The 288,358-nt window shown below is 40.4% G+C and overlaps 4 protein-coding genes, 1 long non-coding RNA gene and 1 pseudogene across 12 annotated transcripts; 4 read left to right on the forward strand and 2 right to left on the reverse strand.

The window, feature by feature from the left end:
* The first annotated feature begins 3,491 nt into the window (after window positions 1–3,491).
* Window positions 3,492–47,770, forward strand: Ero1a (endoplasmic reticulum oxidoreductase 1 alpha). Of its 2 annotated transcripts, XM_085698464.2 has the most exons (16): window positions 3,492–3,651; window positions 16,035–16,154; window positions 17,685–17,768; window positions 19,682–19,720; window positions 22,495–22,568; window positions 22,650–22,723; window positions 24,691–24,811; window positions 25,611–25,657; window positions 29,020–29,031; window positions 33,714–33,740; window positions 33,862–33,954; window positions 37,486–37,732; window positions 38,381–38,450; window positions 42,545–42,631; window positions 42,706–42,839; window positions 44,815–47,770. In XM_085698464.2, the coding sequence occupies exons 1-16, from the start codon at window positions 3,538–3,540 to the stop codon at window positions 44,873–44,875; spliced, it is 1,404 nt and encodes a 467-aa protein (XP_085554590.1). In that variant the 5' UTR covers window positions 3,492–3,537; the 3' UTR covers window positions 44,876–47,770. The 2 variants fall into 2 exon arrangements, with proteins under 2 accessions (XP_085554590.1, XP_085554591.1); XM_085698465.2 differs by lacking the exon at window positions 29,020–29,031.
* Window positions 47,771–48,126: 356 nt separating this feature from the next.
* Window positions 48,127–111,139, reverse strand: Gpr137c (G protein-coupled receptor 137C). The gene is made up of 7 exons (XM_085698466.2): window positions 110,714–111,139; window positions 88,592–88,635; window positions 86,138–86,366; window positions 53,554–53,703; window positions 52,081–52,206; window positions 51,813–51,931; window positions 48,127–51,030 (listed from the first exon to the last, which is right to left on the reverse strand). The coding sequence occupies exons 1-7, from the start codon at window positions 111,137–111,139 to the stop codon at window positions 50,853–50,855; spliced, it is 1,272 nt and encodes a 423-aa protein (XP_085554592.2). The 3' UTR covers window positions 48,127–50,852.
* On the reverse strand, window positions 82,136–82,709 carry LOC148120126 (profilin-1). The gene has a single exon (XM_087911995.1). It carries the CDS (start codon window positions 82,619–82,621, stop codon window positions 82,199–82,201), a length of 423 nt encoding a protein of 140 aa, XP_087768121.1. The 5' UTR covers window positions 82,622–82,709; the 3' UTR covers window positions 82,136–82,198.
* Window positions 111,140–111,672: 533 nt separating the features above from the next.
* Txndc16 (thioredoxin domain containing 16) lies at window positions 111,673–199,165 on the forward strand. 7 transcript variants are annotated; one of them, XM_048430002.3, is made up of 23 exons: window positions 111,673–111,819; window positions 112,137–112,187; window positions 113,940–114,039; window positions 115,860–115,961; window positions 117,087–117,324; window positions 118,294–118,376; window positions 124,360–124,433; window positions 125,151–125,225; window positions 147,050–147,171; window positions 159,800–159,890; window positions 163,085–163,235; window positions 166,968–167,134; window positions 167,840–167,900; window positions 169,764–169,887; window positions 172,569–172,712; window positions 173,249–173,308; window positions 181,757–181,925; window positions 182,228–182,364; window positions 183,032–183,116; window positions 184,877–185,015; window positions 188,321–188,481; window positions 189,681–189,871; window positions 196,958–199,165. In XM_048430002.3, the coding sequence occupies exons 5-23, from the start codon at window positions 117,165–117,167 to the stop codon at window positions 197,221–197,223; spliced, it is 2,460 nt and encodes an 819-aa protein (XP_048285959.3). In that variant the 5' UTR covers window positions 111,673–111,819; window positions 112,137–112,187; window positions 113,940–114,039; window positions 115,860–115,961; window positions 117,087–117,164; the 3' UTR covers window positions 197,224–199,165. The 7 variants fall into 7 exon arrangements, with proteins under 7 accessions (XP_048285959.3, XP_048285961.3, XP_087768123.1 ...); XM_087911997.1 differs by lacking the exons at window positions 111,673–111,819; window positions 117,087–117,324 and adding exons at window positions 111,827–111,963; window positions 117,043–117,086; XM_048430000.3 differs by lacking the exon at window positions 111,673–111,819 and adding an exon at window positions 111,827–111,963.
* Window positions 199,166–240,844: 41,679 nt separating this feature from the next.
* Window positions 240,845–242,555, forward strand: LOC125397563 (NAD kinase pseudogene; annotated as a pseudogene).
* Window positions 242,556–247,638: 5,083 nt separating this feature from the next.
* LOC148120127 (uncharacterized) lies at window positions 247,639–261,820 on the forward strand. Its single transcript, XR_015734620.1, has 3 exons — window positions 247,639–247,719; window positions 248,865–248,951; window positions 259,606–261,820. It is a non-coding gene; the product is annotated as an uncharacterized LOC148120127 (long non-coding RNA).
* The last annotated feature ends 26,538 nt before the right edge of the window (window positions 261,821–288,358 follow it).

A 288,358-nucleotide genomic window follows, 5' to 3' on the forward strand; every position in this document is an offset into this window, starting at 1 on the left:
TCCATCAAGAAATGCTATGTGCACTAAAAAAACAAAACAAGAAATGCTGTGTGCATAAGTCTGTCCTGATGTTGTTCTAGTGGTAGAATAACAAAGTTGTGATCTTGTTTCCCCTCCCCAAAATGTAATGTTGTTGAACAAAGTTGTAACAGATGGGGGGAGCTGGGGTTCCAGAATCAAAGACTGAACTTTGTATTTTGTGGCACTTGGGAAATTTTACTGAATGACTAGCTAGTTATTTCATGGGCCCTCACACACTTGACATGATTGTCCAGGAAGGCACTGAAGAAGCAAACACTCTCAAAAGACGAATTGAAAGGTTTCTCGGGTAGCTTCAGCGATATTCAATGGCACACAGGAGAAAGCTGACACAGTTAACTCACACCCGGCTCACAGGCTCTTGCATCAGTGTAAGATCTTAAGCTGTTTCATGCTTGCTTCCAAAACCTTGCACTGTCCTTACTCAGTACTCCTCCTTTCTTACCTTGTCTCTCATTTTTGATGGCTGAGTACTTGGTCATTCAAAACAGAAAAGACTTGGAGTCTCTGGTATGTTTGAGACAGAGGCCGTGCTTAAGGGGTTCAAGTGTCTGCAATTCCGTGGTAGAAATATGAAGAAGGAAATGTTATCCAAGATGTCACACAAATGTTGACCATGAAGAGTGCAGGTATCTCTTCAGTATATAACTTTCAACGCTCAGATATATACACAGAAGTAGGATATTTATGGAAATGATCATATTCGTAATTCTATGTTTAGTCTTACATAGCCCAACTGGATCCAAACTCACGCTGATCCTCCTGCTTCGGTCTTTCTTCTTTTTCCTCCTTTCTTCTTTCCTTTCCTTTTTCTTTTCTTTTCTTTTCTTTTTTTAGACAGGGCTCTCACTGTGTAGCTCTGGCTATTCTGGAACTATGTAGCTCGGGCTGGTCCTGAACTCAAAGAGGACCTACCTCTACTGGAACTAAAGGAATTGAATACCAGTATGGCCGACTTTATTAGTCATTTTTTGTTGTTTGCTTGGGACTTTTTAAAATTGTGTGGTGTTGGTGGGGTGGGCTGGATTGGGGGGGTGGGAGTGGGGTGGTTCTGGTCAGGGTTTCTCTGTGTAACAGAGCCCCAACTGTTCTGGAATTCACTCTGTAGACCAGGCTGGCCTCAAACTCAGAGATCTGTCTGACTCTGCTTCCCAAGTGCTTGGATTAAAGGTATGGCTGAGCCTGGAATTCTAAACGTAGATTAGGCTGACCCTAAACTTGTGTTGGGACTCTATTTTGGGCCACTCAACTTTTTGATAATATTCCAAGAGGTATGAGTAGGCACCTCATTGTGGCTCTAATTTATGCTTTCCTGATGGTTAGTGGTGCTGAGGACCTCCACATGAACTTCTTTTCCACAGTAACCAGCCTTTGGGAGAAGGACTGCTCAGCTCCTTTTCCCATATTATTATACTTGTTATGGAGCTGAGTCCTTTATATTCCCATATTTATTGAAGCATTACACACAGTAGCTAGGAGTAGTATAGTGTCCATCAGTGGATGAACACACATGTAGTTCACATGTGTGTACGACCCCACAGAGCGCTGTGCAGGCTTATAAGGAAGGGGATGCTGGGACACAGCTGCAACATAGCTGTAGCCGGAGATCACCATGCTAAGTGGAATGAGGCAAGTGCAGATGGAGAACTGTGTGATCTCACTGTGTGAAATTTTAAAATCTAATCTCATGGTATTTGTAGGAAAGTGGTACCCAGAGGCTGGTGGGGGCAGAGGAAGGCTGGGGAAAGGAGAGTTGGTCTAAAGGTACAAAGTTACAGCTAGAATTCGGAAGCTTTACTAACTATAGCATTATGTGGCGACTACAGTTTATATACCATGTATTTTGAGGGTACAAACTGATTTTTTTCAAACGTTCTCATAAGAAAAAGCTAATCTGTCGAGGTGATGGATATATCCATCTGACTGATTCTTCCGACAAGGCGCATATAGGTCAAAAACATCATATTGTACCCCACTAATACACATGCTTATTAATGAATTAAAAATAAAATTGAAAAGTTGTAATGACACTACTAGCTTTTAATCTCAGCACTAGGGAGGCAGAGATAGGTTGATCTCTGTGTGATTGAGGCCAGACTGGTCTACACAGCAAGTTCCAGATCAGTCAGGAATACACAGTGAGACTCTTTATCAAAATAACCCCCCCCAAGCAAAACAAAGTAACAAAGAATGAAAATATGATATTGTCATTTCCATGGGTGTCCTCCATACACAGGGGCTGGGCCTTATGCATCTTTGTACCTCCAATGTCAAGCTCAGCTTTGCAAATTATATTGAATTGAAACTCACTTGGAATCTGAAACTGTGTGAAAAGGACACCAGGTAAACCACTTTAAAAACAGAGACCGCGTCCCGCGGTGGTGGTGCTCTGGGAGCTGGTGGTGAGGCACTAGGATTGCAGAGCACGAGTTCAAGGTCAGCCTGGGGTTTAGAGTGAATTGCAGGACAGACTTCAAAGCTCCACCGAGAAACCAACGTCAGGAAAGACAACAAAACAAACAAAAACAAACAAACAAACAAACAAAAATAGGGTGGGGGGAGAATGTGCTCTGACTCTAGAAAAGGTAAGTATGAATTGCATTATAGATAAAATTCCAGATAAGCAAGGAGGCCATACTATCTTAGTATGTGTGCTAGGCATGCTATAGTTAGCCGGCTCAGCAGTGTTTCCACTGCCTGGCTCCTGTCCTTGTTAACACTGGTTGTTCCCATTTCCACTTAGGAAACGAAAGGGTGGTCTGTACCTTACTGTGCCGTGAAATGTGCAGAGTTCACAGAAAACACACTATTTTATGAATAAATCTGAAGTTGAGTCCACGTTGGGCTAACATCTTCCCTCTACTGGCTTAATAAAAATATTTATCATCTATTTATAATAAGGTCTAACTCTATAGCCCAGGCAGTTCCCTTAGTACGTAGCTCAGGTTGTCTTAGAAATTGAGCAATCCTCCTGCTGCAGCCTCTGGAGTGCTGGGATTATAGGTGTAAACCACGACGCTCATTCTGAAACCAATTTCACCTGTTCCCTACTTGGCACAGCCACTAGAAAATTCTAAATCTTTTGTGCAGCTGGGCCCTCCAAGCTGAACTCCAACATCCTTTTGGCTTTAGGCAGCCGGAGCACGACGGACACGTAAACTCAGGCTCGATTTCCTCGTAGTGACAAGGGGCTGGGTGGGGCAGGGCAGCGATGACCGGGAGCAGTGGCTCCGGGGAGGCCCCGACCCCGGAAGGACAGCGTCTCCGCGCGGGTGGAGCTTGCAGGCCAGGTGTCCCGTAGGCGGGTGCGTGAGCGGAGCGAGCTGAAAGGCAGGCGCCCGAGGTTCGCGCCGCCGCACGTCCGCAGGGGAGGCGGGAGCGCGGAGGGCGGAGCGAGGGGCGGGACGGGGCGGGGCCGCGCGCGGGCTTCTTCTGCGGGCGCGCGACCTGCGCCCCGGAGCCGGGGACGTAGGCGCGGGCTGAGGGCGGAGGGCGGCGATGGGCCGCGGCTGGGGCTTACTCGTCGGCCTCTTGGGTGCTTTGTGGTTGCTGCGCTCGGGCCACGGCGAGGAGCGGGGACCGGAGACGGCGGCGCAGCGCTGCTTCTGCCAGGTGAGGCGCGCGCGGCCGGCCCACGGGTTGCGCATCCCCGGGCGCGGGCGATCCCGGTGCGCGGCCCGGACTGCGTTCCCGGTCGTCCGACGGGCCGCGGGACCCTGAGATGGGCGTGGGTTCTTGGCCAGCTTGTCACGCAGCGTCCCGGTGTCCTGCTGTGGCCACTCCGCGGCCCGGAGTCGAGTTCACAAGATCTGGGGTTCTGAGTGCACCGGGTACCTGGACACCTCGTGCTTGCTGTGTCCCGGGCATCCCCAGCCTTCCAGCTCGGAACCGACTCGGGGGTGGGAGACCAGCTGTTCTCCAAGTCTTGCTGTCGTTGTCAAGAGGTTGAATGACCTTGCGTGGCCCTTTAGGTGCCCTGGTTCAACTGCCTGGTGTCTTTGCGGCCGTTGTTGTTCTTTGACTCGTCGGCCTGTGTTTGGTGCACTTTCTTCTTCCTGAAGCTTGTTCTAGCATCCTGACACTCCCTTAGCGGTTTGAATCCTAGGCAGGCCCCATCTTCAGTTTGATTATGAGCTGTGATTATTTATTTCTATGGGAGATGTGAGCAAAACATTAAAAGAATTTTTTCTTTTTTGTAGTGTAGCCTGTTAATTTTGTATGAGTCCATTTAGGTTAGACGTATTGGACTGACTCTGAATGTCGTTTTGCTGTCTTCAGAAAATGCCAGCAGGTAGCTTGGAAACATCCAGAAGAACCTGGAATCTGTCGGTGTGTTAGTTTTTAAGTGCGTTCTTGTAAAGTCTGGAAGAACTCTTGAGTATTAGTGGTCCCCCGCCTTTCTTCTATTTAAAACTGTAGCAGATCATTCTATTATTGAGTTTCTTAATAGGTAAATTGTATTGCTATACAGGTGTTCACAACCAAATCTCGTGCTGGCCTGCTCGCTTTCTTACTCCTCTTGTTCGTTACTGGTCTTTACAATGTTTAAAATATTGGCTTGCTTATTTTGAGTGTATTGTACGTGTGGGTGTTTGCATAGCAAGGGATACTTGTAGTCAGTGGGAGGACAGCTTGCAGGGATCTTTCTCACCATCCACCACGTGAGATCTCCCTCAGTCCTCAGGATTGGCAACAAATGACTTTAACCCGTTGATCCATTACTCTTTAAAGCCACCTTTTGGTGGACTTCGAAATTACATTTGTAAAACATGGAGGGATAAACAACCAAAGCATTCGTGGATCTTACTATTTATGACCAGAAATAACGTGCATGCTGAGTGTGATACTATAATGTTGGAATCACAGTTGATGTTCAGAGGGAGAGGGCGGGGTCATCTCTTTTCCCACTTTAAGTTTTTGATTTTGTTGTTTTGAGTAATTTGGGAGCAGAGGTGAGTTGTCGGGGAAGTTCCTTTGATCACAAATTTCGGGTATACAAAGTTACAAGCAGCTTGTGACTATCAGTGCTGAGAAAAGATACTCATGTTCTCTTCATGAGAAAAGTATGTTCTCGATGTTTGGATAATGGTATAAAAATACTATTTGGCTCTTTAACTTTTGTTCCACACTCAACCTTTTTAGAGATCTCCTTAAAATTTAGGAATTTTTAATTATTTTTGCATTTTTCTTGAATAGTAATTAATTTTTTTTGGTTGTTGTTTCATTATCTTCAGGTTTATTTTTTATTTATTCATTTGTTTATTTTGAGCCAGGGTCTCTTGACATAGCCCTGGCTGTTCTGGAAATCAATATGCAGACCAGGCTGACCTCGAACTCCTAGAGATCTGACTGCCTCTGCCTCCCAAGTGCTGGGATTAAAAGTGAGGGTCACAGTGCCTGGCTCTTATTTATTTTTAGGATTTATTTATTTTTATTTACCATATTTGTGTGTTTGCCTGTCTGTGCCCCACGCACATGTTGTGCCTGAGTAGACTGGAGGAGGCTGTAGGATCCCATGGTGGTGTGGGAGAATTGTATTCTGTCAATCATATTTTAATAAAACGCTGATTGGCCAGGCAGGCAGTATAGGCGGGAAAGCCAGACAGGAAGTAGGGGTGGAGCAAAGAGACTGGGAGTATTCTGGGATGCAGGAAGCTCCCTCCGCCAGTTCTGCCCAGACCACCGGAGGGGAAAGATGTAAGCTTCCCCGCTGGAAAAGGTACTGAGCCATGTGCTAACGTAGATAAGGATAATGAGGTAACATAAGTTATAAGAGCTAATAAGTAGCCTGACCTATTGGGCCAATCAGCTTTATAACTTATAGAGATCGCTGTGTGATTGATTTTCTCTGGGACTTGCCTGCTGTGGGGTACTGAGCGGGAACAGATACCCCAACAAGCAGGCCCCCTCATGTTACACCATGGAACTAGACTGTGGACCACCATGTAGGTTCTGGGACCTGCTCAGATCCTATGGAAAAGCAGTCCTTGCTCTAATCACTGAGCTATCTCTTCAGCCCCCGATAATTTCAGATTTAAACACTCACTAATACTTAAAAAAAACAAAACAAAACTGTTAAGTCACTTTCTTTAAAGGAAGAGTTTCTGGTTTTCCTCTTCAGAGTTAGCTGAATAATAGCAAACTAGCCTGGTTCCTTGGGGCTTACGTGTGATATCTGTCCTCAGCCTGGGGCAGGCTGAGCTACCTCCAAAATATGGCCTAGCTAATGGCAGAAATAGTCAGAATGGTCTTAGGTGCTTTTTTTTCCCTTCCAGCTGTCAGTCTCTCTTACCACTTCTGCCTTGGGTTACAACATCACTACCCTTCTTTGCATGAGTATCTGGTTTGTAGTTGGGGTTCCGCTCACAGGCTCTCTCTGATGAGTCAGCAGTATGTAGCTGTTTGACCTCAGATAATCTGGTGTGGGAGAATTGTCTGTATTCTGTCAATCATATTTTAATAAAACACTGATTGGCCAGGCAGGCAGTATAGGCGGAAAAGCCAGACAGGAAGTAGGGGTGGAGCAAAGAGACTGGGAGTTTTCTGGGACACAGGAAGCTCTCTTGCCACTCCTGCGCAGACCACTGAAGAGGCAACATGTAACTTGCTCAGCTGAGAAAGGTACGGAGCCATGTGCTAACATAGATAATGATAATGGATTAAGTTACAAGGACTAATAAGGAGCCTGATCTGATGGGCCAATCAGTTTATAACCTTATGGAGTCCTGTGTGTAATTTCTCTTTGGGATTTGCCGGCTGTTGGGGTACAGGGTGGGACGGAAACCCCAACAAGCCGGCCCTCATGCTACAATAATCATTGCGGGAGGGGGGGGAAATGAATGGAGGTTTGCAAGCAATAAGATTAACTTTAAGCATTCAACAGGATACTCCTTAGGAAGTGCTGAGAGATCAAAACTGAGTTAAAAATGGTTTTCAAACCTGGTATTTGATTGGTGCTTCAGCAAATGTTAGGGAGATTTCAGTATGTCTTAGGGTTTGTATTGCAGTGAAGAGACACCATGACCACAGTAACTCTTATGAAGGAGAACATTTAACTGAGTGCCTTACAGTTTCAGAGGTTCAGTCCATTATCATCACGGTGGGATATGGTAGCCTGTGGGCAGACATGGTGCTAGAGAGGGAGCACATTTTACATCTTGATCCACAGGCAACAGGAAGTGAACTTGGACACTGAGCATGACTTGATCATATGTGGGACCTCAAAGCCCACCTCCACACTTTCTTCAACAAGGCCAGCAAAGCCACACCTGCTAGTATGAGCTTATGGGGGCCACTCTTTATGAGTTTATAGGGGCCAATTCATTCAAACTACCACAGCATAAGATGTAAAAGTGCTGGAATTAAAGGCCACCACCTTCCAGCATTTTGTAAATTCTTTAAAATTTTAGCTTTATTTTATTTTATCTATTTGAGTGTTTTGCTTGCGTGTATGTATGTGTATCATGTGAGTGCCAGGAGCCACTGGCGGTCAGAAGAGGGTGTTGGATGCCCTGGAACTGGAGTTAGATGACCCATGTGGTTGCTGGGAACAGAACACAGGTCCTCTGCAAGAGCAGCTACTGAGGCATTTCCCCAACCCTTGTAAACTCTTTTAGTTTACATTTAGTTTAGTGTTTCATTGCTTACTGTTCATTATTCAAAATGATTATTTGAGACTTGTAAATCTTTCTTATATACAACCACTTGCTTTTTCATTATCCCATTAAAACAGTAATTAGTAATATCAATTTATATAGTAAGTTTGCTCTCATCACCAGTTGAGTAAATAGTCCTGGAAGCACCCTTCTTTGAACCAAATAGTATTTGTTATCCTAGACACAGACTTAGATGAAAGGAAGCCCTTCCAGTTTGTTATTTTTATTTTTTGACAGTTATGTTGAATAAGTGAATGTAGCAAAACTTTAGGCACAATGTGTGGAGTCTATCTTAAAGATATAACCTCAGAAGAAATACTAAAGGCAGTTATGGAGAAAGTATGACCTTATTTTGTTGCACTTAGTTAAAAATTAGTGTGCATTCCTTTCCACTGAAACTGTTTTACTGTTCTTGAATCCGGTAAGCAGTAGTGAGGCTCAGTGGCCTGAGTGTGCTTGGCCTGTCTTGGGCTCCCTCAAGAGGGACACTCAGCCCCCTGAGCGAGGTAGCTCTGCCTTGGGCTGCTGCAGGAGGGGCACTCGGACACAAATGCCAGCTCCACAAACATTTTTTTTTTCATTTGAAGTGCATTGTAGATATACGCTCCAAACACGTGCATCTGTAGATTTGATCTGTCAAGTGTTCTGTATATCGGTTTAAAAAATAGCTTTAAAAGCCAAGTAGTGGTGGTGCACGCCTTTAAGTCCAGCATTTGGGAGGCAGAGGCAGGCGGGTCTCTGTGAATTCAAGGCCAGCTTGGTCTACAGAGCGAGTTTCAGGACAGGCCCTAAAGCTGCAAAAAAAATTCCTGTCTTGAAAAACCAATAAAACCAAACAAAAAAGCTTCGTTCATTAGGCCCAGTTGCTGCCCCATGGAGAGGTGACTTGATGGGAGTACAGAAACCCAGTATTAAATACTCGTCAGATGGTCTTGTAGGTTATACTAAAGAGGTGGCCGTTACCTCTGAGTGCCTGCTGCACCCGTGGCTTCTCTGAATAAAGTATATGGGAGAAATATTTGTAGGATGATTGCTATCCTTTGAGTCACTACCTAATGTGATGTCCTTTTTCTTTTTTAATTAAGAAATAAAGATGTGCCTGCAGCATGTCTGTGAACCATATACATGCCTGTGGAGGTCAGACACGGGCATTGGATCCCCTGGAATTGGAGTTGTGGCCACCTTGTGGGCTCTGGGAATTGAACCCTGGAACTCTACAAGAACAACAAGAGCTCTTAGCTGCTGAGTCATTTCCCCAGCCCCACACTGTGAACTTTAATGCGACTGAGACGTAGGCAGAGATGCTCTCGATACGCTGTGCCTTGCTGTCTGGCGGCAGTTTTCTAGTATGTCCTATTCTTTGACTTCCACCACCCCAGTTCTTCACCTCCTGTCACAGTCTTTCTATTTCTAGCCGAGCCCCTTTCTCTCTCCTTTCGTATAGTGCACATGCGAGACTGTGCAAGCCTGTCCTTGAGTTCCCTTCACATATCTCCCAGGGCTGCCCAGGTTAAACGGCAGGCAGGATTTCCTTTTAAAGCGGAGTGCATATGTGGCCTTTTCTGCTATCTCTTTGTGTGTATGTGGCATATTTTGCTGTTTATCTTGGTTGGGAATTGAGAGATATAACATACAACACAAGACGTGTGTTGAGTAGTGTATTCAGGAGTTTTGTTACAAGTCTACCTGTCTTGGGGAAGGTGAGTAATTACATGAAAAGATGGATATGTTAATTCGCCCTGTTATAGCAACCATTTTACTATATATAACATCATGCTGTATATTTTAAAATATGCAATAAGATTTATTTTAAAAGTTTATACCCTTTTAAAAATCTCTTCTCTCTCTCTCTCTCTCTCTTTCTCTCTCTCTCTCTCTTTCTCTCTCTCTCTCTCTCTCTCTCTCTCTCTCTCTCTCTCTCTGTGTGTGTGTTTGTGTATGAGTGTATGCTGTGCAAGTGCCCTTGAACACCAGAGGAGGGCATTGGATTCCTTGGAGCTGGAGGTGCAGGTGTTTGTGAGCTGCCTCACAAACCAGTAGGTACTAGGATCTGAGCTCTGGTTCTCATGATAGAGCAGCAATGCTCTTAATGGTTGAGCCATCTTTTCAGTCCTTCCTCTTCCTCTTTCTTCTCCTCCTTCTCTTCTTCCTCCTCCTCTTCCTCTTCTTCTGTCACAAAACACAATAAAATTAAGTATCCCTAGTTCTTTGACAAATAAAGTATATTTTGAATGCACACATTTATTTATTGAGAGACAATGGGGCATATTCCAGAAGCTGTCTTGTTACACCTATGCACTGGGTAGTGTCATCAGGCTGATTATCATGTCTGTCCTCACACAGTTAGCTGCATGTATGGTGAGAATACTGAAGATCTATTCTCTTAGCAAATATGCACTCTTATTAGCTCGGGTCACTGTGGTGTTCATTCAGACCCCAGAATTTACTTATATTGTCTTTTCTCATATCTTCCACTTCTACCCTTTGTACCCTTGGCTATTGTAAGAGGCCACTTGTTTTTCCTGGCTGCCCAGACCTGAAATAATCACACAGAAACTGTATTAATTAAATTACTGCTTGGCCCATTAGCTCTAACTTCTTATTGGATAACTCTTACATCTTAATTTAACCCATTTCTAGTAATCTGTGTATTTCCATGTTGTTGTGGCTTGCCGGCAAGATTCCCACCAGCTTAGATCTCACAAGTGAGGGAGGTCATGAAGTATTTTTTTATATCTAGTTTATTTTGCTTAGTACAGTATCTTCAAGATTCATCCAGGTTGCCACAAAGAACAGAGTAGTAGTCATTGCATTGTGTATGTGTCATGTTATCTACTCTGTGTGGCCCTGGCTGTCCTGGAACTCACTCTGTAGACCACCTCAAACTCATGGAAATTTGCCTGCCTCTGCCTCCCAAGTGCTGGGATTAAAGACATGAGCCACCACCATCTGGCTAAATTATCTACTTTTACCTTGTCAGACACTTAGATGCTTTTGTCTTGAATACTGTGTGATGCAAAGAGCACGGGTGTGGCGATGTCTCTTTGAGCCAGTGGTTTTGTTTCTTTTGGATGTGTATCCAGAAATCAGATTGCTAGATCAGTGATAGCTGTTTTTGGTTTCTTGGGGAGCATCCACACTGCTTTCCATCATGTCTGGAGATTTACATGCCCAGCAATGATGTGTAAACAGCCTTCCTGTTTCAGTACATGCTCACCAGGAGGCATGTCTTCGTAAGTATTTTATTTGTTGATGCTATTGTAAATGGAATTGTTTTCTTGATTTAACTTTTTTAACTATTTTATTTATTATGTATACAGTGTTCTGTCTGCATGTACACCTGCAGGCCAGAAGAGGGCGCCAGATCTCATTACAGATGGTTGTGAGCCACCATGTGGTTGCTGGAATTTGAACTCAGGACCTCTGGAAGAGCAGTCAGTGCTCTTAACCTCTGAGCCATCTTTCCAGTCCCTTGATTTAATTTTTGTATCCTGGACTTTATTTAATAATTTGAACTTTTTTGGTGTGTGGTATATACTGCATATCTGTATATGTTACATACTTATACATGTATGTATACACATACATACACTGCATGAGATCTGAAAATGCTGATAATTTTAGTTTTTCCTTTTTAATTTGAATTCCTTTCTTTCTTTCTTTTCCTTAATTGACATACTTGGGAAAAACTTTTCATAAAAATCAGGTACAAGAAATATAGTCTTAGCCTGGTGGCGGTGGTGCACGCCGTTAATCCCAGCACTTGGGAGGTAGAGGCAGGCAGATATCTGTGAGTTTGAGGCAAGCCTGGTCTACAAGAGCTAGTTCCAGGACAGACTCCAAATCTACAGAGAAACCCTGTCTTGAAAAACTAAAGAAAAACAAACAAGGGGACTGGGGAGATGTCTCAGTGGTTAAGAGCACTGACTGCTCTTCCAGAGGACCGGAGTTCAATTCCCAGCAACCACATGGCAGTTCACACTTGTCTGTAACTCCAAGATCTGACACATTCACACAGACATGTATGTTGGTAAAACACAATGCACATAAAATAAAAATAAATAAATTAAAAACAAACAAACAAAAAACACTAAATGAAAATAAAATACAGTCTTACAGTATTTTGAATCAGAACAAAATGACTGATTGGGCTAGACTTTCTTAGTATTGTGCACAAGACAACTAGGAAGTTCTTTTTTGTTTTGTTTGTTTTGTTTTGTCTTTCATTATGAATTAAAAAATACCTCTCCCTGTAAGAATAAGCCCCTTACTGTTGCCCAACACAGAGTGGTCAGCCTTGAAACTATTTACATACCACTCACAAGGGTGAGCTCACAGGTTATATTTATATGTATTTGTGATTGCGCAAAATATATTTCCTTGGCTAGTGCATTTGACTAAATCAACTGTAGTCAATGGAGAAAGTAACTGAGTGCTCCACCCTGTACCCCATGCTAGTTTTCCATGATCTGGTCCCTTATTCCAGTGGGATAATTGGAATAGTCCAGTATTAGAAACTGTGAATTAGGCCTATATTTTCTTCCTCATTAAAGAAATGTGGGCTGCTTTGGAGAGGGATAGAACATTTAAGTAGAGTTGGGTTAATAGCGTATTCAACATTTTTCAAGCATTTATTTTCTGTTTGCTTATTTATTTATTTGCTTATTTATTTATTTAATGTGTATGAGTGCTCTGTCTGCATGTACACCTTTTTATGCCAGAAGAGGGCATCAGATCCCACTATAAATGGTTGTGAGCCACCACCTGGTTGCTGGTGATTGAACTCAAAACTTCGAGAAGAGCAGCCAGTGCTCTTAACCTCTGAGCCATCTCTCCAACCCTGTGTTTCTTTTCTTTATACCAGTTCTGTGATATTTAACATTTCCAAGCATTTATTTTATTATTCTGATACCAAATCGGTGAGATGAAAATTATTGTGGGAAACACAGTGACAGGAATGAGCTTACACCTATGTAGGTTTCACTGCAGAGCTTGGAGGCTATGGAGGGGCTGCTCTTTGGGAGCTTGCCACAGGCTTTGCGAGAGGCTTTGCAGCGCTCACAGTCTAGACCTTTAAACTGGGTGTGACTATGTGCTAGGCTGCATAGATCCTTCTGTCTACCTACTTGGAGCAAGTCTTTCTCCGTCCCTCCAGCCAGCTCCTAAATCATGACAAGGAGACTTATTATTAATTATGAAAGCTTGGCTGATAGCTTAGGCTTGTTTTTCGTTAGCTCTTATAACATAAATTAACCCATTTCTGTCTGTCTACATGCTGCCCCGAGGCTTGTTTACCTTTTCTACCTACTGTCCATACTTCTTCCTGTCTTCCCAGCATCCTCTTTGTGCCCAGTAATCCTGCCTAGCTGTTGGTCATTCAGCTTTTTATTTACTACTTATTAAATCAGAGTGGCATATTTTTACACAGTGAAATCAAACATCTTGCAACACCCACTGTACCTCCGTGCGGAGCTTTTTACCTTCAGTTATTAGTTTGGCTCCTACCCAAAGCTGGTCATCACTTTAGTCTAGAACAATGCACTTCAAGTTTTGATAGATGTTAACCTCTTAGGGAGGGGAGAAGGGTGCATTTTTATTTTCAAGTTTAGATTCCCGTGACACGTGGAGTTGTGTTTTGCAGTGGGGAATAGTGTCATCGTTACCCTGAACAGCAGATGTTCCGAGGCATAGCATCAGGCCGAGCTTGTTGCATCTAGCTCCTGTCTCTTGTTCTAGGATTTTCATTTGTTTCTAAGAATCTGTGGGTTCTATTGGTGGCATTTCTGCCATAACCTTTTCTTGTGACTGATTTTGGCAACATGCCTATTGTTGTCTAGTTTCTAGAACTAGGCTGGCGTCACACTTGTGAGACTTCTTCCCAGAATGGCGTCCTCCCCCGGACAGCACAGCGCCGCTCTGCTGGCTGTCCCTTGGCTGGCACCTCGGTATTCGCTGAGCTCTTGAATCTGTTGAAACCCGTTCATTTTTATTTTGCATCCTTAGTCACCCTGATCCCCGTGGTTGTGTGGAGAACACGGCCAATTTCACATGAAGGGTAAAAGGCAGAAGTCTCCCATGTGTGCACCCCCTGTCCCTCTGTAGTCTCCTGGGTGGGCACCACCTCAGTTCTGGGGATCTTGCGTTCTTTCCTGGCTTGGCGCTTCCTCTGGTGCACTTTAGAATGCCATGTGAGTAGACAGAAGGTGGGGCACAGAACGTTGTCCTCATTGCCTGTATTCCTTGGTTGTAAGTGTGCTACTGCCAGATGTGCGCTTGGACACCAAACACGTGTGTAGACAGTGAGGCGTGACTCAGGAGAAACAATGGGCAGCTGTCAGTCATTCACTCCCCACTCCGTGAGTGGTCATTGAGGTCTGCATAGCGCTGCAGGCTGGGGTCACAGGTGAAGAAACACCTTTTTACCTCAAGGATTTTATACTCTAGTTGATGAGATAGAGACAGACAGGAAAGTGAGGGATTCTCATACTGTGTTACCATGTGGAATGTTCCGGAAGCAGCCGGGAGAGACGTAGAAGACGAAGTGAGACCATCCCCAAAGCAACAGTGCTTAACCGCAGCCTGCAGGTTTCTTTTCACCTTGGCACTGAGCTCCTGGGGTGTTTGGCTTCAAGCTCAGGTTTTTTTGTTTTTCCGTTTGTGACTTGCTCTGTCTGGTCTGCTGGTCTCCTTTTCATCTTTGTGTTGTTTCTGTGTCATAGAAATAGTAGGTGGTTTCTATCCTTACACATTCAAAAGGAGTTAAAATAGGTATGCTAGAATATGTGGATCAGACTTCTAGAAAATAAGTAAGACCAGAAAAATCAGTAAAAAGTGTTAGTTTGGGGCACTGCTGTTACAATATTCTTGTTTTTAGGTGAAAAGTTTCTGTACTGAGTTTCAGTGTTCTTAAGATAGTACAAGATTTCACATAGCACAAGGTAAACATATTCAGTATTTTAATAAGATAGTATAGGATTTCACATAGTACAGGGAAACATGCATGGAGTGTTTTAATAAGGTTTTATAACTTGCTTTCTTATTTTTAATATAGATGTATATTATATGTATATGAAAAATGAAATATTTGTATTTGGTTACACAGAGACAGGGTTTCTCTCTGTAATGGTCCTGGCTGTCCTAGAACTCACTTTGGAGGTCAGGCTGACCCTGAACTCACAGAGATTCTTCTGCCTCTGCATAAGCCACCATGCCTGGCTCTTAGAAGTTTTTTATTTCTAATTATGTGTATGTATGTATGTCTGTGTGGGGTATGTCACGTGAGCGCCATGCATAGGGAGGTCAGAGAAGGCACTGGATGCACTGGAGCTGAAGTTCCAGGCGGTGTCAGCCACTTGATAGACGTTGGGAGCCAAACACGTCCTCTGGAAAAGAAGCACACTTTCTTTTTGTTGGCTTTTTTGTTTGTTTGTTTGTTTTTGTTTTGTTTTTTGAGACAGGGTTTCTCTGTGTAAGCGTCATCCTGAAACTCACCCTGTAGACTAGGCTGGTCTCATCCACTTCCTAAGTGCTAGGATTAAAGGCATGTGCTGCCACCACCCGGACGTGGCACTGCTTTTTAAAAAACTACTCACTGAGATCAGTTTGTGCTGCTGTATGGGTGTGGGGCTGCCCACCAAGTGTGGTCAGCCTACTAGGGACCACATCCCTAAAGCAGACTCTCCTATAGCAGCTGTCCATAGCTCTTCAGTGAGGGGCCAGTGCACTTTGTCATCTTCAGTGTACAGCCCAAACATACCACACCAGAGTTCTGCAGGGTCTCTTTTCTATAGTGTGTGCATTTTCTTTTTTCTATTTTTAATCATTATGTACTTATTACTTAATGTTACATTACTTTTAATAGGTGTTTGCCTGTGTGCGTGTGCTCCTTAGTTCACATGATGAAATATGAAATATGACTGGCGTTTCCTTGTTTGTTAATCTAGCACAGGGAGACACACCCTTCCCTCTTAATCTTAGTGCCAACCTTTGGCCAGGTAAGCTGGATGCGGAGGGTAGAGCCATTGGCTGCTAGGGGTCCAGTTCTGTGTACTGAGCTGAACTGACCCTATAGAAGTGCCACTGTGTTGCTCTAGAGGTACAACAACAGCCTTGCTGTATTATTGTTATTCCCAATTTAGGAATCAAGAAAGGGTGGCAAGATAAGGTTGCTAAATAGCAGGTCTTTTTTTCCTTCCTTCCTTTCTTCCTTCCTTCCTTCCTTCCTCTCTTTCTTTCTTTCTTTCTTTCTTTCTCTCTTCCTTTCTTCTAGTAACTATATGAGGAAAAGACCATGTGGTATCTGGGACATTTAAATCTAATATTTCATTTTCTTTGTAACAGGTTAGTGGTTACCTGGATGATTGTACCTGTGATGTTGAGACCATCGATAAATTTAATAACTACAGACTTTTCCCAAGACTACAGAAACTTCTCGAAAGTGACTACTTTAGATATTACAAGGTATTTTCAATTTTTTTCTTTAAGATTTATTTATTTATTATTTATACAGTGTTCTGCCTACATGCCAGAAGAGGCACCGGATTTCATTTTAGATGGCTGTGAGCCACCAAGTGGTTGCTGGAATTTGAACTCAGGACCTCTAGAAGAGCCTTAACCTCTGAGCCATCTCTTCAGCTCCAGTATTTTCAGTTTTTTTTTTTTAATGTTAGTGTGCTGTAATGGATGATAACATTTTCTTAGATGACTAAACTTTGGTACTGCCATTGAAATTGGTAATTATTAAATGTGTACAAAGTTTAAAAAATTTAAAGAAAACTTAGTGAGCCAGGCGTAGTGGTGATACATACCTTTTACTTTCAGCACTTGGGAGGCAGAGGCAGACGGATCTCTGTGAGTTTGAGATCAGCTTGGTTTACAGAGCGAGTTCCAGGACAGTTAAGGGCAACATTGTGAGCCATCTCAAAGAACCACAACCCCCCCCCCCCGCCCCCCCAAAAAACCAAAGTAGTATGTGTGTGTGCACGCATGCAGGCGTTCATGCCATGGCATGTCTGTGGAGGTACGATGACAACTTAGTGAATTGCTTCTCACCTTCCCACCTTTATGTGAGTCCTGGGCTCCAGCCCAGGCTGTCAGGTATTTCGCGGCATCTTTACCCCCTGGACGCCTCTGACTCTTAAATGTATACAAAGTTTAGTAGGAAAACTTGGTTCACAAGTGAACATTGGACTTGGTGTGCGTTTTTGCAAGCACCTGTGCTTGAGAGACCTGAGGACAGCACTGGTGTCGTTCCTCAGGCACAGTCTCTTGTTGTTTACAGACCTCTCTCGCTGGCCTGAGTTGTGGCAGGCTGTACTGGTTGCCTGTGTAATCCTGTCTCTTGAGTCCCCAGCTCTGGGATTGCAAGCATGGGCCACCTTGAATGCTTTCTTTCCATGGGGCTTCCCAGAAGTAAACTCTTGCCCTCGTGCAGTTTACCAGCTGAACTCACCATGGCCCTGATACTTTTAACTTCAATAATTTGTGGAGTTAGAAACGAACGGGTTAAATTGAAATTAAAATAGAAATTTGTGTGTTATTCTCAAAATATTCTGTTTTGTCAGTCATCAGATGATCAGATGGGTTCCAATTAAGATAAGCTTTTTTTTTTTTTTTTTGAGAGGAGGCAGTTTTGAACTTACTAAACAGTTACAGTATCTGACCATGAGAACACTACTGAAAAAGTTTGGAAAACCTGGTCCATAGTTCATCCCTGTTCTCTGCCGATTGTCACTAGCTTAAATGGGAGCTTATGGGGGTGAGGGTGGAGGTGGGGGTAAGGGGGGCAGGCTGTTGAGCCTTGACTCCCAGCTGTCATCCGCAGAGGGTCTGTGTCTCTCAAACCAGCTTACCAGCTCACACTAGCTACTTGCCTAGTAATGGGAGAGACGGTGTAATCTCAGATAAGCCCTTGCCACAGCCTGGGATTGGGATTCCAGCAGTCGATTATACTCTCAGGGCTTTATAGTTTTATAACTTCCTATTTTGCAGGTAAACTTGAAGAAGCCGTGTCCTTTCTGGAATGACATCAGCCAGTGTGGAAGGAGAGACTGTGCTGTCAGACCCTGCCATTCTGTAAGAACTGTCCCGGTTGTTCCTGCCGTTCGGCCACTAGCGGTCAGACTATAGTTTGATCCTGTTTAAATATAGCATTCAATATCTGCATATCATAAACCTAACTTACAGATGTTCGTTATTTGTGTGTGTGCAGCACTGTGTCATGGAGGCTAGAGGCTGACATCAAGTGCTTTCTGTCCCTTTCCACTGTAGTTCTGAGATGGAGCCTCTTACTGAATCTTGCAGTTCACTGATGAGACAGGGCGACCACTGCCTCTTCAGCTCTGGGTTTGCAGGGGCTGCCTCTAGCCTGGCTTCTTTCTCTGATCCTGAGGATTTAAACTTAGGTTCTCATTTTGTGTGGGAGGCGTTACTGACTGAGCCATCTGCCTCCCAGCTGCATAAAATCTATTCTGAATTACAATATCTTTATGGTAATATAATAACAATAATGATGATGATGATAATTATTATATATAATAAAATAATAATTATATGTTATTATTATTATTATACTTGTAAAAACCTGCAGCATTTCAAAGTGTAAAAAAAGCAAATCTCTGCTCTCACAGTAGAATACTTCAAACTTCAAGAGGAAAACAGCTGTCAAGCCAGGAGAGCAATCTCTCTAATAAAAGATTGAACTAGGGGCTGGAGAGATAGCTCAGCGGTTAAGAGCACTGACTGCTCTTCCAGAGGACCTGGGTTCAATTCCCAGCACCCACATGGCAGCTCACAACTGTCTGAAGATCCAGTTCCAGGGGATCTGACACCTTCACACCAGTGCACATAAAATAAAGTTAAATAAAATGTAAGAAGTATTTAAAAAAAAACAAAAAGATTGAACTAGTTAGTGGCTGCTGGGTTCTCCAGGAGGGACTACCATTGCCTTCACTTTTACCCACTGAAGAGCCCATTAGGCCCCAGCTCAGAGTCCTGACGCACGGTCTCCAGATGACCTGGCTAAACTCAGTGTGTCTAAAAAAAAAAACAACAAAATCATGAATGTGGGAAGAGGCTTTTCAGGAGGAGGGGAAGAAGACACAGACGTGATATTAGAATGCACGTTATATGTGTATGAAATTTTCATAAATAAATTAATAATGAAAGCTAAAAAAGAAAAGCCTAATATCCGTCTCAAAATATACTTGTTATATATATATATATATATATATATATATATGAATATGATTTTCAGAGAAGTACCGTGATTCAGAAAGATAATATAGTTTCGTGAGGCATGAGAGAGAAAAATGAGATAATGAAAGGACTGTAAAGATACCAATTAGCATGTGATTTGAATAATGAATATTCTTTGTGGGTGAGCAGGGTGCCAGGTCTTGCCCTTAAGTTTGTGCTTTAGTAGAGAGGAGAAACACTAATCGACCCTTTGAGCACACATTCCACAGCCCGATTGCAAAGTCTCTGAACTATACACGCTAAGAGCAGAGCAGCTGGGCCCAGAGCACTCAGGAGACAGGGAGGGACTGGAATACTTGCACTCCCCACAGACAAGGCCTGTGCTTCATCCTCATACTTCCTCACAGGGCGAACTGTTGGGACTGAGGAGTGACTAAGGAGCACGCACAGATTTGGGGTGTTCGCCACAACTTACTCAGCCCATGTACCTGCATTTGTCCTGTGCACCACAATAGTGACAGAATGTGACCATTTTCATATTCCATGACAGCACATGGTCATTTTTGAGAGAAGATTTTGTTTCATCGCTCTTGCTACATAGAACAGGCTGGTAGGATTAAAGCTGTGTGCTACTACACCTGCTAATTTTTATTTACTTTAAAGAAATTATTTAAAATTTTCTAACTCTTTTCACTTAAAAATAACCTCCAGTAATTTGTGAGTTTTTCTCGTAAGTTTTAAGAACTTAAAATATTTTTCCAGAAGGCAGAATAAGCGTGTTTCTTTTTCAGGATGAAGTTCCTGATGGGATTAAGTCTGCGAGCTACAAGGTATGCACATACACTTACTGATGCGACTGTTGTCTATTGCGGTCTCGAAATCCATCCACCCACCTTCCCCCCCCCCCCTCTCTGCAGTGAGACCTTGAGCAGTCATTGGTGACGGCCAGTTTCGCTTCATGTATATTTCTTACTCCATTCTTCCAATCATTTTAAAGCCAAACTCAGATAAATCATTTTTAAGAGTGATGCAAAATTAGAGCATTTCAGAATTAAATTAAATGCCATTCAGAATTTTCTCAAAGACTAGAACTTAACGAAACATTTGGGTTAAGACATCACACATATTTATATATAATGGGTATTTTCAGAGTTAGAAAATGTCTACAGAGTAGTCAGCTGAGGTTATTGGTAATTTCAAATAGATTAATCATAAAGTGTAGTTTTGAAGACAATTGTGATTAGTTTTATAGAAAATTTAAAATAGTAAACTATTGGAAAAAATGTTCTTTAGACCTAGTAAAGTGATAAATGTAATTAAGAAGCTGATTCAATTTCTAAATGGTACTAAGAAGTTACTTTAACTAAAAAAATTCAGATAAGGGTTTAGGTTTTTGTTTTAGTATATATACATAGACATATGATACATTTTTTTGAGTAAATTTAAAAGCATATTGTTTCACGTGTGTTTGTATGTGTGTAGATAGGGCCTTTTATTTCTGCAAACTGAGCACTGTCTTCCAGGCTAGCTGGTTCTTGAGTTTCTAGTCATGTCTGTCTCTGCCTTAAATCGCTGTAGGGTGCTGTGATTACAGATGCCCTTGCATCTGGCTTCTTAAATGGGCTCTGCGGAGCAAGCCCCAGTCATCAGGCTTGCGTGACAAGTGTGTCTACTTGTTGGACTCCCAGGGTCTTTGATGTTCATTTGAAATTATATTTGATATAATTTTCAGTCTATGGCCATACCCTTGACCATGCCAAATCTCATCTGAAATAATTTCCAACATACAGCAAAATTGTAAGAATAACATAAATGTTGGAACCTGCTCTGGCAGGAATCAGCTGGGATTACCTGGGAGGGAGGCACGAGGTTGAGGAAATGGCAGATTGAGAGAAACAGAGACAGAAACACAGGATAGATCAGGGGACTGAAGGTGAATATCAACCAGCCCTAAGTTTATTTCAGAACTTGCTTTTATACAGAGTAGAGGCTGAAGGCAGAACAAAGAGCAGCACTGTCAGCTAACAGCCTGTGCACTGTCCTGAGCTGGACGTGCTGGCCTACACCAGCCCAAGGCCTTTCTCTGTAGCTTTGAAGTCTGTCCTGGAACTAGCTCTTGTAGACCAGGCTGACTTCAAACTCACAGAGATCCACCTGTCTCTGTCTCCTGAGTGCTGGGATTAAAGGCGTGCGCCACCACCTTTTATACCTTTTTTGTTTGTTTTTGTTTTTTGTTTTTCCAGCCCAAGTCTTAATAAATAATGCATTCTTTCCCATGGACTAAAATGCTCTTTCCCTTGAGCTTACTCAGGAGTCTCTCACAGCCCTCAAGGTTACTGGAAAAAGCAGAGCAGGCAAACTTGAACTCAAATGATTTATAAGTCAGAATTGACTCCCTATGTACACGTACACTGAGCCACATGTGGGCACCCATACATAAAAAAAAAATTGTATACTGTAGTCTTTGATTTTTTTTTTTTACATATTTTAGCACATTTGTTTTTTCATGCTTTTTCTGTATAGATATTCTGAGCCATTTGGTTGCAGATCAAGTAGGTTGTATCTCTTTACTCTTTCTTATATTTAACTGTGTATAAAAGAACTTGAGTTTCAAGAAGTTTTTTTTTAAGTTGAACTGTCTGATATATTAACTAATAAAATAAAGCACCTGTTGTCAGTCAATAAATATTTCAAAAACTCTGAGCACTTCAGTTATTTAATGTTCCCTAAAAGTTTAGTCATTTCAGTTCTTTCAGTACCCTAGCGTGGACAGAAATTCTTACGATCATCCTAACAAGACTATTGTAGGTGTAGCAAATATTTGTGGCCTCCTGATTCCAGTCTTACCGGCTAGTGGTGATGTTTTCAAGACTCAAGCTTGGTCTGTGCTACGCACAGGATCTACTAGAAAAAAATGTATGTGTGCATGTGTAGACATCAAGAAGAAACAGAGTAGGTAAAGCGTGTGTTTGAAGTACCTAAAGCTATAGCATACTTTCTGTAAGGTGCTCTTCCAATTATGGTGTAGGAAGGAGCTGAGACCCACGATCTAGGATGGCCACCGCTGTCAGGTGGCCGGTGCTTATAGTCAGGGCACTGGGACTGATGTACCATGCCTTCCATGTACCTCAGAAACTTTTCCTTGTGCACATCTTAGTCACTGTTTGTTACTGCCATATTCTTTATTTTTTGAACATAATAGTAAATTGTGCTTCCGACAAAAAACTAAAGGCAAGAAACCTTTCACCCACTTTTTGGATCTAACAGCTCATTTTATGCCAGGTTGAGGCAGAGGCAGGTGGGTCTCTGAGTTTGAAGGCAACCTGATCTACAGAGCGAGTTTCAGGACAGCCAGGCTACACAGACAGAGCTCATTTTACAAGCTTTGAAGCTGGGTTGATAGTGGTATGTAACATGAGTCTTGACTGACTTTAATGCCTGAAAAATATTTAAGGTCGTGTGGCTCATGTCTGTAGTCCAGCATTCGAGAGGTTAAAGAAAGCAGGGAAATGACGTGTTTAAAGGTATGTGACCCTGTCTCAAAAACAAAAGCAAAGCAGCAGTTTTAAAATGTGGTAAATCTGTTTGTTTTTGCCCTGTTCAGTACTCTGAAGAAGCTAACCTCATTGAAGAATGTGAACAAGCTGAGCGGCTTGGCGCAGTGGACGAATCTCTGAGGTGATTTGATCTTCAGGTATTTTGTTTTTCTTCATCACAGCTGACTGGAAAAAGGAATAATGCAATTTTCCTTATTTGAAGTGAGGAAACCCAGAAGGCTGTTCTTCAGTGGACCAAGCATGATGATTCTTCAGACAGCTTCTGTGAAGTTGATGGTATGTTTGTTCCCAGTGATGCCTTAAGAGAAAACCAGCCTGCCCCCTCTTTCCTCTCACCTTCCTTTCCCTCCCCCTCCTTTCCCCTCCCCTCCCCTCCTCTCTCTTCCCCTGTCCTTCCCTTTCTTTAGTTGTATTAAGCATTGAACTCAGGCTTTGGATGTGCTAGGTAAGTCTTTCACCAGAGCCGCTCCATCCAGATGCCGCCCCTCAGTTCTTTTCAGTTAATTTTAAAATCTCAGTCCTAACAGTGTGAAGGGCCCTCAGAAAGCTTAACATCGACTCATACGACTTAGCAGTGGCATTCCTGGTGTGTAACTCAGAAGAACTGAGAAAGACTCAGGCAAAGGTAGACCAGTGTTCATTCAGAAGAGGCACAAGGTAAAATAGTCTATGTGTCTATCACTAGATGCAAACATAATTGAAATGTGTTATGTGTATGTCATACAAATACACATAAATGCCATTGAGCCATAAGAAGGAGTGAGTTTTCAGCAAATGCTACAGTGTGGCAGAACCCTTGAAAATAGTGGGTGAAAGAAGCCAGACACAAAGACAAATGTGGTGTGGCTCACCTGTGAACTGTCTGGAAAAGGCAGAGTCATAGCAACAGAAAATGGATTAGTGGTTAGTAGACGGTCTGGGATAGTATATGGAGAGTTAATTGTTAAATGGTCACAGTTTCTGTTTAGGGCTGTGAAAAGTTTTGGAAACAAAGTGGCAATGATTATACAGCAGTGTGAATGTACTCACGGTTCACTGAATATGGGGAAATGGCTAATTTCATAATAGGTATTTTTACCACAGTAAAAAGAAAATTGAAATTTTCTGTAAAAAATTTACCTCTTAATGTTTTGCAGTTTTATGCATCAAATAATTTATAGTTCTCTCTCTTTTGCATTTTGCAAAAGTAGCTAAAGTATAGGAATGAGGAGAATATCTTCTGTAAATGCTGCTGGATCATTAGCCTTTTCTGTGGCGATGGTCTTTGTGGCTTTTGGTGCAGAGAATTGAACCATGACATCACGTCTGAAGCTGGTGCTGAAACTGGCAACCTTAGAACACATTAGGAGTTTGATCAAGATATCTTGATCTTCTTTTTCTAGTATCTTTTTCTATTTGAATTATTGACCTCTGAATTGGCTAAGCAAAATTAAATCTGAATTTTGAAAGTTTTCTGACTCTTAAGTAGTGAACTAATGAACTTTTAAAAAGTTAGTGAAAAGAGCTGGGCATTGGGCTGGAGAGATGGCTCAGTGGTTAAAAGCACTGCTTGCTCTTCCAAAGGTCCTGAGTTCAATTCCCAGCAACCACATGGTGGCTCACAACCATCTGTAATGAGATCTGGTGCCCTCTTCTGGACTGCAGGAACACATGCAGGCAGAACACCGTATACATAATAAATAAACATAAAAAAAAAAGAGCTGGGCATTGATGGTGGATGCCTTTAATTTCAGCATGGCAGGGGCAGAGGCAAAGTAGAAGCAGGAGAATCTCTTGAGTCACAGGACCACTAGGGCTTTGTAGTGAGACCTTGTCTCGAAACTTATCCCCCACACACAAAAAAGGAAAAGGACTTTAAATTTTTTCAAAAAAAATTTTTGAAGTTTGCACCACCACCGCCCAGCTCTTTTTTCTTTTTTTCCTGCTAGGGATTGAACCCAGGGTTTTGCCTGTGCTAGGCAGTTGCTCTCCTGCTAAACAAACTCTCCTCATTCCCACTAGTCAGTGATGAGCTGCCGTGCTAACGTGGATAGAAACAGACTCATTGTGTAGTTTGTGAGCATTGACTCACATGTTTTCTTAAACTCTAAAACTCATGTATTCCTGTTCTTACCACTTATAAGATCAGGATTTTTTGCAACCAGGTGAACAGTGAATGTGGCTGTTTTCTTCTTCCTATTTTCCTTTATCCTAAAATGTTGTTCTGAAATAGGTGAGATTTAGTGATACATTTTATTTTGCAGACATACAGTCCCCTGATGCTGAGTATGTGGATTTACTCCTTAATCCTGAGCGCTACACAGGCTACAAAGGGCCAGATGCTTGGAGGATATGGAGTGTCATCTATGAAGAAAACTGTTTTAAGTATGTACTATTATCCTAGACTTGTGCAGATCAGGTTCATGTCCTTAGAAGATTGATTTGGACATAGAAATTTAAATGTCATTAACCCAGTTCCCGCTGGGGCACTGACTGCAACAAATACTTATTTCAAGACTTACATAATAGTAGACCTATTTAGTATTGGAACCACTGAGCAAACATTCCTGAGTGAATTAGAGTGGATTATAGGGTCTCCTTATGTAGATGAAGTAATTCGGAACCAGGGCTTTGCTTCATTCACCAAGATCACTATAGTCAGTGGTGGGGTGTAGATTAGAATCGCAGTTTAAGAGGTTTTCATTACTCTCCTCTTGCCTTTCTGTGGCCACAGTTATTTTCTCCTGTTCAAGTTAAACTGAGTTCAGAGAATAGCTCTGAGGTGATATTTTGTAATCACTGTGCACTGTGTTAAACATACCATGGACATTGCTTCTCTAGTTCTTATGGTAACAATTTATTATAGTCATAACTGCTTACGGATGGAGAATCAGACTTAAGCTAGGTGTGTGTTCAGTGCTTAGGGGAAGCATTCCGTTTGTTCTCTTAACCAGTGCAATGGACATTGATTGCTGGGTGACCGAGAAATGCTTAAGGTTCTTCACTTGGAAACTTGAAGGCTCTAAAGAATGTGCTAGCTAACTTTGGGGAAAAACCTGTGTGTGCATTTGAGTGTTTAAGTGCGTGCATTTCTATGTGCATGCGCATGTGTGATTCTCTCAGGGATAAAACCTTTGCATGATAAAATGCTGGTGTTCATACAGTACAATTCTTTTGTTTGTAGACCGCAAACAATTCAAAGGCCTTTAAATCCTTTGGCTTCTGGTCAAGGTGAGTTACTTGCGTTGCTATTGTTAATAAACCAAGCTAGTGAGCCTGGGTTAGAGTAGAGGAAGCAGGGTTGAGTGGCAAGGGTGGCTGAAGTCATGTAGTCCACTGGTCCTGTTTCTAGAGAAGTTATATCTCACGCTTGTGAAGGCACAGCTGGTTTTCTTAAGGATAGTCATGGTTTTAGACCATTGTAATATGAAGATTAGGTTATGTATTTATTGTCTGATTTTGCAACACACTGTGTAGTTGTTTGATTACTTCAGATTTGTTTAGCCTCCAAATAAATGAATATCCAAATCATTTACCTAATTTTTCAAAAATCTTGAACTGGGACGTTTAATGGTACGGTGCTTGGTCAGTATGTCTCAGGTCCTGGGCTTGACTCCCAGCCAAACAAGAAACAAAACAAAACAAAAAACCCTCAAGTAAAAGGCTTTAAATTCTATTCATATTCCATGTATGGTCTGATTGTAAATCTACATGGTTTTATATCTCACTGACAGTTTTCACTGTCTATATACACTCAATATCTGGTCTACATGCTACCTTTCCCAACACATCTTCCTTCCCAAGTGGAAGTCATCTTTGGCTCTTTCTGAAACAGTCTATGCTGTGTTTCCCTCCTTCAGATAACCTGCTTACTGGGAGCATCATTATGCTATGTGTGTGTGTTTGTATGTATATACACATATGTATACATATATGTGTGTATGTATGTATCCATAATCCCTTAGTACTTTGGGATATGGGCAGCAATTATTTCAGTATAGAACCTGGTAATTATGGAGTAAGTTGCTAGATAAATGATTATGGGAATTGTTTTCTCCAATGAATAATTTGAATAATTCTTTACAAGAATTAGGGAAATTGAAACATTTTATAATTATAACGTCAATAAAACAGTTTGACTTTGGATATTGTTGAGAGCTGTGAAAAGAATCAGTTATTCTTGCTGCAAATGATTCTTTACCATGTGCAAGGCATTACGTAGATGCCAAGGGTACTTACTGCCTTCTCAGGTAGTAAGCATTCATGTCCTTATTGCCTTAGTTACTTCTCTTCTGTTGTGGAGAGTCACCATGACCAAGGCAAAGCATTTAGTTGAGGGCTTACGTTTTCAGAGGGTCGTAAAGTCCATGACCATCATGGTAGGCAGCATGCAACAGGCAGAGGTTGCGGCTGGAGAGAAGCTGAGAGCTCACACTTGACCCACAAATACAAGGCAGAGGGAGAACTAAGCTGAATGGCCTGGGCTTTTCAAACCCTAAAACCCAAACCCAGTGACAAACTCCCTTGAACAAAGCCATATCTCCTACTCTTTCCCAAACAGTTTGGAGACCAAACTTTGAAACACAAGAGCATGTAGGGACCATTCTTATTCAGACCATCAGTTACTTTCTTCCAGTATGAATTTACTGATACAGTCCTTGAGCCGAGTGTTGGTAGTGAAATCCCAGCATTCGAAGGACAGAGGCAGGAGGATCTCTGTGAGTTCTAGGCCAGCCTGGTCTACAGAGTGAGCTCCAGGATACCCAAGCTGCAAAGAAATCCTGTCTCGAAAAACAACAAAACAAGCAAAAATTCTTTGGTGCACTTTCACCAAATATGTAAGGTTTCACTTTCTTAGTTTGTTTGAGAAGATGCTGTCAGTTCGCACACACTGACTGCTGTCAGGCAGTTAGGAAGAAAGAACATTTTAGGTTGTATAGAGTTGTATGTGGTGACTCAGTGGAAGCTTCGTAGATAAATGTTTATTATGAACGCACATTGTGACTTAGTCATCATCACCCATTTTAGTCAGAATGGGAGCAACTTCAATATTTACCAAAAACTGGCCACATGATGTATGTGTAGGGACACAATATTATACAGCTATAACAGACATTGTTATGAATTTGTGTTTATTTAGATAAAGGATGATCTTTAACATCTTTAACAGCACAGTGAAGGAAAAAAGTATATATGAAAGCAGGTCTCTAGTTTATAGAACATTATCTCTAAATACTTACACACACACACACATAAAAATCACAGTTTTAAAAATAAAAATTGTATTTGTCATGCATATAAAACACTGATACCTATGAAACCTTTAATCCCAGCACTTGGGAGGCAGAGGGAGGCGGATCTCTGTGAGTCTGAGACTAGCCTGGTCTACAGAGTAAGTTCAAGGACTAGCTCTGTAGCTACTGAGAAACCCTGTCTTGAAAAACCAAAAAAAAAAAAAAAAAGACATCCATGATGTTTTATGTTTTACAAACAACAGTGATGCTCAAGAAAAACACAAGGTGAACTTGTGAACTTGATGCTATCAGTGGAGGTTTTAATGTCTCAATGATGCTTTGTCTGGAATTTTTTTTTAAACTCTAACAGACTTTTGCCTATATATTACGGCTTCTGATTTTGTTTCTTTATGGGAATCCTTTTTGCAGGCTTTTTTTTTTTTTTTTTTTTTGGTGGGGGCGAGCTTTGAGGCAGGGTTTCTCTGCGTCGGTCTGGTTGTCCTGGAACTCTGTACACCTGGCTGGCCTCAAACTCACAAATATCTGCCTGCTTCTGTGTCTTGAATGCTGGGGTCATAGGTGTATGCCACCACCGCCTGGCTCTTTCTGAGAATTCTGTGTGTGTGAATGAATGTTTGAGTCTCTGTCTATACGGTTTCTTGTTTTCTTTTTTTAGGGGTCGACTCTTTTTCCCCCCGCTTGTTTTGTCCTATCCAGGTTTATTTCTTTTTATTTTATCCTTTTTTTAAATGTGCCTTTTGTTTTCTAATGTGAAAGAACAAGAAAGGGTGTGGATTTGGATAAGTGAGGAGGTGGGGAGGTTCTGGGAGGAGCTGGGGAGGGGAAAATGTGATCAGAAAATACTGCATGAAAAATTTTTTCAATAAGAAAATATAACTTAAAAAAGAAAAATAGGGAAAAATGAAGATATTTCAGTAGTAAGCAGCTCCATACAATCTGCTGCACTGTGAAGCATTTGGATTTTATAGTCTTTGAAGACATTCCTAAGGTTAAATCTTCTGTCCCTCTTGGGGTTCAAAGCAGCAGTAGTGCAGGTCTTTAGCTAGAACTGTGTTGTAGGTTAGGGTAATAAGTGTAGAACACTGCTGGCTGAGTGGACACGGGAGCTGCAGCTGCTCCCGGTGCTGTGCGTCCCCTCCTGTGAGGGCGCGTGAGTTCCATGAGCCTAGCTATGGCTCGACAGAGTGCTGGCTCTGGCACTCCTTCTGTTGATTGCCCTTGTGTGGATGCACTGACCGACTACAACGGATCGTTGTTATATTATTTTCGTGTAAGTGTAGCATTTCATAATCGTTTAGAAGTGGTTTATAATAATTCATGTTTTGTTTTGTTTTTCAGGAAAAAGTAAAGGTATGTACCTGATCTTGTATTTTATACACCAGGTCTGCTTGGGTGTCGAGATGTGTGTTCCGGTGTTGTGGCTATGCTGCATTTCTTTCCACTTCCTCTGACACTCAGAATATCTCCTCCTCCCACTGCTCTAGAGATAGCCATAACCCAGGCTGGCCTGGAGCTCCTTCCTTATACAGCTCAGCATATTGAATTCTGATAGCCCTCTTGTGTGTCTTAAGAACATGAGCTCTTAATTTTTACTTTTTTTTTTTCTAAAGTGCTGGAGGTGAAAGAAGAGATGAGAGAGAAAGGCCTGTGTTTAGAGTCCCACAGGCAGTTCAGGTGTGTGCTTTACCACAAGCTGTGGAAGCCGTAGAAAGCATCTTCTTAACTAGCTGAGGCATGGGCTGTGCTGGGACTTACCAGGGAGGGTCTGAACATTTTTTCAAGTATTCATTCCAGAGCTGGTTTTTAAGGTACATGCTGAATCTTGGGTTTAGTTATCATTGCCAAGTTTACATTAATAGGAATGTTAAGCTTTCAAATATATTTCAGAGTTGCTTTGCCTTTCAAAGAATTTTTTTTTGCTTTAGTGGTGAGATTGAAATAGTTTTTGCTATCTAAACACTATGTATGTTGTTAACTGAGCCTTAAGGTACAGGTTAATAATTCCAGCTTCTTGGGAGGCTGAGGCAGGAGGATTGCAAGTTCCAGGCAGTCTGGATGAATTAATTAGTGAGGCCCTGTGAGAAAAACGAGGGAAAGATTGAAAAGTCCTTGTTTAAGTTCTCTGCATCAACACACAGATAGACAAACAGACGGACCCACTGTACTGAGTCTGTGCTTGCTTGGCCTTAGTCCATTTAGATGAAAATGTTGAACATGAAGTATCTTCTCTCTTCCTCAAAATCTCTTGTTTTTGAGACATTATTCTTATGTTTAATTTTATATGTATTTATTTACTTAGTGTATGTATGTGGGTGCATGTTGCCATATGCCTTTACCTCCTGAGCCACCTGGAAGCCCATACTTTTATGAACTATTTGTGCATTATGTTCAAAAGACAGTATGATATTCTGATAGCATTACTGTTTTATTATCATTTTAATAATGGATAATTTTGTCTTATGTAGCTGCTTCAGTTACTCTAATGAAAAGTGCAGTTGTGCTGTGGCAGCCCAGTGAACTGCTGAGGCATATGTGAACAGCTGAAGGGAGATGCTGGAAAGTGACAGAGTTTCTCAGGCACCTGCCTCTGTTTGCACTGCAGAAGTGACCCCGCAGCTTTGGTCTGAATTACTGTACTCTCCTTGGGCAGTAGCCTAGTTCTGTGCTACATTCTAGACATGCTAGAGGGGTCTTTTTATGAGCGAAAGGACCATTTATCCATAGAGATCTTGATCCTTAGAGAACTGATCCATTCATAAGTATTGCATTGATTTTGTTCACAGGGTAAATGGCTACTCCTACGCATTAAGTGATTATTTAACTGCATTATGGTCAGGTCAAGTTGAGGGGCTTTCAAAACTTTTTTTATTTAAGATGTATTCTTTTGGACCTGAGCACAAATGCTTGCTTCCCACCCCAAATGCTTGAGACACACGCACAATAATAATTATTCTTAACCAGGCATGGTTATGCACACCTTTAATCCCAGCACTCAGGAAGTAGAGGCAGGTGGATCTCTGAGTTTGAGGCCAGCCTGGTCTACAGAGCAAGTTCCAGGACAGCTCGGGAAACACAGAAAAACCGTGTCTTGAAAAAAATAAAACCAACACAAACAAACAAACAAACAAACAGAATAAAAGAATAGAATTTATTCTTTGTGAGTGAATGCACACCACACTAGTTCTTAGAAGTTACAGATTGTGTTAGTCACCATGTGGTTGGTGGAAATCAAACCCAGGTTCTCTAGAAGGACAACAGGTACTCTTAACCCTGGAACTATCTTTCTCTCCACCCCCCTATTGTAAAAGGAATTCTGATTAGAGCTCAGACTTCGCAATTGCTAGATTAGTGCTCTGTCCTGGCTGCCTGCTCCGTCCTCATGTCAAGTTGAGAACAACCATTCCAGGGGAAACTTAACTGAGAATGCCATCGGAGGGTTAGGTCCCAAGCAATATGACCTCATAGTTCCCTAATTCTGGTCCGACAACTGGAGTGGAGGGGGCTTTTCATGAAGAAACAAACTACTTGTAGTATCACAATCCCTAAATAACGGTGTGTATGGGATTATTGTAAACAATTTTAAAATACAATTTTTTTCTAAATCCTCCTAAATATCTTGGGAAGAATAATTTTTGTCTTCGTTTTATAATTGAGGAAAACAAGTTCCAGAGAGGGTTAGGAGCAGCGTGACTGAAATCTGTGAGTTATAAGACCTAGATGCCACACTCCTGGTTATGATTTCATACTGCTGCACTGTGGGGCATTGTGACACTTCTGATAAATTCATAATCATTGTGAACTTATGTATATATATTATATACATAATATATTATACATAATATATATGTATATACATAATATATACATAATAATATATATTATGCATAATATATATGTATATACATAATATATACATGATAATACATATTATGCATAAGAACATATGTTTGTATATATAATTATTAGAATATATTACATAAATATATTTTGTAGATAATTATGTAGTAATATATATAATATGTATTATGCACACAAACATATGTCTTTATATAAACAAGCATATGTTCTTATCTGGTCCTTGTGATTATTAGCTAGATTCTAGTTTGCTTTTTTGTTACTGTTAAACATCATGAGCCGAAAACAAATGAGATAGGAAAGAGTTTTTAGTTTACAAGTTACAGTCCATCCTTGAGGGAAGTCAAGGCAGGGGCGTGAAGCAGAAATGTATGGAGGAATGTACCTGCTGGCTGCTTCCTCTGTTTGCTCAGCTCCCTTCCTCATAGTCTCAGGCCCAGCTGCCTAGGGATTTAACTGCCCTCAGGGGACTGGGCCGGCTACACCTGCTAGTAACCGGGCCCCACAGACACGCCCCAGGACAGACTGCTGGAGGGAATCCCTCAGCTGAAGTGCCTTCTTCCCAAGTGTGTGGACACCTGAAACTGTGACAGTATTATTGCATTTTTAAAGATTTGTTTCATTTTTAATTATATTTATATGTGTGTCTCTGTGTGCTATGTGCACATGAATGCGGTGATTCTGGAGGCCAGAAGAGGGTGCCAGACTGTCTGGACCTGGAGTTCCGTGCCCCCATGATCTGCCTGACATGGGTGCTGGGAAATGAGCTCAGGTCCTCTGCAGAGCAGCACGTGCTCTTAGCCACTGACCTTCTCTCCAACCCATACTTTTCTTTTTCCGTTTTGATTGTTAAAAATATTCTTTTAATTTTTATCTTTTAGTTACTGGCATGACTGAACAGTTTATTATCAACTATTCTATTTGTAATTTTCCTTTCCCCATTTATCCTTTAATGGGTATTTTAACATTTTATTGTTTATGAACTTTTATATATTTATATTTGGGATATTAGCCCTTTGTCATGCTTGCAACATATATTTTATCCAGGTTGCTTGCATTTCGGTTGCTTTTGTTTATATAGTCTTCTGACTAACAAATGGAAGTTTTTATATAGTTGAGTTTATCATTCTTATTTCTTTTATAGATTTATGCTTGGTTTATTATCATTTTAAACAACATTAGTAAGATAAAAGGGTCCCGGCATAATAGTTTTATCATTGCAACAGCAAATATCGAATGAGCGATGTAATTTCTTACATACTTTATGAAACGTTTAACATATTTTCATGTTATTGCTCTATTTCTTTGTCAATTTCGATAGTTTGTGTTCATTTTACCATATCATCTAGTTGAATATCCTGTTAACTCAGGCATTACTGACAGATTTTATGACTTAAGACCTTAAAATTAAAATAGTAACCTTTCTGCAAATTCCTCGTCTTCTTCCCATCTTATTTCTTTAGAGCATAATTCTGAAACCAGAATTAGTAAGCTTTACTGTGTTGGCAGTGTTGCCGTTAGGCCCAGACAGGAGCTGTTTCAGCCCTGCCCGCTGCGCTGTGGACGTGGTGAACTGCATGAGGCTCTGTTACAGCTGCAGTCATCTACAGGGTTGGCTTCTTCTTAGCTTAACGTATGTGAAAGTACTTACTTCTTAAAGCATAGATTGCTATGAAAATTTATCTAGCTAAGCAGTCTTGCTAGATTTAGTGTGTGTGTTAAAGTGGGAGAGAGGTCTTAGGGGTTGAGCCCAGGGGTCATAAACATGTAATCAAGTGATATACCAGAATGACATTTCTCAGACCTGTAATTCTACAGTTTGATATCACATAAAATGTTAGCGACAAGGGTCTGAGGGCAGAGCAGCGCTTCCTGGATCCACGTCCAACCTTCTTTTCCTTTGAAGAAATTGTAAGATTCAGACCTTTAGCTGGAACAATTTTTTTCCCCACCCCGAGACAGGGTTTCTCTGTAGCTTTGGAGCCTGTCCTGGAACTATCTCTTGTAGACCAGGCTAGTCTGGAACTCACAGAGGTCCACCTGCCTGGGCCTCTTGAGTGCTGGGATTAAAGGCGTGCGCCACCACTGCTTGACTAGCTGGAACAATCTTTAAAACACTTGAAAATTTATATCTTGGTGTTATGAAAAAGCTATGACAATTTTTCTTTTCATTTCAGAGAACACTTTTTACAGCTGGCTAGAAGGTAAATCAGAAACTTTTAAACAAATTTAAATGGTAAAGTTTTTCATTTTTAAAGTCGTGAAATCTTAAATTACCAAGATTCACATACAAAATTTTATTTTTGACCCATTGGTTTCTTTTAGGCCTCTGTGTAGAAAAGAGAGCATTCTACAGGCTTATATCTGGTCTCCATGCAAGCATTAATGTACATTTGAGTGCAAGGTATCTTTTACAAGGTATGTACTTTTAAAATCTTAAATGCACTTATTTTTAGGTATTTTTTTAATTGATATTTATTGAGCCCTACATTTTTCTCTGCTCCCCTTCCTGTCTCTCCCCTCCCTCCTTCAGCCCTTTCCCCTCAAGGTACTCAGGAGATCTTGTCTTTTTCTACTTTCTACTTCCCATGTAGATTAGATCTATGTAAGTCTCTCTCAGTGTCCTCATTGTTGTCTGAGTTCTCTGGGATTGTGATTTGTAGGCTGGCTTTCTTTGCTTTATGTTTAAAAACCACCTATAAGTGAGTACATGTAATGATTGTCTTTCTGTGTCTGGGTTACCTCACTCAAAATAATGTTTTCTAGATCCAACCATTTGCCTGCAAAAGTCAAGATGTCATTATTTTTTCCTGCTGTATAGTACTCCACTGTGTAAATGTACCACATTTTCCTTATCCATTCTTCGGGTCAGGGGATATTTAGGCTGTTTCCAGGTTCTGGCTATGACAAACAAAGCTGCTGTGAACATAGTTGAGCACATGTCCTTGTGGCACAATTGAGCATCCTTTGGATATATACTCAAAAGTGGTATTACTAGGTCTTGAAGAAGGTTGTTTCCTAATTTTCTGAAAAATCGCCACACTTGACATCCAAAGGGAATCCAGCTTGCATTCCCACCAACAATGCAGAAGTGTTCCCTTTTCCCCACAACCTCTCCAGCATAAGTTGTCATCAGTGTTTTTGATCTTGGCCATTCTTACAGGTGTAAGATGGAATCTCAGAGTTGTTTTGATTTGCATTTTTCTGATGACTAAGGATATTGAACATTTCCTTAAGTGTCTTTCAGCCATTTTAGATTCCTCTGTTGAGAGTTCTCTGTTTAGGTCTGTACTCCATTTTTTTAAATTGGATTATGTGTTCTTTTGGTGTCCAGTTTCTTGAGTTCTTTGTATAATTTGGAGATCAGACCTCTGTCTGATGTGGGGTTAGTGAAGATCTTTTCCCATTCTGTAGACTGTCGTTTTGTCTTGTTGACTGTGCCCTTTGCTTTACAGAAGCTTTTCAGTTTCAGGAGGTCCCATTTATTAATTGTTTCTCTCAGTGTCTGTGCTGCTGGGGTTCTATTTAGGAAGTGGTTCTCTGTGCCAGTGCGTTCAAGTGTACTTACCACTTTCTCTTCTATAAGGTTCAGTGTGGCTGGCTTTATGTTGAGGTCTTTGATCCATTTGGACTTGAGTTTGTGCATGGTGATAGATATGGGTGTATTTTCATTCTAACATGTTGATATCCAGTTCTGCCAGCACCACTTGTTAAATATACTTTCTTTTTTCATTTTATATATATATATATTTTTAATATTTATTTATTTATTTAGTATATAATATCTGTCTGCATGTATGCCTGAAGGCCAGAAGAGGGCACCAGACCTCATTACAGATGGTTGTGAGCCACCATGTGGTTGCTGGGAATTGAAATCAGGACCTTTGGAAGAGCAGGCAATGCTCTTAACTGCTGAGCCATCTCTCCAGCCCCCATTTTATATTTTTTGCTTCTTTGTCAAAAATCAGGTGTTCCAATGGAGTGTGGATTGATGTCCGGGTCTTCCATTTGATTCCATTTGTCCTCCTTTCTGTTCTTATGCCAATGCCAGGCTATCTTCAGTACTATAGCTCTGTAGTAGAGTTTGATGTCAGGGATTGTGATGCCTCCAGAAGTTCTTTTATTGCATAGGATTGTTTTGGCTATCCTGGGTTTTTTGCTTTTCCATATGAATGAAGTTGAGTACCGTTCTTTCGAGGTCTTTGAAGAATTTTGTTGGGATTTTGATGGGCATTGTGTTGAATCTGTGTTTTTAGGTATTAACATTTTCTTGGTGTTTACGTGGATGTAAAACAGACCTGTTTGACTATCGGGCAGTAAGAATCCACTTGTAAATGGCTGTGATCAGGAAGGTAGAGCTGTGTGCAGTTGAATGGCTCCATATATTACTAACTCTCTCAAAATACACCCAAGAGCACTGTTTGTTACCACAGGAGAGCCTTTATTTATGTGCAGACTTTAATGGCTACAGCATTATCTGCTGTTCTTCATGGTTCAGGATGCTTGTAGAAAGTTGAACCATGGTTGATTTTCCCAGTAACTTACTTCTTCTGGACTTGGGAAATATTTTACCTTTTAGAAACAAAATGGAAACTGATTTGAAATAGTGCTTTAAATTTGTTAGTAATTTCAGATAGTCACTCCAAACAATCTCCTTTTATTTCTAATTATATGTACCTATGTGAGTTATGTGCATGTGAATACGGATGCCTTAAGAGCCAGAGGTGTCAGGTCCTCATGGAGCAGGAGTTACAGGCAATTGTGAGCTGCCATGGATTCTGGGACCAAGTTATGGTGCTCTTAACTGCTCAGCTACCTCTCCAGCTTAGCAACTCATTTTTAATTAGATATTTTGATTTTATGATTGTTGATATTCAGAAATTTGATTTTTATCAAAACCCATTTTCTCTGTAAATATTTGATTTATTTTGCCTTTAAGAATGGGTTCTCTGGGGCTGGAGAGATGGCTCAGTAGTCGGGAGGACTGACTGCTTTTCCAGAGGACTCGGGTTCGATTCCCAGTACACACATGGCAGCTCACAACAGTCTGTCATTCCAGGTCCAGAGGACCCAACGCCCAGGGTAAAACACCAATGTGCATAAAATAAAAATAAATAAATTAAAAATAAGAATGGGTTCCAGAAGACAAAATTCTTTCTACAGAATTTCTAAATTATTTATCTATCTATCTATTCATTCATTCATTCATTCATTCATCTACCTACCTATCTATCTATCTCATCCATCCCTCTCTATCTATCTCTCTATCTCTATGTATCTATGTATCTATCTATGTATCTATCTATGTATCTATCTATCTATCTATCTATCTATCTATCTATCTATCTATCCATCCATCCATCCATCCATCCATCCATCCATCCATCCATCCATCCATCCATCCATCCATCACTTTGTAGTTTTTCAAGCAGAGTTTCTCTGTGTCCTGGAATTCACTCCGTAGACCAGGTTGGCCTCGAAGTCACTGAGATATATGAGATATCTCAGCACTCTTGAGTGCTGAGATTAAAGGTATGCGCCACCACTGCCCAGCCATTTTTTTTTTCATTTTTCTTATTTTTCCCTTCCTTCCTTCCTTCCTTCCTTCCTTCCTTCCTTCCTTCCTTCCTTCCTTCCTTTCTTTCTTTCTTTCTTTCTTTTTCAAGGTCTTGTAGCTTTGTCTGTCCTGGCACTGTATCTAGAACAAGCTGGCCTTGAACTCACAAACTCACAAAGAGTCACCTGCTTCTGCCTGGAATTAAAGGTGTATACTACCATGTTTGGTTTATGACAGAATTTTTAAAGACTAAACTTAAAAAAAAATTCTTGGTTGAATTAATGTATTTTAAATTACAAAATGAAATTAACTTTTATAAATATGAATAGCCCCTTATAATTAAAAGGAAAATTACTCATCTGTACACTTGAATCACTTAACGTTCTTCTTAGATACTTGGCTGGAGAAGAAGTGGGGCCACAACGTGACGGAGTTCCAGCAGCGCTTCGATGGGGTTTTGACTGAAGGCGAAGGCCCTCGGCGGCTGAAGAATTTGTACTTCCTGTACTTGATAGAGTTAAGGGCTCTTTCGAAAGTGCTCCCGTTTTTTGAGCGCCCAGATTTTCAGCTCTTCACGGGAGATAAAGTTCAGGATGCAGAAAACAAAGCGTTACTTTTGGAGATTCTTCATGAAATCAAGTAGGTTCTATATTCTACAATGTATACATTAGCATAGAGGCGAGGGGTGGTGTCCAAAGTAACTGCATTGTTTAGAGTAGGAAACATCTTTAAAATAATATAACTATAGTTCTGTTCATTGGACTTTAGAACTTTTTGGTTTTTTTGAGATGGTTAGATTCTTCTGCTCAGCCTCCTAGGAGCTGGGAAATAGGTGTTTATTGCCATACTTGGCCTTCCCAGATCTTTTCTTGGTTTTACTTTGACCTGTGTATTACAACTTTTTTTTTTTTTTTTTTTTTTTTTTTTTTTGACACAGTTTGTAATTCTGGCAGTCCTGGAACTTGCTTTGTAGACCAGACTGGCCTTGAACTCAACTGCTCCACCTGCCTCTGCCTCGCAAGGGCTGGGATTAAAGGCACTACCACCTGGGGCTTTGTTTTGTTTAAGTTCTTAATATCAGCATTATTTTTATTTGCACAGTCTAAGTTTGGTGTTAGACTTCTAATACACTTAGCATTTAGATTTGAGGATAAGTATTTGTTTGCATTTTTGGTGTTACTGATTTTTATTCTATTTTAATTATTTATCACTGACCAGTAAAATAGATTAGCATGACTTTCGAGAATTATAATACATGAACATGACCCTTCTCTGTTTAAAACACAGGTCATTTCCTTTGCATTTTGATGAGAACTCATTTTTTGCTGGGGATAAGAATGAAGCACATAAACTAAAGGTAATTGTACTTCAGCTTTATGGCTAGATACAGCCTGCTGAGTATGTGGGTGTGAGTGTAAAATCATGTGTTGGGGGAGGCAAATATAGAGGCATTGTGAGAGGCCTCTCACAATGAGAGAGATGCATTGGGACGGGAGCTTGGTCAGAGCACTGGCTTTCCATTGGGGGAAGCTTTAGTGGCCTTTTGCTCACGAGGACGCCTAATAAATAGGCGTGCATTATGTGTTCAGAACTGTGAAGAGTAGAGCTAAAGTTTCACCACAGAAGGGTAAGTCAGGGCATGAACTTGTCACTTCGGTGTTTTTATTGTTCCTTATGAAATAATAAATATCAAGGTATCACAGCACTCCACAAACAACCTGAATATCAATTAAAAAATAAATTTAAAATATAAATAGGTATTTATACTTAATAACAAATCTTTACTTCTAGCTCAGCGGGTTTGGTATATCTGTAGCACTCTTCTCTGTTTCTCATCTCGATGAAAGAAGCTAATTTAATTACCTTGCAAAGAAAGTTCTTTTTGTACATACTGTTGAGATGAGCTGTTCCTGATTGCCACCTCTTTTCTCTTCAGCTTATACCTCAGTGGTTAGTCACACACACACACACACACACACACACACACACACACACATCGCCCCAGCTTCCAGGGACTGCAGAGTGAGGGGGAAGATACCACAGTAATTCAGCCTGGTCTACAGGGCGAGTTCCAGGACAGCCAGGACTGTTACACAGAGAAACCCTGTTTTGAGAAACAACAACAACAACAACAACAACAAACCCAAACCAAACCAAAACACAGAGTTTGCTGCTGTTTTCAATATGCTACTTATTTCTATTTCGCTTGCTAGTTCCTTGGAGAGTATTTTGACATCAGCTTTTTTTTAGACTGTACAAATTAGACATATTTCTCACAGTGTTTCAGTTTGATCCAAATTCCAAAACATTTGGTTTTTATGTGCTTTGAAGTTTAGGTATAGTTCCTATAGGAAAAAAACTTATAGAAAAATTAAAAACAATTATTGCTGATTTACTTTTAAAAGCTTTCTGTTAAACACAGATGTGAAAATTCTTCATAAATTCATTTTTCTGGGTAGTGGTGCTGCACACCTTTAATCCCAGCACTTGGGAGGAAGAGGCAGGTGGATCTCTGTGAGTTTGAGAGCAGCCTAGTTTACAGGGTGAGTTCCAGGACAGCCAGAGTTATACAGAGAAGCCCTCTCTCGGAAAAACAAATTAAGGTTGTATTATATTAATTACAGAATGCTCGGCCTATAGCTCAGGCTTATTACTAACTAGCTCTTACATTTAAATTAACCCATTTCTATTAGTCTACATTTTGCCCTGTCGTTTTGTGGCTTTACCTGTTCCCTAGCACATATTGCTTCCCTGGTGGCTGGCTCGTGTCTCTCCTGCCCTTCTTTCTCCCCGTATCTCCATTTTGTTTTCCCACCTGTCTTTATTCTGCCTTGCTGTAGGCCAAAACAACTTCCTTACTAACCAACGACACATATGCATACATACAGAAGGATTATTTCACAGCAATAATTTAATAATTATAGTGTTTGGAGCAGAATAGGGTCTGAAGGTTTATAAATCACTTGAGAATTTTGGCAAGAACCGGTCAGTTGACTTTGATCATTCTGCCAAATGACCATAATACATAATGAGAAACTGGGTGTGCCAGTGTTCATCTGTAGTCCTGACTGGCTGGAAGGTGAGCAAGGAGACAGTTGGAGTTCAGATATCCAATGCCTGATTCTCGTCTTAATAATTTAATTTCTGATTATTTTAAGGATTGCATATTTTTCTGATTAGAGATAATTTTTATAATGCATACAGTGTTCTGTCTGCATGTATGCCTACATGCCAGAAGAAGGCACCAGACCTCATTACAGATGGTTGTGAGCCACCATGTGGTTGCTGGGAATTGAACTCAGGACCTCTGGAAGAACAGTCAGTGCTCTTAACCACTGAGCCATCTCTCCAGTCCTGATCTGAGATAATTTTGGGATATATCCCAATTATTAGACATTGTGTTGTTTCTGGAAATTACAAGGATTTTCTCCTAATCTAGTTAATCTCTAGCATCTTGAGTTTACCTAGGTAGGAGATACACTATTTTATATGGTTGACTTTAATTTTACTATGTTACCTAGGTATGCTAAGCAACCATACATACTCTCTGTACCTATCATGCAAAGATTCACTCAAGAAACGCTGTGTTCAGATACTTGAATTACATTGACTCCAACAATGAACTTAGAGAAAGCAAGCATAATCTTTTACAATAGAGGCTGTGGCTTTGCAAGTCAAAAACTTTCAAGCCATTTTTACACAAGTCTGTTTTTCATTTCTTTTGGTTGTGAAAATGTAATTGATAAAAAACCCACTTTGCATTTAGTAACATTCTTTAAGTAAATTGTGTGATTCTGGCCCATCACACTTACATCCGTTTGGATGTTTAGGAGCATCTCTGTGACTACTCATTTTCTCTCTAGATTAACTTGTCTGCAGCTGTATTCTGTAGACCTTTGGAACAGATACTAATTGTCAGTAGTACCTCAGGGAGGAGTTGGGCGTTAGAAGCTAGTAGTTCTGGGCTGGTGAGAATGCTCAGTGGTGAAAGGCAGTTGCAGCCAAGCCTGGTGACCTGAGTTCAATCCCCAACTTCCTGCAAGCTGTCATCTGACTTACACATGTATATACATAAACACATGCACATACACACAGAGTGGGTGGAGGGAGTGAATAAAAATTAGTTTTGGAAAAAAATTTAAAACTACTGATAGCTTGGGATTCCACTCCTGTTTGTTTTTTGTTTTTGTTTTTGTTTTTGTTTTTGTTTTTGTTTTTGTTTTTGAAGACAGTGTTTCTCTGTGTAACAGCCCTGACTGTCCTGGAACTAGCTCTTGTAGACCAGTTTGGCCTTAGACACAGAGATCTTGCTGTTTCTGCCTCCCGAGTGCTGGGATTAAAGGCGTGCGCCACCACTGCCCAGCGGAATTTCACTCTTAAAATCAGGACAAAGTCACTTGGAGGATCTGTTATTAATTTTGACTCAAGTAAAAGAAGATGCCCTTGGTTCCCTTTTCGCCATACCTTAAGGACATAAACTGTGTTTAGATGATTGGATGCTTGATGCTTTATTACAAACAGTGTAACACCCTGATGTTAAAAACAGAAATGGAACAACATCCCAAAATCCAGCATAGTAGTAGAGGATAGGTACAGAAATGTGGGATGATATGTTTGGAGTTTCAATTATATTAGTAATGATTTCTTTTAAAATTTGGTGGTGCAGGGGCTGGAGAGGTGGCTCAGTGGTTAAGAGCATTGCCTGCTCTTCCAAAGGTCCTGAGTTCAATTCCCGGCAACCATATGGTGGCTCACATATAATGAGTTTTGGTGCCCTCTTCTGGCCTGCAGACATACATACAGACAGAATATTGTATACACAATAAATAAACAAATAAATAAATAAATAAATAAATTTTTTAGAAAAGAATTTGGTGGTGCATACATGGCTATTAATTACATTTTGTTTATCAGTACTATCAGTAGTAAAAAAAGAAAAAAGATCTGAGTGTTTCCCCTAATTCCAGGAAAGGAGAACTATAATTTAACATTATCAGAGGTCACCATCCTCCTTCCTCTCTTCCTTTCTTTTGTTAGATAACTGTCTAATCCCACAATTTCCAATATTGACATATAAACTAAATACTTAAGTGATTGTTTTTTTGTTTTTGTTTTTTGTTTGTTTTTTTTGAGGGGGGTAACATGGATTTGGAGTGAGATAGGGCTGCTTTCAAAATATACAGGTTGCTAGGGGAGTGAATTTAAGCCTGCTAACAGTCTGAGTCTTTTAAAGAAATTCATGAAGGGTAGATCAGAGTAGTTTTGGATTTGTGGGAAGATTCAATACTAAGAAGGACTCTGGTGTGTAGTAGAGGCTCCGTGTGCGCTGCTCTGTTTGGTGCTCTTTAGTTCACTGTCCATGGTTAGACACATGGAAAGCACACAGAAAACAATTCTTAGTTGATTACATAAGTATACAACTTACATAGAATTATGTTAAATTGTTTTCAGGAGGACTTCCGACAACATTTTAGAAATATTTCGAGAATCATGGATTGTGTTGGTTGTTTCAAGTGTCGACTGTGGGGAAAGCTCCAGGTGAGTCTTGCTTAGTCGTCTTCTTCACTCTTTGTTGAAATGTTTTCTTATTTGTTTTCTTCTTTCTGTTTTAGACTCAGGGTTTGGGCACTGCTCTGAAGATCTTGTTTTCCGAGAAACTGATAGCAAATATGCCAGAAAGTGGACCAAGTTATGAATTCCAGCTGACCCGACAGGAAATAGTCTCATTGTTTAATGCATTTGGAAGGTTAGTTTTAATGTACTGAAATTGTTTCTGCTAGCCATCTAAGTCTGATGTTAATAGGTACATTTTCAGATAAAACTAGGGATGTTCTTTTCAGTAAAATTATCTTGTTATACAATCATATGATCTGGGGCTGGAGAGATGGCTCAGTGGTTAAGAGCATTGCCTGCTCTTCCAAAAGGTCCTGAGTTCAATTCCCGGCAACCACATGGTGGCTCACAACCATATGTAATGAGGTCTGGTGCCCTCTTCTGGCCTGCAGACATACACACAGACAGAATATTGTACACATATTAAATAAATAAATAAATATTAAAAAAAACAGTCATATGATCTGATAAAATACCTTAAGAATATACACACATACGATTACTACTTCATTATTTCCATCTATTGTTTATATTCCTATTTATTGACATTTGGGTACTGTTAAATTTGTACATTTTATTGTAATTATTTTGTATGTTTGTACATACGTACATGGTATTTTGTTTTGTTCTGTTTTGAGGTGTGATCTCACTATGTAGACCAGGTTGGGCTTGAACACAGAGATCTGCCAGCCTCTATCTTCCTCCTGGGATTACAGACATGTGTCATCAGATGTAGCTTATTGTAATTATTTAAAAGCATTTTATTGGTATTATTTTTGAAGGGTATGAAAAGTTACAAATATTTCTATGAACTCAGCATCATACAGAAAGATTAGTAATTCTTCAGAAATAATTATTTTCTGTCAGATGTTTTGAGAAACAGCATGAGAAATGGAAGATACATCAACCGTTTGAAATGTGGGTGGCATTTCCTGCTGGTTCCTGTTGATTCTCGGATTGACAAACCTCTCTTCTTTCTTCAGTGCTGGGGATATAGCCCTAGCATGCTAGGCAGCATTCTCTCATCCCCTCAATTAATGTTTTTTTTTTCTTTTGTTTGTTTGTTTTTTTGAAACAGGGTTTTTCTGTAGTTTTGTAGCCTGTCCTGGGACTAGCTCTTATAGACCAAGCTGGCCTTGAACTCACAGAGATCTGCCTGCCTCTGCCTCCTGAGTGCTGGGTTTAAATGTGTGAGCCACCACTGCCCAGCTTCAATTAACATTTTTAAGGGCTGCATTTTTTTCACTTAAAAATAATATCAGCCAGGCGGGAGGCAGAGGCAGGTGGATCTCTGTGAGTTCAAGGCCAGCCTGGTCTACAAGAGCTAATTCCAGGACAGGATCCAAAGCTACAGAGAAACCCTGTCTTGAAAAACCACAAATTAAATAAAATAAAATAAATCAAATGTTTTAGGATTGAAATAATTGGTTTTAAATTATTAGGAGCTCGAGTGTACAATTTAATTGTGTGTTCTACTTTATCACAGTGGAGAGCAGAGCTGAAGTGCGTGTCAGAGGGAACATGCACAAACATAATACAGAACAGATTTTACTAAATATGAACATTGGTGAAAACATTTGGGTCAAAATTGACTTTTCTCAGTCTTTATTATAAAGATCAATAGCTTTGATTTTTGTACATTTAGTAGTAAATAAAGGTATATTATTTATTGTATTCTTATGCTTATGGATATTTAAATACTTATTTTAATGTTTCTACATTTCCATATTTATATTATGCCTGTGATACAAATAACATTATAATGTATACAAATACATTAATGAATATCTAAAATATCTAAGTATTTTGTATTTATATACTTAAGTATTACATACTAAATACTGATGTGCTTCAAATACTTTAATGTAGCTCTGGATATTTAAAATATACATCTATGTAATTTTATATGTATATATTTTAATACTTCAGTATTAAAAGTTAGCTTGTATTTTGATAATATTATCTTAGGTTTGCTTAGGATTTAAGTAGATTTATATACCTTTCAAATGATTGAAATAAACTATTTTAAACTTTTTATATGCTCTAAAAATGAAAAATCACAGAAAATTTTTGAAAGTGTTCTTAAGTGAAGTGTTTCTTGGTTGCAGGATTTCTACAAGCGTGAGAGAATTAGAGAACTTCAGGCACTTGTTGCAGAATGTTCACTGAGGAGGACAGGTTGGAACGCGCCTGTTTCTGGACATGGGAGGCCAAAGAGCTGAATCTCTCCGAGCAGCATGACTGCAGTGGCCTCTCAAGCCAAATGTTTCTATAAAGCTGCCTTTGTAAAAGGAGAAATACATTGTTTTAAGTAAATGACATTTTTAAAAATTGTGTTCATGTTTAATATTATTGTGAATAAAAGTATTTTGATAATGTACAAATTTTAGTACTAGATAAAGGTAAGATCACCAAATTCCCGTAAAATAAAAATAGGTGAATGATGTCTTTAGCCTCTCGAACTAGAGTTATATTTAAGAAGATGTGATAAAAATAAAGCTAAGGTAGCTGTGACAAGTGTTTGTAAAATTCTAAGAGGCTCACCAATAACCCATGGTCATCAGCCTAAAAACACGATGAATTTTCATTTGCCTCATTTGCAAAGAAAATACTGAATTCCCAGTTAGATTTGAATTTTAGACAAGCAACTAGTTTTCTCTTAAGTGTAAGTATGTTGTATGCAGTATTAGGGCCGTATTTATACTAAAGGTAATTAATTTGTTTTAAGTTCGGGTTTAACTGGGAGGCCTGTGTTTTCCTGGCAACCCTAAAATACACTGGTATGAAACATTCCTTTTAGAGTTATATAGCTATTTTGATTGTCCATAGGGAAGTAGAACAACTCAAAGGCACAGGAGATTTCTAAACGTTATAGAAAGATGAATAGATTATATATTTATTCTCATAATACTTCCCCTAATAGTAAATTTTGGGGAAAACTTTATTTTTATATAATTTCAGATTTACAGAAAAGTTTCAAAAACAGTACAAAAAAAATGTTTTACTCAAATTGATAGTTCACATATGTTGTGACTGCTCATCCCGTCTCACACTGGGGACTGAGTCCAGGACCTCAGGCGTGCTAGGCTAGCCCTCCACACCCCCCTCCCCTCAGCTGTGTCCTCAGGCCATGCTTTATCTTCTGTGTAGACATAGATATCCTGTTTTTTATTTATTGTTTGAGAACTAGTCATGGACATCATGTGTTAATCCAAAATACTTCCATGTGATGTGCAGTTATTTCCTAAAAATGATATTTTTTTGTTTTTATAGGGAAATACCAAACCTTACAAATCTTCGCTAAACTAGTAGAAGCCTTAAAATAAATATATCATGTCCTAATCACCTAAAGTTTGAGTGTTGTTGCCTTTTTTGACCCATGTAATCAAAAGATATATAATTCATGCTTTTAATACATGAAACTGATTTCTTTTGCCTCCATAAAATGGAACTATAATTTTGATAGGTTTTCATTAGTGGAAGCTTTTCATTGAGAACAATATTTGAAGTGGCTTAAGAATTTACATCACATAGCAATTATAAATACTGTATACCTCAAAATTATGCCCCTTTTATATCATATATAATGTCTGACCAGTTAGGATAGGTTGAGATGTCTCTTAAGAGAAGCAAGATTTATATATGTATGGTTAGAATGTCACTTTACACTGCTTGTATCTTCTCTGTCTCTGAGACTTGGTTCAGTGCCAGGCATATAGTTGGTGTCTAGTATTCGTTGATTGAATGTGTAGGTATGTATTTAGTACACTTTAAATGAATGATCATATAACTATGTTTAGCAATGTGTCCTATTTCCTTTCTCATTTTTTCCCCTTTCTTTTGAATAGGGAAGCAAATGAAAGTCTATTTTCTTGGGGACTTGTAGTGCTAAGTGATCACCATATACAAGGGTATTTCATCGCCCATTCTTGTCCTTAGTGCTTCCACTTACTGCCTCCCACTTGATTTGCCCTGTGAACTCTGTCCTTCCAAATGATGTCTAACAACTTACTTCTAAGTCTACAATTAACAAGCCATTTCTTAATTTGAACTTCCTGCACTTGACCCTCTTGACAATCCCTTCCTTGAAGTCCCAGTAACTATGTATCCTTGTATAGGGTTTGTTCCTGGATGTCTTTCCTCTGGTCCCCTCATTTAACCTAAATGTCACACCTCAGACTTCTTTTTCTCAGTCACTGTGCTTCACTCTTGGGTGCTTTCCATCCAGTGATGCCCAACAGATTTTAGCTCAGACTTCTCAGTCCCTTTTCCTACTGGACTCACTTGTTATCCCATCCTCTCTTCTGAAACACACAAACCTACTGTGTGTCTGTTACTTATTTGGTTAACTTCAGAACCATTGTTCCATACAAAGCTTCCAGCTCATTCCTCTTCCTCCTGTTGTTGTCTTGAGTTCTGCTGATTTTTTTTCCCACCTTTCATTCTCTTTCATTTTTGTTACTGTTATCCAGTGAACTAACAAAGTCTGTTTCCTCATCTCTGTTGGTCCATATTACCAGATTCCGCTTTCTAGAAGCATTCACTTCTGGGCAATTTTCTGAGCTTTGTGGTGAGAGCCTTTCCTTGGTGTTCAAGCGCATCTTCTTGTCTTTGCCACTCTGTTTTGATAAAAGTGTTAAAGGTTTTCAAAAGTCCAGAGTTGGATCTTGCTCCAAACCTTGGTAGACACCATATTTGCATTGAGAAACCCAGGCTTCTTTCAAACCTGGGAAATTTCATGCATTCTTGAAATTCTCTTTGAAACTACACCTGTCCCCTCCCTGTGGTCACCACTGTAATTGCAACCTACCTCTACTGAATCACTTAATGTACTGTGTGTTTTATTTTTTTTTTTTAAGTGTCCTTTACTAGAATGTGAGCTCCTTAGGGGCAGGAAAATAAACTATTAATTTTGGCATCTCTATAGCATAGTGTTTGGCATATGAGCATTTAGTAAATGTTTGTTGAGTTAACTGCTTCACAGTGACAGCTGTACCTCACTGTCTTTGCTTACAGCAAGGATCAGTAGACTTCAGGGTGGCAATAAAGATGAAGATAATTTAACCTCCGGTGTGTCTTTGGTCGTTCATGAATGGTGTCTACTTTGGAACAAGTTTGAGGGAGGAGGCGACATCATAGGAGCTTCTTGATGAAAGGATAGCTGGGATTGTAGACTAGACGAACGAACTGTAAGATTCGCAGGAGGGAGATGTGACTATTTCGTGAGGATTTTTCTTAGCATTTGAATAAATGTCTACCTAATAACACTATCATTTAAGAACATGGTACTTTATTTCAAACAGTCAGAAATATGTGCTGTGATCCAGATGTATTCATCATTCACTAAAAGCAAATTCCATTTGTAGTGAGATTTTTGAAAGAAGGGATATTAAGAAAACACGCCTCCAAATAAAAGCACATTCATTAACAGTAGTGTTTTATTATACTTTAGTGAAACAACAAATACATTCATTGGCCACAGCTATACCTTTGCAGCCAGTTTGAAACTGACTGTATAGCTGAGAAACACCATTAAACAATAAAAAGGCTATTACGCATAAAAAAGCCACTTCAGCTATAAATTACATTGTCCATAAAACTACAGTCAGCTACAATAGGTGGTTAAGAGTTTCAAAATTAATAGCAACCTAAATGAAATAAACAATAAGGACAAATATTTTTAAGCACTGTAGAATTATACACTTAAGCAATGAATTTCGACTTTCTAATCAATGATTGTGAGGAAGGGCTGGGGTTGTCATGTGCTTCAGGGCAGGTGGACAGGAACTGTAGCCCTTTAACCTTATGAACAGCTCCCTCTGAGAACAGACTTAAAGTGCTGCTAGTGCTTTTGAATTTTTAAGCAAACGGGTAGATTTCTTCTTTGGTGATATACTGTGAGATGTATAGGAGACAAATGTTAAGAATTTAGGTGCTTTATAGGCCAGGTGTGGTGGCGCAAACCTTTAATCCCAGCACTTAGAAGGTTGAGGCGGATGATCTCTGAGTTCAAGGCCAGCTTGGTCTACACAGTGAGTTCCAGGACAGCCAGGACTACGCAGAGAGACTCTGGGGGAAAAAAAAAAAGCCTGGTCTACAAGAGCTAGTTCTAGGACAGGCTCCAAAGCTACAGAGAAACCCTGTCTCAAAAAAAAAAAAAAGAATAAAAAAAAATAAAAAATAGAATTTAGGTACTTGAATCAGTGATAAATACAACTAATATAACTAATAAATCTCAAATTCAGCATAATCAACCAGTGCAGCAAAAAGAATTGAGATTCTTTATCTGAAGAGTTTATGTAATCTTTGTTTACTTTGTCAACCAGGATGTTTGTGTAGAGAAGCTTAACTAGAAAAAATTATCAAACAAAAACAATAGAGTTAGATACCTAACATCACCAAAATAAACAACTGGTATTCTGAAAAATCGAAAAACTGAAAAGAAATCCACAGTTGTAGACTATGGTTAGGTTGTTGTCATCATAGTACCAAGGCTAACTTCTGTACTATAAAAGTTGAAATCATTTGTTACAGTAAGAACTTACAAACAAATGCTGTGTATAAGTATGCTTCTGATTGAATTTAAAATCGGTTGTTCATAAAAAGAAGAAAAGTATTTGGCTTTGTACCATCCTCTCAAAAGATAGAAAGGATTAACAATGTTTTTAAAGATTCATATATATTTTTGTGAAGTTGCTGCATTAGTTGTTAAAAAGCTGAAGGATTTTAGGTATGAGTACAAATAAGACAGTTTCTAGTCAGTAGACAGAAGAGGGCAGCTGTGTTTGCCCAGTTCCAAAGCAGCTGGTAGATCCTGTGTGGGGTCATCTTTACCTGCGTGAAACCTATGCTGCCTGTCCCCTTGGAATCTGAGGTATTCAGCATCTGCTTTCCATAGAAACACAGGTAGAAAGTGCATTTTAAAATTGTGTTGTCTTTGCCTACTGTTGTGTGTGTGTGTGGGCTTGAGTGCACTCAAGCATACTGCTTACAGTAGCATATTTAAAACAGTTTTAATGAAGTCCTACACTATCCCAGTGTTAACCTCTACACTTCCCTTGTTTGCTTATTAATCCAGTACTGGAATTGATTGGAATTAATTTAACTTGGCTTAGCCCATATACAAGGTATAAAATGTGAAAAATAAAGGCGGGATTACACATTTTATAAAGTATTGCACTTTAGCTCACTGCAAAATGTCTCATGATTTAATTTACCTGAGGACAATCATGACTCAGTAGGTGGGATTTGCTGCATCTCCTTTCAGATAAATTGAATACTTTTTGAAAACATACTGTTTTAACTGAGCACTTTTTAAAATGAACAATCCCTAAATACATCTGTAAACTTTTGTTTGTTAGTCCCAAGAAGTTCTACTGAAACCCCCTATGCAAAAGTCACTATTGCTTCTGGAAGAATCATGCTTAAACTGCTACTTACCTTAGTCATACAGAATAGCCACTTGACCAGTCCTACTCAAAGCCACAGTCTCCACTGGCTCACTGTTAAGAACACTACCAGCCAGCAGCACCATGAAGGGTTTCTACTATCACTTGTTTAAAAATAATGGAGTAATTTTCAATCAAAACTGTTTTCAAAACATGCTTTAAAAAACTGTCTTCAATGTTACATGTTTTTAAAAAGAATGATACATTTTTAAGCCTTAACTCTGTGCACTGATCACACTCTAGAGCTGCAGTTGGGTAGGATTCCATGGAGAGTACACCTCTGAATTTCTAGGTTTTGATTTTTTGTGGAAAAACTGCCTTCTGAACTGGTGTACAATAATATTCTGGTGTGAATACTCAATACTCGAGCGTGGCTTTGGGGACTGCAAAGTATCCTTTCTGAACACAGGTAAAAGTGCAAATATGCAAATGTGCGTTGTACACTCAAAAGTTAGGAGGTTCTGAGGTCATCAAGTACCTTAGCATCTAATCTCTCTTTCTCCTCCGAACTTCGAATTTCACTATGCAGAGGTCAAAACAAACAGCTGTGTTTTGAGGTTCTCCACGAAACACAGCTGGATTTCCAGATTTTGCTAGTTGCAATAGATGATGCAATGTTGATGTAGATGCTTTTAAAGATGTCGAGTACACATACACATTCATGAAAACAGTTCAAGATGCCTGCTGCGGAAAAGCCCTCAGTTCTGTGGAGTCACATAGAATCGATGATGACTCCTCATATCCAGGTTACTGCATGTGAAGAGCAAGGGAGCAGTGTCTGTCACAGGGCCATTCAGCGGCGGGGTGACTGTGTACGTGCCGCTGCCACACCCAGTCATGGTGCCATACCAGCCCAAACTTTGCGAGTTTGATAAGCTGCAAAGAAGCCAGAGAGCTGTGATTAGAAGAAGTCACACTGGCATTTTTAACATTTCCAAAGAATATATATTTAAATATGCAAAACACAGGCTTTCTACACAATTTAATGACTTCTATCGGATATCTCTGACACATATCACGGAAGAGAGAGAATGCACCTGACAGTAATAATATGCTCTATGTGCTATGCTTTGCTCCAACACATCTGTATGTATGTATGTATGTATGTACGTATGTATCCTTTTAATTCTCATCTCAAGACCACGAAACAGGTTGTGTTACCATCCTACTTCACAGATGACATACAGGACTTGTCCAGGTGAAGTTAGAGTTACTGAGAAGGGATCAAGCTGGAAGAGTCCTGTTGGTGTATGATAAGGCTTTCTTTTTGATGGTTTTGAACTATGAGGGCGCAGGAAGCCTTTTCTTTTCTGACCTGGAACCGCACCAGGAACAAGGAAGCAAATATACAGTGTGCAGCAACCCTTCCCTGCCCAATACTACATGCTTTCACTTTGACCAAGGACGGTGAGATGATATGATCCCACTTTACTCCAACACTTTTTAAGAAAGGGTGATATACTGGCTTCAGATCAGCTGACAGTTGTTTACAGAGCATGTTGTACCATATGGTTAAGCCCCAATAGGTTAAGCAGTTCATGATCATATTTATTGACATGTTCTGCCAAATCACCTGTTTAATGGGTGGTTTAAAGCGCGGAGTTGTTTTTGCAAACTATTTCAATACTAATCCAGCCTAAGGGACTAGTTACATCTACCTTCCTTCTCGTGAGCTCCCCAGTCTTGGCAAGTCGTCATCACTGTCATACCGTCTTGGATTGTCGAAAAAGAAAGCTCTGGAGCTGTAGCTGCGGCTGCTCACCATGCCAGCCGGTGCCTGTGGACACAGCGTTAGAGACCGGGTGAAGGCCGGAGACGAGAGTCTGTGAGTTTTAGTCTCAGACTTACTAAAAGCAGAAACTCAGGATAAATATTCAATGCTTTAAAAAAATGAGATTGAGCATGGGGGATATTATGATATCTTACCAGATTCTGGTTCAATCTCTGTGCCCGGAAAAACAGTACTACTGACCATGCTGGTACGTGTTCCCACAGAAAGAGGACCATTCCAAAGACGATGTAGTCACCTCCATTTCCATCTTCTCCATGAGCCTGTCCACAGAGCATGGCAGAGCAATTTTCACACTGGTTTTATATTTAAGCAATCACCTGCCACAAGTGCTTCAGGCTGGGTGAGTTAACATATATTAAGTATAATCACGAAAGTCCTGAACTTCCCTGTATTTTGTTATTTTGTGACTTCTCATGTAATGATATTTTTCCTTCAAGGAACATAACAGTACTTTTTTTTAAAAAAAATTACAACAAGACAATTAAATTTTTTTTCAATGCATTAGCTTAGAAAAATAATTTTAGTCCTTGGATAATGCAGAATGATGTCATTTGAGGCACCATAGTCTGAAGAGGGTTAGTTATAAAGGTTCACTGTTCCAGCTGCCCCACTGGCACAATAGCACCGTGAGTTAGGCCTGCAGAAAAACGAGACGTGCTAAGTAAATCAGCAAGACTGATTTTTTAAATACACTTTGGGGCTACTCTACATATTGAATTTGTTTCTCTTCCACTAGATGCCGGTAGAGGGGAAGCAGGAAAAGAAGTGAAGAGAATCTGCCACATAGAATCAAATGCGAGAAGTCCATCTCCTTAGTTAGCAAGTGACATAGTCTTCTAGAAGGCCCTGGATTCAGGGCAAAGTGAAATTGAGATATACATCTAACTGTCCAACTGCACTTTTAGAAAGGAGATGACCATGCTGAGAAGTTAAAGATGTATAGCTACAATGCTGAAAATTACAGTAAATATCCGGACACACAAAGATCTACTAATGTTCTCCACTTTGCAAGGCTGATAAAAACTGATTTAAAGAAAGTAATTCTTGTTGGGCAGTGGTGACACACGCCTTTAATCCCAGCACTTGGAAGGCAGAGGCAGGCAAATCTTTATGAGTTTGAGGCCAGCTTGGTCTACAAGAGCTAGTTCCAGGAAAGGCTCCAAAGCTACATAGAAACCCTGTCTCAAAAAAACCAAAAAAAGTAATTATTTATATATATAAATCTGAACCAAGTATTAAGAGTTATGCAGTTCTTTCATCCATATAGGACATTAGCTGTATTCACTGGCTAATGACAGACAATTACTTAGAGATATTAAAAATATCATCCTTTAAAAAGCTAAATAGTTATATAATACTTAATAAGTAAATAGGCATATGACTAACAGGTTTCTAGCACTACTATTATTTACAAAAGAAATTATTATCTTAGACTTTTTGAAGAACGATTCCAAGGTTCACATGCAAATGGGAAAATTTAAACAGTTTTACAGAGAGTGAAGACTGCATAAAACCATGACTGAGTCAAACACCAAATGTTCTTGCTAAGACTAACTTAATTATCAGGTGTATCAGCTGGAGACTGGTAATATGTGACAGATACTTACCTTATCTGAAAGATTATCCCAGCCATAATTAAATGGACTCTCTAAGGTATCCTGTGATATGGCGATCACTACCAGGTTGTAACACGCTCTGGAGGAGTAGAGAAGAACGACTACAGAGCTGACGACGACCGTCTGGCACAGAGACATGCCCTGTGGAATGAGAAGCACAGGCAAGGTGTCAGCACGTTTCTCCAGTGAGCGAGCCCTTCATCTGCATACAGCAGTCACCTCTTGCAGAGTACCTCCTAGAAAGCTGAGTGGACATCTGCTCAACTCAACTCTTGATTATTCTGCCTATAATTCCTGTTCCTGAGTTGTTTTATGTTTAATTTATGTGAGTGCTTCGGCCACTTGCCAAATGGCAGCTGAAGGAAGATTTTGTTTTGCCAGAGTTGCCTTATTCCTGCAGTAATACATGAATAGACGTAAACTGGCCAAAGATCTGAGCCATAATTGATTCTAATCAATGTAGTCTAATCAAAGTGGGATGGGGGAAATGGAAGCACTAGTCCATTTGATACACTTTTTTTTTCTGATACAAAGCAAGAATAGAAATTCAGCTCCTTGCATATTTGCTCCATTTATTAGGAACTGGATGATAGTCCTTTGAGTGACAATATACTGCTAACAATAATCCAGGTCCTCAACTATGCTTTCAAATGTGTAACAGTCTATACTATGGCTTTAACCATTTCCCCAAAGATAGAAATTCTTGTTACTTTGTGGTTTTCAACTGTATTGAGGACAAGGAAGAGGATTGTGATGGTATTGTTTGCAGGGACTCTCAACCTGGGGTCTTTGTTTTAATACAGTTGGTTTCCTTTGTAATCCTCCATATTTTACCTACGAGTTAAAAACATTATTCTAAGAGGTAAGAGCATTGCCAAAGAGATGGATGCATTTCAAGTAAACACTCAACATGGTAATTTGGAAGTTTGTGTTCAATTGTCACAAGGTTAAGGGACGATTACAAGACTTAGCACTCAAGGTTCAGGGTTGCTAAATGACCTGTAAGTCACAGAGGAGTACTCCTATAGGAGAACTCTCCTCTGATCTTTATGATATCCAAGAAGAAAAACCAGTTTAATATTATCTGGCCAGAACTTAATTCCATTTTATACGTTAATATGTTTGGTAGTCTGTTTCCCGTTTTCATTGTGATCTGAAGCTATGAAGCTCCCTGCTGGGAGGGCTCCTTGTGCGTTTCTGCTGGTTCATGATCATAAGTATTGATGAACATCTTCCTAGAATAAGGACATATAGCTAAGCAGGGCCCCTATTCAATGTTTAAACAAAGTCATATGGCCCTAGTAATATGGTACTGTTTTGCAGAGTGGGACAAAAATTAACCTGGTATAGGATTGTTTGTGGACTGTTCTGAATTCTGACTCCACGTCAGAACTGAAAGAGTAGCTCACACAGAGAAGCTGCAAGTGCAGCTCTTTGGAGTCTCTCTCTCTGAGCAGAATCCCAAGTTGAGTTCACCTGACTTCCTTCCTAAATCTCACGGCACAAGACACACTTTCTTAGGTGGGCACTTTTCATTAAATGTTCATCCCGTATGAGCCAGCGATTTTAAATACTAGAGCTTATGTCTTTAGTGAACATTTAAATTCATGTTTTCAAAGAAAGCAGAGAAGATGACTTCAGTTCATGTGGGAAACCACCCAGTGGTCACTGGGAATAAAATCTCCACTGTAGCTCAAGTGCAGAATTTAGGGACCCAACTGGAATGTCAGAAGCTAATATTTGTTTGTTTGTTGAATTAGCTAAAATTTCTTTATTAGACCTTAGTGAAGGAATGAAGCTCCACATCTGGATTATTAAGACAGCCTTCATGACCCTGATACCAATGACCAGAGGGTACACTGCTTTAAAGTTGGATGAAGGCCTATGAAGGTTATCTGTTACTTTTCTATGTTGTTGTTGTTGTTGTTTGTTTCTATATAACCTTGGCTGTCCTGGAACTCACTCTGTAGACCAGGCTGGCCTGAAACTTAGAGATTCACCTGCCTCTGCCTCCAAGTGCTGGGATTAAAGGTGTGCTCCACCATGCTCAGCCCTTTTTATGTTCTTAAAATGAGTTACTCTTTATACATGTTTATTAACTCATTGAGTATGCTTAAAAAAGGAGGGTTCTCAAACTTTTAAAATTATAATGAAAACTATTTTTAAAAATAAAGAGTTATAGTAACTAAAAATAGTTTGTATAATTTAAATACATGCCAAATTTTCCAGAAGCACATATAATGTGTGAAATTCCTATTATAATTATGGAAATTACATCAAACTTGCATTTGGGTTTTTTTCAAAATTTTATCAAGAGTTCGATTATTTCATAAAACTATAGCACTATCAATATTGTTTGATGTATGTGATAATGGAAAACACCCAACTATGCCTCTGCCAACACCCCATTCATGATTTTTTTTTTGATTTTTTGAGACAGGGTTTCTCCATATCTTTGGAACCTGTCCTGGAACTAGCTCTGTAGACCAGGCTGGCCTTGAACTCACAGAGATCCCCCTGCCTCTGCCCCCGGAGTGCTGGGATTAAAATCATGCGCCACAACCGCCTGGCCCCATTCATGATTCTTATGTCTTGAGACACATTTCTGATTATATCATGATCCCAAATTTACATATTGATATTTGTTAACTTCTTTTACTTGTTCTTTATACTTTAATTATGTGTTTGCTACATTAAATTTTTTTGTTTGTTTTTTTGTTTTTCAAGACAGGGTTTCTCTGTAGCTTTGGGAACCTGCCCTGGAACTCGCTCTTGTAGACCAGGCTGGCCTTGAACTCACAGAGATCTACCTGCCTCTGCCTCCCCAAGTGCTGGGATTAAAGGTATGCACCACCACCACCCAACCTTATAATACATTTTATTTGTATAGTAGTTAAAATATATTGATTTCAGGACAGAAGATAGTTATTAAAATATTTATTACTAGGGCCAGTGAGATGGCTCACCAGACAAATGTGCCTGTTACCAATTCTGAAGTCCTGAGTTTGATCCCCAGAACCCACATGATGGAAGGAAAGAACAGACTCTCACACCTGTCCTCTGACCTCCACATACGTGTGTACACATGCACACACACACAAAATAAGTAAATACAAGAAATTTAACAGTTTGTTCATAAAACGGTAATTGGTCCTGGCAAGCTGAGAATCATTATCATAACCGACTTCCTCCTAAGAACAGCACATATGAGAGGCAGCTGAAAAGAACTAAAAAGCAAAAAAAGATACTTGGAAAGATCTTGACAGTAGAGTTTATTTCTTGATTTAATTCAGTACATTATATCAAACCTTTGTTTGATAATGCATGAAAAGATTAAGTTTAAAAATGTAAAGATAAAAATCTACAGTAAATTTACATTTGAATTTTCTGCCTCCCCTTCAAGTTAATAAAACATCAAACTAGAATCAATCCAGAGTTTAAAAATTTATGAAAAATATAACACTATGCTCCCTGGATATTCTTAAACTCTTTGAGCTCTAGTAAAATTCCATCTTAAGCCTCCTGAATATCTGGAATTACTATATACCATGGCACCCTGCTTGGGTTAGATTATAAAGGTACATATTATTGAAGAAAAGTGTGTTAAGAAGAACAAAATAGAATGTTGTAAAAATTACCTAAGTTAGCCACCAAAGTGCAAGGTCACATATACACACACACACACACCAGAGAGACAGAGAGAAGGAGAGAGAGAGAGAGAGCCAGAAAGAGAGAGAGAGAGAGAGAGAGAGAGAGAGAGAGAGAAAGAGAGAGCCAGAAAGAGTGAAAATTGGCACTTTGTGAAATAAAATAACTGCTTGAATAAAATAGATTAACTGCTTAAACCTATAAACAGTGGAGGGCATTTTCAGTGGGGAAAGAGCAAAGAATCAATAACAATGACACAATTCATAAAACAACTTATAGACTACATATAAACTTATATATATATATGTGTGTGTTATAATCTGTATTATAAGTTTATATATATAAACTTATATAAAGCAATGAAAGAAAACCAGGGCTTCAGAAAATAAGTGAGAGTTACCCCGCAAAGCTCAGGATTGAAAAATAAAAAAGGGTGCAACCACTGGTAGGTTAAAGTTCTACCAAGATATAGACCACCACCATCAGTCCACAGGGCTCCCACAGCCGCTCATCAACAGCCAATCCTTAGACAAAAACACTTGCATTTCTGTTTTTCAACCTAGTTCTTCTTTTAAAGCTTCATATAAGTGAATCAAAAACTATGGACTTGTTTTCAGATTTCATTCAATTTACGTGTCTCAGTGTTACCAGAGGTTACCTCTTGTCATTGCTGAGGGTGACCAAGTTCTCATGTTTTGCCATGGCTTTTCCTGGTTTACCAACTTGAAAGATCCACTTTCTAGAGAACTCCAGGAAAACTGGGGCAGTTAATTATATTAATTCCACTGTATAATTGCATCAATTTGTTCACACAACATCTTGGTCACATGTATTTCTGTTAGTGGGTAGCTTCTAGGTACATCCCTAGTCTTTTTTGTGTATATATGCTTTCATTTATTTTGGACAGATAGCCAAGAGCAGAATTTCTGACTTATACATCAGGTTGAGGTTTACTGCTTCTTCCAAGAATCACATCTTCCAACATGAATGTGTAGCTTTATACTTTCAACAGGTCTGAGTTCCAGCAGCTTCATGCAGTTGTCCCGTCCTAGACCCTGTTGGGGTCGGCCAGCTTTTCATTGTAGATTTGCTGCTGGATGTGTAATGATGTCTTGGTTGTCTCTGCCTCTTCGTGATTAGAAATGATGGTATATTTTTGGCCTTTTGTACATTTGTGAACAATCTATTCAAATCTTTTAACATCTTCTAACTTAGCATGTCTTTAAAAAAATCTGATTGTAGAAGATTTTTATAAATGCTGGGCAGTAAATCCTCATTAGACATGTTCATTGTAAACATTTTTGAAGGCTGTGGTTTGCCTTTGCATTTTCTTACTCCTGCCTTTTGATGATATTTTTAAATTCAACTAAGTCTAATTTATTAACTTTGTTTTCCTTGATTATTATGCATGCTTTCTGATCTAAGTAATCTTTGCCTGTACCCAACTTGTACAGGTCTTGTTTTTTTGTTTTTTGTTTTTTTTTTTTAGATTTTTTGGCTTTTTTTCCACTTTGAATTTTGTGTATGTGTATGTGCATATATATGAATACACAGACATATAGATATATGAATAATGGATCTAGGAGATTCTACTGTATAAATTATCTAATTGCTCTGTCTCTATTAGTTTAAAATAATTCCTTTTCACCAGGTGGTGGTGGCGCATGCCTTTAATCCCAGCACTCGGGAGGCAGAGGCAGGCAGATCTCTGTGAGTTCGAGGACAGCTAGTTTCAGGACAGTCAGGGCTGTGATACAGAGAAACACTGTCTCAAAGCAACAACAACAACAACAACAACAACAACAACATTCCTTTTCCATTTGGATTGCTTTTAACATCTTTATCAAATATGAGAACACAACATACGTGTGAATTGACATAAAGGTCTTATTCTGTTGTGCTGATCTGTTTACCTATTGTCATTCTTAAAATCACTTTATTATAATGAACTCACCGATAAAAGCATCACACACATTTGATTAAGTAGCTGCTCAAATGAGCACTTCCCTGTCCTAAGTGCCATGCATCTCAGTGAACTTCTATACCGCTAGAACTGCTGGTCTAATTAATTTTAATTAATTTAATTAATTAATTTTCACTGCCTTGCATACCGACAGACCTGAAGTAGGAAAAATTCTCTTTTATTCACATCTTACGTGTGTGTCATCCTCATGCTGCCCTTCTTCCTTGCCTACGCTTACCCTTTCTTGGTCTCTTTTCTAAATGTCATACTATACCCACACTTAGAGCTATTTGCATATAAACACACACACATTTTAGGTTGGATCTGCACATGAGGGAGAACATGCATTTATTTTTGAGTCTGAGTGACCTTACTTATTTATCAATATTATACAGTCTAAGTCCATCCATTTTCCTTTAAATTTCATTTTCTTTACAACACAACAATGTTCCATTTTGTGTGTGAACCACATTTCTGATCACATTTCATCTGTGATGGACATCTAGATTGGCTTCATTTCCTCTCTAAAATAGGTTTATTCCAGTAGCAATAACATGTGTGGAAATATCTCTATATAGGAAAGGGAGCTCTCTGGGTATATGCCCAGGAGTGGAATAAGTTGGGTCATATGGTAGTTCTATCTTAATATTTTAATTAATCCATAATCGCTGTATTAATTTGCACCTCTATCAGCAGTGAATAAGGTTCTTCTTTCCCCACATTCTCTCCAACATTTGTTGGCAGATTTCTGATGAGCCATTCTGACTGTGGTGAGGTGTTATATCAAAGTGGGGTTATTTTGCATTTTCCTGATGTCTAGGGATGTTGTGTATTTAAAAATAGCTTGGGGCTTTTTTTTTCTTTTTAAAAAAACTATCTGTTTCATTAGCCCATTTATTAATTGACAGTTTTATTTGCTGGGTATTTGACTTTTGCATTTTTGTTATAAATTCTGTATATTAGCTCCCTATTTGAAATACAGAAACTTCTTAGTTTCATCTGTTGAGACTGGGGATACTTCCAGTGCTCCTGAAGTTCTGTTTAGAAAGTCCTTCCCTGCCCCAGTGTCTTCTGAACACTGAACACTGTTCTCTTCTAACAGTTAAATTATGTTCTTTGACCCACTTTGAAGTGACAAGATAGTATCTATTTTCACTCTTCTGCAGGTAGACATCCAACTTTTCCAGCACCGTTTATTGAATGGGTTATCTCTTTTTCCATGGCATGTTATTGCTTCTTTTGTCAAAAATTAGAAGGCCATAGCTCTGTTGTTCTTTTTCCAGGTCCTAAACTATGCTCCGTTGGTCTACTTGTCTGTCTTAAGCCAGTAGCACAGTCTAAATTACTATAGCTCTGTGACTAAGTTTCACAGTGATAAATCCTAAATTTCTTTCTTTTCACTGTTTTCATCCACACCATTCAACATATCCATTAGCTCCATATGAGTATTTATATTTAAATGAATGGTCCTGTCACCACCATTGAGTGCCCAGCAATCATCTATGGTCATGAACCAGAATGAACATTACAGCTATAGAAAACTTTCATTGCCACAGAAAAATTATAGAAAAAATTCCACCGTTTTAAGTATTTTACATTTGCTTTTTCACACAAATTTTGAGAACAACAATAAAAAAATTACAAGATATGACATACAAATCTGTGCACATTAAGGAATACAACTTAATAAGCTGGCCAGCTTGTTCAATTTTAGTTTTTAAGGGAATTTATGACTAGATGGTTCAGTTGGTTAATTGCTTGCTGTGTAAGCATGAGAACATGAATGAATCCAATCCCCAGCACCCACATGAGAAGGTGGGCATGGCTGCACTATGCCTGTAATCCTGGGGCTGCAAAGGTGGAGGCAGAATGCCTGGGACCTGTTGGCCAGTTAGTCTTCCCAGATGGGTGAGTTCCAGGATCAGCAAAGACCCTCTCTCAAAAATTAAGGTAGAGAAGAACTAAAATCTGAGCATGCTCTATATTTTCCTTAGTTGTTCATCCTCCAACAGTTACGAAAGTCAAAGTAGGCATTGCCATTAACTGGCTATTATAACAATGCCTAGTGGTGCTATCAAAAGGCTGTGGTCACTCTCTCAGTTCATAACCTACTAAAGAAGCAATGTAGAGGACACACCAGGTACCTGAACCTGGTCTGAGGAGTTACTTAGTGAGCTACACATTCAACACCACGACAATGAAGTCTCACTGAACACTGCAAATAGTTCAAGTCAAAGAATATAGCTCATAAAAATAAAACAAGCAAAGAAAGAAACACAGAAGCATAAATCCCAATGCAAGTAACACAAAAAATCAAGACAACATAACTCTCCCAAAGATCCCTATAACCATGACATCTAGTTAGAATTAGGTGAAATCCGAAAGGACTTAAGGTAATGATCATAATAAGCATGTTCAAAGATACAGGCAGCTTGCTTAACAAGGAAAGCTACGGATGGAATGAAAGAGCAATTCGGCAAAATGGATGAAGAAAATACTGGAGAAAAACCAGTCTTAAGTCTGAAAATAAAAAAAATATAGTCGAATAAAAAAGTCTGCAGAAAGACTCAGCAGTAGATGGAGCACAGAGAGGGCAGAATCTGAGCTTGCAGATGCTTGGAAGTACTGAGACAGTCCAGCAAGGACACAGATAACAAGGTACTAGTGGAAATTCTAAGCTAGAGGACCTGGAAAAGACCAAATTTATGGGTTATAGAATCTCCTTCTAAAGTCATAGAAAACATCTTCAAAAGAGTCAGAACAGAAGATTTCCCATAGTCAGGAAAACAGATGCCAACCCACACTGAAGAGGTGTTAAGGATAACAAGCAGACAAGAAGAGAAAAAGACCCCCCACATTATAATTAAAACACTAAATACACACAGGAAAACAGAAAAGGTATACTGAATATGGCCTGGGAGAAACAGCAAGTCACATGTAAAGGCAGACCCATTGGAATAACATTAGATTATCCAATGGTGTAACCAGAAGGGCTTGCTATGATGTATTTCAAGCTCTGAAAGATAATTGCCAACTCAGAATACCATAATCCAGCTGAACTATCTGTCATAATGGAAGGAAAAGTACTTCCATGATAAAAACGGACTAAGGAATTTATGACTACTAAATCTCCCCGCCCTCCCTTAGTTTTTAAGCAGAGTCTCATTATTTAGCCCAAGCTGGTCTAAATATTCCTACCTCAGTCATTCAAATATTGGGATTACAAGTTTGTACCATCACACCTGGATACTTCTACTTAATTTCCAATTTTGTATTTTTTCTTGGTATACTGTACAGAATTATATTCTCAAAATCTACCAATATATTCCTTTATTCCTGGTCTTATATACAGAGAAATTTAATATTTAAGTTGACTATATATAATATTTAAGAATGATATTGTGTGTTTTAAGAACAGACATCTCTTTAACCAAATAGAAGCAATTTCCTATATTCCCTATTACCTGAATGTTGTTATATCTTCATTTTATTATTTTATTCTTCTCTCATACAATATATGCCTTCCTCCTAGTGTCCCCCATTCCATGTTAAATGTTTTTTAATCATGAAGGGGGCTGAATTTTGTCAAATAACTCCTTTTCTGTGTCTACTGAAATTACGTGGTCTTTCTCCATTGCTCTCCGGTGTGTGTATGATGCATACATATGTGTACGATGTTTGTGATAATGAGTGTGGGTATGTGAGCATCATGGTGCAGACTGTACGGAGGTTGGAGAAAGTCTTAGGTGTCAGTTCTTGCCTTCCTTCTACCTTGTCTGAGAAGATATCTCTCTTTTGTTGTTTTGCCACTGCTTTCCCAGGCTAGTCTGTCTAGTTTCTACAGACTGTCCTGCCTCTGCCTCCCATCTTGCCAGTAAGATGGGACTACAGAGTACCCATCACACCCATTTTTAGAAGGGTTCTGGGAATTTGAACTCAAGATCTCCCCTTCCTTGTATGCAACTGCTTTGACCTGTGGATCTGTCTCCCTTGCCCTTCTGATATCTTAATGTAGTGAGCTGCACTGGCTGATATTCAAATATTACAATAATGTTCCATTCCTAGTTAAATCCCCCTTTGATTATCCTTTTTTTAATGTTGATTAGAGTTTGTTCCTGAGTTAAAGGGTTACCAAAACTGTAATTTTTATCTATTCAAAGACTCAGTGTTTGGCTTCTATTTATTGTACTTCTGTTTTATAGATTTCTATCCTTATCTTTATTGTCTTAGTCCTCCTATATACTTTGCACTTATTTCTGTTACTATTTTCCTTTCTCCCCTCTACATTGATAGAGACAACATATCAATGATTCCAGTCTTTTTTAAACATAGTATGTAAGTATATTAGCATTTAAAGGCATATTTACCCTTAAGCGTTTAAAACATTTATCTGTATCCTACAATCTGTGATACAATATTTCATTAACTTTTTGTCTGACATAATTTTAAATATCTGATAATTCCTTTATCCATGGGTTATTTAGGATTGTATTATCTATCTAGTTATTAATATTGAATCACAGTATATCCAGAGAATATTCTAATTCCAATCCTTCTGGATATGTTGTGACTTGTTTAATGAGTGTATTGGTTATTTTTCATGTCAGCTTGGCATAGTCTAGAATCACTTGAGAGGAGAGAACATCAATTGAGAAAATGCTACCACCAGGTCAATCTGTGGTACATTTTCCTGACTAGTGACTGATGTGGGAAGGAGCAGCCCATCGTGGATGATGACATATCAGGGTAGGTGGTCCTAGGAGTATATATAAGAACAAGCCATGAAGAGTAAGGCAGTAATCCGCACTCCTCAATGGCCTCTGCACCAGTTCCTTTCTTCCTTCAGTAATGGAGTGCAACCCAAGATCTATAAACTGATCTAAACCCTCTCACCCCCAGGTTGGTTTTGGTTGTGGTGTTTTAGAACAGCAACAGAAACCTTAACAAAGACAGCAGCTAGTCATGTGATTTACTTTCATGACAATTTCATATTTAATCGAAGAAATTCCCATTCCAGTTATTTGGCATCAACTAGCTTAAGGACACAGACAATTGTCACAGTTTATGTTTAGTGATCTTCAAGCATCACTGGTGATTATTTGGTAACTTCAACTATGACTGCTTGTTTGCCTGCCTTCCCTACTATTTCTGACTATTTTAGCCTCATACCCACATTTATGATTGCATCTTCTTGATGAAATGTACCCCTTGTATTTTCTAATATTCTTTACTTCCTGATAAAATGTGTAGTTTTATTTATGGTAGTATTCTTTGTCTTTAAGTCTGTTTTATCTGATAGTAACATAGACTTCTATGCTTACTGAATGCAGAACATATTAGTTTTTACTGTCATCGATCTTTACACTTAAAGTACATTCTAGAAGCCAGTGCATAAATGACTTTAAAAATTTTATTCTGGTGCTCCACTTTCTTTTTTATTTATTTATTTATTTATTTATTTATTATGTATACAATATTCTGTCTGTGTGTATGCCTGCAGGCCAGAAGAGGGCGCCAGACCTTATTACAGATGGTTGTGAGCCACCATGTGGTTGCTGGGAATTGAACTCAGGACCTTTGGAAGAGCAGGCAGTGCTCTTAATCACTGAGCCATCTCTCCAGCCCCTCCACTTTCTTTTTTTTTAATAATTTATTTTTATTTTATGTTCATTGGTGTTTTTTCCTGTACATATGTCTGTATGAGGGTCTTGGATCCTAGAGTTACAGATGTTTGTGAGCTGCCATGTGAGTGCTGGGAATTAAACCTGAGTCTTCTGGAAGAGCAGTCAGGGCTCTTGACTGCTGAGCCATCTCTCCAGCCCTGTGGTGCTCTAATTTCCAAGTATTAACATGTAAGTATTGATATGTTGGGTATAGAGCTTCTGTTTGGCTTCTGTGGTCTCTCTGTGTTTGTTGGTGTTGCTAGGAGGGAACACTTCTGAAAGTATTTAGGGCCCAAGGTCCTGAAAGATCCAAATCAAAGCTATTCTTTTTTTTTTCAAAGTTTATTAAATTATGAAAGTTTCCATTTCAGCCCCTCCTCCCAACACCCTCCCACTCCCCTCTTCCCCCTCCTCCTCCCTCTCCATCCCTAAGAGCAGTCAGGGCTTCCAGCCCTGTGGGAAGTTCTTAAAACAATAGAATTCTCTTTGCTCATTTTTGGGAGGTGGCTGTTGCTTTCAGTCTATTGAGCATACTGCCAATGTTAGCTGCAAGCAGGTGAGGATGTCATGGCCATTTCACAGCTGGGTGCTGTGTTTTCTAAAAGGTATGATGCAGCACAGGTAGGTTATAAGTATGTGCATTTTTAGCACAAGAGTTCATTTTGTTCTCTGTGTTTTTATGGTTAGTAGGTTCCTCAGTTGTATCTGCCACACCTGCTAAACTCCTTTATCAGGCAATTTAAACATTTTTATTTTGACATGGTGTAATTGTTTTGCACCTACACGGGCAGCCAATAATATGCATACCACATGGTTTTGCCTTACAAAATTTATAATTTTCCTCAAAGTTAAAAAATTAAATCGATATTAAAACTCATGCTTGGATTTAGGATTTTGTCAGGTGTGATGGCACACACCATTAATCACAGCATTTGGGAAACAGATGCAGGTGGATCTTTGTCAGTTTCAGGCCAGCTCAATCTATACATTGAGTTCTAGGATAGCCAGGACTATATAGAAAGACCTTGTCCTAAAACAAACAGTATTTTTACTCTAAAACAAAATGCTCATTTCAGACTTAAGAAGGTATCATTGGCTTAGGAATGGGGATTTATTGGTACAGAGTTTTGGTATGAGGTGAGATAAATGTTCTGAGAATGGACAGCAGGGATAACTGTGTGACACTGTGACTACACTTAGCGACAATGACTATGTATTGAGAATGGTTAAGACAAGATGATTTGGCTTGAGTAGTACTTGCTGCATAAGCCTGCCAATCTAAGTTCAAATCCCCAGAGCTCATATAAAGTTGGGCATGGTATTGTGCATGTGAATTCCAGTGGTCGTACACTGAGATGGCAGGTAGAGGATGGACGATTCTAGGATGCATGTGGCTAGCTAGCTTGGTGTATGCAGAGGTATATTATTGGTATTTTAATAAATAAAATTTTCCTGAAGATCAGAGAGCAAAGCAGCTACATTAGCTAGCCAGGTCAGGGAGTAGAGGCACACACCTTTAACACCAAGACTCAGGAGACAGAGGCAGACAGACCTCCGTTAGTTCAAGGCCACCCTGGGCTACACAAGACTGAATCTGTCTAAAAGAGAGAGCTCACACAAAGGTGATCCCCACATTTAGGATCACAAACCTTTAATCCCAGCACTAGGGAGGTGGAAACAGGAATGCTATGGCTGGGTGGAGAGAGGAATATTATGGGTAAGAGACAGTGGAGTGTTGGGTGTGGAGTCTTCAGGATTTGTGGAGACAAAATCTTGCCCATTTTTTGGTCTAAGGTAAAGATAAGAGCCAGTAGCTGGCTGCTTTGCTATTCTGATCTTCAGGCTTGACTCCAATATCTGTTTCTGGGTTTTTATTATTTGTGCTACACAGAAGTAGACACTGAAGAGTCTGTCTGAGCCAGAGGATGTCAAGGGCTGACACAAAAAACAGTTCTTCTGTTTCTATATGTATGTCATGGCTCATACGTGCCTGCACTCACACAGGAATCCACACACACATACATTATATATATTAGCATAAATAAAATATCTTCTTTAAAATGCTAAGAAAGAAAAGTGTCAGAGAGTTGTCTGACTCAATGAGATTCCTTCAATCTACCTAAAGGGACTACATGAAACCATTAGTAAGAAACAAAAGTAGAATGATAACTATCTTTCAATAGGTTTTTATAAAATTTAAGAGTTTACCTTTTATGTCTTCTGCAACAGAACATTTTTTGAATAGTACTATGGTCCAAGTTAAGCTGCAGCATCTTTTTGAGACCAATCATTCAGAGCTTAAAGCAAAAGGAATTGAAAATTTAAATGCAGATGTGATGAATGCTTTAAACAGTAAATATTGTTTTCATTAACTTTTCACATTATAAATGAAGATCCAATGAATGATTTTTAGGGTACAAATATAAATTGTTTTATGGTGATTATACTCTTCACTATCATGCACTCCTGGTTAAAAACGAAAGTTTAAAAATTCTTTATTTATTTGTGGTTTTTTTTTTTTTTGTGACAGTGTCTTGCATAGCCTAGGTTGGCCTCAGAGGTTCTCTGAAGCTGACTCTTGCCTCAGATTCCCAAGTGCCAGGATTTCAGGTATGTACCCTCCTAATAATAACCTTTAGGAAACAGTTAAAAATTTATTAAACTGATTCTAGAGTACTTGTCTATTTATTACTCCATGTATGGGATGATCTGTGTACCATATGAAACACTGTGGCTGTTGGGGAGAAAACCACTTACATGATTAATTGGTTTGGAAGTAGAAACAGTCACTTCAATTTTTTTTCATAGAACACCATGTTTTACTTGATAGACAACTATAGAAGACAAGCAATGGTTATTTAGACTTGGTATACAGGTACATTTTTATGTATACAAAATACACCTATGAATTTAAAGAAACAGTTGGCAATTACTAAACTTTCAAGTGAAAATTAGATTCTGGAAAATTATACACACTTGCATCCATGATTAACGTTTCCTACAACTAGAATTTCCCGATGAGATGGTGTGATACTAACACATGCAATTTGGGACACAACTTACTGAAAATAAAGCATACTGAAGATCTATGACCACTCTTTTCTAAACAATCAAAGCATGATCTTACAAAATTCTTCAAGTCTAATACAGACTAATAGAATGTCACTCACTGCTTTAGGTTCTTCAAGGTAACTAATCTTTAAGAAGGTTTCTCTTCTGTGTTTTTGTGTTAGCATTATAGAAGATATCCCCTATTATCTGGAAAATTTATTAAAGTTCTCCATTTCCCAGCTGCATGCAAGTGTGAAGACAAACTTCCTAAATATATTTCAACCTGAACAACATACCCTAACACAGGAATGCAAATGTGGACATGGAAACCCAGATGTCTGCTACCAAGTCAGACGTTAAAGACACTTGAATAATGTAGTATGACAATCTAATTTTTTCAAGAAAAAACTCATGGAAGTTATTTATTTTACATGTAGTGGGTTTGTTTTTAAATGAATTAACAGATTAATATTTTAACTCTTAACATGCTATTTAGTAATAGGTACACATTACAAAGCTCCTTGAAATCTCCATTAATATTTAGAACTCTAACAGTCTCAAGATTGAAATTTGAAAACCCTGCTCTAAATATTACAATGTACACCCTTAACTTTTTATATTCTTCTCCTATCCTTCACTATATAGTTGTTAGATACAACATATGGAGAATTACCTATTACATCCATATATGTAAACATCACATTATGTATTTTTAAAAATGCAGAAATTATGTTTATCCACCTATTACCTATGGTGTTCTTCATTCATTTCTGAAGAACTGAATTCAAGCCAGTTTGTTTTCCTACACTGTAAAATGTTCTCAGGATTTCATGTAATCTAGGTATGCTTACTGGTTTTCTTTTATCCAGAAAAATTTATTCCTTTGCTGCTCTTCAAGAATATTTCAAGATAGGTGGTAGTGGCATACCTTTAATCCCAGCTCTTGGGAGGCAAAGCCAGTGGGGGGGGGGAATCTCTGAGTTCAAGGCCAGTGTGATCTACTAAGCAAGTTCTAGGACTATACAGAGAGACCCTGTCTCAAAGAAAACAACACCAACAATGAAAAAGTATTTACAGTAGCTGCAGACCTCAGAGCTGACAAGTTTTCCTTCTAGCATTTGAAGATGTTTCTGTGCTGCTGGCCTCTATTATTTGTAATGAGAAGTGAGTACCACTTGAATACCTGTTCCTGACATGTGTTGATTAATTTTTCTCTGCTTTTTTTCCTGAGGCAGAGTCTCTTTAAATTAATTTTTAAAATTTTAGATTTATTTATTTATTTATTTTGTATTTTTGAGACAGGGTTTCTCTGTAGTTTTTGGTGCCTGTCCTGGAACTAGGTCTTGTAGACCAGGCTGGCCTCGAACTCACAGAGATTCACCTGCCTCTGCCTACCGAGTGCTGGGATTAAAGGCGACTGCTGGGATTAAAGGCAAGTGCTGGGATTAAAGGCGTGTGCCACCACCACCCGGCTATTTATTTATTATGTATACAGTTCTGCCTGCATGTACATCTGCAGGCCAGAAGAGGGCACCAGATCTCATTACAGATGGTTGTGAGCCACCATGTGGTTGCTGGAAATCGAATTTAGGACTTTGAGAAAAGCAGCCAGTGCTCTTATCTGCTGAACCATCTCTCCAGCCCTAATTTATTTTTTTTAACTTCTGAAAAATACAATCTTTTTTCATTTCACATAGCTTTTCTAACTGCTTTTAAACAACATGACCCATTGTGCTTAGCCATTTTCTTAGATATGTCCTGATTAAATCAAAGGTGATGTGGACTTTATTGAAATTATAAATTGTTTTAGAAAAGAATTGGAAAATTTATTTATCCAAACACTGTAGACAGATGCTTCTATCCCACCTAGTACTGCAGCCATTCAGCCTCAAAGAAACACACAGAGGCTTATATTAATTATAAACTGTCTGGCCTATTAGCTCAGGCTTATTATTAACTCATAAAACTGGTTCTTAAAACTTAAATTTTAACCCATAATTCTTATCTATGTCTAGCCACATGGCTTATTACTTTTTCTTAGAAAGGCATTCTTAACTTGCTTCCTCTGCATCTGTCAGGTGACTGTGTATCTGCCTTTCTTCTACCCAGAGTTCTGCAGTTCTGGTCCCCACACCTATACTTCCTGTCTGGCTACTGGCCAACCAGCATTTTTATTAAACAAATATGAGTGAGGAATATACAGTGGGGAAGTAGAAAAAGACAAGATCTCCTGAGTAAATTGGGAACATGGGGACCATGGGAGAGGGCTGAAGGGGAAGGAAGAGGAAGGAGAGCAGAGAAAAATGCATAGCTCAATAAAATTATTAAAAAAGGAAAAAGAACTTTACAATGTACAAAAGTATTATCCTACAACAAAACACTTTTTCCAACTTTATTTTTTTTCTTTTCCTTTGGTTACTCTACATATTCAAAAGTAGATCTGAAGGTTTTGTTCATTATATTCTTATCTTCCCCCACCATTCTTTGTTCTTCAGGTTGGGTAATTTCTATTAATTTAATCTTTAAATTCACTGGTTCTTTGTCTCTATTCTGGTGTTAAGTTCAATTGACTTGTTTAAGTTTTCGAATTTCTATTTGTTTTTACAGTTTATATTTCTCTTAAGAACTCCTATTTAATCTAAATGTGTTCCTTTATATACAATCCTTGAATATACAATAAAATCTTGGATATATCCAAGATCTAGATCATTTTGTAGGGAGATGTCTTAACTCTTTCTATTGCTTTCTGAGTTTTGCTTTTTGAGTAAGAGTTGCATCTTCCATTTCTTTATTTTAACTAGTAAATTTAGATTTTGAGCATTGTGAAACACATATTTTAAAGAGTTTGAATTCTGTAAAATTCCTCTAAAAACGATTAATTGTTGTAGTGAACCTCAAAATGTTTGCTAGACTTGATCCCAAGCTAAAATCTCAGTCTAATTCCTTCATCATTACTGTGCTGTTTAGAGCCTATCTTGCTTATATCAGATGTTAGGCAAACATTTGACATGGATTATAATCAGATGTGTTTCTTCCACATGGCTGTCTTCACCCCCAGGTGAAGGTGTTTTCATCCCCAGTTGGCTTCCACCTGTAATCGCATGAGAACTACATTTTCTGATTTTTCAAGTGCTTCAGGGGTGAGACTGGAACCAGCAGCAGTATAAAGCAGGAAGCCGGTTCAGTGTCCTTCCCTTCTAAGTGTTACTCTCCAGTTTCTTCAGTGCTTTTATGTTTTGCCCAAAGCTCATCATTCTACCCAGTAGGAATAAGTTAGGCCATTGTCAGAAGCAGAAAGCTACATATATTTTTAAAAAACAATCTCACAAGTTTTATTTTCCTTTTGAAATTAAAATGCCAAGCATTAAAATGCATTAAAATGAGGGAAAATTTTTTAAATAAAATTTTTAAATAATTCTAAAACTAAAACCTGAGTAGCTTCAGAAACAATTTTATGATGTTACAACACAAGGAAATTAAGTCTTTGACCCCTCCGATACTGGCGGTGCAGCATGCACAGCTTTCATTGGGTAGACCTCCTTCTGATCACAGAAGGCGTCAGTTCCGATAATGGCGGCCAGGAGAGTATGAAAGTATAAGGGAAAAATTCCTTGAGTGTTGAGATTGCACCATGCCTTTACCTAAGTGACTCCACATTGTATAAACCAGCATCTTTTCCAGTCCGTGCCTTGCTCTGTAAAGTTCCATCTTGCAAACAGCACCTGACTACATTTTTTCTTTTCTTTTCTTTTCTTTTCTTTTCTTTTCTTTTCTTTTCTTTTCTTTTCTTTTCTTTTCATTCCTTTCCTTTCCTTTCCTTTCCTTTCCTTTCCTTTCCTTTCCTTTCCTTTCCTTTCCTTTCCTTCTTTCTTTCTTTTTTTTTTTTTGAGATAGGGTTTTTCTGTGTAGCTCTGGAGCCTGTCCTGGAACTCACTCTGTAGACCAGACCTCAAACTCACCGGGATCCGCCTGCCTCTGCCTCCCGAGTGCTGGGATTAAAGGTGTGCACCACCATCGCCTGGCCTGACTACATTTTGAAGAGTTACTGAATGAAGCAAGTCACCTTTTCACTTTGTTGTGCAATAACACCACCTGATATAAGTCACTCAAGAGGCACAGACAGAAAAATAACGTCGTTAAAAGTAAAAAGAGCACCACCCTATAAGTTTACCAATGTAAACTGCACCCACAAGAGCTCACAGACATATTTAAGTCATATGAAGAAAACAAGGCCTGGAAACTTACAAATACACTAGATCAAGGAAGGGTGCAACACACTTACCTGGATCCCATAAAGAAGAGGACAGCTAACATTACAAAGATGATAGCTCCTATCGACCTGTCATCTGATTATCCAGTGTGTGGCCAAGGGACCAACGGGCAAATGCTAGACCATCCCCTGGGCTTTAGCCTGACTCATTCCTCTACTGAAATGGCCTACTCCAGCTGCAGACTGCTGATATCAGTTTGTCTGTCTATAGAAATCACAGAAATCATCAGTTATACTTTATGTGTGTGAAGCTAGGGTTGACAAATCTGTAAGGCGGTCTGAACTTTCAGATCTTAGAGCAAAATTTGCTCCCTACTCTCCTGGGCTCTCTATTTTGGAGAGGGTTAGAGCACAAGGTCTAAAAAAAGAAGGGGGAATTTATGAATGTCAGCAAGAAGTACAAAGGAAACTAAATATTAGACACATGTAATCTTTCTTACACATTAATTCATAAAAATCAGAGGAACAGTACATAAGAGTAAAATGGCACATATTGTAAAACTAAGCTAGTCAAAAGAGAATTCCAGTTCTGCAGAGATTTTTATTCCCTTTTATGAGTAGTTCTTCCTTTTGAGTTTGATCCTTTATATAGGATCCTTTCCCAGATAAATTTTGCCATCATTTTCAGACATTTAAAACCCCCTTCAGAGGCTGGAGAGATGACTTCACAGGTAAGAGCACTGACTGCTCTTCCAGAAGACACACATTTGAAGACACACATTTGATTCCCAAAACCCACAAGACAGCAAACTTGTAAGGTAGTTACTACTCTTTTATTTTTTATTTTATGAGCATGTATGTCTGTGTGAAGGTACCAGATCACCTGGAATGGGAGTTACAGACAGCTGTGAGCTGCCATGTGGGAGCTGGGAATTGAACCCAGGTCCTCTGGAAAAGCAGCCAGTTCTAGGAACCACTAAGCCATCTCCCCAGCCTGGTAGTTACTACTCTTAACTTCACAGGAATCCAGGAGATCAGCAGTATCTTATTTCCACCTCATAGATCAGACTTTTAAAAAATTAACTTGTAAGTAACAGTTATTTCTGTATGGGATTTTCACATACATCCCCTTTTGGTTGGTCCCTCCTCCCCTGCTTCTCCCATCTTCCTGTCATCATTTCTGTTGGACCCTTTGTCCCTTTATTTTCCCACTTCCATTTTTCCTCTTTTGTATCCTTTCATCCCTCTCTCACAACCCTTTTCTAGTCTCACAGACCTCTTTCTAGCTTCTAGGCCTTTATCCACACTTTTTACCATCTGGATTTGCATATTTAACAGTTAAAGGCTAGGATGCCCATATGAAAGAGAACATACTGTATTTTTCTTTTTTAGATTTGGTTACCAGACTTAAAATGTTTTCCAAATTCCATCCATCTTATTGCAAACTTTATTTTTCTTAACAACTTAATAAAATCACATTTGTATATATGTATTTTTCATTATTTATTTACCTGTTGATGGATATCTAGGTTAATTGTATTTCCTTGCTGTTGTTAAAAAAAAAAAAGCAGCATGAATGGGCAAGTGTCTCTGCAGTAGGATGCGGCATCTTTTGTGTGTAAGTCAAGAAGTGATGTTGCTGGGTCATATGGTAGATGTATTCTTCTGAGAGGACTCTACACTGATTAGCATATGGCTAACTGTCAGTGTATAAGTGTTTCTCTTTCCCTACATCCTCTTCAGGATTTACTTGCCATTTGTTTTCTTGATGTTTACCATTCTTCCTGAGGTGAGATGAAATCTCAAGTAGTTTTAGTTTACATTTCTCCAATGGTTAGACATGTTAAACACTCAAAAAAATACCATTTTTATTTTTTCTTTTGCAAAATATCTGATCAGGTCATTGGCCTACTTATCACACATCAGTTTTCTTTCTCTGGTATTTAATTCTTGCATTTTTTTATATATTTTTGATATTAAATACATGTCTCAGGTATAACTGGCAAAGATTTTCTCCTGTCCTATAGGCTGCTTGTTTTTTCTGCTGAGTTTCTTTTTCTGTGTAGAAGCTTTTTAATTTCACATGGTCCCATTTGTCAATTCTTGGTGCTACTTCCTGTGTAAGTGGGGCTCTACTCGGAATTCTTTTGCCTGTACCCTATATCCTGAAGTGTTCCACTTATGTTGTCCTATAGCAATTTCCACGTTTTTAGTTTTAAATTAAGGTTTTTGATCCAATTTGAACTGATTTTTTTCCAGGGTAAAAAAAAGAATGGGTATAACTTCATTGTTCCATATGTGGATATACAGTTTTGTCCAGGGTAGAAAAGATGGGTATAACTTCCTTGTTCTTTTTTTTTTTTTAAGATTTATTTATTTATTTTGTTTATAGTGTTCTGTCTGTATGTGTGCCTGCAGGCCTGAAGAGGGCACCAGATCTCATTACAGATGGTTGTGAGCCACCATGTGGTTGCTGGGAATTGAACTCAGGGCCTCTGGAAGAACAATCAGTGCTCTTAATCTCTGAGCCATCTCTTCAGCCCCTAACTTCATTGTTCTATATGTGGATATACAGTTTTGTTCAGGTTAAAAAGATGGGTATAACTTCATTATTCTATATGTGGATATACAGTTTTGTTCAGGTTAAAAAGATGGGTATAACTTCATTGTTCTATATGTGGATATACAGTTTTGCCAGATGTCTCTTTTAGTGCATTGAAAAAATAACTATCAAAAATTAGATATCCACAGCTATGTTGGTTTATCTTTGGGTCTTTCATTATATTCAACTGGTCTATGTGTTTATTTTTATTTGAGAAGCAGAATGTCTTTATCACTATGGCTCTGTAATATAATTGGAGACAAGGAAATGTGATGCCTCTGGCTGTGTTCTTTCTGCTTAGTTTTGTCTACTTGATTTTTGTGTTTATATATGAATTTTAGGATTGTTTTCTGTTTCTGTGAAGAATGTCACTGAAATTGTGATGATGATTCCACTGAATCAGTAGATTGTTTTTGGTAGTGTAGTTATTTTTTATACTATAACTTCTGCTAATCCAGAAGCATAACGCACCCCTCCCATATTTTGCCAGGTATTGCCTTTACTTTCTTTTGTTAGTGTCTTAAAGTTTTACAGTAGAGATCTTTCACTTCTTTCATTAGGTTTATTTTTAGATATTTTTTCCTTGAGGCTATTGTAAAGGCATGTTTTTGCTGATTCATCAAGTCTATTGTTGATGAACATAGGTGCTACTGATTCTTGTATGCTGTGAAGGGATTTACAGGTAAGATGAAGACATTTGAGCTCAGAGATGCTATTAACTGCCTAAAGTCACACTTAGGCAAAAACAGCTGTGTGGGTTTTCCTTACCTCTCTCTCAAATTCATTTCCACTTTCTAGTTCCTTTTAAAACACAATGTCTCTAAGGTCATTCTGTGGTAATTAAAAAAAACTCATCCAAAGAAGAAATATAAACATATCCAAAGGTATAACTAATCTTATTATTAATTTACAAATTTAAATAATTTGTTGCAAATAATCAGATGCTACAGAGGTGTACACAGGTTATAAAAACACATACAAATAAGTTGTGGGTAGGGGATAATGAGATGAAAAATGAAAGGCAGAACCAGAGCAAAAATCGATACAGTAAGTTCTTTAACAATTGAGCAAGGCTAGCTACTTACTTGCTTCCGAACCTGAGACATACTAGCTTAAGAAAAGAATGCTAATCAGGGACATTTTTTTGGTGCTGAAATGAAAAAAAAAAACTCTTCTTGGGAACTCTATGTAGCTAATACTGTCAACAACAATATACAATATCTACTGATGATTTTCGTGTAAAGATTTCAATATTTCAGTGCAATGCCCATCAGAATCACAGCAAAATTCTTCAAAGACTCAACTTCATATGGAAAAGCAAAAACCCCCAGGATAGCCAAAACAATCCTGTACAATAAAAGAACTTCTGAAGGCATCACAATCCCCGACTTCAAACTCTACTATAGAGCTACAGTACTGAAAACAGTCTGGTACTGGTATAAGAATAGACAGGAGGACTAATGGACCCGAATAGAAGACCCGGATATCAATCCACACATCTTCGAACACCTCATCTTTGATAAAGAAGCAAAAAATATCAAATGGAAAAAAGAAAACATATTTAACAAGTGGTGCTGGCATAACTGGATATCATCAACATGTAGAAAAATGAAAATATGCCCATATCTATCACCATGCACAAAACTCAAGTCCAAATGGAGCAAAGCCCTCAACATAAAGCCAGCCACACTGAACCTTATAGAAGAAAAAGTGGGAAGTACACTTGAACGCACTGGCACAGGGAATCACTTACTAAACAGAACACCAGCAGCACAGACACTGAGAGAAACAATTAATAAATTGGAACTTCTGAAACTGAAAAGCTTCTGGAAAGCAAAGGACACGGTCAACAAGACAAACGACAGTCTACAGAATGGGAAAAGATCTTCACTAACCCCACATCAGACAGAGGTCTGATCTCCAATCCAATTGAGAACTCCAATTGAGTTCTTTATACTCAAGAAATTGGACACAAAAAGATCACCTAATCCAATAAAAAAAAATGGAGTACAGACCTAAACAGAGAACTCTCAACAGAGGAATCTAAAATGGCTGAAAGACACTTAAGGAAACGTTCAATATTCTTAGTCATCAGAGAAATGCAAATCAAAACAACTCTGAGATTCCATCTTACACCTGTAAGAAAAGCCAAAATCAAAAACACTGATGACAACTTATGTTGGAGAGGTTGTGGGGAAAAGGGAACACTTCTGCACTGCTGGTGGGAATGCAAGCTGGTACAACCCCTTTGGATGTCAGTGTGGCTATTTCTCAGAAAATTAGGAAACAACCTTCCTCAAGACCCAATAATACCACTTTTGGCTATAAATCCAAAGGATGCTCAATCGTACCACAAGGACATGTGCTCAACTATGTTCATAGTAGCTTTGTTTGTCATAGCCAGAACCTGGAAACAACCTAAATGTCCCTTGATCGAAAAATGGATAGGAAAAATGTGGTGCATTTACACAATGGAGTACTACACAGCAGAAAAAAATAACGACATCTTAAGTTTTGCAGGAAAATGGATGGAGCTGAAAACATTATTTTGAGTGAGGTAACCCAGACACAGAAAAACAATTATCACATGTACTCACTCATAGGTGGTTTTTAAACATAAAGCAAAGAAAGCCAGCCCACAAACCACAATCCCAGAGAACTTAGACAACAATGAGGACACTAAGAGAGACTTACATAGATCTAATCTACATGGTAAGTAGAAAGTAGGAAAAGACAAGATCTCCTGAGTAAATCTGGAGCATGGTGGCCTTGGTGGAGAATTGTAGGGGGAGGGGAGAGGTAGGGAGGGGAACAGAGAAAAATGTAGAGCTCAATAAATATCAATAAAAAATGTATAAAAAAATAAAAAAATAAATAAAAATGAAACTAGAGAAAAGTTTTCAAATATTTATTTACTTATTAATGTATGTGTGCTCAAGCACAAACACCAAGGCACATGTATGAAAGTAAGAGGACAAATTGTGGAAGTTAATTCTCTCTTCCCACCATGGGGATATGAGGATCAAATTCAGGTTGTCAGGCTTGGCACCAAGCACCTTTACCAGCTGAGCCATCTAGCACTTTTAGGACAAGTCTTCTTTATTTTATTTACATGTCAGTAGTTGTGTGAGAATGTATGCCACTTATGCACAGCTACAAGCAGTGGACAGAAAAGGGCATCAGTCTCCTGGAGCTGGTTCTGAGCAGTGACGTGGAACTGAGAGCAACACTCAGGTTCTCAGGAAGAGCAAGTGTTCTTTACCGCTAAGATATCTCTCCAGCCCACAGAACCAACTTTTCTTATAAGAAAATTCTTTTAAATCTCTCGATGTAGGCCAAAGCATGATGTTTGTCACAGTTTAGGATAGAAAAGACAACTAATCCAGTGCAAAGCTACAGTGATCTGGATCGAGTTAAGCATAAATACATATTAGAAGGTGAAACAGATTATATAACTTTTAGGTCGTATTTCTGACCTTGGTAGAATAAAACAGGTTTTATTGTGAATAAAACAGGTGAGATTTATTCTGACAGGTACCTAGAATACAGGAACTTCAAGTGAGAGTCACCTTGGTGGAAAAGCACAGAGGGAAAAATTGGTAACTTCTTATGGAAGTTAGGGGAACTAAAAATGACAGACATCTGATTTTCAGATTTCTTCTGAGTTAAGCTGACAGTGATAATATGTAATTAACACTGATGTGTAAGTATACCATACATAAGACATGGCTGTAATCTAAATCTAAATTTTCCTTTTCTAAAAAATATTTACTTTTTAAGTTACATGTATGTGTGTTTTGTGTGTGTGCTCCTGTGTGCAGGTATCTGTTGAGAACAGAGGCACTGGATCCTCCTGGGGCTTTAGTTGTGAGCTGCCTGACAAGCACGTTGGGAATTGAACTCTGGTCCTCTGCAGAAACAGCATGTATTCTGAACCACTGTGCCATCTCTTCAGCCTCTCCCTGTTTTTGTTAAATAAGGAGTGTTGCTACAATATTATAAGATTATGGAAACTGCCAAAATAGGTCTTGGAAGCATATTGTTCTACCTGTATTAGTTTATAAAAGAATGACATGTTTACAGTTTATATACGCATATAGTTAAAGAACAAGGTGGCAGTCTTAAATGTGTAAGGAAATGAAAAAAACAATGAAGGCACAGAAATAAATGATCGAACTATAGGTAACTATTTTTTTTTTTTTTTAAAACTAGCAGAACATAGCTCAGGCTGGCCTCAAACTAACAGACCCACCTAAACCTGTCTCCCAAATGCTGGGATTAAAGACGTGTGCTACCATCCCTGGCTCCCAGTAACTACTGTTTTAAAAGCAAGTAAGTTCTCTTTGCAAAAGAGAATCAAACAACAGCACTCGTGTAGCTGCTCAACATACAAATTAAGTAACAAAAAAAGAGAACATAAAAGACTTTTATATGCTCTGTAAATGGAGTTGTAGATGCAATTACAATCCTGCTCCAATGCTGTGATAAAAAGTAACAATTTAGAGGTTGATATTTTAAAAATGACTTCAAGGGCTATCCAACAAGAGTTAAAGTTGATCTCCTTTTGTTGTCTTATTGCTCTAACTAGAACATCAAGCACTATCTTCAATAGATAATGAAGAGAGTGAACAGCCTTGTCTTGTTCCTGATTTCAGTGGGAATACTTTGAGTTTCTCTCAATCTAGTTTGATGTTGGCTGTTGGCTTGCTGTATATTGCCTTTATTATGTTTAGGTATGTTCCTTGTATCCCTGCTTTCTTCGAGACCTTTATCATGAAGAGATGTTGTATTTTGTTAAAGTTTTTTTTCAGTATTTAATGAGATGATCATGTGGGTTTTTCTTTCAGTTTGTTTATTTGGTGGATTACACAGATAGATTATCATATGTTGAACCATTCCTGCATCTCTGGGATGAAGCCTTCTTGGTCATGGTGGATGATTTTTCTGATATGTTCTTGAATTTGGTTTGCCAGTATTTTACTGAGTATTCTTGAATCAATGTTCATGAGTGAGATTGATCTGTAATTCTCTATCTTAATTGTGTCTTTGTGTGATTTGGGTATCAAAGTAACTATCACCTCAGAAAAAGAGTTTGACAATGTTTTTTTTTTTTGTTTCTATTGTGTGGAATAATTTGAGGAGTATTGGTATTAGCTCTTCTTTGATGTTCTGGTAGAATTCTGCACTGAAACAATTCAGTGGGCTTTTTTTGGTTGGGAGACTTTTGATGACTTTATTTCCATGGGGGTATGGACAATCTAATTTGTTTACTTGGTCTTGATTTAATTTTGGTATGTGGTACTTATCCAGAAAATTGTTCATTTTCTTTAAAATTTCCAATTTTGTGGAGTACAGGTTTTTGAAGTATGACCTGATAGTTTTCTGTATTTCCTCAGTGTATGTTGTTATATCCCCTTTCATTTCTTATTTTGTTAACTTGGATATTCTCTGCCTTTTGGTTAGTTTGGATAAAGGTTTTGTTCATTTTCTTGAAGAACCAACTCTTTGTCTCATTGATTCTTTGCATTGTTTTGTTTCTATTTTACTGATTTAAACCCTCAATTTGATTATTTCTAGCCATCTACTCCTCCTGGGTGAGTTTGCTTCTTTTTGTTCTAGAGCTTTCAGTTGTTCTGTTAATTCACTAGTGTGGGATTTCTCTAGTTTTTTCATGTAGGCATTTAGTGCTATGAACTTCCCTCTTATCACTGCTTTCCTTGAGTCCCATATGTTTGGGTATGTTGTGCATCATTTTAATTGAATTCTAGGAAGTCATTCATTTCTTTATTTCTTCCTTGACTCAGTGATGATTCAGTTGAGCATTGTTGAATTTCCCTCAGTTTATGGGCTTTCTGCAATTAGGGTTGTTGTTGAATTCTAACTTTAAATCATGGTGACCTGATAAGATACAGGGGGTTATTTCAATTTTTTGTATTTGTTGGGGTTTGCTTTGTTAACAAGTATGTGGTTGATTTTAGAGAAGGTTCCATGGGGTGCTGAGAAGAAGATATATTCTTCTATGTCCTATAGATGTCTTTTAGGCCTATTTGAGTTAGAACATCTGTTAGTTCTTTTAGTTGAGTTTCTGTCTGGCAGACCTGTCCATTGGTGAGAGTGGGGTATTGAAGTCTCCCATTATTAGTGTATGGGGCTTGATATGTGATTTAAGCTTTAGTAATGTTTCACTTACAAGTGAGGGTGCCTTTGTATTTGGAGGCAGAGATGTTCAGAGTTGAGACTTCATATTGATGAATTTTTCCTGTGATGAATATGAAATGTCCTTATTTCTTTTTGCTAATTTTAGTTTAAAGTCTATTTTGTTAGCTATTAGGATAGCTATACCAGCTTGTTTCTTAGATAATTTGATTGGAAAATCTTTTCCCAACCCTTTACTCTGAGGTAATGTCTGTCTTTGTAGTTGAGGTGCGTTTCTTGTATGTAGCAGAAGGATGGATTCTGTTTTCGTATCCATTCTGTTAGCCTGTGTCTTTTTTCAGGCGAATTAAATCCATTGATACTAAGGGATAATAATGGCTAGTGATTACTAGTTCTTGTTATTTTTATTTTTGTTGTTGTTGTTGGTACTGTGTGTGTTTTGCTTCTTAGGAATTTGCAGGTGTGGTATTACCTATTGTCTGTGTTTTTGTGGGTGCAGCTAATTTCCTTGGGTTGGAATTTTACTTATAGTACTCTCTGTAGAGCTGGACTTGTGGGTAGGTATTGTTTTAATATGGTTTTTGTCACGGAATATCTTTTTTTATCCATCTATGGAGACTGAAAACTTTGCTGGATGTAGTAGTCTGGGCTGGCATCTGTGGTCTCTCAGTGTCTACATAATGCTTTATTAGGACCTTCTGACTTTCATTGTTTCCATTGAGAAGTTTGGTGTAATTTCTGATAAGTCTGTCTTTATATGTTATTTGATCTTTTTCCTTTGCAGCTCTTTATATTCTTTCTTTATTCTGTATGTTTAGTATTTTGATTATTATGTAGTGAGGGGACTTTTTTTTTGTCCAGACTATTTGATGTTCTGTAAACTTCTTGTATTTTTATAGGTATGTCCCTTTTTAGATTGGGAAAGTTTTCTTCTGTGATTTTGTTGAATATATTTCCTGTGCTTTTGAGCTAGACTTCTATTCCTCTTAATTCTCAGGATTGGTCTTTTTATGGTGTCCCAGATTGCCTGGATATTTTGTGTTAAAAATTTGTTGGAATTAACATTTTTTTTGACCGATGAATCAATTTCTTTTTTTTTTTTTGTTAGTAGAATCTTTTTTATTCAGAAAAAAAAAAAACCAAAACAAATTTTTTCCAAACACACACAGGAGGGGGTATGGGTAAGGGGAGGTATCTGTCTGTCCAGCCCCAGCCCCCGGCCCATGTGGTTTTGGCAGCAATAAGGGAAATGGGGTAATGGCCCAAAAAATAATGGTATGTGTGTGTATGGAAAGAAAGGGTGCAAAAGCTGAAGGGAGCGGTGGGGGAGGGGACAGATGAGGTCAGTACTGGGAACGCCGCAGGTGGGAGGCCATTTCATAACATTTCTTGTTGATCAAACCACCGTGGACACCTTCTTTGCCCATCAGCAGGACTAGCGTCTTGGCAGTCATGGTGACAGTGACATTGAAGGTGGGGGCTCCTCCGGTGCTCTTGGTACGAAGATCCATTGTAAATTCCCCATCCTGCAGCAGTGAGTCCCGGATCACAGAACATTTCTGGCCCCCAAGTGTCAACCCATTCACGAAAAAACTTGACCGGTCTTTGCCTACCAGGACACCAACCTCAGCTGGCGTAATGCTAACGAAGGTCTTCCCGGGGACGGCGGCCCAGACGGAGGGCGAGTCCTTGTAGCCTACGATGGCCGCGTCCTGACAGGTCCCGTCCGCCATGAGGCTGTCGATGTAGGCGTTCCACCCGGCCATGGCGCTGCTGCTGGGGCTGCTCTGCGGGCTGCTGCTGGGGCCGCGGGCTGGGCTCGGGCTGGCGGGCGGGGGGGAGGCAGAGAGCTCGGGGCCGAATCAATTTCTTTTATCATATCTTCAAAGCCTAAGAGTCTCTCTTCCACCTCTTGTATTCTTTTGTTTATGCTTGCATCTGTAGTTCCTGACTGTTTACCCAGCTTTTCTATTTGCAGAGTTCCCTTGGTTTGTGTTTTCTTTATTGCCTCTATTTCAGTTTTTAAGTCTTGAACTGTTTCCTTCACCTGTTTGATTGCTTTTTCTTGGTTTTCTTTAAGGAATTTGTTGATCTCTTCCAATTTTTTGTCTGTCTTTTCTCCCATTTCTTTAAGGGAATTTCATTTCTTCCTAAAGGGCCTCAATTATCTTCATAAAGTCATTCTGAGTGTTGTTTTCTTCTGCTTCATCTGTGTTGGGACATTTGTGTCTTCTTGCTGTAGAACCACTAGTTTCTGGTGTTGCTGTATTGCTCTTTGTGTTGTTTGGTGTGATCTTACCTTGTTGTCTAACCACTTCTTCCTCCAATAGGTATGGGTGAAGCCTGTGCTTCAGGGGGTCCTTCTTCCTTCAATTGGTGTGGCTCAGGACTGTGACTCGGTTGAATGCTCCTTCAGGTTCAGACAGGGCTGAAACTCCAGCTTTCTCTCCTCCAGGTATAGATGGGCCCAAGGCTCAGATGGTTGCTCCTCTGATGCAGGCAGGGCCAGGGTTCCAGTGGTCACTCCTCCAGATGCCAGGGGTGCTGAGGCTGAGGTTCTGGTGGTTGAATTGTTTCTGGAGGCTCCTGTTTTCACCATGGCTACACTGTGTCCCAGTGCAACCTGGTCCCATGGCAGGGTGGAGCATAAATTTTTAATAATGTGAGAAAATTCTTTGCTACTGTATGGTGGAGGAAGGAAGGCATAAAGTTATATTTACTCTGAGTTCTAAATATAAGTATCATGGTAACATTATTGCTGCATGTTTCACTGCTGGGAATGGAACCAAGGTCATGTACACTGAGCCACTGAGCTACATGCAGTCTACTGCTACTTCCTTTAAAGTTGTAAAATTATACACTTTCATATTGGCAAGTTTTAACACTCAGGGTGGGGAGAGGACTGCTAGTCTGGTGGAAATAAAACCAGCTAATGAACAATATTAGAGGAAGCTAAAATAAAACAAACAAAAAACCAAAAAACAATTTTAACCAAAGTGCTATTTGAAAAATTTCTTCCAATCCTCTAATAAGTCATCTATAGACTGTGTTAAACATGATGATAAATATAATGACAGCTGCTGGGCAGTGGTGGCACACTCAGGAGGCAGAGGCAGAGGCAGGAGGATCTCTGTGAGTTCAAAGCCAGCCTGGTCTACAGAGTGAGTTCCAGGACAGTTAGGACCACACAGAGAAACCCTGTCTCAAAAATAAAAATAGATAATAATAGCTAATAGTGCCGGTTCAGATACTGTGATTTCCTATATTACTGTCTTATCATGATAGCACTGCTATGGAAGAGAGTTACAGGGAATTAACAATTCTGAGTTAGTAAAACCCAGGTAGCATGATCCTAGAGCTTCAATTATTCCTGCTCTTATTGTCTTACCCATGTTATTTAGTTCATGAGACAGATGTGTTTACATTCTAAAACATGACAAAGATACAAAAGGGGAAGTGGCTTTGTTTTACTGAAGACCTACACACACACACACACACACACACACACACACACACACAAATGCTAGCTCATAGAAAACGAGAATTCCTAGGGAACCCAGAACTTCAATCAGATAGTCTTTTTAGACTTGATTCTGGAGACTGAGAGAAATGGCTGAATTCAATTAGGTCTTTGAGGCTGGGTAAGAGAGGGATACAGAGAGCACTAGAAAATGGAAAGGGTTCTGGGTCAGGCAAGTGGCACACCATGTGCCGTTTGAAAACAAAGCACTTAAGATCTGTCTGAGGGATCATTATCACAAATTGTGCAAAGGAAGAAGAATAGAAAGAAGAAAGCAAAAGACCAAGTCTGAATCTTTAGAAAACATTATTAGGGAGAGCAAAACAGCTGATGTGAAGCTGGAGAGGTAGTGGCTTGATAAACATTGATTGTCTGAAAAGACCATTGCTGAATTTTGCTACAGGAGAATTAAAACCCATACAAATGAGCCTAGTGATTTTACAAAGAGCAAGTAAAAGCAAGATGATGTGTTGCCTGAATGCAGAAGAGATTCTTCTGGGACTGTGATTCTAAAGTCTGTCTGGACACGGACACACACACACACACACACACACACACACACACACACATTTCTTTAGGTAACTAGCAGTTTTAGTTTGGTTTTACATAATGTTCTGAATGAAGTTGTTCATCTGAGAAGACAAAATTGTCTAAGTTCCTTAGAATATATACATCCCACACCCCAATATCCATACATCTACAAACCCACACTCAATGTCACACACATATTGTGGTAAACACTCAATATCCAATGACACTGTCAGTTATCTTCAATAGTAGAAACTTCCATGACTCTTTACTAGCGAATTAACATTTATGTATTTTCCAAAACAAGAAAAAGAAGAAGCAAGGCATAACTGTTTCAAGCATCACATGGACTTAGTATAGAGTGAAGTAGCACTTCCAAACCCTCACACAAATAAGTGGTATTTTATCTCCATGGCAGATCTACACTGCTAATTCAAGTGTATGTCCACATTATCTGCTAAGTTTGTTTAATGGCAAACTACTGCTTTTACTAGACAAAGTCTTAAGTTCTCTCTAAAGCTTTATAAGATGCTTTATATTTTTTAGAACATGCCTTGATTTTTATTACTTAAAAAAGCTTCATATTTATTTATTTTCTGATTCTGTGTTTGTGCCTTCAACACGTTCATGGTTTTCTGTTCCTTAATACAGAGGCATGCTTGAACCTTTCTCAGACACACTTGGTCTATGTGGAGCCAGCAGAAGCCCTGGTGAGGTGTTTCTGTGTTTTATACAAGTTCATGAGGACTTTAGGTCTCACCAGCACCAAACCCTTGAGGGCACACATCACGTGTGGATTTTGGTGTTTTCTCAACCTTGTTATAAAGGTAAACATCCTCTAGTTTTGCTGGAGGCTACATTGTAGGAAAGCCTATGACGCACGTCAAATGCTGGACCATCCTGAGTATTTCTGAGAATTGACCCCAAAGAGTATAAGATGCTTTTTGATTCATTCATTCATATTTATTTTAGTTTAGTTCCTCTGATCAATCTCTAATGCAGGGTCACAAAAAATACTTAAATTATTGTTTGGTAAGAGCCTAAGTTTGGTCTGGAGAGATGGCTTACCTGTTGAGGGCTAAAGATCACAACCAAAACTTGAATACCTTTTAATTTTTACAACTATTTTTTCATGCTAAAAATGTGACTGCCCTCAGAGTACTTTTTCAAAGAAACAGCACAAATTTCTCATTCAAATATGATGTATAGGATTAGAATTTGAAATTAGACTTACCTTTGATTCGAGGTAGACATTTGCTGATGACATTTTTGTAATTTTGCATATGTAACTAACTAAAGAGATGGCACAAAGAATAAACAAGCTATCATTAATTAATGCTCGAACAAACACAGTCCATTTCAACTGATTTTCTGGGACATCTCCATGGACTAGCATTGCACAGGTCAAGTTCACTGCTAAGAAGAGGAAGCTTGCCAGTATAAAGCCCAAGTGCAGTAGAATTCTGAAAGAAAACAAAGTGTGGTGTTTATAAAACCATTGAGAATTTAGTGTTTTTCTCAGGTACAAGAATTCTTTCAGCTAAATTAGTTATAATTTCATTAAATACAAATTTAATAACCTCTCAGAGTTCCTTTATGTCTACCATTATGAACTTCATATATGAACTATTTCAAAATGGCACAGATTCTAAAGCATTACTTTAGAAATAATCTCATGTGTTAAAATAAAGACTGACCCATGGAACTGAAGAAAATATTGAACCATTTTAACACCATTTCAGGCAGTCATGAAGTTTTCATTTTATAACTACTGAGTGCATTTGCATTGACTTTAGCATTATAATAATTATCAGTTTTTAAAACTCTGTCTAGCAAATTAAAATGCTGTGTCTAGTTAATATCACCACAGTATTAATTTTTTTTGTTTTGTTATTTCAGGATAAGGTTTCTCTGTGTGACTCTGGCTGTCCTGGAACTCACTCTGTAGATAAGGCTGGCCTTGAACTCAGAGATCTGCCTGCCTCTGCCTCTGGAGTGCTAGGATTAAAGGCCAGCCACAGTATTTTAAGAGCTATAGGAAATGTGTTTTGAACAGTGTTTGAACCTATGACCTGATTATCTGTAGTAAACGTATTTTTCAAACTTAATCAAAAAAGAAGATAGTAACAACACGTAGTTCCCAAGCATTTATCACAAAACTCTTGTATGGTGTGACCATCTGTACCAATTAACAGTTGCCTGCTCTCTTGTGGAAATAATCCCAGATCAAAGACATTTGTACCCCCAAACTAAGTATGTATGGTCTAGCAATTCACTTTGCATTCTAGCATCTTCTATTTTGGATTGCTTTCAACAACGGACATCATAAACTGTCTGCCCTTGGAGATAATTTAAAGAATTTAATTAAATTAATCTGTAATTGGTAATAAGAAAACTGTTGAATATACAAGCAAAAAAATTTAGTTTAAAAAATTTTAGTTACATTAAAAAACATCTTTTGAGAGGGTTTTGCTATGCAGCCCAAATTGTCTTCCTCTTTCAGTCTCCCCAGTGTTAGGATTATAGTGTGTGCTACCACACTTAGTGAAGTGTTAAACCAAATAATAGAAAGAAGTTATACAGTTTCAAATCCAAAAGTGACCTTAAAATGTGCTGTGTAGTGAATTAGAATAATTTAGGAAGCCAAAGCATAGAAGAATTAAGTGAGTTAGTAGAACTGGGTCTGAAAGTCATGTCTCTTGACTCATTTACTGTTTGTTCTGTTGAGACTAATCAGTACAGAAACTGCTGAGCTCAGGACACTCTGTATACACTAGCTTTTTCTTATGTAGAGTCAGAAAGGGGGAGAAAGAAGAGAGGATAGTAAATGGGGAGGGGATTAAGGAGAGAAAGAGGGAAGGAGGGAATAAGTATGGGTATCATGGCTCTCACAGCAGAAGGGAGAAAATGAGCTGCTGGACTTACTTCCTTTGAACCAATCTAATGACTTAATTTCCTATAAGACTGCATAGGCACCCTCAGCAATTCATTCCTTTTACCTTTATCAACCACTTGTCAAAAATATTAACTTAGGGGGCCTGGAGAGACGGTTTAGCAGCTAAGAGCACTAGCTGCTCTTCCAAAGGATCTGGTTATTTTATCTTTTAAAAAGAAAACAAACTATCTTTCGTTTTACATACCAATTCCTGTTCCAACTCCCCCCTCCCATTCCCTCTACCTTTCCTCCATCACACAACCCATCCACTCCTCAGAGAGGGTAAGGCACATTGCTTTGGGGAAGGTCCAAGACCCTCCCTACTATAATCTAGGCTGAGCAAGGTATCCATTCAAAGAGAATGGGTTCCAAAAAAGCCAGTACATGCAATATGGATAAATCCTGGTGCCACTGTCAGTGGTGCCACAGTCTGCCCCAGCCATACAACTGTCACCCACATTGAGAGGGTCTAGTTTGGTCCTATGCTTATTCCTTCCCTGTCCAGCTATAGTTGGTGAGCGAGGATCTGCACTTGATTCCCAGCACCCACTTGACAGCTCACAGCTGTAACTTATACATGCGATGCACAGCTATACAAACAGACAAAACACCATATATATATTTACTTTATATATATAAAGTAAATAAGTACATTAGAATAACTTCTTACATCTTTTAGGTACTAAGCATTAATATTAATGAATTAATCCTTTAGATCTTTTAGGCAGTAAACTTGATACTCATGAAACTTACTTGTGCTTGTCAAGTTCAGTGGCACATCTGACTTTACATATAACCTATAAAGAGAGTATAAAAAGAGTTTTGAGAACATATGTAACACAGAATTATTTCAAAGGCAATCTATAAATTCAACGCAATCCCCATTAAAATCCCAACAAAATTCTTCACAGACCTTGAGAGAACAATAATCAACTTTATATGGAAAAACAAGAAACCCAGGATAGTCAAAACAATCTTATACAATAAAGGAACTTCTGGAGGCATTAACATCCCTGACTTCAAACTCTGTTACAGAGCTACAGTAATGAAAACAGCTTGGTACTGGCATAAAAACAGAGAAGTCGACCAATGGAATCAAATAGAAGACCCGGATATTAACCCACAAACCTATGAACACTTGATTTTCGACAAAGGAGCTAAAAGTATACAATGGAAGAAGGAAAGCATCTTTAACAAATGGTGCTGGCATAACTGGATGTCAACCTGTAGAAGAATGAAAATAGATCCATATCTATCACCATGCACAAAACTCAAGTCCAAGTGGATTAAAGACCTTAATATCAGTCTGAACACACTGAACCTGATAGAAGAGAAAGTGGGAAGTAGTCTACAACATATGGGCACAGGAGACCACTTCCTACATATAACCCCAGTAGCACAGGCAATAAGGGCAATATTTATTTTGACTTTGTGCTTTGAGTTAATGCAGCTATAAAGTTCAATGCATTCAGTTGTGTTATTGTGAAACAAAACCAGACAACTAAATACTTCAGTTTCTACCCTAAATATCCAACAAAATTATTTTAGTTTAAATATGTATTAAACTTTTGTTATGAAGCAAATTATATGCTATATTTTGCCATGTATTCTAAACTCTTTTTTAAAAAGTGTAGTTTAATTTTTAATTTTATGTGCATGGGTGCTTTGCCTGCATGTGTGTCTGTGTACCATGTGTACCATGGCAACTTTAAAGACCGAGGACATTAGAGTCATGAACTGGAGTTACAGAGTTTTGTGAGTCAATGGGAGTCATTTGTGCTGGGAACTGAACCCAGGACCTCTGGAAGAACAGGTATTGCTCTTAACTGAGCCATCTCTTTAGCCCCTACTTTAAACTTTTTTAGTCATGTTTTGTTCTAAAATAGAGTTTGTTACTTAATATCAATATGGTTATGGTCATTTCTTCTCCAAAGATCATTTCCTTACCAGTGAATTTAAACCTTATTTTTTAGATAATGAGAAGGAATTGAATGTTTTGTTTTATTTGTTTTTGTTTTTTTTTTTGGGGGGGGGGACAGGGTCTCACTATGTAGCTTTGGCTGTTCTGGAATGCTATGTAGACAAAGCTGGCCTTGAACTCATGGAGATCTACCTACCTCTGCTTCCTGAGTGTTGGGATTAATCCCAGCCACTAAACCTGGTTAGGATTGAAGGTTTTTTTTTATCAAGATATTCCAAAGCATGGGATTTCACTAATCCGGTATTAACATATAGGTCTGAACAGAGAGAACACAAAACAGAAATGGGAAGACCAGTTACAAGATCACTGAAATATGGTACGAATTTTGGTGGTTTGGAAAGAAAAACAAAATACAAATGTTATAGCCAAAAACATTCGAAATACTCAGGAAGTTACTGATTTCATTCAAATATTTCTTGGGCACTTATTACTACTCCATTTTCTTTGCTATGGTGGCATGTCCCTGTAACCGCAGCACTTAGGAGGCAGAGGCAAAGGCAGGATGATGCAGGATTTTAGGTTAGCCTGGGCTACATGGATAGACTGTCTCAAAACAAAGACAAAGAAAAACAAAACAATGGGGGAAAACTCAGATATCTATGTTAGGTGTCATAGATTCATAAACATAATTACTACTTGTATTTCGAAGAACCTCACTGCATGGGAGATCTATATCTACTTTGACATATTATGTTACAAAGGCAATGGTGCTGTTATAAAACTTAGAGAGAGTAATGATCCAGGACAGAGAAAGAGATGAGGAGAAACTGGAGAGTGAAGCAGGGCTTCTCAAAGGAACCACGCTATGAAAGGTAAATAAATGGGCACTAAGCAGATGAATGTTAAGGTCTAGCCATAGCTACTGCATTGGCCTAACATGCCACTATGTACCAAATGCTCAGTGTATGGCATATCTGAAATACTAACCCATTAGTCACCAGATTGTACAACTTCCATCCTGGTGTAGGAGAATTGTCTGTATTCTGTCAATCATGTTTTAAATAAGTGCTGATTGGGTCGACCAGACAGGAAGTAGGGGGGCAGTGAGAACAGGAGTATTCTGGAAAGAAGGAAGCTCCCTCCTCAGTCCTGCCCAGATTATGGAAGAAGCAAGATGTGACCTGCCCCACTGAGGAAGGTATTGAGCCATGTGGCTAACATAAATAAGAATAATGGGTTGATATAAGTTATAAGAATTAGCAAGAAGCCTGAGAAAATGGGCCAATCAGTTTATAATTAATGCAGACTCTCTGTGTGATTTTCTTTGGGGCTTACCAGCTGTGGGAACTGGGCAGGGCAGAAACCTCAACAAGTAGCTCTTCACGTTATACCATCCTTCTCAGATTGTCCATTTTCTGTCCTCATTACCACAGTGGGCTATTTCACGAGCCTTTGAATTGATTTCTCTAAGTCCACCGCTAACTCCATCCACTTCTTTAGGAGACAACCCCTCCCTTTTGTCAACTTTCCTGTTCTGGGTCCAAGTAATTTAATTTTGAAATTGTGGTTAAAATATATAGAAAATAAAATTACAATGTCACCATTAAAAATATCTACTCCAGTGACATTAAGTAAACTCACACAGCTATGCAACCATCACCATCAGCCTCCACAACTTTTCCATTCTTCCTCTTTCAGATTCTCACAACTATAAATGTAGCTTTATTTATATAACTAGACTTATCCAATATTAATCCTCTGTACCTGACTTATTTCACTTAGCACAAATGCTTTTAAGATTCATGTGTCAATTTCCTTCTTAAGATTATGTAGATGTGTACACACACACACACACACACACACGTGGGCATGTGGGTTCTATGGTACACATATGATCAAAGGATAGCTTACTGGAGTCTGTTTTCGCCTTCCATGTGGGTTCTGGGGACTCAATTCACGTTATTTGGTTTGGTGGCATACATCTTTACCTCCTAGCCATCTGGCTTTGTTTAATCTCTTTTAATCTATTATACCTTTGTCTTTTATAATTTTACTTAGAATTTCAGTGGTTCTTCTGTCTACCTTGTTAGCATATCCACTTGTTGAATGCTTCTCCACTTTGGATTTATCTGCTGTTTATTTACAACTTGACTTATGCTTTTCTGCTGGAATGCCACAGAAGTGATAATTAAGTACCCTTTTCTTCAGTGACTCCTGATGGTGTTTTGCTCAGTTCCTATGTCGCTAATTCTGATTAACTAGCTGAGGTAGTATCTGTATGGTTTTTCTACTGTTGTTAACTACTTTCTACATTGTAACTATTAAGTATTATATGAAGATGTACTGAAAAACTATGCAATTATCTTATTCTTCAAAGTTTATTCATTAGCTTTAGTAGTTACAAATGATTCTTGTCTGAGAGAATTAAAGTAGAGCACTCTCTTTGTAAATCTCATTCCAGGAAAAACTGCACACACTTTAATACATGAAAGGTCTTTTACATTGAATATGTGAAATTGTGTCCCATATAATATTCTTTTAGCTTCCTGCCTTCAATCTTTTGATCCATCATTCTGAAAAGTTTACAATTTCTGAATAAAAGCATCAATTTTATATGTCTTCATGCCTTTGTATGTATTTTTTACCTTATCTGGAACGTGCTTTCATGATGATGTAACAAATATCACCTCATTCTCCGGACTATCAACATGTCACGCTCTAAAATGTCTGATTAAGTGCCTCAGGGAAAGAGAATTTGCTTTATGTCATTGCATTACTAACCAAAATCCATGGAATTTTTCATATTTACATGCTTGAGAAAAACCACAATTTACTTACACTTGTAGCCTCACTTTCTAGCAAAAAGTTCAGAGTAGATTTTCAAAAACTATGTTTTAAAATGATCAATGAATTCAGGTCAAAGCTTGTACTTTGCTATTATGGTGAGTATGGAAGAGCGTGCAATGATTGAAGAAACTGAAGCTGGATGATAGCTGTCATCTAATCAGAGACCTTATATAAAATGCTAGGGGAGTAGGTTTTAACCAATTACAAATTGTAATATGATTTTGTTTGGGTGATTGATTTTTCCATGACCACAGAAAATGGAGTGAAATGAGCTATATTTTTTTCATTAAAAACCATTGATAAGACTGAATCTACTAAACGATATTCCCAGGTTAAAAAGGTTTAATTTTATTTTGAGACAGGATTTCTCTGGGTAACAGTTTTGGCTTCCCTGGAACTGACGCTGTAGACCAGGCTGACTTCAGACTCATAGAGATCAGCCTGCCTCTGCCTTTTGAGTGCTGGGATTTAAGATGTGCACCATCACTGCCTGACAAAAATTCAACTTTTAAAATCGAATTCATTTATTTGTGTATATGAATGTATGGGCATGCATGTGTCATGACATGTGTGTGGAGGTCGGCGGAGTGTTTCCTTCCACCAAGTAGGTTCTGGAAATTGAACTCAGGTGGTCAGACTTGGTACCTTTACCCACTGAGCCATTTTGCCATTGCTGTTACCAGGAAAAGAAATATTAGAATGAGAAACTGACTAATAAAAGAAATTAATTAGATTATGGGCTTCATTTTTTATTTTTAAAGTTTATTACATTTAGACAGACACAAAGTCAGTGAGTTCTGGAATATATGATGTAAAGTACAGACACCTGCAGAAGTGACAACTGAAACTCTAGCAATAGATATTAGAAGAACAAAGATGAGAAGTAAACCTGTGGAATCTTGTGTTTAACAGTCAGGATTTAAAAAGCACAATGGAGAACCAGAGAACTCGGCCAAGAAGAGAAACAAAGCAGTTATGGAAAACAGTAGGATAGTTTAGAGTTAAAGGGAAGTATAGCCCTTGTAATTCCATGAAAAGTGAAAAAATGATTAAGAAAATAGCATTTGCTTGAATGACTTGTATGTCACGAATATCTTCCAAAGAAGAGTTTTCAGTGTAATGACAGAGCAGTTCAATAAGTTTACAAAATACAACCACTGAGGTAGTGAGCATAGATAGATAACTGAAGTTAATACAAATTAGATAATGTGTTGGGAGACAATTTTCTATGAATATCTATTTGTTCATGTTTTAGACCTTCTGAGCAGTAAGTAATATGTATAGTAAACATCTTTGAAAGGTAGAGATAGTTTAAAACTTAAAGATACATTTCTTTACTAGTAGGATAAGGGAGGATGTTTCCTTGACTGAGGACATTTCTGGAGAGTAAAGCCTTTTTTTTGGTGACAGTTTGCTTATATTCATTTTCTCCTGTTGCTTTATCTTTCTTCCCTTCAAGTTCCACTGTAGCACATCTTGCTGCATGTGCAGATAATTTTGGCTCCTCACAGCGTAGCCCTATAAACTAGAGCCTAGAAATCTGATATAAAGTCCTGCTTGGGTAGCTGTTTTTTAAAAGCCTGGAGTAATAAATGGCCCTTTTCTCTAACCCATGAGTCTAATGTTTCTTTTGGCATAGTATACAAACAGTGACAGGTACTCTTATATTTTAAGCAGGGTAAAAAGAGCCTTCATGTTTCTGATCTAAAATCCTTTTGTAGAAATGAACTGAATAGAAAGGGTGAGGCAGAAGGTGGATGAGGAAGAGGAAAGCAAGCTTGAGCTTGCTCAAGAAGACTGTAGTAGAGCAATTCAGCTGAAGAAAGACAAACAATTCTGATTCAAGAAGGAAGAAAAACTTAGAAGTCTACGTAACACTGAAATAATTTATAAACCATCTCTTTATTAAAAACATTTCGGGGCTGGAGAGGTGGTGCAGTGGTTAAAGTTACTTGTCATGGGACCTGCATAGTTAAAGGAGAGAACAGGTTCCTGAAGATTGTCCTCTGACCTCCATGTATGTGTTGTGACATGCTTACCCATACATAGATATATGTCCACATACAAATAAGTAAATGTAATAAAAATTGATACTACAGATTGAGACATTTTGATACAAAACAGGATGAGAAAAATGGCAAATGGATTCTATTTTATTTTTCTATAAAAACATATATATTTTCAACATAAAAGTATATTCTGGGGAAAATGTTAGATTTAAGTACTTGGAACACAGAAGACATCAATAGAAATGTTTAAAAAATATTAACATGCAGAAATTCACTTGACAGCAGATAGTCAGCATGATTTGTTGATTCTGAAATTGAAATTGTCTGGTAGGAAAAAAAAGAATGTTATTATAGAATGTTCAAGTTTAACTAGACTGCATTCTCAGGTATTGATTTAGAATTGTAATCTGTGGAAACTGTTCTAGAGTAAGAGCTCCTTCAGATGTCTGCACTAGTCTGGCAGATCAAAATATCAAGAGACGAAGAATAAAATGGAATGAAGAAAGAAGGTATAAAATGATCAAAGGGGTGAGGGTGGAAAACAGATAAATGAATTGAAAAGGTCTTGGGGAAAAAAAAACACTAGTCAGAAAGAATAGCTCTGTTGTAAAGAACTGTCTCATGGTGCGGTTATGTTAATGCATAGCTTAAACAATAAGAGAAAAATTCTGGGATTAAAGCTTTTGGTGGGCTAACAACACGGGCTTTGAAAATGGTCTTCTAGCAAAGGGGACAAGGCAAGACAAAAGCGCTGATTCACCCAAGGAGGTACAGGCTATCATTATACCCAATGATGATCTAATCAGATGGCATAGATTTCAGACAGGAGATGATGGCATAACTGCAGAAAAGAGTATTGGGAGACTTCTGCCTTCCTTCTACAAAAGCCATGCCATAAAGTACCATCTGGGAATAGTCACATTTCAGAACAGGCTATTAAAAAGATCTTATCAAGAGGAAAATGGGAACTAGTTTAGAAGGGTGATTCATATTACAGGTCATGGAATAATGGTAAGATGGATCTGAGCTAGATAAAAACAGAATTAAAGGGTTAGTTACAACCTGAACTTTCAGAATGTATTTCAATGTATTATTTAATTAGGCATTTTAACCATACCTTTACTGTAGGAATATTAAAAACAACAATATGGTATTAATATCAATAGACTCCAAGTACTTTATAACTACATGTAACAGGATATAATCCTGAGTCACAATAAAGTTAGTTATTATCAAAAAACAAGCTTACCAATTATATACAATTTGTTAAGATAGTTAACTCATAAAACATAATAAACACATTTTTGCAGATTATTTGATGATTAGAATAGTAAATAATGCTAGTTTAGTTCATGTCAGATGAACCATTTCTTGCCAAATATTAGAAAAATAAAATAGGCCATTTATATAAGGGTTTATTTATGAAGGCTGATGAACATTAAGTGTTTTTCATCATATAACCCAGTTTTATGACATATACACTACTATCTCTAATTGAGAAAGTATTATTTAGCGTGTGTGTGCGTGTGTGTATGACATGAAAGTAGAAGAGAACTACTGGTGAAGAGAGACCCACAAAAGGAATGGGGAGAAAGTGAAAGGTAAGCAGGTATAAGGGGTATGCCCAAAGCACATCGTATGCATCTGTGAAATCCTTATGTACTCAGCAGCAATGAGAGAAAGTGCTGATGTAGGACATGGATTAATGAAGATTTAAAATAATGTCACAAAGTACTTAATTTTAACCTTATAAAAATCATAAATAAGCAATTTGAAGTATTTTTCTATCTTAAAATGTAGATTATGAATTCTAATTTTGTTTCTCAAAGGGGAGGTGAGTGTGGAAATATATTTTACATGTGAATTTTATCCTATGTAAGTCTACTAATGTTACTACCCCAAATTTGAAGATGGTGCTATGATCTTCCCATGTTTATGTTAGAATACTAATCATCAATGTGAAGATATTAGGAGGCCATTTAGGGTATATTTAGTTCAGGGAACGAATGGAGTCCAAATTGAGGGCTTAGTATTTGCCTTAGGGTTTCTATTGCTGTGAAGAGACATCACAACTGTAGAAACTTATAAAGGAAAACATTTAATTGAGGTGGCTAACATTTTCAGAGGTTTAGTCCATTATCATCATGGTATGACATGGTGTGCAGGCAGACATCATGCTGGAGTAGGAGCTTGGAGTTCTACATGTTGACTTGCAGGAAAAAGGAAGTGGTCTGAGAAATTTGGTGTGGCTTGAGTATATATAAGACCTCAAAACCAGTCTCCATAGGCCACTTTTCCTCCAACAAGGCCAAGCCTACTCCAACACTTCCCAATAGTGCCATTCCCTATGTGCTTATAGGGGACAATTACATTCAAATTGCCACAGTATTCTTTAGAATACTAAAAGAAACTTCAGAGAGAGTGAAGAGACTCCTATAGTGTTTTATCACAAGAGGTTTTTGTGGGAAGCCACTATGCTACAAAGTGGGCCCTCACTAGACAGTGAATCTGCCAGAACCATGGACCTTTCAGTCTGTAGAATGGTGGGGTAATTTTTTGTTATTCATAAACTTGTTTAAACTAGTTCATGGTAGTCTGTCTCCTCATACTGAAGAGCCTAAGGTTTACCTTAGAGGTATTTATTTTGTTATTTATTTGCTTGGCATGTAGGACTTGTTGCTTTGAAGTGGGTAAGTGATGAAATAAATACTTACAGAACAAGCACTTTTCTGTATAATTTTCTTTTTTGAACTGAAATAAAAACTTTACCACAGAACATAACTGTATAAAATTTAGAATTCATGCTGAAATGAATCAAGATAAATATAATCTCTTCTCCATGGTGACTAGCTAGGCATACATATCTATGCAGATTACTCTCACAGATGCAGTTATCTACAGTTTCCATCTCAGCTGCTCATGCTTCTGTGCAGAATGGTACATTATTCCCAAACTTACCAATGCTGTTGACCACATAGGGATTATGAGGTTTCAGCTACTTCAGCTGCAAACTGAACACTTCCTCCCTTTCAATGTCAATCATAGACTTAATTTTTAAAGAACTTCTGTCTTCTAAGTATTTTTCTTTGTAGCTTATGTTCTTGATTTTAGGATATAATATCTTCATGCATCTCTCTTAGGAATCTAGTATCCTAATAACTGTGTTCTTAAGTTTCTTTTCTCTACTTTGGTTTACTTTAAAGAGGTTTAAAATGATTTTATATAATCAAACTAAAGTGTTACAATAAAAATAATAAATAATACTAAATAGTAAATAATACTGGTTTGAGAGTTGAATTAATAAATCTCTCACCTCTAGTTCCTTGGGGAAACACCCCGTCTTTACTCTGGAAGATTCCTGCACATCTGTTCTATAAAGAAGTTGGCAAAGGTATTAAAACCAGGGAGAGTGAGGGTGTACACCAGACTTAAGTATTCTCCCCTACTCTATATTTCTTGCCTTAGTCTGTTCTCAAAATTCTGGAGTGATACTCTGAATTATTACAACATATCTCCCATGAGGAATCTGATCAATACAAGAGGAAAGGTTCTATGCCTCTATATCAGAGACCCCTAAGAAGTGGCTCACCCAGCTCTCCCTTAAACATAGCTCAAAGTATACATGCCTCACCTGCATGCTCAGTTATTTCTTATGAAAAGTAAGCCAAATGTAACAAGAGCCTCAGAGTCTCTAATAAAAGAGTGAGATCAAAACAGAGAGAAAAAGAAGGTGAAGTACAAATCAAGTAAACAAAAATGATCATTATATTCAGACAGATTAGAATGCATTTATGGGGCTGGAGAGAAGGATCAGTGGTTGGGAGAAGTGACTTGCTCTTATAGAGGATCAGGGTTCAATTCCCAGCACTCACATCTGCAATTCCAACATCCGGCACTCTCACACAGACATACCTGCAGGCAAAATATTCGTGCATATAAACATAAAAGTAAATTAAAAAAGAATGCATTTACAAAACACAAAATGCTATTAATAAAGAACTTTAAAAAATGAACTCATGGAAATTAAGTTACCCTGGAAGAATGAAAAAGTCAAGGGAAAGGCTGGAAGTGGAGAAAATCTTTCCCCAAAAGTGTGTGTGTGAGAGGCATTTGGAAAAATAGATAAGGAGATATAAGAAATAGCTCAATATAGGCTGTAAAATATTTGTTTATTTGTTTGTTCATTTATTTATGCTCAGTTTTTTGAGACAGGGTTTCTCTGTAGCTTTGGAACCTGTCCTGGAACTCACTCTGTAGACCAGCTGGCCTTGAATTCACAGAGATTCACCTGCCTCTGCCTCCCAAGTGCTGGGATTAAAGGCGTGTGCCACCACTGATCAGTGGATGTAAAATATTTAAATCCAAGATTCCAGAAAAACAGAACAGAGAGAAAAAAGAGGAGAAAAAAAGCAAAGTTGATTCCCCAGTTAACAAGTTTTCAGGGTGACAAATACTGCTTCATTAATGTTAACAGTGAAGGTAACTGGTTAACAGCTGTTAAAGATTTATAGAACTAATATGCCCAAGTAGTCAGAAATCTGTTTAATAAAGTACAATGACCTGTAAACACTGTGTTTTACACCCTTAAAGAGCAACGGCTAAAATTTTCAGAAATAAAGTATAAGTTTATGGGCAAGAAGAAAATTTGTGAGCTTTCCAAAAACAAACAAAACCCAATTTAATTGGTTACCACAGACTGTTGCCATGGAAAGCTTGTTGAAGATGTCAATGTCTTATATTTAAGGAATATGCAGAGCTTATTTCTGAACAAAGAGTGAAGATTTATGCCTTTTTAGAAGACGGATTTCAATAGAATCTGAAACTCTTTTGTCCTTTAATAAATTTTCCAGTAGCAAATACTCCCACAGTGTACTGTAGTAGTTTCTCATGACAACCTTCCTGTCTTTAAGTCAAGAAGATGGTAGAACTGCAAATACAAGAAAAAGACACTGAAGAATATCAGTTTCAGTGAAATGGCCAGGGAAAAGGGACAGCATATATTAGAGAAAGAGGAACTTCTGGAAAGGGAGGAATATGGAGAATGCTGTTCATTTATCTTTCTTCTTGACTTTTTTTGTTACATTTTGCATTTGTGTGTATGTACAGAGAGATAGGCAGGCAGGCAGGCAGACATATAGACACACACACAGACACACAATTCAACATGCTGCGGACATCAGAGGACAACTTGTGGAAATCAGTTGTCTCCTTTTATCATGTGATCTCTGGGGATTGAACTCAGGTCACCAGGCTTAGTAGCAGGTGCTTTTACCTGGTGAACCATCTTTCTGGCTCTCCTTTTGGTTTCTTAAAGGAAATATAGTTTGGACATAAATATCAATACTCACTAACAGTAGTTAAAACCTGCTAATACCATAGATGATAGAAAAATCATTAGTGTAGCCACAAGACCCGACTTCCAACTCTTTTACTTTCTAGTGTGTTGCACTGTAAACCTATTACCTCAGTTCATCATCTAAAATTGGGGTCAACATCTACAAACCTATCTTCATCATACAGAAAGGAAACAATGGTACAACATTATGATTAGGAAATATGATGCTGTCCAAAATTCATTGAAGGAAATCCTAATCTTAGTGGTGCTCTCTTCCCCAGTCCCCCTTTCCCCTAACTAAAATACCAATAGGTAACATTTGTACTTCACTGTGTTCTGGTATTTACTGCTTTCAGTATTTTAATATAGTATTTTGTTTAATCTTTATAGCTCTGAGATAGACACAAGTAGCTCCATTTTAAACATGGAGGAAATACTGAGGCATGGAAGTTAAAGTAAACTTCTCAAGGTCAGTTAGCAAGAGTATCAGGATTAGGATTTACTGTTCAAATTTGTTTGTTTGTTTGTTTGGTCTTGAGACAGGGTTTTGCTATGTAGACCAGGTTGGTCACTCACAGTGATCCTCCTGCTTCTGCCTCCTGAGTGCTGGAATTAAAGCCATGCGCCACCACACATGAGCAGAGTTCCAATCCTTAACTGCACGGCCCTTTCATATTTGATGTTCCAGCTGGATTCTAACAACTTCTAGTTTACAACCCTGAAAAACCCGCAACGTTCGCAGTAGGTTCCTCAATCACAATTGATTCTCGACTTCTTCTCATCCAAAGGGAGTGCTTGCAATGCCCCCAGTAGGTTGTCACAAAATCTCTCCTCTCCTTCCTGCTGCTGCTAAGTATATGTATCTACACAGGCTTAAGTTATTCTAACAGCTCTGCTATTAAATGTCCTTTCAGAACAGATTTGTCAAAAATATCAGTTAGATAAGTCTTGAATTTTCTGTAAGAGGCTTCACAAAATGAAAGAAAGTGAGGGAGCACCTGATCAACAAAAAAATTAATATGAAGCTGCAAAGGAGAAAAATTCATATCCTGTTAAATATATTACATCATCTCAAAGCAATCCAAATGACTGAATCAGCAATCGGGAAGTCCTACATAGTAGCAGAGAAAGTAGCACAAATTTAAAGACAGTATTACTTAAGTATTTTTACCTCTGAGGGACTGACGTCTGGAAAAATATATCGTACAGTGCGGTTAATATGCTGACAAAGTGGCAGCAATAATTCAATTGAATTGTAGAAACATCGCTGGGTGTGGTGATGCATCCCTTTCATCCCAGCACTTGGAAGGCAGAGGTAGGCAGATCTCTGTTGAGTTTGAGGCTAATCTGGTCTACATGAGTTCCAGAACAGTTAGGGCTTCACAAAGAGACCCTGTCTCAAAACAAACACACAAGAAAACCAAACCAAATAAAAATAAAAAACCAAATAAAAGATCAACAAAAGGATATACAGAGTTAAAATATTCAACTACATCTTATTCAAGAAAGCAGATCAAAGATGTGCAACATTTTCTTAAAATAATTGTAAACTAGTGTCTGGCAGAGAATAACCTATACTACAGTAGAAGGCAGATGTTTAGGGTACGTCCTGTGTTCTATGATACTGCCTTTATATCGGGTCAGACTTGAGATGAAATGAATATATTGCTCAGGTTCCACCTGAAACACTGATGAGTATCGGATGAGATTAAGGTTTTGTGTTATGGTTGGTTTTCATTGCCAGCTTGGCACAATCTAGGATCACTTGGGAAGGGAGTCTCAGTGAAGAACTGTCTAGATTAGATTGGTCCATGATTTTAACTGGGTTGATAGAGATGGAAAGAACCACCCTGAAGGTGGATGGCACCCTTGAATCAGTTAGGCCTTGCTGAACGAAGAGATTGAGCTGAGCACTAGGGGCATGCACACATTCATTACTCTCTGTTCCTGATCAGATACAACCAACTCCCTCAAGCACCCACTGCTGTGACTTCCTGCTGTGACGGACTATAGCCTAGAACAGGGAACTAAAATAAACCATTCCTCAAGGTGTTTTTTTTTTTTTTTTTTTTGTAGCTTTGGCTGTCCTGGAACTCACTCTGTAGACCAGGCTGGCCTTGAACTCAAAGAGATCCACCTGCCTCTGCCTCCTGAGTGCTGGGATTAAAGGTGTGTGCCACTACTGCCCAGATTTTTAATTTTATCACAGTAATAGGAAACAAAACTAACACAGTTTGTTACATAAAAATTATAGATTTTATTTGGTTGTTTTAGTACTTTAAGAAAGACAACACAGAAACAGAAGAAAAAAAAAGGAGTAATATTTAGCAGTTACATTATGCCATGAATGTAAATACTATCACTTGGGAAAGAGGGGAAATAAGTTCAAGTATTTAGACAACCTGTACTTGTGGAAAGTCTTGTCTCCAAAACAAAATGATCAAATGCATATCAAAACAAACCCAAAAGGATAAAAGTACAGAGATGCATTTATGCTTCTTTGTTTTTTGATTTATTATTTTCTATATTTACTTCCTTCTGTTTCCATCCTTTGCATTTATCATGCTCTTTTAAAAGTAGATGTTAATTTTGTTAAACTTTAGGTTTTTCTTTTTCTGGCCTAATATAAAAATTCAAAACTAGTTTTACATGACAACTTAATTTTCTCTTCTTTTTTTTTTTTGCCATGCTGGACATTGAATCTAGTCCCTCCCCCCCATGCTAGGGTAAATGCTATACTAGAGTCACACTCTCAGCCCTTACAAATACTTTTGTGACAGAATTCTGTAATGTCTTTGTGGGGAGAGAATACAGATTCCTCAAAATTTAGTAATAGCTAATGACAAACATTATATGCCATGTACCATTCTAAATATTCATATTTCATCTACTTCTCACAATAATCCTATAAGCATTACTATTGCTCTAATTTTTATAAGCAAGGTGGAAGGCACAGAGTAACTGAATAATTTACCTAAGTAACTTTAATAAATGTGGAGCTATGTTTCCCACTTACCACTTTAGTTTTTATCCTTGGAATAAACAGAATCATGTTCATTGAGGAAGAGATCAACCCATCTGAGGTATTAGTAACATAAAATACCATACATCATCACTGTATAGAACTCTTAGTTTTATTTATTTATTTTTTTTATTTTTTTATTTTTTCTCCTGAGACAAGGTTTCTCTGTGTAGCCCGGGGTGTCCTGGAACTCACTCTGTAGATCAGGTTGACCTTGAACTCAGAGAGCTGCCTACCTTTGCCTCCTGAGTGCTGAGATTAAAAGTGTGTGTCACCACTATAGGCAAATTCTGAGTTTTAAAAGATGCATACAAATTAAGAAACTATCTTCAAATACCGAATGTTCCCGTAACTGCTCAAGCAGACTCTTTGTTGTATGTTATGCATGTTTCCGTCTCTAGACCCTAAATGCCTAGTAAATGACTTGTTAGTACGGATTACTTTGCATTTAAAAACATTTGGTATAAATAGAATAAGTGAGCTCATTGGGGAATGGGAAGTCTGACTTATTTCAGCCTACCTACTTTGAGAATCACTTTACACAGATGTGTAAATTTTTTTTTAAAAAAACAAAACAAAACCCTATAGCAGTAGTACTCCTTTGCCATACAAATTTACTTTTGATGAATATTATTAGTTTTTATGTGTAAGGCTTTCTATGGACATATGGCTCCTCTTAATTATTTACGACAATAACAGCTATATTGTATGGCTGGCTTATGCTCACTTTCTAAAAGCTGTTTTCCAAACTGATTTTAAGCCTTACACGTAAACTGTCAGCACATACATACATATATATCTACGTATCTATGATTTTTAAAAATGACTTATTTTTATGTGCACTAGTGTTTTGCCTGCATGCATATCTGTGTGAGGTCGCATTCCCTGGATGCTGAAGTTATAGACAGTTGTGAGTTGCCATGTGGGTGCTGGGAATTGAACCTGGTTTCTTCTGAAGTGTAGACAGTGCTCTTAGCTGCTAAGTCATCTCTCTAGCCTCCATATATACTTTTAAAGCCAGTCTTATACTTTAGATTTCCTAATCAATGTTTGTTGGTAATTAATGATTGTAATTTTAATTATAGTAACTAATCACCCTGATTATCTTTTCAAGTGCTTCTTGGCTTTGCACATATTTTTCTGCAAAGTGTTTGTCGAACCTTTTTATTTATTTATTTTTTCCTCAGACAGGGTTTCTTTGTGTAACAGATCTGGCTGCCCTGGAACTCACTCTGTAGACCATACTGGCCTCAAACTCACAGAGATCCACCTGCCGCTGACTCCTGAGTGCTGGGATTAAAGACATGTGCCACCACGCTCAGGTGCTTTTGCCAATTTTTATTGTCTTTTTCTAATTATAGAATTTTAAGAATTTGTTATATATTCTTAATGCATGTACTTTTGCCAGCTATAAGTTCTGTAAATATTTTCTGTCACTCTTTGTTTTGTAAAAACCAAAAGGCTTTAATTTGTTAAAACTTCATTGTCAGTTTTGGTCAAGCTTTAAACTTCCATAGAGCTTAAAATAGGGATGGCACTACATGTATAGGGCAAACTGGAGAAGTGACATCTTAAAACCACTGCATCTTCCTAGGTATACCTGTCATTTATATAGGCTTTTGCTTTTTCAGTGCTAGGACCTTGTGTATGATAGCTGACTACTCTACCATTGAACTATATATACTTGTTTTCTCTAATTTTTCTTAATGTTCATAGTGTTCATTATATAGGTCTTGCATAGCATTACATTTATTCCTAAGTACTTTACTTTCTAATACTATTGTTTTGTAAGTGGCTTGTTTCTCAATTTCAGTTTCCATTTTTTTTTGCAGTATAAAACGTCTTATTCTGTAAGTGTGTTAAGTTCTTTCATTAGTTCTAATAGGTTTTATAATTTTAATTTTATTTATTTTTCTTTTTGAGGCAGGGTTTCCCAGTAGCTTTGGAGCCAGTCCTGAAACTCGCTCTATAGATCAGGCTGGTCTTGAACTCTGAGATCCGCCTGCTTCTGCCTCCCAAGTGCTGGGATTTAAGGTGTGTGCTACTACTGCCCAGTTAATTCTAATAGTTTTTGATTTTTCAAAAACTATTTGAGGATTTTAACCTGTGTTCTCAGTGAATAAAACTAATATCTATAATTTTAAGCAAACTACTGTCACATCTAAGTTCTTTCATATAAACTTACTCCAAATTATTTAGTCTATGCCATAAATTAACAAAGATTAGTTGATAAATTTTCAACAAAAGGACTGAGATAGATAACTATCTCAAACGTGGATGAGATGAGCTTTATACCTATCAAGAAGCATGGCACTTGCTAGGATGCTTAATTATGTACTGTGTGCGCACACATATATAAGGTTAGAATCAATGTTCACAAGTGCACGCATGTGCGTGCACACACACACACACACACACACACACACACACACACACACAGAGACACACACTTTACTTCATTAAAAGAACATTTCGCTCCCAGAAAAGCTTCTAGTGTGATCTACATTTATTTCCTTCTCCCTTGATTCCAGTCAACTTTCAATCCCAAGCTATGGTTCTCCTCCAGTATCCCATCGCCACCATCCCAGCAGATACCAACTATAGCTGGAGTTTCATCAGGTCCATGGTGCACATTTCTGACCTCAGCTGTGACTGTGCCCATCATTAAGATGTCTGACCTCAACAATTTTACTTTTTTTTCCCCACTAAATACTAAACTTGGTTTTCCTTCTTGCTATATTGTAATTGCTAAGACCTCCAGTATAGTTTTTTTTTTTTTTAAAGATTTAATCTCTTCTGGCCTACATGGGCACTTGCACCCACATAAATCTGCTTTGGTGATCATTAGGTTCTCACTGTAATGATGTTGTAAAATGCTTTGAAAATATTAATTCCAGTAAATGTAAATCACTCAGACCCTGCCTTCTGTGATATACCATGTATCCAGAATGAATATATATATGCAGTTTTAGAAAAAGTAGGATCAAGTTAGTGGGTTAAAGACAGTTAAGAAGGTTCAGACAAAAGCAGTTTATATTTCTTGCAGATAGAAGTCAAACACTGAACTAAAGCATTTCTATTGAATAGTAACTTGTGATGTGAGACATTTTGTAGACTTTTCAGTTAATATATCTTAAAGTAGCTTTGTTAGTAATCTTTTTCCAGTAGTAAACATAACTAATCTTTTCTTTATTAAAGCCAGATAATCTATGCTTTCATAACATGTGTAATTTTTAAACACAAAATTAAAAGACTACAGACAACCCATATATAATTTACCTCAAATATTCAACAAAATAGGGCTTTATATCATTATTCAGTAATATAGTCACGGTTGCTCTAGTTATTGTAAGACAAAACATATGATAAAAATAACTTGTCCTTAGGAGTTTTCATTTTAGGCGATAAAATACATTTGTGGGAAATAATATAACAAAGCAGGATACACGGAAGTTGAGTTACATTTTATTTAAAGTGCTATTTAGAATAGTACATTTACCTTGAAGAGGTAACACTCATGAATGTAAAAGTTAAAATCAAAAATTCAATACTTTAGCTCTTTTGGCATTAAAATTCATTGCACACTATACTGATTAAGCAACTAGTGTTTATATTACAAAAACTGGAAGGGAAAATGTCAGTATTGGCTCCAAAGATGAACTTATTTATTTGACATGTGCCATAGTGTTAATTATTATATTGTCTTTTTATATATCCTAAAGGAGGATAGGATCATAAGATAATCTAGTTAAAGACTTAAATCTTCACTAGTGAAAACACAGGAGTACAAAATTTTGTCTGGTAAATGTCATACGCTGCTGATCTTGCCACAAAAAGTTCAATATCTGCTTTTAGGTATTGTATTTTTCTCCTTCCAAAAATCTATTTATGGGAGGTTATCTATGAGAAGATTAAAAGTCCAATTCTTTCAGAAAGGACTACTTTTAGCTCAATTCCATTCAGGTGTAGACCAGATGAAAGAGTGGTTTAAGCAGTTCTTAACTTTTAAAAACATCTGTTTTGGAAGACTCACCATAAAATGTGTTCAAAGTAGTAATTTTTTTCTGTATGTATACTGATGTGTGGTTCTATTTTAAAACTATGTAACTGTGTGTGGGGCTGTGCATGTGAGTGTAGGTATGTTGGAACTCCTGGAACTGAAGTTACATAGTTGTGAGCCACCATGTAGGTGCAGGAAACTGAACAGAATTAAGCATGAGCAGCAAGTGCTCTTAACTGAAGGGCCATATCTTTATGCCTGATCTATGGGTTCTTTCCACTAAAAAGTTGTAATATTTTTTAATTAATCAGAAATGGACAAAACAAATGTTTTAAATTAACATGAGAGACAATATATAATACTTTGGGATAAAAGTCAAATAATAGTTTTGCTTTTAGCAACAAACTTTCCCTATGACTTTGCTATAGTATGAAGAATTCAAACATTGGGTGGCACATGCCCATAATTCCATCACTTTGGAAGCTGAGGCATGAGAATTTTAAGTTTGACACCATCTTGATACACAGCAAATTCTAGGCCAACCTGAGCTAATTAGCAAGCCTATCTGAAAAAAAAAAAACCACTGAAATAAACAACTCTGCACTGAGAGAAACGTTACTAATTCAGAAGGATCAATGGAAATCATACTTCCAGTTACTTGGAGTTGTTACTTAAAAATTGTGATTTAGAGCTGCACATGGTGATTCACGTCTAAAATCCCTAGCATCTGGAAGGCTGAAGCAGGAGGATGGAGAGTTCAAGGCCAGTCTGGAGTACATAAATAGCCTACCTCAAGAAAACAAATCACTCTTACTGATTTCTTTTCTTTTTCTTTCTTTTTTCTTTGAGGCAGGATCTTGCAATGTGCAACTAGAGATCCTCCTTTTGCCTCTGCCATCTAGGTGCATGGATTACAAACGTGTGCTAACATATTCACCTTTTAAGTACTTCTGCTACATAGGCCTTATTGTCTTAGAACTGTGCAGTATCGGCTGTCCTCAAAGTCATGACATTTTTCCTGCCTCAGTCTCCTGAGTGCTAGGATTATAGGCATGTACCACCATTTCTGATTTCAAATAATCTTTTAAGTATAAATACCTATGAGGTGGGCTTTTGTTTTGAAATGAATTGGGAAATAAATTCTGATTAAAATGTATATTTTAAAGGTTTTCAAAAAAGATGAAATTTATTAAAATATTATTGTGTGTTCTAAAATTGTTAGTTTTATTATAAAAGACAAATAGCACAAAAAGCTTTAGTAAAATATTTTGGAGATTGTATTTCTAGGGTAAAAAGTTAAGTCTTTTTTTTCTTCAAAAAGTGTATCACACGAAGAAGTGATACTTCGTTGTTTTTCAGGACAGGGTTTCTTTGGTCTAACATCCTGGCTGTCCCAGAACTTGCTTTTAGACCAGGCTGGCCTGGAACTCACAGAGATCCACCTGTCTCTGTCTCCTGAGTGATGGGATTAAAGACATGAGCCACCATGCCTGGTTACAAGTGATTCATTTAATAAGATTTCAGATTTTAATATTTCCTTACTTGTGATATTAGGGATTAAAAAATGTGAAAATTCTACCTAGATATTCTGTATTTCTTAGTTTTAGAAGTATACTTTTTAGAATTTTATGCTTACATATAGTTGATATTTTTCCTACTGTAATGTTTTGGTCAGTTTATTTGCCTTTGAGCAAGAGGTACTGGTAGAAGATATAAGTGAACCCTTAAGGAGTGGTTCTTGACCTTCCTTATGCTGTGACCCTTTAGTACAATTCCTTATGTTGTGGTGACCCCCAACCATAAAACTTATTGTCACTGCTACTTAATAACTGTAATTTTGCTACTTTTATGAAGCATAATGTATGTATCTATGATTTCTGGTGGTCTTAGGTGACCCTTGTGAATGGGTTGCTTGAACCCCAAAGTGGTCTCAACCCACAGACTGAGAAATATTGCCTTACGGCATCCAAGGTATCTTAGGCTGTTGGTAACTTGGATGTATACATATTTAAAATCTCATCTAGCTGCATGTGTAAGATTGTATACTTTACGGTCATGTGTTACAACTCAAGTGAAAGGGTGGTCTGCCACTTGGAAAGGCCCAATGAATCACATATGTAATTTAAGTCAAGAAATATGTGGAGGGGGAGGCAGACATACAAGGTACCTGATGCTCCCAGCAAATGGACTTCTAATAATTTTCAGGTAGATTAACTGTGTCTGTAGCTAAAGTAAAGCTTCGATGATGGGAAATTATTAATGTTCTATTAGAAGTGGTGTCAAGAAGAACTCAGTAGCCGTTCATCTATAAATAAGTGCTATGACAGTTTGAGCAAGTGGATAAGAACATCATATAATGACAACTTATAGCATGTTTATTTGATTTATAATTGCATATGCATTTTACTTTTGCTTCTTAAGGTTTGGGTTTTTGTAGTATCGTGTATCCTTCCAAAGGATGAAGAATAAAAATAAAGTTTGATTTTTTACTTAACAATTGTTTTCAGTGTGGTGAATAGCTGAAATTATAATCGTGGTTTTAAAATGGTGCATTGTTTCCCTATTAAAGGGAGAAAAAGAATTGGTTTATGTTGAAAATAAAAATACTTAATCTGATTCAAAAGTGCCTCTGAAAAAAACTTTTCCTTGAAACTGTTATCACCTCCAAAAGCCTTTGAGAGGATTAGCTGCATAGACCAATACTGTTCTATATTAGTCAGTATTAAGCGTATGATGTCACCTTTTCCCTCCCCTCCTAAGCTTTTATTTTGAGGGAAAGGAACACTTTTGGGGTTAAGCCTGAAAATACTAAGGCTTAAATACCATTGATATACATATGATAGACAACCTCACACCCCAAACCTGTCTTGAAATGGGTCAAATACTTAAGCGCTGCAGAACAATGCAATCCAACCAGCAACTCCCCACAAAAAGAGAAAGGGGGTGTGATTAGACTCCAGCTATTAAGCAAGTTGTTGAAAAACAAAAACAAAACAAAAACCAGTTCCGTGGTTTGTTTCTGCAACAGGCATAGGTTACGCTTGTTTCTTCTAATTCGCTCCCCACTAAAGGGCTATGCTGTAAGAGACCGGCCGAACCGCCAAAGCAAGCAGCAACTGGGACAAACATTAAGGGCTTTACGGAGGTCCTTCGACTGTCCCGCAGCATTGGTTATTGATCGTTCACCCCGCCGTGGTAGCGATCTATCAGAATTTGTGTAAGGTGCATCGAGTCATAGTTAAGGATATGTGTGTGTGTATGTGTGGGGGGGTATAAGCTTCTAATAAAAGGAACGCAGCAACAATAGCGGAGGAACAGCTCTGCCTGGTGACGTAATGGCTGGCAGCGGTCCAGCTTCGGCAGAGCTGCCGCTACCTCAGCATCCAACCTCCCTCAACCCGGTCCAGCCCCAGCAGAGCCACTGGAGCTGTGACTTCTTACGATGCCGCTCTGTGGTCGCCACCGACGCCTTACCGTGGAGGTCTGGAACACTGAACAAAGGGTGTCCCACAGTCTTAAGTTGTCGGGGCACGCAATACTCTCTCACACTTCTCCAACCCTCTCAGGCACCGAGTCCAACAGCGGCTTAAGTTGAGGGAGAGGGAAAAGACCGGAGTGCCTCAGTGTCCCCAAGCTGCTCTCCGGCCACCTCCCCCCCAGCCCCTCCCCCGCCCCCGACGGTCTCGGCAGGAGGGGATCCCGGCGGCCCCGCTCCCCCGCACGCCGGTCCTCCCGCCTTACCTCTGCCAGGTAGAGGTTGAGGAGACAGAGCGTGGAGAACTGGAGGCAGGAGGGGAAGCAGTAGAGCAGCCAGTGCGGGAAGAAGTGTAGGCGAGAGGGCGGCCGCAGCACGGGCAGCGAGCCGCTGAGGGAGAAGGCGGCCGAGAAGAGCGTGGTCCTGAGCGCTGCCCACGCGAGACAGAGGAAGAGGCAGAGGCTCTGGTAACTGAGCCGCCGCTCGCGGTACAGGAGCAGCCGCCACAGCTGCAGGTAGGCAAAGGCGAAGAGCGCTGCATAAAGCAGCGCGTGCAGCACGCTCAGCGCCAGCTGCACCGAGCCTGGCACCGCGGCACCCGAGGCCGCGACGGCGCCCCCGCCGGGCGTCGAGGGTTCGCGGCCAGCCGTGGGGACCGCGGCTGACGCCGGCCCCGGCACTGACACCCTCATGAGGGGACGCGAGCAGCGGCGAGGGAGCGCGGGAAGGAAGCGGCCCAAACTCCCCCGGACCTCCCGCCCGCCCCAGCCTGCGGCCCCCGGACAGCACCGTGACTGGACTCGCAGCCCCACGCGGTGGCCGCCGCTGCCCTCGGGCTCGCCTCCCCCTCCCCCGGGGGGCTCGGCTCCTCCTGCCGCCGCTCGACTCCGCAGCAGCAGAAAACAACTCTCGGCTGGAGACAATCAGCTGAGCGAGCCGAGCATTTGAGGAGCTCGCTCCGCACTGTGGGCTGCCGGCGATTGGCCCGGGTGGGCACGCCCTCTGGATGCCGCGCTCGGAGGACCACGGGCCTCGGAGCCCGTCACTCCAGGATGCCGCCATCTGATTGGGTTCCTGCCGTCCTCCCCCTCTTTTTCCCCGCCCCGCTCCCCACTCACGCTGCTGATTGGCCCAGCAACTGTAAGACCTGCTCGCGCCCGCGGGAGGATTCCAGATACTGTCACCTAGGCTTGCTCTCGCTCCGCCCCGCATGCTTTCCATTGGTTGGAGGATCTCTTACGTAAGGAGCACGAGGAGAAGGCGGAGCTTCGGGATCCTTTTTTTTTCTTTTCTTTTTCTTTTTTTCTTTTTTTTGGTTTTTGCCCTGAAGACCGATTTTGCGGAGGCGGCCGTGGGCGGCGAACTCTCTCAGGTAGGCGTTGTCGTTTGCGGGCTGCCTTGGGAACCAGCCGCTGCCCCGCCTTCTGGCTCCGCCTCCTCCCGGGTGGCGGGAAGTGCTGTCCTCGGAGATGGTTCAGCTCAGTGCCGTGAGGTCGTGCACGCTGGTCTCCGGCAGGTGGGTAGCAGCGGGCCTCAAGAGTCTGCCTGCAGGATTGCATGCACGTCCGCAGCGGGTTGCTTGCGGAGCTCCGGCTTCCGAGCTAGCACACCTGTTTGTGAGGCCCCGAAGGATCCTGGTTTTGCTTTATCTGTTATCATTATTTTAATTTCCTTTTTCTGTGCGAGTAGGAAGGAACATGAGGCGAGGACATCGAATGAAGTAAAGTGCAAGCGGAAACTGTAAGTATTCTCTTGGGAAAAGGTCCTTAAGCACGGGTGGTACTGGGAAGAGGTGAATGTTAAGGCCTTCTGCAAGGGAAAGGCGATTTTTTGAAACCTGCAGTTTGGAAAGTTGTCTTTGGCATATAATTTAGGGCGGGAAGGGGGAGAGCAGTAACAGTTTGGTGATTGTCCAGAATGGAAGAATTAGAGTGATAGTCCACTTGTATTAGGCGAGTGTGTAGGAGCAGATGGTGCTATCTTCATTTGAGACCAAGAGGCACAAAAATAAACATTAAGTGAGAAACGACAGCATAGTGGGTCACTACATGAAATTTGTTACCTTTTTTTGTTGTTATTTAGTAGCAAATCAGTCAAAGTGATGCACGATTAAGAGGGAAGTGCTGATATTCTCAGAGTGAATATCTCATTACAGATTGAGTGTTCTTGCAGGTAGAATATTTACTGGAGCATCCAAAATCCAGCCTCTCCTAAATAATCCCTTTCCCATGCTCTGCTTAAGAGTGTTGCTTCCCCATCCTCCATACACCAAGTGCATGTTGCTGGGGGTTTAAGGTCTATATTGGCCTCCTCATTCTGGGTCAGTAGTTTACCAGGCAGCGGATGTCGTCACCGCCCATCTGTATATAACCGTGCACATACATGCAGTATAATGATAAAGTGAAAAGATAGCCGTAAGTCAGAGGGCTTATTTAGTGGCTTACGGGCAGGGTCATCGGGTGAACTATAATGAGGCAGGGGAATCTGTAGCGTTTAGATGCTTTCTTTTGTCTCATTAGTTTTAGGGTTGGTGGAGGCTATCTACATTCTGGACCTTAAACGTGTTAAGCCAGACACAAAGGGGGATAGTAAGTGTGATTGTAAGGGGCAAGAGGTAGTACAAGACGACTTTGGTTCTTGTTTTATGATGCTCCCTCTTTCCTGGTGTTCTATGCAAGCATGCTGCAGGGGCTTTACAGAGATGCAGTTTCTTCAGAGAACTTGACTACGCAGCACTTATTCAGTACAGATCAGCAGCAAGCAGTTCTCATTCTGTGTGCCCGAGAGCGCAGTTCTCCACGGCCTCTGGCTTCGTCCTGTGAGAGAGATAAAAACTGTGAGAGTCTTATCATTATCTGAGCCACATCTAAACTGGCTTTGGAGCATGACTTCTTTTTGAGGCTGAGTGGTTTGATCAGCATGCTTCTTTGAGTACGGAACAGTGTGTGTCTAACGTAGGGTTTATGTTTGTAGATTACCTGCCTTTGCTGGTGATTGTATACCTTGTCAGATACAACCAACAGCAGCTACTATTCAGTATGAATATCCTGTTTTCAAGAAGCTGATTAGCTCCAAGAATCTTGGTACACACTCATTGTCAATCATTAGCTACTGTCGTCTCCAGATTCCTGTAGCCACAGCTTTATCAACTTGATGTGACTCCGTTTTTGATTGTCAGTGCTTGATAGACCTCTTGTGAGGCCCAGACCAGTTTTGAACTCTGCTTGATCTCCTAGCCAGTGTTTGAGAGTTCTTGTTAAGGCAACTGCTCACTTGCAACATGTGTGTCAGTGGACAGAGGCTATTTTACGCTACAGAAGTAGTTCTTCAAATCTTAATGTCTTAAAATGTCACAAGATTTCTTCCTGTAGCTCACGACACATTCCCTAGGGGTTCTTGGTGTTGTGTTCACGTGGACAAGATAGCTACCATTTTGAGCATTTCTGGGAACTTTTGTTGCCTGATAGTCCTCTTTTCCTCCCCTCCCCACAGTGAAATCATATGGTGTCATAAACAATCTCAGCAGAGGTGGAATGAGGAAGCTCAGTGACGCCTTCTTTAGCCCAGGAACTCAGGATCCACCACACCCAAGGTGAAGCTGCAACCACTGCTTCTTAGTACTTTTTCTAGTTACTAGGTGTGTGTGTGTGTGTGTGTGTGTGTGTGTGTGTGTGTGTGTGTGTGACTAAATGTCTTCCCTGTCTTAGTTTTTACTCTTTGATTGCCTATAGTCTTCCCCACCCACATTCTCTATCCTTTATTTTAAAGATCCTTGCGTAAGGAGGGCAAGACTGAGCAAATGATTTTTATTTTCCAAGGATGGGTGGGGTAGATTAGATTAATAATAGAAGCTATGGAAGTTTATTTACATGCAAAAAAGAAAGGTGAAAGAGTGTAAGATCTGAAGAAAGAGGAGACTATAAATAATAGCTTTCAAAATAAAAATGAGGTGATTTTGGTTAAGGAAGCGATGCGAGCCAGGTATGATTACATTTCATGCCTGTAATCCTGGCACTCTGGAACTCTGGAGGCTGAGGCCAGAGGATCACGATGAAGACAGGCTAGGCTACATAGTAAGATCATGTCTGAAAAAGCTGTGAAAATAAAAAAAAAAAAGAAATGTCTTGTGAGCTTCAAAAGTTGTCTTGATATTTGTCTTTGCCTCAGTTTTTTTTCTTTAGAGATAATTGCTCTCAGTCGGTAATTATGTGTTTTGACACCGACACCTATTTTCAACACTGAGGCTTTTGGTGTTGTGAAATATAGTAAGCAAGCCTTCTGTCCCCTTTCACCCGTTGTACTTCTGTCGTGACTCCTGACCAGGCACCTAGTGGATCCCACATACTTTGTGCTTTATGGAATTTTTAAATAGTCAAATATTATTGAAGGCGGAAGGATTGAGAAATGACTGATATTCCTGTCTGGTCGCTAACGGATCAATTGCACAGCACTTTCGCACATGCAGTCTCGTCTGTCCAGTTAGAGAAAAGGCATCTGAAGTTTGCAAACCTTCGGAGCTGCAAAGCGTGTTGGGGGGAGAGAAACAGCGTATCAACTCTACTGTCCAATTTATGCTAAAGTAATTGAATTGTTGCCTCAAGACAAGGAAATAATTGATGCTTGATCTTTCAGTTGTAATTTAACCTAATACTTTGTGGTTTAATTAGGTTATTGTTATTTCATATAGGAATGAATGCTCTATAGTTATTACCTTGACCACAGAAATACATGCAGTTTCCTCCAGAATACAAGGAAAATATTGGGTGACCTATTTTTAAAATGTTCCCATTAATATAAAGTAGCCTTGGATTAGGTTGCTTACAGTGGCTAGAATGTATAAGCAATTTTGATGTCAAAGATATTTTTTAATTAGGTATCATTAATGTGACATTTTTATATACAGTTATTGCTTCTCATTTCACTTTGAGCTTTTAAACACTTAACTCAGAATTAAAAACCGAAAGGCAAATCTGTGCAGTGATAGTAACTAATGAATAGGGACTAATGAATTTCAGAAATATTAAGTAATTCATGAATCATTAGTTTCGTTTTTTTTTTTTAAGAACACCTGCTCTCTAGGGAGAGCTGTCTTATTGATAATCTTGAATGAATGAAATTGTAGCCAGGGCTGTAATGATTGTCATTCTTTCCTGAAAAATTCTGCCCTTACTCTTAGGAGTATATAGAAATAATTTTTGCTGTTTTCACTGCCTATTTTAAAATAATGATCTTGTGTTTGAAATACAGAGGTCCTATTTCAGATTAAAAGATTAAAATTCTCACCTATATCTGTGAGTGTACTTTTGTTCTTTGTAAATATGGTATTTTTAAGATTATCTTAATTTCCCTAGAGGCTGAGAATGCAACTCTGTAGTAAATTGCTTGACTAAACTATCTTTCAAATTTTGACAGTATAGATCATCACTAGAAAAACTCCCGGAGTTGTCCAAGAAAAAAACAAAGTAAAACTGCAGAATAGCAGACAAAACTGACAGCAGGCCAAAGAGGAAAGTGGTAAGTATACCAGGAAAGGTATTGGGAGGGCGGGTAGACCAAACTGGGCCCAAAAGGTAGGACTGGACTAGTCAGTTGAGAAAGATCTCTGGGTATAAGCAGTGTAAAATAAGTAAACTAATATGTCTTAAGTATTAAGGTAGGCATATGTTCAAAAAGAATGTTCTTGCATAATGTGAATAGATCACTTGGAGGAGATTTAAAAGGTAGTGAACCCATAGCAGAGTCTGGGTGTCTTTTTCCTAGCCAAATGGTGTTTAGCAGTTGCTGGAGTATTTGCTATACATTAGCTATAAATGGGTCAAACAAAATGTCTAATTTTAAAAATGAGTAGAGTCAGGCGTGGTGGTATAGGCCTGTACTGCCAGCTACTCAGGAGGCTGGGGCAGGAAGATTATAAATTCAAGGCCAGCTTGGACAGTGAGTGACACCCTGACTTCAGAGTAGATGGCTGGGGCTAAAGATCAGTGGTAGAGTGCTTGTCTGGCTTGTACAAGGCTTTGAGTTCATTGTCTAACACAGGAAATTAAAAAGCACAGAACCAGGTAATATTTTAATTAATTTAAGAATGTTAAAAATTGCCAGCTTAACATACTGCAGTAGATACCTGTGCAATTTAAGCATTTTGTAGGTATCCTAGATTTCTTTTGCAGTTACCAAAAATCAAGCTGAGTATGATAGTGAATGACTGTAATCCAAGCTCTCGAAAGGCAACAAGGGGTGCTGTGAGTTTGAGGTGAGCCAGGCTACAAACTAGAACCTTGTCTCAGAAAAACCAAACTCAAAAATCAACAACACACATACGCACGCACGCACGCACACACACATGCATGCAAGCAAGCACACACACCCCTGCTCCAAAGCCTGGGAGTGGCGCTAGCTTAGTGATCCACTACTTCCTTTAACTCTACAATCCACAGCACTGTGAAAAGATAAGATGAAATGGAAGTATTATCACAGTGTCCTCCTTATATTTCATTCCCCTTCAGAATTTCTTTTTTATTAGAAGGAAATAAAGTTCTAGCAAAATCAAGTCATGTAGTAATTTAACTTTTCATCTGATGTCTCTAACTTCATTTAGCAGTTCATCTAACAGAACTTTGTGGATCTCCTCCTCTGTGCCAGGTACGCTTCAGGCAGTAGAGCGGAGCACTGAAGAAGTCAGGCTTGTTTCCTGGCACACATATCCAGCCCCTGCTCACGATGTTGTCTGGGATGGGTGTATTTAGGGCTGGGGTCGCACTGGTTCTGATGTGTAGTTTTCCCAAGTCAGCCGAAGACGCCCTCCCAGAACTGAGTCCTCAGCAGTATTTCAGCACACTGCAGCCAGGAAAAGCCTCCTTAGCTTATTTTTGTCAAGTTGGTATGTATCATTTAAAATTCGTTCAGGGCTCTCGTGATATGTATTTCACTCTCGTCATCGCAGTCAGTGGGGACTTCTGTCAGGTGTAGTAGTGTGTGCTGTAAAGCTGTCCTGTCATCTGCCTGCTTGGAAGAGTCCAGGCACCTGAGCTGTTTCCTCATCGGCTACGATGCGGAAGTGATTGCCTTCTAAGTGTCGGATGGGGATGAGATGGCTTACACGTGTGCTTACTTCATAGCAAACACAGTCCAGCCATCTGGATTTCATGCAGTCATTTCTGGAAGAATGCTTCTTATTCTTTTCTTTACATGTAACTGTTTTTACAGTTTTACAAAAATTGGATATGTAGTTTTAGTAATGCTTTAGCTTAGTATTCCATGTTTTGCTTTGGCTGTGTCATTAATTATACTTAATTAATTAGCATGACTATTGTATGTAATTGTGATGGTTTTATTTAGGCCTTTATGCTAGTAACAGTACAGCTGTATTGGAAGTACCAAAATGAATTCACATCTCTATGCATTCTTTATAATTGTGATTTGGGATGTTAAAGTCATTTTTGAGATTTGTTTCTGTATGTAAGAACTGTATATATGGTGTTATTCTTGGAGGAATAATACCCCATTAGATTTAAACTTTTTTTTTTTTTCAAGACAGAGTTTCTTTGTGTAGCCCTGGCTGTCCTGGAACTCACAGAGATCCACCTGCCTCTGCCTCCCAAGTGCTGGGATTAAAGGTATCACCACCTAGCTTGAACTTATTTTTTTATCATATGCTTTAATAAGAAGTTTTTAAGGTAATTTACAAAATTTTATTGTGATCAGAGAAGAATGAAGAAACAATAGGAAATTGTGACTGGATGTGTTTACTTGTCATTTTGAAGTCTAGTGTTCAGATTTTACCTTTATTTTAAATATTTCTTTTAAAAGAGGAGATTCACAAATATTTATTCAACATTTCTTGTTTTAGGTTCGCTAAGTAACTCTGTGTTTCTTGAAGAACTTAAAGAAGCTGTTAGACCTCTCCAGGATCATGGAATTTCTGTCTCAAAGGTAGACAGATATTTATGTCAATAGAATATCAGTGACAGACATTTACAACAGTATGGCCTAAGACTGTATATCTAAAAACACCTTTTCCCAAACTGAGAAAAAAAAATGTTTGTTATTTTTTCTTGCTTCTTACCTAAGCACAGTTTCAGATGATTAAGTAACAGTACATGAAGAGAAAAGAAGCTGGCTAAGACCCCAGCTGTGAGAACTTGACTGTATTTCATAACTTGTTCTGTCACAGTATTTTCAAGCCCATGGTAAGGTTTTGTAAATCATAACACGTCAATTTGAGAATATATTTTTTCCAAATAAATTCAAATTTGCTATGGAGTTTTATGGACAATTTCCACATGTATTGGATTGGGTAGCATCTAACTTTTATTACCTGAGACTTTACAGAGACGTCTCCCAGTGACTGTCATTCTTTCAGGTTAGTGTCTCCTAAGCTATTCCTTCTCAATTCAACTACTGCCTTTCTCCCAGAGGTGACTGTTGTCCCTGTTAGTGTCTACAGTAGACGTCCTACAGGAAGTTAGGACAGTCTGTGTACCTTACAAAACCCGGTCACACCACACACTCCATCTTTTAGGTGTGCCAGTTCTTTCTGTCAGCTAGCTTTGTTTACTTACTGAGTCTGTTCTAGGATGTTACCAACATTGATTTATCATTAACGCTGGGTAAAAGTTTAAACAAAAATTCAGAAGGGGTGGGATAGATATGCTTAGTGGTTAGCAGCACCAGCTGCTGTTATGTGGGAACTAGTTCAGTTCCTAACACCTTCATGGTATCTCACAACCATCTGTAACTCCAGTTCCAGGGAATCTGATGCCCTCTTCTGGCTCCACCGTCATCAGGCACACATGTGGTACACATACATGTATGCAGACACTCATGGACATAAAATAAAAATAAACTTTAGAAATGAAATAGTAATTGCATGATACTCAAAGGCATGATTGTGCTGTTTATCTAATTACAGGTAGAGAAGAACCTAAAATTATGTAACTGGAGGAGAATATTAGGATCTACACTTAGGCTATACTTATTGATAAAGCTTTATTTAAACTTTTGACTTCTGTGGTTGAGAACACTGAGATTTCTCTAGAGAAGATGGTAAATCACAGGCCCATCCTGAGCATTTAGCTCAGTCCTTGCCACATAAGAAATTGCAAATAATTATGACAGTGAAATGAGTTTACAGTATTGGAATGTTCTTTAGATGACCAAGACCTAGTCCTTTTCTTTGGAAGGGTCATATTGTAAATATGGGCATATACCACATTCACAGATCATCTTAGTCCCTAGAAGAATGTAATCATTTTAATAAGGGCTATATAAATCCAGTCCCACTTTTAAAGAAATGAAAGCTTCTTTCTGAATGTGAGAGAAAGTCACAGTGGTGTTGGAGAAGAGTAGCATTTGAGAATGTCCTCAAAAATTAAAATTGTCAGAGACAGGTAGATGAAGGAAACACCAAAATACAGACGTGTGTGTGTGTGTGTGTGTGTGTCTGTGTCCGCGTGCGTGTGTGTGCGCACGCATTTGCTCTGAGTTTAATTAGATTGCTTGAATGATAATGAGTCAGGATTTATTTAATAGAGCATTTTCCCTCTATTTACACTGAAGAAAATGGCTGCCTCTCCCTTGGCCACCATTAGTTGCCAATAGCTCCTCCAGGCTGGGTGGAGCTGAAATATAAGTGGATTAAATATTCTGGTTAAGAGAAATATTCTTAATCTAGACACAATAACCAAGTTCAACTTTATACTATTTAAAAATGTGTCTAAAATGAAGGTTTCACACAATTTTAAGGAAAATGAAGGGAAAAAAGGTGCATTATACAAATGATAACCAAAATAAAGCTTTCAGACTGTATCAAGTTGGTCTTTAAAACAAAGCCCCTTTAGTCATCTTTGAAAGCCTTCTCTTTCTCTCCTGACCAGTCCATGAACTGCTAGGTTCTATGTTTAAAACTTTTCAAGCTCAGCTGCTGTGGTACTTCATCCGCTCTCGCTTTCCTGGCCATCATGTCACTGAGTGCTGCCCTAGTAACTGTCAGTTTCCTCTCACTCTTAGCCCCCTGTGTGTGGTCAGATGTGTCTGATGGCAGGCTGCCCGTTACAGTCACAGTAGATTACATCTTGAGTGTCACAGAGATCACCTTATCAGTCATTCATTTTCTGTCCCCTACTTTATATTTCTGAAGCACACAGTTCATTTCTCTGTTCCCTGGGCCTACCGAAGTATTTCTTCCTCAGCCACATATTTATATGTGTATGTGTCTCCCTTCTGCTCTTAGTGCCAGTGTTACCTCTTCAGGGAAGTATAGGCAGAAGTTTCTGTCCTATCTGGTCCCACAGCCGTTCAGTCCCGAAAAAACACACAGAGGCTTATATTAATTATAAACTGTTTGACCTATTAGCTCAGGCTTACTATTAACCAGCTCTTACAACTTAAACTAACCTATAATTCTTATCTATGTTTAGTCATGTGGCTTGGTACTTTTCTCAGTAAGGTATTCTCATATTGCTTCCTTTGCATCTGGCTGGTGACTGACTCTCTGCCATTCCTCTTCCCAGAATTCTAGTCTGGTCACCCCACCTATACTTCTGCCTGGTGTTTTATTAAAGCAATATGAGTGACAAATCTTTATAGTGTACAAGAGCATTATCCCCCAGCATTTCCCCTTTTTTCTTTTCAAAACAAAACCCTGAATTTAATCTTCTTTGTTTAGCTTTTTTTCCTGACCATTATTCATAACAACTTGTAACCAACATGGTAAACAAAGATGAATGTCCATAATTCATTTTTTTGGGGGGGGGAATGTGGGCATTGATTTTAGGCTACTTCCTGCTGGCTGGGAGTGCTGGTAATCTTTGAAGATTTTGTTTTGAAAAGAAAAAAGGGGATATAGATATGATAGGATAAAAGAATGGATTATTGAATCTACTTTGAAAAGAAGAAAAGGAGGCTATAGCTATGATAAGATAAAAAGGTAGATTATTGAATCTACTTTTAAAAAGCAACTACGAGTTTTAAATGTTTTACATTGGATTGGCCTTTTATATACTGTATACAAATTTTGTATGTTGATATAAATTTGAGATTAATTTTGTTAAAGCAGATTGTACATATGTTTCTAATCTTGTTCAAGGTATTTACCTATACAGCTCATTTAACAATGTAATGAAACTTTTTAGTTATTGGAAATTATTACTATCAACTGTTTAGGATAATAAGGAAATGCAGGTTAGTAATTAGTCACCTTTTACAACAGAACTTGTAGTCATATTAGGTATGTTTTCAAGGTCAAACGTATATTTTTAGATGCACAGGTCATCTTCAAACACTTCAGAGATATATAGAATATAGCACTTAAGATGTTTTAATAACATACGTTCTTTTTATGACATTGAGGCATGTCTGCTCCTGGCAACACCAACCTACTTCAGAAAAGATGATGGGCATCAAAGAAACTCCACATGGAGTTTGCTTTCTTTGTGGCAAAAATAAGCCACTGGACAAGAAAGTGCTTTTGCCTCAACTGCTGACAGTATGCTGTCCTAATTGGACAAACAGGACACAAAAGAGAGTGACTGCCAAACCTTTGTCTAGACAAGGTGGGACAGCTTCAAAGATTCTGCTTCATAGAAAAGTCCGTCAGATATTCTAGGCCTGTAGGCTGAAGACAGATGCCCCAACATTGCAGAGGAACTGCAGCCAGCCTGCAGCCAGCTGTCTCTGTCTTTTCTCACAATTTTTGGAAGTCGCTTGCTCGTACTTCCTTCTTTCTCAGTTAATGTCATTTTCTTTTTGGGTCCTTGAGGGAGTTGAAGACTAGATAGTTATAGTTTTCCTTGTTTACCAGATGCAGAAAGCAAATGATGAAAGTAAATTAGGCACAAGACTTTGGAATCACACAATAGGATGGATAGGGAGTATTTTCTCTGAATTTGTCAAATGCAAATGGACTAGACATTGTTGTATATATTGTATATAGTTATTGTACTTACTGTATATAGTTTCCTTATATTAGTTATAGTCTTCCTCTTTATTTTAGATGAAAAGGGGAAATATAGTGGTATTTTATTTATGTTTTAATAAATAAAGCGTGCCTGAAGATCAGAGGGTAAAACTAAGCCACTAGAGGCCAGGCAGTGGTGTCATAGCTTTTAATCTTGGGATTTGGAAGACAGAGGCAGAAGGATCTCTGTGAGTTCAAAGCCACCCTGGGCTACACAAGATCAATGCAGAAACAGATCCAGATGGTGGTGGTTCACCCCTATAATCCCAGTACTAGGGAGTCACATGCCTTTAATCCCAGCACTGGGGGGGGGGGGCTATAAGATGGGAGGAGACAGAGGCTCAGGACTTGGTCTGCAGTAGCCCAGTCTTGGTAGAGGTAAGACTTCTCTACTGGCTCGGCTGTTTTGCTTTTCTAATCTTTGTCTTGAACCCCAATATCTGTCTCTGGGTTTTTATTATTTATACTACAGGGAAGCTTTCCTTGATGATCTCAAATGGTCTGGTATATTCTGCCCCTTTACTCTTTTTATGTATGGTACTTAACTTTATACATTGATTATTTAGTGTTTATTACTTTAAAATGTAAGTTCTAAACAAAGTTTTTTGTTTGGGACTTTGCTGTATCCCCAGTGGCTAATGTAATGGTAGACCTTCACACGGTAGTGAACGAGGACAATGCTTGTCATAACATCAAGCATTTCTATTCTTTGGACTTGAAAGTTAAGAAGATGTTCACTAAAGTTCTTTTGGTTATAGCTGACCTAATTCTCATTTTCTGTTCCTTGTGCCTTTCCTGTCAGTTCCCCTTTTATAATTTTTTGTCAAAAATTTCTTCCTGTTTCCTTAAATTCTGCATAAATAAATTAAACTAGCAAGAACAAAAACCCCATTCCATCAACACAAACAAAATCCTTAACCAAATTCAAACAAAATAACTGCCTCTCCAGCCTTTGTTTAAGTTAGTTACATCGGTGGCCGTTTATCTCTCTAGCTGGAGATGTGTGCGCTCTCCTCACGGCTTGCTTCTGTGTGGTGATGCGTGCCCACAGTCCCTGTTCGTAGTTTTCCTTTCACTGAGGTCTTCATGACTTTCCTCCCTGTCCTAGTCCTTGGCCTGTACCTGTGTTTCTGCCTCCTTATTTTGTGCCCTCTCACCCTCTGTCTTACGTTCATGACTGGTCTGACATTTCCTCACATAAATCTGGGTTGTGTGCTGTCTGCCTTGGTGCGGCTCCTCTGGCACCGGACCCTTGGTTTATCTTTCGGTTGCACAATTTTAGGGAATGGTGTAAAGGTGCCCGTGCTTGCAATTGCCACTTCTACTCTAGACTTCTTATAGAGAGAAGATTTCAGTCTCCTTTTGAGAATTGTCAATGAATTCTCACACAGTGCTATTTCCTAATGCCATGTTTACCCTGTGGCCATCCTGACCCGCTGTGGAGGCTAAAAAAAAAAATTTCTAATACAAGACTTTATTTTTTCTTAAAAATGTGGTTCTGTTAATAAGAGTAAATAAAGGGGTTGGTGGACTTGGATTAGGAAACCATCAGAATTTACCAGACACACCTGTGCGTAGGCACAGAGTTGCTGTCATAGACCCAGCTTAAGTTCTCTAACTAAATACTCACTCTACCTCTGAATTCCACCTCTGCTTTTTGGTTTTCTTGTGGGGTTGTTTATCTTGTCTTAAGCATTTTCTTCCTGTTTTACCTCCTCACCTCCTGATTGCTTTGTAAAATTGAGTTAAATGTAAACTTGTGGAAAATTAAATATCATTTTGAGTTTCTTTCTGTCATTTCCTCAAGCACTTGAGTGAACAGTGAAAACATTGAGTCAGGAAAAGTGAGGGGCAGATGTTAGCTGGAGACAGGTGTAATGTTTCATTCTCCTTGTTTTCTTTTCCGTGAAGCCTGACCCTGTGATGCATGCCTTAAACCTTGAATATAATCTCTTACAGGTTAACTGTGTCCAAGAAGAAGCATCAAGGTATTGTGGGAAAGAAGAGGGTTTGATGAAAGCGTATTTATTCAGGTAAATTCTCTTTGGAGTGTGGCCTGCTAATGCAAAGCAGTAGTTTTAGACTAGTTAAGAGCACATAACACATCACTAGGCGAGAATAACGTGGTCTTCGGTGACGGCTTAGGAAGTTCGGTAGAAAGTCCAAGGAGTAGAGTTACCGTTAGCCTTTCTGAGCTTTAATTTCCTCTCTACAAAAGCTACAGAACCTTATGTGAATTCCTACTCGGAATATCGGGCAAGAAGCACAGAGCAGGCTGAGTGTTCTGTGTGGCTCTGCTAGCTCCATGTTGGGAACCCTTTCCTCCTGAGGGATCTGTCTATTATTGGCTAGGTATTGGTTCTTCTACTGTTGAGTCTGTCTTCTTATCCTGGAGATGTGGCCTGCAAAGTAGAGACAAACTTTTCTCCCTCTCACCTGCTTGCTTCCTTCCCAACCCAATCTGGAAACCTGCGTGTGATGGAGATGTTAATAGAAGTCTCTCTTGGATTTGGATTTGTTCCTTTACCAGTTTTTTCCAAGTGTAGGTCCTAAACTTTTTAAAATGAGCATGCTTATTTGAGTGTATCCTCAGTATATACTTGAGAATATTATGTACCAGCAGTCTCATAGGTGTTTGGGGTACACAGACAAGACACAGGCTCTGATATCAAAGAACTTAATGTTAGCTAGGCAAGCAAATTGGAGTGTAAAGAGGTGCTTCAATAATATGTTCTTCAAACTTTCCCTAGGGGCAGCATACTGCTCAGAGAATTCCCCACTGACACCTTATTTGACGTGGACGCCATTGTTGCACACGTTCTCTTGTAAGTACTGGGTGGGAGGGTGGGGGTACACATCTGCTTGCTTATTGGTCATTTCATTTTCGAGAACTACAGTTCTTGAAGACATTTTAGAGTTTAACATCTTTATAGGCATAAGTTTCATACAAATTGCTGGTTTATTATCTCAAGGATCTAAAATTTTTTCAATGACAGAAAGCAGGAATACATGATTTTTTTGAAAGGTTTTCCTTTTTAAAAATTGTTTTGTTTTCTTCTTTTTCTTTTATTGATATTTATTGAGCTCTACATTTTTTTCTGCTCCCCTCCCTACCTCTCCCCTTCCCCTACTATTCTCCACCAAGGTCCCCATGCTCCAAATTTACTCAGGAGATTTTGTCTTTTCCTACTTTCTACTTCCCATGTAGACTATATCTATGTAAGTCTCTCTTAGTGTCCGCATTGTTGTCTAAGTTCTCTGGGATTGTAGTTTGTAGGCTGGCTTTCTTTGCTTTATGTTTAAAAACCACCCATGAGTGAGTACATGTGATAATTGTCTTTCTGTGTCTGGGTTACCTCACTCAAAATAATGTTTTCAGCTCCATCCATTTTCCTGCAAAATTCAAGCTGTTGTTATTTTTTTCTGCTGTGTAGTACTCCATTGTGTAAATGAACCACATTTTTTTTATCCATTCTTTGATCTAGGGGCATTTAAGTTGTTTCTAGTTTCTGGTTATGACAAAAAGGGCTGCTATGAACATAGTTGAGCACGTGTCCTTGTGGTACGATTGAGCATCCTTTGGATATATACCCAAAAGTGGTATTATTGGGTCTTGAGGAAGGTTGTTTTCTAATTTTCTGAGAATTTGCCACCCTGACATCCAAAGGGACTGTACCAGCTTGCATTCCCACTAGCAATGCAGGAGTGTTCCCTTTTCCCCACAACCTCTCCAGCATAAGTTGTCATCAGTGTTTTTGATCTTGGCCATTCTTATAGGTGTAAGATGGAGTCTCAGAGTTGTTTTGATTTGCTTTTCTCTGATGACTAAAGATGTTGAACATTTCCTTAAGTGTCTTTCAGCCATTTTAGATTCCTCTGTTGAGAGTTCTCTGTTTAGGTCTATACTCCATTTTTTTTTTAATTGGATTAGGTGATCTTTTTGTGTCCAATTTCTTGAGTTCTTTGTATATTTTGGAGATCAGACCTCTGTCTGATGTGGGGTTAGTGAAGATCTTTTCCCATTCTGTAGGCTGTTGTTTTGTCTTGTTGACTGCGTCATTTGCTTTACAGAAGCTTTTCAGCTTCAGGAGGTCCCATTTATTAATTGTTTCTCTCAGTGTCTGTGCTACTGGGGTTCTATTTAGTAAGTGATTCCCTGTGCCAGTGCGTTCAAGTGTACTTTCCACTTTCTCTTCCATAAGGTTCAGTGTGGCTGGCTTTATGTTGAGGTCTTTGATCCATTTGGACCTGAGTTTTATGCTTGGTGATAGATATGGTTCTATTTTCATTTTTCTGCATGTTAATATCCAGTTATGCCAGCACCACTTGTTAAATATGTTTTCTTTTTTCCATTTGATATTTTTTGCTTCTTTATCAAAGATCAGGTGTTTGAAGATGTGTGGATTGATGTCCTAGTCTTCTGTTCGATTCCATTGGTCCTCCTGTCTGTTCTTATGCCAATACCAGGCTGTTTTCAGTACTGTAACTCTGTAGTAGAGTTTGAAGCCAGGGATTGTGATGCCTCCAGAAGTTCTTTTATTGTGCAGGATTGTTTTGGCTATCCTGGGTTTTTTTCTTTTCCAAATGAAATTGAGTACCGATCTTTTGAGGTCTTTGAAGAATTTTGCTGGGATTTTGCTGAGCATTTTTTAAATTTTTTAATGATTTATTTAACTTTATTTTATGTCCTTTGGTGTGAAGGTGTCAGATCTCATGGAACTGCATTTTCAGACAGTTGTGAGCTGCCATGTGGGTGCTGGGAATTGAACCTGGGTCCTCTGAAAGAGCAGTCAGTGCTCTTAACTGCTGAGTCATCTCTCCAGCCCATAAAAATGTATTTATTTATTTATTTTTGAGTCAGGGTTTCTCTTTAACTTTAGAGCCTGTCCTGGAACTAGCTCTTGTAGACCAGGCTGGCCTCGAACTCACGGAGATCCGCCTGACTCTGCTTCCAAGTGCTGGGATTAAAGGCATGCACCACCAATCTGCTGAAAGGTTTTCTTAACTGAACCTGATGGTCATACAGTTGCTTTTGGTTTGCTAGTGCAATGAGTATTTACTAGATGCCTTAGTCTGTCTGGGCTGCTGTAACAAACTCCATGGACCAAGTGGCACAGAAAACAGAATTTTATTTTCACAGTTTTGGAGGCTGCAAGTCCAGTATCAGATTACTGGCTGATTTGGTGCCAGATGAGGGTCTGTGTTCTCCCTGTGTCCTCTCAGAGCAGAAGGAACCTGGATATCTGAAGTTTCTTTTATGAGGCTACTAATCTCATTCATAATGGATCTGCTTTCATGATCTAATTTTTCCTCAGAGTTCCACCTCTGAATCCCCCCATATTGGGGGTCGGTGTCAGTGTATGCATCTGAGGACACACACACACACACACACACACACACACACACACACACATACACACACACTTACATACACACTTGGGTGTCAGTGTATGCATCTCAGGACACACACACATACACATACCTACATACACCTGGGTCTCAGAGTATGCATCTTAGGACACACACACACACACACACACACACACACACACACAGGTGTCAGTGTATGTATCTCAGGACACACACACACACACACACACACACACAGGTGATTGGTGGCTGCAGATAGATGCTCAGCTTTGCTGCTTCCCTTAGGCTTTTAAAAGTACCTTGTTTCTTAACTAATAAATGGGACCTCCTGAAACTGAGAAGCTTCTGCAAAGCAAAGGACATGGTCAACAAGACAAAACGGCAGCCTAAAGAATGGGGAAAGATCTTTACCAACCCCACATCAGACAGAGGTCTGATCTCCAAAGTATACAAAGAACTCAAGAAATTGGACACCAAAAGAACAAATAATCCAATAAAAAAAATGGAGTACAGACCTAAACAGAGAACTCTCAACAGAGGAATCTCAAATGGCTGAAAGATACTTAAGGAAATGCTCAACATTCTTAGCCATCAGAGAAATGCAAATCAAAACAACTCTGAGATTCTATCTTACATCTTTAAGAATGGCCAAGATTAAAAAACACTGATGACAACTTATGCTGGAGAGGTTGTGGGGAAAAGGGAACACTCCTGCATTGCTGGTGGGAGTACAAACTGGTACAGCCCCTTTGGATATCAGTATGGCAATTTCTCAGAAAATTAGGAAACAACCTTCCTTAAGACCCATCAATACCACTTTTGGGTATATACCCAAAGGAATGCTCAGTCATGCCAAAAGGACATGTGTTCAGCTATGTTCATAGCAGCATTATTTGTCATAGCCACAACCTGGAAACAGTCTAAATTCCCCTCAACCAAAGAATGGATAAGGAAAATGTGGTACATTTATTTATATAATAGAGTATTACACAGCAGAAAAAATAATGACATCTTGAAATTTGCAGGCAAATGAATGGTGCTAGAAAACATCATATTGAGTAGTGAGGTAACCCAGATCCATAAAGACAAATATAATATGTACTCACTCATAAGTGGCTTTTATACATAAAGGCTCCCCCCTCACACACAAAAAACCAGCCTACAAGTCACAATCCCAGAGAAGCTATGACAACAAAGAGGACCCTAAGATATAATCTACATAGGAGGTAGCAAAAGACAAGATCTCCTGAATAAATTGGGATCATGGGAATCATGGGAAAATGTAGAAGGGAAGGGGGAAGAAGGGAAGGGAGTGGAGAAAAATGTATAGCTCATTAAAAACAATAAAAAAGTTTTTTAAGAACCAGGGCACCATGGCAATCTGTCCAAGCAAAACCAAACTCCAACAGTGTAAATAACTCAATGTCCAGTCATCTGGAATTCCCTCATGATCTTCTGGATTCCTCCAGAGGGCTTGGGTCATTTCTCTAGCTCTGCCTTCTGCAGCACACACAGCTTGTTTTTTAGGCTTTGACTGGCTCCCCTCCACAGCTGCTGCTCTTCTTGGTGGTCAGCCTGTGCACTGGCATCTTCAAAATTCTGGGGTCTCTTGCTGCAGCTGGACTCTCATCTTCCTGTGTCCCATCTCTGCAAGGTCCCCTATATACTTTGTTTTTTGTGGACTTTCCAGTTATAGACATTGAATAAAAAGATGATCTTATACTGTATTGTCCTGAGCTACGTCCTGAATGATGGCCTCATGAAGAAGGAATTTCCAAGGGGTCAAAAGGCCAAAATAGAAGACACGCTACTCTTCTCAGGAAAACACCAGTTTTGCTGTGATCCATGCCCAATAACTATCTGATAGCAATCTTTTAAAATTTTTTTTAAAAAGAAAATAAACTATCTTTTTTCATTATACATACCAATCCAAGTTCCCACTCCCTCCCCTCCTCCCATTCTCTCCACTTACCCCCTCCCACCCCAACCCCATCCACTCCTCAGAGAGGGTAAGGCACATTGCTTTGGGGAAGGTCCAAGGCCCTCCCTACTACATCTAGGCTGAGCAAGGTATGCATCCAAAGAGAATAGGTTCTCAAAAAGCCAGTACAAGTGGTAGGAATAAATCCTGGTGCCACTGTCAGTGGCCCCTCAGTCTGCTCCAGCCATGCAACTGTCAACCACATTGAGAGGGACTAGTTTGAGCCTGTGCTTGTTCCTTCCCAGTCCGGTTGGTGTTGGTGAGTTCCCATTAGCTCAGGTAGACTGTTTCCATGGTTGTACTCATCATGGTCTTAACCTCTTCACTCCTCCCACTCTTCAGCTGGACTTTGGGAGCTTAGTCCAGTGCTCCGATGTGAGTCTCTTCCTCTGTTTACATCAGTTGCTGGATGAAGGTTCTATGGTGATATTTAAGATATTCATCAGTCTGACTATAAGACAAGGCAAAGTTCAGGCCCCCTCTCCTCTGTTGCTTAGGGTCTTAGCTGGGATCATCCTTGTGGATTCCTGGGAATTTCTCTAGAGCCAGGTTTCTTGCTAACCCCGTAATGGCTCCCCCAATCAAGATATCTCTTTCCTTGCTCTCCATGTCTGTCCTTCCTCCATCTCTACTGTCTCATTCTCTCAAGTTCTCCTCGCCCCCCCTTCTCTCCTCCTCTTTCACTTCTACCCTTCCTTCTCCCTGCAATTCCATGCTCCCAATTTTGTCAGGCGATCTTGTCTATTTCAACTTTCCAGATAGATCTATATATGTTTTTCTTAGGGTTCACCTTGTTACTTAGCTTCTCTAGGATCATGAACTATAGGCTCAATATCCTTTGTTTATAACTGGTATCCACTTATGAGTGAGTACATACCATGTTCATCTTTTTGGGTCTGGGTTACCCCACTCAAGATAGTGTTTTCTAATTCAAGATGTCATTTTTTTTCCCCGTCGAGTAGTATTCTAGTGTGTAAGTGTGCCACATTTTCTTTATCTATTCTTCAGTTGAGGGGCATCTGGGTTGTTTCCAGGTTCTGGCTATTACAAATATTGCTACTATGAACATTGTTGAACAAATGTCTTTGTAGTATGATTGAGCATCTTTTGTATATTCCTAAGGGTGGTATTGCTGCATCCTGAGGTAGGTTGAGAGAAACCGCCACACTGATTTCCAAAGTGGTTGTACAAGTTTGCATTCCCAGCAGCAATGGAGGGGTGTTCATCTTACTCCACATCCTCTTCAGCATAAGCTATCATTGGTGTTTTTGATCTTAGTCATTCTGACAGGTGTAAGATGAAATCTCAGAGTTGTTTTGATTTGCATTTCCCTGATGGCTAAGGATGTTGAACATTTCCTTAAATGTTTTTCAGTCATTTGAGATTCCTCTGTTGAGAATTCTCTGTTTAGTTCTGTACCCCATTTTTAAATTGGGTTATTTAGAATTTTGATGTCTAATTTCTTGAGTTCTTTATATATTTTGAGATCAGTTCTTTTTCTGATGTGAGATTGGTAAAGATCTTTTTCCATTCAGTAAGCTGCCTTTTGTCTTTTTGACTGTGTCCTTTGCTTTACAGAAACTTCTCAGTTTCAGGAGGTCCCATTTATTTATTGTTGTTCTCAGGGTCTGTGCTACTGGGGTTATATTTAGGAAGTGGTCTCCTTTGCCCATGCATTGAAGACTACTTCCCACTTTCTCTTCTATCAGGTTCAGTGTGATTGGATTTATATGGAGGTCTTTAATCCATTTGGACTTGAGTTTTGTGCATGGCAATAGATATGGATCTATTTTGATTCTTCTACATGTTGACATCCATTTAAGCCAGCAACATTTGTTAAAGACACTTTCCTTTTTCCATTGTATAATTTTAGCTTCTTTATCAAAAAATCAGATATTCATAGGTGTGTAGATTAATATCTGGGTCTTTGATTCAATTCCATTGGTCAACCTCTCTTTTTATGCTACTACAGTTTTCATTACTATAGCTCTGTAATAGAGCTTGATTTCAGAGATAGTGATGCCTCCATAAGTTCCTTTATTGTACAGGATTATTTTGGCTATTCTGGGGTTTTTGTTTTTCCATATGAAGTTGATTATTGTTCTTTCATGGTCTGTTGACAGAGGTTTCTATCCTGCCCAGTTCCACAGCTGTTCAGTCCCAAAGAACTCACAGAGGTCTACATTAATTATAAACTGGTTGGCCTATTAGCTCATGCTCCTTATTAACTCTTATAACTTACATTAGCCCACAATTCTTGTCTATGTTAGCCACATGGCTTGGTCCCTTTTTGTCAATGAGGCTTTCTTATCTTGCTTCCTCTGCGTCTGGGTGACGGCTACAGACTCAGCCTTTCCTTCTCCCAGAATTTTCCTGTTCTTGTCGTCCCACCTCTGTTTTCTGCCTGGCTACAGGCCAATCAGCATTTTATTAAAATAATACAAGTGACAGGATATAAGACCATTGTCCCATAGCACAAGGTCTGTGAAGAATTGTGTTGGAATTTTGATGGAGATTTCATTGAATCTATAGCTTGCTTTTGTTAGAATTGCCACTTTTGCTATGCTGATTCTACCTATGCAAGAGCATGGAAGATCTTTCTATTTTCTGGTATCTTCTTCAGTTTCTTTCTTCAAAGACTTAAAGTTCTTGTTAAATAGGTCTTTCACATCCTTTGTTAGTGTTACCCCAGATATTTTATGTTATTTGTGACTATTGTGAAAGGTGATGTTTCTCTGATTTCTTTCTCAGCTTCTTTATCATTTGTATATAGGAAGGCTACTGATTTTTTTAAGTTGATTTTTGTATCATGCCACATTACTGAAGGTATTTATCAGCTGTAGGAGTTCCCTGGTATAGTTTTTGGGGTCACCTTTATATAGTTTTATATCATCTGCAAATAACAAAAGTTTGACTTCTTCCTTTCCAGTTTGAATTCACTTAATCTCCCTTGTTGTCTTATTGCTGTAGCCAGAACTTCAAGAAGTATGTTGAAGAGATATGGAGAGAGTGGACAGCCTTGTCTTGTTCCTGATTTTAGTGGAATCACTTTGAGTTTCTCTCCATTTAATTTGATGTTGACTGTCGGTTTGCTGTATATTGCTTTTATTATATTTAGATATGATCCTTGTATCCCTGATCTCTCCAAGACATTTATCAATGAAGAGGTGCTGGATTTTATCAAATGCTTTTTCAGCATCTAATGAGATGAACATTTTTTTTAATTTCAGTTTATTTATATGATGGATTACATTGGTAGATTTTCGTATGTTGAACCAGCCCTGTATCTCTAGTAGATGAAGCCGACTTAATCATGGTGGATTTTTTTTTTGATGTGTTCTTGGATTCAGTTTGCCAGTATTTTGTTGAGTATTTTTGCATCCATGTTCATGAGTGATTGGTCTGTAATACTCTTTCTTGGTTGAGCTTTTGTGTGGTTTTGACATCAGGGTAACTGCAACCTCATAAAAAGAGTTTGGCAATGTTCCTTCTGTTTCTATTATGTGGAACACTTTGAGGAGTATAGGTCTTCTTGGACGTTCTGGTAGAATTCTGAGCTTTTTTTGGTTGGGAAGTTTTTGATAACAGCTTCTATATCCTTGCAGTTTATAGGTCTATTTAAATTGTTCACCTAGTCTTGATTTAACTTTGGTATATGGTATGTGTCTAGAAAATTGTCCATTTCTTTTATGTTTTCCAATTTTATGGAGTACAGGTTTTTGTAGTATGGCCTAACGATTCTCTGAATTTCCTCAGTGTCTGTTGTTATGTCCCCTTTTCATTTCTGATTTTTATTAATTTGGATGTTCTCTCTCTGGTGTTTGAGTAGTTTGGATAGGGGTTTGTCAATCTTGTTGATTTTCTCCAGGAACCAGCTTTTTGTTTTATTGATTCTTTGGATTGTTTTCTTTGTTTCTGTTTTGTTGATTTCATCCCTCAGTTTAATTATTTCCTGTCTTCTAGTTCTCCTGGGTGAGTCTGCTTCTTTTTGTTCTAGAGCTTTCAGGTGAGCTGTTAAATCACTGATGTGAGCTTTCTCCGTTTTCTTTTTGTGGGCTCTTAGTGCCATGAACTTTCCTCTCAGCACTGCTTTCATAGTGTCCCACAGGTTTGGGTACATTGTGCCTTCATTTTCATTGAATTCTAGGAAGTCTTTAATTTCTTTATTTCTTCCTTGACCCAGGGGTGGTTCAATAGTTCATTGTTCAATTTCCATGAGTTTGTAGTCTTTCTGCAATTAGTGTTGTCGATAAGACACAGGGGATTACTCCAAATTTTTTTTTTTTATATCTGTGGGGGTTTGCTTTGTTTCTGAGTATGTGGTCAATTTTAGTGAAGGTTCCATGAGGTGCTGAGAAGAAGGTATATTCTTTTGTGTTTGGGCGGAATGATCTATAGATCTCTTCTTGATTGATTTTAGTCTGAAATCTATTTTGTTAGGTATTAGCATAGCCACACCTGCATGTTTCTTAGATCCATCTGATTGAAAAATCTTTTCCCAACCCTTTATTCTGAGGTAATGTCTGTCTTTGAGGTTGAGGTGTGTTTCTTGTATACAGCAGAAATTTGGATCCTGTTTTCATATCCATTCTCTTAGCCTGTGTCTTTTTATAGGTGAATCGAGTCCATTGATATTTAGAGATATTAATGACCAGTGGTTGTTAATTTCTGCTATTTTTTTTAGTAGTGTTTGTGTGTTTCCCTTATTTGGGTTTTGCTGGTGGGAATTATCTGTTGCCTGTGTTTTTGTGGGTGCAGTTAATTTCCTTGGGTTGGGGAAAGAAATCTTCTAGTACTTTCTATAGGATTAGCATTGTGGATCCACATTGTTTACATCTGGTTTTGTCCTGGAATATCTTTTCTCCATCGATGGTGATTGAAAGCTTTGCTGGGTATAGTAGTCTGAGCTTGTATCCTTGGTCTTCTAGTGTCTACAGCACATCTGTCAGGACCTTCTGGCTTTCGTGGTTTCCATGGGGAAGTTGGGTATAATTCTGATAGGTCTACCTTTATATGTTATTTAACCTTTTTTCCTTTGCAGCTCTTAATGTTCTTTCTTTACTCTGTATGTTTTGGTTTTGCATTTTGATTATTATATAGTGAGGGGAATTTTTTTTGATTCAGTCTATTTGGTGTTCTGTAAGCTTCTTGTACCTTTATAGGGATATCCTTCTTTAGGTTTGGAAAGTTTTCTTCTATGATTTTGTTGAATATATTTTCTGTGCGTTTAAGCTGGAGTTCTCTTCTATTCCTATTATTCTTAGGTTTGGTCTTTTTATGGTGTCCCAGATTTTCTGGATGTTTTGTGTTAAGAATTTGTTGGATTTAATGTTTTATTTGACCAATGAATCTATTTCTTCTCTAGTATCTTCAACACCTGAGATTCTTTCTTCAATCTTTTGTATTCTTTTGGTTATACTTGCCTCTGTAGTTTCTGTTCGTTTACCCAGATTTTCCATATCCAGAATTTCCTCGGTTTGTGTTTATTGCCTCTATTTCAGTCTTCAAGTCTTGAACTATTTGCCTCACCTGTTTGATTGTTATTTCTTCGTTTTCTTGGGTTTTTTTCAGGGATTTATTTTTCCATTTTTTTGTTTGTCTTTTCCTCTATTTCTTTAAGGGAGTTTTTTATTTCCTCTTTAAAGGTCTCCATCATCTTCATAAAGTTACATTTAAAGTCGTTTTCTTCTGCTTCTTCTGGGGTTAGGATGATCAGGTCTTCCTGTTGTGTGACCACTGCATTCTGGTGTTACCATGTTGTTTTTTAGGTTGTTGTATGAATTCTTGCATGTGTGCCTACCCATCTTTTCCTTCAAATGAGGCCGGCAGTATCTTTGCGCCTTGGTCCAATACTTACAGTGGCTGTCTGAGTCTTTGGGAATTGTCTTTGGGAATTGTTCTTGGTCTGCTCTATACTGTCAATGTCTGTGCCTCAGGGAACCACCGAGGTCTCTCTAAGCCTGCTTTTTTGGTCTTCTCTCCTGGTTCACTTTCTTGGTCCCCTCAGTGTTGTAGCAAGCTGTGTTTCAGAGTTCCACCTAGGTTGCAAGAGGATAGTTGAGTTTGGGGATGGAATGGGACTAATAGCTCGCAGGATCTGGTGGTTGGCTAGAGAAGCCAGTTGTGGGAGGGGCCCTGGGTTTTGTCCATCTATGGAGGTCCTAGAGAGTGATGTGTCTTGCTGCATGGCTAGTCACTCACTCCTTAATCCCCTCAGTATTGTAGCAAGCCGTGTTTCCCTGATAACAATCTTAAACCTAGAAATAATGGTGATGTTGCCTGGTGTGCTGACAGTCTCAGTTGAGAGAGTGTATTCTGAACCAGGGCTGCGGTGAAGTGGTGTGCACTCCCAGAAGCACCTGTGTTTGATTTTTAGTGAAATTTTGTTGTTGGCTTTCAGAAACCTTTTGTTATTGGTGATGTTTTCATGACCCTCACTGTCAGGTCCCCACACCGGTACCCACAGGTAAGAGCTCACTTTAGGCTCACTGTGCTTACTGTGTACAGCTGTATTTAGGTCCATGCACCCACTTTTTCAGTTACTTAATTCTGAGATTGTAATTTAATTACAACATATTTCCTGTCCTTGTCCTCCTACTATACACCCTTTATGAGCTCTCTTTTTCCTGCTGTTTACTAATTGTTATTCCATGCATGTATGTATTCATACATACACATATATTTCTCAGTATAACCTGTTGGGTCCATATAATGTTGCTCATATGTATGTCTCCTTGTTTGAGGTTCCTTATCTCCAACGTTGGCTAAGGCACCTTTCAGGCACTTCTGCTGAGAAGTTGTTGTCAGAAGTCCTTGGTAAAAGCTGCTTTTTAAAAAACATTTTAGCTTTGGATATTTTGAGTCACTCCTAACACTTGCCTGTTACCCCTGCCTCCCTGGACCATCAAAGAGGCAGTGAAGAGCCCCTTGGGAGAATTTTGGTAGACACAATAATTGCTTATGTCTACACCATTTGCACCTGATTGTTGATTGTTGCAAAGAATCAAGACCGTTGTGGAGTTGACACTTTTCTTATGTCACAGTGGGTGAATAAAATCGTTCCACTTTTTCTCTTGCCCCCTTACTAGTGTGTAGAGATCGAACCTAGGAATATCCAGCCCTAATTAAATTTCCATCATGACTTTGGGTTTGGGCTGATTGTCCTGATGAATCAACACAAGATCTGACCAGTTTTAGCACATATAGAAACTGCTGTGTGGCATTGTATAATCTAGGGAAGTAGGGCAAAAAGGTGGTTTTCTTCTTAATGCTTACAGTGTGAACATAATGGGGCTTAGCAACAGATAGTTAATTCAGTAACAGTCAGCAAAGCTACAAATTTAGTTTAATGCTTGATTTCCTTTTCATCCTGCCCACCTCAAGAAGAGCCATTTACAATGATGACTCTCCTTTAACAGTTTCAGGCAGCTACAAGAACTGCTGCTGTGATAGGACAGCTGGGCATTGTGGACACAGGTCATCTAGGGGGCTATTTAGGGGAAGAAGAAGTGGAGGAAAGAAAATCAAGAAGTAGAAATCAGAGTGACAGTGCCTTCATTCTCACTTTGAACATAATAGAGACTTGTGGAATGCAGTATTGTGTAGCATTTTTCAATAATGATATTTAAATATTGAATAACTACACCAAATATCATGGCTGTACCTTGTAAACTGCCATGAAAAAGAATATACTTTTTCAGTTTGTCATTCTGTTTTCATGGACTAAAACCATCAGTTTAAAATACCCGGTGCTCAGCAAGCAACCTTTTCCTTTGTCATACACAATACAGTTGCACAGCGATTATAATGGAATTGAATTTTTGCTTAATTATTTTCTAATAATTGATGAATTATTTTCTGGCCAGTTTTTCTTTTTATTGCGTTTTAAACTGATTTCTAGGCCACCTCTTATGTAGAGGAAGAATTCCAGAATTTCTTTTTAAATTTACCACTGTGGTCTTCTAAATATTATGTGGTCAAATTTATCTTTTCTTTTTTGACTTTGAGCTTTAAATTGAACAGTGATCTTCCTTATGCCATTGTTACTAAGAAATCGAACCATTTCGAGGTTTTTAAGTGATACACTATTTAAAGCTATAAGAAATCAAACTCACAATATAGAAAGTTTCCATAGTTTTCATGTCCATACATGGTTTTCCTAGTAACATTGCATTAGTGTGATGCTGTTCTAGTTGGTGGGCCAGTATTAATTCAACATAGATAGGCATTCACTCATGCTGTGCATGTTTACACCATTGCAGTGTTGTGCACAAGAGTTTCCTTGCTCCAAAATTCTGTCCCCCTTCACGGCTGATGCTTTTTATTGTTCCTGTAACTATTCCCTTTGCACAATGTCACATGATGAAACCACACCACACGTAGCTTTTACATACTGGCTTCTTTTTCTTAAGCATTATATAAATGATTACATGTCTTCATGGTTTGATGGTACATCCATTTTTATCATGGAATAGTGTTCTTTGGTGCAGGTGTTTACCTGTTTACACATTTACCTGCTAAGCTTATTAGTTCCTTCCAAGTTTTGATAATTATGAATAAGTGCTATAAAGACTGATGTATAGATTTTTGGTGTAGATCCCTTTGTTTATAAATACATAAGAGTAAGACTTGTAGTTTGTAATGTTAAATTTGTAAGAAACAGCCAAACTGCCTTCCTGAATTTTGCAATGAGAGAGAGTTCCAGTTTCTCTGTGTCCTTATTGTGTGTAGTAGCATCTCATTGTGAACATCTTTTCAGATGTCGATTGGCTACCTGTTATTTGGTGTGCTGTCCAGATATTATTTTACCTACTTTTTATTGGGTTGCTATATGTTTAGATTGGGGCATTTTATTAGATATATGCCTTGTTAGATACTGTCTTTCAGTTTGTGGCCTTTCCTCTGTTTTCTTAATATCTTTGTTTTCAGAGCACAGAACTTTTTTAATAGGGAAGTTTAACCTAGCAATGCTTTTAATGGATTATACTTTTGATAATTGTATTTTAAAATGAGTTAACAATCAAAGGCCATCAACTTTTGGTTTCTTTTTGGAGACAGGATGTTATGCAGCTCAGGCTGGTCTCAAAATTACTATATAGCCAAAGATGACCTGGAACTTCTAATTCTTTTACCTCTACCTCTTTGTCAGCTTATTTTGGGATTACAGGCAATACCACTACATACAGAATATGTAAGGTGTAGAGATAGTATGTAGTGTGGTTCATACTTTTGTATGTAGGTGGCCATTTTTCTAGCGCCTTTTGTTAAAAGATTGCACTTTCTTTATTGAATTGCCTTTGTTCCTTTGTTAGAGAGCCGTAGATTGTGTTTATGTGGGTGAGTTTCTTCTTGTATTGTTTCTAGTTTATATTAGTAAATATATTTTAAAATTGTATGTTATAAGCATATTTACAAATTATATATATTATGAAGACATGTAAATATATAATCTTAAATATTTTATGTTTAAGATTAAAATCTGCTTGGAATCCGCCATGGTGAGTGGTATGTGGAGTGTATGATGCAGGTGGCTACTTAGCTGCCCCACACAACTGAAATAAGAATTTTTGTTTAGTATTTGAGGTGCTGTAGTTTACACAAAACTCTTATATGTATTGAGCTCCATTTTTGAGCTGTGTCTCATTGGTTTGTGTGTATGTCAGCATCACTGGTTTAATTTGTAGAGTTTGTAATATATATGAAAGGCTTAGGTCTTTGCATATTTTGTTTTCAGAATTGCATGCCTATTTTGTTTTTATATGCCACTCAAAATTATCTTGTCCAGTTTCTTCTCTTCCCTAACTCTGTCTAAATTCTACTGAAGTTAAACTTATGTTATCTTTGGGGCAGTTGAACATCTTAAGAATGAATCCTCCCGTCCTAGAATATGATGGTTTCTGTTTGTTAAAGTATTGTCTGTGCCCTCTAATAGTTTTGCTTGTTTTGAAAGGACATTTTTCCTTTGGAAGATCAGTTTTAGTTTCATAGCAAAAAGATGAGGAAGGTACAGAGATCTCTCATTTGCCCCCTACCCCTGCCAGAGCGGTGCGTCATTAGCTAACAGTAAGTCAGTCTGTAGTAATGAATTTCTTTCCTTTGGTGGTTTTGGGGATCTGGCCTAGGGCTTTGTGTAGACTAGGCAAATCCCTATGTCACACTCCAGCCCTGCTGACCTATCTATCATGTTCACCCAAAGTCCACAAGTTACATTAGGATTCATTCTCCATGTTGTCTATTCTGTGGGTTTGGACAAATATGTAAAGAACTGAATCAAATCATTATAGTATCACACAGCTTTTTCAATGGCCTAGAACATTTGTGCCCCACCCCAAGAGATCACTGATCTTTGTATCTTCATAGTTTTGCTCTTTGGCCCTAAAGAATTTATTTTATTTTTATTTATATTTAATTTTTATGTATTTAATTTTTATTTTGAAAATTTAGATTATACCTTTAATAAAGTAGTATAGTGTATTAGTGCTAGTAATAAACTGTAGTTAGATTGAGCAGTAATATTCTTACTGTTGCATGAGTGTTACATAACGGTATTAACACACAAATAGTCTTCATAATCCCATTGCCCATAGTTGGACAGTTTCCCCTCCACTGGCCTATATCTTGTTTTTTTAAGAATGCTTTTGTTTCCTGTTTGATAGATTTATTCATAAGATGTATATGTATATATATGTATAAAATATGTGTACAATCATATTATTCTAGCATCTTATTAGGATCTGATATATGCATAAGAGATATATGTACAGTCATATATATGAAATATATGTATGGCCATATTATTCTTCTAACCTAGCATTTTATTAAGCAGGAAATAGGCAACCCAAAATTTACTGACATTTTTAAGTTTACAAAAATTTTTTTTTTTAGTTAAAAGTAGTTTTTTTTTCATGCAATTTATTCTGGTCACAGTTTCTCCTCCCTCATCTCCTCCCATTCCATCCCCATCTTCCCACCCATCCATCTACACACTTCTTTCTCTCTTTCTTTGGAGAACAAGCAAGTAAAGACCAAATAAGAATAGAACAAAACAAATACACAAGAAGGAGAAAAAAACCAAGTCAAAACAAAGAAAAAGCTTGAGAGACACAAACACACACAGAAAATCCATAAAAACACAAAATCAGAACCATAATGCACAAACAGAGGATCAGTATGGTAGTTATAGGCTTACGTGTTTGAATACTTAGTCACCAGGGATTAGAAGGTGTGGCCTTGTTGGAGGGAGTGTATCACTTTCAAAAGCCCACACCAGGCCAGTCTTTTTCTCGGCCTGTGGATCAGGATGTAGCTCTCAGTTATTACTCTGGCACCTGCCTGCATGCCACCATGCTCCTCACCGTGATGATAATGGACTAGCCCTCTGAAGCTGTAAATAAGACCCAATTAAATACCTTCCTCCTAAGAGTTGCCTTGATCATGATATCTCTTTATAGCAATAGAACACTAAGGCTAGAACACTAAGGTTAAAAATAAAGGTGCCCAGACAAAGCGTTGTGAGACAAAATATCTCCCGTAATACCATTGAGTTCCTTTTGAGTTGGCCGCCATCTGCTGATTTGTAACCCAATGAGAGACTGTTGGAGGAAACTTAATTTTTCCATTGTAAGCAGTTGCCAGTTGGAGATAGCGTCTTGGTTAGGCATGGTAGCTTGTGCCCACTTCTCTCAGCAGAGAGACCCCTCCTGACTTGAGCCTGTGCAGATCCTCTTCATCCTGCCACTGTCTCTGGAAGTCCTTATATGTCAGTCCTGTTGTGTTCCCTTGGTGTCCTCCATCCCCACTGGCTCTTCCCACCTTCTCTTCCCCAGAGTTCCCTCAGCCCTGAGGGGAGGGATTTGCTTCAAGACATCCTATTTAGGACTGGGTGTTCCAAGGTCTTAATCTCTGTGCATTGTACAGTTGTGGGTCCCTGTACTTGTCCCCATCTACTGCAGATGGAAGCTTCTCTGATGATAGCTGGGCAAGATGTATGGGTATAGCAGGATGTAGTCTGGAGTTATTTTATTGCTGTGTTTCTTTAGCAGAATAGTATATGGTTTCCCTCTAGGTTCACACCTATCAGGTGCCACCTGATCAGTGTCGGGCATGGGTTTCATATCTTGGAGTGGACCGTAAATCCAATCAGATAGTGATTGGTTACTCCCACCTTTTGAGCCACTGCTGTACTAGAGTACAGTAGTATAGGCCACCAATGTAGATAGAAGGTTTATAGCTGGGTTGGTGTTTACCTTTCTCCACTGGTAGTGTGCAAAGCTAATTACATTAATTTCAGCCAACTTGTTAGTTATTTTTGGTCAAGATGTTCTACTTGTATTTGTAACTAAATGTGGGAAATAATTGTAGATATTACTTAGGTTGTTTTCAAAACATTTGTTCATGAGCCAAAAGCTTGCTTTTGGGAATATTTCTATTTACTTGTTTGAAGAATGTGTAAGCCATGCTGTTACTTTTTTTCTCAAAGCTTTTGAATTTGCTGTGTAGAATGTTTTTGATTGAGAACAGCGCTCCACAGTTTTTCTGTAACTCCGCTCCTTTTGTCAGTAGGCTTTCAAAAGTTTGGATAAACTACTTATTTTTTTTTTCAAAATATAAAACAAATGCAGTTAGGAAAGAATGAAGTTATAAAATCTGAGAACGAAATAAGTATAAGTTTAGGGTAAAGTTCATATTAATTATTTGTAAATTAGATCCTTATTGGAGTACTATAGGCAATTGTGTGGGCTTTTAAAATGTCATTAAAGATTACTTTAAAATATACCAATTTGACACTGGAGTTTTTATTAGATATTTAGAATAAAAGGTTGCTTGTCTAGGACATTAATTTGTCACAGCGCTGTTGGTAGGTATTAATGTCAGATCTTAGACTGTGACCTGAACTCTGTTAGGTACTCAGTATATAGTGGGTTGGTGGTTGAGGAATCTGGAAAGCTCCTGCTTTTCCTGACTATAGAAGGAGCATAAATCTTCCTGTATGTGCCCGTAAGTGTTTCCTAAGGGGTAAACTGGTAGGAGACTGTGCAGCACTCGAGAATGACTGGGCGTGTGTCTACTTTAGTTTGTGTTTCACAGATAGCTTTCTGCTTTCAACCAGTCACTTTGTGTGAGTCTGGTGGTCACAGCCTCATGGTTTAGGCACTAGTGTGATTTTTTAGGAGTGTCATGCTGTGCTGTCTCTACACTGTCACACGGAAAACAGAAGCAGAAAGAATTAGTTTGAGCCAGCCTGGACTACACATGTAGTAAAGGCCAGGCTATCGTGGGCTACCTTTTAAATCATATCTCAAAATCAAAGCAAAATGAAGCATGAATAAAGAAACTCCACACACATAAACATAATCATACCTCTTCTCTGCCTTTCTTTTGTGGGAGGTTTTGTATGCTAAGTTAGCATACACTGTTGTACTGACTTTTTTAAAACAAAATTTGAATTCTGACAGAAGTTGATTTCTGAAGAAGGACTCGTTGATGTACACTATAACAAGAAAGAAAAGCAGGTTCTTGGTTCCTTTGTTTTACTGACACCTGCTCAGTTGCTGATCGTCTGTCTTATCTACATGGTGGTTCTGATGGAAGCATCTTGAGAGGAGCGGTGCCAAGGGAAGGGAGGCAGAGAGTCCCCAGTCTGAGGAGCCCAGGCTATCTCACCCTGCTACCAGAGCAGGAGAAGGAGGACAGAGAGTCCCCAGTCTGAGGAGCCCAGGCTATCTCACCCTGCTACCAGAGCAGGAGAAGGAGGACAGAGAGTCCCCAGTCTGAGGAGCCCAGGAGGCTATCCCACCCTGCTACCAGAGCAGGAGAAGGAGGGCAGATAGTCCACAGTCTGAGGAGCCCAGGCTATCTCACCTTGCTACCAGAGCAGGAGAAGGAGGGCAGAGAGTCCTCAGTCTGAGGAGCCCAGGCTGTCTCACCCTGTTATCAGAGCAGGAGAGGAAGGGCAGAGAGTCCTCAGTATGAGCAGCCCAGGCTGTCTCACCCTGTTACCAGAGCAGGAAAAGCCCAAGAAACTTTCTCCTTAACCCACTTCTGTCAGCAGTTTTTCTCATTGGAACCAAAGTGAAGGAATACACAGGCTTTTGGGATGGATCTTTGAGCTCCCTAGACATGGCTCATATTCTGGAAATCAGCCTATTAAGGAATATAATAAAGCCAGGAAGCCACGGGGAAACATCACAGATCATTAGATTATGAATGTCATTAGTTTTGGTTATTATTATCTCATGTATAATGACTGCTTAATGAGCTTTGGGACATTAGGCAAAGTAACCTCTCTAAACCCCATAGCCTTATCTTTAAAATGGGGTTAAGGATAGTTCCCATCTCAGGTGTTTGCCATGAAAATTAAACCAGACAGAGTGAGTGCATTACACAGGGTTCTTAGTTGAGACCCTGAAATCAGGGTCTGACTGACTGACTGACTGGTGCAGAGGGTTTGGATTAGGTATAAAAAAATCTCAGCTTCACTTGAAGAGCTGGAGAAGCAGACTGAAAGGCTGTGCAGCCCAGAGTTGTAGTTGGAACTATGGCACAGCTAAAGTGGGGAGGACTCTGCTGTACTGGATGCTCTACCTGCACCAGGGTGCTCCACAATGCTGTTACATTGCTGCCTTTGAAGCATCACTGCTACCACCTCGCAAGGTCATTTTGTACTGTCCCTGCTTCTTTGTATCACTTGCCCCTGGACCAGAACCTCCAGCAACTGATTCCAGGTCATTTAGCCAAGCGTTGTAGCAGGGAAGTTGGAAAAGCAAGTTTGTGATATTATTGGCATTTTGGCAGAAACTTGACCTGTGTTTACACTGAATATAATTTCCAAGTTAAGGATTCCCATGAGATCCTTTTAAGCACACTGGATGATGCTCAGCTGGTTTTGAAGTATCTCAAAGGTATTTTGGGTGTGTTAGCCTAAAGTTGTCGGTTTGGGTTGCCCCTGACTCCATCATTAGCTGTCACCCTTTTCCCACTTTGTAAGAGTGGTCAGTGATGACTCAGTGTGGTAAATGCTTGTAATCTAAGCACTTGAGACCAGGCAGGAGGATTTCCTGCAGGTTTGAATTCAGCCTGGGCTAACTAGCAGGACCATCCTCCCCGGTTCCCAAAAGGGTGGGACATCAGAATGTCCACCCGTTATGGTCACAACACCTGGGTTTGAATCTCAGCTCTCAGCTCTAGCAGCAACAGGTTAAATGTTTGAAGCCAGTCCACTTCCTGTCTGAGCACCAGTGCCTCCGTACTGTTGTTGGGGACAGCAGTGAAACATACAGAACACCTAGCACAGTGAGGACTGCCCAGAAAACAGCAAGAGCCTACTGGGGAGGGCAGCTCAAGTTTTTATGTTCCATAAATCTTTAATAAATAGTTATGTATTTATGCTAATGTAATTTGGAATAGCACTCTCGGAGTAACTACGAAGTCAAAATATTCTTATGACATAAGGCATTATTTGCCTTTTTCAGCAGAATTTTCTCATGAACGTTCCCAGAGGCCATATGACATACAGTACCACAACACATTGGATGTAGAAGCAGATTTGGTTCCATATTAAAGAGATTTGCAAAAATGTAAAGCTCTGACACTGTTTTATGAGTTTTTCTTTTGTTCTAAAAAATTTTTAAAAGAAAAAGTTATGTTAATATTCCTATTTTCTAAAATTTAATATTAATATTAATATTAATTTTGCTTTTCCATTTGGCAACTATTAATAGGATAGCATACATAAACAAACATATATAAACATAAGATTATAAAAGGGTTTAATTCCAAAAGGTTGGAGAATTTCTGTTTAAGGGATAGTACTCTTCTGTGAGAGAAAGCTGTATTTGAATAATGTTTTAAGTATTTAAATGGACCTTTACTTAAGTATGTGGACCTGGAAAGACTTTAATTAGGTTAATAAAAAATATGGTCTGCATGTAGAGATTAAATGAAAAGGAAAACTTTGTTGGCACATCTTATACGGAAATAGACAATAAAATAAAGGAATCTTTTGGATGAAGATACAGGATGTGTTAGTAAGCTGGACATGTTGGCTCATGCTTAACTCCCAGTATTTGGGAGGCAGAAGCAGAAGGATCGCTGTAAACTCAAATCCCACTCTTGCTTCATATTAAAGTAGGTCTGGACAGCTGGAACTACAGAGTGAGACCCTGTCTTCATAAAACAAACGAAGACACACACTCAATTATGGTGATGTAGGAAGGTCACTGTTCTAGACATGACAGTATCTGCTTTGTGTCCTGTCCCTAGAACCTTAATTCAGAAATGTATTTCTGAGTAAACGTTACAGTATTGTTCTTTCTCTCTGTTTCTCTGTGGCCTAGACTGACCTTGCATTCACGATCCTCTTGTCACAGCTGGGGTCACAGATATGTGTGTCATGCCTGACTTTCTCTAGTGATTCAGATTTCCGTTTCTCAAAATGAAGTGTGTCCTGCTGTTTTCTTTTGTTATTTCAGTAAATGTCTGATCACCTACTCTGTACTATACTCCATTTTATTACAGATAAACTGATAACGTATCAAGGTCCTAGCCTATGGAGATAATGTTAGTGGGAGTGAGAAGTTAAAAGAAAATGGAATAAGCAAAGTGTAGTTGTAGGTAATTGCAAATTCTAGCACGGGCCATGAAGGGGTAGCAGAGTAAGAAGGAAAAGCTGCAGGCTCCCTGACACAGCTACAGCAGGAAGTTGTCTCTGAGATGTGTCGGATGGAGCAAAGCTCCCAGCCGAGGCTCTGAGGTGTGCCTGCACAGGGACACGGTAACATCGGAAAGGTAGGTAACGGCTGGGTCGTGAAAGGCTTAGGGACTCTGGGAAGAAACCCATGGCTGTGACATATGGATGGTTTATCTGTGTCCAAGCCTGAGAGACCTGTGAGTCTGAGGTCTGCAGGGGTGGCCGTGATGGGGAATGAACACCCTTTCTCACAGCTGCCCTCGTTCATGTTTTCAAGGAGAGAATGGCCCAGAGACCAGTTATACCCCAGTGCTGGTAGGAAGACAGTGCCTCCTTACCCACAGTTCATTCAAAGGAGTTACATTTAAAAAAGTTAGGTTCTTGCCGATTGGTGGTGGCGCACGCCTTTAATCCCAGCACTCAGGAGTCAGCAGCAGGCAGATCTCTGTGAGTCTGAGGCCAGCCTGGTCTACAGAGTGAGTTCCAGGACAGGCGCCAAAGCTACAAGAAAAATCCTATCTCAAAAAGGTTCTTTAATCAGAGTTTGTCCATGTGTAGCTAAGCACAAGACAATTTTTTTTTTAACCTAGTTGTGTCTGTGTTTATTTCAGTGCTCTGCTTTTTAATGAAGTAAAATATGTTACCATCCTGGAAGACCTTCACAGCATAGAAAACTCTCTGAAAGGAAAAGCAAATATGATATTCTCATATGTGGAAGCCATCGGAACACCAGGTATCTTAAGCCTCTTGGTCTTGGCTGTGCTTGTGTGACTCCACTGGAGTGCGTAAGGACAGCCTCTCTGCTGCCGGGTGGAGCCCTGCTTTGGAGCCCAGTGGTCCAGGCTGGCCTCCCAGCTCACCAGGTGCTGAGAGTGGGACTGGGACAAGTTATTTAACCTCCATTCTAGATGGGGAAAATGCCTGGGATGTATGCATGCTGAGTGAGGATGCCTTCCCCCAGGTGACAGACCCAGCAGTGCCTTCTAAGGTTAGCACCAGCAGCTTCCTCCTCCCAGATGACTGCAGCCTGAGGCTGCTCCCCTCCTGAGACAGGCTGACCACACTACCCCACCTCTTGTTGCTTTGGTAGCAGATGCACTCCATCAAAGTGAACACAACCCACCTGATCCCAGTCTTCCTGAGTGTGTGTGTGTGTGTGTGTGTGTGTCTGTGTCTCCGTCCGTCCGTTTGTCCCTTCGTCCTTTCTTTATTCCCTTATTGCATCCGTCAGGTTTCTAGGATCAAGCCATGCAGAACATGGCAGAAGATAATTGTCCCTACCTCTTAGTGTTATTTCAGTGTCATTTGTGAGACTCAGTTTTTTTTTCAGTGCACAGGACTGAACCCAGAATAGGATTGAATGAATCTGAATAAATAAAATGCTTTCTGGAGTATTTGTGTATTTGGAAGTGAATTATTGCCAGTTTTGTTTCCCTTATAGTCTTCATGGTACTTACTATAGTTTCTAATATTTGATAAATGCTATTGAATCTGCCTTTCTTTTCTTTTTTTAAAAATATTTTGTAGTTTTCTTTAATATAAAAATACATTTTTGACAGAACCACATAAACATTAGTACCAAGTTATCTGGTAAAGAAGTTTATAAGCATTTTATAAACAGATTACAGTTACATTTTCAGAACTGTTATATGTTAACGGTAGTAACTTACCTGCGGCAATGTTTGCAGGGATCTCTCTGACCACCATGTATAGCAGAGTAACATCCACGTGAGACAAGAAGGCAGTTTGGTTCAAACTGCAGGAGTCTGACCCCAAGTAGTTTATTTTAGACATATTTAAGTACAGCACAGTCTGGTGAAATATTTCCTAGTGATAATTAATTCAGTCCATTATACAGTAAAACCTAAGACATGATTACATAGAAACTCTTTGTAAAGTACATGAGACATCTTTCATAATGATGGGTTCTATAGATTGACAAATTCACAGTTAGGGTCTGGGTGAGGATCCGGTGTGGTCTCAGCCATGCAGACAGTGTAAAGGTCACCCTGCTATTCACCATATCTGCTTCCAGTCTTGTGAGTGGGAAACGGGTTCTACATCTCTCCCTTTGAAGAGACAGCCCTGTGTGTTTGGCATTCCTGGCCCCCTAGTGCTTCTCTGTGAGCACAAGGACCTCTGTGCCTCCCGCAAATGTTAAGTACTTTTTTCGTTGATTCATTGTGTATGTTTCTGTATTTGTATGTTGGTGCATGTACAGAGTCCAGAAGGTAATATCAATATTCTCTTCAATTGCTCTAATTTATTTCCTGAGAGAAGGTCTCTTGCTTGCCTGGACCTTGCCAGTTTTGCTAGTTTAGCTAGTCAGCTTGCCCTGGAGGACCCCTGTCTCTGCCTCCTGAGCACTGGGTTCTGCCTGATTTTTATGCGTGTTCTGAGGAATTCAAACTCAGGTTCTTACAGTTGACTCCAAAGGTTTTACTCACTGGGCCATCTCTCTACCCAAGTCTATGCTTTTATAAAATAAGCTATATGTTGAAATTTTAGTTTATATAAATATATAGCTTGCTGGAATGTCATAAAATGTAATACCCTTATAAAATAGTACTTCAGGGCTGGCAAGCTGTCTCACTGGGTAAAGGTACTGGGCCACTCTTCCAGTCTTAGGATTCCCTCTCCCTGTGGAAGGAGAGCCCCAAGTCCCAGAAACTGTCTTTTGACTATCAAATTAAAATTTAAAACAGTACTAACAATTTGCCTATTTCGTTTACTTTTCGGGGTTCTCAGACTTTGTTGTCCCCAGTTTCTAATTAATTAGTAATTAGTACAAAACATAACTTATAGGGGCTCATTCAGCTGTAACTACACAAGGATTAATTCCTTGATTTATACTTAGTCACCTCAACCTGGCAATATGTTTGAACTAGATTGGAAGAAGTAAGGGTGGTAGAATGAGGGAGAAAATAGGAAATTCCTATAGCAGTGCGGGCAGCGGATGATGAGGGTGACCTAGACAGGGTGGTGTGAATGATGGGGGTGATCTAGACAGGGTGGCGTGGATGGTGATGGGGGTGACCTAGACAGGGTGGCGTGGATGGTGATGGGGGTGACCTAGACAGGGTGGTGCGGATGGTGATGGGGGTGATCTAGACAGGGTGGTGCGGATGGTGATGGGGGTGACCTAGACAGGGTGGTGCGGATGGTGATGGGGGTGACCTAGACAGGGTGGTGCGGATGGTGATGGGGGTGACCTAGACAGGGTGGCGTGGATGGTGATGGGGGTGACCTAGACAGGGTGGTGCGGATGGTGATGGGGGTGACCTAGACAGGGTGGTGCGGATGGTGATGGGGGTGATCTAGACAGGGTGGTGCGGATGGCAATGGGGGTGATCTAGACAGGGTGGCAGCAGTGATGTGGGAGCAAGTGTGAACATGGGTTCCTGTTTTGGAGGTGCAGTGTGTTTTCTGTTATATCCCAGACAAAGGTGCCTGTGAGGTAGTCTAGGAGACTTGAAAGTGTGGAATAGGAGTGCTGAAGTTCCCTTTTTGATATCATACTTGTGAAATCTACTACAGTAGCTGGGTGTAACTAGATTACACGTTTATGTTGGGGATGTAGACTAGGAGCAAGGGTTTGAGAAGTAGAGCTGTGATAACCAGGAGTACTGAGCATTTACACTCAGAAGTCAGGAGGGACCAGTCAAAGGGACAGAAGGTGTGGTCTGTGTGCACGTTTGCCTAAAAGCAAAGTGAAGATAAGTGTTTTCCTTTTTGAACAAAGTTATGCCAACTAATTTTCTCCAAACTTTTCTTATTAGCTCAAGGTATAGGGTGCCATGAAAAGGAACAAGAAGACTCCTAAGTTTAGTTTATCCCCTAAGGCTGAAGGTGGACTAGACTTGCCTTTGTTTGCGTGCGCAGATTCCCCAGGTGAGGGTCATCAACACTGTGAAATGCGGTGGCTATTTTACACGGCAAGCCCAGTCTTCTCTGGGGGTCTCTAGTCCCGCTACTGTGAGCCTCGCGAGGACACAGCATCATCTGCCCTCACTCCAGAGCCCAGGGGAAGAATTTAACTTCACTTCTTCTTCCCTTCAGGTGACTCAGAAGCGTGTCAGCGGTCATGCCCACATCTGAGAATGTACGTGTCCATAAGCTGAAAGTGTCGTGTTGTGCTGCTTTTCTTAGTTCAGGGAGGATGGAATGTCATTCAGACGTAACAAGATGTGCTATACATTTTCTTTTCTCAAACCCCACCTCTCTAAAGATTTGCTATGTATTTTCAGTAGTAATTGGGTAAACCAGGCATATTTTTGCAGGTAGTATAATGTGATATTAACAACTCATATAGAGAGGTTTGTTTCTAAGACCTTTGAAGAAAACAGGTCATTGGAGGCCCACATCTAAACCAATGGTTTACTTTTCACTTTTATTATGAGAGTTGACATCTTATTAGATTTTTTTCCTCACATTGGTACTTTCGCTTGCCCATTCGTAGAAACTACTTTCATTAACACAGTAATAGAGGTGTTCTGCCAAAGACTCCCCCTCTACTCTGCCTTGTGTGAAGTTAGCCTGGAGCCTCCTTTCATACAGTATCTGGTCTCCCTTTAGCCATGCCATGTGGAATGTGTATGGCTGGGTCTAGGGTAAAGGACTAGGGACGTCACCTGTTTTGCTACACACTCCTTGACCAGTGGTGATGCTATCCTGGGGAGCATCCAGAATGGGAAAGTCTTACTTTTTCAGATCTGGGGGTCCTTTCTCTAGGGCTGTGGCCACCTTCTGATGGTGTAAGCCGCGTCTACTCTGGTTCCAATGGGTTCATCCTATCATTTGATCCAGCAGTCTTAATTCTGGGCGTATGTCTAAAGGGACTGAATCTGCTCTCTTGTCCCTTGCAGTGTTAGTCACAGTAGGCAGTTTACGGAAGTAACATCTGTCTACACTGATTTCAGAATGAGTGGTCATAAGCGAGCTGTACAGAAAGGGCTAGATCTACAATGACGAATACTTTAGCCCTCCTGACCCCCACCTCCCTTCTGAAACTTCTGTTGGACAATCTCTGCTGCACCTCTTCCGCCAGTATCACGTATTCCTGTGAGAGAAGAAAGGTTTTGTGGGTTTTTCATTGTTTTTTTTTTTTGTTTTTGAGATAGTCTTACTATGTACTCTTTGCTGGCCTCAAACTCAGAGAGATCCACCAGTTCCTACCTCCTGAGACCGGAATTAAGGGCATGCACCACCATGCCTGGACAAAAAGTGTTGGAAAGAGCTCTGGTAGATGAGTAGGCTTGGGATCCTGTCTGCCACCAGAGTGGTCATCAAAGAAGCCATACATAGATAATAGACAGTCTGACAAGAAGGGGATGTTTGCTTTCTGTCAGCCATGTTCTAAGTACAAACGTGATGAATACAACATTGATGGAGAAGAGTCAGGGCTGTGAATAGCATGGAGCAGCCACCATATTTAGCTGAAAGGAGGGCTCTGTTCACAGAATGAGAGACCCCTGACCTCTGTCTCCATTTCTGGAAGCTGAAGCAGCAGGTGTGGAGGGACACCTATGAATCTTTACTTTGAAAATAAACATCAGGTGGTTCTTGCCAGGCACACTTGAGAAACATCACAGCATACTGCTTCTCAAGATTCTCTTCTGGGCACTGGGAATGTTTGCATCAGCCACACACCCCGCATATGGAAAAGGAGCTCTCAGGTCTCGGGTCAGAACAAAGCAAGCCTTTCCAGCTCAGTGGGTATGCTAGCTATTAATGTTCTAATGTCTGAAATAGAAGAATCAGCTATGAAAGAAGTAAAATGTTTCTGTCTGCTGGGTATGCGTGCCTCATCATTCTGTTCAAATAAGAGGTACGTCTTAGTGACATCAGTGGTCAGGAGCCTATAATGCCAAAAATGATTTTCTTCTGTGAGCCATTTTACAGTACAGAGACATTTTCATGTTTCTGAATTCTTTTAAGGGATGTCTTCTCAGGGTTCAGTAATTGGCACAAACCAGGGAACTCCAAACATTCAAGTTGTAGCCACTTCCCTCCTCTAAGGGGACCATTTCTGCTTATACTCTGGAGATGGGGGTTGGGACTAGAGTCAGTGAAAGAAGGTTTGCTAGCTGGGCTCAGTCCTCACCACTGGGATGAGTAGTGGGGAATGGGGCACTTCTGGAGATGAGATCTTAAGGAACATAGGAATAGTTGTGTTAAATATAGTGAATTAAGAACTGCTAGTTGACCATAATGCTTTGCAACACATTGGTTTCTGATGCCCTCGATCAATGCAGTTTCTGCAGATTAAGAGGGGTAGAGCGTGAGAGCACAGGAGAGCGAATGGATCTAGAGATGCCGTAGAGGAGTTTTGCGGCAAGGGAACTGGGAAAGCTGGGTGTTGTCTGGAAGAGTATGTGAGGCAGAAAAGAAGCTTGAAAGAAACAAAGTCCTGATTGTGAAGAGGGAATGCATCCTGCAGGGAATGGTTACAGCAAGAGCTCTAAGCATGCAAGAGATGGGTAGAATCTAGTGGAAGGGAGATGTGGTTCTGTCATGGGAGTATGGAGAGTTCCTCTGTGGCAGTAGGAAGAGTCTAGGAAAGTTCATAGACAGAGTTTGAGGAGCATATGGGCTTCTCTGCCCCCACCCTTTGTGAATGCTTATCCGTGGAGGTCAGAGATTGATGTGTGCCTTTGCTTTTCTTTATAGTTTGAGACAAAGCCTCTGGCTCAGGGTTCTCAACCTGTGGGTTGCAACCTGTTTTGGTTGCCCAAGACCATTGGAAATATCAGATATTTATATTATGATTCATAACTGCAGCAAAATTACCATTATGAAGTAGCAATGAAAATAATTTTATGGTTGTGAGAGTCGCCACAACATGAAGAACTGTATTAAAGGGTCGCAGTATTAGGAAGGGTGAGAACCACTGTTTTAGCTACATCTGGAGCTCACTGATTCAGCTAGATGGGGCTGGTTAGAAGCCCTGGGGATCTTCTTTTCAGAGGAGCAGCAGCTGGCAGCTTTGTCCCACCAAAATGCAAGGCACTAATGGGTGTTTCTTGGATAGCCAAGGCCCTGAGGGCCTCAGCTCCAGAATGCCCTTGCTACTGCTGTGCATTTAAGTGTTTGCCACTGCCATTTTTTTCTCTGGTATCTGGCATGGTATGCATGGGTGTGGGGGATTCCCACTGCCTTTAATGTAGTGTGATTATCTCACGGAAATATTCCGTTCTACTGGACATTTCTATTCCTACCTGTGGATTCTTATGAAGATGATTTCCTCTTAAGCTGTACTGTTTAATTGAAGCAAGGGTTTTATACAATAATAGTGTTAGTTTAAATAGAATTTTGATGATTGAGGATTTTTAAGAAATTCAGTAAAGGATTGTGATAGAGGTCAGTTTAGTGGGAAATTGATAGAGGCAAAGGCAGGATATGGTATTGCCCTTGCCCTGATAAACCAAGGACTACAGAGGATAGAAATTGAAAATAAGGAAGTGTCATGCAGTACTTTATGAGTATTAATGACTAAGAAAAACAATTGTGTCTCAGAAGTTAGGCTAGCTCGAGTTCTTTTAATCTTATGCAATCTTTTTTTTAAGATTTATTTATTTTTCCATTCAAAAATTTACACTTTCTCCCCTCTTCCCAATTCCCTCCTGCTTCCCCATTCACCCTCTTCCTTCCCCCTCCCTGCTTGAGAGAGGGCTGGGAACCCTGTCCTGTGGGAAGTCCAAGGCCCTCCCCGCTATATCCAGGCCTAGGAAGCTGTGCATCCATATAGACTAGGATCCCCCAAAGCCAGAAAATGCCGTAAAAACAAGTCCCAGTGCCCTTATCAATGGCTTCTCAGTCAACCCCCATTGTCAGCCACAGAGTCTGGTTTGATCATATGCTCATTCAGTCCCAGTTCAGCTGGATTTGGTGAGCTCCCATTAGAACAGGCACACTGCCTCAGTTGGTGGACCAAACCCTTGTGGTCCTGACTTCCTTGCTCATCTTCTCCCTCCTTCTGCCCTTCAACTGAACCTTGGGAACTCAGTTCGTTGCTCTGATGAGGGTCTCTGTCTCTATCTCCATCTGTCACTGGACGAAGATTCTATGGTGATATTCGATATAATCATCAGAGTGATAGTGGGGCAAGGCCAGTTCAGGCACCCTCTTCTCTCCTGACCAAGGACCTAGCTGGGGACATCCCCGTGGACACCTGGGATCCCCTCTAGAGCCAAGTCTCTTGCCAACCCTAAAATGGCTCCCTTAATGTAGATATCTTCTTCCCTGCTCCTATATCCGCCCTTTCTCCATCTCCACCCTCCTTCTCCCCCATGCTCTCGCCAGTCCTTCCCTTCTTCCTTCCCTCTCCCCCTCTCCTCTTCCCCCAACTTTACTCCCACCCCTACTCCCACCCCCATGCTCCAAACTTTTGCCTGGCCATCTTGTTTGCTTCCAATTTCCAGACGGAACTATATATTTTTTCTTTGGGTTCACCTTGTTATTTGACTTCTCTAGGTTTGTGAACTATAGGCTTAATATCCTTTGTTTATGGCTAGAGTCCACTAATGAGTGAGTACATGCCATATTCATCTTTTTGGGTCTGCGTTATCTCACTCAGGATACTGTGTTTTCTATTTCCATCCGTTTGCATGCAAAATTCAAGATGTCATTGTTTTTGCTGCTGAGTAGTACTCCAATGCATATATATTCCACATATTTCTTTATCCATTCTTCCATTGAGGGGCACCTAGGTTGTTTCCAGGTTCTGGCTATTGCAAATAATGCTGCTGTGAACATAGTTGAACAAATGCTTTTTTAGTATGATTGGGCATCTCTTGGGTATATTCCCAAGAGTAGTATTGCTGGATCCTGAGGTACGTTGATTCCCAGTTTCCTGAGAAACTGCCACACTGATTTCCAAAGTGATTGCACAAGTTTGCATTCCCACCAGCAATGGATGAGTATTCCCCTTACTCCACATCCTCTCCAGCATAGGTAATCATTGGTGTTTTTGATTTTAGCCATTTTGACAGGTGTAAGATGGTATCTCAAAGTTGTTTTGATTTGCATTTCCCTGATCACTAAGGAAGTTGAACATGACCTTAAGTATCTTTTGGGCATTTGAACTTCTGTTGAGAATTCTCTGTTCAGTTCAGTACCCTGTTTTTTTTTTAATTGGGTTAATTAGAATTTTAAAGTTTAGTTTCTTGAGTTCTTTATATATACAATGTTCTGCCTGCATGCCTGAAGAGGGCGCCAGATCTCATAGATTACTGTGAACCACCTTGTGGTTGCTGGGAATTAAACTCAGTACTTCTGAAAGAGCAACCAGTGCTCTTAACCTTTAACCCATCTCTTCAGCAAGTTCTCTTAATCTTAATGCTGAGAGATGTGTTCATGGTTTCCAGTGTGCATAATAGCTAAAACAAAGCTTTAAATAATGACTTCAGGTTAGGTTAAGGGTTTTTTGTTTTTTTTTTTTAATGGCTTTGATGTAGAAAATCTTGGGGAACAGTTTAAATTTTAGAAAGGCACGTAGTTGAGTGAGGGATTTGTTGAGGTCAAGAAACAAGAACAAAAAAAGTCCTGTTATTATTAGCTGATGTGCCTTTTCTGCTAGGATGGGTTGGTGGTCAAAGGTGAGTAATTTGTTGTACCCATTTCTATTCTCAGTTTCCTGGTATAAAAAACTATTGATGACTGGGTATACACCCTGAGGATTTGCAGTAGAACAGAGTGATTCTTTTATATATATAAAAGTTTAGATTTGTGATTCTTTTAAGATTTTTTATAAGATTACCATTTAAGAATAATAATATAATAAACTAATTGATTCTTTCCTTGTAATCACAAAATATAGCCTGCCAGTAAAAACAACTGACTGAGAAAAATACCTTGCTTATACTCCATTAATCTATAACAAGTTGCTTGAACATGAATGTACATGTGCTCTTGAGTGTAATTTGTTTTTCACTTGTAATGTATAAAAGGTTTAATCATGTAAGGGATATGGAAAACATGCTGTTTTTTAACTTCCATTCATATAATAAATCACTTAAAAATAGAATGTAATCACATTGTAATTTTTATGTTGTTTGAAAGATTTTGCTGGAGTATATAAGCCAAAAAGAAAAAAAAATTAAGAATAGACAGAGGGATACATCTTGATAGATGTAAAAAAAGAAATAAAGAGAAGAGAGAGATGATAGAAAAAAGACTGGTCCTATAGGTGTGTGTGTGTGTTTTCCCTTTCTGCCAGCCCCAAAGAGTTAAGTTTTACTCCCTCAGGTAGAAAAGTTAAGTGAGTGATTAGTCCACCACTAACTCCATGTCTCTCCTTGATTCCTGAGCTGCTGAAGGTGGTGCTCCTCTCTCTACCTTCCCAGTGCTGAGATTATGGGCACTCACTGCTATGCTTAGATTTTGTTCTTGTTTTTATGTGGATTCTGAAGGATCAAATTTTGATTCTCATGCTTGTATGGCAGGCACTTTAACAACTGAGACATCTCTTCCAATCCCACTCCTTTTAAATATTGGGTCTGTTTTATCAATGAAATAGAAATAAAATAGGGTACCGAAGTAGAAATGAAACCTCCGTTTGAGAGAAGGAAAATAAAGATGAAGTAGTCATTTGGGAGGTCTGGAAATAAAGAATGGTTTCTACATAAGCATGGCTGCTCACCCCTGTCCTCAGAGCACTGGGCTGCCACATAAGGCCAGAGTGGACTCTGTGGCAAAACTGTGTCTCAGACATTCAAAATAAACAAGTAATAAAGTTTAAGACAGGATGATTGCTAGACAGAAAAACATTTAATTGAAAGTGAGACTCTTGGCTAACAGGTTTTGTGTATTTTTCGCCTTGCAGAGTTTACTTTCATGGGTGTAGGTACAGAATAGGGAGAATATTGGACTTAACATGAACTATGTACTAGCCCATTAGGAATGGCAGCAGTTGTAAATATTGACCATGTAACCCAAACTTGATTAGGAGAGAAGCCAAGATGAGAATGCAGTGAACAACTGTAGAAAGTTGTACCATGGACTGTGTCATAGCAGGGAGTAGTAAAGGCAGTGTTAGTGTAGGGAAGGCTGAGAGCTGAGGGTGAGGGTTTTGAAGGAATCATTCATATGCGTGGTAACATCACCAAGGATTAAGACAGCTGTGCTGATGGGGGTGACGGCGTGAGATGAGGAGGCTGATCCTGGCTACAGTGGCGGGTGTAACAAGGGTGGTGGTGGAGGTGGATGCAGTACTCTGAAGTCAAGTTTGAGTGCTGAGGGACTAAGTAGGGAGGCGAAGATAACTGTCTGGAAATAGCAAAGATGCCAAAAGAGAACACAGCGATGACAAAGGGGAGTCTTCAAAGATGCCCTTCAAGACATTTGCTGAGCTAAAGGACTTGAGCTTCTAGACTGCAGCCATTACAGAGCCATGCCCAGGATATTAGCAGTGGAAACGCATCTGAAATTTTCTGGAGTGTGTGTGCAACGTAAGGACTATGATGGTTAATTTTCATGATCAGTGTGAGTGGATTGAGAATTCCCTGGAAGACAAACCTTTGCATGCATCTGTGAGGGTCTCTCTGGAAAGATTTAACCGAGAGGAAAGATCAACTGTAAACACAGGGACCTCCATCCCGTGGGCCAGGGTGCTGGGCTGAAGGCAAAGGGAAAAGGAGAAAGCAAGCTGAGCACTCCTGATTCTAGATGCAGTGTGATCAGCTACATCATGCTCCTGTTGCTATTCCCTTCCCACCGTGACTGTATCCTCTTTGATCACAAGCCAAAACAGACCCTTCTTTCTTATGCTGCTTTTTGTCAGGTGCTTGGTCCCAGCAGTGGGAACAGTTGTTAGCACAAGGACCAAGAATAAGAATAACATCAAACTTCTTAATTGCCACTCTTAAGAGAGATGGCTGGGATCTAGTCTCTAACCAGCCAGTTGTATATTGTGTTGAGTGTAAAAGAATTAAGATACTTTGAGAAGTACACGGTGGGGGTGGGAGAGATGTCTCAGCAGTTGAGAGCACTGGCTGTTCTTCCAGAGGACCCGGGTTCAGTTCCCAGCACCCACATGACAGCTCACAACTGTCTGTACCCTCCTGTTGAGGGGATCTGACACCCTCACAGACATACAGTGCACATAAAAAAGGAGAAGTACAGGGTGATGGTAATCGTGTATTTCATGTATCTTGTAGGATGGTGCCAGAGAAGGGAGAGAGGTAGTAACAGTAAACAAGAAGGTGGGATTAACAGGTCAGAGGACCCAATGCAAGACAAAAAATAGGGGCCTCAGAATGGCATCTGTGTACCAGACATCAGTAGATGATGTTAGAATGGACAGTGTGCTCTAATAAACATCTCTGGGATGATAGGCTAGATAATGTACCCCATACATTGGAAGACTTGGCAGGGAAGAGCGGTTGTGGCAGGGTTTGAAAACAGAGATGTCTAAAGCAAACATGAAGGAATAGTTCCAACTTCAGTAGAAACAATGTGTCCGTAGAAAGAAGTTGTGTGTCCTTCTGTTCTCTATGGCTCATCTGTAGCTAAGGGGAACACTGAATAAGATGTGATAAAAATTAGATCTATACCAGAAGGGCTAAGGGAGTGTGCAGAATGGACATTTCCAGAGCTGGATTTCAGAAAAGAGGTGTAGTTTGTTATCTTCCACAGTGGGCATCCACAAATAGACATTTGTAACAGTAACTTTATCTGCCATCGGCACTTGTATGTCTGCATATACATGTTGATAGCAAGTATCAGGAAATAAGGGACTAAGAAGGACATTTATAGACCTCCAGATAAACACCAAAAGAAAAAATGAATTAGAAGTATCCTACCTTGAGTATTGGAGATGGGATAGAAAATAGGGCAATGGTTTTTCTTTTCTCAATATGCCTTCCTGAATTGTCTCTTAAAATTAATAAATAATAATGTACCTATAAACATATGAAATATAACATGAAACTTGTGAATTCATACAAACTTTCCACTAATAAAAAGAGACAGTCACACATTTGTATGTTACAAAGATATTCAAGGACAATTCGTTTTCTGTGGTCTCGGTACCTTTATAATCTAGAATAAAATATACTTTAAATTTCTTTAAGATTTATTTTTATTTATGTGTATATGTCTTGAGGGTATGCCACATATGTGGATGCCTGAGAAGGCTAGAAGGGGGTGTTGTTTCCTTCAGAGCTGCAGTTACAAGCAACCCCACGTGGGTACTGGGGTATGGACTCAGGTCCTCTGGCAGAGCAGTAAGCTTTCTTATCTACTCAACCATCTTTCCTTTATATTTTCCCTTAAATTTAATAGGTAGTACAAGGTTAAGCTAATGTTCAGAGTAAAAGTTTACTTGGTGTCACAAACTAACTATCTCCCTATCTCCTCTTCAGAGCACAGAGCCGTCATGGAAGCCGCTTTTGTGTATGGGACCTCATATCAGTTTGCCTTAACCACAGAAGCTGCTCTTTTAGAAGATATTGGGTATGTAATGAGAATCCCAGGTTTGATTCTGTTGTTAACACATTTCATGTTGCTTAGTCAGCATTTCCATCACTGTCGTGGCTTGGGGTTCTCTAAAGGAATTACACACATTTGTAAATATATGAAGAAACCTGGGCTGCCTTTATTACCCTGCTATAAACCACTTTGTGACATTACGTAGAGACAGTGGCAATTTGGGGTGAGTAAAGACGGTGGGTAACTATGTACTAGAGTGTCAGAGTGGCAACAGGAAGTAATTTAGGAATAGATCTGTAATGGTCACACGATGGTAAAATAATAGGCTCAGATTTAGGCTCCAGAGTGTTTTGACGGTTCTCTAAGTCACTTTGTCATAATAATCCTAAAGTACTTAAGGCAGCTTTTGAGCAGAATGTTTTACTTTTTTTGTCTAATTCATAACTTATAGTTCTAGATAGAAGCCCACTTGTCAGTGCTTTCCATGGGGGGAATGAGTGCCAATTTAAGGAAAAGTTTCTCCTTTTAGTACTTAAAGTCACAAGAAGTAACCAATGAAATTTAACAACCAAGTGTAGCTTAAAAATTCTCTTCAAGAAAATTGATCCAAAGCAAGGCAAAATGCCATGACCTCTTGTCATGCCAGGGTTTCTCATGTGCCCTCCTGTGGGCCTCTCAGGACCTCATAGGCCTTTGGTCTTCCATTGCTGCAGGTGTCAGGTTAACTACAGGAAAAGCAGACAGGTCCTCATAGAGTTGGAGTTGGTGTTAAAGTCTCTATGTTCCTGCTGCTCAGTTCTCCATGGTGGATTCTCGATGTGTTTTCAGTCTGCTGCTGAACTTCTCTGGTTTTCTGTAACATGCTCTTCTAAACGTTCAATAAACTCCCCATTTTCTGTGTTCTGTGAGTAGCAAACTAAGGATCCCTGATTAAAGTAGCTCTCCAGCTTCATTTTACTTTGGGGCTCTTGATAAAAGTGCAGCCCCAACCAGGATGTACTCAGCACATTGCTTCAGCAGTGGTTGACAAGAGGTCCAGAGTTAGCCCTCGGGAAGCTGTGCACTTTCTTAGAGCCTTAGCGACACAGTGGTTGCTTTCCTTTGACATGTACTCTTTTCCTACCTTCGGGCGAAGATGTCACATGCCTCCCCTCCTGTGTGAGCTCTGTGATTTTCCCTCTCTTTCCCTTCCTTCTCCTTCCCAACTTGAGGCAGAATGAAATATTTCTTTGTTCTTCGTACAATCTTTATAGTTTATAGAGTTAATTTTAGTTGTTCTCCTAATGTGTCTCTTTTTGCTTAAGGCCATAAAGGCTTTGAGTAATCTTTTTAGTCTTTACTGTTGAACATAGAGGGTTTTTTTGTTCATTTTTTAGATTAAATTTAATTATAACATTTCTCCTTTCCCTGTCCTCCTTCTAAACCCTCTCATATACCTCTTCCTACTCTTCTTCAAATTTATGGTCTCTCTTTTTACTGTTAGTATGTGCATATATGTACTTGTGTGTACATATATAATATGTTGAGTCCATATAACATTACTTGTTTGTGTATTTTTAAGGGTGCCATTGGCACTGGACAATTGTGTGTGCTCTTCCCCGGGGAGAGCCACCTCTCCCACTCCAGCTTTGCTCAGTTGGCTATAGTTGTCTGTGTAGGGTTGAGGCCTCACGGGCTTTTCTTCATCTAGTTTGGCATACTCACTGATGCCATCCATATTCAACTTGCCTTTGGGCAGTCACGCTACTGAGACTTAATGTGTGCAGCTTCTGATGTTATTAGGAGACAGTCTCACAGCAAACTCTCTGCTCCCCCGACTCTTACAGTCTTTCTGCCCCCTCTTTCACAATGGTCCTTGAACCTTAGGTGCAGGAGGTTTTGTAGATTGGGACTGAGCCCCACAACTCTCCATTTGTACTGGTTATGGTTTTCTGTTATGGTCTCTCTCTGTTGCAAAGAGTAATTTCCTTGATAGAGGATGAAGACTACACTTATCTGTGGCTATAAGGTAAATGTTTATAGATTGTTGTTAGGGATTATGCTGTTTTAGGAAATTAATAGTTGTAGATTTTCCTCCAATAACCATGATTTTTCTAGCACCAAGTAGGTAGCTTGGTTTCTAGAACCAGGTGTGGTGTCCCTCTTGTTGAGTGGGTCTTAAGTCCAATTAGAGAGCTCTTGGTTATTGCTGAGGTATGTGCATCACCCTTAGGGTTACACTGTTATTCTGGTTATTGATGTAATTCTGGGCATCATAGCTGGGTAGGATTGTTGGTTGCCTCCTCCCTTGAAAGCCTTCTGTTATGGTGAAAGCTAATCCTCAAAGAGGGGCTGTTCAGGTTCATTTCAGTCTCTGGGCCCTGTTTCTGAAGTAGCATAGAGCTTTAACAAGAGTAACTGTTTATGGTTGTTTCACTTGTCACTGGCTCTATTAGGAATCACATGATAATTAAATTAGAAATCAGTGACTATTCAGTTGACATATAAAAATAAAGTATTGTAGTATTTTACAGAACTCCATTAGTAATATATGGAGATTTTTAAAATGCTGTTTTACATTACCTGGAAGTCTCTTGCAATACATAGATTAATAGAAATGGGTTAATTTAAGATATAAGAGATAGCTAGAAATACGCCTGAGCTGTTGGCCAAACAGTGTTGTAAAAAAAAATGCTGTTTTAATTTTGGCAAAACTTAATCTTCACTGTAAGTTTAAGTCCTCATATTGAAATAATGCCAGAACTAAAATTATGAATTGTATTTGCTAGTTTTGTACTTTTGAGATACAAATTCACAGACTCCCACAGCTATCACATGATTTCTATCTTAAGGCATAGTTTAGCTAAAGTTTATTTAAAACAGTTTTGGTTTTAAATTAAACTTAGAAAATTTATATTACAAAGCTTCATTTAGCATAGCTCTAGGAAGGCAGCTGTATTTAAAAATAATCTCATCTGTGAGTCTTTTATTGAAACCTCTAACTTAATCTAGATGTTAATGCATAAAAGTTTAGTTATTAAGGTTAATTTTCTGAAATATTTTCTCTCTTATTTTGTCCAAGTTGATTTTATTTTTAAAGTTAATTCTTAGGTTTTTGTTAACACAGTAATTGAATGCATGAGAGTTAAGAAAAGAAATTTGTTAGTAGGTTCTTTTGGATTGTAAGAGGATCACACATTGAATTTCCTTAAGTGTCTCTTCGTGGTGTTCAATTGCAGCTCTGAGGATATAGGACGTGTACATCTTTACTTTTGCCATTGTGAGCTGGCCTTGGAGTTGAAAGAGCGCTGTAGAAGAACACTAATGGAACAGCCGTTGACCACACTGAATATTCACATATTTGTTAAGACAATGAAAGCACCTCTGTTGGTATGTGTTTCATTTTACTATTCAGATTTTCTCACATGAAATTTAGTAAGTTTTGATACACAGGTAAGTGTTTATATTCATGACTATATTTTGATCTCTTTTCTTTGGACACCGCATTTTCATTTCCCAGCTTTTGAAAGTAATTTCTTGTTAAATGTAGACTATAAACTGCTTTTAAAATAGTATTTTTATGTCTTGATTAGTTGCATCAAAATCCCTCCAGATAACATACCAGTGGTAATGCTGTGTGGTGGTTGTAAAGAGTGCAGGTATGTGGTGAGCAAGAGAACAGAGCAGTCATGCTTGAGATGAGCCCTCCTTTGTGAATGACTTAGACATACTTTAAAAAGTTGGTAGCTATTGTAGCCATGGGCCTATTGTGTCTCACTCTGCTTAGCGTTAGCCTTCAAGAATTCTAGAGCCACATTTAATGATGGTAAGTATCACTTTCTCTGAAACATTAAAGGCCTGTATTGAGTATATTAGATGTTCTCACATGATACATCTTAAAAAAAGGTTCATGTGTTTTACAAATAATCTGGATGGCACCACGAAGTGTAAATTTAAAAATGCAAGTTGCCCCATCTCGTCCCTCAGACAGTGTATATCACTTTTATTATCACTGCACCTTATGCAGATGGAGTGTGGGTGGCTCAGTGGACATACAAGTGTCATCTTGTAGTGAGAAGGACTGTCTTTAAATCTTACATGTATTTAACACAAGAAGAAGCTGATAAGCAGCTAAAGGGATTGTTCTTCTTATGAATGTTTCACTGTTATAAAGTGCTCTTTAGGAAATACTGTCTCAAGTGTTGAGTTATGAAAGCACTAATAAATTAGAGAGTAAGTTTTTAAAACACTGATGTTTTCATTTTAGGCAGAAGGAGGTATTTGCTTTTGCTTTGAAAGATGGGAAAATTAACTTCATATATTTATTTTCAAGTATGTTCCTGGGCCTTTCGAATTTTTGTTAATATTTTTCTTTTCTCACCATTAAAACACACACACACACACACACACACACACACACACACACACATATATATTCTAGTCTACTCTGTAGTCATAATTCCAACCTTTTCAGAAGTCAGACTTCACATTTAATGGACTGGAGCTAGCCAACTATACTTTCCCTGGCTTAATCCTTAAACTCTTTATTTAAATAACTTGCTTCAGTTGGATCTTTGTTGTGAAGACGTTTCTGGTTTGGTTTTTTGTTGTTGCTGAGACCAGGTCTCATTGTGTAGCTGGATTTGAACTTGCTGTGTAGCCCAAGCTGGCATCCAACTCATGATCATTGTACCTTACTTTCCACATGTAGAGTTTAAGAAAAAAAAATTAAAAGAAAGTAAGTAATAGATCTCTTTCTTTGACAAAGAATGACAGATATATCTTATGTCCATAGGATTTGTTTTGGTGTTCCATTTGAGGAACAGGAGAAGGGAGGGGACAGTTCACCCCCCAGAGTTCTTCACCATTTCTCCCCAGCCTTGTTTTCTTACCTTCAGTCGGGTACTAAGAATTCTCTGAATTTTGGGCCAGCAAGATGGTGTCAGGCACCAAGCCTCATGACTTCGTTCAACTCTGGGACCCCGTACACACTCACAAAGTAAAAGTGCAAATAAGTGAAAACTCTGGGTTTTTGTTTACCTACCAATAGGGGGCAGAATAACGCTAAACAATAAAAGTGTAGCTTTTCTTCTTGATTGTCTATCTTTTTCTAGTTTCTACTCCATGAATTTTCTTTTGCTGTTTTTAAAAACTAGGTTTATGTAGACACTCAGGGAGGAGATTCTGATTTTATTTCATTTTATGACAGGAATTATACAATACTAAATTTGAAATGGAAAAAAAATTGAAGACTGCGTAGTAAGTTGGGAATAGATTCAGTGTGGCTGCACCTGAAAGCATGGCACACATAAAGTCAAGGGTAACGTTGTGTTCTCTCTGGAGCTGTGGAGTACCGCTGGCTCTGCTCCACAAAAGGAATAGTAAATCACTGGACTGGGGGGAGGGGTGGTATTTCTTTCAAAACTCTCACAAGCATGATGCATAGGCATCTCATTTTTTAGTTTAAATCCTTGTGTTTCGCCTGGACTGCTAAGGAACCGTGTGGCTTCTGAATCTTGGTTAGAGACTAGAGGCCCAATGCTTGGCAGCGTGAAGCCAGGAGAGGGCTGAATGCAGAACTGAAGGGAGTGGGGAGTTAGAGCTAGAATGGGAAACCAGGCTTGGCCCATGTTTCTGGAAGTGTTTTCAAAAGCCAAGATCAGGCTAGCAGCCTTCCTGTAGAGGAGGACAAGCTAAGAGCAGGGAGCTCAGGGGATTCTTGGGATGGGCGAGGGCTGATGTCTTAACCTTTTGGGATAAGGAGATGTTAGAGATCTGATCTGATTTGCTCATCTCTAACTTAGGATTTGGCTTTATTAGTGATAAGGAAAACACTTAATTGGGGCTAGCTTACAGTTTCAGAGGTTTAGTTCATTATTGTCATAGCAGTACGTGGTAGTGTGCAGACAGACATGGTGCTGGAGAAGGAGCTCAAGAGTTTTACATCTTGATCTACAGGCAACAGGGGTGAACTGAGTATCATACTGTGTGTAGTGTGAGTATTGGAGACCTCAACGCCTGTCTCCATAGTGACACACTTGCTTTAACAAGGCCACATGTGCTCCAGCAAAGCCATACCTCCTAATAGTGCTGCTCCTTTTGGAGGTCATTTTCTTTCAAACCACCACAGTATAATCACTGCAATGTTATAGTATTTCACTTCCAACCGTATGGAAATTGATTCAGGTTGGTGCTTTTGTATATGTTCATCTCTCTCTCTCTTTTTAAAGGTAGATGGAACTTGGATACATACCTTAGACATACAACCTAATAATTGGGTGTGTGTATGTATATTTTAACTGGAACCTGGCTATGTGGATCAGGTTGACCTAGGACTTGCCCAGTAGCCCAGGATGTTCTTAAGTGTGGGGCAGTCCTTTAACTCCCAAGTTCTAGGATTATAGGCATGTTCCACCACACCTGGCCATCACTGTATCTAAATTTAACTTAATCAACTTAAACTACAAATATTGACTGTAAATTTGTATATGTTTTCAGTCTCAAGTAGATTGAGATTCTACCAGATACAAAGTTACCTCAGACCTATTTCTTTTTTGTGTTTTGTTTGTTTGTTTGTTTGTTTGTTTGTTTTGGAGACAAGGTCTCTGTAGACCTGGCTGCTGTGGAACTCACTCTGTAGACCAGGCTGGCTTTGAACTCACAGAGATCCACCTGCCTCTGCTTCTGGAATTTGGGATTAAAGGCATGTGCTACCATTGCTGGACTCCAATGACATTTTGGAAAAGTAAAATAATTTGGTAAAAATGGTAAAAGTAGATATATGTATGGTTATAGTGTTATTTTTCCTGAACAGTATTTTTTTTTGTTTATATATTGAGATCTAGGACAAGTAAATTAAACTTTTGTTTACTTCACTTCCTAGGGACTAATTTGGTAGCAGACAGTTTAATTTACATTTTTAAATTTTTTAAAATGTATTTTTAAATACATTTTTGTGTTTTTTTTTGTGTGTGTGTATGTGTGTATGTTGGAGAGTATGCGTGCACATACTAGCGTACCGTGGTTGCATGTGAAAGAGGATATTTGTGAAAGTTGGTTTGGTTTTCATGTTGAATTAATGCCATATAGTGAGGATGTTTTGTCTTGTTTTTCTAAATCGAGATGGAAGTAGCAGAAGATCCTCAGCAAGTTTCAACCATTCATCTACAACTAGGATTACCGCTGGTTTTTATTATCAGTCGACAAGCTACATACGAAGCTGATAGAAGAACTGCAGAGTGGGTGGCATGGCGTCTTCTGGGGAAAGCCGGAGTTTTGCTCTTGTCAAGGTATTGCACATTGAGTGTTAATGATGCCTTCAATGTAATTTTCCTTATTTTTAATATTGCAATCTAATCACAAAAATACCTTTAAACCTAACAAATTCTATTATAGTCAGGGCTACTCCTGAGCTGAAGACTATACACTAATTACTAGCTTGATTAGAATTAAAAAGAAGACTAGAAAATCCAGCTGATTTATACATGAAATTTCTCAGTCTCACTAAAGTGTAATCATCTATTCACAATTGTTTTTAGAATCAGAACATACAGTTCTGTTTTAGATTGACATCCGAGGTGGTTTCTGCTGTGGGTTATATTCTTGTATATTGTAAAGATTTGTCATTCATATTAGTTTAATAAAACGCTGATTGGCCAGTAGCCAGGCGGGAAGTATAGGCGAGGAGACCAGACTAGAAGAATTCTGGGAAGAGGAAAGGAAGAGGGTCAGTCAGATGCAGCCAGATGCAGAGGAAGCAAGAAGAGAATGCCTCACTGTTGAAAGGTACCAAACCATGTGGCTAAACATAGATAAGAATTATGGGTTAATTTAAGTTGTAAGAGCTAGTTAATAATAAGCCTGAGCTAATAGGTCAAACAGTTTATAATTATTATAAGCCTCTGTGTATTTCTTTGGGACTGAATGACTATGGGACTTCTGTTTAGGTGTTTCTTCAGATTAGTGAATAAAAAATTTATTTTCATTTTTAAAAGAGACTCCATGGAAAGGAACATTCCTCAGCATGCTAATGTGGCCTTCAGAAGAGCAGAGAAGGTTAGTCACTTTACACACTGGTCTATAATGCTACCTCTTTTAACTAAAGTAATCCATGTGGACTAAAGTAATGCATGTTTATTATTGGAAAGACCTTTAAATTATCATTCTTTAAATGAATAATTGCTGTTTTTATTTTCTAATGTGTCAGTCTCTTTTTTCTTATGTTCACACACACACACACACACACACAGAGACACAGACACAGGCATATAACTTTTTCTAAAAGCATATCTGACCTTTACCTAAAATTATATTTAATTATTTTATCTTATGTAATGTTTTAAATTGTTTTGAATATCACTGATTCCTTCCTCTGGCAAAATTTTTGGAGGCAAAATTTGCCAAAGGAAGCGAGATTATTTTATTTTTTTATTTTTCATTTTTTTTTTTGGAATGGAAGTCTCTACTATGTAATTCAGACTGACCCTTAACTTGGAGTCTCTGTCTCAGCCTCCTGTGTGCTATGCATGCTAGAGTTACTGCTGTACATTATACCATAAACCCATGTGTGTGTCATTTAGGTGCCGAGATCAGAGGACAACTTGGTGTCCTCCTTGTACTGTATGGGCTCCCAGAATTGAACTCAGGTCTTCAGGCTTGGTAGCAAGTGCCTTTCTTAAATACGTGGGAGTAAAGAATAATTTTATCTTTATCATTAGATAGAAAATTGAATTTATGGAGGAAGTCTCTTAAAAGAAGTATTAATTCTATTGTTTAGTAGAATGTACAATTAACCAATTTTGATTGGTTTTATTTGCAAGAAAAGTATTGTATATTCACATTCCTCCTCTTTTATCTTGAGATATAGAACCTATAATTCTTTTGTAAGAATTTTCACAGACACTAGTTGTTACATGAAGGGGCCTGCTTGTTGGGGTATCTGTCCTGTCCGGTACCCCACAGCTGGCAAGCCCCAAAGAAAATCACACAGAGGACTCCATAAGATTATAAACTGATTGGCCCATTAGTTCAAGCTACTTATTAGCTCTTATAACTTATGTTAGCCCATTATTTTTATCTATGTTAGCCACACGGCTTAGTACCTTTCTCAGTGGGGCAGCTTACATCTTGGCATAAGACTGAAGTTCTGTTCTCAGCACCCACGGCCACTTGTATCCCATCTTCAGAGACTCTGATGCTTTGGTTCAGCCACTATGGCACAAGCACTCATGTGTACATACCTGTGCTCACACACACACACAATTTAAGAATAAATCTTTAAAACTATCTAAAATAAAATTACCATATGATTCAGCTATATCACTCTTGGGCATCTAACTGAAGGATTCTTAAGTCAGCAGACCATAGGGATATTGTACATTCGTTCTTATTACTTCACTATTCACAATAACTAGAAAATGGGATCAGCATAATGTCCATCAGCAGATGAATAGATAAACAGTGTAGTCCATCTGCACAGTAGAATTTTTGCAGCAGTGAAAAGAATGAAATCATGACAGTTTCAGGAAAGTGATAGGAATACTAGAAATCATCATGTTAAGTGAAATAAAACAGATCAGAAGGATAAATACTGCGTGTTTATATGCATGTGCAGAACCTAGGTGAGTGAGTGAGTGTGTGTGTGTGTGTGTGTGTGTGTGTGTGCGCGCGCGCACAAAGAGTCAGGAAACTGGAAAGGAGACCATGAGAGAGGAGGAGGGAAAAGGGAAGGACCACACATGGCAAAAGCAGCCAGGGTACTGTTTAGCAGGAATCAGTAGACCAGCAAAGAGGGTGCAAGAAGATTGGGGAGGTCAGAGGGGCAAGAGACAAACACAAAATATATTGACACATTTGAAAATGTCATAATGGTACCTGCCACTTTGTATGCTAACTTGAAAAATTAAATAATATTTTTAGGAAGTGCCTGTGGAATTTCTGTCATTAAATGATGCTGATTTAATAGTTTCCCATGTGAAAAATAACATGCACATTGAAGAAATACAGGAAGATGAAGACGGAGAGGACGAGGGCCCAGATCTGGGTAAGATCTGCAAGAGCATCCTTCCTGCTCTCCCCTCCCCCAGTGCAGCAGTGAAATGCCAGGTGGATGAGCAGCTTTGCTGTTGTGATCTCCCTCAGGACCTGTGAGGGAATCTGGGGAGGGTGACTTGGAGTCACTGGTGACCAGTGAGCAGATGAAAGGGGCGTTCTCTTGCACTTCAGTGCGCACCTTTACTGCTCACACCAGGCTTCCAGCTTCCCACATCTTTGCCTTTGTCTCCCACAGTCAGTTCTCACCCACTGGGCCGGCTGCATCTGACAGTTCCACACAAAGCCATGGTGTATTTCATTTTTCTTGTTTGTCCTAGGAAATGAGATTGTAATTGACATTGTGTTTGTAGTTGTAAATACGTCTGGTTGTCAGCAGTATTAGTAATGAATTCCAGTAATATTTTACTATTTATTTATCAGTCACTTTTGATTTTTATTCTCATGGCTCTCTTGGCTTTCTTTGATTAATAATCAAGTCCTTTGAGAGAACTAACCTCACCTTTGATTCATAAAGAATCTGTTTCCACAATTATGTGACTTGCCCGATATCACACCAGTGTCACAATGGTGTAGCCTGGCCCAGAACTTAAGCATCTGACACAAGACTTATTTGCTATCATTATCATTCCTATTATTTTTTGTGACATTAATCTTACTCTGTAATTGCTTATTTACCTTTTTCTGTGCTGAACTACAGACCACTGAATCAGGGCTCACATCTTGTTTCTGTGTCCCACTAGTGAGTATTTGAATGCTCTGTGTATATCTAATCATCACAGAATCTCCATGGCGCTCCCCTTGAGGCATTCCTATTCTAATAAGCATTACCTGCTTGATGGTTTGAGCCAAGTACTGGTTCTCTTCTGGAGTGTAGAGTGGAGTGTCTGTTTCATCCCCAGATTTCTTCTAACTTTAAATCATTTGTCCTGAGTTCTGCCCTCTTTGGTGTGGGACAATTGTCTGAATTCTGTCAATTATATTTTAAATAAACGCTGATTGGTCAGTAGTCAGGCAGGAAGTATAGGTGGGACAACCAGACAGGAAGTAGAGGCGGGTAAATGAGAACAGGAGAATTCTGGGAAGAGGAAAGCTTGATCTGCAGTCCTGGCCCAGCCACAAAAGAAGCAAGATGTGACTGCCTTGCTGAAAAAGGTACTGAGCCACGTGGCTAACACAGATAAGAATAATGGGCTAGTATAAGTTATAAGAGTTAATAAGAAGCCTGAGCTAATGGGCCGATCAGTTTATAACTAATGTAGACCTCTGTACGATGTCTTTGGGACTAAACGACTGTGGGAACCTGGCAGGACAGAAACCTCAGTCAATACCTCTTGCTTCCTGCTCTATTCCACTTGTCAGAGCTAGGGTACCTGCTCCTGTCTCGATTTAGTGGATTCCTCTTCTCAGTGGCAACTGCTTGTTTTAAGAGTTCCTTGTGGAAGTCATGTCCCCTCTTGCCTCCTTTTGTCTGCTCCAGATTGCCTCCTATGGAGCTGCTTTCCTTAGGATCTGCTGTCTTGCCCCTAGTGGGTTGTTGTTGTTGTTGTTGTTGTTGTTGTTTTGGGTATGGGAGAGGCAGATGAACTTTTTTCCATTTTAACCTCCTACTATATGTAATCTATATTGGCCTTTGTTATTGCATAGCGTTGTGCCTCGTGCCTCATGCCTATACACTGTCTCCTCTCTAGTTTGAATCATCCCATTGACAGTGAAGTAGAAAAGGGTTTTAAGAAAGAATTAGTCACAGTGCAGTTTAAGAGACAAGTACCTCCCAAAGGAAGTGGGCAAAGTGTGAATTAAAATGGACAATCCTGGGTTCCATAGAAAGGCAGCACATAGGAAAGAAAAAAAATGTGTAAGTAGCGTATGGTACACAAGAACCTTTAATAGTTTTGTTATTGCGAGTGTAACTTTTTGGTGCCATGGGAGGAGGGCAGCTCTTAAAGGAAGTCAGTGTGCCTTTAGGCTTTTAGGGTTTCCTAATCCAAAATTCTTGGCTCACTTTTCTGCCTACGGTTCAAACCGTTTAGTCCAGAGCTTCTCTTGACGGGCAGCCTTCACAGTTCCGTTGCACTCATCCTCTCCTCTTGGTGCCCAAGTGTGAGAAGCACTTCAGTGTCTCACAGCCTTCACGTCATTGCTCACTTGTAAAGCACTCTTCTTATTCCTTGTCTGGTAGTCTTTTACCTATAAACTGATCAGAATTTGTGATTATATCTTCATTCATTGATGAGTTTATTACCCTGCACGTCCATTGGTGGAAGTGCCACGTGGTCAAGGATAAGTCTTTTAGCCATTTATCCTAGTTTATCACCATGCTTGGCACGCTGTAGGCTACAAGTAAGTAAAAAGTATAATGTGGTAGACTCCTTTAGAATTCCAAATTAATAGTGATTAGAAACAAAATTGCCATATTCCCATTGTTTGTAGAATAAAATTAAATGAATGCTCCAGGAATTGACCAGTTTTGTGATTTCTGGGTCAAAGCATCCCAGAATCATTAAGCTATAACCATGCAACCGAGAACTTTCCTAAACATCATCGTACTGTTTAGACAACATGGATTCAGAAATTTGTATAAAGCACACTTTTCCTGTGATAACTCTTGGCATTTTGAATATTTAATTATGTGATATATATGTAAATTAATCTCTCTTTAAATCATTTTAGCCATTCAAGATGATGAAGTGGCGGAGACTGTTTACAGAGATAGGAAGAGACTGTTACCTTTGGAGCTGACAGTGGAGTTAACACAGGAAACATTTAAGTCGACAGTCATGACTTCGGACAGCATAGTGCTCTTCTATGCTACTTGTAAGTATGCTCTTTGAAAGGGCGTATTACATATGAGGACCCTTAGTAGATGGGTTTTACGTTTGCTTTCTATATATTATACATCGTAAAATGGCATAGTTTTCATGTCTCAGGTAGAGTGCACACATTGAAGCATTTACTTTTGATTCTAGGGAGTAAAACTGATCTCTTTTTCTAGATATATAATTTACAGAATGAAGGTTAATGATTAAGCTAGAAATTCACCTAGTTACTTTTGACAACTAGTATGATTGAATGTAACTATTTTAAAATATCAACATTTTTAGTAGTAGAGGAAATCTCTTATCTTTAAGTACTAGCTATTTCACTGTATACATGAAAATGAGTTGCATTTGAAATCTGTATAAGAGATTGAATAATATTGAGTATTCTGTAGTATGATTATTTGTTACTTGGAAATGCTAGTTTTGATCATTTTCATAAATCTCTGCGAGTGTTTATGTGTGTGATGTAAGGATGGGTGCTCCCTGGATAAGCATGTCCTAATGTCTGTTGAATCTCTGATTTTATTGTAGGGCATGCAGTATCCATGGCATTTCTGCAGTCCTATATTGATGTGGCAGTTAAATTGAAAGGTATTATCCTGTGATATGCATGCTTATTTTTTGATCCGAATATGAAACTTTTTATAACACTGTCTTAAAGGTACAAACCCAAGCAAACCACACATAAAACTTCAGATGGTGGCCCTGCTTTGAAGAGTGAATCAAGAGGGACAGTGGCGGTTCCTCCACCACCTCTTCCATCACTCGGGGGTGCTGAGCTGTCCTGAGGTTTTTGTTTTCAATGTGAAGTTGAAAATTGCCATTTCAAGGTCTGTAAAGAACTGTGTTGAAATCTGTAGATTGCTTCTGGTATTGTGACCGTTTTTAACTGTAAACCCATGAGCGTGGGAGATCTTTCCATCTTCTGATATCTTCTTTGATTTCTTTCTTCGGTGTCTCAAAGATTTTAATCATACAAGTCTTTCATTTGCTTGGCTAGAGTTCCCTGAAGATATTTTATATTATTTGAGGCTATTGTAAAGGATATTGTTTTCCTGATTTCTTTCTGACTCCCTTTGTCATTTGTATATAGGAAGCCTACTGATTTTTGTGAGTTAATTTTGTCTTCTTCTACTTTGCTGAAAGTGTTTATCAGCTGTAGCAGTTTCCTGGTAGAGTTCTTAGAATCACGTGTATATACTATAATACTGTCTACAAATAAAGATATCTTGACTCTTTCCCTTCCTGTTTGTATTCCCTTGATCTCATTTAGTTGTCTTACTGCTCTAGCTAAGACTTCAAGTACTATATTGCACTGCATAGGTATGAAAAAAATGAACAACTTTGTCTTGTTCCTGATTTTAGTGGAAACACTTTGAGCTTTTCTTTAAGTTGATGGGCTTGCTGTAAGTTGCCTTTATTATGTTGAGGTATATCCTCTGTGTTCCTAATCCTCCCAGGACTTTTATCATGAAGGGGTGTTGAATTTTGTCAAAGGCCTTTTCTGTATCTAATGCGAAGTTTATATGGTGGCTTAATTTAGCAATTTACATAGCTGACCCATCCCTTCATCTCTGGGATGAAGTTTGCTTAATCATGGTAGATAGTCTTTTTGACGTGTTCTTGGACTTGGTTTGCTAATATTTTATTGAGAATTTTTGTATCTATGTTTATAATGGAAATTTGTCTATAATTGTCTCCGCTTTTTTTTTTTTTCCAATGTGGCCCTAAGGTATTAGGATAGCTGTAGCTCCTTCAAAAGAATTGGGGAGTGTTCTTTCTGTTTCTATTTTGTGTTATAACCTGAGGGGTATTGGCATTAACTTTTCTTCAAAGTCTCACAGAATTCAGTGTTAACACTGCCTGGTCCTGGACTTACTTATTTACTTTACTTTTTTTTCTTTTTTTTTTTTTTTGGTTGAGACTTTTAATGACTACTTCTATTTCAGTAGGGGTATAGGTCTTTTTAAATTCCTTATCTTGTCTTGATTTTATTTTGTTAAGTGTTATATATTGAAAAAGTTACCCATTTCTCTTAGATTTTTCAAATTTGATGGAGCACAGGTTTTCAAAGTATATCCTTATGATTCTCGGGATTTCCCTATTGTCTGTGGTTATGGCCTCTTTTTTTGTCTCTAATTTTTTTTAATTTGTATCTTCTCTTTCTGCCTTTTAGTTAACTTGATTTAACGGTTTTTCAATTTTATTTTCTCAAAGAAACAACTCTTTATTGATTCTTTGTAATTTTGTTGCTGAGTTTGATTATTTCTTGCTGCCTACCCCTTCTGGGTGTGATTTCTTCCTTTTGTTGTAGAGCTCTCGGTGGTTCCGCTCTTTCACCCGTGCTGCTGCTTCTTCCCCTGTTCCTGTTATTTATAGATCTGGTCTTCTCATAGTGTCTCAGATTTCCTGGATGTTTTGTAGCTGGAGTTTTTAAATTTTACTCTTTTCTTTGACCAAGGTGTCTTTTCTTCTATAGTGTCTCCAGTTCTTGAGACTCTCTCTTCCATCTCTTGTATTCTATAGCGTCTCCAGTGCTTGAGACGCTCTCTTCCATCTCTTGTATTCTATAGTGTCTCCAGTGCTTGAGACTCTCTCTTCCATCTCTTGTATTCTATAGTGTCTCCAGTGCTAGAGACGCTCTCTTCCATCTCTTGTATTCTATAGCGTCTCCAGTGCTTGAGACGCTCTCTTCCATCTCTTGTACTCTGCTGGTGAGGCTTTACCTCTAAGGCTCCTTTTCAAGTTTCTACACTTTCATTTCTGGAGTTTTCCTCAGTTTGTGGTTTTTGTTTTTTCTTTATTGACTCTGTTTCCACTTGCGCGTCTTGTTCTTTGTTTTCTTCCACTGTTTGTTTGTGTTTTCATAGATTTCTTCAATGGATTTATTAATTTCCTCTTTAAGGACTTGTAACATATTCATAAAGGCTAGATTGAGGTCCTTGTCTTCTGCTTCAGCCATAGTGTGTTTTCAGGGCCTGCTGTGGTAGAGTTGCTGGACTCCAGTGGTGACATTTGTCTTGACTGTTGTTGATTGTGTTTTTTTGCTGATGCCTAGTCATCTGGGTTTGGAATATTTATAATTCTATAAACTATATATAAGACCTGATATTAGGTCTTTGTTGGGATGATTTTCTGTTCCTTAGTTTTTGTTGCCCTCTCTGGTTCTTAGGAGAATGTTGATGACTGTAGGGGATGCCTACAGTTGCCTGGTAGAGTGTGCTTCTGAGATCCTGCTGGGTGTGGCTACTGGGTGTTCCAGATGGAATGTGGTTTTTCGGTATTGAGAGCTGACACTTAGGCATGGAGATGATCTTGACCGGGGTGGGGGTGGAGGGTTTGGAGGGTGGGGATTGGGAACGCAGGATGTTCTATCAGTGTATGCTTAGTGTCCTAAATTGGTAGCAGAGTGAGGAGAGGCCACAGCCAGTAGTCTAACAAGCTAGGGATCAGAGTAGGGGATTAGATTTGGAGGAGAGAAGGGAGAGTGAAGACCTGAAAACTGCTTACCTACTTCCCTAGTCAGCGCGCGGGGGGGGGGGGAGTGTTCCTAAGAAATTCCAGGGGGTATTGTTGGCTGAGAAAAAGGATGGGGTAGTGAGGATGGCTGTAGAAGATCTATCTGTGTGGTCCTCTAGAGATGGGTCAGAGAGGAAGTGAAGGCTGTAGTGGCTAATCTGCCACAGAGCTAGAGATGAGGCAGGAGGATTGATTGGATCAAGAATAGAGATCATAGGATGAAGATTCCCTGGTCTTTGTGGTTGGTGAGTTGCAGGGAATTAGTTTTCTTCCTTTCTGTTGCTGTGATAAAACATCATGCAACTTAGGGACAAGAGGGTTCATTTCTCCTTACTCAGGTAGAAACTTGAAGGTAGGACTGGATTAGAGACTGTAGAGAATGCTGCTTCTTGGCTTGCTCTGCTTGGCTTTCTTGGCCTGCTTTCGTACACAACCCAGCATTATCTGCCCAGGTTGATATAACTCACAGTGAACTGTGCCCTCCTACAGAAATCATTAATTAAGAGACTTGCCTACAGGCCAGTTAGGAAGGCATTTGCTCAATTATGATATCGCTTAGATATGTCTAGGTTTGTGTCAAGTAGATAAAACCAACCAGCACAATAGTATCAATGACAATAGTGTTTTGCGTCTGTGTTGACCTCTATACAGGTTAAATATTCCAGACCTGAAAAACTGAGGAACAGAAGTATTTTGGATTTATTTAATTTATAAATAAATTAAATTTAATAATTTCATTTGGCAGTAAATTAAATTTAATAATGTAATTTATTTTAATTTTATATATAAATTATATAATGAAATATCTTGGTGATGAAGCCTCTGCGGTTTCAGTGGTGCTGAAGGTCTGAAGGATTCCTAAAGAGCCACCTGTCTTCAGTCTCTGTGGGAAGCTTAAAGAAGGTAGACTCTGATGTCTGCAAAAGAATACATCTGCAATAAAGGCAGCAGCAACTGAGTAGGTGATCTTCCCACAGGGTGATCTACTCACCAGTGAGAAGTGGAATACAGTGAGGCAAAAAAGCAAAGACTTCCACTCAGGACATCCTTTATCTGACTGCCATAGTAAGGTTTTACTTAGATTTAGGGTGGGTGGTTTTATATAACCTGATCAAGGAAATTCTTTTCAGGTGTGCCCAGTAGCTTACCTCTCAGTTAATTCCAGATCAGTTGACAACCAAGAATAACTGTCACAAGTTCTTTCAACCCGACACTCAATCATATCTCCGTCCATCATGTTGAATTTCCAGGTGAAAATAGTTAACAAGTCATAATTCTGTCTGTTGTAATGTGACTGTTCACTTAAAACCAGTAATATACTGTTTCCCCTGAAAGCAGGTAAAAAAGATCCCTGAAGGAATGCCTACCTAGTCTTTTAGTGTCCCGTAACTTTGATACTATAGATTTGTAGTATGTAATTACTGATACTACCTTAATCACCATTATAATACATGATGCAAAAATAGAGGAAAGAAAGCACAGATATCTGCTTAATGTGTGTGTATTTATGCACAAGCATATTCTTAACAAAATACGACCAGCGTTCATAACAGTCCTTGTTTCTGAACTGGTCACATGGCCTCAGCAGGTGTTTGTAACTTCTTTCTTTTCCTACTCATTCTGTATTTCCTCCACCTAAGCAAGTACCTCCTCAGGTCTTTGTTCTTTACTAGAGGCGTGAAACACACCTTTATTCCTGAAACCTCTGGGCCATTTCTCATCCTGTCTGGATTGGGCTGCAGCTTCTCATTGTTCTTAATCACAGGCTATGACAACATCAAAAGATACCCAGGACCTGGTGTACTCCAGACATACTCACTCTTTGTTATCTCCATTGTGGAGAAGCAGTCTAATTTCATTGAGGTAGTCTAGGTCAATCATAATACAGTAATTTCCTTCTTGGTCTGCTGACTCAAGGTAATGAGGGTCCTGAGGGGCCACAGGGAAGTCTTAACTTCTGTATCTATGGAATGTTAGTCATGCTTCCTGACAGAAGCAGCTCTCCATCTGGAACCAGCACTTCTAGGCCAGCAGAGCAGTTCCCGGAACAGGGAGCAAAGCTTTTCTAGTGGGCTGCTAGAAGTGGTAGTGAGTGGCTCCATTCTCACTTCCTCCCCGTGATTCCTGGACACCTGAATACTGGCTGTAAGTTAAGTAGTGCAGTATGTTGGCTGCTGATTCCGAGTACCTTCAACTTCCTGGAGAACTCTGCTGCAGCCCTCCAGGCTAGTGTCACCCAGTAGGCACCATAACTGTGCCTTTAAAAGGCTGTTCTACTATTCTGTGAAGTTACTTCAGAATGATGGGCGACATGGTGGGACCAGAGAATTCTGTGTGTGTGAGCTTACTGCTGTACTTCTTTTTACTGCTAAGTGAGTTCCCTGGTTCAAAGCAGTACTGTGTGGAATATCATGATGGTAGATAAGGGCTTCTATCAGTCCACGGATGGATTATCATGATGGTGGATAAGGCCTTCTGTCAGTCCACGGATGGACTGTAATGATGGTGGATAAGGCCTTCTATCAGTCCACGGATGGATTATCATGATGGTGGATAAGGCCTTCTATCAGTGAGAAGTGTTACATACAGGAAGGGCAAATCTATAGCCAAAATATGTTTGGTTAAGAGTATATGCTACTCTTTCCAGTGTAGTCATTCTGCCACCAGGTTGCCTGGGGGAACGCTGCCATATCTATGTGGCCTCGGTGTTCTCTAATATTGGTAGATGTAGCATTCAGCGGCAGCTGTAGCCAGGTCAGCTTTGGGGAGTAGAAGCCCATGTTGTTGGGCTCATGCACAGCCTTCATGTCTACAACGAGGGGTCCACTGGGGTAGCCAGAGAAAGAGGCTGCCTCTCCACAGTATAGGTCGTCCTGTCAGCTTGATTACTGAACACCTCACCTTTTGATGGGCATTTATATGGGGCACAAAACTGTCTTTGCATCCTTTGCCAATTTGGTAAGCTCTGTCCATATATCTTTTCCCTAAATGTCTTTCTTACCAACTTTTAATCGTACTCCTTCCAAGTCCCCAACCATCCAGGCAGACCAATGACTACAGCCCGTGAATCAGTATATAACCACATATTTGACCATCCTATTTCCAAGCATATGCATCACCAACATGACAACTCAACTTGTACTGTAAATTTTTAAGATATAAAAATATTGTAGTACTTTGGACATTAATTCTATAATTTGTCTTTGATGTTGGCCTCTTGAACAAAGCCTTTTTTTAAGTCCAAGATTATGAGTATTTTTTCCTCGCCCACAAGGTGGCAGCAAATGTCAGATTTTCTTTTTCTTTTATTTTTTGTACCTACATAGTCACTATGTATATCCCCCTTTCAGATTAGAAATTCTATGTGAAGCTAATGTATTAGTGAAATTTATGGATGTAGTACCCTAGGCGTATTAGACTGTTGACTGAAATATCCACTTTCTTTTAACTACTTCCTTCAGTATCAGGAATCCTATAACTTTAACTAACATGCATCAGTGCTCTTTTTCATCTAAAAGAAAAATCAGCTTTCAGTTTTGAGAGAAGAGTTTAGGAGAGACTGATGTTGAGAGCAGTTGCAGTGGAAAAGAAGGATGCCATAGTATTCACTGGGCTCCACACTTAGGAGGCAGGTATGGCACTGTGGATGAGCAGGCTTCACTGCACAGCAAGATTCAGGGGTAGAGAACTGCAGACAAACGGTGAGCAGGTCTGCCTTTAGAGGGAAGAGCATGTACCTTTGTTTATTAGTTCATTTAATCTTTGGATAGTAATGTACTTTGGTTTAGCCATTTTTAATATACCTGCAAAGAATAACAGTCTACATTCCCACATTTTTATGGGCTATGTGCTTGCGACGTACTGGGACTATAGCGGTGAATCTTAGGTCATACGTTTTATTAAGCAGAGGCAACATAAAATCTGAAGCGATGTTATTACTTCTGGGAGCTAGAATCGTTTAAAGCATAAGAGTGGTCTCCATTATTCAAAACTTTTTGTAGTCATGATGGCTGCTCTTCCAGAAGACACAGGTTTGAATCCCAGCACCCACATGGCAGCTCATACCTGTCTGTAACTCCAATTCCAGGAGATCCGATGCCCTTTTTTGGCCTCCATGGGCACCAGGCATGCACATTGTGCACAGGTATCCAGGCAAAACACCACACACACAATAAAATTTAAAAACCTTTCATTATAAAATACAGAAACAGTATATTTCATAATTTGAGTCATAGAGTTTTGCTATTCATGGATGCCCTAAATTGATACAGATTTCTTAATTTAATTTATTGGCTCTTTTTTTTATTAGAATGAATTTATTTCTTTTTTCTTAGCTTAATTATGTCTTGCTTGTGTTAGTTGATTTTTAAAGTCTATTTCCACCCAGAAATCTGTATATTTCATAGAACTTTACATATTTCATTGTTGAACAAGTAAGAATGTATGCTTTATGTCCTATGCATATTCCTAGGCCGAAAGAAGACTGTAGGCTTTTGATGGGGCGGGTAGCTGAGGCCCCAGACTGAAGCCTTGGTGGTAAAGATTACAGGCACAGTCCTTTCTCCCAAGGAGTTCTCTTCATTCACAGGGACAGACAGTAATCAGAAATGCAAAAAACTACAAAACTTGGTGAGGAGTTGAGTAATATCATAGCATGTAGCAGAGGGAGCTGGTGCAGGTGGGGTTCCAGGCATGGCGTCCATGACATAATGTCATGTTGTCACATACCTACACTGCAAAGCTTGGTGGGGATGGGCTGGTAGCAAAACAGGGATGGGGATGGGTGAGGAGGAGTTTGCTAGTCCCCAGAACATATTTGAGTTTGAAAATGCTATCTCTAGGAATATTTTAGAGATACTGAATTTGGGAAATTAATTAGAAGTCTATTGTTATCCAGAATAATGCTGCCAATAAATAGAAATAGAAAATAATTAGAAACATGTAAAATTTGAGCGGTTAAAATTGACAAGATACTGACTGGGTAGACATGGGGCATTTAGGAACAAGGAGGTGTGAAAGAAATTGTTCTGTTTTTGTTTTCTTGACTGCACAAGAGTGGCCCCTTCACCACTGCCTAGAATGGAAACTTAGTTTCCTACTTGCAGAGTTTCAGGATGTGTTTATTCACAGCGTGACAGAAACACCGCTAAAGATAGCTGGGTTTGGAACTTCAAGGAGAAGTTGAGGCCAGAGGTACAAGTGTAGGCTGGATTGGATTGTTGGTCATCCTGGGATTGTTGAAAGAGAGAGTGTAGAATCAAGAGGAAAAGCAGTTTAGACTCAGTCTCAAGAAGGTCTTAACCCCAGTAATAGAGGAGCCTTCTGAAGGGTCCAAAGGGGAGGAGCTGTAGAGCTAGGAAAAAGCCAGCAGGGGAAGGTCTTAGAGAGCTCAGGGGAAGAGAGCCCTGCGGGAGTATGTCGTGCTGGGTGCTTAAAATGAGTGGGATTAGAAGATAGGGAAACCAAGTGACGAGCATTCTGCATTGGTGTTTATAAAATGTGTGTTTTTCTTTAATTCAGGCACATCCACTATCCTTCTCACTAGGATAAACTGTGCAGATTGGTCTGATGTATGTACGAAGCAAAATGTCACTGCGTTTCCTGCGGTAAAGTTGTATAAAAAAGGCGAGAGCCCAGTGTCTTATGCGGGCATGTTGGGAACTAAAGCTCTCCTGAAGTTCATTCAGATGTGAGTATTCAGCCTCACGCGAAGAGGTCTAGGTTTGAGGTCTGCAGCTCAGCTCTTTGCTGATATGCTTCTGGTGGGTTCAAGAGGACACTGGGCTGAGGTCACAGGGTAGATCTGGACAGTGAGACTTCCTGCATGCTCTATCGCTTTCATCTCATAAGACAGATTTTTTTTTTTTAAGAAAAGAATAATTTTGTCCAGTAGTCTGTGTAATGTACTATTTGCTGGGTTCTATATGTTTTTTACAAACTGCAAAAAAACCTTTAAAAATTAATTTTGAACATAGTTATCTATTTATCCAGAAACAGGATTTCCTGTCCAGTGAATATAGCATCCATTCAAGAAGCAGAAAAATACTTACGTGGGGAGTTATATAAGGACCTGTTCAGTTTTACTAGTGTGTCAGTACTGGGGCTCTTTAGTCCAGCCATGACATCAGGTAAGTTGCTACTTTCCCTTTTTTTTTAAATTTAATTTTATGTTTGCTTCACGTGTGGTAAATACGTGTGTGCATGAGTGTGTGTGTTTGCAATTTTAAGGCCCATCTCTTTCTCCAGGCTGTATGTAAGAAGACAGCTGTGTCCATTTTCCGTGCTTGAGCAGTATGTTAAAAATACCAACTATTTATTTGGGCATTCTGTATGATTAGAGTGCTATACATTTTTAAAATGTATTTTTATTTTATATGCATTGGTGTTTTGCCTGAGTGTATGTCTGTGTGAGAGTGTCAAAAGCCCTGGAACTCCAATTGTGATAGGTGTGAGATGCTAGCCATGTGGATGCTGGGAATTGAAACCAGGTTCTTTGGGAGAGCAATCAGTGCTTTTAACTACTGAGCCATTTCTCTAGACTCTGAGTGCTATAAACCTTAAAAATGACATTTAGAGAACTTTTTTCTTTTTTAGAAAACTGTGGTTCTATCATATCAATAGATATCTCTTTAGCAACAGTGCCACAAAACAGATTTGTTTTAGCTGTTATGTATCTGCACTTAAGCATTAATCTTGGTAATTTAATGGTAATGAAGTTCTGCCATCTGTAAAGCCTGTGTTAGCTGCCTAGCACACATAATGTTAGTTTTACAAGTGTATCTTGACTGTCTGCAGCAAAAGAACATTTCAGGGAAGCAGGAAAGCAGCTGAGAGGCTCTGTCATCACAGGAGTTTATTCTGAGGATGACGTTTGGATACTGTAAGTTTATTGCTCTTCTGGTTCTGGGGCAGATGAAATGATGCAATATAATGTGCCACTTCACAGTTGCTATGGGGATTAAGAAGATTCTTAAGTTAATTTTCAGTCAATATGCAAGGTGACAGGTATCTGGAATTTCATTTACACTTGGCCTGGTCTCCCATCTTCCTGCCCCCGCTGCTTCCATCTGTACCCCAGTATTTTAATTTTCTTCCAGGAAGATGTCTGGGAAGTGCATGCTGTTAGGTGCACTAAAAACCCCTTTGAAGTGCCTGTAAGAGTTATCTTGGACTCATACTTATTTTGAAGCATCCACAGAAGACGTTATTATACTTATTTTTGCTCCTATAAAAGTTTTCACCTTTGTGTCCTGATATTTGTGCTTCAAGTTATCTTTGGAATCTTTCTAGTGTTGAGAATTTTACTTTTTGATGATTGTTTTTATTTGCCACCAAAGAATATGTAAAATTATATTAAAACTTCAGTTGTTCTGCCAGTGGAAGATGGGATTGCTGTGGGTTACCAAGATGCTTTATTGTTATATTGCTATGGAATGAAGGCCTGTAGTGCACATTTGGAGACTTGTATTAACACACATCATATTCATCTGGACAATTTATTTTTTTTTTTGGTACAAGTGAACTTGTTAAATACTAGTAGTTTGTGCTTTTCATTTTTCTGGCTCCAGTGTTACTAATTCTGATGTCAGAGCACCAATGTTTCATTATGAACACATCTCAATAAGGAAACTTTAGATCATTTTGTGAAATTAGTCATTTTTTATAGAAAGTATTACCGAACCAGGAAATAGGAGACCTATCTATCTGATAAACTATACACCTACTATTTTCTGCTGTTAACTTGCATCTGAGATATAAAGAGCTGGGGCAAGGCTGTTTTCAGAGTGTGTGGTTTATAGCCAGCTAGCTTGTCAGCTTGGTGCCCCCTCTGGGTGGTCTGCAGTGGACTCTTTACCAACCTTTATGGTACTGTAGTATCTATACTTTGTTCTCATACACACCTACTGGCAATGGCACACAACACAATTTTCTCTTGATTTAGAGGATTTGGATTTTGTCAGATTTAGTAGCAAAAGTGGGTTCTTCACACACTGTCTAGAGCACCTCAGGAGTTCAATGTCTGCTGGTCTTTGCTCTCTGAACCCCATTCAGCCCTAAGACAGGTGGCAGAGACTACTTTAGAAGTGCCCTGACTATTAAGTGAAGATAGATAAGGCACTGACTCTAGTACCTGGCAGACTGTAGCCTTGCAATTGGGGCCCTGCTTACTCAGGCCTGTGATGAGCAGTCCAGGAAGGTGGAGAGCCACACACCATGTTCCAGGTTCTACTTACACATTTTCTTGAGGGTGAATTGTAGAGAAGAAAACTTTAGATTATTGGCATTTTCTTTTAACAGAGATTGTTAAGACTCCTAAATTTTCTCATATTTTCTCATATAACCTCACATATCAGTTTGTCTGGAAACTGAGATTAATTTCTACTTAGCACCAGGGCTTTTTAAAGTTTTAAACTTTAGTTGTTTGAGACAGTGTCTCAATGTATAGTCTGGGCTGACTTCAAACTCATGATCCCCTCTCCTCTGTTCTCACAGTGAACATTGTAGCTTATATACCATCTCACTAGCTAGCAGCAAGGCTTCCCTGTGCTGCTTCCACTAGGAGGTGCTGGGTTGATTCTTCATGTTTTTGGTGACTTGATATGTTTTGGTTGTGAATTTTAATAGTATATTTCTCCATAGGTCAAATAAATATGGCGTACCTCTTCCAGCCATGCTGCTGGCCAGACCCAGAGAAGGCAGAATAGAGAGTGTTCCACTAGCCAGCATCCCAATGCAAGACATGGCTCAGATACTAGCAAATGCACCACTGGAAGCATTTGTGAGTATATCATATAGAATAAGAAAGTTATTTGAAGTAAAATCCACATTGATGAATGGTAATATATTAGCATACATGTTTCAGCTTTTGGAGGCACTGGGGTGTCATATTCTGTGGGTGAATACTGTTTGGTTTGATTTTGCTGTTCATTGATTATGTATATACACAGCTTTTCGAGTTTGTTCTTAAAAGTTTACATGGCTTTCTGGGGCCGAAGTATCCAATGTAGGGTGAACCTTGTCCCAGTGCAGATGGTCTAGAGATGCAGACTTTCTGGTTGCAAATTCCTCTGAGTTTTATTGGCTCTGTGGTGCCTTTGCTGCTCCCAGTTTCTTATGTGTGAGGTGCAGACTCTCTAGGAGTTAGACTGAATGGCAGAGGTATGCCACTTTGTAGAGGGTGTCTTGGTGTTCAGCAAGTATCAGGCTCCTGTTACAATCTGTACAGCTTTAAAATGCCACCTTCTGACCCCCTTCCTGTTGCCCTCAACAGATGTAACCTGGTTACTGGTACTCTGGTAGCTAGAGCAGTGCACATTTCTCCATCGGCATGTCTGAAGTGATGTCAGGGCACTGTTAGCAGCTCTAAGTATTGAGTGAGTAGTCTCCCGCCATGTTTCTTGTCACAGTGACGTAAATACTAATACATTAGGGACTCAAATAAGTGTAGTCTTTAAAACAAGTCTCTTTGTTACCTTGAGTCTAACCCCGGACTCTCCTGCTAAACTAGCAGGTTATAATCGTTCAAATAATTGAGTTCATATTTTCCAGAATGTAGTTTTCTAGATTATTATTACAATAATTTTTAAGAAACATGCTATTAAGGAAATGTTACCTTAATATATACATGGTATTGTAACTTTATATTTTTTCAAATAATACAAAAATAATAAAGAAGAAAATTAAACTCAATTGTAACTTCTCCAGGTTTAAACTTGAGAATATATTTCTAAAATCCAAAAACAATTATCTGTATTCTTTTTATTTTAAGTCTGTTTTCATGAAGGAAAATATATAAGTCCTTATTTTTAATATCTGCTCAATATTCAGTTCTGTTATTGTTCCATGCTTACATAACTGTTTTCCTCCTGATGGGTACTTGTCATCTTGCAGAGATCTTGTCTTTCTTTCTTGACTGATAGAGAAAAGGAGATTGTCCATCACTGCCCTCTGTTCTCACAGATGCCTATCTAGTCATCCTTCTGAAAATACTACAGTCCATGTCACTAATCCGATACAAAATCTGCATTTTCTCAGGAGCTAGGAGACCACTGAGGCGCTCCTGTGTGCTCTCATGGTTACACTTGCCTTTTGCCTTCCCTATACTGATGACCTTCAGCTCTCTGATGCCCCCCGTGTCGCCTTAGCAGCTCCCTGCCTGTTCTTTACTATCTCTCAGTATCTGTAGCTCTGTGCTGGAGTATAGCTTAGCTTGTCAGGATCTCACTCTTTATACAGGGGCTGTATCAAAATGACACTTCCTCAAATCCCGAGTTCCCCCCTGTGCCTTTTTGACAGGTAGGCTTCCTTACAGTCAAGCATGAAAAAGCACTCAAGGATCACAGCAGTTTCAGTACCTTTCTCTTCTGATGTATGAACTCTGTGTCGCCAGAAAAGTTCCTTAAGAAGCACCTAGCATCCTGTTTCAAGATTCTTAATTCTTAGTGAATGAGTTGAGTGGAAGTCATCATCCACATCTCATGTTTCTGGGGCTCAGTGAGCTCTGTCAGCGTTTAGGAGGGGAATGTGGCACGTGTGAAAGATAGACAGTAGTTAGCACAGAAAACCGGCCTGGGATTTGAAAACAGACCTAGTAGTTAGCTTGCGGTATAGGAAAATGTAGGATGATGATTTTGAATACGAAGAGAAAGAGTGGAAGAGAAATGATTGGCAGAGGGAATGTCATTTGAGCACTAAATAGGGAAAGGCATAGGCCAGCTTGATGTTTGAAGGTGAAGTAACACTGTACAAAGGTCATTGGCATCATCTAGAATGTCAGGTTGTTTATGAGAGTTTCTGGTGACCCCGTGAAGGAGGGAGCTGGTAGGCAGTATGCCTCTTTGGGGTTAAGCTTCCTGTCCCACTGAGCCTCTGGGAACACTTCCATCTGATGGGAGATGGTGTTTCTAGCTCACAGGTGCCTCCATGGGGCTCAGTGCTACTGCACTGCATTCACGGCAGGATGCTCTCCTAAGACAGTACTAAAGATGGTGGCAGGATGCTCTTCTAAAACAGTACTAAAGATGGTGGCAGGATGCTCTCCTAAAACAGTACTAAAGATGGTGGAAGATTAGATTACTTACTCCTTACTAAATTCCTCTCCTTCTCTTTAAACTCAGAAGAGGTCAGATTGACTTTGGGATTTGTTTTAACACAACTTTAATTATTTTAATCTTCCAAAATATCCTTGTTTGGAAAAAGTAAGCTAATCATGGGTAGTGGGGAAAAGGTTATAATTTCAACATTTAGCTTATGTTTTTTTCTTTGTAAATTCTGTTATTTAATTTGGGCATAATAGTGATTTATTATAATTTAGCCCTTCAAAGTATACTTTTGTGTTTAATAAACCCCTGGATCACACAAGGTAGTGGCCTTCGCTCCATACACCTGGCTGCTGTTGCATTGGAGGCAATGAGTTCCGTCCTGGGGATTGTAGGATGTAGGCTGCAAATCAATTTTCAGAGGTTCAGTCCATTATCATCCTGGTGCAGAGCATGGTGGCATGCAGGCAGACCTGGTGCTGGGACTGAGAGACCTGACATCCTGATATAGACAGGCATCAAGAAGTTAGCTTATGTTTTACTAGAGGGGAGTATGAAAGAGTTTTGTTTATTAAGTGTGTATTAGCTAATCTGGATTCAGAGTTCAGCATGAATTATTATAGAGGCATCAGCTAATGTGTCCTCTATTTGGTTTTGTAGACAGGGTTTCTCTGTGTAGCCCTTGCTGCCCTGGAACTCACTTTGAAGACCAGGCTGGCCTTAAACTCACAGAGATCCACCTGCCTCTGCCTCCTGAGTGCTAGGATGAAAGTCATGTGCCACCACTGCCTAATATGTTCTTAAAGCTAATATGTTCTTAAGGTCTGTTAGTAATTTTATTTTGACTATAATTCATTACCATCAGGTAGGATTGAATTTGAAGTGCTTAAGATTTACTTACTGTGGTCAAATCTCTGAATGAAGATGTTTGAATTACATTTTATGAGCTGAAATCACATGAATGACTTGAGCATTGTTTATACTTTTTGTTGTATCATGTCCATGATTTTTGTTTGAGGGATTTCAGATGCTTCTTTTTTAACAGCCAGAAATCACTGTGGAAAATCTTCCTGCATATTTAAGACTTCAGAGACCATTGCTTATCTTGTTCAGTGATGGCAGCGTAAACCCTCAGTATAGGAACACAGCTCTGGCACTGATGAGACAGAAGCAGTTGGATTCATTTACCCCTTGCTGGCTAAATTTGTAAGTATATGTTGAATGATTTTGTTTTGACTTATGAGGTAAAGGGTGGGGGAAGCCTGTGGTGTGGTGCATACCTGTAATCACAGCACTCATGAGTTCAAGGTCACTCTGAGCTACATAAAGGAAATACAATTATTACATTTTCATTAGGAAATGAAATTCTATAACCTTTGTAGTTAACATGGGACCAAACTTATTATTGTGATAGTTTCATAACTAACTTTCTCAGTTAAGTTTCAAGATGACCTTGTTTAGACTTGACTGTTATTCTCAAATAATTGTAGGCAATATTTTTCTGATTTTAAAAGTAGTTGATGTCCATTGAAAACAATGGCAAATAATAAAGTAAGCTTTGTGATGTTTACAACCTTCAGTTTGCTTCTCTGTGTGCTTAAAGTCACCCCATAGCAGTAGAGAAGGGTTTCACTCAGTGCATCCCTAAGTGGTAATTTTTTTTTGGCATGTTTTCTAGATGAATGACTGGTATTTTATTAAATGTCTGTGAATACAGTTCACATGTGCACACATGACCCTTAAGATATGCTTTCTTTTTTTTTAACTTTCTTGAAAAGCAGCAAAAATGTGGCAATGTACATTTTTGTTGTGAAGTCTTATTAGCATCTCATTCTTGAGGCAAGTTTGCCTAGGTAACTACCATTGTAGATACCTAAAGTGTTTTATGTCTTGTGAAACTTGTTGCATTAGGAAGATGGACAGCTTTAATGTGTAGTTCCTTGTAGGAACATAGCTATTTTCTTAGCTCTTTAATGTGCAATTAACCCCCCCTTTCCCAAGGAAAGGCACATTTTTAGGAGAGAGAAGTCTTTGTAAAAGGGAGCATCCTGTTACAGTTATGTAACAGGTTAGTTTGGAGCTGACACACAATGAAGTACTTAGCTAAACTTCTAAGGGGAACCTATGGATTGTCTCAAGCCTGTGTTGATAAGGCTTTGGGTTCTTGAGTTTCATGGAAAGTCACTGGCTGTCTTTTTTTTCCTCCCATGGTAGACTGCCCCGTATCACAAAAATCTTTAAAGGAATTTGATTACTAATTTAATAGTAGACTTCTTGGTCTTGGAGAAGTCTTTTCATAAGCTTATGGGCAGGCTAATAATTGAAGTTTACTTCTCTATCTGATTTTTATTATCTTTTTTGTCACAGAAGGAATAATTAACATATTCAATCCTCCCTTCTTGCAGAAAGAATACTCCAATGGGAAGGGGAATCTTGAAGGCATATTTTGGCTTTCTGCCCCCACTTCCTCAGCTGCTCTTGGTGAATCTGCATTCAGGAGGCCAAGTGTATGCATTTCCTTCAGCTCAGTCTATAACGGAGCAAAACCTGAGATTGTGGCTTAAAAAATTAGAAGCGGGCCTAGAAAATCCTATCAGTAAGTTTTCTGTTTTCTTCTAAGTGTTGGGATTATAGGCAGCCATCAGGTCTATCCAACTTTGATGTTAGTCCAAAGAGACCCTGACTATTGAGTCTACCCAGCCCCAGAGACAATTTTAAAAACTGACAAATGGAAATCTCTGTATTTATGATGTATTTTAATATATACATGTATTGGGGAATAATTAAATCAAGCCAGTTAACATTTGTTACCTCACACACTTAATATTTTTTTTTGTGTGTTGAAATCATTTAAAATCTACTGTTTGGATTGGAGAGATGGCTTACTAGGTAAAACAGGCTTGAGGACAGGAGTCTGGACCCACAACATCTTCATAAACTGGGTGGGTAAGGCTGCCTGCCTGAAACACCGGCACACAGGAGACAGAGGTGGGGGATCCCTACAGAAAACTGGCTAACTAGGCTAACTGCAAGCTCTGAGATCAAGCAGGAGACTCTGCCTCAGAATTTAAGATGGACAAAGATTCAGGTCAACCTGTGGTCTCCATGTGTACACACATGTGCACATGTACCTGCGTGCACACACAGACACATACACACAAAAACACACAGTCTTGCACAGTGCATACATATATACATGCAAAAAAGAGAAAAGTCTACTGTTAGGAATTTTCCTGTTTGTGTAATGTACTGTTAACTGCAGTCCCTGCTCTGCAGCAGAGTTCCAGAAAGCTTTCTCTGTCTAACAAGTTTTGTGCTCTTTGGTCAACATCTATTAATGAATCAATCCCACACCAGTTATGTTTTAAGGGGTTATTTATTTGGCGGGGGGTAAAACTTACATACACCATAAACCGTCAGGAAGGGAGCCTAGTCGCTGGAGCAGGAGCCGGGAGCAGCAGCCGAGACCGAGCACCGGAACCAAGAGCCGGAACCAAGAGAGACCTTATCCGGAACTGCTTCTCTTTTTTAAAAGAGAAATATACCACGCCCCAGTGGGCTGGTATTTCAGCAGCTATTGGCTGACGGAGCGGAAGTCGCTCCCCGCTGCACTGTGGGCTCCTGCTTCAGTGATTATTGGTTGAGGCAGCGGAAGTTACTCCCACAACAAACATCTCCCCATTTGTAGTTTTCCTCCCTCCATAACTTCGTGTTTCTTTACATCTGTGAGTTTGGTTATTTTAAATTTCTTCCTTTAAGTGAGGTCATTTTGTATTTGTCTTTCTATACCCAGAGTAATTTGCTAAGTGTCATGCCCTTGAGGTTCATCCACATTGCCACAAGTTACATTATTTCCTTCTATTTAAAGAACAAATAAGGGCTGGAGAAATGGCTCAGAGGTTAAGAGTATTGCCTGCTCTTCCAAAGGTCCTGAGTTCAATTTCCAGCAACCACATGGTGGCTCACAACCATCTGTAATGGGGTCTGGTGACCTCTTCTGGCCTGCAGACATACAGACAGAATACTGTATAATATATATAACAAATAGCATTCCATTGTGTGCACTCACCATTCTTTATTCGGTTATTTTTTGACAGACACAGGTCATATTCAAATCATGGCAATTAATGAATAATGCTATAGTGAACATAGGAATATAGATATCTCGACATTTTAGCATCCACAAACTATTCTAGCTTAATATTTAACCTGTAGTACTAAGGAATAATATCATATGTGGGTGTTTATGTCTGACCATCTCTTGGGGTGCAGATTTCAAAGAATAACCATGCTATAGCAGGGATAAGCAGCCATTGCTGTTTATGGGCAGATAATATTTCACCATGTGAAGACACTACATTGTGTGTACTATCCATCATGTGATAGGTCGCCTTCAATTCTCGGCTCTTATGAATAATGCCACTGTGAAGTAACTGACATGTCCCTGTCTGTGTTCTACCACTCTGCTCATTTACATGTCCCTGTCTGTGGTCACACCACACCGTTACTGTTGCTTTGGAGTAGGGTTTTTTTTTTATCCTCTGACTCCATTTTTTTATTCTCTGAGTTGTTTTGGCTATCCTTTATCCCTTTAGGATGATAACTTGTTGATACTTTTGTTTGAATTTCTAAGGTAGTTCACTGACTGTAATATTTTCTTAGAAACTGAGAAAATTGCCTATTTAGCATCAGTCATGTGTTGTAGGAGGCTCCTGGTCCTTTCTTACATACAAGGGTGCACCCTTTTATCTGTAGCTCCTGCACTCTGCAGATGCTTGTTGTCCTGACTGCATCACCTCCTTACAGGGTCTTGTGAGTGCTGCCACTGTGCTCTCAGGTGCATCTCAAATAGTTCTGCTTTAGAAACGGTGGATGCTCAAAACACAGCCTTGAGCTCATGACCCAGTTTTCATGCTTTCTGTTGGTTTTTTCCTTTGCTAAGGAGAGGTGCACAGTTCCTACTCTGATACATCACAAAGTTACTTAACAGTTAAGTAAGGCTATTTTTAGAAACTTTGTAATACATAAACTTGAAGGTATTATCTGTGTTCAGGTCTTCCTGGCAAGGACATCAGGAGAGCTTTTACCACAACTGTTGCCAGTTTTTCTGAAATAATCACAGTCCTTTTGAGAGGTTTCTGGGAGTCTGGCATCCTTTCTGTGCAGTTTTTAATGTCTTTACCACCTCACCTAGTGAGGGTCTCCATCATTTCTGTGTGTCTGTGTTTCTGTTAAGTTACTCCTGCAGCATATAAGACTTAATGGCACACCCCTGTGTGTTGTGTTCCTTTGTGTTAGCCAGACTGGACACTCTTTGTTAGACAGGCTTTTGCTAACGATGCTTTGAGAGAGGGTCAGAAGCTGGGCCGGTTGTTGTGACATTTTAGGACTACAGTGAATATTCCCAGAGTGACCTGCACCACAGGTGAGATTGTGGCCCCTGGCCATTTTTACTGAGAGTTGGTGAGTAAGTTTGTCCAGTCCCTCAGTCTTTCTCTGCTCTAGCCATGGGAAGATTATCATGTTTTTGTTACTTTAAAGATTGAGCAAATAATGTCTGGCATATAATAAAGGATCAAGAAGTGTTTACTACTGTTCTTTATGTCCTTAATCACTTCATGAATAATGTGTCAGCCACATGATCAGAGAACAGATTTGTTTTCAAATTAAGACCTTTCTATATTTCCCTGAGCAATAATTAGCAGCATTCAAATGTCAAGCTCCAGGGGTTAGCCTTTAAAAATTGCATGTTTCTTCCCCTTAAACTAGACTTTCCTTCAAGACACGTCAATAAACATTTAAGTGTTATTGCCAAATGCACATAGTCACTCTTACCCTTGCCTGTTCATTTCATTCAGATAAGAATTACATCCATTGGTCACTTTGTAATCTAGTAATTTATCAATACCAGTTTGAAGCCTGAATTCCACGAGTAACATAATTTAATGCCCCCGTGATGTGCCGAGATTGGTATAGTTGAGTAAAGTGTAGCCACACGGCTTATGAGCAGTGCAGATTTTTGTTTGAACTTTCCAGCTCTAATAAACTGTACTTCATTTGTACTCTGAACCCGACAAAGGTGATTGCTTGATTTGTAGGAGATGTACAAGTTTGTATTTTTAGAGCATTTATTATTTTTGCATGTACCATCATATAAATTCTCCTATCGCAACTTATTTCTAAAAGCTTACTTCACATGCTTACTTAGTTTCTTTCTCAAAAATATTTTAATTAGGCCAACTAAATTTTTAGTAGACCTTTTGGTTAGCTAATGTAGCTCATAAGTTACCAACTTTAATCAGTTTTCCTCATCTAAGGATCAGTATTTTATAATTTAAAATATTTTCATACAATGTATTTTGATCATATTTTTTCTTCAGCTTTCCCCAGATTCTTTTAACTCTCTACCCACCTAACTTCATATTAATTTTCTCTCTAAAAAAAGTAAAAGACAAACCCATCCATCCAACCAACAAACAACAATAACAACAAAATAAAAATCAAAACAGACTAAAAAGAACAAAACCAAAATAACAGTAAGACAAAAATTACCAAAACAAACATGCACAAAACAAAGAACAACAACAGAAGACCATGGAGTCCGCTTTGTTTTGGACAGCTACTCCTGGGCATGGGCCTGCTGTGGAGCGTGGTGAGTAGATCCAGTGACTCTCCACTGGAGAACATTGATCTTCCCTCGCCCAGGAGGTTTCTATTGCAAGTAGCTTCTGGATTAGAGATGGACCTTTGTGTCCACATCCCCTGCTCTCTGCTGGGGTTTTGCCTGGTTTAGACTCATGTGGACCTCTGTGTGCTGTCCCAGTTGCTGTGACCTCAAACGTGTATCAGGCCTATTGTGTCTGGAAGATGCTATTTCCTTGACTCATCCCTCCCCTCTGACTCTTACAGTCTTTCTGACTCCTCTTCTGCATAGATTAGTGAGCGTCAAGGGGAAGTTGATAAAGACATCCCTTTTAGGGCTAAATTCTCCAAAATTGTCATTCTCTACACAGTATGACCAGTATTTGAAAACAGTGTGAAGATTCACTGCATGGCACTCACCTAAGGAAAATTATCTAATCGCTGTGTGTTTATAGTTCAGTTGACTCCATGGCACTTTAAAATTATTACTGTCTATAATTAACTTTAAAAAGTGGACTTGTTTTCATAAAGTATGTGGAAAGGATGTTAACCTAAAAACAGAAAATGCTTCAAGATTAAGGCATTACTAGTATGAACAACAATGTTAAATATATTCGAAGGTATTTTTTTCTGGAATTATTCATAGAAATAGTTAACTTTTCAGAGCCAGGGAGACGGTTCGCTTGGTGAAGTGCTTGCTGTGGAAGCCGGCAGCCTGAGTTTGGTCTAAATGAGCAGATCAGCTCTGTGGAACCTGCTCAGTCAGTGAGCTCTGGGTGCTGTAAATAAGGTGGGAGTAATGGAAGAAGACGCTGTGGACACCATGGCTTACTTCTGGCCTCCATGTGCGCCACACACACACACACACACACACACACACACACACACACACACACACACCCGTCTTGTTAGGGTTTCTTTTGCTATGATAAACACCATGGCCAAAACAGCTCTGGGAAGAAAGGGTTTCTCTCACACTTCCACATCATAATCTGCCATTAAAGGAAGTTGGCAGGGTAGGAACCCAGAGGCAGGGCTGCCACTGAGGTCATTTAGGGCTAGTCACGAATTAAGAAAATGTTCCACAGGCTTGCCTAAAGCCTAATCTTACGGAGGCATTCTCTTAATTGAGGTTCCCTCCTCTCAGGTGACTTTAGCTTGTGTCAGCCTGACATAAAACTAGCCAGAATGCATATTTAAAAACTGTTTTAAAACAGGCTAGAAGGTCAGATGTGGTGGTGCACACCTTTAATCCCAGCACTTGGGAAGCAGAGGCAGGAAAATCTCTGTGAGCTTAAGGCCAGAGTGTTCTACATATCAAGTTCCAGGACAGCCAAAGCTATACTGTGAGATCTCTGTCTCATAAAATAAGTAAGGTTAAGACAGGATGCTTTTTAGGAGGACAAGACTGGAGTGGGTGATGTTTGTAATTTTAAGGGTTTAATCTACAATTTTAAGATGTTGGTCTTCTAAAAGGATATGATGGATTGCATATATGGATAATTTCTTATTTATTACTTTCTTGTGGAATATTCACCAGAGAAGACTGCTCAGATGTGGATTTAAACTAGTAGAAAGTCTTTAGGATCCCAGTACAGCACTGAGCCTTCCTCAGGGTGAGCTTTTAAGGACACAAACCATGTTCTGGGTTGACATACTTCAGTTAACAAAAACAATTAGCCTGAAGTGGAACTACAGAAGTCAAAAAGCAAGGTTATTAATTTAGAGACTTTCCAGAACTATGGGCTTGGTTGGATTAGGCCTTTGTTTTAGTTTGGGCAGGTGGTGCTGTCTACATACTGAATTTTACAGCCTTATTTCCGTCATGGAGTCAGTTGTGCTGAGGTCTCGGGGCCCTAAGTCTGGGGTCCTGTTACAACTATGTGTAAGTGTGTACACAGGTGCACATCTGAGTATGTACGTGCACTATGTGCGTGCAGGAGCCCTCATAAACCAGAAGAGGGGTTGGGGTCCCTGGAACTGGAGTTACTAGCAGCTATGAGTCACCCAGTGTGGGCACTGGGGGCTGGAACCCAGGCCATCTGCAAGAGCAGCAAGTGAACTAACTTAGCCATTGAGCCATCTCCCCACTCCTGAAGGACTGCTTTATAAGTAACTATTTTCTTCTGCTCAGTTTTATAAATTATTTTTTCTTAAAGCTTTTTTTTTGAGGGGGGTGTGATTTTTGGAGATAGGGTTTCTCTGTGAAACCCTGGCTGTCTCGGAACACACTCTGTAGACCAGGGTGGTCTACAGTTCCCAGAGATCTGCCTGCCTCTGCCTCCTGAGTGCTGGGGTTAAAATTGTGCATTGTCATGCCTGGGTCTTTAATATTAACTATAACTAGTTTTAATCATAGTATACCTCTCTTGCTATGGGTTGTCTACATTGAAACACAGATTGAAATTTGATAAACATTTGGCCATATTGGAAGGTGGGTCCTAGTAAGTGGCATTGGATTATAAGGGAGAGCCTTCATGAATCAGTTAATGCCTTTCATTAGATTAGCTCCTCTAGAAATTGGATCCTCCTTTCTCTCCTATACCTACCCACTCCCCTTCTGCTTCCACAGTTAATTTAAAGCTTTATGATGTCCTCTCCAGATGCTGTCCCCTGATGGAACTTTCCAGACTCTAGAACCATAAGCCCAAATAAACTTTTTTTTTGTAAATGATTCAGACTTAACTATTCTGTTATAACAACAACAACAACAACAGCAAAACAAAGTAAGACATGTACTAACTGCATGACATCTGAAATTCTTCATATTGAGCCTCATTCTTGTCTATTCAATTCAGTCAGACTTTTACAATTTGACTTTGTTTCAGGGATTTTGGAATGTTCTAGCATGCTGACATTGTGTCCAACGCTAACTATCTAGTCCAATCCCTTGAGCTGACAGTGCATTTCCCACATGGATTTGATGAGTGATGCTAATGAGGGGACTCCTACAAATATGCATTTCTAAATAAAGCACTTTATTTATACAGTGATTTCATCTCTGTTAATCGTTGATACTGTGGTTGTCTCTTCCTTCCAGCAATTTTATCTGCTCAGGAATGGAAACCTCCTCTTCCAGCTTTTGATTTTCTAAGTATGATGGATGCTCCCACATCTCAGCCTCCCACAAAGAAAGTTCTGGAGTGTATGAAAGAAAAGGGGGTGCAGGAGAGTGCTGAGCAGCCCCGGGAAGGTCCGTTGACAGCCAGAAGAGGGCCGGCTGAAGTGCTCAGAATAAAGCACTGGAACAAGAGTAACTGGCCGAAGGAAGCAGAGGAGTCTTCGCGGCACCACAAGGAGCTGTGATCAGACCTCCTGACCCCTCTCTGTGGCTCAAGAAACTCAAGGTTCATTCTGTTAAGAATAATACTAACCCATGTCAAGTCTAGACAAGTGCCATTCAGTCAGTGGGTTGTGCTACAAATAACATAAGTAAAGTTTCTTAGTAGCTACACTGTAAAACCTTAAGATGAGCAGGTGTGGGTTGTGCTACAAATAACATAAGTAAAGTTTCTTAGTAGCTACACTGTAAAACCTTAAGATGAGCAGGTAAAGTGGATTTATAATGTATTTCATCTGGTAAGTAAAGTCAGATAGCTTAATATAAAAATGTTGGGAGATTTACTTTTTTCACATGAATTCTTTAAGATACAGTGCGTTTTGTACTTGATGCCAATTGCTTGCTACAAAGAGCCATGTTTCGAGTGTTTATTTGTCCCAGGTGGTACATGACTGTTGTATTGGGCAGCTCCTAGCAGACAAACACCAGGGTCATTCTCCTAGTTCTAGCCATGGCTTGTATTTGAATCAGAACTGGGATGTAGCTCTACTGAATCACCATTGACTCTACAGTGAAATCCTAGCTGGCAGTTGTATTTATTTTCTTGTAGTCATGTTAAAACCAGTACTTTTTAGTTCTGCTTGTAGGGATATTTGTCAATGTGAAGAGACAGTTTTAGTATTATAACTTAGGGATGCTACTGACAGAGGTTGGGGTGCTTTTCAGCATTCTATATTGGATAGCTTCCCCCATCAAAGAATTGTCTTTCTCATAGTGCTAATACTGCCAAGGCTTCATAATCCTGTGTCCACTTATCCTATAGCACAGTGGATCTCAGTATCTTCTTAATCTGCCTAGTTACTATGGTATATTAAAAATTAGTGACTGTCTTATTCTGATTATTAAAAATTCATTTTTATAGGTTTATTTGTATTTCATGTGTATGATTGGTTGGCCTGCATGCATGTAAATGCCCTACATGCATGCCTGTTGCCCACAGAGATCAGAAGAGGGCATTGAATCCCTGGGGACTGGAGTTATGGATAGTTGTGAGTTGCCATGTTGATACTGGAAACCAAACTGAGTTCCTCTTCAAGAACAGCCAGTGCTCCTACCTGCTGAACCATTTCTCCAGCTCCAATTTTTATACTTTCTAGAAACAATAAAAGTCTCCACAAAAGCTGGGCGATGGTGGCACACGCCTTTAATCCTAGCACTCGGGAGGCAGAGGCAGGCGGATTTCTGTGAGTTTGAGGCCAGCCTGGTCTACAAGAGCTAGTTCCAGGACAGGCTCCAAAAGCTACAGAGAAACCCTGTCTCGAAAAATCAAAAAAAAAAGTCTCCACAAAAGCATGTAGAATATATGTAAAACTGTGTGTGCATCTCTGTATGTATCCATAAAAATGCATTTTATTCTCTTTGTGCATCTCTTTGTGAGCATATGCATGCACTTTAAATCTCTATTGCAACTTCCTGTATATATGCTTGAATCATAAGGTAGTCTTAAATGAGCTCTTATCTCTCTAAATTAGATTGCTAAGGTTCAGATTAAACAGACATTAAATATTCTGCCACCATCTTCTAGCAAGAAAAGAGGCTGCCTTGTCTGAGTCATGCCTGAAATCTACCCTTCTTAGTTCTTAGCCTGGGACAGAGCAGCTGGTCTTCCCTGGGCCATAGGACTTTATAACGAGAGTACAGGACTATACAACAGTTAATTGTTCATCTGAAACCACACGCCATTGGGCTGATGCGTTTGTAGTGGATCTGGCTCACTGTTGCACTGCACGTTCTCTGAGGTGTTTGTTGAAAACATAGAAATTGGTGACTGGCTGTATTTCTCTTCGTGGGCTCTCTTGTTTGTTACATTTTCTACATGTATGATGACTTTAGTATAAGTACAAATGAGTTTCATAACTTGAATTTCACAGTTAAATTTCAATAAACCTGTACAGTGTTTGATTGTAACATACTTGGTTTGCTGCTTTCATCATCCTTTCTTGACTTTCCCAGTAGCATGGTATGCCCTGCTCCTGCCATTCATTCGCATTGGTTTATTTCTGATGAAGGAGGTGTGTGGGTGAACTCTTAATATCATCCTGATCATTGAGATGCTCGTTAACTGGGCACAGAAAAACATGCTCATTCACGATGTAGCTGTACTTTGACACCTGTCAGTACACTCCGCTTTGTGATTTAGCAATCTCAGACTGTCTTCATGTGCTCCCTGTGTTCTCTCTTTTTTCTCTTGGACCACTTACCCTTTATTGACCTAGTTTCTTGGGTTCCAAGCATCAGAATCTCAGCTTTGACTGATGTAAGCAAACAGGAGTACTGGGTACTCACAGAATCTGTATATATTCTGTATATAATCTGTGTATATATATATATATAAATTTCAAAGGTCTTGAGAAGGCAGGTGCTGTTCTGGGAAATGTATGTGGGGAGCTCATGCATCGTAGTAGCTCAGCAGGTTTTCCATTTCCTAAGCTCAGGAGTGCTGAGGACAAGCCAAGTTCTTTCAGCAACAGCCCTGACAAGAATTCTTCAGGGTAGAGGAGGTAAACTCACAGAAGGAATCAGTCTTGTTTAGGATGAAACTGGAATGTGAGTGTGGAGAGGGACCAGGAAGTTGAAAGCCCAGAGTAGCGATACCACTCGCTGTTCCCGTGGCAGACCTGTGTAGACCCTTTGTCACATTGTCTCACTTGTTTTTGAGATCTTCCAAGTGGCTTTTATGTTCCTGTGTGTTCCCTTATCCACTATGGACAAACCTTCTCTATAATGGCCTGTGATTTGGTCTTACCCTCTCTTGCCTCAGCTATGTTCAGGGAGGTACTGCTCAGTCCGCAGCTCTCAGCCCTTTTGATGAAATGTTCAGGGGGCTGTTTGGGATACTCCAGGAGATAATCACAGAAGTGGCTTTAAAAGCTCATGATTTAAGCTGAAGAAGTCACATTTACAGATCAGTGTCTGTCTTTGGTACTAAAAAGCAACTAAGGACAACTTGAGACTTACTCTCCAACCCAAAGTGTAAGAAGCTGTAAGGCTGTTTTCATTTAAGAGTTCTTTAATTGATGTGTGTGTATGTGAGCCTACATGAGTTTATGTGTACCACATGGGATCAGGAGGAGGCCAGAAGAGGCCATTGGATTCCCTGGGACTGGAGTTACAGATAGTTGTGAACTGTCATGTAGGTGTTTGCCACTAAATCCAAGTCTTCTGCAAAAACAAGTGCAAGTGCCCTTGACAGCTGAGCCATCTCTTCAGCCTCATATTTCCTTTAATCCTAATGAGAAAAAGAAGCCACTGTTTTTCCTAAGGCATCAGAGAAAACAATCAAAGGAGTTGAATTCCAAAGAACGGTAAGCCCCTTCAAAGAAACACAGGGCACATGAGCAGTTTGGCAAGAATAGAGGGCCAACACCAAAGCAAGAAGAAATGAGTTGGCATTTCTATCCCATCTGCAAATAAATTAGCATTGCCAGAATCTTGTCAGTAAGCACGGATCAGACTGCAGATACCTGCATTTTTCTTCACCTCCAGTGTCAAGCAGAGAGGCCAGGCAAGACCTGTACAGACTGGGATATACTTCAAGGGAGGAGCTGCAAGTTTAAAGACACACAGACACTTCATAGTAATTGTTCAGCAATACTTGTTCTAGGGGCAGTAGCTTCATCATACTGGACAGTAATGCTCGTCCCAGAGAAGACAGACTACAATACTGGCAAACATGTGAAAGACTTAGAGATTAGGATAGAAACTGAAAATGTTAATTCTTTAAAGGCCAGTGGTAAGCACATACCTGTAATCCCAGTGTTGGAGGTGGAGGCAAGAGCATCAGGAAAGGACAGCCTCACCTACTTAGCAGGATTCCATCGAAGAGGGAGGATAGGATGGGGATGGAGCTAAATGGAGAGCACTTTGCTGGCATGTATAAGGTTCTGGCTTCTCTCCCCAGCACCACGAATAAAACAAGTGACTAAGCCAGGTATCTGAAGCGTATTAGTTGAGAAAGGGTCCTGACGTCACATTTGCTCACATTCACTTGGGTCCCTTTGTACAGACGTCAGGGAGTGCTCATAAGAAAGACTGGAACAGGAGAGTTCCCTCGGCGGCAGGAGCAGTTGACCTAATGCCCGAGTGATGAGCAGGAGGCAACCCTGCTCCACAGACTTTGTACAAAGCTGAAGTCATTAGTCACTGGGTTAGGACTGGCAAGCTTTCCTGCCCTGATGGCCCAAGCTTTCTTAAGACCCATAAAAACAAAACTCTTTTCACCGTCATGAGAGTCAGAAAATTTCACAGGCCCAGCATCCCATTGTACAGAGATCCACCATCACTAAAATCGTTTTCAAGAACTTCAGAGATTATGATAACAGAGTGGTGTAGAGAATGACTGTGAAGGTTAGTCATCTCCAACAGAGTGACATACACATTTAGAACTAAAGGATGCGATGGCTAGCCCCAGCAATCAGGAAGCGTAAGCATTCTAGGTAGAAAGAATAAGATCTGGAAGACTGGGGAAAGTATGTCTTACTTGAAGAATGGAATGGAGCCAGTACACCTTGTTTCCCATGGGCTAAGGGTCAGTAAAGAGATCGAGTAGAGTGCTATGAAGAGACAGAAATCATGCAGCATTTTGGGAGCGTAGATGACAAGGCATTTGAATGGGAATATAAAAATTATACAAAATGTTCTGATTGCCATTAAGGAATGGCTGTGGGATGGAGAGAGGATGGAGTTGAGGTGTGCTTTGCCAGTTTAATCTGAATACCTACTTGCTACTTGGATGCACGTTTTGAGGAAAAGGATGACTCAGTCACATGACTCAAGTTTCCAACATTTAGCAACGAAAAGCGATTCCACTGACTGGAGGGGGATGAAACAGAGAAGACTGGGTTCACCGAAAAGCTTCAGTCTGTCTTGTCCACATGAAGACTGAAGCCCTACTTGATCACAAGGACAGATATCAAGTGCTCAGTAGGATAAATGGATCTGGGGCGTAGTGGAGAGATGGCCTTTACTGGCCCAACGAAAACTGCGTGTTTATTGTCTGCTTGGAGCTGTTAGGTGGTGTGAATAAAACAGCCCCTTTATCGATGCTTAACATTTGAGTGCATGTTATATAGGAAATAAGTGGGCCTGTAGGTGATGACTGCTATGAAGGAAGAGAGGGCAAAGGGAGATGGGAAGATAGGAGAGAGCTTTTTGAGGATTGCTAAGGAAGGCCTTACTGATACAATGGGTTAAAAATGAAAAGGAAACAGACATCAGGGGCTGTGTGTGTGTGTGTGTGTGTGTGTGTCTTAAATGAGAATGGCCCTGATTGACTTATGTTCTTGACTGCTTAGTCATCAGGTGTTAGATTGTTTGGGAAAGATTAGTGTGCCCTTGCTGGAGGAAATGTATCACTGGGGGTGGGCTTTGAGGTTTTAAAAGTCCACACCATGCCCCGTCTGCCTCTCTCTGTTTCTCTGTGTGTGTCTGCCTATGTCTGTCTTTATCTCTGTCTCTTTGCATGCTGCCCGTGAATCCAGATGTAAAGCCCCCAGCTGCTGCTCCGGTGCCATGGCTGTCTGCTTTCCATCATGATGCTCATGGACTAAGCCTTTGAAACTGTCAGCAGACCCCCAGTTAAATGCTCACCAGTAATAGGACAGCAACTTAGACCTGGCGATACTGAAAACAATTTTAAATGGTAGATAATTTTTTTAAAAAAAAAAGCAACAAAACGTTTCTTCAAAGGATCGAGCAGCTGATAAGAGACCAAAATTTTCTGGCCAAAATCTAAGTGAAAGACAAAACCCAGAGAAATAATTATATCTCTGACAGTGCCTTTTCCTGAAAGCATTTATTATGTGATCAGATTTCACTTTTTATATTCAGTGAGTCATTTTGGTCTCATTAAAAAATGCTTGGCTTATTATGTGTACAGTGTTTTGCCTGCATGCATGCCTGCAGGCCAGAAGAGGGCACCAGATCTCATTACAGATGGTTGTGAGCCACCATGTGGTTGCTGGGACTTGAACTCAGGACCTCTGGAAGAGCAGCCAATGCGCTTAACCTCTAGGCCATCTCTCCAGCCCCTTGTTCTCACGGTTTCAACAAAAGCACAAAAGCTAAACTAACATGAAAACCCTTGCGTGCACTGCACTATTAACCAGAAGAGCCGCACACTTTGTAGCTGTTACATGGAGGACAGCTTAGGTAGGAATGACTGGCTGAAAAATACCAAAATCCATGACAGCTTTCCCTTTAAGCTGTCAAGCTTGTGGTTATTTGAGCAAACTTACAAAGTGAAAACCAGAAAAAAATATAAAAATGAAAGCATAACATCAACTTTCTCTAGCTACAATGAATCTGATGGTCTGAAGATAAGGAAAGAGAAATTTTAGTCGGGGGGAGGGGGAGGGAAGTTTGGAGTCCTGGAGCCGCTGGTGCCTCCAGAGTCCCCATCTTTGTGGGACCTTTCAGTAGAGTTCCTGAGACCCCCTGGGCAGAGACTGGCTCCATCTGGCTGGGAAGTACATGGAAGACAGAGTATCTGTGTTCCTCCCTACAGCACTGGAGGCAAAACCCTGAGCCATGCATCTCCCCAGGGTGGAAAGGTGGAACATCTCGGGACAGTATCATTAAAGTTAGAAGAGGGGAGAGCTCAGCCTTCAAGGTGTCCCTGTAGTTCCTAGAGGAAAGCAAGGAATGGGACAATGAAGACTGAGAGTGCGGAGGGGGGAGGGAGGGAGAGGGAGAGACTGTGTTCTTCACCTGCAGGCTCAGTGACTCCATGGGGAGATGCTTCAGTGTTGAATAAGAAAGGAGGGGAAGGGGCTGGAGAGATGGCTCAGTGGTTAAGAGCACTGCCTGCTCTTCCAAAGGTCCTGAGTTCAGTTCCCAGCAACTACATGGTGGCTCACAACCATCTGTAATGAGATCTGGTGCCCTTTTCTGGCCTGTAGGCAGACACAATACTGTATACATAATAAAATAAATAAATATTAAAAAAAGAGGGGAAAACTGGGTGGTGGTGGCACACACTTTAATCCCAGCACTCAGGAGGCAGAGGCAGGTGGATCTCTGAGTTTGAGGCCAACCTGGCCAACAAAATGAGTTCCAGGACAGCCAGGACTGTTTAACAGAGAAACCTTCTGTCTCACTTCCCACCCCCGCAAAAACAAAACAAAACAAAACAAAATACCCACAAGGATGTCAGCGGCATTGGGCATTGGCAGTGGCATCTCTGAGAACTTGACATTATAGTCACCGTTGAGATTTACAAACAAAATTGACATATCCTATGATCCAGACAAACCCTCCAGTGATTAAATTTAGTCTAAAGTAGTTCCAATAGATCCTGAAGCAAGTATCTTGCACAAGTAAATGCACATTGTTTTTATGAATAGGGTACCTTCATAGTAGATCTCAAAGTAGTCCTAAACCAGCTTTTTAAAGCAACGAAGCGTGCATAGCCAGAATTAAGCAGTAACACAAGGGATATCGGGCTTACTGTGAATTAAGAATCAGCAAAAGCTAATAGCAGAAACAAATCAGTAATCACTTCAGATACTGAAGTTACTAGGCACAAGATTGCTTTGGCTATTTGAAGTTCTTTAAATTGCCATGTGAATTCTAAGATTCCCCCCTGCCCAGTTTTGTGAAGACTATCCCTGGAATTTTGATGTGGAACACATTGACTCTATAGACTGTTTATTGTCAGTATAAATATTGTCTGTCAACCTGTCAACCTTTGAGCAGGGGAGGCCGTTATTCTTGGAGTTTCTTCAGTTTCTTTCTCTGATGTTTTAAATTTTTCATCGCAGAGGCCTTTTACCTCCTCGGTTAGGTTTATTCCTTGGTATTTTATTTTATTTTTTGAATCTATTGTAAATGGAACTTTTCCCCCTCAGCATGCCTGTGGTTGATATAGAGAAAGTCTGCTGGGTTTTGTGTTGATTTTGTTTCCTGCTCCTTTGCTAAACTTGACTACGTTTCCTGGTTGTGTCTTTAGAGTTTTGTTGTTATTGTTTGTTTTAGTAGATGATCATATTGTTTACTAATCAGGAAAAATGTACCTATTTCCTGTTTGTACCTGTTCTGATTCTCTTGTCTAGCCAGGACATTGAGCATGATGCTGAGTAAGAGCAGAGGGAGTGGGCACCCTTGTATTCCTGACTTTACAATGAACACTTACAGTTTTCTGCATTTAGTACAAACTGGTGTCTTAATTAGGTTTCTATTGCTGTGATAAAGTGTTGTGACTAAAAGCCATTCGGATAGGAAAGAGTTTGTTTCTGCGTACAGCGGTAGTCCATCATGAAGGGAAGTAGGGCAAGAATTCCAGGCAGAACTGAAGCAAAGACCACGAGGAACATGGCTCACTGGCTCACTCCCCACAGCTTGCTCAGCCTGCTTTCTTATACACCCTCTCCAGGGATGGTTTCACTCACGATGGGTTGGGCCCTCCTGTCTCAATCTGCACTGGAGACTCGCCCCCTCAGATAGATATTTTAGAGTTTTGTTTTGTTTACCCCATTGGTAGTCCCTCTTCCCAAATGACACAAAACCATAAAAGTAGCCAGGACAGATGCTATATATAAATGTACAGAAAGGCTAAAAGTAAAACCCGGAGGTAGGAGGAGCTGGAGAGATGGCTCAGCAAGTAAGAGCATTGTCTCCTCTTCTAGAGAACATTGTTTGATTTTTAGTAACTACATGGCAGTTTACAGCTGTCTTTAGCTCTAGTCCTGGCCAGCACCCTCTTCTGGCTTCTGTAGGCACCAGGCACACATGTGGTACATACATTTATTTACATGTGGGCAAAACGCCAATACACATAAAAATAAATGTAAAAATTTAAAAAGTAAAAGAATAGGAAAATATATACAATAAGATTTCTACATATGAAAAATCTTAATATTAGATAGACATTAAATCAGAAATATTAAGCAGAGTTACTTCATAATGATAATGTCAACTCACTAGTAAATTAAGATAGTTGTAAACTTCTTTTTTAAATCTGCATGGGTGTTTTTCTTGCATATATGTTTGGGCACTGAATACATGCCTGGTGCCCTCAAGCCAGAAGGGGCCACCATATCCCTTAGAACTGCAGTTACAGATGGATGTTGGGAACCAAATCCGGGTCTGCCGCAAGAACAACAAATTCTCTGTCTCAAAGGCATCTCGCCAGGCCCAAGATAGCTGCAAATTTTTAATTACCTAGTAACATTGCAAATATATATTAAGTATATGAAGTGGAACTTAGTGGAGCTAAACAATCTCATTATCATTCTATTTTTTGTTACCTAATTAATACAGCTAACAGGGGGAAAAACAAAGGAAATTACTAAGGATTGTAGAATTGACACTTCTTTTGAGACCTTAAGAACGTTTTTAAAAGTTGACATATACCGGCTTATATGTCTTATGTGACTTACTTATAAAGTAAATCTCCAATATTGTTAAAGGATTACTATGGTCTATGGTGTGCTTTCTGACCACAATGTGGCCGATCAAGGAAACAATGCAAAGCAATGCTTAAAGGGGCAGTGTTACTCTTGCTGTGTAAGGTGAAGATTGGGGTGAAATCTGGGCATCCCATTGCTTTTTAACTGCCAGAGCTTGTAGGTTGTCCTCGTTAGCTTTCACTGTTAGGTCGACACAGCCTAGAGTTACCTGAGAAGGAAAGCCTCAGTTGAGGGATGGGGTTGCCTGTGACAAGTTGTCATTGTTATTAGTTGGGTAGGAGGGCTGCCATTCCCTAGGCGGTTGGTCCTAGGCCTTCTGAGAAGGGCAGATAAACAACAGCCTGCAAGTGAGCTAGCAACAGTGTTCCTTTGTGCCTTCCGCTTCAAGTTCTTCCTTGAGTGCCTGCCTGAGTTCTCAGTGATGGGCTGCCACCTGAGTGTAAGCCAAATATATCCCTTTGTCCTTAGATTACTTTTATTCTGAGTAGTTGTTGGCTATGTGTTGTCTAGTAGTGAATGCTTCTGGGATCCTGACGGGTGTGGCCACCGAGAGCTCCAGGTAGCATGTGTCCCTAGGTATTGGGAGCTGGCCCTTAGGAATGGAGATGGACTAGTAGTAGGTGCTGAGAGAGTTCAGAGGAGGGAAGAGAACAGGGTGTTCACCGGGATCTGCCTAACCCCCTGGGACTGGGATCTAGACTGAGGAGGGCCGTAGTGGGTAGTCTGCTACAGAACTGGGGGTCAGACTGGGGGATTGGAATTGGAGGAGAGGAGGGAGAGTTGAAGATCTGCAGTAGCCTTCCCTGCTTCCCTGGTCTATGTGGCCAGAAGTTCCCAGGGAGTGCTTGCTGGAGATGGGTGCTAGGGTACAGGAAGTGAAGGGCAGGAAGGCTGGAGAAGATCTGAGAAATCCTTTGAAGATGGTAGCAGAGAGGGAGGGGAGGCCGCAGCAGCTGATCTATTACAGAGCTGGAGTGAGACTAGGAGATTGGAGGAATGAAGGGCGAGGTGAAGATCTACAGTTAACCTAACTGCTTCTCCAGTGATTGATGGAGGAGAACCTGTCCCAGTGGACAGTGTCTCCCCTGTGTAGGCGATCCTGGAGAAGGTAACTGAGCAAGCCAGAGGAAGCCAGCTGGCAAGCAGCATTCCTTCATGGTCTCTGCTTCAGTTCTGGCCTTGGGTTCCTGCCTTAATTTCCCATGATGTTGGACTGCAAACTGTAAGGTGAAATAATCTCTTTATTCTCCGTTTGATTGTGGTGCTTATCACAGCAACAAAAGTAAACGGGGACAGATGCTTTGCTTATGTTTGCTCAGTGTCTGGGGACAATTCAAGTGACTCTGCGGAGAATAAGGAAACCCCTGTGTTTCCTTCCTGCTCACCAGATGAATGGAGTCCTGCTTTTCCCACTTAGAAAGAAAAATATGACTCATACAAAAAATTAGGAAATATATTTACAAGTACCATAATCAATTATCTGATGTTTTATTTTTAGATTATACCATAAATTCATTTATATCTTCTTTCAACAAATAAATGTTTTAGTATTTATAATTGTTGGACCCTGAGCTAAGTGCTATGAACATAGACTTAAATCAAGAATGAGCCATTATCTACAGGGCCTAATGTTTGTGAGGAAGAGTAACATAGAAAACACTCTTCCCTTGTGGGCTCTAAGTGCTAGCATGGAGAGTTACCTAGCATAGTGGGGGCTGCTAGGAGGCAGCTAAGTCAGCTTACAGGATGGAAACCTCTCCAGAGGTGAATATACTTGAGCTGGAATTTGAAGTGTAAGTTACCAAAGTAACTTGCAAGGATAGGAGTGAACATAGGCGTTGCCACAGAGATGATGAAGAACCCAATGCCTGCGGAAATAGGCAGCAGTTTGATATGAAATGAAAGGGACTTGGAGAAAAGTCTAGAAGGTCGGAGAGGAACTGGAGACAAACACGGCAAGTGCTGTTGGACTAATGAGTTGGGCTCTGGACTATAATCAGGGTTATACTCTTATCAGTGCTTCTGCATCCTACTCTAAGGGTAGAAAAGTTAAATCCAGATGTTTCTAGTTTGATAAAAGAGAAAAATGAAGCATTTATGATGGATTTCTTGTCAAGCTCATGGCCCTTACCCCAGAGACTGGTCCAGTCATGTTGGAGTGGAAGACTCTCTACCAGCCCCCTGTCTACATTAGCTTAAGTAGATTAAATCCTCGAGAGATGTAACGTTGTAGCGGGTGCTTTATCCTGGAAACCATAATGAATCAGATACTCTCTAGGGTGGAAGTCATTTCCTGCAGTAAGTTTTCCAGGCTATTAGAATACCATCTCTTTTTCCGCCGAAGTATAAAATATCCCAGATGGGAACTCATCAAGCCTGCTGAGCACCACAGTTATTACAGTTCCAGGAAGCAACTATAGCCTAAGAAGGACAGACGGTATTTACACACCATTGTTCTTTCTTTGGTTTGCTTCAAGGTGTGCCATTGTTTCCGATGTTTCCTAGAAGAAGGAGTCTTTTGAGACACGGTTCCCACAATGCTTCTTAGTGTAATTCAAGAAGTCATGAAGGGCAAACTATTTTAAAACACAATAAAAACACTTATCTGTTGGTTTAAAACCCCTTCTTGTAGTTTATCTCTGCTATGCTCTAAGATTTTGTACTGTGAACATTTTAGATAATCAACATTGACATATTAATTTCCAAGCCTCTGATGGTTTCCCTAGAACGGTTTTGTCAGTAAACTTTTTTTTTAATCCAAACCCCCAAGAACATGAACTCATATTGTCTTTTATTATAGTCAGTGTCTCCAGATGTGAAGTCCTTTCCTATCATTGCTTTAATTTTCACCAAGCACTATGAAACAGACTCAGCCTTTGAAAGCTAAGAAATCCCAACTTACTAAGTGAACTTTCCATAAAATAGATCTTTGTGTTTCATCACCCACTCCATTGCCAAGATTCTTTGACAGTTGAGAAGCCACCCAAACAGTGCTGATAGTCATCCCAAATGAAACCTCCAGAAGGAAGAGAGTTTTCTAAAGCATCTGGCCACAAGGATGCTGAGTGCAAGTTAAGGGGCTTGCCATAGATTACACATGAGTAGGAACAACCAGATGAGAAGCTGAGTCGGGCTGGCAATAAGAATGGAGATAGTTGTTGGATGAAGGCCACTTGTTGGTTTGCGACTGCTTAGCCCCAAAATAATCACACAAAAACTGTATTAATTAAATCACTGCTTGGCCCATTAGCTCTAGCTTCTTATTGGCTAACTCTTACATATTAATTTAACCCATTTCTATTAATCTGTGTCTCTCCATATGGCTGTGGCTTACTGTCTAAAGTTCCAGTGTCTGTCTAGCTACATGGCTTCTCTCTAACTCCTTTCTCCCAGCATTCTGTTTAGTTTTCCCCACCTAGCTCTGTTACCCTATAGCTCTGCTATAGGCTCAAAGCAGTTCCTTTATTAACAAGTGATATTCATAGCATGCAGAGGGGAATCCCACATCAATAGTGATGGCGATTGATGTCATAAAATGTCATTTAGCAATTTTCCTTCAGAAGTAGTACTTGAAAGGTAGTGATGAAATGATACTTAATGGTCAGAAGTTTCTTTTTGGTAGCATTGCACAGGACAGTGGAAAAGAAGACAGACATGATATTAGTATGATTGTCATGTTGTGTATGTAATGTTTTTGTTTCTGTGCATGGAAAGTGGCAAAGCACAGATGAAACAGACAGGAGGAAGCAAGTTTCCCCCATTTTTAAGAAAGTGAGATGGAAGGAACCCATTTGAAGCTACCTGATAGAGGACAAATCACTGATACTTTTTATCCAACCTGTTGTAGTCCATGCTCAGATCGAGCATTGCACATTTTAGAAAAGCTGGGAGAGATGTGAGTGCTAGACACATTCATTTCTCTATTGACTATCGTGAAACTCAGTATAGAATTTACCTAAGATGTTTTGCAAGTATGTGGGAGAATCCATCCACCCGTGACTAAGTGATAAATGGTAAGGATAGAGAAGAATCTGGAATACAGAAGGAAGGAAGTTCTAGAAGCCTGAAAGCAAGCCTCAGCTGTGGAGTTGAGCTCGTGATAGTGGGTGCCTTAGTTAGGGTTTCTGTTGGTTTGAAGAGACACCCTGACCACAGCAACTCTTATAGAGGAAAACATTTAATTCTGCTGGTTTATAGTTTCAGAGGTTTAGTCCATTATCATCATGGCAGGACATGATGGCATGCAGAAAGACATGGTGCTGGAGAAGGAGCTGAGAGTTCTGCATCTTGATCCACAGGCAACAGGAAGTGAACTGTGACACTGAATGTAGCTTGAGCATAGGAGACCTCGAAGCCCACCTCCACAGTGACACACTTCCTCCAACAAAGCCACACACATTCCCACAGGGCCACACTTCCTAATAGTGCCACAAACCACCACAGTGATGAAACATTTGTTAATTTTTTTTGTCAGCAAGAAAACCCTGAGCTATGGTTATAGAATTTCATCTTTGGGACTTAAAACCATGACTTCCCAAATTTTTATTTGTCAGAAATCAAAGGCAATTTTCAGCCTTAGTCAGATTTTTAAAAATAAGACTTTCTGTCTCTTTATTCAGACTCACTGCAGTTGTATTTACCTACACAGGATCGAACCCCTCATCATTTTATCATGCATGGGGGAGGGTCCCATGAGGGCCTGCCCTTCCGTGGTGGACTATGATCAGTCATTGAGTGCTGGGAGAGGAGGTGTCATTTTCTCCAGTAGTGTAGCAGATAAGCTGCTCACATTCCAGTAAATAGACCCCCTCCTATGCTGTTGCAAGCAAGCACAAACTTGGGAGGTTCAAAAACTCCAGACATTAGAGTAATATGGGACCAGCTAGAAAAAAAAGAGGGTAAGAGAGTGTAGGGGGTGGGGTGAAATCTCAGTCTATACAAGTTTATCATCGCGTGTGGAATTTGCCAGAACTTTTAATGCTCTAGGACTCCAGGCAGGCCTCTCACGTTCTTAGTCTTGCAGATTGCTCACCGCTGCAGACACACAACCAGCTTTTGAGACTTCTTTCATCTGCATGTTCCGACCTACCCCCAGTAACCCCCTGGTTCCCACTGAGCACTTCTCTGATCCAGACTTTCTCATCCCAGTGCACTTTTCCAGGTGTTATATATAAACATGAACTCAACAGTTCACAGTGGCCTTTCTTTCTCTTGTGGGGCATATGGCATGATTTACCTTTCTGAAAATATGTGCAAAGTCTGTACACTATTGGTGCTCTCCAAGTTTCAGTTTCAGTTTTTATAAACAAGTCAAGGCCAGCATTCAGAACATCTTCCTTCCCTTCCTTCCTTCCTTCCTTCCTTCCTTCCTTCCTCCCTTCCTTCCTTCCTTCCTTCCTTCCTTCCTTCCTTCCTTCCTTCCTTCCTTTATTCCTTCTTTCCTTTCTGTAGAACTAAAATTTGAATGTAGCACCTTGTACATGCTAGGCAAGTACTTTACCATTGAGCTATATCTCCGGCCTGAGAACATGTTTTAAAATTATATTTCAGTCTGACCAAGTTCCAAGTTCCTGCTGCCATAAATGACTTCTCCATGATGAGAGACTGTACTCTCCAACTATGAGCCAAAATGAACTCTTTCCTTAAAAATTCATACATATATGCACGCGCACACACACGTACACACACACACACACACACGTTTCATGGATTCAAGGCTATCATTGAGTTCTGTGTAGCTGAAGTGATTTTGACCTTGGCCTTATGATCTTCCTTCCTCTACCCTTCACGTTCTGGGGTGAAAGGTGTGAACCCCCATGCCCAGTCTACAGGTGCTGGAGATCCGGGCTTCCAGGCTAAGGGTTTGTATGTAGTTGTCAAGCACTCTTCCAACTGAGGTATGTCCTCTGCTTACAATGCTCAGTAGAACTCATGGACAAAACTACTCATGCACAGTGATTGCTTTCCTCAGATCTATTAACAAACATATCAAGAGAAATTGAGTTCAGTGTTGGTGGGAAAGAATTTCAGAGTTATTTCTAGTAATTCCCTTGCTCCCTTAATGGACAAGCATGAGATACGTTTTTTAAAAAATATGTGTAACAGATTGTATTTTGCTAACACTTGCTCTAATCCTAACTTCATAAAATAGAAGCTTTCTATCCCCACTGGTAATACAGGGCATCAAGAGGTCAGGCTCCCTTCAGTGCTATTGGTCGGTCCTCCCAACAACCGTCTACAGATTTTGTCAACTACAGAAAATAATGATTTATATGGTGTGTGTGTGTGTGTGTGTGTGTGTGTGTGTGTGTGTGTGTGTGAAAGAGAGAGAGAGAGAAAGAAAGAGAGAGAGAGAGAGAGAGAGAGAGAGAGAGAGAGAGAGAGAGAGAGAATATGCTGGAGATTGAACCCTGACCTTTGTACGTGTTAGGCGCAAGTTATCTACCATTGAATTATACTCCCAGCTTCCAATAATCTTTAAACTTTTTTAACCTTTTTATTTTAATGTATGGATGTTTGGCCTGCATATATGGCTGTCTACCACATGCATGTGGTGCTTGTGGAGACCAGAAGAGGGTGTTGGATCTCCTGGGACTTAAGTTTCAGATGGTTGTGAGCCACTGTGTGGGTGTTGGGAATGGAATCCAGGTCTTCTGGAAGAGCAGTTGGTGACCATAACCACTAAGCCATCTCTCCAGCCTCCAGTCTCCTGACTTACGGTTTATTTTGCTGTTAATAGGGCCGTACTCTGTAGTCCAGGTTGTCCTCAAGAGTGTTATCCTTTCCCTTGGTTTTCCAAGTGCTGGGATTCTAGGCATGCACTACCATGACTGGCTCTCAGGTGTCTTTTATTTATTTTTAAATTTCTTATTTTATATGCATGGGTGTTTTGCCTGCACATATGTCTGTGTACGATATGCATGCAGTACCTGTGGAGGCCAGCGGAGGGACTTGAATTACAGATGGTTAAGAGCGGGCATGTGGGTGCTGGGAATTGAACCTGTGTCCTTTGGAAGAGCAGTCTGTGCTCTTAACTAACAAGTCGTCCATCCAGCCCTCCAATGTCTTTTAAAGATAGACTTTGTTATACTTGGTGATGTATTTCAGCTCAAAAATTATGCTTGCTGAATGAATGATCAAATGGATAAATAATCTGTAATACACATGTGTGATAGGTAGTTGAATAAATGAAACTTTAAGTTGAAAATTTTATTGTGCCCCCCCTTTTTTTTTTCAAGAAATTGGGTGCTGGAGAGATGGCTCATCAGTTAGAGTGCATTTTGCTCTTTTCTTGCAGAGGACTTGAGTTCAGTTCTCAGCACCTATATCAGGTGACTTTCAAACTCCTGTAACTCCAACTCTAAGGGCTCTGACACCCTCTTCTGGATTTTACAGGTACCTGCATTCAGATCTGCACATCACCTACAAGTATACGTAATTAAAAATAAAAAGAAATCTCAAATTAAAATTTTCTTTCTGAATGAAATCCTAAAGTTATTGTTTGATATTTTGAGATTTGATTTTTTTATTTCTTCTAAGGAAAGATATAGTCTTAATAATAAATAACATTTTAAAATACATATTTGTGTAAATTCTATACTTGTTGGTGCAGTTTCAGAGCTTGGCTAGATATGCCTGTATGCATGTGTAGTGCGTATCTTTGCCTGTGAATGTACTTTTGCATGTGTTCCTAGGATGAATTGATTTAGTAAATTATCTTAAGAGAAAAAAATACCTTGGATTGCCTCACTCCGGTTTTACTTTTGTAGTATAACTTGAGTGCATTGGTTAGTGGTCCTCTTTCTTGTTTTAAGTTGCCTAGGTTTCCATTACTGCTCTCCAGTAGTTGCTAACACAAGAGTTGTGGAGCAGATGCAGTGTACAAGCCTGTAATCCTGGCACTGGAAAGACCAAGGCAGGAAGACTGCAAGATCCAGACCATCCTATCCTGGCTGTTTGGCTGCAGAGCAAGATCCTATCTCAAATAATAAATAAATAAAAATAAGAACAAGTCATGATTATTAGCAATCTGATTTGACCTTTTGTTTAATGATCTAGAATTCTTTAATTATAAATCAAAGAAAAATCCCAGGACACCTAAGGGTAAGGAAGAAATATAAAATGCATTTCATCTTCATGTTCACAGGAGACTAGGGGCTGACTGTGGTGCAGAGTGGAGGGGGCATTGCTGCAGTTCAAGGGCGGGCTAATGTCATCCTCTACTCAGATTGTGTCTAAAGCAGGAATCTTTCCTTGGGTAGAAGGTACATGAACATACCAGGGGAGTTTGCCTGTACTTTCTTTGACTGCCAGAGGAGTGTGCGTGTGCATACACACACACACAGAGACAGTTTACAAGATAGCTCTGACGACAGAGCAGTGTATTTCAGCTTTTGTAAGCAATACTAAATAACTTGAGACAAAATTTATCAAGAGTTTCTGCTTTGTCTTTTCACACTCAGATACCAGTTCACAAATTAAAGTGTGGACTGTATTGACTTGACTGGTACGGGCGTATGTGCTGCAGGGAAAGTGCAGGATTGCACAGTTCCGTCTTGTGAGACGATGCAATTGAAGACGTGTGTGTCTCACGTTATAGTGACTCCATAGGATGTTCACTGTGAGAGCGGCCAAGCCTGTGCTAACACAACAAGCAGTGCTGTAGCTAATTCATCCCCTTCTAGCTTAAAGTCATGGTTCTTCATGACTAGAAAGATTCCCTAACTTTGTCCTGAAAGAAAAAAATGTATGCATGTTTTAAGTTTGTCCTCTTTTAAGTTAACATTGTTCTAATTCGTATGTATTAGGATCAGGTATGTTATATTAGATATGGTAAATACTTTTTAAAATATGTGTGTGTGTGTATGTGTGTGTGTGTATAGTCATGCATGTGCACATATCTGTGTTTATCATGGGGGTGGATGAGCAGATTTGTGAATGCACACTTAGAGGCCAGAAGACATCAACATCCAGTGTCTTCCTAAACCCTTATTTTTAAGGCAGGGTCTCTCCCTGGGCCCTGAGCTCAATGATTTGGCTAGACTACCTGGCCAGCAAGCACCAGGGACTATCTACTTAGAGTTTACACAGGATCTACCACACACCCAGTCTGTTAGGTATGTGCTGGGCCTCTGAACTCAGGCTTCAGTGTTGTGTAGCTTGCATTCTTTCAACTAAGCTATCTCCCCAAACCAGAAAACCCATCCTTTCTAGTTTACTAGCATGCTCAATTTTTAAAATTAAAAACATTTTTTCAAACAATATAGTCTGATCAGTTTCCCCTCCTTCATCTCTTTCCTGATCCTTCCTATCTCCCACACATCCAACTCTGCACTTTTCTTTTCTGTATTAGAAAAAAAAAATAGGCTAAAACAAAGAACAAAATTAGTTTTTAAAAGAGGGGAAAAAAGCACACACATACAAATACATACTATAAAAACACAATATTAGAAACCATAATATAAAAGCAAAAGACCAGTAAGGTGGTTTGTTTGTTTATTTTTGCCCAAACAAAGCAATATGAGACAACAGGTCTTCAAAAATACCACTGAGTTTGCTTTATGTTGGCCATCCACTGCTGGGCATGGGGCCAATAAAATCCGATTGGGGAAAACTAAAATTTCCTTTGCAAGTAGATGTCAATTGGAGATAGCTTCTGGGTTAGGGATGGGAGCTCTTGCCAACTTCTCCCTCTCACCAGTGGGTCCCCATCCGATATGCACCTCTGCAGGCCCTATGCATGCTGCCATGGTCTCTGTGAGCTCGTGTGTGTACTGGTCCTGTTGGGTCTGAAAGACTGTTTTCTTAGCACCATTCACACCCCCCCCACACACACACTCTTACCATCTTTTCCCCTTCTCTTCCACATAGTTCCCTGAACTCTGTGTGTGTGTAGGGGGGCATTGATGGAGACATCCGATTGAGTATTCCAAGGTCTCTCACTCCGTGCACAATGTCCAGTTGTGGGTCTCTGTATTTATTCTATTCTACTGCAGGAGGAAGCTTCCCTGATGATGCTGATGGCTGAAGATTCTCACACGGTTCCCAAGCAACTGCACAACTGGTAGTACCCTCCATCCCTTCAGATATCGGTGTCGGTGCAGTGGCTGCTGTTTGTTAATGCCTCTGCTAATCCTCATGATAAACGGTCTCTTCTTTGTTCAGCGGGTGCTCACATTGTGTTGCTTTTGTGTCTTGCAGCAGTCTGATAGCTAAGGAGACCCAAGGGAACAGAGAGATTGAATCAAATGCAGTAAGAGTTAGGAATGGTTTTGAAAGTTTATAGATCCGCTTCTGGTTCCCTCTCTCTCTCACACACACCACACATACTTCCTCCCTCCCTCCTGCCTCTGTGCATGCATGTGTTTGTGCGCGTACACAGTGTGATTAATTTTCATTTTGAGTCAGTCTTCTGTGGCAAACTTCAGTTTACATTTGAAGGTGGTGTAAGGTTCAGCATGCTAAGGTATTTGTTTCAGTTTCTGACTCATGGTTTCCCGTCCCTAGCCTGAAAGGGAAGAGATACTAAACTTCTCACCTGTGAAAATGCATGTAAATAAAACCTCAGAGGAATTATATGAGAATTAGAAACAAGGACTTTTTTTTTTTGCATTTGAGAAATTTGAATGTTTAAAGATTCTGTGATTTTTTCCTAAACTAGAATTTGTTTTTTAGGTTGTTTTGCCCTTGACTAGTCATACAGCCTTTTAATATGACAAATAACAGAGACTCTCTTGATCATCTCAGCTAGCGTGTTACTGTAGACACAATGGGAAACATGAGAAGGGAGGCACATCAGGCCTTGTTAGAACAACATAAGAACAGAGCTGAAAGTCAGGTAGAGATAGCTGGAGACGCATGCCTGGGAGTTCTGGTGTAATTTGCCAACCATGCCCAGAAGTAGTTGGCCAAAACAAACAAACAAAAACCTTCCATGTTTCTTTGTGGGCTTTTGTTTTATTTTTGCTTATTTGGTTCTTTGTTTTTATTTTAACTTTTGTGTTTTCGTTTTTTTTTTTTTTTTTGAAAGAGATCAAGAGAACCAAAGCTGGATGAATTTGATGGATAGGGAGGTGGAGAGGATCTGAAAGGAGTCAGGGGAGGGGAAAACGTGATCAGAATATATTGTATGGAAGAAACTTTTTAATATAAAAAACAAAACAACAATATTATGGAGTTGACATTTAAATTGGTAAAGATGGATGACATTAGACTACCCAGCTCAATGAGGAGCGACTTGGCTCCATACAAACAGGTGACGTTCTTGAGGGACAAGACTGGGTCCAGAAGCAGGGGGAGGTCTTCCTCCAGGCTGCCTTCACACAGGTTCAGCCTTGACAGAATTGCTAGCAGATTTCAGAACACAAACTCACACAGCCACGATATATCTATCTTATACACAAACACTTACTGTATATGTTTATATAAGCATAAAGATATTTTAAGGGATGTTATATATACATCTACATTTGTTTACAGGGGATGAAAACATACAAACACATACATGTACAGGCTACTGGTTCTGCTCCTCTGAAGATTCTAACAGATACAAGTACTGTCAGCCTTTTTAATGGCTTAGCCTGTCTACCTGAAGTGTATATTGTATTGATATATTTCAGGTGAGGTTTGAACTCACTGAGAGTGGTGCTGTTCCCACTTCAGACCCAAACACACCTCTGTCAAATGTCCTTCAAAGCTCTTATCTAAGAATGGGCTGGACCCCTTTAACTCTGTCATAGAGAGGGAAGGGAACAGGAAAAACTAATCAAGGAAAACATCGTATTTGTGAGAAAGGAAGGTGAAACATTTCCAAGGGAGACTGCTATTGTTTACCCCATGATATAAAAGGGTCTGTTGTGGGAAATGGAGACTGGAAGTTCAGCCATGGAGAGAGAACGCCATGCTAACTGCTTCAATTTCTCCATTTGGTTTCTGGGTGTTGCTAGTGCCCAGTCTGATGGTACCTGTTTTCTGGATGTTGTGAATGCCCAATCCGATGGTACCTGTTTTCTGGATGTTGTGAGTGCCCAATCCGATGGTACCTGTTTTCTGGATGTTGTGAGTGCCCAATCTGATGGTACCTGTTTTCTGGATGTTGTGAATGCCCAGTCTCATGGTACCTGTTTGTTGCTCTTTGCTCTTTTACTTGAAAGGTTCACCTGAGGGGACACTCTGCTCTGCACCAATGAGACTCACTCTGAGATAACTTCAGTAGGCTATTTTGTTTGTTTGCTAGGCTTTTTGAGACTGGGTTTCTCTGTGTATCCCTGGCTGTCCTGGAACTTGCTCTGCAGATCAGGCTAACCTTGAACTCACAGAGATCCACCTGCCTCTGCCTCCAGAGTCCTGGGATTAAAGGCGTGTGCCACCACTGCCCATCCAGTAGGCTATTTTAAGGGGCTTCCCTAGTTGGTTTCTGCTGGATGTTTTGAGTGCCTACTTTGATGACGTTTTGCATTCTCTCTCTTCTTTTACCCAGGCTTGTTATATATGTAATAGACTCACTCATTCAAAACAGAAAGTACGGCTATCATAGATCATTCTTGACCATACAGAGCAATACCTATAGAGAAATATTAGATCAAATATCTAAAACAAAGGGCTTGAGGAAAATGTGTCAAAGATTTGCTCCAAGGATTGATATTGTTACAGCAATGTCTTCTTCCCTTTGTTCGTTCCTTCCTTTCCCCCCTTCCTTATTTCTCCTCCATCTTCCCTCTCTTCTATCCTTCCATCCTTCCTTTCTCCCTCCCTTCTCTCTTATTTCCTCCATTCCTTCTGATGTTATGTATCTGAGGTTGACCTCAAATTTGCTATGTAGTTAAGAATAACTTGAACCTGTTAGGCTAGGATTATAAGCATATGCCATCAAGCATTGTTTTATGTGGTGATGAAACCAGGGCTTCATGTATGTTAGACAATTGCCAACTAAGCTATATCCCCAACTCACAGAATGGCCTTTCCTGTGTTTAAGAAGTACCATTTGTGATTTCAACTACGCTACTCTTGAAGCAGAACACTTAGCATAACTAACTCAATTACTCAGGTCTAAAGTAGCATAGTGTCAGAGTTGGAGGGTAAAATCCAGGATCTATATTTAAAAGGAGAGTACATATCAGACATTCTCCAGCATTTGTTCTGTCCAACATACTGCACTGAGTGTTTGATCTGACCCCACTGAATCTTCACAGCCACTCCATGAACAGGCATGTCATTCCCAATTTACAGATTGAAAATTGAAATTTGGAAGTTAAATAATGTGCCTCAAATTCACACCAGTGAGGTAGAAGTGGAGTATAGCAGCCTGTCTCTGGATCCCATGCTTCAGGCCACCGCCCTAATGGAGTAAAACCAGACAGAAATTCCGCTCTGGTTGCAGTAATCATTAAACAGAACCAACTGCTACAAAAGGTAAACAAGGAGAGACACTCGCCGCACTTCCTGACTTAGCTTCTGAGAATAAGTACACTGTATGGGACTGGAGTCTGTAGGACTTAATCTCTTGTTTTAGTAAGTGTAAATAAGTTATACAAGCTGAGGTTTGAGAGGAACCATGTAGTTCAGCTAATGCAGCTTCACTAGAAAAACAAATCTTCCAGCTTCCTGAAGGAGAGCAATTAGTCTATGCTTGAAGACAACCTGTGAAGGCAGAGTGTGCCTTTTTTGGTGATTTCTGGGGTATGTGTGTGTGTGTGTGTGTGTGTGTGTGTGTGTGTGTGTTGTGTACAGGAGCATGTATGCGTGCCTGTGTAAGTCAGAAGCCAATGTCCTTTGTCTCCAGCAGTCACTCTCTGTCTTATTATCTTATTGCTAAACCCAGAGCTCACCAACTTGGCAATACTAGCTGGCCAATGAGCTTCAGGGGTGCTTTCATCTCTGACTGGCCCCACCCCAACCTATGCTAAGATTACAGGTGCTCACGAATCATGCCTAGCTTTTACAGGGTGCTGGGAACCCCATGTCAAGTCCTCATGCCTATGTGACAAGCACTTTACCTACTGAGTCATCTCCCCAGCCCCTGCTGGGTCTTCTTGTCCTCCATGTCAGAGTCCACTTCTCCTGCACTTTCCTGTCTGGCCGCAGCCCTACCCTCTCAAGGAAGAGCTTATTTGCTGCCTACACACAGGGCAGTATGCAGGTGAGTGTGGGAAGACCAAGCCTTTCCTCACAAGGTTACACAGAACCCCTCCCACCTTCTGCTCACTCCTTCCCAGATGTGGTTCTGCTCTCCCACCATCCTCTCTGCATAGAGTGCTCTGCACCATCCTGTCTTAGCTGAATGATGGGGTGACATCCCTGGTCTAGTTTTGCCCCTGCTGATTCTAACAAAGGATATGATGGCCCCAAAGCAACAACTCCTTTGTCCCAAGACATTTTGTATTGCAGTTAATTGTATAATCAGGTCTATTGAAGTAGAATTGATTTAAAGCCTGGAATTTTCCCCTCATGGGGCTAAATTTAGAATATGAAGGTTAATATTCCTCTCAATTATTTGCTTTAAGTTTTTTTCTGTATAATATGCTAGCATGTCAGGCCATAAATTTCTGTTGTTCATGTTAATCAGTTACATGTAATTTGTTTATACAGCATTTTCTTCCATATCAAAAATAGAAAACACTGTCCCAGACAGGGCCAAGGCTTTTCAAAATCAATAATCATTATTTCTTTGATGTATAATTCAATTGATTACAACTCCAACTAAATACTAAATGTAGTTCTCTTTCTATGTGTTGCTTTCAATTGGTCAAATAAAAAACTGCCTTGACCTTTTGATAGGGCAGAACTTAGATAGGCGGGGAAGACAGGACTGGATGCTGGGCAGAAGGGGGCACCAGATCTCATTACAGATGGCTGTGAGCCACCATGTGATTGCTGGAATTGAACTCAGGACCTCTGGAAGAGCAGTCAGTGCTCTTAACCTCTGAGCATACTCAGGAAGAGCTGAGCCACGGGCATGGTCTCAGCTACTTTATTTCCAACCCCGAGTGGGCACACAAACATCCGAGCCCACGAATGCTCCATAGCCGGAATTGCACCGGCGGCAGTGCCCAGGAAGCCTTGTTTTAAAATGGCGCAGCTTTTTTCTGCTGCTATTGCTGAATTAGGAAATCTCTCTACGTCCTAGCTCTATGTCCTAGCAAACAGCAAAAAGCTGTGTTAAATTCTCTTTCCCTTTTAAGCCCTCTTAGGTTTTTAAGTGGAGTTAGTTACCACATTGGAGCACCAAGTGTTGACGAATTAGGTCGGCACGGTAAATAACAGACCAGCTTAAGAATGACAGTTATTTTTTTAATAGTTAAGAAAGGGAAACTCACACTACAAGAGTGGGATGTCCAAAAAACAATCGGTCTGCTGGGCATCACGCAGAGAGAGAGCACGCCTGTGTCCTACCAGTTTTGCTACCTGGGCTACATTTAGCCACACCCTAACTAGATGTGATTGGTTGATAGTTTCCCCATCAACTAAATAAGGTCATCTTTTTGTCATTTTATTTATGAAAATATGAAGAAATTTATAAAATTCAAAACCCAACATATTTAAAATCTAATATTGGTTTTCAAACCTTTTTCTTTAAAAATATAATCATGCTTCTGGGTTTAAGAACTGTGGAGGCTTAGTCCATGTTGGTTCCCAACAATCAGTGATTTCTACATCCTACAAAGAAAAGATGTCACCAACTACTAGAAGGGTCCTCACCAAAGCAGGAGAGATGGAGATGGCAGCCTGAAGACTTGCTTGTCAACTGTGAAAAGGGACTCTTAATCGGATTGACCTTATTAAAGCTCACAGCACGTGGACTGCTGGGATTTACATCTGGCTTTCTGCTCAGAAGTTTGATTTTCACAGTGAGCTGCACACACTTTGATCTCAACCCTCTCCTTTCAGTTTGATGTGTTCTGGGTCTGTTGCAGTCATGTGTAAATCTCAAAATGGGATAAACACAGCCATAGGCCAAAACAAATGTATAAGGAACAATTTCATCAGAAGACAGAAAGTATCCATTTTTATTGATATAAAACAAGAATGTATGTGAATGTGCAACTCCTTTTAAAGATGAGACAGGTATTTTGGGGATAGCTTCACCATGTTTTGCCTTTCTTTGTCATTCCAAATATCTCAGAGAAACTAAACCAAAAAATTCTGTTCATAGTTGAAACTTAACTGATTACAAATAATAGAAACTCTTATTCAAATCAGTACAAATAAAATGATACTTAATCGTCTAAGTAATTGGAATATTAAAGAATAGGTCTCAGACATGGCTGGATTCAGGAGTTGAGACCCTGACATCAGGAGCGCCTCTTTCACTTGGGACTGTCTTTATTGCTCTCCTGTGTGGGCTTTTCTTCTAATGGCGACAAAATGGATGTTAAGCAGGTTCCATATGCTGTCAGCAAGTGAACAGAAAAGACTAGACCTCTCAACAACATCAGAAAAAAAAAACATACAGGGTTAAATAGCATCAAGTTCAGGTAAAGCAACGTGGTCAGGCAAGTGTGATCCCAGGACCCCATGCCTACTCTGGGGAACAGAGTTGTTCCCCTTGAAACTTCATGAATTAAAGTGCGTGAGGGCCGGTTCCTGTAGGAAAATAGGGTACCAAGGCTTTTATGAAAAGAATGAATGCAGGCAAGTAGGCAAAATTAGCAGATGCTCTTGTAAATAAGCTGTCTGTGACTAGACAGAGAAATTGCGATATATCTGTAATGGATATTACCACAAATAAGTAGCATACAATAGATACATGGAACCACAAGAATAAATATTATATCTTTAAAAAATCTATCTATCTATCTATCTATCTATCTATCTATATAGATGTATATATATATTGAATTTTCTATTTCCCCCCTCCATTCTACCTCATCCCCATTCTGCCAGCAGAGCTTTGTGGCCTCTTCATTTTTTAAAAATAACTCACTGAGTTCAGGCACTATTGACCATATGTGCATAGGTGTGGGGCCATCCACTGGAGCATAAGTCCCCTACCAGCACCCATACCTCCAGAGAAGAATGACTTCCTTTTCTCTGGCAGCTATCCACTGCCAACAGTTCCTCAGCAGTGGGGCCTCAAACACTGCACAAGGATACATTTAAAATGTATTACATTGGGTAAAAGATGCTGGGCACACATGTATGATTTGTGTGATACTGTATGGTCCTCTTATATTGATGCTATAGCAACAGAAATCAGGTCAGTGTTCAGCAGAGTCTGTGAGGACATGAAATGACTACAAGGAACACTTTTGGGAGAGGCTTCCCCACCCCACCCTGAGACAGGGTTTCTCTGTAGCTTTGGAGCCTGTCATGAGACCAGGCTGGCCTTGAACTCACAGAGATCTGCCTGCCTCTGCCTCCCAAGTGCTGGTATTAAAGGTATGTGCCACCACTGTCTGGTGGGAGGGGCATTTTTTGGACTGATACGATCTGTATTTCAGTAGTTGGGGTCAAATGCTCAAGCATGTAAAACAAATCTTTGATGCATACCAGAGCAACAACTTGCCTTGCATGCAAATTGTAGTTCAGCATATATCTGACTTAAAAATAGAAGCCACACTTTTCTGATGCTTTCTATCATGTAGGATAAATTCTGCCCCTGGGCATTGCTTGCAAAGCCATGCACCTTCTGCCCTGCTTCCTCCCTGCCTCGTTACTATCATGCCTCCTCTTCCTATACCATCTCGGCTGTATTAGTCTTTTGCCTATTTCTCAGGCTTCCTGAGTTCAGGAAATAGACACTGTATCCTTTGCCAGAGACATTTTTATTTGCATTTTAAAAACTTTACACCTGTAAGAATGGCCAAGATCAAGCCAGGCTGTGGTGGTGTGGTGTGGGAGAATTGTCTGTATTCTGTCAATCATGTATTTTAATAAAACTCTGATTGGCCAGGCAGGAAGTATAGGCGGGTCAACCAGACAGGAAGTAGAGGCGGGGCAATGAGAATAGGAGAAGGCTAGGGAGGAGGACGCTCCCTCCGCCATTCCTGTCCAGACCACTGAAGAGGCAACATGTGAACTGTCACACTGAGAAAGGTACTGAGCCGTGTGGCTAACATAGATAATGATAATGGATTAATATAAGTTACAAGGACTAATCAGAAGACTGACCTAATGGGTCAATCAGTTTATAACCTAATGTTGACTCTGTGTTATTTTCTTTGGGAATTGCCGACTGTGGGGTACCGGACGGGACAGAAACCCCAACAAGCTGGCCCTCATGTTACAGTGGTGCACATCCTTAATCCCAGCACTCGGGAGGCAGAGGCAGGCACATCTCTGTGAGTTCGAGGCCAACCTGGTCTACAAGAGCTAGTTCTAGGACAGGCTCCAAAGCTACAGAGAAACCCTGTCTTAAAGAAGAAATAAAAGAATGGCCAGCCAGCGACCTGATCCAGAGTCAGCGATCTCCATCTGAACAGGGGTGGGATGAAACCAGCTACCTAGGACAGAGTAGACCTGAGGAAGCAAGCTCCATGGGAGTAGAAGACAAAAGCCAATTCAGTCCCAGGAGCCAATCCAGCCCCAGGACACTGGTGGACCAGTATTGAGCCAGCAATCTGATCCAGAGTCAGTGATCTCCACCGGAACAGGTACAGGGGAGTAACCCCTGAGTGAGTGAGCCAGAGCCCAAGACCACTGAGGGTCCGGATCTGAATCTTGGACCTTCAAGGGAGTAGACCTAAGCCAGAACCCCTGTGGGTCTGGGCATGAGTCTAGGACCTCCCAGGAACTAGGCCTGAGCCAGTCTAGGTGTGAATCTGGGACCTCTGAGGGAGTAGGCAGAAACCAGAGATCTCTGCAGGGCCAGGCATGAGTCTGGGACCTCAGAGGGAGTAGGCCTGAGCCAGGACCTGGTCTGGGACATCAAAGGGAATAGGCAGGAACCTGGAACCTCTATGAGTCTGAGCGTGAGTCTGGGACCTCTGAGGGAGTAAGCCTGAGCCATGTCCTCTGCAGTTCTGGGTGAACCTGAGCCTGGGAACTCTGAGGCCATAGACCAGAGCCAGAAACCTTTGCAGGACCAACTCCAAGCCAGGGACTACTGCAGGAAGGGATCCAGACCAGGATTTAAGAAACAGGTCAAAGCCAGTAAACTAGGCCAAAGTAGGCCTGAGACAGCAAACTCCAAGGGAGCAGAGCAAACCACAGGAGTGCTGAGCTATATTCAGGAACACGGAGTGACCAGTGGGGTAACTAGAACTGTGACAATGACTGTACCACGAGGAACAACCATCTGAGCTTTGGATTCACTGGCACCTAGAAGATTAATCAACAGAATCTCAGACAGCCCCAACCACACCTATTAGAGGAAAAGAGGTGAAGAAAAGGTAAGAACACACGCAACACCACAAAGAGCAACACAATACCAGTAAAACTTAAAAACCCTACAACAGCAAGACCTGAACAACCAGATATAGATGAGGCAGAAGAAAATTACCTAAAACTTCAAGAGAATGTTTGAAACTCTTAAAGAGGAAATGAGAAATTCCCTGAAAGAAATAGAGGAAAAGACAAACAAAAAATTGGAAGACATCAGCAAATCCCTCAAAGAAAACCAAGAAAAAGAAATCAAACATATGAAAGAAACTATTCAAGACTTGAAAACTGAAATAGAGACAGTAAAGAAAACACAAGCTGAGGGAATTACAGAAACAGAAATCATGAGAAAACGATCAGGAACCACAAACACAAGCATGAGCAGCAGAATACAAGAGATGGAAGAGAGAATCTCAAGCACTGAAGATACAATAGAGGAAATAGACTCATCAGTTAAAGAAAACATTAAATCTAACAAAAGGTTAACCCAAAATATCCAGGAAAAATGGGACACCATGAAAAGGCCAAATAAAAGAATAATAGGTATAGAAGAAGGAGAAGTTCAGCTCAAAAGCACAGAAAATTTATTTAACAAGATCATAGAAGAAAACTTTCTCAACCTAAAGAAAGATATCCCTATGAAGATACAAGAAGCTTACAGAACACCAAATAGACTGGATCAAAAAAAAGAAAAAGTCCTCTTTCCAGATAATAATCAAAACACTAAGCATACAAATTGAAGAAAGAATATTAAGAGCTGCAAAGGAAAAAGGCCAAGTAACATATAAAGGTAGACCTATCAGAATTACACCTGACTTCTCATTGGAGACAAAGTGAGAAGGTCGTGGTCAAGCGTTATGTAGACATTAAGAGACCATGGATGCCAGCCCAGACTACTATACCCAGCAAAACTTTAAATCACCATGGAAGGACAAAACAAGATATTCCATGACATAACTAGAATTCACCAATTCCTAGCCACAAACCCAGCCCTACACAAAATACTAGAAGGAAAACTCCAACCCAAGGAAGTTTGTTACATTCAACGAAAACACAGACAATTGATGGTCTCATAGCAGCAAATCACAAAGAAGGGAAAAACACACAAATGTGATAACATCACCAACCATGAAAACTAAATTAACAGGAGATAGCAATCACTGGTCATTAATACCCCTTAATGTAAATGGACTCAACTCACCTATAAAAAAGCACAGGATAACACATTGGATACGAAAACAGAATCCATCCTTCTTCTGTATACAGGAAACACATCTCAACCTCAAAGACAGACATCGCCTCAGAGTAAAGGGTTGGGAAAAAATATGCCAATCAAATGGGCCTAAGAAACAAGCGGATGTAGCTATCCTAATATCTAACAAAATAGACTTCAAGCTAAAATCAGTCAAAAGAGACAAAGAAGGTTATTTCATATTAGTCATAGGAAAAATCCATCAAGAGAAAATCTCAATACTGAACATCTGTGCCCCCAATACAAGGGCACCCTCATGTGTAAAAGAAACACTTCTAAAGCTTAAATCATACATTAAACCCCACACACTAACACTGGGAGACTTCAACACTCCCCTCTTACCACTGGACAGGTCAGTCAGACAAAAAATGAACAGAGAAATAAGAGAACTAACAGATGTTATGACTCAAATGGACTTAACAGACATCTATAGAATATTCCATCCAAACAGAAAAGAATGTACCTTCTCAGCACCTCATGGAACCTTCTCAAAAACTGACCACATACTACGTAGCAAAACAAACCTCAACAAATAAAAAAAAAAAATAGAATAACCCAATGTACCTTATCAGATCACCATGCTTTAAAACTAGAAGTCAACAGCAATACTAATTCCAGAAAACCCACAAACACATGGAAATTAAACAATGCTCACCCGAATCATCAATGGGTCAAGGAAGAAATAAAGGGAGAAATTAAAGACTTCCTAAAATTCAATGACCACACAACATACTCAAATTTATGGGACACAATAAAAGCAGTGTTAAGAGGAAAGTTTATAGCACTAAATGCCTACATAAAGAAGCTGGAAAAATCCCACACTAGTGAGTTAACAAAATATTTGAAAACTTCAGAACAAAAAGAAGCAAACTCACCAAAGAGAACTAGATTGCAGGAAATAATCATATTGAGAGCTGAAATCAACAAAATAGAAACAAAGAAAACAATACAAAGGATCAATGAGACAAAGTTGGTCCTTCAAGAATATCAACCAAGTAGACAAACCTTTTTTCAAGCTAACCAAAAGACAGAGAGAGAATATTCAAATTAACAAAATCAGAAATGAAAAGGGGAACATAACAACAGACATGGAGGAAATCCAGATAATCATCAGGTCATATTTCGAGAACCTGTACTCCACAAAATTGAAAAACTTAAAGGAAATGGACAACTTTCTGGATTAATATCACTTACCAAAATTAAATCAAGACCAGATACGCAAATTAAACAGATCTATAACTGCTAAAGAAATAGACACAGCCATCAAAAATCTCCCAATCAAAAAAAGCCCAGGACCAGATGGTTTCAGTGCGGAATTCTACAAGACTGAAGAACTAATACCAATAGTCCTCAAATTATTCCACACAATAGAAACAGAAGGAACAATGCCAAACTCTTTTTATGAGGCTACAATTACCCTGATACCCAAACTACAGAAAGACGTTACTAAGAAAGAGAATAACAATTCTCATGAACATTGATGCAGAAATACTAAATAAAATACTGGGAAATGGAATCTAAGAACACATCAGAACCATCATCCACCATGATCAAGTCAGCTTCATCCCAGAGATGCAGAGATGGTTCAACATACAAAAATCTGTCATTGTAATCCACTATATAAACAAACTAAAAAATAAAAATCACATGATCATCTCATTAAATGCTGAAAAAGCTTTTGGCAAAATACAAAATCCCTTCATGATAAAGTTTTTGAAGAGAGTAGGGATACAAGGAACATACCTAAACATAATAAAGGCAATATACAGCAAACCAACAGCCAACATCAAACTAAATGGAGAGAAACTTCCAGCAATTCCACTGAAATCAGGAACAAGACAAGGTTGTCCACTCTTTCCATATCTATTCAATATAGTTCTTGAGGTCCTAGCTAGAGCAATAAGACACCAAAGGGAGATCAAGGGGATACTAATCAGAAAAGATTATAATGGGGTTATTAAGTGGTGGGTGATACTAGGGGAGTTAGAGACCAGTTCAATGTGTAGATGGATGCCTCTCAGTATAGTACAGAGCCTCTGAGAGGATGCTAGAGTAGGTCAGATCAGCAACCTTTCAATCATAAATGAGACCTCAAACTAGGACAGTGGTGGTCCCAGTACAGAGGAAGGATGGGTCAAAAAAAATGAAGGAGGCAAAAACCTGAGCAATGGAAAGGTGATGCTGTTTGGGGAGAAGGTGATGCTCAGGTAAATGCTGTGTCCCTTGGCAGCAGGACAACGAGTGTGGCTCTGATTGCTGTTTGATGGAGCTATCTGCTCATCATTTGAACATGTGAATCTGAGACACAGAAGGGAAGCTAGGTGCCATATACAGATTCAGATCCATCAGAGAACAAGAAGCAGTTGAAACCATGAGAAAGGAGGGGTTCTCAGACAAAATGCCATAGACTCTTTACTGGTTTGTGTATAAGATTTTTTGGGGGGTGAACATGGACATGCTTTCTTTATGTAACTACATTATGTCTTTTATATTCTTGGTTGGGCACCTAGCCTTTAACAGCTGAGCCATCTCTCCAGGCCTACATCATGTCTTTTAAAAGTCAGACAATGTGTATAATTCTTGGTATTCCTCACAAACAATTTTTTGTTAAACAATGGCATATTCATAAAACCAACACAATCATATATAGGACCTCTGGCCTATAGAAACATCCAATTGAAATGGAAAGGTCTTGCAAGAAAAGAGCCATGTAACTTCAGAAATCTCAAAATGACAAACTTCTGGCAAGAAGAAATTTATAGTGTGTTTTCTCTCAATTATCTTACTGACTGTATGTTGTTCTTCATAGCAAATAACACAGCTGAACTGTGATTACATGAGTTCTGCTTTTCTTTTGCAAAGCATTTACTTCGAGACATGGAAATGTGTCACAGGTACACATGGAGAAGGCAGGACATGACGACTGCAGAGTGAAGACAATCCTTTAATGCCTGCCAGCTGACATGCAGCTCAGATTCTGCAAGTGTGGCCTGCAGGGCTGAAAGGAAGGAAGCATAGTGAGGGCTGCCTTTCTCTTTCCCTCCTCCACCTCAATAGAACCCATATACTTCCTGGTTCTCATCATCCTTCTCTAGGGCAGCCATGTCCTCACGAACCTCAGAACACTTTCCTTTCTCCATTCCTTCATCCCCACACCAGTTAACAAAGGCATGTTTGGCCTACATCAGGTCAAATCTGTGGTCTAGGCAACCCCAGGCTTCAGCAATGGCTGTGGTATTGTTCTTCATGCACACAGTTCACTGTATGTTGACTTGCTCTCTGCTAGGTACCACAATAGAAGACTGGTAATTAATGCCTTCATTGAAGCCAGTGGGGTATAAATGCACAACATGGATGATGTATTTGGTTTTGGTGGTGGCAATAACATCATCAACATCTTTGGGAATCACATCATCATGGTACCACAGGCAGCAAGCCTTGCATTTCCCATAGCGAGGGTCAGTTCATTGTCTAGCTGACTGTCTCAAAGTAAATACTGGTGATCTTTCTTGCAGAAAGTTGCTCATAATAAAAAAAAACAAAAACAAAAAACAGAGATGATGATAGGGATGTATGTGGTCAGGAGTTAGTGTATGTGGGGTTAGGGCAACAGGTCCTAGAATTTTGTGAGATCAATGTTCATGGAGAAGCACCGGTGAGAGGTAATCTAGTTAAAAAGGCAGTTAACGTTAGTCCAGTTTGGACATTCAGTATCAAGGTATCTATGACAAGTGTTAAAGATGAGATGATCTCATTGTCCACCATCAAGTGGACAGAGTGTTCCAGGATGGTGTGGGTAGAGGATGGAGTTGTAGGACTCATACACGATTGTGAAACTGGGTAAACAGGACTCCAGCTCAAACATCTTGATGTAATCAAGATGGAGACAGTTCATCAGTAGGGAGGTAAACCAGAGTCCCTTCTCCCATTAGCTCTGGTATTGGGTCACAAAATCCACAAAGACCTCTGCACGGGCCATTCAACTTACAAATTAAACTCAGATGATCTCATCAAAGATGTCATCTTCAAGATAGTCACTGGGTCAGCGACCTCCTTGCCAGTCCCCTGGCATAGACATTAGCGGCACCGTGATTACTTGTGATGAACTGCTCTCTGCAGAAGAACTGGTGTTAAGTGTCATTGAGAATCCCATCAATGACCATGGATCTCAGCTCTGTAACACTGTTCTGGGCACATGCTTACCAGTGCCCACCTCACTGAAGAAGGTGCTGAAAAAGTCCCCTCTTTACCAATGGTCTTATTTTTTGATTATTTGGCCACTCATGTTCTAGGCAACAGCAGTCCCAGTAGGCATTGCCAATCGGGACCAACCTAACGAGTGTGGATAGAGATGAACTCGCTCATGGCAGCTACAGGTTAGGAGGTGAAGACAATGGGGCTAGACACGAGGTCCTGGTTATCATTCCCAACAAACTAAGAACCATGGTGAGTAATGCATTGGTACTAATACAAATGGTCTTTGATCTTTATCTTTATTTGTACAGTTACCTAAAACTTACAAGAGACTAATCTTAACAATAGGTTTGGTTTTTTTTGTTTTTTTTTTGTTTTTTTTCTTTTCTTTTCTTTTTTTTTGTGACAGGATCTTATATTTCCTAGGTTGGTCTGCCTCACTGTCCCAGATAGCTGGGGTCATAGACACACATAGTTAAATTTAAATGAATGCTTTCCTTGTGCCTTAGCTGGGGTCATAGACACACACAGTTGCATTTAATGAGTCCTTACCTTATGTTTCACCCAATGCCAGGCACTCTATGTATTACCTCCTCTTGGCCTGTGAGGAGAAGTTAGGCTTCTTACAGAGGAGAGGCTAATTCTCAAGGGTGATACAGCACCACTTTTGTGGTGCAGCTTATCAAGATCAGAACCAACATTTGATGCCATCTTGCTCCATGGTACAGCTTATCAAGATCAGAGCCAATATTTGATGCCATCTTGCTCCCTGAGAAAATGTACTTTGAGTTAGGCTCTTATGTCTCACTATGTATCCCAAGCCAACCTTTTAAACTCCTGAGTGCTGGGATCACAGTGTGGACCATGCCCAGCACACGCTTTCCGTCAGTCGTGCACTCACTGCTTTCTCAGTTCCTTTACCTGCAAGTTGTTTGATTTTTGCATATTTCACCTCACCTTTCCAGACAGCTGGTAACTAGTATGAAATCAGATATTGTGAATCATATACTCATGACATTTTTCAGACACACAGAAGCCTCAAAATGTAAATCCACTGCTTGAATTTAAATTTTTCTTTCAATTCGCAGATTTCGTATATCTACAGTTGCCCTCTTTTGGGGGTTGGTTAAATGGTACTTTAACAAAGATGGAGGAAGAATGGTTGATTCTTTATGTCTCAGAGCTTTCAAAAGAGCAGATTCATTTCTGCCTAGAATGATCCAAATATCCCTTTACTTGATAGAAGCTTATGAGTGTTATTGTGTCATGTGCCTGCTACTATTTACTAATCCAGATATCTACCTGAGAAGCACTGGCTATTCGCTATGTGTAATTTAGATAATTTGTAATTTATTTTTTATTGGAGAGTTCTAAAAACCCTATGTAGCCCATAATCTTCCTGTTTGGGGTTTATGACTTCTGATTACATGATACTGTGGGTTAGTTTGGTGTGTTCCTTTCTCTAACTCTGCAACATGTGGTTTTATCACATGTTTAAAGCAAAGGTCAAAAGAAGTTAAATGGGACAAAAAATATCAATTTTGTTGTTACTTGACATTTTAGTTTTAAAGGTAGTTGATTTAAGGTATAGATAAGTGTAATCAAAGCAGTAATAAAGGATATTATAAAATGTAAGTTAAACTTGTCATTGACTGTTTATTGAATTAAATTAGGATGTATTATTCAAGTAGTCTAGTCTTCTTAGATAATGACAAAGAGACTATCCATTCCATGTAATTAAAGAAAAAAATAACAATATTTATGGGATCATCTCACTGTGCGAAAGTAAGAATATGGAAACTTAACCCAACTGTGATACGTTGGATGAGATGTTAATGATGTATTTTATACTTAAAAATTGCTAATTAAGCAGACCTTGAATGTTCTTGTAACATTACCTCCCATGGGAGGTGATTGTAATTACATGAGGCCGACAGAGTGGAGTCTCCGCGATTTGCTCCTGATGGCTTTATGAAGCAGAGACCGTACAATACACATACGTATACACACTTGCTCCCTATCTCCCACCCTAGGACACTCTCCTTGGTTTTGGCACTTCAGCAGTAGGCCATCAGCAGTGTGGCCCTGATCATGGACTTCCAGAACCATGAGCCAAAATTAATCCCTTCTTTTTATTTTTATTTATTTATTTAGTTTTTTTTTCGAGACAGAGCTTCTCTGTAGTTTTGGAGCTTGTCCTGGACTAGTTCTTGTAGACCAGACTGGCCTCGAACTCACAGAGATCCACCTGCCTCTACCTCCCGAGTGCTGGGATTAAAAGCGTGTGGCACCACCACCCGGCTAACCCCTTCATTTTAAACAACAATAAAAACTAGCAAGTTTGTATAATTTTAAGAAGGAGACAATCAGCCTGAAAACTGGAGAATGACTAGGTGGGAAAAAGGTGTGTGTGCGCATCTACCAAAGGGAAGCTGTGAGCATAAAGGCCTTTCAGTCATGAAGAACCTGGGAGGTAGAGGCTGTGGGAGCAGTTCAGCATAACTAAAAGGTCAGTGATTTAGAGACAATGGCGGGAGGTGAAGGTGACAAAATGGGCAGGGGTGGGAGTGTGCAGAGGCCAATGCATCATTGTAAATGCATTTGGATTTTATAGTAAATTGGACAGAAAGCCATCAAGGATGTCAAGTGGTAAAGTGGCAAGACCTGGTTTGCTGAATCAGAGCATTCTCACCATAGTGAGGAAAACAGCTCCATAGAGCAATAGAGAAAGACTCGGGGAGGTGTGTAGGCCTCTGCGGGAACCTAGGCAGACAGAGGGAAGGCACTAGTGGAGCCCACGTGTGGGCATGGAAGTTGAAAGAGGAAAATGAATTGATTCAGGTTTTTTTTTAAAAAAATATTTTTAGAACATGTATGTGTATCTGTATGTGGGCCTGCACATTTGCCTGCAATGTCAGTGGGGGTCAGAAGAGAGTGTCTGTTCTCTTCAGGTTGGAGTTACAGACAGTTGTGAGCTGCCAAACATGGGAGCTGGGAAGCACATTTGGGTCCTCTGTCAGGATAGCCATCTGTAGGTCCCAACTCAGCGCTCTTTCTCTCTCTCTCTCTCTCTCTCTCTCTCTCTCTCTCTCTCTCTCTCTCTCTGTGTGTGTGTGTGTGTGTGTGTGTGTGTGTGTGTGTGATAAGTGAAGCATAGAAGGTAGAAAAGATCAATTATTAGATATTGATTTATTGACTTATTTAAGATTTGCTTGAAGATTGTACTGCCTATTTGCCAAGCATGACTTCATTTGCTACCTGGAACAAAATGACCTGGAGAAATACCTGAAACAATGGATTGTTGCCCTTATTAGCCTTCTGACTGCCACATGGGCTTCTGTAAACTCTTTTATGCTTGTTCACCCCACCTTGTGGTTTAGAGTATAAGACAAGAATAGAAACTAGATCCAGCTTCAGAGCCTTCTGAGAATCCTGGCTTCGGTTCACTGGTGATGTCTTGTCTCTTCCACTCTCATTGGTGTTAAGAGTGCATTTAAAAAAAAAAGTGTATTCCAGAAAGATTCCTGCAACATATATGTGTTTGTGTATGTGCATATGTGTGTGCATATATGTACATGTGTGTGCATTTGTAGAGTCCAAAGGCCAATGCCAGTGTCTTTATCAATCGTTCTCCACCCTTTTATCTCTCTATCGGTCTGTCTGTCTGTCTGTCTACCTACTTACCTACCTATCTTTATGTGTATGGGTGTTTGTTATGTAAGTCTGTGCACCACATGTGTGCCTGGTCCCCATGCAGACCAGAAGAGGGTGTCAGGTACCCTGGGTGTTGTGTGACAGATGTTTCTCAGAAAGATATAACACATATGCCTACTTCCCCAAATAGGGAGCCCATGACAGACCAAAGTACAGATACCACTAAAGTCCAACTTGGTGAACCAATGAGTTTAATTGGGGTTCCTTACAGGAGTATGGATGAGTGGTTCCTTACAGGAGCAGAAATGACTCGAAGACAAGTGCATCACCAAAGCCTGCTCCAGCATGGGTGACAGCTCACAAAGCTGGGACGTGGAGCTCACTGCACAGTCTGAAAGCGGCTGAACAGCTTGGAGAACATCCTTCCCTCAGTTGTTGTGAACCTCTTCCAGGCAACTCAGCTGATTTCTGCTTCTTCCAGGCCACTTGACTGTTCTCAGAGCCCGCTTGGCAGCTTGGCTTACTTACCTGAAAGTGGCTTGCAGCCGTCTTTATGACTTTCTCTTGAGATGGAGGAGACTAGTGAATCTGGTCAGTTTCAGGGACTTCCTGGAGCTATTTTGAGTTGTTAACTTTGTCTTAAGGAGCTTCCCTTCTAGATGGAATCTTTCAATCTCAGGGGAAACTGCTACACAGCACTGGGCTGGGGTTTCAAATAGCTGTGAGCACCGTGTCAGTGCTGTGAACCCAGGCCTTCTGGAAGAGCAGCCCTTGCTCTCAATCCCTGAATGATCTCTCCAGCTCCAAGTTCTCTACTTTACTTTTTAGTTAGGATCTCTCATTGAACTTGGAGGTCACTGATTCATGTAGGTTGGTTAGTCCGCGAATTCCACAGAGCTGCCTGTCTCTATCTCCCTGATACTGACTATACAGATGTGCACCTCTGCATTCAGTTTACGTCTAGGTCAACGATTAGACCATTTCTCTGACAAGTCTTTCATGCCCATCATTGTGGCACAGATGATACATGTTTGTCATTTACTGAACAAGTAAGAGGATCAGAGAATGCTTAGTTAAGAAATGAACCACCGTGTGCTTCAGTAGAGCTCTGGAAGCACCATCCTGGCCTCGTTTGACTCACCTCTGCCTGGAAAGCCTCCGAATGAGTTGCTTTGCTTGAATTCTGGATCAAAGTTCATGGTTCTACCATTTACCCATGTTGTAAAACCTCAGAATTATTCATTTCTGCTTTTTATTAAATTGTTTATATCCACTCTACTTCCTCACCCATCTTTGGGTCTTATAAGCATTTTTATTTTCTCCTTTATTCAGTCAGCAGGTATGACTGTCCTGGTTAGTATTTTGTCAACTTGATATGAGATAGAGTCATTTGACAAGAGAAAACCTCAACTGAGAAAATTCACCTACCAAACTGACTTGAGAGCAAGTCTGTGGGGGCATTTTCTTGATTAGTGATTGATATGAGAAGGCCCAGATCATTGCAAGTAGTACTATCCCTCAGCAGATGGTCCTGGATGCAATATCTTCATGGCCTCTGCTTCAGTTCCTGCCTTCACGTTCCTGCTTGACTTCCTTGGATAAGAAAGAGTGTGATTTGGAAGTATAAGTGAAATAAACCCTTTCTTCCCCATGTTGCTTTTGGTTATGGTGTTTTATCACAGCAATAGAAACCTAACTAAGACAATGACCTGAGAGTTTACTCTCTGCCAGATATGGGACAGGGACCCGAAATACAGGTTGAATTAGTCTTAAACAGTAACAAAACTCTTGGCATCCTTCCTTGGTGATGCCTCATAGATCTCTCTCCTATCATCTCTTCTGCCAATGGCAGGTTCAGACCCTATAACTTCTCAAGACATCTGCAGAGTCACTGTCTATTCATGTGGCCACACTTCTTTACTGAAGCACAGTGGTGAGAATCAACATGTACATCTGCTATTTGCTTTTGTTCATATGTTTCCTCCACCTACAATGTCTTCTTTCTCTCTGTTTTGTGAAATCCCATAGTCTTGTTTATTTTGGCCACATTTCCAGTAGAACTCTTTCCAGGAGCCTTTGACCCAGTGTTCTTCCATCCCGACTCCCTAAAAATGACTGTCTTCTATTCCCTGCAGATGAGCTTTGTGTAATAATCAAGAAATCTTTCCCACTAGACCTTGAGCTGGGACCCTGACTACATGTTATCACTGCTGCGTAAGTTTTAGATTCTGTGTTTGAATCTTGGCTTTGGAGTTCTGTAGTTTTGTACAAGCTGTTTAATCGTACAGTATCCTTATCTGGAGAATGAGGTTCCTAATATTACTTACTCAATAGGGTTATGAGGTTTTGGTGGGACTTAGTGAGTGAAATACAGGGGCTAGCATTCAGAAAGTATTGGTTAGCATTTGTTGTACTTTTGCATGCCTAAATGAGTGAAGACTTGTTATTAGCACTTCCACTCCACTTCCCCTTAATCAGTTAGAAGGAATGCATTTGTCTTACTTCAGAGTGTTTCATGTTTTCATTAAGTAGACACTCAGAGTCAGGTTACCTAATTATATTAGGCTTTAATATATGGGAGATTATGAGAGCAAAATCACAACCTGCAGGTCTAACATTCTGCATCATACCTGACCAAGCCTCACACCTCAGCGTCAAACTCCTTGGCCCTAAGGTTACAAGATACTTGGAGATAGACCAGTGGTTTTCTTCTATTACAAGAAATCCCCCCAGCAACCTACAGTTCCTCCGCTGCCAGGATGGTCTGTGGCACGATCCCCAGTTACCTGCTCTCCTTCTTTATGTGTTGTTAGGAGCGTAGACTGTAAATCTGTCTAAAGTGACAGAGAGGATGGAAATAGTTGTTATAAGACAATTTAAACAAGGACATCGCCGCAGGGCTAGCTGGGAGTCGCCAGAAGACCAAAGCTTCACGTTTTGTCCAACTGTCATCGTCTTAGGGGTAGAAATGGAAACATCAATGGTTTGAATTCTTCGCTGCAGGAAAACCACAAATGTCAGACATAAATTCTGTGGAGGTTTTGCTTGCAGAGGGAGCAGAGAAGTCCTGGGACTCAAGAGAAAGCAGGATACTTCTAAACCAGTTTGACCTCTGTACTCTACTTTTCTTTGCATTTTTTAAGTGTATGAGTGTGTGCATGTATGCCTGTGGGTGCGTGTGTGTGTGCATGCATGTGTGTGTGTGTGAGTGCATACGTGCATGCGTGCCAGAGATCAACTTTAGGTGTCTCCCCTGTATTGCTCTCCTCCTTACTTTTTGAGGCAGTGTCTTTGACTGAACCTGACACTTGACGTGTTCGCTAGACTGACCGGCAGTAAGCCTCAGGGATAGTCCTGTCTTTGCCTCCACCATGCTCAGCTTTTATGTGGGGGCTGGAGATCCAAACTCAGGTCCTCCTGCCTGCACTGCAAGTAATTGGCACCACTGAGCCATGTCCTTAACCCTTGCACCGTTCTTTAAAGTGGGGTGGATGGGTCCTACATCACAACCGTACATACATAAACATCACTCTTAGAGACATGCACTCTTTTACATCCATAGCCCCATCCTCAGCACCACTGCCAATTTTAACAGTGTAGAAATTAATCACGAGCACTGCTCAGACCCTGTTCTAACCCTGACAGGTTGACTTCGTAGCCAGAGTGACAGACACACTGGAAAGACTTTTCTTCTACTAAGGGATTGCTTGACTGACATTTTAGTTCCAGAAACTTTGACCACATCTTCTGGTTTTCTCCAACTTTAGAAGGTTTAGCTAGTAAAAGATGAGGCTTCCGGAAAGCAAATGGACAGTCCCCTTTAAGTAGGTGTGCTGAAACTTTATTATCTCCCCACTTTTCTTCCACGGACCACAGAAAGTGGGGCATGGGGGATTGTTCCTGTATCATTTCCCTTACTGAGAGCACCCCTCTACCTCGAGTTGCAGGCTTTGATCTTTATGTGAGTTGTATAATTTAACTCAGCTTTCACGTGACTGCACGGATACCTGGGTTAATGGGTAACAATGAAGTGGCATACCTGGAGTGCCTTCCTCTGCAGGACTGGCCTGCTTCTCCTTGGCTCCTGCCTCTGAGTCTCAGACAGTTTCTGAGAAATACTTGGTACTTCTTCCTCATCCCTAAACCAGTTACCAGCTCTGATGTGCATGGAAGTGGGGATTGGGCAGGCGCTGGCGTTTTTAAAAACAGGTTCAGGGATTTTAGCATTCTGTGAGACGAGAGAAGCGCTGGGTTAGAGCAAAACCATATGTGCTCATGTGATTATGGTGACCCACACTCACTAACAGTGACCGCAGGCCCAGTGAATGTCAATCTCTAACAGTATGTTACTTTCTGTGGTACATACTGAGAGAAGCCAAAAGAGAGGATTCAGCTGGCATTGGAAGTAAGGCAGAACAGGTAGCAGGAGCAGGGTGCTCACCTCACAGCCGCAACCCAGCAAAGAGAGCAAGGAGAGAGGAAGGGTCCTAACATAGCTCTTCCGGTTAGGTCCTGCCTCCTGTGTCCACCATCTGCTCACAGCGCTGGCAGTCAAGGACTGAGTCTTCAGCGCACCAGCTTTGGAGAGGCAATTAAGATCCAAACTTAACAATAAGCACTTTTTTTTAAAAATTATCTCAAATGTGTTTTTAAATATGAAGAGCATAGAAATACAGCTTTCTTTTGGTAGTTGGTTCCAGGATTGTCCCTGATCCAAATCCCAAGTGCCTCACATAAAAAAGCCCCCACCCATCCCCCACACATCCTGCACGCACCCCAGGCAGTCCTGCCACATACTTTACATCAGATATAGATGCCTTATCAGGGAGAACGCAGCGTCAACAGTTGTACCATTATATTGTCTAGGAACCAAAGACCGGAAGAAAGCTTTGACATACACTCAAATTTGAAAAATTATTTTCAAACCACAGTTGTTCAACTTTGTGGATGTGGAAGCTGTAGATAGTGGGTCAGCTGCACTCTGCACACACAGGAGGTAAGGAGGGAGACGCTGTGTGATGGGCCGTTCCCCTGGAGCTGGGGCAAGGGCAGCTGTCAGGGCTTTGTGGTCATCATCTACCGGACATTTTAGTAAGAGCCACACAGTCCAGTTTGAGAAGCCGTAGTCTGGAGAGCCTTCTACTTCTTTGTTTTCAGAGTGGGTGAAGAAGTAACAGAATATTAGAAAGGCTATGGAGTGGTTTGTAATTTGAGACCAGCTGCAGGGAGCCAGGAGGCCAGGTGGGTGTGCCAAAGTCAAGGCCTGGGACCTATCAATCACTGTGGGTCTCTTTCTCTGTATTAATTAAGGCCACATTTCTTATCAAAAATTATCCAAAAAAAGGGCTAGAGAAATGGCTCAGGGGTTAAGGGTACTTGCTGCTCTTCCAGAAGACCTGGGTTTCATTCCCAGCCCCCACAACGGGTAACTCACATCCTCTTGTAACTCTAGTTTCAGGAGATCCAACAATCTCTTTTTCCCTCCACAGACACCTGCACACCTGTGGCACACACACACACACACACACACACACACACACACACACACACGACACAATACATATACATATGCGGTACATATACACATGAAGGCATAGAAACAAAATAACAAATTTGTCTTTAAGAACATTATTCAAGGACTATGGGTTGGCGGGCGGCTGGGTCACTGAGGGCCAGGTAGCAGTAGGGCAGCAGGGACCGCTGGCTCGGCCCAGCATGTAGACATCCACGCGGGTGCGCGGCAGCTGATGGCATCAGTGTTTTTCTCATATCAACTATGGAAATGGAACAAGAAAAGATGAATGTGAGTAAGGAGTTGAGCCCTGATTCGACCTCCTACCACTGCTCAGCATGTCATGGGGATGAGACCTGGAGCTACAACCATCCCATCTGGGGCCAGGCCAAGTCTCGAAGCCTAGCAACCCCACCTGCCCTGGGTAGCACCAAGGAGTTCAGGAGGACCCGCTCTCTCCATGGGCCATGCCCAGTGACCACGTTTGGACCAAAGGCCTGCGTGCTACAGAACCCCCAGACCATCATGTACATCCAGGACCCTACAAGCCAGCGGTTGACATGGAACAAGTTTCCCAAGAGTGTGCTTGTCATCCAAAAGATCCGAGATGCCAGCCTACTGCAGCCCTTCAAAGAGGTCTGCATATGCCTCACGGTGGAGAGCAACATGATTGTGTATGTGGAAAAGGAAGTGCTGGAAGACCCTGCTATAGTGAGTGATGAAAACTTTGGACCAGTGAAGAAAAAGATTATGATGACATTTCCAACCAGATAGACTTCATCATCTGCCTCAGAGGAGATGGTACCCTGCTGTATGCCTCCTCTCTTTTCCAGGGCATTGTGCCTCCTATCATGGCCAACTTTGAGAACTTCCAATCCCAAGTGAATCAGGTGATAGAGGGGAATGCCGTGGTCATCCTGAGGAGCCGGCTGGAGGTCAGGGTCGTGGAAGAGCCTAGAGCCATCCATAATGGCCTCAGTGAGAACGGCCTGGACACAGAGGGCAGAAGGCAGGCAGGCCATGCAGTATCAGGTCTTGAATGAAGTGGCGATCGACAGAGGCCCCTCCTCATAACTGTTGAATGTAGATGTCTACCTGGATGGACACCTTATCACCACTGTGCAGGGCGATGGCATGATCGCGTCCACCCCGAAGGGCAACACAGCATATGCAGCTGCAGCTGGTCCTTCCATGGTCCACCCCAATGTGCCGGCCATCATGGCTACACCCATCTGCCCCCACTCGCTGTCATTCCGGTCCATCGTGGTCCCAGCAGGGGTCGACCTGAAGATTATTCTGTCACCAGAACACTGCATGGGTGTCGTTTGATGGACAGAAAAGGCAGGAACTACGCCATGGAGACAGCATCAGCATCACCACCTCCTGCTGCCCGCTGCCCTCTATCTGTGTGTGTGACCCTGTGAGTGACTGGTTTGAGAGCCTTGCCAGTGTCTGCACTGGAGTGTTCGAAAGAAGCAAGCTTACTTCCCAGAGGATGAGGACCAGGGCGAGGAGGACAGCTAGGCCTCACTTCCCAGCCTCTGACCTGAGCTCTCACGCCCTTGGGGGCCTTCCTTCTCTTGTTCTCCTGCTGACCTTCTGGCTGACCTGGCCTTAACAAACCATGTGGCTGTCCAGGCATCTCTGTGTCCTGCCTGCCTTGCTGGGAGAGCTTGGGTCTGCTTTTTGAAGAACAGATCAGCTCTGTAATGTTTTTAAACCTCTTCTTCATTTCTAAAGAAGCAAAATGAGAACTGGGCTGGGTGTCCTACATCTCTCCCATGGGCCCCTGAGATCCCAGATCAGGAATTCCCATAAATCAGTCTGTTGAAATTCGGAGGGGGTCAGAATGAACTGATCTTCCTTTTGATATTGAAATAAATGTCTCAGCCAGAAATCTTCCTTTAGCTGCAGTGCTTTTCCCCAGGGACTGTACCTTTCCCCCTGCAACTCTTGGGGTCACTTGGCAGCTTTGCTATGGGTTGGCAAGGATGGCTAGGTGCCTCTTAAGTCTGGCCCAAGGCCTCTGACTCCTCCCAAGCAGAGGCCACACTACACAGCCATCCAGCAACGTCACATTCCTCATATCGCAGGGCAGCAGCTCCCGAAACCTTTTAAACCCTGTGTACACTTTTTAGAGATTATTTTAAACTTTCTGAAGGGATTATGTACGTATTTCCTTGTACACACTTTGTGAAGATTTCGAGGGGGCTGCCTGTTGTCCAGTGTTTACACTGTGTCCAGGACAGGGCTCCGTGCTTCCACTCTCCCTTACACAGTGGCCACGAGGGTCTTGAGACCATCTCACTATTGGCATCAGGCTGTGGTCTGCCCTTCTTCCACAAGAGTCTTAGGTTTGCATCTGAGCAGCAGCCATTTGGAGCTCTCTGTGCAGCACATGTATGTAACAAGTAACATAGTTGGATGCCACATAGACCCTGGAGCCTTTGTGGAGGTCAGCCGGTGCCGCAGTTAGGTCTCTGCCTTCAGTTTCGTCTTCACCTCTTACGGCGGGAGTAGGAAGGGAGAACTGCCCATTCTTAGCCTGGCTTCCAGGGTAAACTCAGGCTGCTGTCTCACGCTGCTGTCTCACGCTGCTCAAAAGGGTTTGCCAGCAGCTATAGTGTTGACCACGCTGAACTTTCTTCTGCCTGTTAAAGTCAGGACCCACTGGGCCCTTGTTGACACACTTCAGCATGTCTGGAGCCCCAAGTGGTCTGGTATCAGTGCTGTTAAGTTGTGGTAGCTTGTCCCCAAGATCTGTGCTGTTCATCTGTTATAGTAAGCACAGCAGGCCTCTGTGTGGGCCAGAGGAGAGCAGGGTCTGGAGTATGGGTCACGCATCTGAAAAGAAAGTATTGACAAGTCTAGAAGCAGCTGCTATCAAACTGATCTAGAACACATGGAGTTTTTACGTAAATTCTTAATGTTTCATATTAATATCTTAAAATTTGTTAATTGTTAACATTTTTTTAAAGAACATTATTCAAGATATGTAACAGAATAGAGGAATTTAAATGAAAAGCTCGTGTTTGCTAAGGGGAAACACTCTTGCTGTAAAAGAATGCATATTTAAAGCAGGATTGGGATGGTGAAATGGCTAATGGGTAACAGTGCTTGCCTAGATATATGACTTTCATTTGATTCCTATGTGGAAGAATGCCAGAGCTTCCCACACCAAGTTGTCCTTACACTTTCATTTGGCACATTCACGCGTGCACAGACATGTGTGTGCACACATACACACTAAGTGTAAAAAAAGAACCCCAAGAGTTCTGTAAAATCTAATTTTATATTGGCCTAGGAGAGAAAATTACAGTATACAAGGACAGTTGGGTTTTTTTCTTTATATAAAAACCCAGCTCTTTAAATTCCATGAACTGAATGGAGGAATGCAAGTCTTGGATAACAGATGTTTTGCTTCCACATGGATTTTCATCAGACTACAGATTTCTGATATAGGAAATGTAGTTGTCTGTATCCCTCCCCAGCTGAAGATATCTCACTCAGCACAGACTTACGTCATGAAGACTTTATCAAGCAATCTCTTTGTGAATAACGAACTAAGGCAGAGAAACTAGATTTCATCCCCTTACTGGGGAATGAGGGTGAGGGTGCTTCTGGGCTGCAGGGTCTTGTGGTACCACATGCTGTTCCCCACCCCCACCCCCACCCCAGCTGAAGGGCTTCACTGAAACCTGCTGCCTGGAGGGCCATCGGATGCGCCTGTCCTTGGATACTCAAGGGTTCCCTCTGTTTCCTTACCCTCTTGACCTGTCATTGCTTGGCCCACAGACTCTCTGAGAGCCCCACTGAAGGTGAGTGCTGACCCTTCCCGTTGACAATGCCTTCCTTTTGGGTGGGAATTGCTGCCACATAATAGCACATTAGTTCTGCTCTGCCACTTGTGCTAATGAAAGACTCCCGAGGGCGTCTTCCTTCGGGAGAGACCCCGTGCCCAAAGATCAGTCGAAAACACACAGCCGGATGCAAACAGCAAGAGGTTTATTGGATACACAGGTACCTGGGGCGACAGAGTCTCTCGAAGGACTTGCGCGCCCACAGGTTGGGGGTGAGGGGTTCTTATAGGAGAGCAAAAGCGCGGGTACAGAAGCAAAAAAGCGTGGTTACGGGGATTCATTTCATTGGTCAATTTAAATAAGGCTAAGCTGAGTGGCACATTCTTGACCTTTTACCTAAATACCAAGGAGGGGATTGTCCAGACCCACCTGGATACCAAGGAGGGGGTTGTGCTACCTGTTTTTCTTATCTCTTTCTGCCTTCCTAGCTGGAGACCTGATGGCCGACTGTAAATATCCTGACTCACATCCTGTCACAGGACAAAAGGCTCCCTTCCCCTCCCTTACAGCAAGGGGCCTGAATTGTCTATTTCTAAGGCCCTGCATTCCAGCATTAAGGGTGGTATATATATGTTTTTTTCCTTTACACTATGAATGCCATGCCCAGCATTCTGACAGGGTGCGTCTGCTGATATTTAAAAATAATTTATTCCTGGAGACTTTAAAGATGCATGCCTTTAATCCCAGCACTTGGAAGGCAAAAGCAGGTGGATCTCTGTGAGTTCGAGGCCAGCCTGGTCTACAGAGTGAGTTTCAGAACAGCCAGGGCTACACAGAGAAACCCTGACTTGAAAAGTAAAAGCAAAGAAAACCCTTCTATCAATTTCTGTATCTCAGATATGGGTACCATCTTCCAAGTGTCCAGAAGCTCAGCGCTGCCGTCTTCACAGCTGGGATCGTCTGCACCCGTAAACAGTGCACAAGGGAAGTCCTAGGTACCATTCAGATGGTGTGGGGAAAATACAGTTAGAAGCCAAAACACTACCCTCCAAGTCCCTTTCTGGTGAAACACAGCATATTTATTTTAGATTCAGTATGCTAATACCTGCTTTTCAACTTCTACTTATAAGAGAAAGAGAATTCAATTGTATAAACATTTCTGTAATTTTCTGTATAAAACTTCCTCCAGCTATGACCTTTTGTTATTAACGTATCCAATTACTACAAACTTGTGTCTTAAAACACAGATGTATTGTCTCAACAGTTCTGGAGGACGGAGGTCCAAATTCAGTCCTTCTGAGCTAACCTTAAGGTACAGACCTGTGCTCTCTCTGGAGGCTCTCAGGAGACTTCCTTGCCTCTCATAGATTTGGAAAGTGACCTGCATTCCACACCTTGTAGCCCCCTCCCTTATCTAAAAAAAAAAAAGCAGAGGAACACCTCCACTCAGTGGCCACTGCTTTCATCTCTATGGTTGACTCCACTGGCCTCTCTCTCTCTCTCTCTTAAGAACCTGCTCCACCAGATGATTCAGGCTTTCCCCATATCAAAGTCCTCGCTCAATCCAGTCTGCAAATGTCTTTTACCCTGCAGGGTGTGTCTCTATTTGGGATGAGGGTGTGAGCACTCTGGTGGGAGCTTGATAGATGGTTGTAAACTTTCCTGAAGTAAGATTCCCTCCCCTCCCCCAACCCTTTTTCTTCTCTCCTTGAGCAGGAAACCTCACTCCAGTCTTGCTTCAGAGGGCGGAAAGCAGAAGCTGCTGGCAAAACACTTCCCCTTCTGACTTACGATTTTTAAAACCAGAAAGTTGTGCCTGGTGTCCTTGATGGGGAGGGAAGAAGGAGGTGGTGGGCTCTCCCAGCCTTGGAGGGTGGGGAGGGGCTTCTCCTGGTAGTACTCAGAGAACTGGTGGGGCTAAGAACAGAGCAAACATCACACCAGTTTGGAATGTTACCAATTCCAGAGCCCCCAGGCACGGAACTCGAAACCTTAGGGGCCTCCCTCCCCCAGGAAGATGCCACACAGTGTGAGATGGAATTGAAAGTAAAAATGAAACAGTGAAAGGAAAAAAGAAAAAAGCAACAGTATTTCTTACACATCTGTCCGAGGTTAGCCAGAGGAAGGAATAAAGCCGTTGTTGCAAGAGGCAGCTAAAGAAGGTGGCTGGTTTCCTTAGTCCTCCCAGCTCTCTCTGGTCTAGCGTGAGAATCAGCCAGACACTAGGAGCTGCCATTGTACATAGGAAGAGGAAACCTGGGATGCTGAGGGGCACTTAATCTGATGATACGGCTTGGTGACTAGGAAAACAGCAACAGGAAGGGTGATTTGGTGAGGAACCTCTGCTCAGGAATGACAGCCTTGGTTTAAAGTTCAGCCTGTGTTCTGGCAGCCGATCTGAGAGCCCTGACCTGTAAAGCTATGCTTCCAGTCCCCTACAGAACGGGTGGGCACTTTCCATGAGCTATGGGGTGAGTGCTCCCCTTCCCCACAAAGACAGCTTCAAGGTATCACTAGCTGGAGGCAGTGGAAAGACTCAGCATCAAGTTCACAGGAGGGGTGGAATCTTTAAGAAGTGGGGCCTTGCAGGAGGTCCAAGTCACTGAAGTGGGGTGCAGAGCACTAACGCCCTCCTTGCTCCCTGGCTTGTAAGATGATTGGCAGTTCTCTGCTCCCTGGCCACTGGTTCAAGTAAGAAGGGCCAACCAATCTCAGACTAGACCCTCTGTTATGCTTTTGGTCCTTTAAGGGGCAAGCCACGCCCACTCCTGGCGACCCCTGACCTCTCCCCACCATCCATCTTGGATCTCTGACTTACTGTCCTCTCTTGGGGTTGCGGGTGTCTCCCCGTGTCTCTCTCTCTCTCTCTCTCTCTCTCTCTCTCTCTCTCTCTCTCTCTCCCTCCCTCCCTCCCTCTCTGCCCCCTTTCCCCTTCCCCTCCATAACCCCCTGAATAAATATTTCAATCTCACTCTACATGTTGTGTCTATCCACGTCTCTGTCGTCTGCCCGCCTGCCATGTGTCTGCCTGCCGCCACATGGCCTACTTGCCAAGATCTTGCAGGGACCCACAGCCAGTCTCGGTCGGGCGGATCTCAAGCTGCTCTCCCAGGACACACGGATTTTAAAGTATAAAACCCTCCATAAAGATGAGCCAAAATAAATTTAATATGTTGGCTGCCCTGGTGTGACCTCACAGTGATGAAAAGCTCAGTAGCATATCTCAGTTCTTCCTCTTTCCCCACAGGGAAATGCTTTTTAATACTGTGCCTGGTCCTGGGCTGGTATGAAGGGGAGATGCAGATCTCCGTGGGCAACTTGTTGAGGTGAGAAACTTGAACCACACCAGCTGAGATGCAGTGTGTGTGTGTGTGTGTGTGTGTGTGTGTGTGTGTGTGTGTATGGTACTCAGAACAGATGTTCCACTAGGTCAGTGGTTCTCAACCTGTGGGTGGAGATCCCTTTGGGGTCAAACAACTCTTTCACAGGGCTTGCGTAAGCCCATTGGAAAGCACAGATATTTACATTGCAATTGATAGCAGTAACAAAATTACAGCTACGGAGTAGCAAAGAAAATAATTTTATGGTCCACTACAAGTTGAGGAACTGCATTAAAGGGTTGCAGTGTTAGGAAGGCTGAGAACCACTGCATAGGTGTAGGTTTTGCTGTCGGAGGAGGGGAATCACTCCGTGTGGGTTTTGAGGTTTCCCATGGCATTCTTTGCTTTGTGGGTGTTGTCTCGAGTGTCAGCTCTCAGCGGCTGCTCCAGGGCCATGCCTGCTGCCATGTTCCCTTCGACGGTGACTGTGGACTCACACTCTGGGCTCTAAGCCCCCAACAAGCTCTTTCTTCTGTAAATTGTTTTGGTCATGGAGTGAGGACATAGAGCCAAGGTCCTAAGGTTTGACTGTAGACTAGATCAACTGTACTCTCACACAATAGATCAGTTTCTTCTCATCAGTAGTTGTTTTTATTTTCTAGGCAGGGGACTAGTAAGTGTACCAGCTGCTATATGTGAGCTGTCTCAGCAAACACTGTGATGGCTGAAGAAATCCCTTGTATGCCAGGCATCCATCTTGGTACCCACTAGCCATTTGTCTGTGACTCCAGTCCCTGGAAGATAAGTTCCCAGTAACCCCAACTTAGTAACCCCCACCCAAAAATGTACAGCCGCCACCATCCACTTGTAATGATATGACTAATTACCTTTTGGCTTCTGTAACCAACTTATGCAGACATTTAAGGACTATTTTGAGGTCACCTTCACTACCTAATCTTGGCAGAGCAAAGCAGCTCTTGACTTTCTTTCAAGTACAAAAACTCAAGGTCTTCCCAGGGTTTGCCTTTGAAAACCCTTCCCTCACCTCCCTTCTCAAGATGATATCAAGTTTGGCTCAGAGATTGTTCTGCTAACAGCACCAATAAATTTAACTAATTGTACGTAAGATCCAGTCTGTGGTCTTTCTGCAGGGGTCGCGGATTTCCTAACAACTGTCCATGTTATTAGGAACCAGAGATGCTGGCAGATACAGAGCGGAAGTACTGCCCACCCTGTGTGTAAGTTGCTGTAGTTAACTTTCACTGTAAACGACTGGATTTGGATGTGCTAACAGACTCGCCTCTAGGAATGTCTCTGAAGGTATTTCCAGAGACGTTTAAATGAGGAGGGAAGACTGACCCTGCCTGTGGGTGGCGTTATCCCACAGGCTAGAGTTGCCAGCATCCACCTCTCTCTGCTTCCTGGCTGACGATACAATATGACCAGTGACTTCCCACTCTAGCTGCCATGCCTTCCTACGACAGACTGTGTCCCCTAAGCTGTGAGCTGAAATGAACCCGCCCTTCCTTATATTGTTTCTGTCAGTTTTTCTAAATAATTTTTCTACACAGTGTATTCTGATCACAGTTTCCCTCTCTCATCTCCTCCCAGATCCTCACCACCATCCAACTCCACACTTTCTCTTTAGAATACAAACAAGCAAATTAAAATTAAAGAAAGAAAAGATACAACAGACACACAAACACACATAAAAACAAACAAACAAACAAACAAACCACAGAACCATCAAAACACAAAACTGGAAACCATAATATACAAGCAAAAGACTGGTAAGATAAAAGATGTCCAAACAAAGTAATATGAGACACACACACACACACACACACACACACACACACACACACACCTCCAAAAGTAGCATTAAGTTCACTTTGCAGTCCATCCACTGCTGGGCACAGGGCCTGGCCTTAAGTGCTGTTTGTGTACCCAGTGAGGCTCCACTGGAGAAAATTGTTTTCCTTGTGAGCAGGTGTCAGAGATTTTTTGGGTATTTGCAGCAACAAGAAAAGTGAACCCAGGAACCCACCCATATCTTTTGAGTAAGGCAGTAAGGGCTGTGTCTATGGAGTATCTGCTGTCAGGGACCGTAGGCCCCAACATAGAAACTATCTTTCCCTATCTGGACCAGTGTGGAGGCACGAGAAATAATCAGACACAGTTCACACAGTCATCACGGAAGGGCATCTCAGACTTCTCATCCAAGATCTACCCACGTTTATTATACAAAACATCTTTTCCCCCCTGCAGGTAACCCAAGGTGGATACCTCATTAATATTTTCTTTCTGGGGGACTTGGGGCTAGGGAAACACCGGCAACTTAGTCATCAGCTTCGGCAAACACCTCTCCCCAGGCGATCTACATTTTTAACAGAGCAGAAAGGAGCAGTACATCCTGGCTTTTGTTAGGGCAGTGACAGCCTGTCTGCAGGGCTACCTGACCACCTCAGGTGGGGCCTATGGCTTCAGAGCCTGGCTGCCACACCATATAGAAATATGGCCTACAATCTGCCTAGCACTGGCTCAAGGAGGAAGCACAGCCAGAATGGAATGAACCTTCTTTAGCAGAAAGGTAACACTTCTCAGGTTTCTGTAACATCCTTTCAGTCCAGCATTCCTTGGGTCAGCTATAGCAGATACACTTAAAAGTAAAACATAACAAAAGATGATAACAGCCTCTGATTACGAAATTCAAAAAAAAAATCCTTGTAATGTTTGATAGAAAAAGTTATTTAAATGTCTATTGACTTAATCATGAGTCAATTTCATTCGCTCAGTTATAATTTCAAACTCCTAGGAATAAGTGTTACAAATTACACAAAGAAATATAAAAATGTTTTCGTTTTTTACTTATATCTTGAAACCTAATTGGAAGACATGTAAGAAATTTGAATAATTTTACAAAATTGGACTATGAGAATTTATCAACAGTAAGAAACTCTACGATGGGTGTTTCAAAGATTTTGGGATACCAGGACACTCTTGGCTTGGATAGAATTTTGAGAGCCTTGTGCTATGAATTCTCAGATGATTCTGGCCTGAAAGTCTTCATGTTGTCCTGTGAAAGATACTTGCCTGTCACTGCTCGTGTTGAACACAGACATTGGACTTTTAACTAGATTGTTTTTCTAACAGATGACTGTTTCTACTTCATATGAAGATTTAGCTGCCAGTCTTAAGAAGCTGCAGGAGAGTAAAGTTGGCTCCAAAAGAAGCTTGGAGAGTGGGAATCTGTGATCACAGTTCAGCTAAAATTATGTCAGTGTGAGATGCCAGTAATAATGTTATGAAGAATGTTTTCCGGAAACAAATGATTACTTATTTTTTTTTTTGTCTGCATGAAATAACTCAAACCATACTTAGTAAGCAGAAATTCTGGAAGCTGTCTCAAACAATGGCTCTCCCTAGGATGCCACATGCAAATAGAAAGTTAAAGATTGAGACTTCACTCATGCAAAGGCCACTTAGAAGTTTCCGTGCAATGATGGGATTTGAGTCAACAAATGTTCAAGGAATGCCCAACACATGATTCACTTTCCAAGGAATGGTTGCAGACAGGAACTAAGGAAGCGCTCCTAACACATAGCCTGGGGCATCAGTAGTCTTCATTGACTTGGAGGAACAAGCAGGAAACACATCGAACACCTCCAAATGCTAAATAACAATCTCAAGCCTTGTGAGGTTAAGCGTTTCAGTGAGTAGTGTAGCGGAGGTGTGTGTGTGTGTGTGTGTGTGTGTGTGTGTGTGTGCACATGCGTGCGTGTGGTGGGGGCGTGGGTCAGGGAAAGTGAAGCGGGTGAGGACTGGAGGCGGCTTCCTGGATAGACAGGGTGTGCAGAAGGAAAACAGAAAGGGCATTTCAGGACGTGGTTGGACAGGAGCAGGAAGGAAGCATGCTGGAGAGGGAGCAGGGGAGCAGGTTCGCTCTCTAACGGCTAGAAATTGGCTTCATTTCCTAGCCTCTCACCCACTGTGACCTGCTTCCTTCCTGTTTCAGTCATGCCACGTCCATCTCTTCTCGCTAACGGCTTCTCTTACTCAATCTTAGCCCAAGAGTTGAGACAAGTGTCCTCTGCATCATAGTTTTTAATGGGGAGCTGGGGATCAAACTTAGGGCGTCTTCAGTTCATGCTGGGCACACACTTCACCTCTCAGCTACCTACACTTTTAAATCCACCCCGACTTTTTCATGAAACACACAAGGAGTTAGACAGCTTGGTTGAATCCTGGTTCTTCAACTTATCCTTTCATCTTTAAGGAGGAATAATGTACATGCAGACCTGAAGGCAGTCATTAGTTCACAGCAGTAGGTTCATAAATGTTGGCCTTGACCAGCATTGAGTATCTATTTCAAAGATCATTCTGGTGACCTATAGTGACATTTTAGAGGCACTTTATAATAATCCAGTGTTTGGAAAAGAGACTAAGGGTAGACCTTGGATAAGACCCTCACCCAGTCTGTGACAGTACAGTGGCACATCTAGATCCTGGCCTCATTCTGGCCTTGGACAACCTCTAGGAACTCTTGAACTTCTGTGACAGCTGGAGTGGAGGCCCAGGAGGTTGACTTTGTTGATGGGCAAAGCAGAGATGCAAATGAAGATGTACTAAGAGGAAATAACCTGAAATAGATTGAGCAACTGATTCTTTAGAAGTGGTGAGGTTGTGAGCCAGGGAGGCATGGCCATAAACATGGGATTTAATGTGCATACATGCACTTGGGCCTGAGTGTATGTAAAGCTTAGAGGGTTGCTTTGCGGGGTCAGTTTTCTCTGTCCACCTTTACATGGGCTCTTGGGATCAAACTTAGGTTTCTGAACTTGCCCACCAAGCACCTTTACCCACGGAGCTGTCTTGCTGGACCAAATCCTCTTTCAATGTATATTCATCCTATCTGTTCCGTTCCTCTAGAGAATCTGATGGGAAATTACTATGGGAATTAAACATGTCAAGAACTTTATGGCCAGACATACAGCTGAATACCAGGAAGGAGTTAGAGTCAGGGTTGTGAAGCAGTTAGGAATCCTGAAATTTTCCTCCTGCCGCCTCCTCCTTCATTCTTTTTCTCTGCATCTTGAATTACCTGCTTTCCGTTCACAAAGCAGAATATGCTTATCCCCAACTCCTTAACTGACAGGCAACAGGGAAATCTTCACTCTACATGCAACATTGTATGAACAGGAGAGTGAAGTCCCAAATAGCTTACAGAGGAAAATGCAGAAGTTCCTAAGTAAGGTCAGACGGTTTGAATGCTGTCGTGTGCTCCCTAAACAGTGTGTAAGAAAAACAGGAGAGCTTGCCATCCAAGTATGTATTTTTGAAAGGGCAGCTGAAGAAAGATAATGAAAACCCTTGGAGGAATATGTTGCTAATCTTCACTGTCAACACAACTGGGTTTAGCACACCCAAGGGATAGACACACCTCTATTGTGTCTAGAAGAGCATTTCCAGAAAGGATTAACTGAGGGGAACAACCCAACCTGAATATAGATGATGGGGGGATGGGCTTAGATGGAAAAACTGTCTATTGATATTTCCTTTCCTTGTTCCCAGACCTTCTATGGAGCAAAAAAATTGTTCTGCAGCATCATCCCTACCAAGATGGACCAAACCTTAAAACTATGAGCCAAAATCAATTCTTCCTCCTTTAAGGAGGTCTAACAGAGAAAAGGTAGCTAATACAGGCAATCGCTGAGGAAGGCAGAAATAGAAACACTGTCCGGACTGACAATATTGGGTAGGATGAAGTCGAGATTCCCTTTAGCCTCCGGTTTGTAATGAATGTGCGATTTAAGAGGTGGGAAGACCCCGAGCAGTGGTGGCACACGCCTTTAATCCCAGCACTCGGGAGGCTGAGACAGGCTGGTCTACCAAGTGAGTTCCAGGACAGGCTCCAAAGCCGCAGAGAAACCCTGTCTCTAAACAAAACAAACAGAACAGAACAAAACAAAAAAGAGATGGGAAGAATCAAAGATCAAATAATCAAAAGGGGAGGGGCTGAACTGGGTTCGTTGTTTTTATGGAAGAACAAGAAGGAAGGTATTAACCAAAAAAGGATTTTCATTTGTGGTTCAGCTGACTATTTTCTCCTCCAACCTGGGACTCCAAACATTCCCCCCCCCCCATATACCCTTTAGTTTCTGTTCCTCTGCCAGAAGAGATTTTGTGGCTTTAATCATTATTATTAGCGTACTCTCCTGCCTGTTTGCCAGCCCTCAGAACCAGAGAGCTGCCTGTGAACCTCGGCCCAGTTTAGAAAGTGCTCACCACTTCCCTTTCAGCCACTGGTCTGTCCCCTTCTGCCCCGTCAAGGCAGAAAGTGCAGTTTTGTGTGCAGCCTGAGGGGTTTGAAATTATACCTATATGTTTTAAATTCTCTTCATTTTGAAACACTGTGTCTTGAGCTTCGTTTGCAGAGTTTGTTTTCTTCCTTGGCCTCCATTTCTAGCTGTGTTTCATGTGGCTGGCGTGTATGTGAGTCATGGTAGTTCTCCAAGCAAGTCACTTGAGCCTCTGCCCCAAGCTTTTCATCCAGGAAATTGCCAATTAATTTTTAATAACATATCTCAGATTTATTCTGTAAAAACAAACCTACCGCAAGCACTTCTAAATTTAAGACTTTCCTTGCTCCCTGACACCATCATGATTTTCTCTCTCTAACTCTACTTGTGGTTTCCTAAAGGCAGCCCCATCCCAGAACTCAAACTGTGAGCCCCTCTGGTTATATACTCAGGGTTTGTAATCCGACACCCAAGTTCAGATGCCGAAATCTAGCATACAGATGGAAAGGGGCTTTTATGAGGTAATAGGGTTAGATGAGGCCATGGCAGGGGTCCTCCAGGTGGGTTTGCTGCCACCACAAGAAGAGATAGCAGAGCCCTCTCTTCTTTCAGGAGTACAAAGAAGAGGCCATCTGAGCATGGGATGGCAGCCATCTGCAAGTGGGAAGGGGCAGGACTGTCTCCAAGTGAAAACCTTAACATTTTGACAATAGATTTTGTGGTGTCCACAACTGTGAGAAATTAATGTTTGTTGGCCAAGCCACTCTCTGTATGGTATTTTGATACAGCTGTCCAAACTCTTACATTATTAATCTTCTCTCAAGAATATTCTCCTCTGTTCTGGTTTCATTTGGCTTTCTTTCTAGATCTTTTCACTGCTTCTATTCAGATGTTGTACTATCAGCTCAATCAGGACATGTCCAGGCTTAACATGTCCTGTCTGCCAGCCACAAGGACTCTTGTTGGACTTTCTCTATTTTTTCACCTTCTTGTGTATTAATGACATGATGTCATCCACTCTAATGGGAACTGACATTTTTTTCTGTCTCTAAAACAGTCCTTTTTGGTTGTAAGTTTGCTTTTGTTTTGTTTAGTTTTGTTTTGAAGACAGAGTCTGAGTGTGTAGCCCTGACTGGTTTAGAATTTGTGATGTAGACCAGTCTGGCCTCACATGGAGACCTGCCTGCCTCTGTCTCCTGGGTTCTGGGATCGTGTGTGCCATTAAGCCTAGCTGGTTGCAAACTTTTGGAGATATGGTGTCTCTTAGTTTTTGATCTTTTTAATTCTTTAGCTTTATAAAAATATCAGACATGCAATCAATATTTGAGTTCATTATTTGAGTTTCAAAGTGCGTGTCCCAAGCTCTAAAATATAGAGCCTCGAGTTAATGCTATCTGGAGTTTCCTAAAGATTATTACTTATTATTATTAATTTCTAAAATAGGCATTAAAATTATAAGTCTATCCAAATTTACTCAGTCTGCGGACATACTTTTCAAAGCTCAATTTATATCTTCTGAACAAAAAGTCCATTAAACAAAGCCTGAAAGATGTGATCTTATGCTTAATTATTCACACATGAAGATACTGAAATAGAATATACACCGAAAATTGCTACATGTAAAACCCACATACATACATATATAGATGATGATTTAAAAGCTTTAAGAAAATAAAGGTGATCATTTTTCATTAATGCGGGGGAGATGTCATAAGAATACCAGGCAATGAAAAAGAACATTAAAAAATTGGCATATTTGATTATATGTGTTGAAAATTTTAAGTGTTTCTATGTAGCACAAAAATCATACAATTAATTCAAACCCCAAAAGCCAGGAAACAGTGAGGGAAAGATTTGTCATGTATATGACAGATATAGAATTAATATCCTGCTATATAAAGAATTAAAAAGTAAGAAGGAGATGAAGAACCAAAGCTGAAAGGGTCAAGAGACACAAACTAGTCCCTCCAGAAGAGATAGATGCCCAAGGTCAATAACACCAGGGAAAATTCAACCCAGTCATGCATTTAGTGAAATACAAATTAATATACAAGACTGGAGGAGAGTGTGGAGGAAACGGGCACTTTGCTACAGTGTAGACGGCGTGTATCAGGTCACCCAGTAAGAGAGTATTCAGAGAAGTGTGCAAAAGTGCACACACAAGCTATTTACTGGTGTGTCAGGCGGGTTAACTCTGGGTCAGGGTTAGAGATAACATGGTATTTTTCTTTGCGCTTTGTTTTCCGTATTTTGAACTCAGCATGTATTTTTTTTAATTAGAAATATGTGACTTTGATGCTATTATTTTCAAAGGCAGTCACTTTATATATACTGTAACGTGCAAGTTTCTGAGGGACCAAAAGAGTTTCCTGATTATCTCTCATTGATTTTGTATCTTAGTTCTTTCTCTCTTTCTCTCTCTTCCTCTTTCTTTTTCCTTCCTTCTTCCCTCCCTCCTTCCCTTCCTTTCATCTTTCTTTCTTTTTTTGGTTTTTGAGACAGGATTTCTCTTTTGTAGCTTTGACTGTCCTGGAACTCACTCTGTAGACCAGGTTGGCCTCAAACTCACAGAGATTCACCTGCCTCTGCCTCCGGAGTGCTGGGATTAAAGGTGTGTGCCATCACCACCCAGCTAGCTTACCTTTTAATTTGCATGTCCTTCCCACCTCCTTTCCTCCTCCTTTTCTCTTTTCTTTCCTGTGTCTTTGTGTTTATGTGTGTGTACAAATTCATTTGTGTGTGTGTCTGTACATGTTCATGTGTGTGGACTGGGGCATACTGGTGAACATTCTCACATGTGCATGTGGATACCAGACATGTTGGAAGTCTTCCTCGGCCATGTTCCACCTGATATTTGGAGGCAGGATCCCTTACTGAACCTGAAGCTTACTAGTTGGCTAGACTGGCTGGTCAGCAAGTCAGGTATCCTCTTACCTCTGCCTCCCCAGTGCTGGGATTATAAATGCATGCTGTTATGCCTGGCTTTTATGGATGCAGGGAATCTAAACCCAGGTCCCCATTCTGTCATGGAAGCACTTACCCAGTGAGCTGTCTCCCCAGCTCCCACATCTTTGGCACTGCTCAGCTCTGTGTTCAGGTTCTGAGCTGTCTCAGCCACTTGACCCCTCCCCTTCCTCCTCTAAATGATCTGTGGACTCTCACCAAGCCCCCATCCTTGGGTGCTGCTTGGATCTAACCATTCTTTGCTCAGCCATCTAAGACAGGTCCTGTCAATCTCTCAGCTTCAAGCCTGATGCTCAAGGACACCCCTCATCTGGTTCTCACTGACCTTTCAACTCTACATCCTATTTTGTCATGTATACTTAGAATTCAGTCCCAGGGACCGACTTTCCAATCTACAATCCAATCTACAACTTCCTGTCTCTCAGTTTTGGCCAGGCTCTCTTTCTGTTCTCTTTTTCCTGTGCCCAAGTGCCACCTCCTTCGGTTGTCACAGCTCAGCTCTTAGTGAGGACCTTGCGCACTTTAACACAGTTTCACCTTTAACCCTTTTGTTCATGCCCAGTCTTTCCAATGGTTAAATAATTTGTGTCATACAACTTTATAGACCCCATATCTCCAAGCGCAAAGACACCCCAGATATACTTGTTTAATAGGGAATGAATAAAGGCTTAGATTACTCAACCTTCCCACTCAGAGCAGGAGTCACTTAGGAGTGGCCAACTGGCCGGACCATCAAAGAAACCCTGTTTTGGCAAAGAGAGTCCCACATACTGTTAACATTTTATTTGTGTAGCTTTTGTCTCTAATAAAAGAATATCATTGCTTTTCTGTTTTATCCCGGAGAACTTGAAAGGAAACATACTTTCAATTCATTATTTGAGAATTTCATCCATGTGTACAATGTATTTTATATTACCACCCTCACTCCCCTTTTAACTCCTCCAAGACGTCCCCTGCATCTCACTTCCAACTTCATGTCCTCCCTTTTAACCCCACTAAGTCCAGTTGGAGCTACTCATATGTGCATGAGCATAGGGCCATCCACTGAAGGAGTATGGACAACCTATGGGACAGACCCCTGAAGAAAACTGACTCACACCCACAGCCCCTGACAGCCATTTACTGCTATTAGTGCTCAGCCAGTAGTGGGGCCTTGTGAGCACCCCCTCCATCCACGCCAGACGTTTGACTGGCTTCATCTTGTACAGGCAGCTACACGGCACAGATAACTTGTGAAAATTGTCATGGGGCAAGAACGGGTCATTTTTCCTCTTGGTGCTAATTCTTTGCCCACCCACTTTCTTTGTGGGGATAGACTGCATGACCCTCCTGGCTCCTCTTGTAGCTCCCCCAACCCTTGTTCCACTAGAGTGCATGTGACAGGCTTGGCTCAGACTTCAGAGTTCGTGTGCAAAGCAAAAACCCCCAAACTGGGTATGGACCCAGGTCTAAGAACCAGACTCTCCCCAGAGGTGTCTGTTTGGGTTGGCAGGAAAGTGGCTGTGAGAAACAGCTCCAGAATGACCAAGGAAGGATCTGCCTATAAAGGTAATTTTCTCCCTCCCACTGAATGGAACAACCCCTATTATTTAGCAATCCGTCCTTGGCATCCTCAGATTTATATATTCCAAATGGAACTCTTTGTCTCTCCAATCTATTTCTCTGCAGAGGCGGAAAGATGCAGGCCCACTTCCACCTTGTCTGATGGTCAGAGAGTTTGGAGACTGACAGGCATAATTGCACCTCCTAACTTAGGAGGTGGTTGCCTTAGGAGGTGGTTGCCTGGCTCTTTTGAAATTAAGATAGTTCAGTGCCATCCTGATGGGTGGTCAGGATATGCAAATGTGTTTCTGCTCCTTCTGTTGTAACTCTGAGATCACCTAGGGAAGGACGGTCTTCAGCACAGTGACTTAGAGCACCTTAGCTACCCAGAATGCTAATGATTTGATGGCTCTGAGTGATAAGGCCATTGACTGTGTGAGTTATCCTTTGTATCACGGCAATAAAGTCTTTTGTTACCTTCTCCCCCAGTTTATATTGGGTAGAAAAGCTGTGGAAAAATAAACTGGGGGGGGGGTGAATTTCAGGATTTCAGTCACTGAAATGCCCTCTGGATACTTTCTATCTTTTGTCTTACTATTTTTTTTTTTTGCGTCTTCATATTCTTTAGTTATATTTCTTCAATTTCCACACCCCTATCCTGGTAAGAAGTATTTTTGTTGAGATCAGCCCTCGATATTTCTCTATTCCTTCATTCTCTAATAAATTGTGTACTTAAGAGATAGCTTTGACTCCTTTCTTTCCCCTTGGTGTGTGTCTATGGTTTTGAGTGTGTGAGGGCTTGCTAATTCAGCAGCAGTCATGGGAAGGTGAAGGCCCTCCATCTCCTTTGATGGGTCTCTTTGCTGTGCATGACTGCAGCTCCCAGTAGGAGCTACTGTTGTTGGTTCACAGGGGTATGAAGATTTGAACTCGGGTCCTCATGCTTGTACAGCAAGCACTTTCCCTAGCTTGGATTCCCTTTTTCTTCATAGCTATTATACATTAACAAACTTTACTCATCTTAACTCAGATCTGACTCCTTTCCATCACCAGCCATGACAATGACATGACACCTCTCTCTACGCAGAGACAATACACAGGGATCCATTTACAAGCTACTCTCCTGGCACGGGATTTAGTCCCATGATGGTGAAAACTCACTTATCATCCAGAGCTGCTAATACTCTACTGTGAGAATGACCCAAACTCTTCCCACCTCCCAACACTGCTGCATTGAAGAACTGAATTTTGATGGGAACAGATCACGCTCGAGCCACGCCCCCTTGCATTTGCTCTTCCTGGAACTCTCCCCTACTGGAAATAGAGATGAAGGTTTACCCTCTCCAGGTCTCAGCGTTCAGTGGCCTCAGTCACGAAGTTGCAGCCAGTAAGTTCACATGTCTTCTCCCCTTCCTTAACCACTTTGAGGGGTCAGCTAGTCCTTCATTGTGTGGCAAAAACAACTTAGAAAGGGAAAATTTATTTTGGCTCATGGCTACAGAGATGTCAGTTCATGGTCATTGCTTGGTTTCTGGGCAATGGTGAAGCAGAACATTAATGGCAGAGACTGTGTGGTGGAGCAGAACTTCTCCTGCCTGTAACAGATGGGACACAGAGAGCAAGACAGGATGACACACTCCCAGGGACCTACCTCCTCCTCCTGGACCACACCTCCTAGTCCCCACCACTTTTAGGAATGTCATAAATCTGAATCTATCATTGTTTGGGCCAGAGCCTTGAGGATTCAGTAACTTTCCCAAAGCCCCACCTCTGAATCCTGAATGGGGGCCAGACCCACAGCACCTGAGTTATAGAGGATGTATCATATTCAAACACGATATTGTCATTTCTCTGTGCTGTTTGCATGCACATGGTACTTGTGACAACGGGTAATTGCTTCTGCCTTAGTCAGTGTTCTATTGCTATGAGGTGACACTATGACCACAACAACTCTTATAAAAGAAAACATTTAATTGGAGCTTGTTACAGTTTCAGTGGTTTATCCATTATCGTCACAGAGGGGAGCATGGGAGCACACAGGCAGACATGGTGCTGGAGAAGGAGCTGAGAGTCCTATGTCTAGATCCACAGGCAGCAGGAAGAGTGAGCCACTGGGCCTGGTTTGGGCTTCTGAAACCTCAAAGCCCACCCCCAGTGACATACTTCCTTCAATGAGGCCACACCTCCTAATCCTTCTAAATAGTGCCACTCCCTGATGACTAAGCATTTAAACATATGAGCCTTTGGGGACCATTATTCAAATCACCACCGTTTTTTTTGTTGACCTTTGGTTCCCATTACTGGCATCAATGCTTTCTCCAGGAGGACTTCTTTTCTGTGCTCACCTGTGTCTTCATGCTAAGTAGGTGCAAGACATGCATGTTTATGGAACAATTATAACACACCCATCTCCTCTGCTGTGCAGTATTTTCTGTTGAAATGTCTTCATTCTTCCTGCTTGCTGTCTTGCTCTGCATCCCTTTCATCCTTTAAGAGTTGGTGTTCTCCAAACTTCTCTTCGTTCTACATTCTAGAAAACAAATTGCCTGAAGGCACTGTTACCATCACCTGAATGCCCAGAGAGAAAGGAACTCTGTGACATTATTTGATGGACCAACCTAAGGCTTTGCCCCTTTATTCTGCGCCTCACCCTTTTCTTTACCTAACCATGACTGGTTTTATTTTTTTTCAATTTTTGCCCCCTTACTTCCAGAAGTTTGCTCCAGGATGCCATGTAGACACTTCCAAGTTGACACACTCCGCACTGAAGTCCTGGCTTTCCTTTCTACCCCGCTTCGTCCTTGGTCCCTTTCCGAGTTGCATGACTACCTGTGGTAATGATACATACATCATCTTTCCAGTCACCCACTTAAAAGTTCTCACTTCTCTTTGCTTAGTTTTCCCATGTGTTCACTTCATTTATGTTTGCCAAAACATCCCATCCCCTTCCTGTGCTAGTGTTCCAGCCCTGACGACTCTCCAGTTTCTTTGGAGCTCTTAGCCTGGGTCTCAGCCTCCTTCTGTGCCTGCTGCCGGGTGTGCTAGTCTCACCCTCTACAGAGCATGCTCTGCTAGAAGCGTCAAATGTCTTCTGATGAATGGAGTTAAATTCCGGCTGGATGTTCACAGCTGGATGCTCACAGCTTTTCCATCTCAGACCGCAGGCCCCCTGTTTCTTTTAAGATCATCCTCTCTAGCTGTCCTGAATTTGCGAGCCCCGCCCCCCGCCTTACAGTCACAGTGGTCACTCTGCTCATTGCTTTCAACTGATCTAGACATCTTAATTTATTGTAGTACTTAACTCTGCCTTGTGTTATGACTTATGACTGACTGTATCCAATTCATTTATTAAATAAAAATTCCCCGAGCATAGAGACATTGTCCAGCGTATGCTTTTAAATTGTCTGCGTGAGTCTATCCCAAGTAGTTTTTTTTCCCCCATAGTAGGTCCTCAGCACTTGGCAGAGGTATGCTGTAAGAGATAGATAAGGATATGTGTGTGTGTGCGTGCATATATATGTATGTGTGTGCATGTATATGTATGTGTATGCATGTATATGTGTGTCTGCAAGGAAGGGGATCTAGATCCAAATTCCTGTCCCCTTGCCCCTCTGCCCCCTGCCCCCTGCCCCTCTGCCCCTCTGCCCTCTGCCCCCTGCCCCCCTGTCCCCCCTTCCCCCTGCCCCTCTACCCACTGTCCCCTTCCCCCTTCCCTCCTGCCCCTCTGCCCCCTGCCCCTCTGCCCTCTGCCCCCTGCCCCTCTGCCCCCTGCCCCTCTGCCCCTCTGCCCTCTGCCCCCTGCCCCCCTGTCCCCCTGCCCCCCCTGCCCCTCTGCCCCCTACCCTCGTGTGCAGTAAAGGCATGTATCACTACACCTGGCATGGCGGTGGTTTGTTCACTTGACCCACTCTAGAGTCACCTGGGAGAAGAGTCTTGTTGAGGGATTCTGTAGATCAGAGCAGTCTGTGTGCATGACAGTGGAGAATTATCTTGATTACTTTGGTTGAGGTGGGAAGACCTGCCCACTGTGGGTGGCACCATTCCTTAGGCAGGAAATCCTGAACCGTGTAGGTGTAGGGACAGCAATACAACCAACTCCCTCAAGCTCCTACCACTGCGATGGATGCTGTGAGGAACTGTAATCCGGAAACGTCAGCCAAAGCGACTCCCTCCCTGCGAGTTTTCTATCAGAGTATTCTATCACGGCAATGGGAAACAAAACTAAGACAGGACACTGAACAAGCGGAAATAGGCTTCTGTCTATGTTAGCTGGCCAGCAAATGTTTATGAACACCAACAACAGGCCAGCCACATACTAAGCTTGGAGGGTAGTAGAGGACAAACTAGATTCGGTATTGGACCCTTCACAAAGAGACACAGAAACTGGCAGTGTTTTCAAACATCATGCCATTTCCTTGAAGAATTAGGCTGCATACATTTTCAAAAGCATGATATGAATTATGTAACTCTGTATAATGGCTCCTCACCCTCTTTCTCTCTCTCTTTCTCGCCTCCCACCTCCTCTGTGTGTCCATGCATGTGCGTGTGTGTGTGTGTGTGTGTGTGTGTGTGTGTATGTGTTGCTAGGAATTGAACTTAAGTCCTCTTGGCTGCTGAGCAAGCGCTCCACTATTGGGCTATATTCCCAGCCTTCATTTCCAATTTTATTTTAGTCTACGGCATATTCATAGACTTTCACAACCTAAATGAAGTTTATGAATCCAGACGTGGTGGTACACTTTCAATTCCAGCACTCAGGAGACAAAAACAGGTGGGTTTCTGTGAGTTCAAGACCAGCATGATGGCCGACACAACCAATTCCTAGCCAGCGAAAGCTAAGCAGTGAGACAAGACTCTTGTCTCAAAACAAGCAAAGCAAAACAAAACAAAAAAGTTTATGGCACTCATCTTTTAAATCTTCCCTTTATTTGCAAAAACTAAAGCCTTAGGCCTGAGGAGAGCCCACTGAGTTTCATAGGCATCCCTGTGTGCAGCATGCCCGTAGCAGCGCTAGATCTCTGTCGTCATAACCTAACGTGGAGTTTTCACATATTTATGGTGAGACCTGTCACTTAGATGCAGCATTCTATGCGCCATCCTGTGAGCATGATAACAGCTGGCAACAGCTGTAAGATGACCCTGATTCTCACTTTTTCTCTATGATGCCATCAAACAAGTGCCCTTCCCTATGAACTGCCTTGCTCCAGTTAGGACGGACGTCTTCACCAGTTTTCATTCTTGAGAAGATATAGACCCGTGGATGTGGAGAGGTTGGGTGAAGGCTATACCTGTAAGACAGTGCCTGCCTGGCTTGCATGTCGGTGGGCTGGGAACTGGACGCTGAGTATGGCCATAGAGGAATTTAACTTTCTATTAGTGGCATGACTCAGCAGAAGAGCAGCTCGTTTGTGACTTGCCTTGTGATATCCAGGTTTCTCATACTCTTAGAAACTCCAACAAGCAGAGTGTGGGAGTGAGCGTAATTTGATTTAGCTCCCCGTTGGAGAGCAAGCCGCAGGATAGCGTGTTTCCTGTCTGTCATGGATGTCTATGACTCATTGCTTATTGTACAAATGTTCCCTAGGATTTTTCTGAAACTCCAAACACAATGTTTTGTACCCCCTCTCGGCTTTGGGGATCAGAACTCAGTGGCTCATTTTCAACTTACTCAGGGCCACACACCGAGTTGTTGGACAGAAAAGGCCAAGGGTGGATAGGAAGTTAAACGATGGCCTGGAAGTGTCCACCACTAGCCTCAAAATGCTGCCCTGCCAAGGAGTCCAGAGGGCAAGGCGTTTCTGTGGTCAGACTGGATGGGGGAGGCGATAGGGTGGGGGACAGGGTAGGATGGGGCAGGATGGGGCAGATAGGAGGTGGGGGCGGGGCCGGAGACTGGGACTGGACAGGGATGGGACAAAGGGTGTGTTGTGACCTTGCTAGTAGAACGTGCTCTGGGTTTGGCAAGTCAGAGGTCTATTTCGTTCCACATCCATTTGGAGGCATTATGGATCAGTTTTATTCTACTGGGCCCAAAGTGCATCTCATGGAAATGTTAAATTGCAAGCTTAGGGAAACCAAGCCTATGTAAACTTAAATTCACCTCATACTGCAGGGCTTCATTTTCTCTGTGAATCTTCAATATAGAATTACTTTTTCCCAACAGTATGTGACAGAAGATCTCTTCACACCTTTTAGGGGTACAGTGGTTAACACTGAAAGACTATAAATCCAGTCTATGAAAGTGTTAACTGGAGCAAAATCCAGAAAGTCAAAGCCGTTTCCAAAATTGCCTGCATTAGAAGAGGTGCACACACTAGGACTCTGTGAGAGATAGCACTTTGCTTTCTGAGATTTGCTCTAGGTATAGAGGGAGGCAAATCAGTCATAGCTAGGGGTCAAACCTAGCTTTGTGCATGAAAGGCAAGCATTCTACCAAAGCTCCACATCCTAAGCTGGAGGATTGCTTATACATAGGATTATTTTATTAAGTCTTTGAGAATTTCATACAATGTGTCTTAGGGTTTTCTATTGCTGCAATGAAACACCATGACCAAAAAGCAAGTTGAGGAGAAAAGGGTTTATTGACTTACACTTCCAGATCATAGTCCACTGTTGGAGAGAGGCAAAACAGGAGCTCCAATCTGGAGGCAGGAGCTAATGCAGAGGCCACTGAAGGGAGCTGCTTACTAGCTTGCTTGCCCTGACACTGTAGCTCCAATCCTGAAATAGCTCTAGAAGAGATGCAGTCTCCTTGAGGGCTAAAAATCACAGCTCACACAGGTCGCTGGCTCAGGAAGGACATAAAGTACTGACTGGCTTATACCTAATGCACAATAGCATATGTTATAGACCTTTGTAACTCCGATTTCCTCATCTGTGAAGTGATGTCATGATTGCATGTCCCTCATATAGTCTTAGGGGGTGAGCAGATGAACACACAGAATAGCGCCCGGAATAGTTCCTGGCATCCAGTAAGTACTAAAAGCCCCCAACTAAACCTGGGTCTGGACGTCCATTTCTGAGACTTTCCCATAAATGGAATCTGCCCAAATCAGTGGCTTTTAACAGGTAGGATTCAGTTGAAGTGCGAACTAACAATGCAGTCTTACTCTCCCTGCAATTTTGGTTCTGAAAATCTATTACATGTAAACATCTTTAGGGAATGTGTAAAAATACACATTTTCATCCCAGAAAAAGAAACAGTAGACTATGATTGTGACTGACTGCATAAACACCCCGTTTATACGATGTTCTAGGAACTGAATCTTTGTGTCTTTAAAACGTTCGGGAGACACATATCATCTACACAGAAACTAAAATTATGTAGGTAATGAATGAGTAACCTTTATCTTATCCCACCTTGGCCCGCAGAACTTGATTATTCAATTTTGTAGTTACTGATGGGCTGTGCAAATCCTGGGTGGCTTCCTTTTGATGTAGCTTAGGGAAAACAGCTTCAAGTGGCAGCAGAGGTGGGAAATGCAGGCTTTCTGGCCCATTCTAGATGATATCAGGCCATTGAGAGGAGGCTGTGAGGTCAGGGGTGGAAAGCAGGCTCCGTTTATCCAGGCTGCATTTTTGTGAGTTAATTTAATCTAATGGCGGTTTCAGTCAAGATAACCTGGTTTGTCTTGACAAACCAAATTAGATCAATTCAATAAAACTGACACTTTAATGAGCTGACTAAAGCAACATTCCAGTTTTCGCATCTCCCCTGTGGAGAAGGAACGGAAGAACCGTTGCACTGCTGCAATTGTATCCTTTGTGGATCGAAAGTTAAGTCAGTGGTAAACAGGAGGAAGGGCCCAGCCATGAGCCGTCACTGGAGAGAGCCACCAATCCATAATTTAGGTTGGTCTTCCACTTCCTTTGTTCCTCACTTTTAATTATTTTCTGTCATGTTTTTTGAGGTGACAGCACGTATGAATCCTCGAAAGGAAACATCTGAGCAGGGAAAATCACGTGTATTAATTTTGAATTGAGTTTGTAGTGCACAGGTGAGCTCAGCTGCACTCGGGACTAAGGACGCCCTCCGAATGACTGCTGTGGAAAACTGCAGACCAGCTCACATGGTAAGTCCCAGCTGACATTAGGCAAGCCGTGTGGCAGCTCTGTCACCTTGTGAACATCCAGAATGTGGAACAAGCACTTCTTACAATAAAGTGAAAACTTATACAGCTTGACAGACAAGTGGAAGATGGGAAGAGGTTGTGATGCAGGGCATTCTTGAGAGGGTCCGAACTTTGCTATGCCAGATATGCAAGGATTGACGGGGAGAACATTCTGGCCACATGAAAACTTGTAAATTTATCTATGCTATAGGTTTAGGTAGGTAATTTATAGCTCAAAACTTGAGTACCCAGTCACTAACTGATGATCAAAATTATAAGATGAAGAAACATATCAATTAACAATTTATTTAATCTACAATGTATTATTTCCCATAACCAGTTCTGCTGGTTTTGTCTGTCACAACCAAGATCAGAACACATAAGAGACAGTCCATGCTTCAGGACGGCGGGGCCATGTTTAGATGGAAAGGTGGATGCACAGACATGCCACATCACATACATCCTGAGAAAGTCTTTTCACACGTTCACCTCATGCAATACAGAGTGCTTACTGCAACAAAAAACTGGGAAATACCTACAAGTTTATATTTGAAATACCCACCAGGAGGAAAACAATGGTGTTATTCTTCCCTTTAAAGGATATAGTCAGTAGTTAAAATGAATAAATTAGACCTGTATTTATGAATCTTAAAAATACTTATGAAATGACACTTTGAGAGTTGATACTTATAGGATGGTAATGTGGGTAGTTTAGTGTCAAAATAGTTTAAAAGTGCATAAAGCCATTTTCTCTCTCTCTTTATGTATCATATTCATATACAAAAGTTATGAAACTTACTGTGATTTTTTTTATTGTTAAATAACCATATCAATCATGCCAAAATGTAAAATTCTGGTTGTAGGTATGGTATATTTATATATTACTTTCTGTACTGCTCAGTGTCCTCAAAGGTTGAAGCAACAGTACAGTGCCTGGTAGTCTAAACCATGCTTGCTTTACCTATAAAGGGTTAAAATGTGGAGAGCCAGATTCTGCCTTAATTATTCCAAGGAGGTTAAAGGACGGCCCACTATCTCTTCTTGTACAGAAGAGACCAGATGTCTTAGCACAGCTTCCAGAGAAGTCAGCAAACTGGATCACTTCTGGCTGGTGGCTAATACATCCCCAGAAGTATTGCTTTGGGGAATTCAAGTTATGTACTGTTGTTTGTAAATAAACTCAAGCCTGACCTTCTGTCCAAGCTTGTGTGTGCTTGGGTAAGCCCTCCTGTTCCCCAGCTTTCCTCAGCTGGCCCTTTAGCTTTCTCTGCCTTTTACATATGAGACTATCACTCTTAAAAAATATTTCATGACATTTTAGCACGAAAGTATTTCAGAGTCCTAGGATTTGTATTCTTTGCATTGTTTTCCTCTCTGCAAATTTAGAATTAGCTGTTCTCCAAGGAACCCTCAGTGTTTTGTTGCCTGCCTGGTGAGTGAGGACTGTTGCTAGAGACCAAACTCTGTCTATTGCAAGTGCTCATAAGCAATAATATATGACCTTACGTATAATCAAATATAATATACACATACCTATAGATTAGCAGTTCTCAACCTGTGGGTCACAACTCCTTTGGGGGGTCAAATGACCCTTTCATAGGGGTGTTAGCAGAAGTCCCATAGCCATTCAGTCCCAAAGAAACACACATTGTAGAGGCCTACATTAGTTATAAACTAGTTTCCCTATTAGCTCAGGGTTTCTTATTAACTAACTCTTACATCTTAAATTAGCCTATAATTCTTGTTTGTGTTAGCCATGTGGCTTGGTACCTTTTATCAGTGAGGCATTCTCATCTTGCTTCCTCTGTGTCTGGGTGATGACTACAGACTGAGCCTTTCCTCTTCCCAGAATTCTCCTATTCTGGTTGCCCCGCCTGTACTTCCTGCCTGGCTACTGGCCAATCAGCATTTTGTTAAACCAGTACAAGTGACAAACCCTTACAGCATCCAAGACCATTGTCCCACAGCACAGGGATGTCTGAGACCATCGGTAAATCATAGATTACATAAATACATTATGATTCATGACAGAAGCAAATTTACAGTTATGAAATAGCAGCGAAATAATTTCATGGTCGGGGTCACCACAAGGTGAGGAACTGTGCTAAAGAGTTACAGCGTTAGGAAGGTTGAGAACTGCTCTAGTGTCGGTTTTCCTTTGGGCTAGATTTCTAAAAGTAGGAAGAGTGGATCAAGAGGTAGATACACAGAATTTCTCCATAGGGATGTGAATGCACATTTCCCCATACCTGTTGGAGTGGGTGAACTGTAGATTTTAGACCCTCTGACTGCTGCTAAAGAAACAATACGCCACTGCATTTAAGTTTTCACTGCCCTTGTACAAGGGAGGTTGAGTTTTTTTCCTATATGTTAAGATTATTTGCTTTCCTTTTTCTGTAAACTGTGCTGGGCTGTTTCCCATCAGACTGTTGGCCTCTTCCTTCCCCAGCTGTCGGAGTGTCATAGAGACTGAGGGATCAGCCCCACTTGGAGCACTGTGGTATCTTCCCAATTTGTCCTTTGCCTTTTGCCATTTGAAAATGTTTTTATCTTATTGTGCCTGGATATTTAGTCAGAGAAAGAACAGCTTCCCCCACTTTTAAATTTTAAATGAATTTACCCATATATATATATTTAAAAATATATATAATTTAATATAAATTTAAATATATTTAAACACACACACACACAAACACACACACACACACACACACACACATATATATATATATATATATAAAACTGTCATGGGTTCATTTTGAATATTTAGAATCCTGATTACTTTGGAATGTGTCTGGGCTCATATTATGAAATATGAATTTTATTTTGTTTATTTGGCTATTTATTTTTATAATTCTAAGTTAATATTTTGCTAATAACAAAGAATGAGGCTATTCCTTTTTAAATTTCCAAATGAAATGAATTAGAGTGTCTTAAAATATATTTCTGCACCAGAGAGATGGTTCTTAAGAGCACTGGCCGCTCTTAGAGGACCCAGGTGGTTGCTCACACTTGTCTGTAACTCTAGTCCTGATCGTACATCTTCTCCTGGCCCCTGAGGGCACCAGGCACACACATGGGTGCATAAACATCCAGGCAGGCAAGCATCCAAACATATATTAAAAGGAAAAAAAAATCCCTCTGTCCTCTCTATGATTTAAAAAAGCATCCGCACCATTTAAATTCCCACTCAGTCCATCTCTGTTTTGTCCTGTTGCCCCATCCACCTCTCCCTAGTCCTCCCACTGCCTCCTGTGGCCCGGTGCCAGCTGAGCTTGGCAGACTTCCAGCGTATGTTCTGACACCACCATCTCCGTGCCACCCACTTCTCTTCCTCTTGGCTCACCTGTTCTTCTCAGGGCCCTCCTGGCTATTTGTCCTTGCTTTTTGTTTTGTTTTGTTTTCTTCTGCATTACAAAGTCGGAATATAGAACCAGTTCTAATTACTAAAAACATGTTGATATTATTGTAAGCAATATGATTGCATGATTTACCCCAATGAATAGTTCAGATACAAATAAATAATTTTACGTGAGTGAAAGTTGGTTACTCTGGGTCTTAAGCAGCATGTGGTTTTGGCCTGGATTTTAAGTCTGAGATTTTATTCCCCTAGTACTAATAGCCCTTTGCTGTTTACACGACCAGCACTGTGGTTCCAAAGCTCAAGGTGTAGCTCAGTGGTAGAGGGTTTGCCTTGCATTCTCAGGACCCTGGGTTTAATCCCAAGGTTATTAGAGAACAAAAATCTCCATGTCTGACAAGACATTTCAGCTATACAGATTGCTTGCTCCTGTAGCCTCGAGGTGTGGCTGTTGTAAATGGTGTACTCAAAGAGGCCAGAGAAGCCCGGTCCCCTGAATTTTGTGCTTTCAAGTCCCAGTGGTGTTCAGCAAGACCCGATACTGCGTGGATACAGCAGCCATCGTCTAGTTTGGGAATATCAGATGCTTGACTTGGTGATTAGTGAGCTGGCACTGGACCTGAAACTTCTTCTAAAGATAGAAAGAACCCATGACTAGAGTTGGAGAGAAGTAGTTCATAGTTCAAAACCGGCAAATCATATAACTCTACAAAGCATATAATTCCTTTGGATGGAAAACTAGGCTTAAATGGAGAAGCTGTACGCAAGGGAAAGCTAAAGAATGGGGGTGGGGTGTCCAATTTGGTGTCTACATGCCATTTGGTGTCTAAGATTGGTTCTTATGGGTATAGGTTTTAAGAATTCTTGGCCAACTTGAGCAATGTAGGGAACCAACTGCTATAGAGGCTGGGCAAGGTGATTAGAAAAAGCCCCTCAGCCTCCAGGGAGGTTATTTTAGAATTATAAGTATGTGCTTTGGAAATGGGCCTGCTTCTAGAGTTTAGATGTCCTATAATTATTTTTTATACTCTCCCTTATTTAGTTAACATTTTTTTTAAAGTTCAGTGATAAGTTGTAAAAAAAAAAAAAGAAACACAAAGATGTTTTGAAAAGTCTAAAAGAAAATATTAAGTCCATTTTAACTGGGTGAAAGGGAACTAGGGAAGGGGGTGGGGGGTCAAGATCTCTCTCTCTCTCTCTCTCTCTCTCTCTCTCTCTCTGTGTGTGTGTTTGAGTCATTGTGTGATGGTAATCAACACAAGGAGGAAAATTTACAGAGACTCCCATCCCTGCATGAATCTGGGGACTCCAGTTTCTTCTGAGGACTTGGACGATCTATGCTTTTATTGAGGAAATCTGTTTCCTGTTACATTGTACTTTGTTTTTACTTAGATGTATGTTTCTAAAACTGTGTTTCTAACCTGATTAGAAGAACAGAAAAGCCAGACACTTAGAAACTGATAAAATCAAAGAAACATTTTTTTCTGGATTATTTTAATATAAACCCAAGTTTGAGCAAATTCAATCTGCTAAAGGTGACAGAAGGTCGTTGCCCATAGGTGGCTTGTTGCCTAAGCATACTGGTGGCAGATTTCACATTGTTTTCACTGTGATTTTCTCCTTCCTGGAAGGACCCTGGCTTGTTTGTCTTATTGTGAGAAGCTCTGCTCTGCGTTTATTTGTCGGGCAATAGGCTGAGCAGAACTGTGGTGTCTCATATCCACTCATGCTTCTGCAGGGAAATATCTTGATAGTAATGTTAATGGACTAAAAACATTTCCTAGGGATGTCTGATTTAAAAGAATAATTTATAATCGAAATACAATCTACAACTTTTTTTTTTTTAGAATGTTAACTGCAATTGGGCCTGCTGACATGTGCCTAAAATCTCAGCATTCAGAAGGCTGAAACAAGTTCAAGACTGGATAAATAAATAATAGTGATTAATAAAAATAAAATGTGAGCTACAATGTAACAATATTTCCAAATGGTTTTATTTAGTCATTCTCTTGAGCGAGACCTCCATTGTCTTTCTACCATACTCCAATCTTCAAGTAGTAGAGATACAGTAAAAATCTCAAGTAGGAGCTTCTTTGTGTGAGGATTTATAGCTGCGGGTATCATTTAGATGAAGCTTTTTCAAAAGTGCCCATTTTTAATGGAAGCTTTTAAAATAGCACCAAATATGAGGGCCTGAGTTTATATCCCCAGAACCAACACACACACACACACACACACACACACACACACACGGCAAAGTGGTGTGTGTGTGTGTATAATCTCAACTCTGGGAGACAGAGTCCTGAGGTCTCTGGAGCTTGTCAGTCAGTCTAAGAGGAAACAGAGATCTCTAGATTTAGCCAGAGACCCTGTCTAAAAATCAACACATAATTAGATAAGAAAGTGTAGAATGAGTAACAAGGACACCTGGTTTCAACCTCTGACCTCTGCGGGCACACACATACAGATGTACACTGCCCACTTCAACACACACATGCACACACATGAACTCCCTGCCCCCACTCAAATGCTAAATAATGAGAAATGTTTACAGGATTTGCATTTGGTTTTGCAAATGTAGTAGAGACACAGAAGAGGAAGAAAGGGCCCTTGGTGCATATATCCCAACCTTGTATTTGTCTAAACTCCTGAGGGACTATGTCTGACTCATGTTTGGATGTACCTCCATTCCAGGAATAAGGAATTTAAGTGGAAAGTACAATCGAAACACAAATAACCATAGTTCTAAACAAATGGGCACTTGAGTAATTTAAAAACTTTTACAGGCTATTTTTAAAAGAAATGAAGCTGGCTATTAGCAAGTACACAGAGCAAATTAAATTAGCTGCCAGCAAGAGTTATCAGATTTTATTTGCTGATGATGACTTATGTGTTCTGTTGAAATGTTAGGCGTGTCTTGACCTTCCAATCACACTAGAAGTTCTACCCAGTTTTAGTTGTTTTTATCTTAAATCTGCATGTTCACAGAATTTTAGCCTTCTGATGGTTTCACGTCACAGTACAGAGAGAGGAGGTTCTGCCCAGAATCCGGCTTCTGTGGCTGTGCACATCTTGGAGTGATGTGTAGTTAGGGACACATAGGTGGTTAAGGGTGAAATTTTTTAATTTATCTCTCTGCCTGTTTATTTATTGTGTGTACACGCTTATGTGTGTTCTCATATGCATGTGTATGTATCTGTGTGTGTGTGTACACACACATGTGTATGACCATGGAGGTCAGAGGGGATGTTGGGGTTCGTCTTTATTCGATTCCATTTTATTTTTCTCTCTCTCTCTGAACTCTGAAAAATTTGTTTTTGATCATGCCTTTCTCAGCTGGCTTTGACATGTAATTTGAGAGAAGCTTTCACTGGATCTGAGCTCACAGCTTAGCTATACTGTCTGCCCCTGACCCCAGTGATCATCCCTGTCTCTGTCGCCCTAACTCTTAAACCCATAATCCTGAAATCCCCAGTGCTCCTATGAGCAGCCTAAGTTGATTTGGTGACCGTAAAGCTAAGAAATCACTGGTTAGCCCATCAGCGGCCCATGAGCCAATAGCCTACTCTGGGCATTTTTATATACCAGAGAGCTGAAGAAAATCAAATCAGGCCTTAAAGTAGTAAACAAAAAAAAACAAACAAACAAACAAACAAAAAAAACCCAACATAACTAACACTGAATGTCGTTCCTAAAAGCTGGTTGTTACTGTAAAGAAAAGCAGCGGATTGCTGAGTGACGGCCCCTGTGGCCGTGTGTGAAGCTGTACTGCACCCCACGGGCCCTCTGAGCCAGACTCCATCAGGGAGGAAAACTGTTCAGGAGAAGACAGACGGTTTGCGATAAGTGAGAGCAACTGGCTGAATGGAAAGATTACTTTTCTTTTGCTACTGAGCCTCTCTACTCTGCCAAGTATATTTATGATCTTTGGCAAAGTCCCGATTTTAATTTCTTGGCAAAACATGCACACAGACGGCATTTGTGCAGGACCTTGTAAAGGATTATTTTGTACACACTCATTTCACTGGGTCTTAAAAGATATAGTGGGGGATTTAAAGAGAGACTTCCTAAATCTTCGGAGAATTCTTCACAAAAAGTCGAGGGCAAGGCAGCTGACAGGAAGCAGCTTCTTTTGCTGAGCGGTTCAACCCGGTCTGCTCCTGGCATTCTTGTTCATTCTGAGACACAGACTGAGTCACAATTCCACTTAAAAGTGTGTGATTCTTTCCGACCTCCCCTTTGGTTTCTTCATACGCTGGGCTTACGGTGGGCTCCACTTATCCTTGTTTCTGTCTGGGGTGAAGGTGGCAGTGTCATTTCAGCTCCGTGAGGTCACAGAGAGCACTTGGGTGAGCGATTAGGGAAGCTGCTAAGTGTCACTCAGGCAGAATTCCCTACAAAATCCAGGCCAGGGATCCGGGCTAAGTGAGCCCCTGGCACGGAGCACCAAACAAAACTGACAGAAACAAAACTCTGGTTCCTGAAACTACTGGCTTTCTCTTTTGAGAATGTGCTTCAGTGTGGAAAAGTGTTTCTCATGCTGTCAAGCACGTTGCCTCTGCTGCCAGGTGACTTAGGAAGGGCAGCGCCTATGATGTCCAGGTCATGTACACTTGTGGCCAGAGGCCCTGGACACAATCATTCTGTGAGAAGGAGAGGAAACAGGAAGAAATGCACCAAGCTAAGATACTCTCCCCCCCCCCCCCGGAGCCCCTGGGATTCCATGTGACAGGCGGTCTCCTGTGGGATCTAAATATTCCTTAATTAAGATTCTGCTACTGCTAGCAAGGGCTTCTGTTTTATAGTTTCATCGGAGAAAAGAGGCTGTACTTGGCTAGACCGACTCTGCTGTCCTGAACTAGAGCAAGAGCCGTGCATTTCTGACATGGACAGCTCTCTGGTTTAGTTAGAGCAGCATCCAGGGGAGATGCTGTTCACTGGTCCTATCACTCCCAGACACTCTCTGCGCTGGAGAGATGGCTCAGCAGTTAAGAGCACCTGCTACACTGGCAGAGGATCTGAGCTAATCCCCTAACCTACATCAGGCAACCTACAGCTACTTAAAACTCCTGCTCCAGAGGACATACTGCCCCTTCTGGCCTCCGCAGGCATCCCTAAACCCGTGTGTGCATACATACAATAATGGTGGTGGTGGTGATAAAGAAAATAAATTCTGTAAGCTTTTAGAATTCTTAGTAGAATGCTTAGGCATCTGCTACCCACGAGATTTTACAGGGGCATAAAGGTGTGTCCTGGCACCCAAGTGTAGGAGCTCAGGAAGCAAAGGCCCGTGAGAACCTTTTCTTCACCTATGACTTTTGTGCTTCCCTGGATATTTTTGGTAGGCATAAGCAACAACCCCTTCCCCCACCATCGCCCCCAGCACTGATGTCCCAGTGTCTGGAAGTTTTAAAAATGTCATTTTACATGGCAAACCAGATGTTGTAGATATGATTAAATCAAACATACTGAACTAGAGAGATTATCCTGAGTTATCCAGGTGGGCCCGGTGTGATTGCAAGGGTCTTTAGGAGAGAGAGAGAGAGTAGCGAGATTGGAGGAAGTAAGGCAATGGTTCCCCTGCAGTCTCCTGGAACACAATCCTGCCAGCCCATTTTAGATTTCTGCCCCACAGCCCTAAAAAGCCTCCTTGCATGTTTTAAGGGTCTAAGCTTGTGGTAATTCTTTACAGCAGCAACAGGAAGCTGATACAATATTTACCTCATTGGTCTTTCCCATGACTGGCTTTTTCTGCTTTCGTTTCTCAGGGGTGCAAACAGGGCCTCCACAGAGCACCTAGCGTGACTTGTTGCTGGTGTGAATTTCAACTCGACTCCAGCTCAAAATTTCAGATAAAGGTTCTGCCCAGGTCAGCTCAGGTCAGGGTTTCCCCCGTGTGCTGGAAAAAGAGAAAAGAAAAACCAAACAGGATGTCAGGTCACATGACGGTATGCTTCCCAGCTTGCACATATGTGCATCTGCGTGTCAACATTAGTATCGTTTTTAATCCCCGTCCTTCAGTATGAAGAGCGGCTCTCTAGAAGTTACTGGGTGGTTGTGTGCCATTTATGACTACAAATGCTCATTTGAAATTTGTGCCATTTTCTAGAACAATGGTGACCGTTCTGTGGTTTGGCAGTGTAAGCCACCAATTTAAGACTTGACCTGTCACAGTGGGGCTGTTGGGAAAGTGGGGACCTTAAATGGAACCAGTGGGAAGAAGTTAGACCATTGGTGCTGTGGCTATCAAGCAGGCATTGGGATCCCAGCTTTTTTCTGTCTTTCCCACCACTGAGTCATAACAGGTTCAAGTGACTGCGGACCTCTGAAATCTTTCCTGTTTGAAGTTGCTTAGTCACGACAGGTCACTGGGTCATGCTGTACTTGTGATTTCTTCATATTTAAAGATGGTTTTCCTGTTTCAGAATGATCAGAATCCTAATATTTTTACTTTTTTTTGTTTCTAATTAACTCTTCTAAGAGCAAGAACGTAGGGCATGCAACTTGTTTGTGGATGAGTGAATGCAAACCTGTACCCACATAGTTACCTGGAGTTTGCTGTTTATCACAGGTCCCACCTAGGTGCCAGACCCTATGCTAACCAAATGGACAAAGTCCCTACCCATGAGAAATTTGTATTTTTAGCAAAGAAAGCTAAGTTCTAAAAAAATTCCAGATAATGAGATGTGATAATGACTTGTTTGTGTTTTCTGCTTAAGAGACCTTCGTTCTCTCTTTTCGAAAATAACAGGCACCACCCTCACCAGCTTTAAGTTCTCATCTTAAAGCAATATGCACTGTTATGCGGTATTTATAAATTCATAATGTTTCTTCGGAACAAAGTTCTCTGTTTTATTTCCTGGGTAAGGTTCAAGAGACAGACCTAAGAGCACCAAGTCAGGGCTTCTTCCAGCAAGCGTGCATTAGAAGGAAATGTTTACTAACTGGCGAAAGTAGCCTGTAAATGGGGCATTCCTATGTGCTGAGCAGGCAGCAAACTTGACACATCGCACCAAGAAAGAGATCTGGACTGTGAGGCTGCAAACCTCTTAGCCTCGTTGTTGGTTAACTCCCCTTTCTGCACAGCAGTCTGCTAGTCAGAACACACAGCGTAGGAAATCCATAGCAGTTCACTCACCAAAGCAGGGAGTGGTAACCTTTCCCAGTTGTTATCCTTCAGAACATGCAAGCTGATATCAGAAAAGGGCCTCAAACACAAATGACCTGGTGATGACTCTCCCCACCAGCTGCCAGTGTAATAGCAAAGATAATCTGAAATCCGTATTTGATACAATCTGTAGTGTTACGGCTTATATCAGATTTAAGTCAGTGAGCCAATAAACGAATGCTAGGCCAAGGGAATATATGGAATGAACCAGGGGAGGGTAACAGATTTTGCTCTGGACTTTGTTGTCTGGCTGGCTTCTTCAGAAGAACAGGAAGTGTCTTTGTTCAGTTGCAGCACACACTGTCCTGGGCAAACACACAAGGTTCTAGCACTTGGCTGCCCAGGGATCTCTGACTAGGGAGTGTTGCTGAAGCTGTTACCATGGCTTCCGCTTCAAAGATGCTCACCTTGGCGATGGTGAGCCTCGCATGCAATATTTCTCTGTTTCTACCTCATTCTGTCTGTCTTTCTGTTTCTCTCTCTGTGTGTCTCTTTCTGTCTGTTTGTCTCTCTAACACACACACACACACACACACACACACACACTTTAGTCAATTTTAATACCATAGCAAAATTTACGTAGTCTTCACATCTGTATCTCATTTATTAACAATAAGCCATTAATAAATTATTGGTTATTTAACTCTGAAAGAATTATATACATACACAAAGACATTAGTGCCAGCTGTCAGAAATGACAAACATCAACAATGTGCTTTGTTGACTTTCAAGTTTCTTCTAAGAAATTAAAATTATAAATAATATTCCTTTGATGCCACCCTTATCTCCAGGGACAACCACCATCAAGAAGTTGATGGGTTTCTTTCCTTATGTGTTCCTGCCTTCTACTATGTCTCCACTCACAGTGAATTTTTAAAAAAATATATACAAGTGTCAGTGTGTTCTATAAATCCATCTTGTCTTTTTATTCGATATTGAAAGGTATTTCCATAGCAAGGTATTATATCCAATTCATTTTTTTATTTTTATTGGTGTTCAATCTGTGTCTGATAAAGCACAAAGTGTGTTTGGCTTTGCACTTTCCCAAGCATAATGAAGTTAATTCTAACACATTTTTTGTTGTTGGTCATTTCATATCAGACTCTTCAGCAAATTGTCTGGTTGGGCCTCAGGTCATTTCCCCTTTGTGTCATTTGTATTTTTCACAAAGATTTATAGTACTATTTTTTCTTGGATAACAAGCTACATGGATGACAAGCATCTTAAAAAATAATTACTAGTTTATCTTTTAGCAGTTTCCATGGTCCTGTCTGTTGTGTGGAAGCACAGCCTTTGTTGCATGCAACATATTGCTCATTTGGCATAGTAAAATGCACTAGTGAAATCCAGTTATCCACAGTGTTGCTCAACCACACCTCTGCCTAGTTGCACAACATTTCGTCATTAAGAAAGGGAACACATATGCATAAGCAATTTCTCCCCCTCTTCCCTACCGGGCCACCAAAAACATGAATTGCTTCGTTTGCTGATTCTTGGTGTTTCACATAAATGGAATAATGTGACATGTGACTTTCTTGGTGTTTTACATAAATGGAATCGTGTGACATGTGTCTAGCTCTTTTCACTTAACGTATTTTCCATGTCCATTCAATTGTACCATACATTAGTACTTCATCCCCTCTATGTTTAATTTGTTAAAGATAAAATGTTTATTTATTATGGTTTCTGACATTTTACTCATGGTCAGTTAGCCTTCTTGCTTTGGGCCTGAAGTAAGGCATGGTGTGGCAAAACTATGAATGTCACAGAGGCCGGGAAGCAGAGAGACAGCAAGAAGAGGCCAGAGTCCTAATGCTCCCTCCAAGGGTACGGCCTCAGTGGGATGCTTTCTCCAACCAGGCCCTACCTCCTAAAGTTTTTCAAACCTCCCAAGCTATCACCCCCAGAGGGAACCAATGTAAGCTTATGGAGAAGGGTTTGTTTTCCCATCACAGTGTTCCACGCTGGCTCCCAAAGGCTCATGTCCATTTCCCAAAGCAGAAGTCCTTATACCTGTAAGAGCTACAGTTACAGCATTGTTCAAAAGTTATAGCCAAGGTTCTTATCTTGGAGTCCCTACCAAAAAACAAAAAAGAGCAAATTCATATGTGTAGTGCACACGGTAACAGGGCAGACATTTCCAATCCAAGTGTAAGATGTGGAGACACGGAGAGCAGGCAGGGGACAGCAGCAATGCTGAGGTCCAGCCGGGCCAACATTAAATCCTGTTGCCTTTGCCCATCTGGCCTTCATCACTGTGTGAGTTCCAAGGGACTGACTTGTGCAGCCCAGCTCCCACAGCCTCAATGGCTGCCTACACGGTCCCCACAGCCTGCAGAGTCCTGAGCTGGCTCGTCTTGTTTCCTGCACCTTTTCTCAACAGAGATTTTATAAATCTGGCATCTCTACCTTGTTGGGGGTCTCCCCTGCATTTCTTTTTTACTTCTCTCTTGCATCTCCACACTCTTCCTTTCAGGGTGTCGCTCAGCATCTCACCCTCACAGATAACTGTTCCACGTCTCTTGCATTTTATATCCATGCACCACCCGCGTTACATGAGCAACACCAGTGAGCCTAACCAGTACTCAGGCTCCCTGGGATAAGAGTGGCCTTTGAGGGCCTGGATGGCTGAACATGAGGAAACATTTTTGTAGGCAGTCCTGTGTGAGCGAGGCACCCCAATCGCTTGTCTCAAAGCTAACTCTTACAAATGATTTAAACTTTGTGATGGGTGGGATCTGTCTCATGCCTGAAGCATCCTCAGGACACCATTCCTACTGTCAGAATGCAAAGTGCTCGGCTTGTTTTAATGTCCATCATCTCTTTAAAAGCCGTATGTCCCTTGGCCCCAGCTTTATTTTTCATTTGGGGCCAGAGGCAAGCATTTGGGAATCTCTCTGTTCTTTATGCTCCCAGTCTCCCTGAACATCTGACTAAAATTAGGTGGCAAAACCAAAGCCACAATCTGCATTCTGAGCTAACTGAACATCTCTTCCTCCAGATTCCATCACCTTTCAACTCAGCCTACTAGAGTTTCAGTACATGGATAAAATGTAGGTAAGCCTTTTGCCAGGATGTTACACAAATGGCTTCCAGGCTTGTTCCCAATAGAGTCCTGGTGCCCATCTGAAACTCATAAGCAAGTCTTTTCTGTCATATCCCTTCAGCATTCTGGCCTTGTACTTCACTCTTTTACATAACTGAAAGATATTGGGTTACAGCATAGTTTTTAAATCGCCCATCACTTGACAGACATTTAGATTATTTCTGTCTGTGGCTAATTGTAAACAGTGTTTCTGTGAACATTGCCACGTAGGTATCTGTTTTAGTTCGTTTCAATTCTTGGGGGAGTAGGTACCTAATGGAAATGCTGGGTCATATGCAATTCTGTTTAGTGTTGTGAGGACAACAGTCTGCAGTAGCTACGCCAATAAAATTATTTTTATTTTATATCTTACTTTCCACCACCCTCCCCAAATGCTTCCAAGAGGGTCTTAGCCCCAGACACTTAACTTCAGTGCAAACTGCTGGACACTGGTCCAAAGCTACATGAGCTGCAGGGACCCACTCTCTCTATCTCCCCAGCATTGGCACAATAGACACAAATGCCGTACCCACTTTCTATGTGTGTTCTGGAGATCTGAACTCAGATACTTACACTAATGTGGCAGGCACTTGACTGACTGAACCATCTCTCAGTGACTGTTTTCATTCCTGTCTACGGTAGATGAAGGGTGGATTCTGCCACACCCTTGCTGATATCCACTTCCCATCAAAATATTGCTATAGTTATGCTAGTGGGTGTAGAGTTGGCATCTTGTGGGATTAAAGTTGCATTTAATAATAGCTGATGACTTTCAGCATTTTTCAGGTTCTTGTTGGTCGCTTAATATCTTTGTTAGAGAAATATCTATTCAAATACTTTCCATTTTAAAAATGAGTTCTGTTGGGTTGTAAGTGCTCTAGATACTAGGAGCTTCAAATATGTAATTTGTGAATATCTCTCTGAGTTTATATGCTTCCTTTTAAAATTCATTATAGTTTTCTGATACGCAAAATTTTCAAATTCTGATGAAGCTTATCTTATATATTTTTTGTTTTATTTGTGCTTTTGATATTATACCTAAGAAATTATTTCCAATTCAAGGTTATAAAGACTGATCTCTTTTCCCACTAAGATTATTATAGTTTTAACTCTTATGTTTAGATCTTTTATTAATTTCAGTTAATTTTATATAATTATAATTTTTCATTGATTTGTAGAAATTCTGTCTATATTTTAAATACTAATGTTTTGACTGCAAGAATGGTATAGGTTTTGGAATGAATGACTGTCTTTTTACTTTATGCAAGGCTTTTTTATTGTGACATTACACTTTTATGTCTGCAACTCACCATGTGTGGTTTTTGGTTCTGTTTAAGAAATATTTTTCATATGAATTTGTAAGATTATTTCCTATACTTTGCATTTTCTTTTCCTGTATCTACATGACTACCTGGAAGTACTTTCATGTATGGTCAAGTAGAGATCTAATTACCATTTTCTGCATAGACAACTAATAGTCTCAATGGTCTTTATTAGTTTTCCCCTCATAATTTGCAAAACTACTTCTGTTTTATGCTAAGTTCTTCAAAATTGCATGGTAGCTGGAGTAATCTTGTAAGGATGCATACCTGAGTCCTAAATCTTTTAGTTTACATGGTAAAAGGCTCTTGCAGAAACAATTATGGATGTTAGATGTAGAGAAAGCTGGAGTATCCAGGTAGACTTCGTATAATTCGAGTGGTGACCAGTGGGACACAGGAGGGTCAGAGCCAGAGAAGGAGATGTGATGGTAGAAGCAAAGGTCAGAGAGATGTGGCTCTGACCTGAGGAATGCTGGCAGCCTCTGAAAGAAGAAGGAATTCTGAGAAAACATAGCTGGAGTTCAAAGACATCAAAAACCTTGAAATGTTCTGTTCAGCCAAGTACCTTATATGTATCAATCATGCCATCTTGACTAAAACAGTCTAATAAGAAGGTATAATTTGAAGAATATTTCTTTTGTTCACTGTTCGATGCCATGCATCCCCAAGTTCTTCATCACTAACAACCTTTTTCCCTTTTCTTATTAATGGAAGGTAGCAAATATTTACTGTTCCTTCAACACATGTGACAGGCAATGGAGTCTTGAAGAAAGAGTAATTTTTAAAAAAAGTTTTGTTCATGTGTGCGAACAATTTTACACAATTTGTGTGTGGTTTGACACTGCCATTGTCCTTAAATCCCTTTCACAAAACTATGGGATCTAAAACTAAAACTAAAAGATTACTTGAAGCTGGTCGGTGGTGTCACATGCCTTTAATCCCAGCACTCGGGAGGCAGAGGCAGGCAGATCTTTGTGAGTTCGAGGCCAGCCTGGTCTACAGAGGGAGTTCCAGGACAGGCTCCAAAGCTACAGAGAAATCCTATCTTGAAAAACAAACAAACAAACAAACAAAAAAATTACTTGATCTGCATAGTACATTCTCAAGGAAGTCTATGGAGGAGTTCTTTTAACCATAAATGTATTTCTGGAGTTGGAAATCCCTTGGTAGACATGGTCAGCTACTTACATTTAGCATGAAGCATACAGTCAACAGTCACGATGGCCTCTTCACATTCCAAGTTCAAACTCTCAAGGCTTGCACTTCATGATTTGTTCACTTTTGTGTTTAATTTCTAGCCAAAGCTACATTGTTCCTGATTCTTTAAGGACTGCTTACTCCTGGCTGCAGCTCAGGGGTCCAGCCTTTGCCTCTGCCTTCCGGGTGCTGTGAAGTCAAAGCCAAGCTGGTTTACAGAGCTAGTTCAAGGCCAGCCAGGGCTGTTACATCGAGAAATTTTTCTTAGACCCTCCCTCCCCCAACCACCCCCTAAGAAAAGAAAAATAAAAGCAAAATAAGACTTCTGATTGAAGATTTACATTGGAAGCCTACTAAAGTGGTTTTGTATATAGTTTTTGGTCTGAGTTTTTATTTATGACACTACTTTGAGATTTTTATCTGAACTCTTAGGAAATGAAAGCTTCAGATTCTGACTCTAAACTCCAGGGCACTGCTCTTTGACTGAAGAAATAAAATGCATCTCAGATGTCATCTTTATTTTGCTTGGAGAAAAGTTCACAGAAAATGATGGGTTTAAGTATAATGCCATTATTTCAAGATATAATTTATACTCTGATAAATTGTACTGAAATTTGTAGTTTTGTAACAGACCAAGCTAAGCTTCTCATGTCATGTTCTGAGTTAAGATACGAGTTCAGGGATGAGCCGCTGACCAAATCAGGACTTTGTTTTGCTTCCTGCTTTTTCTTAAAAGTTGACCACTGTTTGTGAGATTCTTCTTCGGAGGAAAGCAACTGTTATGAAACTACTTTTCTGTCTTTATTAAATTTCCTTTTTATGACTAGGGTCATAGTATAATTTCACAGGCATTGATGTGCGCATTTTATTAACACAATTAGCACTTCAGAATCTAGAGTTTGGTACAGAATTGGGTGAGTTATTTTCAGAACACACACAAATATAATTTAATTATATATATATGTATATATATATACATATATATATAATTAAAGACATGCCTTTAAGCAACACACAGAGATGGGCTGCTTGTAGTGAAAGATTATAAACATTGTTGGTCAGAGTGTTTTCATCATGATCACAGTAAGAAGTCTGTCCCTCAAACTCTTGTAAATGGATCGTGTATACTAGAACAGGGAAACTGAGGCATGGATAGCTTCAGGGCAGTGGACGCCAAGGCTCAACAAAGTGTAAGTAGAATTTTTCAGTTCCAGGATGTTCTAGTTTGAGTTTTCTTGTTGTGATCAAACACTCATAGGGAGAGAAAGCGTTTATTTGGCTTACACTTCCAGGTCACACTTCATCGTTGAGCAACATCAGGAGAGAAATCCAGGCTTCACTCACAGGCTCATGCCTAGCTAGCTTCTTATACAACTGCGGTCCAGGGAATGGTGCTGCCCTCAAGAGGCTGTATCTTCTTACATCAAATGACAATCAAGATGACCACCCCACCCCATAAACAGGCCCACAGGCCAATCTGATTTGGGCATTCCCTCTGTTGAGACTTCTTTCTCTGGTGACTCTGGGCTGTGTCAGGTCAGCAGTTAAAGCTAACTAAGATGGCATGGGTTCATGGACTGAGATGAGCAACTGGGCAGAGCCAGCATAAGCCGGCGTGTCCACTGCGAGGATGGGATGATGGAAATCAATCGTGCAGGGAGAGAATGAATTAGGAAGGAACTGGTTTCCAGGCAGCAGAAAGGCCCCTACTCCTCTAGATGCGATAGAGCGAGGTATTGCTCCTGGAAACCTATGCTATGAGGAAGGAAAAAAAATCAAAATGAAAAAGAAAAAATACAGAAGTACATGCTGCTATTAATGTGTATCAAGAGCTTCACAGTGAAGGCTATTTTGAGGGCTTTCTCCTCTTTTTATTAACTATACTGAAGGTTTATTCTTTCTCTACCTCCTCCCCCTTTTCTTCCTCCCCTTAGCAAATGTGGCAATACTGCATTTTCCCAAGGACCTTTGGACTTGATTAAAAATTAGGGTTATTTGTTTTTAGACTGAGCTGGAAATTAGATCTACTCTTATGTTAAGTCAACAAATATTTGTTGGAAATCTGCTGTTTTAAATAGTGTTTAAATTGCAAGCAGAAAAGGTCTGCCATTAGGGAGACTTTGTTTACGTGGAGAGGAAGGTGATAGGCATTGCGTGCAGGGACGTGAGCTTAATGCCAGGTCCTGAGGAGAATGGAAAACAGAGTGGGGGTGCAGGGAAGATGGACGGTTTTATCGAGTTATTTTCTACTTCATGTAGGTCAAAAATATTCCCAAATGTGGTGACATTGAGCCAAGACCTGGATGAAGTGAAAGATGAAGAATGAGACTACTTTGAGGAAAAGACATTGTTTGTGGATGGTGCGAAGACAAGTGGAGAAGTTGGTCCAGTCAGGGCATTTGTTACGGTGAACGCGAGTGTGTTTTCAATGAGCTGTATCACCTCAGCCTTCAGGGCCTCAGGGCTTCAGTCAGCTTCAACCTGCCAGACCTTCTAGTAACATCTGACAGAGCAATTAGGCACACACAAGCATGATGAGGATGGTGATGGTGGTGGTGTTCTTGGTTTTGATGTACTGTGCAGTAATGGCAGGAGCAAGATTTGAGATGAACCTAAACTTTATACTGATGACTGTGTTATTCTTTCTCCAAGAGGAAAATCTCTGTCAACATGGGGAAGACAGGCCGGGAGGTCTTCAGTACTGAGAACAATGAGCCATCATTTTGATTGCTGTCCAGAGAACAAACTATCCCCCAGGGGTGCTGTTAAACATTCTCTAGAGTAAACATAACCCTCTGTGCTCTCCAGCATAGATCTATGGTTGATGGGCAAAGTCAGCGAAGGGACTTACCTGCTAGACACGTGGAAATTGTGGAAAGTTTAATGGTAGTCACATTATGGAAAAGTCTTATGTAAATTTGCTTTAAAGAATAATAAATCTCAGATGGGCAGGATGGCTCAGTGGGTAAAGGGGCTTGCCATCTTGCCTACTGACCTACATTTGTTCTCCAGGACCTACATGGTCAAAAGAGAAAATCAGTTCCCACAAGCTGCTGCCTCACCTCCATATGTGCACAACTATGTCTGCACCATACATATGAGATAAATATTAAAAAAATATAACGAATTGGGGAGATGAACAGCTTTGTGCGGGTGGAAACTGTGTTGAGTAGTTAAGTTGATTAAAACAACGATTCTGTAGTTAAGGAAGAACAGGTTAGTTGGCATTTTCTTTGTGCCTCTAACTAGCTCCCAAATAAAGACATGAAGACTTATTATTAGCTGTGAATGCTCAGCTTTAGTGTAGGCTTGTTCCACTGGCCATTTTAACACAATTTAACCTGTTTTTATCCACCTGCATTTTGCCACAGGGCTTTTCGCCTTTCTCTCATTTGGTATGTTCTATGTTCCTGCTTCCTCCATATCTAGCTGACTATCCCCGTCATCTCTTTTTCTTTTCTTCTTTTTCACATTTTCTCTTTTAAGATTTTGTATATATATATATATATATATATATATATATATATATATATATATATACATATACACACACACACACACACACACATATATATATATATATATACACACACACACACATATATAACACTTCCCTCTCTTTCTCTACCCTCCCCTTCTACCCTATCCCATAGTCCCCATGCTCGCAATTTACTCAGGAAATCTTGTCTTTTTCTTCTTCCCATACACATTAGATCCATGTATGTCTCTCTTAGGGTCCTCATTGTTGTCTAGGTTCTCTGGGGTTGTGAATTGTAGGCTAGGTTTTTTTTTGATTTATGTTTAAAAGTTACTTATGGGTGAGTACATATGATATTTGTCTTTCTGATTCTGGGTTACCTCATTCCATATGATATTTTCTAGATCTATCCATTTGGCTGCAAATTTCAAGATGTCATCATTTTTTTCTTCTGTGTAGTACTCCATTGTGTAAATAAATCTACCACGTTTTCCTTATCCATTCTTTGGTCAAGGGACCATTTAGATTGTTTCAGGTTCTGGCTATGACAAACAATGCTGCTATGAATATAGTTGGACACATGTCCTTGTGGTATAATTGAGCATCCTTTGGGTAAATACCAAAAAGTGGTATTGCTGGATCTTGAGGTAGGCTGCTTCCTAATTTTCTGAGAAATCACCACACTGACATGTAAAGTGCATGTACCAGCTTGCATTCCCACCAGCAATGCAGGAATGTTCCCTTTACCCCACATCCTCTCCAGCATAAGTTGTCATTAGTGTTTTTGATGTAAGATGGAATCTCAGAGTTGTTTTGATTTGCATTTCTCTGATGGCTAAGGATGTTGAGCATTTCTTTAAGTGTCTTTCATCCATTTGAGATTCCTCTGTTTAGGTCTGTACCACATTTTTTTTATTGGATTATTTGTTCTTTTGATGATCAATTTCTTGCGTTCTTTGTATATTTTGGAGATCAGCCCTCTGTATGATGTGGGGTTGGTGAAGATCTTTTCCCATTCAGTAGGCTGCCGTTTTGTCTTGTTGACCATGTCCTTTGCTTTACAGAAGCTTCTCAGTTTAAGGAGATCCCATATATTAATTGTTTCTCTCAGTGTCTGTGCTACTTGGGTTCTATTTAGGAAGTGGTTCCCTATGCCAATGTGTTCAAGTGTACTTCCCACTTTCTCTTCTATAAGGTTCAGTGTGGCTGACTTTATGTTGAGGTTTTTGATCTATTTGTACTTGAATTTTGTGTATGGTGATAGATATGGATCTATATTCATTCTTCTACATGTTGATATCTAGTTATGCCAACACCATTTGTTAAATATGTTTTCTTTTTTCCATTTTATATTTTTTGCTTCTTTGTCAAAAATCAGGTGTTCATAGGTATGAGAATTGTTATCCGGGTCTTCGATTCAGTTCCGTTGGTCCTCTTGTCTGTTTTTATGCCAGTACCAGACTGTTTTCAATACTGTAGCTCTGTAGTAGAGTTTGAAGTCAGGGATTTTGATGCCTCCAGAAGTTCTTTTATTGCGTAGGATTGTTTTGGCTATTCTGGGTTTTTTGTTTTTCCTTATGAAGTTGAGTATTGTTCTTTTAAGGTCTGTGAGGAATTTTGCTGGAATATTGATGGGAATTGCATTGAATCTGTAGATTGCTTTTGGTAAGATTGCCATTTTTACTATGTAAATTCTACCTACCCAAGAGCATGGGAGACCTTTTCCATTTTCTGGTGTCTTCTTCAATTTCTTTCTTCAAAGACTTAAAGTTCTTGTCATACAGGTCTTCCACTTGTTTGGTTAGAGTTACTCTGAGATATTTTATGATTCTATGTGACTATTGTGAAGGGTGATGTTTATCTAATTACTTTCTCAGCCCATTTATCCTCTGTGTAAAGGAAGGCTACTAATTTTTTCGAGTTACTCTTGTATCTTGCTACCTTACTGAAGGTGGTTATAAGTTGTAGAAATTCCTTGGTGGCTATTTTGGGGTCACTTATGTAAACTATCATATCATCAGCAAACAGTGAGAGTTTGACTTCTTATTTTCTAACTTGTATCCCCTTGATTTACTTTTGTTGTCTTATTGCTCTAGCTAGAAACTCAAGAACTATAAT

The sequence above is a fragment of the Myodes glareolus genome, chromosome 12, assembly GCF_982192425.1.
Source record: "Myodes glareolus chromosome 12, mMyoGla1.1, whole genome shotgun sequence".
Lineage (NCBI taxonomy): Eukaryota > Metazoa > Chordata > Mammalia > Rodentia > Cricetidae > Myodes > Myodes glareolus.

Bases quoted from the DNA above. Each gene is read 5' to 3' on its own strand.
- Ero1a (XM_085698464.2), top strand. From the start codon at position 3,538: ATGGGCCGCGGCTGGGGCTTACTCGTCGGCCTCTTGGGTGCTTTGTGG. The intron at 16,155-17,684 runs GTATTTTCAATT...CCTATTTTGCAG, and splicing joins ACTACTTTAGATATTACAAG to GTAAACTTGAAGAAGCCGTG. The intron at 42,840-44,814 runs GTTAGTTTTAAT...TCTTGGTTGCAG, and splicing joins TTGTTTAATGCATTTGGAAG to GATTTCTACAAGCGTGAGAG.
- LOC148120126 (XM_087911995.1), bottom strand. From the start codon at position 82,621: ATGGCCGGGTGGAACGCCTACATCGACAGCCTCATGGCGGACGGGACC.
- Gpr137c (XM_085698466.2), bottom strand. From the start codon at position 111,139: ATGAGGGTGTCAGTGCCGGGGCCGGCGTCAGCCGCGGTCCCCACGGCT. The intron at 52,207-53,553 runs GTAAGTATCTGT...CTCTGTGGACAG, and splicing joins GGGATAATCTTTCAGATAAG to GCTCATGGAGAAGATGGAAA. The intron at 51,932-52,080 runs GTAAGATATCAT...CTGTGTCCACAG, and splicing joins AGAGATTGAACCAGAATCTG to GCACCGGCTGGCATGGTGAG.
- Txndc16 (XM_048430002.3), top strand. From the start codon at position 117,165: ATGTTGTCTGGGATGGGTGTATTTAGGGCTGGGGTCGCACTGGTTCTG. The intron at 117,325-118,293 runs GTATGTATCATT...TTCTTGTTTTAG, and splicing joins AGCTTATTTTTGTCAAGTTG to GTTCGCTAAGTAACTCTGTG. The intron at 185,016-188,320 runs GTGAGTATATCA...CTTTTTTAACAG, and splicing joins ATGCACCACTGGAAGCATTT to CCAGAAATCACTGTGGAAAA.